The sequence below is a fragment of the Phocoena sinus genome, chromosome 19 (genome assembly GCF_008692025.1).
Source record: "Phocoena sinus isolate mPhoSin1 chromosome 19, mPhoSin1.pri, whole genome shotgun sequence".
NCBI classification, from domain to species: domain Eukaryota; kingdom Metazoa; phylum Chordata; class Mammalia; order Artiodactyla; family Phocoenidae; genus Phocoena; species Phocoena sinus.
Genome location: NC_045781.1, coordinates 31,716,933 through 31,960,172, shown reverse-complemented (window position 1 = coordinate 31,960,172; position 243,240 = coordinate 31,716,933). Strand labels below are relative to the sequence as shown.

The window sequence follows — 243,240 nt, the reverse complement described above, 5'->3', positions numbered from 1 at the left end:
CTTCCTGGAAGCAGCCATTCTATTATCAGTTTCTTGTTTATTGTTTCAGAGATATTTTTAAGCTTGCACAAGGAAATATGTAAATTCATTCTTGTTTCCTTCCTTTTTTTCCCCCCACAAATGGTAACATACTAGAGCTGCTGTTATTTTTCACTTGATTTATGTTGGAGATTATTTCCTATCAGAACATAAAGGGTGCGCTTATTTTTTCAGGACTGCAATCTAGTCCATTGTATGCATGTACCATAACATTTAACCACTGTCCCATCGATGGCCATTTGCATTGTTTCCAATCTTATGCTGTTAAAAATAATGCTGTAATTAAAAAATATTGTACAGACAGAATTTCACTGGTAAACACCTTTTAAATAAGAGAAGTATGGAGGTTTGGGCTAATTTTTTTCTTTACCGTCCCCATTCCTCATTTTCATATTTCTACTATATGTTCTATGACCCAAGCATAGAGAATGCTTCCGTCTTTAGCAAGTAGTTCAGATATATCAATAAAGTAAACTTATTGCCCTTTAGTAGATGGCAAAATATTTCAAAGACACCTTCACTGTGAACAGGAAGGAATAATAAGGAATCTTATTAAGGAATCTTTTTATGTAAGGAATAAATAAGGAATCTTTTTTATGTAAATGTCCTTAATAAGGAATCTTTTTTATGTAAATGTACTTATTCTTTTAGATATCAACCCTTGAATGTATACTGCTTATTATATAAAGTGAGAGATTCTTGAGGTTCCTAAGAATTGTCCTAGAAAGAAAATTGATTTTGAAATGAGCTTAGCAGTGTCTTAATTTCACTGAGAAATCTCATAAAACTTGACACTTTCACGAACTTTGGACATTAGATGAATTGAATTTGAGGCTGACATTATTCTCCAAATGGAATGGGACTGGTTGATCGCCAAGGTATGGGTGGTACAGGTCAGGAATATTATCATTCTGCAGTTGAAACAGGACTTTTATTTATGTGTGCTGTATCTCTACTAATTTAAAATGTCTCAACATTTCCTGCATTTTGGTAGAAAGTGAACAGCAAGTTATTTTTTTAACTATATAAATATTTTAAATAAAATTAAAACCAAGAAGCTGTTTACAATTTCATTATCCAAATGTATTCAGCGATCTGGAATATTTTCATCCGTTTTCTTAGTAAACATGAATACCGTGTTTGTACTCTGGTTTTCATCCTATTATAATGCATTTTAATTAAAAGTATTTAGACAAATGTTCCTGGCTAGTGGATTAATTTCAGGAACTGACCAAGTATGACAGACACTTTTGTGAGAAAAATTAAGTTTATTTTCTGGCTCAGCCTCCCTGACTGATCTCCTGTTGACATGCTGGGGCAATAATCCATCCTGCATTTCTGTTGCCGGAGTGATAGCCCTTATCACACCATCCCTAGGAGTCTAAGTCCCTCAAAAACAGCCCTTTTATGTCTGTTCTTACCAAGCCCACAGCTTACAGTTTCCTCAATCGCATTAGACTTGTCCTAATGCCGCCAGTTCAGAGTGCTGACATACACGAACTCTGGGTTCAGACTGCCTAGCTTCCAATCCCAGCTTGACCATGTACCACGGATAACCATGACCTCTCTGAGCCTCAGTGACCTCATGGAGATAATACGTTGCACCGTACAGGGCCACTGAGATGATCAGATAATAGACTGGCACGGCCAACTCTGAACGGGCACGAGAAATAAAGCCAATGTGCCATCCCACTTAGTCTACCTGGGATAGAGTAGAAGCCCCCTCAGAACTCTGTCTTCTCTGAATTCTGCCTCTGCCTGGGGTTATACACAAAGATGGGGTGTGATCACCTCTTTCGCTGCTCTTTAACTAATAGTTTGTATAAAAGCCTGGACATATGTGAATTATAACAGTATAAATCACTACTTTCCCCACCATTCATGAATGTCTTTAATCCAATTTCATACAAAAACAGACCCTGAAACACCCACCCAAGGCTGACTCTCCTGAAATGGTCACTCCATTCTGAGCCAGGCCTAGGGCCTTCATGGGTGTGTGACCCGTGCAGTCACACATGGCCCCATGCTAGTCACCATCTTTATTTATTTATTTATTTTAAAATAAATTTATTTGTTTATTTTTATTGATTTATTTTTGGCTGCGTTGGGTCTTCACTGCTGCGCACGGGCTTTCTCTAGTTGTGGCGAGGGGGGGCTACTCTTTGTTGCAGTGCGCGGGCTTCTCGTTGCGGTGGCTTCTCTCGTTGTGGAACACAGGCTCTAGGCACCCGGGCTTCAGTAGTTGTGGCACGTGGGTTCAGTAGTTGTGGCTCACGGGCTCTAGAGCACAGGCTCGGTAGTTGTGGCACACGGGCTTAGTTGCTCCGCGGCATGTAGGATCTTCCTGGACCAGGGCTTGAATCCATGTCCCCTGCATTGGCAGGCAGACTCTCAACCACTGTGCCACTAGGGAAGTCCCACCATCTTTAAATTCGTAATAATTTGTGAACAGGGGTCTCACATTTTTACTGGCACTGGGCCCCACAAATTATGTAGCCTGTCATGCTATCTGAAAAGGTCAATGGGAGAGGGAGCTGTGTCTCTTTTACACTCAGCTTCCAACTCCCTTCTTCCAGCCCCAGGATTCGGCTTCCTTTCAGAAGATTACCTTTCAATCATATATTGTGACTCAAACACGATGACCCAAGCTAGGCCCATTGATTCTTTCCTGGGAATCTGAATCTTGAGAGCTATTGCCCCATCCTTCTTGCTAGAACAACCCTGATTTAGTTCTGGGCAGCAACATGCCCAGCCCCAGGGGATGAAGCCCTGCTGTAAACCAATCACTGCTCTTCCCATCCCTTATGCCAGAGACTCTCCCAGCCTTCCTTGCCGCTAGGGGTAGCCATTTGACCCAGTCCCAAACAATGAGTATAAAGGGAAGGATGATAGGTGGCTCCTTAATAAAGAAAGGAACCCCACCCCCAACTCCATCCTTTGGTCCCTCTTTCTTCCTTGCAATACTGGTGGGGAGAATCTATTGTATTTGGAGATGGAACAGACCTCTTGTGGCTGAAGAGTCCAAGAATCAGAAGAATCAGAGATGCAAACTGTGATGTGCTGGTGTTGCCAAATCAACCCCCAAATCAGTTATCTCCAGAATTCTTGTTACTTGACATAATGACATACTTTTGTTATTTAAGTCCTGATCTCCGTTACCTGCAGCTGAAAGCATCCTGATAGAAGAGCAATGGAATGGAGGGGGAAAGAGAGAAAACACGGTCAGATGCCTCACAACTTCCGCACACTGACCACACCCATCATTCCTTCCTGTTGCTCAGATTCTTTCTTTCCCCCCAGTTTAATTCAGAAATAATTGACAACATGACTGTGTAAGTTTAAGGTGTACAGCCTGATGGTTTGATTTACATATATTGTAAATATATATGTAAATATGTAAAATTTGTATGTAAAATATATATGTAAATATATTACATATATTGCACAGTAGGTTCAGCTAACATCCGTCTTCTCATATAGATACAATAAAAAAAGAAGAAAGGAAAAAAATGTTTTTCTTGAGATGAAAACTCTTAGGATTTACTGTCTTAACAACTTGCCTATGTATCATACAGCACTGTTAGTCACAGTCATCACGTTGTATATTACGTCCCTAGTACTTATTTATTTTATAACTAGAAGTTTGTACTTCTTTGACCACCTACCTCCAATGCCCCCTCCACCCCTGTTCACACTGCCCCCCACCCCCACGCCACCCAGACCCAACCCACCCCGGAAACTACAAGTCTGACCTCTTTTTCAAAAATGTTTGTTTGCTTGTTTGTTTTTTAAGATTTCACATGCGAGATCTTACAGTATTTGTCTTTGTCTGACTTATTTCACTTAGCATAATGCCTTCAGGGGTCATCCATGTTGTCGCAGAGTGGTAGGATTTCCTCGTTTTTTTGTTTTTTTTAATGGCCGAATAATGTTCCATATTATTATATGGAATATATATATATCTCACAAGTTTTTATTCATTCATTCGTCGATGGATTCTTAAGTTGTTCAGATTCAGGGCATTCCTATCCTCCCTGTCTGGTCTTCAGCTTTTCCCAAATGACAGGAGCTACCTTGTGTATTTTGAGTTAATTCACCTTTGGCTTCAGTCAGAGTTGGTTCCATCACTCACAATGTAAGAAACCTCACCAGCTGCCGACAAAAGTACTTCTGGGAGTTTCCCGGTTATTTAAAATTCAAGACCTAGCCACTCATTCTGGGTGTGATTTTTTGGTCTAGTGCAGACAGTTGTGGTTTCTAAATTCAAACATCAGGAAGAGACCCTTGGAGAAGGGAATAGAGGAGATAGAGAGCTGCTGTAAACAAGATCGAGTTCAAATACTTCTCTGTGGATGGGAAACTGACTGGGAGAGAGTGATTTATCCCGCAAGAAGAACTTGTCAGGCCACTCAAGATGACTGCTCTCTTTTAAATATTTATTTATTTATTTCTGGCTGCGTTGAGACTTTGTTGCTGCATACAGCCTCTCTCTAGTTGCGGCTACTCTTCGTTGTGGTGTGCGGGCTTCTCATTGCGGTGGCTGCTGTTGTTGCAGAGCACAGGCTCTAGGGCACACGGGCTTCAGTAGTTGTGGCACGCAGGCTCAGTAGTTGTGGCTCGCGGGCTCTAGAGCGCAGGCTCAGTAGTTGTGGCACACGGGCCTAGTTGCTCCGCGGCATGTGGGATCATCCCTGATCAGGGCTCGAACCCGTGTCCCCTGCATTGACAGGCGGATTCTTAACCACTGCGCTACCAGGGAAGCCCCGCTCTCTTGCTCTCTGTACATCCCCTGACCGACCAGTGCCTGTCACCTACACCCCACTCACAGGACTGACCTTCCTGCCTACTTGCCCCAGGCCCCAGCCAATGATTGTTCTTATCAAAGGGGCCATGAGGGGCGTGCCCCCTCTGCTGGTTTCTCTGGTAACTAATGAGCCCACCTGACATCAATTCCCCTATAAAAGGTAGTCTCGCCTCCCCAGCTCCTCCGGGAGGGAAGATGGCCACCATGTCCTGCCCTTCGGCTGCACACAGTGGGATGTTGCTCCAGGACCTTGCTTCAGACACGTAAGCTCTCCCATCCATTAAACTATTGATGTCTCTGTTGCTGACTCTGGGCCTTTTCTTTGGTTTTGAAGCTGGGCAAGCATAGGCCTGTGGGGTGCAGCCCAAAACAGAGCATCAAGGCTTATTCCCCACAGGCTTTTCCCAGCTCCCTCCCTGTCCTGAAGAAGGACACAACAGCTAAGACCCCTGGGACAGACCCCTCCTCATTAATGATCCTTTAAGCTGATCTGCCTCTCATTGTTTTCTTTTACAATGAAGCGTTAAGAACTCAGGTGAGTTCTTGTCTACCATTCTGGTGGTCTTGTCTACCATGCTGCTGTGCACAGATCAGGAGGGGAATTATTTTTATTTTTTACTTTTTTGCGGTACTCGGGCCTCTCTCACTGTTGTGCCCTCTGCCGTTGCGGAGCACAGGCTCCGGACGCGCAGGCTCAGCGGCCATGGCTCACGGGCCCAGCCGCTCCGCGGCATGTGGGATCCTCCCGGACCGGGGCATGAACCCGCGTCCGCTGCATGGGTAGGCAGACTCTCAACCGCTGCGCCACCAGGGAAGCCCGGAATTATTTTTTTTGAAATTTTATTTGTTTATGTTTTGGCTGTGCAGCTTGTGGGACCTTAGTTCCCCGATGAGGAATTGAACCCATGCCCTCGGCAGTGAAAGCGCAGAGTCCTAACCATTGGACCACCAGGGAATTTCTAGGAGGGGAATTATTATAACCAAATTAGAGATGAGGAAATCCAAACCTTAGGCCAGGGATTTACCCTTAGGGAATCAGCACCTTGGCACAGACAGAAAGAGCTAAGAGAAAGGACCTCTGAAGCCACCATCCAGCCTCTGCCACAGACCTGCAGTGTGACCTCTGCAGGGTAACTTTCGTTCATTCAGAAAACATTTTAAAAAGTTCTATGTGCCAAGCTCTGTTCTAGTCACTTTCCAGGCCTCAGGAGTTCCATCTCTAAGCTGGAAGAATAAAACAATCCTCCCAGGGTTGTAAGAAGAGTCAATGGATGCTTAATAAGCTTATTGTGACCCTATTATCTTAGTCTGCTAGGACTGCCATAACAAAATACCACCATCTGGTGGCTGAAACAGCAGAAACTTATTTTCTCACAGTTCTGGAGTTTGAAGGTCCAAAATCAAGGTTTGGTTTCTGGCGAGGGCTGTCTTCCTGGCTTGCAGAAGGCTGCCTTCTCACTACGTCCTCACAAGGCCTTTCTTCCATGTATGTGGAGAGAGAGCACATTCTCTGGTGTCTCTTCTTACACGATCACTAATCCTATTGGATCATGGCCCCACCCTCATGACCTCATTTAACCTTAATTATTTCCTTAGAGAAATTCATCTCCCGATACAACCACTCTGGAGGTTGGGGCTTCAACCTATGAATTTGGCGGGGTGGGGTGGGGCGTGGGTAGGGGGAGGAATACATTCAGTCCATAACATATAAATTACAGATGTCAACATTTCCTAGATTCAGTACCTGAGCACAAGCTCCTCTACAATTCCTTCAGAAAGAAGGTTTGAGTGCCCTTTTTATTTCATCCTTGCAATGGGCATGAGGTGTTGCTATTTCCAAGTGAGACAGGAGGGAAGAGGGAAAGGACACAACCTTTAAAAGAATGACATAGCCATTGAGGATACGACAAAAACTGGTTAGAGCCTACTAGGCCCAAGATGGCGGGAAGATTCAACTTCCAGTAGAATTTGAGCCTTATTATACACTCATTGTAATGCAGTAGCATATGCTAAATAACACACCCACAGGTGCCCTGACAGTTCCGAGGTTAACCAGAAAAGGCCAAAAAGTGGGCAGTGGCCCGCTTCCTGGAAATCCCACCGTTTCTCCAAAATAGTTGGATAATCCTCCCACTTGTTAGCCTATGAAATTACCCAGCCCATAAAAACTAACCATCCCATATTTCGGGACTGCTCTCACCTTTTGAGAGGGACCATGTTCTGTCTCCCAGGGCCTCTCGCCTTCTGAGATGGCCCACACTCTGTCTATGGAGTGTGTATCTCCCTAAATAAACCTGCTTTCCCACTTAGTACTCAGGGTAGAGCCCCCCTTGCCTGCTCACTTGTATCCCTCACAAGTGTCCTATGTTAATAAAACTGCATCTTGCCTATCCCTTTGCCAAATGCCTTCTGCGCTGAGACATAAAGAATCTGAACTTCAGTAAGTCCTGACATGAGGTGAGTGATTTTAATTAAAAGACAATGGGGTCAAGTCCCAAGCTGAGGTGTGCGGTTTCACAAGGGGTCACAAATTACAGCGCCAGATCAAGCAAATAAAAATTCAAGGTGTCTGGGAATTCCCTGGTGGCCCAGTGGTTAGGACTCACTGCCATGGCCTGGGTTCAATCCCTGGTTGGGGAGCTAAGATCCTGCAAGCTGAAGGGCCCAGCCAAAAACAACAACAACAAAAAAAACAAAACAGGGTGTCCAGTCACATCTTAATTTCAGATAAATAATGAGTAGAGGAGGTTTTTGTTTTGTTTTGTTTTTTTAGCGTTAAGTATGGGCCATGCAATATTTGGGATATACTTAAGCTAGAAAGTTATTTATCCAAAGTTCATATTTAACTGTGTCCTGAATTTTATCTGGGGACTCCCGTTGGCAGCGACCTACACCTCCTGCATTGTAAACAAGAGCCATGCCCTCCACTGCTGGCTGACCTTGGCCCTCAGGCATCTGGCACCTCCCAGCTTGCAAAGGCGCAGGCCTCGGCTTTTGTTTGGATGTCCCGCTCCCTCCCTTTTCCAGAGCAGGTAGAGGAGGAGGGAAAGGACCTGTCCCAGTTGGGTAACCATTTGTCAGTGCTTGCTTGGTTTTTAATGTTGATCGTTATTAATTTTCTTCGGAATGCAGACATGAGGTGTTCTGGTTCAGAGCCAGATTTCTTGTCAATTGCTTTAACTTAAATAATAAGTGCATCGCCTTCACTTACACCAGGCCTCACCTCTGGCCAGGAATCAGTTGTCCTATGCAAGTAGCTGGACACTCCACAGGTGAGGCACAAGGAAAAATAATGTTTCCTTAAAAAAAAGGAAGGAGGTTACTATCCCCCTCCCTTTCTGAAACTCTCCTTGGAAAATTTAAATGGGCTTGAAACCTAACTCCAACCCTTTGGTATGTAAATAGTCTTTCCAGGAGCTAGACAGCCATCAGTGTCTCTGCTTTTACTGTCTAGGACAATCTCCAAGTTCTGGAACTTCTCTTTTGAAGTAAATACCTGGGGAGATGACCCTGGAGTCTTCTGGCACCTTGGGGCTTAACCTAGGGACCTGGGCCCAGCTGGAGCCCTTTGGCCTCTCCCTGAGATAAGAGGAACTTTATCATCCTTTCAGAGGTGAGCAATTAACTTGACAAATGACTACAGATCTAATTATCATGGTATGTGAAGAGTCTCCGGAGGCCAGGGCTTTTTCCCTGAGAAATTCAGGGAAGTTTTATTTCCCCATAGTCTCTATAAAAACATGCATACAGACTGCGGGTGGTCAACCCCCCCTTTCACATTTCCAGATTTCTGAAACCCAAAGTGTTCTGCTCCTTAAAGAAAGGGAAAAAAGAACTTGAAATATTCCCAGACAGGTCCAAATGAATAATTCAGATAATACTGAAAACTTCCATGTTTAAAACATTTTAAAGTCAGATTGACCTGAATTCCATGGAGGATACTATATTGGATGACTTTGGGCAAATTTGTAATTAATAGCACCCACCAGGAAAGAAAGCCACCAGGAAGAAGTAAGAGCCACAAAAGTTTGTACCAAAAAATAATACTTTGCATTCTATCAGAATCTAAATTTACTTCAAAGGATAGACCTGAGGATGTAGGTAGATCCTTTTAAAATTACTCCTTTGGATCACTACATGATGTCTATGGAAAAGAAATTTTTGAAGACTAAAAAAGGAGATTAGAAACTTCGTATGATTCAGATTTGAATTATCCATTGCAATCTGAGATAATTCTTCCAGATATGAGTAATACCCCTGAAAACAATAAACTGAAAGAAGAATAACGCTGTTGAATCAGCATCTCCCAGACTTGTTTAGAAGGAAATCAGTGGGCACCCACCCATGTTTAATAGCGGAACCCTAACGATATCTGCATGAGATTGCTAGCATGAAAGAATAGTTCCCTTAATTTGTCAGCCAATGATATGATGTTGAATGACACAACTAACAAACAGCCCTCAAGCTATGTGTGCTTGGGGATTTGGAGCTGTTCAGCAACTCCTTGTTGATGTTTGCAGGATATCTAAGAGAAGAGGCGATTACTCTTTTAGAAAAAAATATAACAAAATAAGGAACTGGTCAGCTATAGAAAATTTATGTGTTTCTTTAATGTTCTGTTTCATCGCAAACTTTCGTTTCGGCTGAAAGCTTGCTTAATTCTCTTTTAATCCTATGTATTAGTAAGCTGCATATTTGCGGGATCTTCAGTGAGCTTTCTTGTATTCAGTTGAGTGTTTTATTACTCATACTTAGCACAGAACTGCTGATCTCAGTGCCATTAGAATGCTAGTGCCCCATGCGTTGTCATTGGTTCTTTTTTTAACTTATTTATTTATTTATGGCTGCGTTGGGTCTTCGTGGCTGTGCGCGGGCTTTCTCTAGTTGCAGCGAGCGGGGGCTACTCTTCCTTGCGTTGCGCGGGCTTCTCACTGCGGTGGCTTCTCTTGCTGCGGAGCACGGGCTCTAGACGCGCGGCTTCAGTAGTTGTGGCGCACGGGCTTAGTTGCTCCGCAGCATTAAGGATCTTCCCAGACCAGGGCTCGAACCCATGTCCCCTGCATTGACAGGCAGATTCTTAACCACTGTGCCGCCAGGGAAGTCCCTGTCATTGGTTCTTTATTGGGTGTTTGATCTTTAGCCTTGATGTTGCTTAGATTTGGTATTTGTGTGACTTGGATGTCCCTGCTTCATCTTAGCCTTCTCATCCTCATGTGCTAGCCCTGGAATGCCACCCTCTGCTTCCTTTCCACTGGATGCTGTGTGCAGCCATCTGGGCTCTAGGTTTACATCCCCTTTCTTCTTATTTTATAACCTTTTAGACTTTTATGGCTATGGAAATGATGTATGCATGGACCCATACTCCAGTCCTTGTTTCCTTTGAGGTCTGCATTTTATATGTATCCCCTGCAGGCATTGAAAGAAGAGTTTTTTGCTTTCCTTCTTTTCTTTGAGCCCCAGCATGGCATTTGGTACTTTCCTTTATTCACATTGTGGAATACATTTTTTGAGGTAGTCCAGTGGTTTACAATTTTGGGACAACTTGTCTTCATAATTCCCTTGATATGTTTCTACCCCCCAAATTAGGTAATTTTTCAAGAATATCGTCTATCTAGAAGCTTGGAGTAGCCCATAATTCTGCTCATTTGTAATCTGAGAGTTCTGATTCTATGCCTTTGACTTACTAAAGCCAAATATTTTTATTTAAGGACTTATTTTTTTTCCCCTCTCAAGCAATTCTATTCTTGCAAGCCTTTATCTCCAGAAGGAATCCAGCAAAAAAAAATGAATGTTGTTTGTATTGATCTATACATTGATTTAAATGGCTAGGTAGCAGTTCAGCTGATAGTAGTGGAAAAACAGAAAGGGGGAAAAAAAACCTCCATTATATGAAGGGCTTAATTTGAACAAAAGAAATTATTTCGATTGAATTAAGTAATTCAATTATCTACTTGAATGTAACTTGCCTTATTATTAAAAACAAAACCCAAATGAAATACTAGGTACATCTGGTATATGCACAAAGCTTGGAAACGAGAAGTGCTCGGGCAACCAGGATAAGAAGTGACATTTTTCAGCTGAGCCTTTGTTGTCGGAGATCAGCTCATGGAGTCGACATGTCCATTAATCAAAGGACACTTACATGCAGCAAGCTGAAAAGACAGGCTTGAATTACTGAGTCTTCATTACAGGGAAAATAACTCTTATAAAATCCTCTAAGCAGAGCACCCTTATCAACAAAGAAGAGGTAATGACTGTGACATCTATGGATATACAATTTCCAAATGAAATTTCAGGATAAAAAAATGGGGGGTGGAGAATAAGAAATATTTACATTTCAATGGGTGCCAGTTCAGAAGGTAATTGTTCACAATAACCTAATATATTTTAAATCACCATGAAATTAATCGCAGGTGCTTTCCTTGTTTGGCTTTGACACTTTGCACTGGGCAAATGGGCCTTCTCAACGGTTTTGGTTACATATTTAAGCATTATTAGAATTTAAATATTCTGTTTATGGCAAGTTTGTTTTTCAGCTCTGTATGTTTGAAACTCTCTGAATTTGTCAGATAAAATTGAGCTGATCCAAAGAAAACATATCATCCTTTATGTAACTGTCAGGCATAAACGAGGTACATCTGGTAAGCTTACAGGTTAAGGCGTGCATTTAATGGCAGGTAAAATATAGAAATCAGGCAAAGACCTGTCTCATAAGTCCATCATCCATAACTCGCTACATTCTTTTATGTTGTTAATGCCCTTCCTTCAAAGCTGTCTCCCAGACCTACCCACTGGATTCTGATTCCAGTCATAAAGAGACTGACTGGTTTTCCTTCTGTAGCTTCTGCCTTTTAACACTTCTAGATTATGAATTTCCCAAGAAAGCAGTAATCTGCAGGTGATGTGTACTGGCAGTTCCAGTTTCCCTTCTGTCTCTATGGGCACATACATTCTTGTCATTACGAGTGGCCTTATTTACAAAATAGGGTCACCGCAGTGCAATGGTCCAGTTTCGATGTCGTACCATATGCATTTGCATTTCTGGGGTCATGCAGTAATAATTTCTTCCCGTGTAATGTATTCATCAATAGTTAGCAAGATTCTATCAGACCTCAATGAGGTAGGATGAATAAGAACAGGTTTATAAAGTAATGTGCTCTGCAGATATAGGTTATTATTATTTGCAAGTATAATTACGCACTACAATAGGATCTCCCATCTCTAAAGAGATGGTTTAAGTGTAGGACTGATTTCTCTCCTCCCCATTCAAGGGCCCTTATATACTTGTGTCTATAAAATACCTACCCTTTAAAATGTTCTTAAGTGTCTATAAAATACCTATCCTTTGAAATGTTTGCTTTGCCCAGAGAGTTGTTTCAGTGTCATTCTCCTCAGTGTATGTTCAATTTTTTAAAAATGTTTTATGTGTTTGTTCAGCTGGTTGGTTGACTCTTGTTTTTGGCAACTAGAAATTAATTTAGAAATCAAATATCAGGTTAATAAAGTTTTTAGGTCAGTACGTTTTAATGGAACTTACACATGAGCGTTATTTAGACACTGGAGTTTTGCTATGGTTTTGCTGCTTCTCTCAGAATTGTCCCTAATATTTTCTACAATGTTAACTGGCAATATCTGGATTTTTAACGTTTCTTGTCACACTCCAATGAAGGTAAAAACAGAAATTTGAAAAAATGTGTACATTTTAAATCAAATACTTAGTGTGGTTTTACCGAGCTATTAGAGTTCTACGCCATAGGTGCTTCAAAAGTACCTTTCCTCCCAAGGTAAGGATTTAATTAGGATAACAAGCAGCAAATTGATAAAAGAACAGGAGGACTCAGGAATTGTTTTGTTGTCGTCTTCATGTTTCAGACCTCCTAACTGGCTGCTTCGTATGTGTTCCGAGGTTAGTTATTCCATCACCAGGTGAAAGGATTTAAAGTCACTGAAGTTAGGCCTCCTGATTTAACTTCACATTTGGCCTCATTTCTTGCTGCCTCATGAAATAACTACGCTTGAGGTTTCCTTCTCCCATCTATCCTCTACCCCTCCGCCTTTCTCCTCGCTGCTGCTGTACCTGTGTAGCACTAGATGGTGCTAAGACCATCTGGTTGGTTATAGCTGCCAGAGACTCAGGAAAGTAGTTACTGGAGGAGTCAAGAGGGCTGAACCTGAGAACAGGAAGATCCCTTCAAAGGTAATCTGGGCAGCACTTCCGTTTTACAAACGAGGAAACTGAAACTCTGAAAATAAGCAATCTGTCAGAGTCCCCTAGATTTTTCTTCTTCTTCTCCTCCCCCTTCCCCCCTCCTCCTGTTTGTTAATAGCTCCCACTGTAACCTCATCACCTGAGAAGGAGCCCAGGAAGGAATAAAGCTCAGAGATTGAGCCGGCCAGATTTGCTGTGCACAAAGAGCATTCTGACAGCTGCAAGGCGTCATTTACCAGGTACCATTCATTCACTCATTCGTTCATCCAAGAAACAGCTGTCGAATGCTTACTTTTTGCTTTGCACAGTGCCAGGCGCTGGCAATAATTAAAAACGAACAAATCAGATAAGGATCCTGGGATAAGGATCCTGGGAACTCACGTTCTCTTAGGGAATATAGAAGTGAAGGGAAAAAAATCACACCTTAAATCAAAGATGCTTTCATAGAAGTGATGATAGTACAGTCTGGTCACTTAGAGGAATCTGCAACCAGCTGCGTGAGGAATTTAAAGGGAAGATTTCAGTGAGGGAACGTTAGAGGCTGAAGGACACATAGGGTCATGGAGGCTGAGAAATGGAAGGAAGGGCCTCGCAGGCAGAGAAGAGCAAGAGAGAAGGAGGAGAGGCTGCTGGAGAGCAGCTGCTGTGGCCGATGCCCAGAGGGCACAGGGCAAAGGGACAGCTGGCAATCCTGGAAGGAGGGGACCGGCCTCCGAAGGCCTCGCCTGAGGTGTTACACACTTTATCTGGTGGGACGGCCCAGGAAAGAGTAGAGCTCAGAGAATGTCCATGCTCAGAGAATGGTATGGACAGATTTGCTTTCCAGAAAGAGCACCCTGGCAGCTGCATGGAAGCCCAGAGGCAAGGAAGCCTCAGAGGTGGAGGCGGTGTCACAGAGCAGCGCGAGGTCGGGGTGGCAGTAGGGCTGGCCGGGGAAGGTGTTGTGTGAGGGAGATTTCAGGAGTGGAAGCGACCGTCTTCTCTTTGAAAACCAGTGATTGGGCCTGTAATCCATATCCTTAGAGGGTTGTTACAATTCTGGTGCTTGAATTACTTATAAAGCATTGAAGAAATTATTTTAATTAAATGCATATATTACTTGGATAACATTTTGGAAATTATTTTAAAAATGCAATTCAGTGGCATTCCAAGTTGAAGTACAGAAAATCCTCCTGTAGAGCAACCCTCCCACCCGACTTAAAAGGATTATGAATACACGGCCCATTGTCCTCCCTCAGCACCGACTGATTAGAATTAGGAAGAAATAGACCTCTCCTTGCCACCATCTCCATCCTCCTCCCCTCCTGGATCATGCCACTGATGCTTTCCTTTTATTTGTCCAAATTCTGTTTCCACCAGAGCACTTTTCTTCGGGCTGCCACCATTGATGATGGCTGGGGGCATCGTCTTTCTCTCCTGACCCATCGTTACTAAGACCAGCCCGAAGTGGCCTGCTTGCTGGGGAGCTGTGCCTTTCTTTGTAGGTGGAATGGCAGAGTTTGGGGGGCTGCTCTGGGTTGGCCCTGAGCTGTCACTTTTCCCTGGAGGGCCTTTTTAAGAATTTCCAAGTCCAGAGCCATCCTCTTTTCCTCTTGTCCTACTCAAGCAGTAATAATTTTATTATTACTATTAAGGTCTCTTGGCATCCAAAATTAAAAGTCCTGTGGACTGAATCCTATTTCAAACATGCCTGGGAGCGCTGTGAGTAGAGAGAGGTACAGCAATGTCCTGGGTAGAATGAGGATCCTTTCAAAGTTTGAAGCATATGATAATTTCTTTGTTTTGTCTACATAGGTTTCCAAGTCTGGGGTTTTCTTTAAGAGGTAATGAAAGCTCCCATTTATTGAGGGCTTACCACGTGTCAGGTATGTTCTTATTTTGTCTCTAACGTTCCGGGATCCTCCCCTGCCAAGAAATGTCTGCTTGGCTCTCCTCTTTGGCCACACGCTGCGCCCCCAGGCCTCACTCTGTGCCAGCACGTGATGGGGCTCCGTGCAGGTCTAAAGAGTGTTGACTCTCCGCATTACAAATGAGGAAGCTGCAACTCGGGTTATGGGCTCCGCTTCATTATTCACGTATACATTGAACAAGTACTTAGTTTAGACAGAGCAGTTAAGGGAGGCTTCTCTGAGAAGGTGACGCCTGAGCTCAAGGGTGGGAAGGAGCCGTCATATAAGGAACGGAAGAGTTCTCAGGCCTGGGCTGCTGTGAGGAAGCCCACTCTGCCGGGATTTGTACCCAGAAGCTCATCCTCACTTTTTGATTGTCTAAACACATTAGTGACCGGTCTTCCTACTCCCTGAGCTCGAAAATATCTTACCTGTAGGAGAGGGTTTGTTTGATCACATGGCACCCTCTGCCCTCCTGCCCCTCCACACTGCCGTGAACATTGTCATGTGTGTCCGCTGAGAAGTGCCAGCTGCTTGGACCACAGTTCTTGCCACCTGCAACGTGATGTTCCACGGCTTCGGTGGAATGTAGAAATCTTTTCACCATATGGACTTTTTCTTATTTTTATATATTTATTTATTAGTTTGGCTGCATCGGGTCTTAATTGTGGCACATGGGATCTTTGTTGCGGCATGCGGGATCTTTTGTTTTGGCATGTGCTCTTTATTGCGGTGTGCGGGCTTCTCTAGTTGTGGCGCACAGGCTCCAGAATGCGTGGGCTCAGTAGTTGCGGCACCGGGCTTAGTTGCCCTGCAGCATGTGGGATCTTAGTTCCCCGACCAGGGATCGAACATGCGTCCCCTGCATTGGAAGGTGGATTCTTAATCACTGGACCACCTGGGAAGTCCCCACCATGTGGTTTTCTTTACTCTGCCCCAGTTGAGCTCATTGGAGCTCACAGAACAACTATTGATCCTACTATGAATGTGCTTTGCCTTAAACCTCTTGAAGTAAAATGTGAATGAGTAGGACTGCTGGTTAAGCATGGAGGCTGGAGCATGTGCATTTATTTTCACTCTGTCCTGAACCCAAATGAAATGACTATAAAGGATTTGAAAAGTAAAAACACATAAGGATGAAGATAATAGAAGAGGAAACCACAGCAGACAAAAGATGTCAAGGAATCTGGACTTGGAAACACCTGGCACAGAGGGGTGGGTTGTTGAGGCACTGAACCCAAAACAGGGATCAAGTGAGACTCTGACTCGGAACAGTGAGGCATTTGGCCTTGCTTCCTCTCTTAGGTCTCAGAATATCAGTAGCCAGGATTATTACCCAACCTAGGCCAGAGACAGGACTATTCACTTCCGGGAAAGTTGACCAGCTCAAGAGAAAAGCCCTAATGGAACTGACAATGGAGGCCCTCCAGTGAAAGGTCCCGATCCCCACTCCATCCCCCTGCAGGAAGTCCTCCAGTCACAAGCTCTTCCCATACAGCAATTTCCAATTGACTTTGTTGTGCTCCATCCTGAAATATAAACAGAAAGTCAAGAATACTTAACAGGAAGTCTGTATCTGAAACACAGATACCGCAATAAAACAAACAGGAGAAAAGAGAGAAAAAACAGACAATCCAGGCAGCAGAAAAGAGAGAGAGAAAAAAAACCACCCTATAATTAATAGTCCCGGAGTGATGAGATGCAAATACAGTCTTGAAATGTTCTTTTAAAACTGAATATTCAAAAAACAACCTCTGGGGAATTAAAAATATAACGTGAGGGGGAAATCAGTAGGTGGGTTGGAAGATAAACTTGAGGACATTTCTCATGAGCTAGAACAAAAAGAGAGAGATGAAACATAGAAAAGAAAGGTAGAATCAAATCAGAAATTAAAAAAAAAACAGACCCAAAGGAATTTTAGAGAGAACTAAGAAAAATGGAGGGGAGGAAAGTAGCAAATAACACAGGAAGTTTCCCACAACTGAAGCATGTGAATTTCTCCAATGAAAGTACCCTGCTGAGTGTCTAACACAGTGGATGACATTCTTTAAGGAATCATATATCTTAGGTTTGTCCAGGTATTTTCACAGTGTGCTTGTTACTCAGAGATTACCACTACTAAGTGGCAGAGGAAAAGTATTTTCTTCAAAAATTTCATTACAAACAAGAGTGAACCACTGGAAATCCTTTGAGTCTTAGCATCGTGCTGTGAAGAACATTAAACACTCATCCTAAGCGCCTCTACTCAACATCTGTTCTAGAAGCAGTAGGTTTATGTCTTTCATTCCTAGAAAACAGGGCGATAACTCTGTAGTTTAATAGACTGTACTGACTTTCAGATTCTTCAGAAAGTTCCACTGGGCACCCACCGAGTGCTTGACTAAGTGCTTTAAGATAATTCCACCGGGAACGACAAAATGAGTGCCTTCACGGATACACACACACAGCAGTTGATCTCAATTGACCTGGTGTGTGTAACTTCTATTGTCATTATCTACAAGGTAATTCATCTCAATTAAACTGGTCTGTAGGGAATAAATTGATGTGTGAAAACTGGGTTTCATTGCTGTGCTTGTTTACAACTTACCCTTTCTTCTGAGATCACCAGTTACCAGAATCTGCTATGGTTAAGTGTCTTCAATTGGTTAATTGGTTTTTGCTTCCAACAGTGCGGCCCAATTTCTGACTAATGGCGCTCCAGGTATAAACCTCTAAAGCTTCTTGCTAACCTCTCGGCTAATCCCTCGTACCATCTGATCACTCAGCACTATTGCTGACTGCTTATTAAAAAGCCCTTAAAAAGTGGGTTACTTGTCATGACATCTAAAGAGAATATTGTTAGGATTCTAGGGTTAATGTTTCACTGAGGGGAGAAAAAGTTGAAATTAAATCATAGTAGAAATGTTCTTGCAAAACTTAATTTTATGTGATTATTTTCCGCGTTGAAAACAAAAGTTTAAGGTCACTGCCTCAATTCTTGAGATTTTTTTTTTCTTCTAGCAGAAATACCTTGAAAAGTATATAAACCTCTGCAGTTTTTCTTTAAGGCCGGCTAAAGTTATCACAAGCAGAAAGTCCTAAGTTGTGGTAAATGTTTCTGTTAAACACACGCTGTGGTCATTCCTTGGGCTTCTGTTTAGAGACGCGTTAGTGGTAAGTACACAGGACTGAACATGAGATTCATGAGGCATCTTAACGCTGGTCCTGAATTTCAGCTCTCTGTGTGGTCCTCCTTCTGTAGTTAAATCACTCCTGTTCACTTCCATCTTCATGCTAAAGAAAACAATGACTAAATAACAATCATTCCAGGACACTTCTTACTTCCCAAGGGCATCATAATAACAAATGAACACCCATGTGGATAAAATGAGCATATGGCTTTAGTGGATGTCTCAAAACGCATAGCAATTTCAGGGCATTCGATATAAAACAATGGATTGATAATAAAACTTTGGCTTCTGATTTATTTTATAATTAACAACAAAGATGCCCTAATAATAATTTTTCAGAGTATTTAAAAATTGTTTAGCAAAGGACTCTTCTAGCATCAGGACTTAACCGAAAAGTATTTACTCTTGAACAATAAGATGACGAAAAAGAAGTCTTAATCTTCTCTTATTCACCCATACCATCTGCAAATCCCCTTACAGGACTCACCTCCCCTGGTTATAATAGAAAATTGGGCAGCCCTGTGTGTGTTTGACGTGCACGGACTCCATTTGCAAACACAAAGGAAAACAAACTCCTTTTTATTGGTCATTTCTTGGTTTTGCTCATAAAACAGTTACCCTGGGTCATAGTCGAGCTCACAAAATTTATATAAGTAGAAGGCTTACTCAAAACCCAGTACCTGAGTGTTTTTTGGGGGAAGGAAATTGGACCTGCCGGCATGGAACACACGTGGACCGGTCGTGCAGCTTTGAACCAGCCATGGAAGTGACATTTCTAATCCGCTTTTCTTGTTAACACCCAGATGGAGAGGGAGAGAGAGGAGGGAGGACAGGCTGTGACCAGATTCATTAAAGAGTCAGGGCCAGGATAGACCGAATTTGCACTTGTGTGGGGTGAACAGTGCCATCCTGTCTAGGCCTGGTGGCGAGGTGTCCCAGCCGAACTTGGCACTCCAGCATTTGCAGAGAGGCTGCTTATCTTAGCATCAGTTTGCTTTTTTCAGCAGTAGATATTTCTATTTAGAAAGCTGAATGCCTGGAAGAGCCCACCACCAGATTGGAGGCAGCTGGGAGGCCACAGGTAGGGAAAGAGGCATCCTCCAGCTCTGTCTGCTTCTCTCTGCCTGATTTCAGGGTCACAGTGCTCTCAGGGTAGCTGAGGACCCGGGATGGGGGGGGTCCCCCACTGCCCAGCTGCACCCGGGGACAGGGGTGGAGGTCTCCTTCCACCCAGCCACCAGACCTTAGGGGTCAAGGTCCTCCCCTCTGTTTGGGTGGGAGTGAGCATAGGTTTATGAGTGGCTACGGGGGGCGCCTGCGTGGTCTCTCCAGCCCCTCCCCGATTCCCTCTTCCCATCTCATCTCCCTGAGGGGCAGGAAAGTCCAAAACATCTCTTCTCCTCTCTTTCTCATCTTTGTTTAGCAGAAATTCTGTGTTTTGCAGGGCCTCGCCTTCATTTCACAAATATTTACTGAACCCTTTCTATGAGCCAGGCTCGGTCCAGCTGCCTGAGATATACTAGGAAACAAAATAGAGAAAAAGGTCTTCATCTGTGGTAGGACTTACTCTGTCTCACAGAGGAAAGCAGATAATGAACACCAGGCACAACAAATAAGTGCATTATTTAGCAGGTCAGGGGTGTTAAGTGCTACGACGGAAGAAAAGAAAAACCAGAGCAGGTAAGGGACGGCAGGAGAGCTCGGGGGTGGAGGTGGAAGGTGAGGGTTGAGTTTTTATCTTCAATAAGGTCAGGGTAAGCCTCTTTAAGGCAAAGACATCTGAGCATGTGTGAAGGCGGGGAGGGAGGAAGCCAGGTGGATTATTTCCATGTGGAAAGAGTATCAGGCAGAGGGAACAACTCGTGCAAAGGCCCTGAGTGTGCCTGACTTATTTCAGGGGCAGATTGGAGGACTGGGGAACAGTGAGGGCTTGGAGCAGAGAGGTCTCAAGCGTCCCTGGAAGAGCTGGCTTTTCCTTGGAGGGATATGGCAGCCACCAAAGGCTCTGAGCAGGAGGTAACATGATTCAGCTTTAATTTTCACAGGGTCAATAGGTCTGGTGTTGAGTTGAGGAGTGACAATAGTGGGTTAAGGGCTGGAGGTGGGAGACCTATTGCAGGAGCCCAGACAGAGATGGTGGGCGCAGTAGAGGTGGGGAGAAGTGGTCAGATTCTGGATGACATTTGAAGGAGGAACTGCCAGGAGTTGTAACTGAGAGGCTGTGGGGTGTGAAAGAAAGTAAGAGTCTAAGACACCTGCAGTTTCCACTTGAGTCTCGGGAAAGATGCGGTTGTTATTAGTTGGGATGGGAAGGCTGGGGAATGAAGAAGGATTTCAGCGGGATGAAAATTAAGGTTCAATTTTGGACATCTTGAGTTCCCACTTGAATGTTGAGAGCCTAATTTACTTTATTTTGCCCTCCTGCTCTAGAATTCTAATTCTTTTCAAGACGGAATGGACCAAAGAGGAGACACGTTGGGTAGAAAACTCAACAGGTGATATTTTAAAAACCCTGCTTGCGACCTGGGACATCCCCCTGGAAGCTGAAGATCCTGTCCTCAAAGGCTTTTAATTACTGGACTAAAGACTGAATGCCCACCTTGTCCCACACCGATGCCACTGCTGGTCCCCCTAGGAACTGGTGAACCAAGCAGAAAATTCCAGGATATAGGCTACTGCATTCTCCAGTTTGGAAGATTCTGCTCCCACAGCCTGACAGGGTGAGCTGGGCCGGGGCCGTCATGTTCGTGGTTCTGGCCCTGGTGAGGCTGAGCTCCAATATCTGGGCCCTGCAGAGGGGACAGTGGGAGAGAGACCGCAGCACAGGCCAGAAGGAGGCCCCTGGCTGTCATGGCTGGCACTGGCCTGGCCCCTGCACCTCTGACGGAGCTGTTCTTGCCAAACTCCTAGCGTCCTCCCCAGAAGGCATCCTGGTCTCTGCGGTAATGGACCATGGCTTACAGGTAAGGAGCTGAGGGACCAGACCTTGCCCAGGGGCTCCTATTGCTTTTATTTTTAAAAATATTTATGTATTTATTTGGTTGGTTGTGCTGGGTCTTTAGTTGTGGCAGGTGGGCTCCTTAGTTGTGGCATGCACGTGGGATCTAGTTCCCTGACCAGGGATTAAACCCAGACCCCCTGCATTGGGAGCATGGAGTCTTAACCATTGCACCACCAGGGAAGTCCCTCATATTGCTTTTAGATAAAGGAAAGAAACTCCTCCAGGATGGAATATATGGATTTTTTTCTTCAAGTCCTGCAAACATGTCTGAAGGTGGCCAGATTTAGGTATTTCTAGTATCTTCTATGCTCTCAAAAGTTCTGCCAACAGACCAGATCTAACCCAGAGAGTACTAGGTTTTTCCTGTCTGAGTTCAGTAGCCCAGCTCCATCACTTCCTGGCTGTGGGACCTTGAGCAAGTCACTTAAGTGCTCTGGGCCTCAGTTTCCTCTTTTGTAAAGTGGGGTAATAATACATAGTAACAAGGTAATGCATGCAAAGGGCGTTGCCCAGGGCCTCGTGGACAGTAAGCGCTGTGATGGGTAATATTCACGTTTTGACCATACTATAATTGGATTCCTTTCACGTAGTTCAGAATTAGCTGAAAATCCTTTTATAACATCTCAATTTGCCTGTGAGATAATCAGTCTTTGAAATTCTCACGGTTCCTTGCACACAGTAGGTGCTCCATGATATTTATTTAGAGGAATTTGAGTACCACTGTGTGGCCTGGTTTTAGGATGCTGGTTCTGCCCATACGGGCTGAGTGACCTTGGACAAGTCACAGAACGTCCCCTAAACCTTAGTTTTTGGACTTATTAAGGTGGGAATAATGGGCTCTCTCTCGCTGGGTTGTCATGAGGATAAAACATGATAGTAAAGGTGAAGGAATTCAAAAACTGCTCAAGTTTTTAGGATTGTTGAACAGTTTTATTGAATTATGAAATGGAATTGTTGAATTATTGTTGCATTGTTTTATTGTTTATTGCTGTTGTTGTTCTCATTGTTGATGAAATGGTGGAGCCTGAGATGAGGGTCGATTGGTTTGGGGTGATTCTCAATTTGCTGCCCTGGATCGCTTTAATTATTTACAAGCTCGTTAACTAGCCTGATTTGACTGATTGATGTCTTCACTCGATAAATATGTATTGAATGTTTTTTTTGTACCAGAGCCTGTTCCAGGCCGTGAACAGGCCGATGTGATTCTCTAACTTGGAGCTGGCATTCCTGGTAGGGGAGGCAAACAGGAAACAAGATGATTTCGGATGGTGATATGAACCACGATGAGAATAAAACACAGAAAGAAGGCAGGTGATGGGAGGCTGGGGGGTAGTCAGGGAAGGCCTCTTTGAGGAAGTGACATCCTTAAGACCTGAGGATGGACAGATGCCAGCCTTGAGAGAAGGAGAAAGGGGAATGGGGTGTGTGTGGAGGTCTGCATGGGGTGTTCCAGACAGGGGAACACCCAGAGCAAAGACCCTGAAATGGGAAAGCACCTGGATGGCATGGTGACAGACCCGAGAGAGGTGGTGGCTGAAGAACAGAGGACGAAGTGCATTAAGAGGCCAGCGGGACACGTCCTATAGGACCCCATGGGTGACAGTAAGGGACTGGGGTTTTCGTGGAATAGGGAGCCCCTTGGAGGGTTGTAACTCTTCCCCCACGTATTGTACGGATCACTCTCCCATCTCCTTCCGGTCTCATATGCCCCTTTCAGCGAGGCTGCCCCTGACCACCCTACCTAAAATTGCAACCCCCTGTTTAAAGAGCCGTAGTAAATTCACCCACTCACCACACTCCATGTCCTCCCTCCCTGTGTCATTTTTCTCCACAGCTCTTCTTATCCTCTAACACACTCCACATTTCCCTCTTTAATTTTGTCGGTTGTCCTCTTTCTGATAAGAATGCAATGTCTAGCAAGGTCTAGAAAGTGGTAGAACAGTGCTGGCCCAGAGTAAGCGTGCAGATATTTGTTGAATGCAAGACTGAATGAAGTGACATGTTGTAGTTTCTGCTTTTACAAGTCCCTCTGGCTGCCTCGTGGAGGGGGGACAGGGGGGACACGGGGAGCCTGGTGAGGTCGCTTCCTCAGCCCCCCAGGACGAGGGTGTGGGAGGTGGTGTGACACCGTCTTGCATGTAGGGCCCGCTGGGCTTGCGTGAGGGTTTGAAAAATGAAAGGACTCGCTTTAGGATTTTGACTTGAGCAACTGTGGCCGTTTACTGAAACGGGTGGAGGAAAGCAGGGAGTAGGGAGGGGACAACTTAGAATAATCAACTTGAAAAGTCTGTTAGACAACGCAGTGGCATTGTCAATGGCAAAAAGATGGTGATGAAAAAGAAAGTGCTGAAAATAGCGGAGAAACTGTCAAATTGACAAATATGTGTTGCTCAAGTATTTTGGAATTTTAGATCCAGAAAAAAAAAAATCCCAAACCTACAGCTGAGTAAGTTTGGGTAAATAAACCTGACGCTTTGATTACATTCAAGTGTAAAGCATCAAATAATAATATTAGCCAAACATGCCTATATTTTTAAGTCACAGGAAGCGCTTTAAAATAAATTTCAATGGAATTTAAAATAAAATGAAGGGAATGACTGTGGGGGAGGTCTCCAATTTATAGCAATTTTTTTTTTTTAGCCTTTCAGTTACAAAGACAATTAAAAATAATCTTTAATATTTTGGAAAAAAAAAAATATTTTGGGGAGCAATACCACCCAGAATAAGGGTTACTTTCCAGAATGCTCTTCTCAGGTTTTAGGAAGAGACCAGTGGTTTGTCCTCTGCCTGGGACCCTTCAGGACTCCCCCATATTTCCCAGGGCCCATTTCAGCCGAGTCAGCATTCCACCTAGAGTTTCATGCATCTCATGCAGTGGTGCCTTTCTGTTGTTTGCTTTTCACACATAGAGATGCACGTCTGTGCTAACTATAAGATGCAGAAATAGTTCAGGAAGCAAAGATGACAATGCAAAACCTGGGAAGAAATGGATTAAGCAAAGCTATGCTGTAGTCCGACCTTGATGGGCTTCTTGAAAGCATTTAGTTCTTGGAAAACGGAAGCTACAGAACCATAGCAATTTCAGCCCGTTCTTTCCTCACGGGGAAATCATAAAAGCAACATTTTCCACCTAAAGATTTTCCTGCCCCCACGAAAATGACGTGCTGACAGCTCATATTTTCCCATGCGGAGCTGTGCTTTCTGAACACTGTCTTGTCTACGGATGGTTGGTAACAAATATGCATGTAGCCTCGCCTTTGAGAGAAATTGCTGCAGACAAGCTCGGGCAGGGCTGTAACCAGGTGGCCACGTCGGGAACTCAGGGTGTGTTTAGTATTCCGCTTGCGTCGAGGCTTCGAGGACCCAGCCAAGGCTGCCTCTAGGATTGCTGTGCAGCTTGCAAGGTACATGAATTTTGAATCTTGAGGCTGCTTGGAGGAGGTTTGTAGCTAAAACATGAGCTGTTCTTACAGGTGAATCCGAGCTTAATTCCGTCCTCTGAGCGTGGGGATGCTGCCTTCCCCTACCCCCCACTTCTCTGTTCTTTGTTCTCTGAAGGCGGATTTGCCTGCAGTGCATGGTTTGGTGCAGAAAACTACCACTCTCTCAGAAGAAAAAAGATGAGCCTGCTCTGTGGATGGGTTTAAACTGTGCTATTGCTGCCTCCTCACCTCATTTTCTTCCCCAGCCCCCCGCTACTTGACCCTGGTTCAGCAAGCCAGCGTGGACCTGGGTCTGAGCCGGGCTCTGCCATGGCCACTCTGCATGACCCTTAGCCTGGGCCTCATTGTCTCATCCATGCAGTGACGAAGTACAGGAATATCATCACCTCCACCTCTGTCACACAATAATGATGCTATGTGTGGCACGGATGCTCAGAGACACAGGGTCCTCTGTGCACTGACTAAGACCCCAATTCCAAGGGCCTTACCTGGAGGCAGTACCACTCCCCAGTTGCGGGCTCACAGTGGCAAATGGGCGCACCTCATCCTCACACATCCCCGAGGATACGTATCTGCCCACACCTGCCCAGAACAAATGCTGGGAAAATGAAAATGTCAATTAAACGGTTGCTATGGCAACCCGATCTCATGTTGGCTGCTACATTTGCAGTGTTGTGATTATTTTTCTCCCATTGGGTTGATTGATTTCCTCAGTTGTTGCCTCCTTCCCCATCTCTGTCACCCTTTCAACACACACAGTCACACACTCACAAGTACTCAACACACTGTACACACTGGTTTGTAACAGAGCAGATGATGCCCCTTTAAAGGGCTGAGATGAAAGCCAGGAAAATGATTTTGGAGGAAGCGGGCACGTTTTTGCGTTCTTTTCGTGACTTTTCGGGGTAGTGCAACGAGATAGACTTTTCGGCCTGACACCCGAAAGACTCTACTATGAAAATTCCCTTTTTGACCTCGCACGAGTTCTTCAACTTCTTGAGCGGGTGGTGTAGCTTTTTCTCAAGAGAACGTAATGCTCTTAGCCCTACAGGGGGAGGGGAGGGAAGTCTAATAAAGATTGACAAGAAAATGCCTGCAACCTTTTCGCTCCCCTGAGGAGTGACCCACACGCTGGTCGTGGCTCGGTTTCACTCTGGAGTCCACTTTGGCCTGGGTGAGGAGCAAGGGCCTGGAGACAGGTGCCTGGGTTGGAATCGAGTTTTATTAGCTACGAAACTCTGAGTTAGTCTCTTAATCCCTCTGTTAGTCTACGAAACGGGGCTGACAAGAGGAGTGCTACCTCATCGGGCTGTTATGATAATTAACTGAAATGCCATAGAAATCGTTGGCATGGAGTAAGGACCCCATACATGATCTCTCTTATTCTATTCATGATGGTCATTTCCGGAAATCCACAAAGGAAAAGTGTACCATCCAATTGTCATCACTGGACGATATGTGCTTTAACTTTCCATTTGTGTGTCTTTGCTGCTTTTTGGAATTCATGGCAGCTTCTTCGTTCAGAGCTGGTTGGGGTGGCATAGACAAGCATTCATTTTTTTCTCCCTGTTGATAAATGAGTTGATTTGATCTAGTAATTTTTAAATTTTGTTTTTAAAAGAAAGCGTTTTTTTCTTTTTCCTGTTGCCGAAACTTTCTGATGATGAAGTCCCCTATCACCGACTCAAATATCTCAAGTGCTGAAGTGCCTTGCAGGGAAGAGGCAGCATTTCTCCCATGACGTGTGCCTAGCAAAAAAGAGGGAATGAATGACTCTTCCTTTGGTCTTACTCATAGGGAGGAGGGACCCGGCAGGGATCCAGTCTTGGCAAAGAGGAAAGCCAAAGAAGGAAGCTTTTTTGTTGCTTTTTTTATCCTCCTGAACTTCACTATCAGAGGCAGGTATCTCCCGCCTTTTCCTAGATCTATTTCCTTGGGGAAGAGGCTGCAGGGAGGGGAGGTCCGAGCATCCCTAATTGCTGCCTCTGCAGAGCAGGGGGCAGTAGAGACACCAAAAGGTAACTAACCCCTATTCTAGATGCCATCTGCAGGTGTTTTTATTTTACAGAAATTTCAGAATTTGAACCCCAAAAATAAAGCTTCAAGGTGAATATTTTACTGAATATTGAATGAACTATATAATGTGTATAACCTTGGCAGTATATTTTTTTAATGTTTAAAAAATGTAAGGGAGCACAGTTTGCTCAGGGGCAACCTGGTGTTTCCTAGGCCTCGAATAGTTGAAATGAGGAGAGCTCCACTAAGAAACAGCAGTAAGATTACTTTAGCAGATGGTAACCTTTAGCAATTTTTTATCAAACAATTTATTTAATCATGTGTGCCTAAACCACCATACGTGTATTACTTTAAAAGTAAAATGGTAAATGCTCTCCTAAATATTGAATATTATTAAACTAAGTATATGCAGTGGGTATGACACCGCTTTAAAACTTGCCAGTGATACACTCCAGTTCTGTCCCCAAGCTCCCTTGGGGAGCAGAAGGGTGGCCTTAAGTTCCCTTTCAATAATTTTGGGGCCTCCCCTCCTCCCAGGTATCATCAGAGAGGGGAATTCACCCAGAGGTGGGGGCAGGGGCTCTGCTGGTTGATGTCCTGGTCTCTGATGCTGACACCATGGGTGTCCCGGCCTTTGGGTCCTCTTGTGGGGTGGCGGGTCCCTGCGGGCTGCTTCCAGGTGGAGCGTGCTTGGGACAAGGAGCTCAGGACGTGGCTGGAAGCTCCTCCTTGAGGTTGGCCCTGCCTGTCTGCCTCAGTGGGTGCACAGCCCTGCTCCCCAGCACCAGACTTGTCCCCATTGGTGAGAATGGCCTCGGGTGCTTGGACCTGCATCCCCAGAGTGCTATGGCTAAGCTGTCTATGTTCAAGAGTTAGGGGAGGGGGTCCTGGTGGAGTTGATGGGGAGGCTGACGACCCCCAAGCTTCACTATTCCTGCTACCACATCTCACACAAGATGGGAAGAGGGAGTTGCTGTCCCCTCCCTGCTCTTGGGTCCCTGGGTTGATATTTTTATGAAAGAAAAGAAGAGCCACTCCAAGATGATTCTGCAAAAATCCCTCTTTTTTTTTTTTTTTTTTTTAAATAAATTTATTTATTTATTTTTGGCTGCATTGGGTCTTGCTGCGCGCGGGCTTTCTCTAGTTGTGGTGCGCGGGCTTCTCATCACGGTGGCTTCTCTTATTGCAGGGCTCTAGGCACGCGGGCTTCAGTAGTTGTGGCTCACGGGCTCAGTTGCTCCGTGGCATGTGGGATCTTCCCGGACCAGGGCTCGAACCCGCGTCCCCTGCGTTGGCAGGCGGACTCTCAACCACTGCGCCACCAGGGAAGCCTCTAAGCTGCATTTTAACAACGTCTCAGGTGACTCATGTGCGTGATGCTGCTTGAGAAGCGCAACTCTGGGGGAGGGGCTGGTGGTGCTGTCATCAGAGGAGGCTGCCTCCTGCCAAGGGCTTTTGGAACACCTTGAGAAACTCATGTTGTATTAGCAGGGTTCAGCCTCCCTGCCGTGCACAGCTGTGGTTCTAACTACTGCACTGAACTTTGGTGTGAGACGTGCTCACTTGATAGGCAGCAGCGCTGCTCACCTGGAGGGAGCCCTGGGTCTGCTCATTACTCACGCCAATGGTCTAATTTCATGGTTTCTGCCTGCGGTTTTGTAATCCTGGACTTGCCAGGCTCAAGTGTGGTGAAAGTCACCAGGGCTGATGAATTTCTGACTCTGCTGATGGCTTCATCGGAAGTGACATTCCCCTTTCATTGGTAAGGTTCCGTCTAAACTGTCCCCTCAAAGACCTGGAGGAAAAAGAGGCTGACCTCACGGTGTGGCCTAGGTTACGGTGGTTTTAGTTACTCAAGACCCTAGGGATGTTGGGATCAATATTTTTTTTTCTTTCCCAAACAAATGAATATTCTGGCTTTTACTAGTTGCAGTGCTTTTCTATACAGAAAGTATTTTATTTCCACCAATTCTCACTACAACCCTATTGGGGTGTGTGTATGGAGGAAGGGGAGTTGTTATTATTCCCCTTTCCAGAAGGGAAAACAGAGTCAGAGGAGTAAAGTAACTTTCTCAAGGTCACACAGCAAACTAAACGACAGAGTGGGGACCCAAACCCAGGTATGTGTGACTCTCTGTCCACCTGGGCTATACCAGGTCTTTCAAACACAGTCCAGGCTATCTATCTGTTGCTTTCTTCAGGTGAGGAAGAAAAGCTGGAATGTTTTTCCGGATGATCTATGTCATTCTTCTGCTTCTCCCAGGCAGGCACCTCCAGGGGCTCACGTTCTCCCCATGAATGACTCGGCCCCTGAAACGTGGCTGCTCTGTTCCGATAGCTTCTAGGAGGCCAAGAATTAAGCTTGGGCGGCCTGCCCACCAGGGATAGTGGCGAGTAGGGTGAGTGTCCGTGGCTGAGTGGCTGTCCTGGCTGTGGCCTTCTCAGGGACCGGTGCACACTGCAGCTCCCAGGATGGCCCTGGATGCTATTCCTTTTTTTTTTTTTTTTTGGCTGTGCTGCTCAGCCTGCAGGATCTTAGTTCCCCAACCAGGGACTGAACCCAGGGCCCGACAGCAAAAGTGCCGAGTGCTAACCACTGAACTGCCAGGGAATTCCTGAGCGCTGTTCCTTTGACACCAGGGGAGAGGCTGGACGGTTCTTTGGTAGCTCTGGCTTTAAGAGGGGATGGATCTAGGTTCAAGGTTCAGCACGATAACTTTCACAAGCCCTAGGCACTTTTGCCTTTGTGGACCCCTTTCTCTTTTTGTTTAAAAAGAAAAATCTAAAAATATATTTACCACGATGTTGGCGTAAAGGTAAATATTTTGTTATATGTTAAACCATCTTCTTCATCCTGAATGTTTATTTTTTTCCGTCTGCTTTTAAGTGAAATTATAATATTTTCATGGGCCCCTAAAAGTACTGTAGGTCTTGGGCACCGTGTCTCCTGTACCTACTGGATACGTTGGCCTTGTTGCTTTACTGGGTTTGTGGTGAACTTGAGCTAGTTGTTTGACTTTCCTGAGCCTTGGTTTGCTCATCTGTAAGATGGGTGTAGTGACAGCGTCTGCTTTGATCCATAGCAAGCGGCTTGCGTAAAAGTAGCCCCAGCCCCTGGCACCTAGTTAGTGCTCAATCAGGTGCTGCTGTCCCTGCCCTCTGCTGGGGGCGGGGGTGATGGGCTTGCTGTCAAGGCGGGCTGAGTAGCTTCCCCGGGGGTGGGCTGCTCCTCAGGCACATAAGGTCGGTATCGGTGAGGGTTTCTGCCTTCAGCCCTGCTTCCCACTCCTGCATCACAAAGCATCACGGCCAGAAGGGTCGGCAGAGCCTGCCCTCTGCCCTGGCCCGTGGAGAGACTGGATCTGTCAGGGCAGAGCTGGGACGAGAAACCCAGGCTGGGACCCCAGCCCAGAGCCATTAAGTCCTCACCCTAGGCTGTCTCTTCAGGGAGACAGTTACACGCAGATCTTGGCAAAGACGCGGACGAGACTTTACTGCAAACGTAGCTCCCGCCGTCCATGCTGCAAAGGCTTTCCCCCTCCTTGCTCTGTTTCCTCAAGGCCACGTCCCCACGTGGACTGCACCGTGCAGTGCCCAGCGAGGGCCTGGCCTTTGACCGCCAGCCTGGGGCTGAATCCCAGCTCTGCCACCGAGCTGCTGGGCAGGTTGACTTCAGGTCGGCTTCCTTACCTGCGAAAGGGACATAAACACACTTCTTACCTCACGGGGCACTTGCAAAGGTGGCACGATGACACAGGTAAAGCAGTGACAGCACACCCGGGGCTCCATCCTGAGCAGGAGAAGGGCGTGGAACTGCTCTCTCCTCCCTTCTCCTTCAGAAAGCTGCTCAGGGGAAAGCGCCCGGGGCCCCCGGGCAGAGCTGCCTGAGCTACAAATCCAAGAGGGATAACCCTAGAATTCACATCAGGGGGCTGTTGGAGGGATAAAAGTGAACACACCTGGAAATGCATATGTTGCTACTTGGTATGCAGTGAGTCCTCAGTAGACGTTAGGTAACTTTTTCTCAGTGCCTAAGCCACGGATGGCAAAATGGCTTTAGCCTTCAGGACAGAACCTTCTAGAACTTACATGGGCTTCTGGAAATGGGAGTTCTCAGTTCCTTCCTCTCTAAACTGCCCACTGGAAGGTTTGTAGCTCAGGGAGCACAGGGGAGTTCCTGACCATCCATGGCCTCCTGGCTGTTGATGAGTTCTCCTCGGGCTTGTACCGGGAGGCTGTCATCCTGAAAATCCGCGGGACGGGTTGTAGGGGCAGCGTGAGGCTCTGCAGCGAGTTTGAGCTCCAGGAACTTTGAAGGAAAGAGGGAAGGACGGGAGGGATAACAGGTGTTGAATGCCTCCTCTGAGCCAGGCACCGGCCAGGCGGCTCTTGGGCTCTGCTCTGGATTTGTGGAAACGGCCTTGTGTGAAGCTCTGTCAGGGGAGTGGCCTGGGACACAGTCAGCCAGGGCCCTTGGCTGTCTGGCTTCAGCTCTTGCCATGTCCTCACTGTGGGCAGTGCCCTCGGCCTTAGAGCCAGCTGGACACCAGCGCATGGCCACGGCCCAAGGGAACCTCCTGCCTCCCGAGGGCCCAAGCTCAGACCCTGAGCCCGTTGACCCCAGACTCTGACCAGCCACAAGCTGCTCCCAGCTCTGTTTCCTTTTAGCTTTTCTCTAGTGGATTCCCTTTAGTCCGATGTGAATCCTCACTGAGAGGTGATGGAGTTTGTGCTCTTTGGACGGTGCTTTCCTGGAGAGACGGTTGTTAACCCAAGTCCTCATTGGCTGCCGGCATAAAATATTAATACCTAACTGAGCGTGTGAGCTCTGGAGCCTTCCAGGCGCGGGGTCTGGTTTCACAACCCGAGGCGAGAAGGCAGCTGCAGGAAGGGTCCAGGGCCCCCGCGGCTGCTGGGAGGAGCAGCCCCGGCCCAGCACGCCCATCCCACAGCCACGTTCTGGGGAGCAGAGATCAAGAAACATGACAAGCGCAAGAGGTATGTACCCTGCTGGACAAAGCATGATAAGGAATCTGACTTCTGGAATTTGAACTGAACTCTGCTTGCTGTTTCTGTGGCTGTCAGTGGAACAAACTGGTTGCTTCCTATATCATGACCGAATCTATACACATACACAGAAGCGATGGTCGGATGCAATTTTCTTACACGTGTTCTTTCCCCCTATACGGTGACTTAATGTGGCATCTGAGAGCCTCCCTCCAGAAATCGAATGCAAAATCATTGCAAAGGTTTTTTTCTGGAGAGAGGATTTTTAATTTGTCATTAGATTCTCAAAGGAGTCGGTGGTCCCTACCCCAAAATTAAAAATGATAATGCTAGCCATTCCACTTTTAGAAATATCTATGACTACTTGTAAGTGACAGCAAAGATCCAGGGATAAGAAAGTTTCTGGAAGCACTGTTTGTGGTTGCAAAAGACTAGAAATAACTCGATCGTTCGTCAGCAGAGACTGGTTAAATCGTTTGGGTGTGTTCACCCTTTATGCAACGGTAAGGGGCAAGTCTCCGTATGAGCTGGAAGGCTCTCCAGGAGGGTGAAGTAGGAAAAGCAAAGTGCCGAACAGTATGTGTGCTGTGCTGACATTTGCAGGGGAACCGGCATTTCTTAGCGTGAGCTTGTATGTGGGGACTATCTCTTGGAAGGATCCACCAGCCACTGATCACAATGACCATCTCAGAGGAAGTGAATTTGGGGATAGAGGTCAGACGTGAAAGGGAAACTTTCACTAGAGTTCATACTGTTTGAAATTGTCTGGTGCAAAAACAGTCCAACAAGAGGACAACCCCCCAGGGTCGTTCAACATGCCTACTTGATTTTCTAAAGAACCTGAGCAGGGAGGCATGTGAATGGAGGAACGGATGCTGAACAAGGGGCTAATTTGGGTGGGCAGCAGCTGTTCTTCTAAATTAAGAAGGGGGCCGAGGTCAAAGGCTGACTCACAGCTGGCCCCGCAGTGGCCGGGGGAGTTCAGTGGACGGGTGCCCTCCTTGCAGGGCACCCGTTTGACAGCCTGCCGCCCGCAAGCTGGTATCCTCGTTGTAATCGTGGTATCTAGGGCTTTCATGGATGGAGCTCAAAGCATGTGTGCAAACCCCACCTCAGAGCCTTTGAGGCTAAAGGTGAACTTCTGATCTGAGTCCCTGTTATGGGTTGGAGCAGGATAGGAACTGATGAACCCTCTCTGGTCCGGTTGCTGTGGCTGCGGCTGGAGCTGAAGCAGCAGAGAGTCACCTGACTCCCCTTCCTGCCTCTGCCCAGAGCTGCAGCCTGAGGTAGAGCATCCTCTCACAGGGGCTGGTCACCCTCTTCCAGGAAGTCCTTCTGGCTTAAGGCCCAGCAGCCCCAGGTAGCCCCTACCTCCTTTACTCTGACCCTGATTTACTCTCCCTGCCTCTGCCTCCTCCAGAACAGCCATCCTCACTCACTGTACATGGTAGGCATTTGATATCTATGAATGAATGAATAAATGAATGGGCCTTGGGGGCCTACTTTTGCTTGTCACCCTGACAGATCACCCTTAAGCTCTTACCAGCCTCTCCCTCATCTCATATGCCAGCTGGTTGGCCATGAGTTCTGTCTGCACTGCTCTTGAGAAAACTACCTCCTTTCCATGCATTTCTGCCCTTGTTTGCAGTCAGGCTGGCCCCTTGGGGCTCATACACTTCTCTCTTCTCCCAGGATTTCCCCAGCAGCTTCCACTCAGGCCTTGATCTTGGGCTGCTCTTCTCATCCCATCACAACTGTCAGCTCTGTATATTCCTGGGTCTTTCTTTGGGTGATCCGTCTATGATTCCACATTTCTAGAGAATTTATTCATTTACTCATTCCACAAATATCCACTGGGCATCTACTATGGCTAAGGCACTGTGCTAGGTACTGGGACCAGCAGGGAACAAGATAAAGTCCTTGGCTTCATGGCAGAAAGACGATTAAGGGGCAAACAATAAACAAACAGCGACGGCAAGATGCAATACGTGCTAAGAAGGAAAGAAAACAAGGGGATTGCATAGAGAATAACTGGGGATTACTGACTCTGGACTGGTGGCCAGGGGAAGCCACTCTGAGGAGGGGACAGCGGAGCTGAGAGTCTAAGGACGAGGAGGCAGCATGCACAGAGTTCAGGGAACAGCATTCTTTTTATTTTTAATTAATTTATATTTTTATACAGCAGGTTCTTCTTAGTCATCCATTTTATACACATCAGTGTACACGTGTCAGTCCCAATCTCCCAATTCATCACATACCACCCCCACCCCCGGCGCTTTCCCCCCTTGGTGTCCATACGTTTGTTCTCTACAGCTGTGTCTCAATTTCTGCCCTGCAAACCGGTTCATCTGTACCATTTTTCTAGAGGAGAACAGCATTCTAAGCAGAGAGAACAGTAAGTGCAAAGACCCCGTGGCATGTTTAGGGAACAAGAAGGAAGCCTTTGTGGCTGGAGCAGAACTGAGCTGAGGGAGGTCATCAGGCCAGCACTGCAGGGCCTTGTCGGCCACAGTAAGGAGTCTGGATTCTGTTGTAAGCTTCACGGGAAGCCACTGGTGCTTTTAGAGTCAGAAGGTGACGTGGTCTCCTTTTCATGTTAAACCTCTCTGGCTCTTGCAAGTGGGGCAGAGGGAGGTCCTCCAGGGTCCTGCCTGTGCCCATTAGCATCCCTCCCTTACCCTGCTTGGCTCCAGAACACACTGACTCACTGATCCTGGGCCTCAGGCCTGGCCTCCCTCTCTCAAATCCCTTCCAGCCCCACTCTGTCCCTTGCAAGCTCTAAGGTGCTTCCATCACAGTGGCCACTCGCAGGCTCCAGGCCTCCCTGGATGTCCCTCCTGCAGAGACCAAGACTGGGGCTCTGGACTCAAGCAGATCTGGGACCAAGTCCTGGTGTGGCCACTCACCAGCAGAGTGTGGCCTTCCTCTGAGCCTCAGTCTCCTCCTCTGGAAAAGCGGGGCTACCAGTAGCACCGACTTCATCGATACCTGTGTGGATTAATGGAAAAAGCTGGATGGTGCCTGGAGCCATGACTGGCGTCTGGCTAATGAGGCTGTATCTGTGTCTCACCCCTTAGCCGGGAGCAACGGGATGAGGGATGAATGGTGCCTATCTCATCTCTTGCCACAGCCCAGGCCCTGAGGCTGAGATGTGAGCTGTGAGGGCCTCACGGATTCTTGACCTGCTTTTTCTCTGCTATGTAACCACTCAAACAGCTGGCCTTGCTGCTGGCAGAGAATAGCTCTGGACAAGGGGCTGAAACCTGAGGAGGTGAATTTAAACCGCAGATTTACAATACCTTTTATGAGCTTGGCAGGTGTAGCTGAAGTGGGTGTTATCAGTAAACACAGCGCAGCCATTGATCACGCTGGGGAAGTAGGCTCCACTGACTCCACAAAGCCCTGGAATGTTCCCGTTAGGCCCCCATTTGGAGCCTACATCGTGGAGAGTGCTGGACCCATGTTTGAAAGACTGCCACTCTTTAGCTGTGTGACCTTGGTCAGGTTTGTTAATGGAGTCTCTGTTTCCTTTGTAAACTGCAAACCAGACCCCTTGAGGTTGTGGTGGCAAGATGTGACAATGGCCAGGAGAAGCTTCGTGAACATTGAACCACTGGGCCCTGTGAGGAGGCGGTAATGAAGATGATGCTTGGGACAATATAGTGTGGGTTCTAGAATCAGACAGACAGGGTTCTGGTCCTGGCTGTGTGACTTCAGGCAAGTTGCTTAACCTCTCTGAACCTCAGTTTTGTTATCTGTAAGATGGAGATAAGAGCGGCACCAGGGTTGTTGGGAGGATTACTTGTGATACAGTAGGTTGCATAGTGTCTCCTACAGACTCGTGTCTATTTGGGACCTGTGAACGTGACCTTGCTTGGAAATAGGGTCTTTGCAGAGGCAATCGAGTTAAGATGAGGTCATACTAGATTAGAGTGGGCCCTAATCCCATACAACTCTTGTCCTTATAAGAAGAAGAAAATTTGAACAGACACACAGAGAGGAGAACACGATGTGGAGACGGAGACAAAGATTGGAATGATCCATCTACAAGCCAAGGAACACCAAGGATTGTCAGCAACCACCAAAAGCTGGAAGAGGCAAAGGATTCTTCCCTAGAGCCTTCAGAGGGAATGTGGCTCTGCGGCCACCTTGAATTCTGACCTTTAGCTTCCAGAACTGGGAGAGGATAAACTTCTTTTGTTTTTTTTTTTTTTTTTTTTTTTTTTTTTTTGCGGTACGCGGGCCTCTCACCGCTGTGGCCTCTCCCGCTGCGGAGCACAGGCTCCGGACGCGCAGGCCCAGCAGCCATGGCTCACGGGCCCAGCCGCTCCGCGGCATGTGGGATCCTCCCGGACCGGGGCACGAACCCGTGTCCCCTACATCGGCAGGCGGACCCTCAACCACTGCGCCACCAGGGAAGCCCACTTCTTTTGTTTAAACCTTCCAGTTTGTGGTAATTTATTATTAGCAGCCACAGGAAACTAATACACGTGAAGATCCAGAAAAAGTGTCCAGTGTGGTCCTTGGCATGTAGTAAGTGCTGTAGAAAGATTAGACATTATTATTAGTGTTATCATGCCTATAATTATCTTTCTTTTTTTTTTTTGGCTGCGCTGGGTCTTCGTTGCTGTCCGCAGGCTTTCTCTAGTTGTGGCGAGCCTGCTGTTCGTTGCAGTGCGCAGGCTTCTCATTGTGGTGGCTTCTCTTGTTGCACAGCATGGGCTCTAGGGCTTCAGTAGTTGCGGCACGCGGGCTCTAGGGCTTCAGCAGTGGTGGCGCGCGAGCTTAGTTGCTCCGTGGCACGTGGAATCTTCCCAGACCAGGAATCGAACCCGTGTCCCCTGCACTGACAGGCGGATTCTTAACCACTGTGCCACCAGGGAAGTCCCTATAATTATCTTTATTAATGGTTTAAAGTAGGTTGTCATGGCTACAGACTTGGTTGTGGGAAAGCCCTGCAGTCTTCCCACCTTCGACCTTGCTGGGGGTGAGGTCAGGTGGCCGGCCTCCTGGGAGTCGCCTGGTGTGGTGACAGCCCAGGCCTGGTTTCTGGAGCCTGCCTTAGCAGATGCCTCAGCAACCTGTCTGGCAACAACATTCCTCTGACCCTCGGGCAGCCGGCTGTCACTCCACAGCTCATTGTGGTTTTGTCACTTGTAGACGAGGAACTCACTTTGGCAGTTCTGAGCCCAGAGTTTCCCCTGTGTCAGTCAGATCCCTCGCCTTCTGCCCGGCTTCTGTTCAGCCACTGGAGACGGGTCTTCTGAGGCCCTTCCTCAGCAGGAAGGCAGGGACACACAGGCCCCTGGGGCCCTTCAGACTCTCGAGGACAGATCTGACTTCATTTCCCACCCTCCTCGGGGGCCTGTCACAACTTCTGGGTCTGGGGCAAGCAGCGTCGATGTCGGGGTTTCAGGTCTGTGGGTAGTGGAGACAAGTAGCCTCAGAATACCTGGTCTGGCACTTCCCTTGACTGACCACTTGATCTTTTAGGGCCTCGGTTTTCTCACCTATAGATGGGGACGTTTTGAGGATTTGAGGAGTGATCAGAAGTGGAGGTGCCCTCCCTCAAACGTGCCCCCATGAATGACTGAGTAGCAGGTCGAACGCTGGGGGGGTTGACCACATCCTTTCCTGTTTATGTCCACTAATTCACATCAGGACCGAGGAGGCCGTGAGGGGAAAAGGGACTAACCCAGCTGAAGCTCAAGGCTGTGAAAGCTTGTCTGCTGGGCAGGGGCAGCCCAGCTTAGTCCATTGTATGAATGGATGCTGGGTCCTCTGGGGCAGATCTCACCACAGGGCACAGACTTAATCCAGGCACCAAGCACTGCATATGTGCCCAGGTCAGGCGGAGTCAAGGAAAGGAATCTGGGGTCTTGGAGGTATTGGTGGTATGTCAGGGCACCGTGATGCCATGAACCCAGACAACTTTGCCATGGGACAAGCGTGGCTGGGCATAATTGGGACAGTAGATATTTCTCCCCTTCTCCCCATGCCCTGAATGGACTTTTTCTCAGGTGTGTGCCCCTCACTTTCACTGTCAGAGCCTATGTTACCAACATCACATGCAGCACATTTTTAGGGCATCCCCCAGCCTCCCTGGTGATGGGGGCTCAGGTATCTGCATTGGTCTTGGAGGGAATCCTGGTCAGACAGTCAGGCCAGATGCTGATGTGGTCCCAGATCAGCTGGTGGGAGTGATGGGCAAAGAACCTTGCAAGCAGCCCCTGGGGCTTCCAGGAAAAATTTGGTGCAAGGGTTCCTAGAAAACACTGGGGCAGTGGAGCTTGGAGCATGGAGACACAGGGCACTCTGCACCTTTGGCCTTGAGCCGGCAGAGCCAACCCTGAAGCTATTCCAGTTACAAATATGCACAATTCTGCCACCAGCCAGACACCCAGGACCTCCAGAGCCTCAGTCACCATTTACCCAGGAGGCCTGTTCGCTGTGGGGCTCTGAGCATTGCAGGTCTGGTTTGGGCAGAGTCTGTTTCTGTGGGTAAAGATAGGACTGATGGAAGAAGCAAAAGCAGGCCAACCCAGGTCCCCGGCCTCAACTGTCTGCCAGCATCGGGCTCCAGAGATGGTATCATCCCAGCCAGGACAAGGCTAGGCCTGAACATTCTGGAGCATCTGTATGGCCATGTTTCTGGAACTCTTTTCCTATCTAAGTCCCCTTCTATTTTTATCCACACTTGACTTAAACAAACAGGATTTGAGTATCTGCTGCATGCTAGGCTTTGTGGCAGAAGAAAGAATAGCAATCATGATAACGGCAGTAATTCTAACAGTAATCTCTATCTGTAACAAAGGATAATAATAATACCCACCTCCTAAGGTGCTATAAGGATTGAATGAGATCTTGCATATAAAGTACTTAGCACAGGGCTTCCCTGGTGGCGCAGTGGTTGAGAGTCTGCCTGCTGATGCAGAGGACACGGGTTCGTGCCCCGGTCCGGGAAGATCCCACATGTCGCAGAGTGGCTGGGCCAGTGAGCCATGGCTGTTGAGCCTGCGCGTCCGGAGCCTGTGCTCCGCAATGGGAGAGACCACAACGGTGAGAGGCCCGCGCCCGCGTACTACAAAAAAAAAAAAAAAAAAAGTACTTAGCACATAGTGCCTGGCACATAGTAAGTGCACAGTAAATATTACCCAGAATAATAATAACTATTATAATTAGGGCAGACATTTATGAGGATACAGAGGCTCAGAGAGGTTGAGTACCTAAACCAAGGTCACACAGCACGGGGGCCTGAATCAGGGAGCTCCAGGGTAATGGAGGAGACTGATAAGTCCCCTACAAGCTCCAATCGAGTGTACTAAGGGAAGAGCAGATGGTCCTGGGGGCACAAGGAAGGTCCCATGGAGGAGATGATATTTCTACTGGGCCTCACTAGGTGAATGGGCTGTCATCATGGAGGTAACAGCATGTGCAAGGGCAGGGAAGCACGGACACATGGTAAACTCAGGGAACAGAAGGAGGGTGCCTTGGGTGGAGCAGTGGGAGAGAGGGCTGGGCAGGTCAGCTGCAGGCAGATGGCAAAGAGACTTGAATGCATGCTGAGGATTGACACGGGGTGACAAGGACCCCACTGGCTGTACCCTGGAGAGGCTGTATGGTACAGTGGTTCAAGACCTGGCCTCTGGAGCCAGCCTGCCTGGGGTCACATCCACAGAGCGGGACCAAGAGCAGCATGTGTACCCCAGGGCTGGGGGAATAAGGCGGGAACCCTCGGCCTCGGGATATATCCCCTCAGCCTCTACCAGCTTGGCTGCCAGGTACGTGGGTTTGACCCCAGGGCTAGGACTCGCAGAGGCAGCCTCCAAGATGTAATTTCCTTCGTTCCCTTATGGCTGGGACATCCACTGCCATTTGCCCAAAGGTGGGCCTAAGGGGTTGTGCCTGCGTGGACGGGGGAGGTTCGTCTGGGAGGAGGTGCTTCCTGGGTTGTCTGCCTTTGGAGATTTAGACAGGGAAGCCTCTAAGACCCTCTGGGAGTCTCCTGTTTCAGCAATAAGTTGCCCTAACAGCAGAAGTGGAATGAACTCTTCACTCTTAATGGCCAATTCTGCTCTCATTTTGGGTCCCCTGTGCACCAGGTTCGGGGTCAAGTCTGTGTTGACGTTGCCTCTGGGATGGCTGCATCTGCCTGCAACTACATTGGTGCCAGGCAGAATACAACTGTACCAGTTTGAGGGGCCCCCAGGAGCCGCAGGTGCTTCCTACGCACACTTTCTGGGGTGCCACAATGTTTTCAGGGCACCGACAGAGGCCCTCGCCAGCCCAGGCTCTCTGTTTCCAGGGCTTCCTTGATGGAGCCACGCCTTGCCCTGACCCTCAGGGTCTCCTCCTTGACAGGAGCCCTCCTTTGGCCTCCATCCATCTTCTTGCCATCCTCCGCCGATCCCCCAACCCTCCAGGCCCACACCTGCTCTTTGATTCTTGACTCCTTCCGCCTCCGAGGAGGTCAGAGGCTCCCATTACTTCTGGTTGGAATCTGGAGCCGTCAACCTGCCACTTAGGTGTCTTCATACATACCTTTCGGAGGCGCGGGGTACTTGGAGGAGGGGTGACTGGGGAGGCGCTGGGTGTGAGGGCCCACTCCCAGGTGGCAAATCTCAAAGGCAGCTCTGGCCCAACCTCCGTACAGTCTCCCTCCCTCCTTCCTCCGCCCCTTCCCACCTTCTTTTCTGCCCTCCCTCCCTCCCTCCCTCCCTTCCTTCCTTCTTCTCTTAAACAGCTTTACTGAAATGTAATTAACAAACCATACAATTCACTCACTTAAAGTGTACAATTCAATGGTTTTTAGTATAGTTGCAGAATTGTGCAACCATCCCCATAATCGAATTTGAGAAATTTCATCACCCCCCAAAAGAAATCCCATTAGCAGTCACTCCCCATTTTCCCCACCTCCCAGCCCCTGGCAGCCACTCATCTCCTTTCTTCTGCTGACATTCATTTGTGAAGCAACTGTAAACAGGGAGGCCAGAGCCCCAGGTTCGCAGCTGGAATTACCCCTTCCTCCGGCCAGGACCTCAGGGAGCAGAACCTCAGAATCACAGTCATCCCTTCCAACTTGCCCACTCCCTCCCTCATGGCTTTAGTACTGGAAAGTCAACCAGACCATCCTCCTCATTTACCCAGGGAGGGACGTGAGACCCAGAGAGGGGAAGAAATCTGGTCACGCAGTGGTTGGGAACACAGCTCCTGGCCTGGAGTCCCCACCTTTCCCAGCACTCCAAGCTGCCTTCCCCTGGCTGCCCCCTACTCATTCCTGGGCCTAGCCACTCTTAGAACATAGTACCCCAGTTTTTCCATCTGTAAAATAGGAATTATAATACCCACCGCACATACTGTTGTGAGGATTAAATGAAATCCACAGCAATCCTATACGTAGAGTTTAGCCCAGTCCCTCAGCAGAAGCGAGCTAAATCGAATTAAATTCTCACCCTGGCGTTCCAGGCCCTGCACATCCTGGTTGTTTGGGATGGGTGGCAGTCCTCCCCTTCCCCTGTGAAGATGACGATGTATGCCACTGAAACTACCAAGGTCCTAGTCACTTCTTCCCTGTCACCTGGAAGCTGGTGATGTCATCAGGGCGGGCAGAAGGTTGAGACTCGTGGTGATGACTAACAACCCAGAACTGTGGAAGTCTGGTTAATCGGCAGTGTCAAAACTTCCCATGGCTGTTTGCAAACAAGGGCCACCCCCAGAGGCTGGGCAAGAGGCCGCGGGGCTGCCCCAGAACCTGGGTGAGATGTGCTGGCAGTGCCAGGAGGCTGGCAGGGTGGTCAGGGGCCGTGGCTGCAGTTCTTGGGAAAACACGGCTGCCCTCACCTGGCTGCTGCCTCTGTGCGCCCCACTCCTGCCCCCCAGGAATGGAAAGCTGATAGCAGATGCCAGCATCTCTTGAGGGATTTTCTTTGTAGAAATGGTTGATTGACTTCTTGCCAGAAGCCTGAATGCAGTTGCAGGCTGGTGTCGGAGCAGGGATAACCTTAGTAATGCTGGTGGCCTCCTGAGCAGAATCTTCCAGGGTTGTGGGATGTTCCAGAACCCACCTGGGAAAGTGTCTGGGGGTGCGAAGGGCAGGCAGGGAGGGGGTGCGCTGACTCAGTGCTCTCGGCCTGGCCCAGCCCAGCAGACAGAAACCCAGCAAAGGAATCAGGCACTTCCCTCCCTGACAGCCATCACTCAGACTTTTTATATGGCTCATGCCTCACAAGGGAACCAGCCTGGGCGAGAATTCCAGATCCGAGAGAAAAACTGTAAATTAGTACGAAAAGTAGTTCTCGTCCAAAATGCCGCCAGTGACAGTGTAAAGTGTAAATTTGGTACAGCCCTTCTGATGGCAATCTGGCAACATGTTTAGAAAGTGTTAAAAAAAAAAATGCGCAGACTATTCAGATTTTTATGCAATTAACAACCCCACTCTCCCCCCCCATCTCCTACCCTCTCCCCAGGGAATGAACAGGCTGCATGTGGGGAGATGTTGCAGCAATGCTATTTATAAATGTGAAAAAATGGGAGCTCCTCACATGTCTGATTCCGTGGAACGGCCAGTTCAGTCGGGGCAGAGCTGTTCGGAGGAATATCACGCAGCCATTTAAAATGTTTATTCTTTTCCGTCATTTTTACGGAGCGCTGGCTGTGCCCCACACAATGTGACCCCAAGGTCGGACGGGACCTGGGCCTCATCCTCAGTCTGGAACCTGTAGTTCAGAAAAGAGCAGGCCCCAGTAGGAAAAAGTAACTTGGAAAATGCTTGGCCTGTGATTTAAAGTGAGAAAAAGGCAGAGTAGAAAATTGTATCCATGGTCTGTCTTCCACTATAACCGCAGCTGGTGCGCCAGGCTCTGGGTATCACATGTTTGCTCTTATTTACTTCTCAAGACAGCCCAGTGAGTCAGGCACTATTGCTACCCCCGTTGTCACAGGAGGAAACTGAGGCATGGAGGAAGTGTCAGAGCCAAGGTTCAAACCCACGATCATCTGACCCCAAACCCACTTTTAACCACTGCTCTATACAGTCTCCCCTTAATACAGAAATAATGTCTGTTCAAAGTCAAGTACCAGGAAGAACATCTGAGCCAATGAGGATAAGTTAAGGGTGGTGGGATTTGGCGGAGAGGGGGGTGCTTTTTCCTCTCTTGATTTCTCCTACCCTTGTGCAGGGAAAATAAAAATTAAAGTTAAAAAAACCCTCAGCTACCTAGAATTTGCAGCAGGGGGGAAAAAAGAATGGGGAAGTTGGAAAAAAAGTGGAAATGATGTTAATAATGCATGTCTTGGCTTAGAACAAGGAGAGAGAATGATTTAGAAGCAAGAAGAGAAGCCAGGGAGGGAGCTTTGGGAGAGGGAGCCCAGGCTTCTGGACGATCCCAGGGAAGGGCTGACTCAGAGGGAGGGCAGTGGCGTCACGGCTCATCTCTCATAGCCATCCTTCTTAAATCTTTTTATTACCTGATGCTTAATTACATATCTCTCGATGTTTGCATTCCTCTCATTGTTTAGACGATGGGAAATGATAACGGAAACAAATCCCCGTTTGCTTTCAACCCTGGAATGCTGCGGGCAGGGTCTCTCTGCCAAGTTCGTCATCAAGAGGTTTCAGGTGCCCCTCACCTAAGAGCCGGGAATTGCTGCTGAAGTCCAATCTCCCTGCCAAATGCAGAGAGGCAGTCACTGTCTAGAGATTTTAGAGCAAGGTGGTTTTATTGAGGCGGGGGGTTGCCTCGTTTTGGAAATGGGAGAACTGTTTCCCCAATTAATACAGCTTTTAGAAGGAAGGCACCCTTGGACAGGGAGGGCACAGAAGGAGCAGGAAATGGAGAAGGGAGAGAAAGGTACCACTTGTTCAAATAGCTATTGGGTACGGAGTGCCCGTAGGAGCTGAGTCTGTAGCAGAGGAGAGAGACAGGATTAACAGTGCCAAGACCCAACCCCTTCACGTCCACTGAGGAGCGTGGCTTCCTCAGAGCTGGCAGGTGTGAGCCAAGGGCCAGCCCCCCGATATGCTCAGAGGTTGAGGGCCCGTGTCCTGCTGCTGGTGAGGAGTATGAGGCATGCTTGCAGGGCTGGGTGCAGAGCCCCGCCCGTCCCTCCGGGAGCTTCCCAGCTCTCTCTGTGCTGTCCATGACGGGGCTGGTTTCAGGGCTACCGGAAAATGTGGCTTCAAAACAGTGGCTAATTGAGTCAGGATTACTCACTATGTGACTCAGCTCCAGGAGGTATTCTCTGACTTCCAGAAGCTGCACCCAGGATTGTGCACAGATACCCTATTCACAGCTGCAGGGTGCTCCTTACTGACCACATTGAAATAATTCCTTAAGGATCCTTTCACTTACTTGCTTTTGATAGGACTTATCGTTAACTTACATGGGAAGAAAGTCTGTTTGGACATGCTTAATGCAACCTGTTCTCTCCCTCTAAATTCTAAGTGATCTGGTTATTTATTCAGAGAAAACTGATGTGATGCCAGGCACCTAGTGCCTGTAGGAGCTGAATCTGTAGCAGAGGCTTTACCTGTGATCAAGCCAGGAAAGGACCCTGCCCTCAAGGAGACGGACGATGTTGTAGACAGGAGAGGCCTTTACAATCCAGTGTGGGAGGTTCTGCAGTGGGGTGAGAGGTCAGGGGACTGTGGTGTCTGGGAGGGTCAAGGAAGGTGACCTGTAAGCTTGAAGGACTCGAAGGACAGCAGGAGCCGGCCAGGTGAAGGTGGGTAGAGGCAGGTGGGAGTGGGGTGAGGAGAGAGGCCTTCTGGGCAGGGAGAATAGCATTGCAAAGGCCTGGAGGTGATCGAATCTCAAGTCATTTAAACTGGAAAATCATGTAAATCTTAGGTGTGCTTTACTCCTCGGGGGTGCTACGAGAATCAGATTAAACACAATCTGGCTTGTTATTGCCCCCTCCTTGCTGCCCTCTGTGCAGAAGAACCCTCAGGCCTTTGGCTACCTCTCAGATGGATGCCTGAGAGTTAAGGGGTTTCAAGCCCTTTGAACAACAATGGTGTTGCCCCTCACGCCCCACCTCGAGGGATGAGGGAGATGTGCATATGGGTCTGCAGTGTTCTGGCTACTGCATTCTTATGGCCCTCCCACAGGAGGGACCCTTATTGTGGGACCCTTACGCCTCTGCCAGGAGGTAGGCAGGAGGTCAAGGTCAAGGCCAAAGGCTGAGTCCACTCTTGAACTCAAGAGTCCTCACTCATGAGTTCAGGACCTCCGTGTTGCGGTGGCTGAGTTTCTGGCAAATCCTTCACTTTCCATACGGCCAGGGAGAATTGGCAGCCTCCGTAACAAACCATCAGTGAAGTTTCTGGGACAGAAATGACCTTGGAGTCATTGGTATGTAGTTCCTGACATTGCGCAATCTTAAATTCCAACAATCAAGAAGCAAATCGGTTTTGCATTTCAAGGCAGCGTTTTGCTGGAATTCGGAAAATGCTTCCTCACAGGTCTCAATTTTCTTTTTCCTTCACTGGTGCTTTGAACTTTAAAAACAAAATTTATTTATTTAATTTGTTTATTTTTGGCTGCATCGGGTCTTCGTTGCTAAGCGCAGGCTTTCTCTAGTTGTGGTGAGCGGGGGCTACTCTTCATTGCGGTGCACAGGCTTCTCACTGTGGTGGCTTCTCTTGTTGCAGAGCAAGGGCTCTAGGCGCGCCGGTTTTAGTAGTTGTAGCACGCAGGCTCAGTAGTTGCGCACGGGCTTAGTTGCTCTGCGGCATGTGGGATCTTCCTGAACCAGGGATTGAACCCGTGTCCCCTGCATTGGGGGGTGTATTCTTAACCACTGCGCCACCAGGGAAGTCCCAAGGTGCTTTGAACTTAAACTCCGGCACCTATATACATATAGTAGTGCTATATGTTTGTGTATATGTATATATACACACACACCTGTTGGGTTCATATCTCAGCGCTACCACACACTGAGTTTGTGAATGAACTTCAGGAGGCTCGGTTTTCCCTCCTGAAAATGAAGGATATGACGATACCCACCTCACAGGGTGTTCGGGGTTACATGAGATCTTGTTTTTAAAGAGCTCAGTGCAGTGCCTGGCACAGTGATAGCTGTGGATAAATGGTCACTATTATGTGCATAGAGGAAAAAAAACTGTACTAAAATGTTGGCAGCATTTATCTCTAGTGGGTGGGATTATGGTTACAATGAACATCTATTACTTTGGTAATCAGAGAAAAAGAACAATAAATGTTATTATTAATTTAAAAATCTGGCTTTGGCTTTGTTGGAAGGAACCTGCAGTTAATGTCAACGAACAGACCACAACTAAGACATGGCCTCCGGTTCTATATCAGGACTTTAAAGACAGACACCCCTACCCCACTGCCCTCCTCAATCAAGTGCTAGGTCTGTAACAAAGGGAGATACTTGGTCAGAAATCTAGAGAAAATTTGCCCTCATCCAACCTTGCGGTCCCCCTGACCAGTGCTGTCTGGAGGGCAGGCAGGGGGATTCAGAGAAGGTACCTCTCAAATTATGGCCTGCTCTCCCATTGGGAGGATTATCTGGGGTTCTTAGCTAGAAATCTCTCTCTCCAGGGAACCATTCCAGAAGCGTGACAGGCATCCTCTATTGGGCCTGCACTGGGACGTCTCAGTGAGAAAATAAAACACACACGAACCCACTTGCAGTAGGGGGATTGTGAGTGTCCTGGTCTGGTGTCCAGAGCAATCTGAGGCCCAGAACCTTGGCTCTGTCTCTGGTTGAGATTCTTGACGGCCAGCCCAGCGCCTGCTCAGCAGCAAGAGACAGAACCACCTGGAGCCGCACGCCCCCCTCCAGTCCCCTCCTCACTCCTCCCAGGCCATCGGGCCATCGTCCCCTGTTAAACAGGAAGAGGCAGAGCGCCCCCCTCCCGGGATTGTCTGCGGGACCGTCAGCCTGCACTGGGCTGGCTTCTGAGTTTCTTTTCTCTCTCCTCCTTCCACACCCTGGAGGGGGAATACTGCTGCTGACACTGGAGTGAAATGCCGCCTCTGTTTGGGAGACAAAGAACAGAGTGGCTCCTCCGGGTCAGCTGGTTCTCCTTGGCCGGCCCGCTGCCTGGCCTCCCCAGACTTCTTCTGGGGCATCCTATGAGGAGGGCCATCTGCGGCTACACCAGGAGCTTCTGCCTGCTCAGGAGCGGCTGCATTCTGAACGTGTTTTCACTGGAATGCAAAGGAATATTTTACCTTAAAAAATCCCAAACAGCTTCCCTGCTCTGCGAGACGTTTATCTATTGAGGGGGTACGAGAGGGGAATAAGGTGGCTGAGGAGCAGGGGGCAGCAGGTGGTGTCCTGGCTGGGCAGGGAACCTGGCCTGTGTATTCCTAATAGAGCTAGTGAGAAATGTGTGTGAAAACCCGTGTGCTAATGTGTGGCGGTGCATGCCTGTGTGCACTAACTAGAGCGTGTGTGGAAGCGTGTACTGGGGTTTTAAAGCATGTACAGGCTGTAGTGTGACAAAGAGTCAGAGAGCGTGTGAGAACGTGTGTGAGCGTGTGCAAGTGGATTGTGTATTCAGGCGTATGTGCATTTGTGGGAAAGCACGGGGTTAAGTCTGAGCACCGTACAGGAATGTGAGTGCACGTGGAAAGTGCGCGAGAATGTGCAAGTGTGCACACGTACTAGCTAGATTGTGTAAGTGTGTGTAGTGTGCACGCTGAAGGTCAAGAAGACGCGTACCAGAGGCTGTCAGAGTGTGCGAAGGGTAGCCAGGGAGCACTTGTAAGTATGCCTGTGAGTAGTAACTACTGTGTGCGAAAGTTTTGTAGTACTAGGCTTTGAGGGGGTGAGAACGAAAGTGTAAGTTTAAGTGCAAAAGTGCGGGGATGTGTGTGAGAACTGTGAATGTGTTCATGTGGACTCACTAGAGCATGTGTGCAAACATACGTGAGAGCCACGTATACCGTGGATGTATATGAGCACGTAGAAGGTTCGTGGGCGCCAGGGGTGAGAGCGCACGTGTGCACGGGCGTCTGTGGGGCGTGGGGACACTCAACGGGAAGGTCTGAGCAGAGTGGGCGGCCCCACGTGCGAGTGTGAGTTTGCGCGTGTGCGCGCGCGCCACCACCCCCCACCTGGGTCTGAGCCGGTTGCCATGGGAACGCGCCGCGGCCCGGAGTTAATCATTTCCTGTGGAAAGTGTGCGGGAGGGGCCAGAGAGGGGCGGGAGCGGGGCGGGCCGAGGAGGCGGCGGCGGCGGCGGCGGCGGCGGCGGCGGCGGCGTGGAGCTGCCTCCCGCTGGAGGGCCGGGCCGAGCCCCGGGCGCTGCGGCGACGCAGGGATCCTGCCTCCACCAGGCCGGTGAGTCCGGGGCTCGGGCGGGCTGAGGACGGGCTGGGCGCTCGGGTTCCGCCCGGCCTTTCGTTCGGGGTGCCGCGTCCTGGATCCCCCTGCGCGGCCCCGTTGGGGGGGCGCAGGGAGAGCCGGGCCCCGGAGACCCGGCCCTGCGCTATCCCGCCCCCCACCCCCCTGCGCCGTCCAGTCTGAGCCGAGCAGGGCATGGGGGCGGCATGTCCCCTGGAATCCAAGCAGCCTCGGGACCTCCTTTCCGATTTCAATGGCCCGGGAGAACCGGACACTGCCGGGGAACCGCGTGCCCGTCAGCGCCGCCCCCTCCCCTGGCAGAGGTCCCTGCATCCGCAGGGCTCCCCTGAAAGCTGCAGTTTCGGGCCCTGCCACCCCGTAGGTCCCCTGGGCAGTTCACTTTCCCCTTCGTAGGGCCGGGATGGGGTGGGCCAGCCCCAGGTTAGGAAGGAGGGCCTGGGCCGGTGCCGTCCTGGGCAGTGGGCGAAATTGAGCCTTTGACAGCGGTAGCCTGGGGCGGTTGGCGGAGGGGGGGGCCGGGGGCGGCCGGGGGTGCTGGGAGCGGGCCCAGCAGGAAGGGCGAGCCAGAAGCCACCTCCTTCAACCCCCTGTTGTGAGTTAGAGCAGAACTCTGGCGCAGTGAAGGGCCTGGTCCTGGCAGATTTTAAAGAGGAAGCTGCATATAAATTGGTACCATTTGCACCTCCGACACCCCAACACCCCCAATACACACATCTGTCTCAAGGTTTGGGGTCGTGGCCACCCCTGGCCTTTCATCTTCTCTGGCTTTCTGTCTGCCTGAGGCTGAGTGAGCACGGTACGCTGGCCCAGGCTGTTCCCCATGCCCTTGATAGAAGTAACCCTCTCCTTGGCCAGAGAGTCATTTGCAAGGAATGCAGTCTCAGAATGGGGCCCTGTATTTGCAGTGACTGGATTTTAGGGACACAGGGTCATGAGTTCTGCTGTCCTTATGGACACCAGGGAGCAGAGATTTTGAAATCTGGGTTGACCTGCAAAACCCAGGACGTGTGACTGTGCGGAGGGGAGGTCTAGCCCCTGTTCAACCTCCTTGACATTCCGCCCGCTCTCCCAGGGAGACCAAGCCTCCTGGGCAGCAGTCTCTGGGCAGTTGTCAAATGTGTCCCCCAGTCATTGCAATATCCCTGGTCTGAGGCAAGGGGGCTGTAGCTCTACCACCCTGGCCTAAACCCAGAGAGGCAGGTGCTGGCTCTCCTGCAGCCAGCCCTCTGCATCCACCCACCACTGGATAGAGGTCACTGAAAAAATAAAATTTGGGTATTCTTTGTATATGCCAGTATTGTTCTGAACATTGTATATATGTATTGTCTAAACTTTACACCAACCCTATAAGGTGGAGTTCTCCCCATTTCACAGATGGAGATACTGAGGCACAGAGACAAAGTAATTCTCCCAGGGTCACCCATCTAGTAAGTGGCACAGCCGGGTTCTGAAGCAGCTTTCGGTCATAACCACTCTACTTGTATGCCCCCATCACCTCGCCCCATGACCTAGGTTTTTGAGTCTCCAGCCTTGGGCTGTTTGAAAGTCCTTGATACTTTTGACCTTCACACCCCTCAGGCTGCTAAATTCAGCTGCTTTTTCCTTTTCAGGATCTTGCACACACCCTTCCTCTTTCTTCCTGATATCTTCCTGACTGCCTCCCAGCTTCCCTTCCTGAAACCAACGAAATATTGTCTCCTTCTGTCCCTGACCCCCTCAGACTTAGCTGATGCCCTTTAAAAGTCTTCTCCCTCAACTGTGACATCGACCTTCAGTGTCCTCCGCCATCTCACCTTCCCAGCGGCTTGGCATGCAGGTGGAGCCTGTCTCACTCCCTCCTCATCCCTTGGGCAGCTGAGCCTCCGGGTTGCTTGTGCGCCCAGCTCCGTGCCAAGCAGCCTGGAGAAGGGGACATCTGGTTCCTCCTGGTTCCTTCCATTCCACACTGCTCCATCTCCCATTTCCTCAGCAGAGCTGCCCACATATTGGATTGGCCTCCAACCCGCCCTTTGGCCGGCAGTCCTGCCCCCTCCCAGGGAGACTGCACCCAGGAGCCTCCTTCCTCCTCCAAGTTGTCTCTAAGGAAGGCAGCGACCATGATGCCCTAGTCAAGAGCCTGGCATTCTTCCAGGGCTCAGCCCGGCGAACGTCGGTCACCAGATGTTCAGGCCACCCATGCTTGCACTCTTCTCTTGCCTCTCGATGCTTCAGTCATTCCTGTCCCTGTGTCGACCCAGCATGTGCAAATCTCTCCTATGCTAAATACCACATCCTCTCCTTCCCATCCTAGCCAGCTTCTCCAAAGTGAAGGAAATGGCAGCTTCTTCTAGCCCCCATCCCCCTTGGGCCTTCCCACATCTGCCCTCTGCCCTGCTCCACTGACCTTTCTTCCAGTTTGACCTCTCCGTGGCATGGTTCCCTGGGAACTGATCATCCTCTCCTTCCCACTTACTCTCCGGTCACCTCTGAGGACTCTGCACCTGCCTGGTGCTCCTGCCACCTCTGACCTTCCTTCTCCAGCTTTTCTTCCCACTGGGAGTGAGCTCCATCCTTCTTGGTTGCCTCTCATCTTGCACCACCTTTGGTGATTGCATTCTCACCTGTGCCACAGTGACCCCCATCAGCCTCCCGGTTCTGTGTCTCCATCTCCAGCCCTGCTCTCTTCCAAGCTTAAGTTGGAGCTTTTGTGTGCATTCATTTCCGGGCCTTCACCCAAAAGCCATCACCAGGTGTTTGGTGTGGATGTAGCTTCGCTCTAGGCTGGGTGCTGTGGGACCCACCCTGGGAAGCCATAGATGGTCACTGTTCAAACAGATATCTTTACTGCCTGGTAGAGAGTGGTCAGTGCAGTGAGGGTTAGGGAAAGTGGCCTACAGCCCAGGTGGTGCCATTAGAAAGTCCTTGGGTGCCTCCAACTCCATTTTAAAACCAAAAGCAAACTCCACATTGCCCCTCTGAGCTGACTTGGCTTCTTCTGTAAATGGCATTACTTGTTGTCTGAGTCTGGGACCACAGCTTCGTGTCACCTTAAATGCCCTCAGAGCTGCTTTGCACACAATAGGTACTCACTAAAGACTTGTGCAGTAAAAGAAGTCTGTTCTGTTCCTTTGCTCTGTTCATAAGGGCCCCGTGGGGCTTTCTACCCAGACCAGTGTTCCCCATACCCACCCCCATTCTCCATACCACCTGGTGCCTCCCTGCATCCTGTTTTGATTGTGGAGGTTTGTTGAAGTGTTTACCTCCCTCCTGACAGGGAGCTTTGAGGCCATGTCTCTCCTGATCAAAGAGGACCCCTGGCAGGTACCTGGCACACAGCAGGTACTGGGTAAATAATTATTAAGTGAGGAATGAATGAATCTTTGTATTTCAAATCCTAGCTCGGTGTCTGCCAGTTGTAGGTACAGTGTGAAGGCTAGTTGAATACAAGAATGAGCTGATTTTCAGAGAATTTGCTATATGTAAGCCTGATGTCACAGCCACAGTCAGGGCCCCTTCTGAATAGATTCATGGAGACGCTGTTGACTGGGGCTGTGACCTGTCTTTATGCTGCCAGGCTCCGAGTGGAGGGGCTGAGGTGCGGGGTCTCCACATTGCGCTGCAGAAACACCTGATGGGCTCCCTGCCCACTTCTGAGCCTCCCTTCTCCTTAACTAGTACCCTGAAATGGTGATAGGCTCTGTTTCAGCCCGTGAGCCCAGGGGCTCCTTGGGGGACATTCGAGTTGGGGCTCTGGTTTACAGGTGACCCAGTTCAGCGGACCCTTCCAGATGGTGGGCTCCCATCAGCTTGGGATGGGGGCGGAGGGTTCCGGCTAGCGGGCTTCAATCTCGCTTTCTTGCTCTCTCCGCAGGCTGCCCGACGCCCGGAGGAGGCCGCTGAGCCCCGCCGGGCCATGGTCCCGTCTCGCAGGACGTGGAACCTGGGAGCCACGCCCTCGCTGCGCGGCCTGTGGCGAGTGGGCCGGGCCGGGGAGCCCGAGCCAGGGATGGCTCGCCCCGCCCCAGCCAGCCCGGCCGCCCGCCCTTTCCCACACACCGGCCCGGGGAGGTTGAGAACTGGTGAGTCCGCATTTTTAAAATGCCTCTTTATTTCCTTTCCTTCCTCCAGATACCAGCGATGAGATCGGGGTTTCTGGCAAGTTCCTAGGCTCAGTCAGAGCTGTCAGGTAATTACAGGGTATCGGCAGCCCGCGAACCGGGCGTGGAGTCAGGGCGTCAATTTCGCTGGGCGCTCCTGCCCCGCGCCTGTCTGTAAAGAGACGCCGGGGACGCCGAGTTAAACGTTAACGCAGTCTGTAGCGCAGGGGGAGAACGCCGCGGATAGCCACGCGCTCCCTGGCCCGGCCAGGTGGCTGTGGCTCTGCGATCCGCCTGTCCTTGGCGGCGGAGCGCTCGTGGTCTCGCTCCGGTTTCTGCCCGCGGCCGGTAAACAAGGTAGGTGAACTGCTGCCCGGTGCCCTGCGCGGATCTGACACTTGATTCCGCCAGGGCTCGCCCGCGGATGGCGAGGAGTGGACGGAGGCTGCTCCGGAGCGTGGCCTGGCAGGGAGTGGGTGCCATGCGCTCCTTTTAGGTGCCATCCAAGGTGGCCCCGACAGCAGGTGGGCAGTGAGGGAGTCCCCGAGTCTGGGCCCCCGCTGTGCCCCTGGGGGAGCTGTCAACAGCAGCTCTCCTTTCTGGGTCATGTCCCCTGGTGCCTCCAGCGTCAAGAAGTGGGCAGCTCCTCTGATTCCCGGTGGGAGCTAGATCGTCAGGACCGGGGAGCTGCCCCATGACTATCTGCCAGCCTTGGCTTGGGTAGGTTGTCCTGTAAATGTGGGGACGGGGGCATCTTCAGAAAGATGCCTTCAGGGGTTTGCTGTCTGACTGCCCCTGACCTATGGGGAGAGGGCTGTAGATTGCCAGCCTGTCTGAGCTGGCAGAGTCCCTCCAGGACATCGGGTCCAAGCCCCCCTCTATGTACAGAAGGGAAAACTGAGGCCCAGAGAGGGCACATAGCAAACTCCAGTTCCCTCTCTCTCATCACACTTGTGCCATAGGTGGCAGCCAGAGTGCTGCCCTCTGAAGTCTCTCTGCAGGGGACAGTGAGGCTGGGGGTGACCCTGGAGGCTGCTGGGGAAAGCTTGGGCTTTTGGATCAGGTAGCCCCAGTTGTCTGGAAGGGGCTGAAGATGGTCTCTACCCAACAAGGTTGTCCAAAGGATTAAAGATGAATGAACAGTATTGCTTTTCTGGTTAAAATAAAAAAAAAGAAAGGAAGGAAGCAAGAATTGAAAAAAAACAAAAACATGTTCTCTTGGAAAACTAAAAAACAGAACAAAAACACAGAAAAGTATAAGAAGGAAAATAAGAATCACCTATAAGCCCGTCACTAAACATTTTATATAGTTCCTTCTAGTCTTATGTGTGTGTGTATTGGTCTCTTAAATTAGTATTATGAGGATTATATGACCATACAGACTTTTATCTACTTTTAAAATTTAAGACAAAGGTCCAGTGAAATCGTGTGTGTGAAATGCTAAGCGTGGTGCCTGCCACTGGGTAGAGCCTCAGCCAGTGTGGATGTCCCTGGGCCTCTCTACCCCCACCCGCCTCTTATTGCTGCCTTGAGAAGGGTAGGCAAGCAGAGGGTGGGGTAGCACATGGGACTGGAATACTGGCTCTGTGTGACCCTGGGCACATTATTAACCCTTCTGGGTCTCCAGTTCCTACCTCTCAGCGTTGTTGTGAGGAGCTGATGGCCTGCATTGCTGGCTACCTTCTGTGTGAGCACTTTACATGTGTCGCCCCGTTTAATCCTCATCACAGGACTGAGCTTGGTTCCTTATGCCCATTGTGTTGAGAAGGAAACTGAGGATCAAGAAGGGCAATAAGGCCTGGAAAGCACTTGGCCCAGTGCTGGCATTCAGGATGAGATTGCCCCCCAGGGTGGGAGCTCTGCGGCTTGCCCTGTGAGGCGAATCCCCTCTCCCGCCCCGTCTGGTCCCACAGGCTCTGGAGGTGGGTCAAGGGAGGGGTGAATGGGGTGTCGCTGCTGCAGCCCTCTCCCCGCACCCAGTGAGGGAGGCGGTGTGTCAGAGGCTCGAGAGGATGTGCCTTAACTGGTCCTGAGTGTGTTTTTGGAGGCTGCAGGGACCACACCACCCAGCGTGGGGATGGTCTTTATGAAGGCAGGGGAGAAATTGCCACCTAGAGGCAGCCTCGGTAATGAGGCCGCGGCCCCAGGGTGCACCTCCTGTGAAGATTAGCGCAGCCAGGGTGGCATCAGCTTCCTTCTGCTCCTGTCTGTAGAGGGTGTTCGTGGGCAGGTGCCAGCCCTAACGCCACCGTGGAGGGAGGGGAGCCCGCCGCCTCCCGCGGGGTCTTGGGCGACTTCCTGCAGAGGATCCCAGGGCGGCTTGTGGTTAGGAAGGAGCGCAGCCCCCGCCGAGTGCCAGGCCTTCCCTCTGTGTAGGGCAGGCGTGTGAGGGCGTGTGAGTCCCTCCTGGCAGCACCTGGGCTGCCTGGAGTGTGTGAAAGGGGAGCTCAGCCGCGGCCCTAGCCAGTGGTCCCCGGCCAGCAGTCTCCAGCCAGCGTCAAGCATCTCACCTGTCTCCTCTGTCCTGGGACAGGGCGTGGAAGAGACAGCCCGGCTGGCGGCGACGAGGACTCCAGCACCCGAAGTGCAGCTCGCCCGGCCCTGGCTCAGTGCCGAGCCCTCAGCGTGGACTGGGCGAGCCCCGGGAGCCCTCACAGGCTCTACCTGACCCTGCAGGTGAGCCCTGGGGCGGTCAGAAATGCCAGGGCTTGAGCTGGGCCAATGTGCCGTGGCCCTCTGAGCTCCAGCAGCTTCCTTCTCCAGGGAGGGAAGCAGGGAGGGAGAGCTGGGGGCCTGCCTTCTGCCTCTTGCCAAGCTCCTCATGGCACATCCACCCTGAGCCTGCCTGAATGGGGTAACGTGCTTATTAGGTTAGCTTGGGGGAGATCTCACAGGAGATGACAGCAGCTTCTCAGCCACGCCCTGGCTGAAGTGTTAAAGTGGGAACTGTGGGGCCTTCAGTGAGGAGCTATTGGGAAGATGGGCAGGTTTTTAGGGGAGCTGTTTATTCCCACTGGGGCATATGAGTCCATGGGGCAATACTTATTTACATTTCCTCGTTTAAAGTGAGAACCTAAAGCTAGACAGAGGACTTTGCCAAAACTTGGGTTCTTTTCTCTTGCAGTTATCACTGCAAGTCAGTTATCATGTGACTTTCAAAAGACAAACTTTACGTATATATGTGTAGTATTTGGTTGTAGAATTAATACATCATGATAGCAATAATAATAGCTGCTCCTCATCGAACACTGACTTTGTACCAGGCTTTGTGGCATGTATTGTATGTCTCACATCAGTCCAAGACACGGTTACTGTTTTATGTGAGTTTTATGGATGAAGTAAGGGAGGCTCAGAGAGGTCAAGTAACTTGCTAGTGGTCACACAGCAAGTTGGGATCTGAACATGATGAGCTTTATAACACATGGTGTAAAGAATTCACACGTGGCAGGAATATAATATCTAGAAATTGAATGTCTCCTGTCATCCTGTATCTTTGAGAAATCCACTATTAAGAGTTTGGTGTTTATTTATCTTTCCTGTACAACCACTTCATTGGATTTACACAATTTTTATTCTTTATTTTTACCTTCTGTTCTGTGACTAGCTCTTTCCCTCAACAGTAAGTCTTGGTTATTTCTTCATGCCTGTCAGTATATAGAGAACTACCTCGTTCTTTTAAACTGCTGCATGATATTCTACTTCAGGGTTTATCTAACTGATCCTCTGTATTGTTTCTGTTTGCAAAGAGATCCTTAAACAAATACCTATGCATTCGTGCAGCTATAGCTTGAGCAATTTCAGGATAGCACAGGCTCTGTAATTTTTAAATGGATGCATTTGTTAACAGATATTTATGAAGTGCCTACTCTGTGTTAGGTGCCAGCACACAGCAAAGAAGAGAAATAGACCCAGCAGTCTAGCAGAGAGGCCAGGAGTAATCAAATGATCACAAATGTATGCGCAAACATTGACATAGTGGCCGAGGATGAAGGACCAGAGCTATCTGGGGATGTTGCCAAGGCCCCTCCCCGTAAGAAAGATTGTGCATGAGGGGGCCACCTTGAAGGGACACATGCAGATGGAGGGCAGGAGGGGCTGTGGGAAATACGTGCCCTTTGTGTTTGTCCTCCGTCGTGTGGCCCCAAGCCGGGTCTGAACGTGGACCCCTTGTTTGTCGCTTCAGGGACAATCTTGGGCTTCTGGGTTTTTGTCAGCCCTTCTTATGTGGTTCATCTGAAAATGTAACCGAATGGTCCTTCTTTTATCTATAAGGTCTGCGAGAAAAGCATGTTTCGGGGACAGTTAAAGAAACTGTTCTTATGTTAAAGAAACCATTTTTTATGACTTGAGCCATTGGTAATTAAATCGGGAGGTGGTCAGAAACCAGCAGCCTTGAGTTGGGCGGAGGCTCTGTTCCTGGATTTTGATTATGGGGTGTTGGGTTGTGGTTGCCGCTGAGTCCTGGGGTCAGCAGGTCTGCTGAGGATCTAAGAAGCTCCCACCAGCAACCAGTTTCCACAGCTGTGTCCTGGGCCGTTGAAGCTTCATTCTGTTTATAGGGGCTTCAAGGTGGGTGGCGGATGTGGGGCCCAAGTAGGGACCCAGACAGAGTGAGGGGACCCAGTGGGTCCCCTGCCAGCTTCTCAAGCAGTTACAACCTGAGTCGCTCCCTTCGGAGGCTGCAGAAATTCCCAACCCCCTGGGAGCCTGCCTGCCCATCCTGTGGCTTGGCCAACAGGCCAGAAATAGTGTAACCTTTGCTCTGGGCGGCAAATGGAAACTTCCAGCTGCCCCCGTTGCCGCCACCAGTGACAAGGCTGCTCGTGCTGGTGTGGCAGTTGGTCACAGGGTGGGGACAAAATTAAGTCGCGGGAATTTGCCTAAATACGAGAGACTGCTCACCACCCTCCCTTCTCAAGCAGAAAGTAGAGTTGCTGTTTTAAGAATGAGGAAATGAAACTCCAGGGAAGGTAAGTAACTTGCCCACAGTCACACCGCTCACCTGAGCCAGGCTCCACACCCAGGCCTTTCCGACCCCAGGCTCTGAACATTTTTTAAACGTAGCGTTTGTCTTTTTGTTTTGAATAAGGTGGGCACAAAGACACGCACAAAAGTGTCTGTAATCTGCCTTGCCAGATAACTTCTGTTACCAGAGATAACAAAGCAGTACACCATAGATGCTTACAAGGTTAAAAATGCAAATGCCAAAAAGATTCAAAATGAAATGTAAAGGCTTTCCTTTCTTCCCACTCGCTCTCGGTGAAGTTTGTTTTGATTTCCCCCAAAGTTTAAATGCTGCATATTTCTCCTCTTAGCCCCTGCACCATCATCCGACCTCTCAGAGGAAACCAGTGTATGTTTCCCCAGATTTTTTTTTTTGGAGGCCTCTTTTATTTCCATTATCCTTAAATGGAATCGCACTTTACGTGTGGTTCTGCTGCTTGCCTTGGACGTCTTTCTGTGTGAGTCGCAGGTGGTTTTCTCTGCGTGAAAGACTCTTTCTGCCTCTCCCCTCCGTCTCCCCACCAGTTCACTGGTCTGTTCTACCTCAGCCTTCTTTGCCTTGGTTCCTCCTTGACCTAGAGACAGGGTCCTGCGGTCCCGGATAGCCATGTTGGGGGGTGGGCCACGGCCTTTCCCTGCTCATATGGACCCGGGTGCCCCCTCCTAGGCAGTCCCAGGCTGGTGCCGTTTGAAGGTGAGGGCAGCTGACATCATGGTGGGGGGCGGCAGGCATTGCCCTGAGACTGCCGTGTGCCTGGTGGGGCTGGACAAGCCTGTGAACGTTGGGGCAGTGCACCTGCAGCGATCAGACCACTGCAGTGGTGACTCGGGGCTCACAGGTCAGCTGCGTGAGCTTCACCTGAGGGCTTCTAAGTGCCCAGGAAACTTGTTTGCTGGTACAGAGGGCTGGCTGCTGATGGGGGCCAGGAGAACGCACTGCCCCCCTCTTGCTGTGAGATCTGGGCATGTTTTCTTCCAGACTCCGGGCCTCGTTGTCTCCACCCACAGCGTGAGGGATGGGCTGGCCGGGTCTGGTGGCGCACCGTCCTCAGGCTCGAGGGGGGTCCCCTCCCCGCCACAGTCCCCCTCCCCCTTCACGTGAGGACTCTGGTTGTGTCTTGGCAGCAGGCCCTGCGGGACAAGGGGTGCGAGAGCAAGAGTCAGGGGGCGAAAGAAGAGAAACTCCAGAAGAGGCAGGCGCCGGCCCCCAGGCGGGGCCGGGAGGCCCAAGAAGCTGGTGGCACCATGAATGTAGAGAAAACAGGTAAAGGAAGTCTGCCCGCTGACCTGGCACAGCCCAGGCTAAAGCCGGTGTCGGAGGGGAGGCTCTTGTCCCAGACACCGTCCTCCTCCCCTGGAGGTGGCCCCCTGGACGTGGAACTCAGAGACTGCAGGCTGCCCATCCCCACTCCAGGGACACCCTCCTCCCAGGGCCGCTGCCGCGCCACCGGTGATAAGCAGCTTTGGCCGGCATGGGCTGGGGTTGAATTTCCCCGCTTTTTGTCTTTTCCCCAGCGCCTGTCAAAAGCAGGGTGAAGGTGGCAGCCTCAAAGACGCCACCTCCTGCAGAGAGAGGCCTGACCCCCTCCTTTTGTCTCCGTGGGTCCATCAGGGACCCAGAAGCCCTAGGACACGGCTTCGCTCTGCTGCGTCGAGGCTGGGAGAGAGGAGCTGGTGGCTCCACTCTTCTCCGGCAAGGCTGACAGGCTCTGGAAGAGCAAGAACCCAGAGCCCAGCAGTTACTGGGAAAGTGCATCCTCAGGGAGCCTGAGGGGAAGGCCAAGAGCGAGGGGGAAAGGAGCTGGCCTTTCTCAAGGAGCCTGAGGGGAAGGCCAAGAGCGAGGGGGGAAAGGAGCTGGCCTTTCTCTCGTTTGCCTCCTCCTGTCAGAGCTTGATTTGTTGTCTGAACTGGCGAGGTGGAAGGAACCACTCCCTTTTTGAGGTTGATCCAGAGTCGCCTTCACCCGTGGGCCCGGCACTGATTCGGGGGCCGGTGTCGGGGTCTGGCCGGGGTGTGGAAGGGGGAGCATCGTCCAGCCAATCCGGAGGACTGACTCTTGTCAGTGGGTCCGGGGATGGGACCCCCGAGCCTGAGTGTCCTTGAGGGGCCGTGTCCAGGCAGGGTCTCTGAGAAAAAAACTGTCTTCTGAAAACTTGGACTGACAGCTGACCTACTATGAGGGTGCAAAGGTCCGTCAGTCCCCGCCCTTAAGTGCTCCTTTGATCTCACCTCTTCCTCCGCTGCTGTTGTCCCTTAGCTTCCTCTAGGTCTTTTCTTGCCCAGCAAGTGCTCTCCGGGCCCCTCTTGGCTCCCTTGACACACGGGCACTGTGCCCAGGTCAAGGTGAACTCCCCTGGCTGTGGGCTCTGAGGGTGAGATGAGCAGTGTCCCGGGCAAGAAGGGCCATTCCGTGTCCTGCTGGGTGACACTCACTCACACCTGCGCATCCCTCGCGGGATCCAGGCTCTTGCCCAAGGTTGCCTCCGGATAAGGACCATTGTCCCCATTTTACAAAGGAAGCCCCTGAGGGGCCCTCCCATACTTGTCTGAAGTGGCAGAACCAGCTCTTGGACCTGGAGTCGAGAGCATTTCCTGCCACACCACGGCAGTCTGCAGAGGGCAGAGGGCTGTGCTGGTCACATGCTGCCCATGGCAGCCCCGTGTGCAGGCCTGGAAGCATCCGTCTGAGCTCGCTCTCTCTAGAACAGGGAGCAGAAGCTTGGCCAACTGTGTGTGACATGCATGCTGTGTCACATGCAGGCCACACGGCCAGGGCTCCTAGCCAGCCAGTGATGGCCCCTGTTCCAGCTTTCCAGAGGGCCTTGAGTCGGAGCTGTCCCTCGGGGTTGGGAGGAAGCGAAAAGGCAGTGTGTGTGTGCGTGGCCTGCTCCCTTTAGAGTGAGAGCGGCTTCTCACTGTCTACCTCTCCTGGGCCCAGTGCTGAGATGTCCTGCCCAGCCTGGAATCGGCTCCATCTGCGCTTCCCGCTCCAGCCCAGTCCCAAAGCCAGGCTGCTGCTTCGGCTTCTGTGCTGTCTCAGTGAGCAGCACACTCGCCACCTCCCTGTGGGTTGAAGCTGGGATGTGTGACTTCAGGTGCAGGTGGCTTTGTTTCCAGAGTCTGGGATCCCCCCGCCACCGAGTCCTGCCCACACAGTGTGGCGGAGCCCAGACACCCTGGTGCTCTGAGGTAGGGTGGAGGCTCGTGGCCAGCAGATGCCACTCTTCATGCTTCACTCTTGGACACTTGGCCCTGCCTCTCAGGCTTTGGCCAGGACCCAGATTGGGCTGCCTGAAGATCCCTGCCCTTCCAGCCTCTCCTCTGCCCCACTGCCCCACCTCCTTGCCAGTTCCCCACCTGCAGAGACTGTGGCCATTCTTGGGGCCATCAAAGCAAGCTGTGACAAGCATGCCAGGCCCCATTAGCAGGTCACAGGCCTTGATTGTGTGTCTCTGTCCTTCTATCTGTCTGTCTGTGTCTCTTCTGCTCTTGGTGACAGGACGGTGGAAGGCTGAGGCGCCACCCACCCCTGTGTTTATCCCTTCCTCGTGCCTGTGAGGTCCCTGTGCTCAATCCCGCAGGGGTCCACCTGGGAGCGTGCCTGGCTGTGTTCCTGCCCACGTGCTGTGTCTGTCCCCGTGTCCTGGTCTGTCTGTCCCTTGCACACGCACACCTCCACTTGCTCGCTCTCTGTGTGCGGGCAACCACTCCCTGTGGAAGGCAGGGGGCAGGCTGGGGAGCCCCCGCCTCTCTTCTGTACTCTGGAGAGGGTTTGGGGTTTAAAGAAATCATGTTCCACCAAGAATAGTGTTTTCTGGGGAGAGAACAGCTGTTGCTAGAGCTGTCTTTCTCAGCTGCAAGTCCATGCAGGCTGGCCATGGAGAGGGTATTGCGCGTCAGACCTAGAACACAGGCTTTGGGGGAATAATCGGTGGAAGCTGCTTTCCTAAGTCCTGGTCTAGGCAGTTCCACCCCCCAGAAGCTGCCTGCTGAAGTGGCTTCCTCCGAGGCAGGCCCCGGAGGCCCCCGGCTAACCTATGCTGCTGCTGCCCCCAGCCCTTGCCCGGCTCCCTCGTCCCCTCTGCTTGCATCCCCTCCCCTGCCATGACGGGCCCCCTCTCCTCGGCCAGGCTGGGGCCTCTGCTGCCCGGCTGATCGGCGGCTACTTTGCTCATAGGTGGGCGGCTCTTTGGCAGCGGGAGGTGCTCGAGCCTGTCGGGGCTGCCAGGTGCAGCCCCCGTGGTACATAGGATGGTGGAGGCCATGTCCCAGCTGCAGGAGGAGAAAGCCCAGCTACAGGAGGAGCTGGTGGCCCTACGGGAGAGGCTGGCTGTCTGCGACAGTGATCAGCAAGCCACATCCACCCAGCTGCAGAATCAGGTACCTGGGGAGGATGGGACGGGCTGAGGCCGCTGCCCACTGTGGAGCAGGTCGGAGGACATCGCCCAGGGCACCCGGAACCCACCAGACCACCAGCATGATGGACAGTTGGGGTCTCCGCTCCTGGCTTGGGTGTGCACAAGAGGGCGAGGTGGCGAGAATCAGAGGCCTGGGCCTCCCGTGCTGGCCATTCATGCGCCCCATTCCTCATGGTTAGCAGGGGCCAGGACCTACCTCTCCAGAAGTGACAGGCAGCGTGTGTAGGCATGAGTGGATCAGGAAAGCGCAGGGATGTTCCCGTCCCGAGGCCAGTGCTGAGTCCACTCCATCTTGCAAGGTGCCCTGGCTTGGGCAGCCCAGGTGGACCAAACTCATTGCAGAGGTCACCCCACGGAAAACTGGCAGGAAATGAGAGGCTGGCATGTGTGCAAGTGAGAGAAGGGAGCTCTCAAATCTCTGGAAGCCCTAGAAAGTGAAGGTTCTAGGGCTCCTCCTTTGTTAGCTAGCCAGGAGGACGCTGAGGACGCCACAGTCCCTGTGGGCTGACCCCTAGCCCTCCTCCGTATGCCTGGCTAATTCACCCTCCTTCTCATCACCACCTAGGCCCCAAGACCCCTTTCCTGGGGCTCAGCTCCCCACTCTTAATTGTCCGTGTCTGTCTCTCGTGCCTGTGTCTGACCCTCCCCACTTCCCCAAGGTCCCCAGCCCTGTCTCCAAACCATCCCCATGTTGGAGCCCATGCCTGAGCTCCTGGGCCTGAGCTCTCTCTGGAAAGCCCTGCCTTCGGTTGGGTCAGCTTCTTTCTCTGTTATTTCCCAGCATGTGGACCTTCTACTCGGGGGAACATCACTGAATACCGTGCCTTGTTCTCAGTTCCAGGGGCAGCAGGTTATTTTCATGCACTTTTAAAATGCAGCATTTTTCCAGCTTACAAGTGTGTCCTCAAGAACTCTGTCCTGACCACCTGTCCTTGGCTGAGTTGGGTGGGCCTCCTTGGGGTATCCCTAGTGCCCCGTGCCTCCCGCTTGTACAGTGACCCCATTGTTTGCTGCCTCTGGGCCTGTCTGCCCCACTAATGGGAGCTCCTCGTGGCAGGTGTGACACACCAGCTTTGTATCACTGTTGCCTCCTGCGGTGCCCGCCTGTGTTTCTGCCTCAGATGTCTGCTGGGCGCCTGGTATGTATGGGCACCCAGCTGAGCAGTGGGGATGCCCAGGTGGACAGGCGCACCCTGGCCTGCGGAGGCCGTGGTCTAGGGGAGGACAGATGTTTGTTACATGCACTTATGAAAGTTGGAAGAGTAACAAGGGCTCTGCAGGTGGGTACACACACAGGGAATGAGGGTTTCTACCACGTGCCTTTGTCGGGGACATCAGGAACTGTAGGGGAGGTCGGGGGCAGCCTCCCTGAGAAAGCGGGTCTGGAGCTGAGGTCTGGCACAGAGCAGAGGAAGTGCATTCATTCTGAGCTGAGGGAACAGTCAGTGCAAAGGGACCGAGGCAGGGGGAGCAGAATGAATATCAGGGTGAACCAAGGCTTGTGTAGCTGGAACGTGGCATGAGGTGCTGCCCCACGGGACTGTGGGGCTGGTCTAGGGCCCTCCCTGCAGGACGCATGTCTGACCTGTGGCAAGAGCTCTTCCTTCCCTTGGTTTAGTTTGTCCGGGCACTTCACCTTTGAAACAAGTTTTGTTTTTTTAAAGAACCTGATTGAGATATAATTCACATACCATAAAACTCACCCCTTTAAAGTGTACAGTTTACGGTCTTAAGTACATTGGTGATGCAGCCATCACCACTATCTAATTTTAGAACCTTTTTATCACCCTACAAAGACCTATTGTCACTCCCCATGTGCCCCTCCCCCCCAACCCTTGGCAACCACTGCTCTGCCTTTTTCTTTGTTCGTTCGTATGGATTTACCTTTTCTGAATGTTGCATATAAATTAAATAACAATATATGGTCTTTTGCGACTTTAAACCAATTTTTAAGAAACATTTTTTCCTTTAATGAGCAAAATTGACTTAGTTTTTAGAGGGGAAGTTGCGGGTCAAGCATCTTAGCCTTTTTGGTGTCCTTGAGTGCCAGCTCTCCAGATATGCCTGACCCCTCCCCTCCCCCCAACCTCCATGCCTCTGGATGATTTGGAGAATTCAGAATGGTTCCTGGTCTTTGCTCATATTTTTTTCCTGAATTTTCTGACTGCCAGTTCTTTTCTGAAAAATATCTCAGGAGATGGACCTGAAGCTCCAGGTCTCTGAGCCACTCTTTGGAGAGTCTGACTCCGTAGAGCTGTGGCCAACCACTTGGTCCTAGAGCTGGGTTCAAATCCTGACTTTGGCACTACTCATTAGCTGTGTGACCTTGGGCTAGTTAATTACTGCTCTGCACCTCAGTTTCCTCATCTGTAAAATGGACATAATAACAGTACCTGGTGAGATGACCCAGTATTATTGGTGTCGCCACTGCCACCACTGCCAATCATTGTTACAGGAATGGTGTTGGATTTGGAATCACGTGAGTAGGGTTCTAGTCCTGGCTGTGCAGCTGTAGCAAGTCACTTCCTCTCTGAGCCTACATTTACCAGTCTCGACACTGGGTCAAATAGATGTTGCTTCGTGGTTATTGGGCAGCTCAATTATGGGACTGGACAGGAAAATGGATGGTAAACTGTAAAGTGCTGTGCCTTGTGAGGTGTCACTTCTGTGTGCTCTGGTCTCCTGTCAGCCTCACTGTGGTTTGGCACAGATTGACCTTTCTGGTCTTCTATACGTTGCTCTGCAGGAGTTCCAATTCTAGGGTCACCACTTAGTGGTCAGGTGACCTTGAACAAGTTGCCTAACCATGACTTAATCTCCTGGAACCTCAGTTTTTCTTCCTGTAAAATGGCGATAATAATAGTATGTACCTAACAGGATTGGGGGGTTCAAAGTCATGATCTTATGAAGCCCCCCTGCCCCACTGGCAAACCTGACTCAGCAACTGGGGCTGCCATTGTCCCTGTTGGAACCCGGACTTGTGAGGGCTTCAGGAGTCTTTTTCAGGCCTCCCCTTGGATGTGTCAGATGGAGATGTTTATATTTTCTGGGAGCTCACTGTGTGCCTTGTGGGGAGCACTAGGGTCAAAGGTCCTCAGTCCTGGGGCACCCAGCAGCCCCAGGCCACGTGCTGGTGGCCTTGAGCTCCCCTGTCCTCTGTGGATGTCCCTGGAGCAGTGGCCTTCATGCTTCCAAGGCTCCTACCATCGTTTTACACACACCCAGATTGCACCCCTCCTCTTATTGCCCCCACACCTCAAGATAGAACCTTACATTGTGAGCAGAAACCACAGGCTGGAAGACTAGATCTAGCGCTCAAATGTGCCTTGTTTGTTTGACCTGCTTTTTTCTTTTTTTTTTTAACCTCTTTAAAAATCGTGGTAGAATGCACATAACATAAAATTTACCATCTTAAACATTTTTAAGTGTATAGTTCAGGGTATTAAATGTATCACATTATTGTACAACCATCACCACCATCCATCTCCAGAACTCTTTTCATCCTGCAAAACTGAAACTCTGTCCCCATTGAACAGTAACTCTTCATCACCCCAGCTGCTAGCAACCACCATTCTGCTGTCTCTATGAATTTAGCTATTCTAGGTATTACACATAAGTGGAATCACAGGATTTGTCTTTCTGTGTCTGGCTTATTTCACTTAGCATAATGCTCTCCAAGTTCATTCATGTTGTTGCAAATGGCAGGAATTCCTTTTTTAAGGCAGACTAACATTCCATTGTATGGCTAGACCACATTTAGCTTATCCATTCGTCCGTAAAGGGACACTTGGGTTGCTCCCACATTTTAGCTGTTATGAATAATACTGCTATGAACATGGGTGTGCAGATATCTCTTTGAGACCCTGCTTTCAATAACTTTGGGTATATGCCCAGAAGTGGAATTCCTGGATCATATGGAAGTTCTATTTAAAATTTTTTGAAGAATCTACCACATTGTTTTCTACACTGGGTGCACCATTTTATATTCTCACCAGTAGGGCACAAAGGTTCCAGTTTCTCCATATCCTTACCAATACTTGTTATTTTCTGAGTTGCCTTTTTTTTTTTTTTTTAAATAATAGCCATCCTAATGGGTATGGAGTGGTATCTCATTATGGCTTTGATTAGCATTTCCCTAATGATCGGTGATATTGCACATCTTTTCACGTGCTAATTGGCTGTGTGTATATAATCTTCGGAGAAACGTCTGTTCAAGTCCTTTGCCCATTTTGAATTGGGTTCTTATGTTGTTGTTGAGTTGTAGGAGTTCTTCATATATTCTGAATATTAGCCCCTTATCAGATATGTGATTTACAGATAGTTTCTCCCACTCTGTGGGTTGCCTTTACACTCCGTTGACAGTCTTTTGATGCACAAAAATTTTTTTGATGAAGTCCAGCTTACCTATTTTTTCTTTCATTGCCTGTACTTTTGACATCAAGAAATCATTGCCAAATCTAATGTCATGATGCTTTTCCCTTGTGTTTTCTTCTAAGAGGTTTATAGTTTTAGCTTATATGTTTCAGTCTTTGATGCATTTTGATCCATTCTTTTGCATGTGGATATCCAATTTTCCCAGCACCATTTGTTGAAAAGACTGTCCTTTCCTCATTGAAAATCTTGGCACCGTTGTCAAAAATCAGTTGACCATATACATGAGGGTTTATAACTGGGCTCTCTCTCCTATTCCATTGGTCCATATGTCTGTCTTTATGCCAGTACCACACTGTTTTGATTACTGTAGCTTTGTAGTAAGTTTTGATATCAGGAAGTGCGAGTCCTACAACTTTGTTCTTCTTTTTCAAGATTGTTTTGGCTATTTGGCTTTTGAGATTTCATATGAATTTTAGGATGGATGCTAATATTTCTGCAAAAAATGGCATTGGGATTTAGATAGAGATTGGATTGCATCTGTAGATTGCTTTGGGCAGTATTGACATCTTAACAATACTGTTTCCAGACTATGAATGCAGGCTGTGTTTCCATTTACTGGTATCATCTTTAATTTCTTACAGCAACATTTTGTAATTTTCAGTGTACAAGTCTTTTGTCTCCTTGGTTAAGTTTATTCCTACATGTTTTATTCTTTCTGATGCTATTTTAAGCGGAATTACTGTCTTAATTTCCTTTTCGGACTGTTCAGCGTTAGTGCATAGAAACGCAACTGATTTTTATGTGTTATATCCTGCAACTTTGCTGAATTTATTAGTTCCAACTCTCCTGATTGTATGATCAAATTAGTTGCCACCATTTAAATCTTAGTTAAGTTCATATAAAAATCTCAACTTCCTTTTTTTTGTCATAAAATACTGGAAATTGTGGCACCTCTGGACTGACATTCCCACACGGCATGCACTGCCTGGAGCCCATTAGCAGCTCCTGCCTTTGGCAGAAGTGAGTATCCTTCAACACACCCCAGCCTCCACCACCTCTGCTCCCCCGTGCCCTGCCTGACCGCTCTCTCACAGACCCTGCTTCTCCTGGCCCCTCATGCATTCAGCACTCTTTCTACATGTGTTTACTGAGCGCCTACTATATGCTAGGTACCGTTCTAGGCACTGGGGGTACAACACTGAGACAACAAATATCCCTGTCTTCGCGGACTTTCATTCTAGTAATAGACTTATTACGTGCTGGGCCCTGTCCTCAGCACTTTATATATGTTACTCATGTAATCTCACTTAATCCTCCAGACCTCCTCAGTGAGGTAGGCTCATTCTACTGCTAAGGAAATGGAGAGGCACGGTGGAGTTGAGACATGTCCAACGTTGTCTGGCAAGGTAGGGTGATGTCTGTATTAGAAACCCGAGCAGTCTGGCCTGAGAGTCCATGTTCCCAAAGCCCCTTGGTGGCAGAAGGACTCAAATGTGAAAACTCGGCAGTGGAGGCAGGGTGGGATGGATGTAGCCAGCCGGGCCTGGTCAGTGGTCATGTACATAGGTAACCAGGAGTCAGGTCTCCCGGGAGGGGGAGTGTGTTGGGGACAGGATGGGGTGCTTCCCGGGGCTGCCCCTCAGGCCTCTGGGCTGCGTTTCCTTGGGGCCGTCTGGATCCCAGGCCCTCTCATCTTCCCAGCTCAGCAATGCCTTGGTCTTGCCACTGGGAGAGCCCTCCGTTCCTCAGAAGACAGCCGATGATGGGGGGCCAGGCTTGGTGGGAGGCTGGGGGCTAGTCAGCAGGTTGTCTGTGTCGAGAGGAGCAGACAGCTGGGGAAACACAGCCTGGCACAGGGCAGCCGCACCCTCCGCTGAGCCCGCTTCTGCTGGGAGATGGAACTATGGGTTTGCGTCGGTCAGCAGACAGGCACCAGCTCCCTCTCCCTCAAGGCCCCCCTGCACCAGGCTTGTGGCTCAGTTTCTCAGCATGACTAGGAGCCTGAGCCCAGGGAGGGCTGTGGCACAAACCCAGCCTGGTCCCTTCTCAGCCCTGGGGCTGACCTTGTGCTGTCCGGGGGGCCACCACAGCAGCCGGTCAGGAGCCTGCCTGCCCCTCTGGCCTGGCTCTTTGCACTCAGGAGTGAGTGCGCTGCCCCCTCGCCGTCACTTCCGTGCTCACTGAGTGTCTCCGGGTGTGCTGGGCACCTCCCGAAGAGCTGATGGAGGAGGTCCCCCCCCCACCCCCCGCCGACCCCTTGCGTACTGATGCAGGCACCGTCGCTGACTCAGAGCTGTACTGGGTGGGTGAAGGGCGTGCCTGCAGGGGCCCCCTCTGCAGAAGGCCCCGCTCTCTGGTCAGGTTCACCCTCAGCTCCCCGTCTCTGCTCCGAGCCCTCCTCCCGTACTTGGTTTTGTCTCCGTCTCCTGTGCTCACTGTTTTCCCTGACCCTGAGAGACTCGCCTGTTCTCCCTCCCAGGCTGGGAGAAGTCTGCTGTCTTCCCTGCAGGCCCTCCCGAAGCTGACCCGCCGGGGGTGGAGGGCAAGGGTCCCGCTCCTGGGCAGCACGCCTCCTTAGTTCTCAGCCCCCAGTGGAGCCGGCGGGGCGCAGGCACCGCGCACCACGGGGTGGTTTGTGCCTGACGGGACACCCTGTGGTGTCAGTGGGCCGTGCTCCTCCACTGCCCGAGACTAGCCAGGATATGACGAGTGCCTGACATTTCAGACAAAAGGGGTCTTTTACAGCCTTTTCCTCATCCCTCCACCCCGCCCCCAGCCTGCCTCGTGGGGCCGCCGCCTCCTTCTGGGGCGCCCCTCAGAGATTCCAGACAGAGGCCAGGAGCGCCCAGCGTTCCGACTGTGATGTAAGGAGAGAACAGGAACTGGGCTGCAGGCAGGTGTCAGGCAGGCATCCTGACTCCCAGGGAAACACTGGGAAACCCCACTTTCACTGCATCGGGTCTGAGCGCCAGCGGCGTTGGGGACAAGCAAGGTCCGAGCCCACCCAGCCTGGTGCCAAGGAAGCAGCCTGCCTGGGGCACCAGCTCCGTGCAAAGTGGATCTCCTGGGGTGATTTCTGAGGGAGGGGAGGCAGGAGGGGGACCCCAACCTTTCAAAAGGAGGTAGACTCCACCTATTTCAGGGTGGGGGGAGTGCAAGAGGAATATATATTCTTTGAGACTTAAAACTTACTGCAAATTGAAAAGAATTTGTCAAACATCATTCCGTAGTCCAGAGCCCTCTATTTTTTGTGTTGCATAGGCGATTTTGATTTTGGATTTTTCTTTGACTTACTATGTTGAGGAGCTTTTCCCCACATCATTTAAAACTCCTGATAAACACGAGGGTAACGACTACACAGTAGTGTATGAGTACAGATACTGCAGTCCACCCAACCATTCCCCTAATGCTGGGCATTGAGGTTATTCCCAATTTCATGACTAAGGAATGAAAGGCTGCCTTATTCAAACTGTCCCTCACTCCCCTCCAGGGCGAAGGAACTGAGGCTCCGTGTACCAGGCTTTTAGCAGAAGGGGGTATTGGAGCGGGCAGAGAAATGGCACGGGCTTTGCTGCCTGGCCTGGTCCATGCCCAGCACATTGCTAGGAAGGAATGTGCTGATGGAGCAGGTGACAGAGGTGACCTTCTCGGGTGCAGCCCTTAAGTCACCTGCTTGTCCACCGGGAGGCCTTGGGCAGCCAGGTTGTGTCTCCCAACCCCTCTCTGGGTCTTGTGTTCTTGGAATCTGCCTCCCCAGCTACGAGTGAGCAGCGCCGGTGTCACAGGCCTTCTCCTTGGAGGTGGGGTCGCGCCCATGGCCCTCCCCCAACTTGCTCAGAAAAGCAGAGGCTGACTTGTGGTCCAGCCGCCTTCTCCAGCGCCAGGAGGCGGGTGGCTCTGAGCTTGTGCTGCACACAGACTGTTGATGACACCTCAGCCATGTGTAGTGGGGAGATTTTACACACACACACCCAAAATCCCAATGTCTGGCCTCTCTTGAAAGGTCAGAAGTTTGATGACCCTGGGCCTGTGTGTCCCCCCCCCCCCCCCCCCAGTTGCAGTCCTCTGTCTCCTTCAGGTGGATCTTGGGCATCTAGTCCTGCACTGCCCCTCACCTGCCTTACTTGGCTGGTGGCCCCTGTAGGCGGTGGGCTTTGTCTCCTTATGTTTAGTAACAAGAGCCCAAAGCTTGTGCAAACCACACCTCCTTATCCCCCAGAGAGGGAGTCCGACTCTCACCGTACCTTTTCCAAGGTTCCGTGCGATCAACCCAGAGTGTTCTGCAAGAAAAAGCTCAGACAGGCTCTGATGAACACTGGTGCCAAAGTCTTTGTCTGCATTTTGGGTTATTTCCCGGGGGGAGAGTTTCCTGGAGGTGGGCTGATGTGGAACCAGGGTCTAGGCCTGCGGGGAGGGCAGGCAGCCATCCCGGGGTCCTGCTCTTTCTCGGGGCTGGTTTCCCCTCCCTGGGCTCTGGTTGAACCAGGTCACCCTTGCCTCCTGATGGGGTGCACACCCCTTCTCTTTCTAACAGCCTCCACTGGCCATAGCTCTCCTGCAAGGCAGACTGGCAGCTGGGGTGGAGGCAGGTCCCAGATGTGCCCTGGTCACTGGCAGGCCCATCTCCACAGACAGACTCACCAGGAACCACTCAAAGTAGAAAATTCTAGGGGCTGGTCAAGGACCGATGCAGGTTTTGTAGTGCCTGGAGTTTATACACTTTGGAGGCCCTTTAAAGAATAAAGAATGTTAAATGACAAATACAGAAATAGGTTCAGGCCTGGGTCAGGGCCTGTGCAAAGGCAGGCATCCTGAGAGTCAGCCTCCTGAGTCCCCCGGCGAGCTGTCCCTGGCGTGGGCCCAGGCTGGCACAGGGGTCACCTTGGCTGCACTCGCTCCCCGGACTCTCCTGTAAGCCCAGACTGGCTGGTCCTGTGACGGGAGAGGGTGCTGAGAGCTGTCAGGACCAGGCCAGGTGCTTTGCACCTAGAGTCCCAGGGGTGGCCTGATGCTTGAACACAGGGAGGACTGGGGCTCTGGGTTTGGGCGAGAGGCCTGGGTGTGGGCTGGAGGAGAGAATCCAGGCTCAGCGTGCCCCGGCTTTGTGCTGGCAGGTGGAACACCTGAAGCAGAAGCTCATAAGCCAGGCCCAGGAAGTGAGCCGCCTTCGATCGGAGCTGGTGAGCCTGACCACGCCATCCTAACGGCGCGGGGCTGGTGGGGGGTGATGCTCCCCATGTACTTATCACCACTCACTGTGCCCACGAGGTGGTGTGACCCGTAACAGGAGGGAGGTTAATTCTTATTTGCTGATGTAAAGTAGGAGTGTGAACTCTGTGTATAAATATGACTTTCCTTGTAACTTTCACACTCAGGAAAGTGGAATGAAAGGGGTGGGGTGCAGCCGGGAGCAGTTCCTGTCTCACCACCCTCCTGCATCTCTTCCTCTCCTCTGCCTTTGTCTTTACCGTCTCTGGAGCCCCTCCTCTCTTCTCTCCATCCATCACTGGCCTTTCTTTCTCTTTTCTCCTTCTCTCTGTCTCCCCACCTCTCCCCTCTCCCCTGCCCCTGCAGTGTCTCTGCCTCCCCGCTCCGTCCTTCCCCCTGATCTGCCCTCACCACGTGCGCCCCCAACCCCCGGCTCTGGCTCTCTGCAGGGAGGCACCGACTTGGAGAAGCACCGGGACCTGCTGATAGTGGAGAATGAGCGACTGAGGCAGGAGATGCGGCGCTGCGAGGCCGAGCTGCAGGATATGCGGGCCAAGCCTGCGGTGCCCTGCACAGGCTGCGAGCACAGCCAGGTGGGCCCAGGGCCAGGGCGGTCCCGGGGCGCTCGATTCCCAGCGGTCACCCCACTTCCTCATGCTGAATCCTGCCCACTGGTCTCACACCTGTCCCGGCCCCCGCGGCCGTCTGTCTGCAGGAGAGCGCCCAGCTCCGCGACAAGCTGTCCCGGCTACAGCTGGAGGTGGCGGAGAACAAAGGCTTGCTGTCAGAGCTGAACCTGGAGGTGCAGCAGAAGACCGACCGGCTGGCCGAGGTGGAGCTGCGGCTCAAGGACTGCCTGGCCGAGAAGGCGCAGGAGGAGGAGCGGCTCAGCCGGCGCCTGCGTGACAGCCACGAGACCATCGCCAGCCTGCGGGCCCAGTCACCGCCCGTCAAGGTGAGCCTGGGGCCAGGTGGCCGCACCGCGCACCTGGGCCACGCCTCAACTCTGGTCCCTGGAGCCCGGGATGGGCTGGACGTAGGAGGGGCTTGTCTTGGTGAATAAGTAGGTGCGGGGGGGTTGAAGGAATCCTTCCAGATCTGCTGTCACCTGGCCCCTTCCCCTTCTTGCTGTCCAGGACCGGGCCACGTAGGCATCCAGCAACTGATGCTTGAGGTGCCCGCTGTGTGCCGGGCATGGACATGATGCATCGCTAGATTCTGCCCTCGTCTTTGCCCTTCTTGTCTGTTCTGGGCCCAGTCGTGGGCCACAGCCGGGCTCCTAGTGGGCTCATTAAGATGAGAAGATTCCAGGAGGCCCTTGCAGCTTTCTGGAAAGCCCAGACCTCGGGGCTCCTCTAGTTTATTCTGCAGGCCGTTGGTGACATGTTCCTGAGGGGCCCCCCAGGGTCCCAGGGTAAGGTCAAGGCACCTACGCACCTCCATGCACCCACCCCTCCCTCCCCTCACAGTATGTCATGAAGACGGTGGAGGTGGAGTCGTCCAAGACCAAGCAGGCCCTCAGTGAGTCCCAGGCCCGGAACCAGCACCTGCAGGAGCAGGTGGCCATGCAGAGGCAGGTGCTGAAGGAGATGGAGCAGCAGCTGCAGAGCTCGCATCAGCTGACCGCACAGCTCCGGGCGCAGGTGCGCACGCCTATTGGGGCAGCATGTGCACGCCGGGCCCCAACGCCGGAGACCGGCCTTCGGCACAGTACAGCGGCTGAGCACTTGGGGTTCGACAGACCTGGGTTTCAGCCCCTCCTCTCCCCACTGGCCGTGTGACCAAGGGCAGGTTTCTGTTTCCTCATCTGTAAAATGATCTGATCACAGAACGCACCTCCCAGTGGGGCTTGACCTATTCACAAGATTCGCTCAGGGCCCGGCACACAGGCTCTTGGAAGGGTGCTCTAGTCGGTATCATAACAAATGCTTTCCCCTGCTCTCCTGGGACCTGTGGCTTGTGACCTGTGTTATGTGCCGGGACCCAGGTTGGTGCTGGGCTGATGCCGGGAAGTAGCTGCACGGAGCTCCCAGCCCTTTCAGGGAGAGAGACGGCCACCCTACCCCACCTGTGTGTGTGTGTTCACGTGTGCAAGGTGTGAGGGGTGGGCTTCTTTCTCTGCATGGCGCACGGCACTAAGCTTCTGGCCCTGGCTGCAGATCACCATGTACGAGTCGGAGCTGGAGCGGGCACACGGGCAGATGCTGGAGGAGATGCAGTCCCTGGAGGAGGACAAGAACCGGGCCATCGAGGAGGCCTTTGCCAGAGCCCAGGTGGAGATGAAGGCTGTGCACGAGAACCTGGCAGGTGAGCCGTGCAGCTGGGCTCTAGCCTGCCCCACGCCACAGCCCTTCACCCCGTCTGCCTCTCACCCCTTGTGTCTCCATAGGTGTCCGGACCAACCTGCTGACGCTGCAGCCAGCACTTCGGACCCTGACCAACGACTACAATGGGCTCAAGCGTCAGGTGCGCGGCTTCCCGCTGCTGCTGCAGGAGGCCCTCAAGAGTGTCAAGGCCGAGGTGAGTGCAGGCCATGGCGGGGCGGGGCTGGGAGAGGCCTTGGAGCCCCTGGGCAGATGCAGCAGCCACCCAGCGCGCCCTTCCCAAACTCAAAGCCCCCAGATGGCAGCTCCTGTCCCACACACGCACTGCTGTCCCCAGACCATTTGAAAAACAGTCTGGTCAAGAGCAGGTATTTGGGTGTAAACCAAACATGTCACATACATCTTTATATCTCATATGTGCTATGCATATCTTTATATCTCAAACATGCTACACGTATCCTTAGATCTGTTAGGTTTAATTTAATTTTTTAAGCTGTACTTGTGCAGTATGAGAATAGCCAATGTCTCTTAAGTGCCTCCTACGTGCTGAGCCTTTTATAGCCGTCAGCTCCTTGAATCTGTATGACAGCTCTGCAGGGTAGAGAGACATGTATTTTGGGAATGAAAAATAGTTCTCCTTTAAAAAATTATGTCAATAATACATGGACACATTGAAAGTACCCACCTCCCAGAAGGGCATTCAGATGAAAAGGAAAGGCTTCTCTCTGCCACCCAGCCTGCTCCCCAAAGGAGGCCTGTCTCCCAGCATTTCCCCCCAAAGGGTGTTCTGAGCATGCTGAAAACTGTTGTCCATATACGTACGTGGGCACGCATTTCCCTTTCACCCAATAAAGGGGAGCAGGTGTATGTGTGGCTTGCATTTTGTTTCTTTTCCTTATGAAATGTAACTTGGAGATCTTTACCTACCAGCTCCTACAAGTCCACGAGTTAGATGTTGTTATCCCCATTTTACAGATGAGAAGATTGAGGCTTGAATGCATTGAGCCAGTTGCTTCTGGTCCCCCAGGTCCTCAGGGTAGAGCTGGGATTTGGGTCCAGCTGAATCGTGTAGTTAAGTGCTGGTGCTGTGGAGTGATTGCTGAGTCCCGGCTCTTTACTCATCTGCAGGGCAACCTTGAGATTGGCTTAGCCTCTCTAGGGCTCAGTTTCTTCCTCTGTAAAATGGGCCTGTTCGCAGTACCTACCCAGAGGGGTTATTGGGAAGATGTGACGTGTGACAGCCCATGTCAGGTACTTAGTCCAGGGCAGGAGGCAGTGAGCAGACTCTTGGGGGGGTGGGGGAGAGGGCAAGCAGCCGGGCAAGCAAGGCGGGTGGAGCTGGGCCCCTGATGGTGCTGCGCACCCCCCACTAGATCGGCCAGGCCATCGACGAGGTCAACAGCAACAACCAGGAGCTGCTGCGCAAGTACCGCCGGGAGCTGCAGCTGCGCAAGAAGTGCCACAATGAGCTCGTGCGGCTGAAAGGTGACCGCTGGGCGGGCTGGGGGGTGCCTAGCGGAGGGAGCCCTGACCTGCCTCGGAAGTGAGCCTGTCCTTCCCCGTGGCCCCCAGCACCACTCCCTGGAGCTGTGCCCTGTCATCCAGGAGCTATTGGAATTCCCTCTTTGTAGATAAGGAAACCGAGGCACAGAGACGTCACAGGGAATTTGCTCAAAACTGCATGGCTAGTGAATGGTCCACCTTGGATCTGTTCAACTCTGAAACCTTTGCCCAATGCCTACGGCAGGCTACCAGGTGGCGGAGGGGTAGGCTATTGAAGCATCGGGTGGTGGGTGGCTAGAATGCCACTTATTCTGATCTAGGGCCTGGTCAAGCTCGAGACACCACCCATTCACGGCACAAAGGTCTAGGGAGCACCTGCTCTGTGCCAAGTGCCGTTCCAGACTATGAGGATGTGGCTTTGGGCGCCACAGAACCTGTCCCTGCCTCCATGGTGGTTACTTCAGCAGGGGGCGGGCAGACAGTGACCATTAATCACTCAGAAAACCCCATCACTACCCCTTTACCCAGGCTGGGGAGGGGCTCTGAGAGCCCCTGGGCATCTGACAGTTGAGGGTGTCGAGGGGGCTTCCCGTAGGAGATAAAACCAGGGCTGAGACCTGGATGATGAGGTGGAGTGGACAGGTGAAGGGAAGGTGGGGCCGTGCTAGATGTGATGGGGAGTTTTCTCTTCATTCCAGGAACTCTGGGATCCCACCCAAAGGCTTGAAGCAAGGGGGTGGCATGATCAGATCTGTGCGTCAGACACCCCTGGGGCTGCCCTGTTGCCTGTGCCCATCTCCTGCCTGGTCCTTTCTGCCCATCTGATTCCCAAGCCCTGTCCTGGCATTCACTGTGCCCTTCTAGAGTGATAGAATAAGCCCCTTGGCTTGCTGGGATCCAAGCCCCTCATTGTGTACGTGAGGAAACTGAAGTCCAGGTGTATAAAGAGTTGTCCATTTTGGTATCCCACCCAAACTGGGTGCAGTGTCTGAGCCCCACCACTGCCCTTTCCTCCATGTCCCCAGGGTGAGGCTCCTACTGTCAACTGGTTTGCTCAGCAAGAAAATGTATTGATACGTTAATTCATACTATAGCGTGAGTGACTGATCAAATCTTTGTGGGCCACCTTGCCCTTGGGGGCCTTACTTAGAAGGCAGGGGGCTCTTGAGCCACTAGCCTGCTCCAGATGCCAACGGACACCAGTGTGGAGGCAGTCTGGTCCTGACCTGGTCTGTACCCTTCTCTCTTCTGCCACCCAATCCAGGGAACATCCGGGTGATCGCCCGTGTCCGGCCAGTCACCAAAGAGGATGGGGAAGGACCTGAGGCGACCAATGCTGTGACCTTTGATCCCGACGACGACTCCATCATTCACTTGCTGCACAAAGGAAAGCCCGTCTCCTTTGAGCTGGACAAAGTCTTCTCCCCGAAAGCCTCACAGCAGGACGTGAGTGTGGCCCTTCGGGGAGAGGGACAGAGAACAGTGGAGGGAGGGGGAGACAGACTCACCTCACCTGTAGAGGGAGAGATGTTGGGAGCTGGACAAAAATAAGTATAAGGGAGGGCAGACAGGGTGGAGAAGCCCAGTGCCCCACGGTCCCTCTCTTTTCACCTCTGCAGGAGAGAAGAGGGTGGGAAGGTAAACTGGGAGCTTCGGAAGCCTCTGCTAAGAAGGGCAGATCCATACATAGCCTAGGGCACCCACGTGGCCCCACCCATCCTCACAGCCACACCCACTCTCAGGCTCATCTCACCCATGTGACCCCTCCTACCCTCACAGCCACACCCACTCACATGGCCTCTCCCACTCACATGGTTCCTCTCCCATACTCAGCCACATGCACTCTCACAGCCCCTCCCAGTCATGTGGCTCCGCCCATCCACAGGACCCTGGCTTGCATGGAGGCAGGCCCCTCCAGCCAGGAGCACCTCCTCTATCAGTCCCATGGGTCTTCCTAGGGACTCCCATGCTGCCGCCCAGGCCTCAGGGAGGAGCCCTCAGCCTGTGCAAGCCACGTGTTCTCAGCATCCACTCTTCCCTCTTCTCTGCCAGGGCCAACCTGGGAGGCCTGTTTTGCCTGTGCCCTCCGGTCCCCATGCTGGGCTTTATCTTTGCCCCCGTCCTTTGTTGCTGGCTGGCTGGCAGGCAGGCAGGCCAGCCGGCCCGTGGAGGTGCCAGGCACATGCTTTCTCGGCCTTCGTTTGCTGACCCGCCTTGAGAGGGGGATAAGCTGGGGGAGGGCTCCTGAGTTCCTGGGCTGGGCGGCGCCTTCCTCAGGTGCTGGTGGGCAGTAACTACTGCCCTGACTTCCCTTCAGTCTTTCGGCAATGAGGTTGCCCACTAACGCCTAGTGTAAGTGACTTATTAGTCACAGATTCCTCCACAGTGAGCTGGTTGCCCACGATAACAGGTGCCGTATTAGGGGAGGGGAGCAGTCAGGGGGAGGTGGCTGGTGGGGGCCCCTGGACGCAGCAGCCTTGGCAGCCCTTCACCTTCCATCCCACGTCCCCTCTGCAGGTGTTCCAGGAGGTGCAGGCCCTGATCACCTCCTGCATCGACGGCTTCAACGTCTGCATCTTCGCCTATGGCCAGACGGGTGCTGGCAAGACATACACGATGGAGGTGGGTGCCTGCTGGATGGGGCAGGGATCCAGAGTGAAGACCAACCCCTTGCTGCCATTGATGGGGGCTCCCCTCATTGGTCTTGAGGTTCTGCGTGGGGTGTGTTTTGCCTCACTTGGTCTTCATAACCACCTTGGAGCAGAGCCCATAGTTACCCATGTTAGCCCCGAGGCACCAGGCCTGCGGAGGGGGCGCCTTGCCCAAGCACACCTGCATGGTCCCGGTAGGTATGGGGGAGGGGAGGGTGTGCTGACAACAACCTCTGGCCTCAGACGGGTCTCGGCCTGGGCCCAGAGTCCAGGGAAGATTGCTGTGACGTCTCTCAGGATTGGCTTTCATTTCACCCACACACATTTATTGGGCTCCTGTTGTAGGGCTGCCATGCTGGGCCCTGGGAATGCCAGGATGAATGAGGGGGGTATCTTGGCCCTCAAGGAGATACCTGGGCAGTGGGAGAGACTGGCCAGACTTCTTGTGGGGCGCCTAGTTTTTTTTTTTTTTTTTTTTTTTTTTGTGTTACGCGGGCCTCTCACTGTCGCAGCCTCTCCCGTTGTGGAGCACAGGCTCCGGACGCGGCTCATGGGCCCAGCCACTCCGCGGCATGTGGGATCTTCCCGGACCGGGGCATGAACCCGTGTCCCCTGCATCGGCAGGCGGACTCTCAACCACTGCGCCACCAGGGAAGCCCCTAGCTCTTTTTTTAATATTTATTTATTTATTTGGTCCTGTCAGGTCTTAGCTGCAGCAGGTGGGCTCCTTAGTCGTGGCACGTGTGCTCCTTAGTTGCGGCTCGCCAGCTCCTTAATTGTGGCGTGTGAAAAAGTTGTGATGTGCGTGTGTGATCTATTTCCCTGACCAGGGATCGAACCCGGGCCCCCTGCACTGGGAGCGTGGAGTCTTAGCCACTGCGCCACCAGGGAAGTCCTGGGTGCCCAGCTCTTAGCTGCAGCTCCCAGGGCCTCATCTCCCTGCATGTGCCATGCCCCCCTCTATGGGATGTGGCTGGGAGTGGGGGGGTTGAGAGGAGGAAGAAACTTGACTGTAGATAAGAATGGAGCCATTTCCCTGGCTCTTAAGGGGGGTATTGTGGGATTCTCCAGGTAGGGGAGGGGGGCTGGTCTCCTGTTGTCCCAACAATGGGCGCGAGAGGGCCCTGCTGGCCCAGGCTGTTAGGCACCTTTGGGCAGGCTGTCGTGGTGGTCCTTTCTCCCCCAATCTGGACCTTCTTTTCCCTCGGTTCTGGGATTGGCAAGACTGGTTAGTAGGGGGCAGGCCAAGCGAGACGGGGAGGTGAGGGGCAAGGGGTGTGTGCGGCACCTTCTAGGCTCCCAGCTCTGTCTCGGGTGCTTAGAGTTGACCACCAGGGGCCTCCATCCTCCAACACATCCCTGCTGAGCCCCACTGTGCATCAGGCACCGTGCCTGGGGCACAGCCGTGGCCAGGGTGCCTGACCCCACGGAGCCAGCCCACCAGTGGGGAGACAGCAGTGCACACGGCAAATCAGGATGTGTCCTGTCAGGTGCTAGGGAGAAAACTTCGGCCAGGTATGAGGAACCAACAGTGAGGGAGGGATCGGGCATTTGGAGGGAGAGGAAGCCTCCCTGAGGAGGTGACTTTGGTGCAGACACCTAAGCCAGTCACGGAGAGGAGAACGGGGAAGAGCACTCCGGGCAGAGGGAACAGCAGGGCTGGGACCACGAGTCTGGAGCGTGCTGGGGAGGATACTGAGGCCCGGCAAGGAGGCCCCGGTGGCAGAAGTGAAGTGAGGGTGGGAGGTGCCATGATAAGGGAGGCCCAGGTGAGGACTCCAGATTTCTTTCTAGAAAGGCCAGCCAGCCCATCCGGCCCCAGTTCTCTTGCCAGCTCTGCCTGTGCCTCCCCTGCATCACCCACAGAGCCTGGCTCATGGCCTACCTGACAATGAGCCCCTCATTGTCATACATTCATACGTGTCATACAATCATACATTCCCGGTGCCCCCTCCCAGGTGGCCCACCACGGCCAGGTATCCATCAGCAGCCCCTGTGTGCAGGCCCAATCCTGGCAGGGTGGGGCCGTTTTAAAGGTGGGGAAACTGAGGCCCAAGGAGGTGAAGTTGCTTGTAGCTGGTGGAGGGCGTTTTTGGGGGCAGACCGGCATGCAGGTGGGGAGCTTCAGTCAGGGAGGCTGGCCCGTGAGGGGTAGCCAGAGCAGGTGGGGACCACAGATACCATGTGAGCATCTGCACGGGCCAGCCCACGTGGTGGGGGGAGGCCTGGCTCACCGGGGCCTTGATTTTGCCTGCAGGGGACCCTCGAGAACCCAGGCATCAACCAGCGGGCCCTGCAGCTGCTCTTCTCCGAGGTGCAGGAGAAGGCGTCTGACTGGGAGTACACCATCACCGTCAGCGCAGCCGAGATCTACAACGAGGTCCTCAGGTGAGGAGCCCTCAGGCGGAAGGCCCTCGAGTGGGAGCCCCTCAGGTGGGAGCTGAATGTATGTCCTGACTCAGCCCAGGGGATTCTCTGGTCCCAGGCCCCTCTCCCACGCTAGCAGGCAGGAGGAGGAGGGCTGTCTGAGCCCACCTGGGATACCCAGACAAAGGCACTCCTTTTCCCCTTGAAGTGTCCTCACCCTACCTGCAGGCTGCACCAGGTGGTGAAGAGTGAGAGTGGGGTCTTGGGAGGACCTGCCCACAGGGGCTCAGTGCATTGTGGCGGCAGGAGTAGCAGCACCCCAGGACTTTGGGGGAACATTCCATCTCTGCCCTTCAGCAGACTGAGCGCAGAGCCCCATGGTCCAGGAAGGCTTCCAGAAGTGTGATGGCTGGGGGAACGTTCCAGGCTAGGGGTGGGTGCAGTGCAAGCAGAGGGCAGACTGCGAGGAGAGAGTGACTGTCCTTCCTGCTCTCAGGGACCTGCTGGGGCAGGAGCCCCAGGAGAAACTGGAGATCCGCCTGTGTCCTGATGGCAGCGGGCAGCTGTACGTGCCAGGGCTGACGGAGTTCCAGGTGCAGAGCGTGGAGGACATCAACAAGGTGTGGGGCTGTGGGGGCCGGGGGTGGGGAAAGGCTGGGGAGACCCTGCGCACAGCAGAGCTGCCCCGGAGGACAGAATGGGGGTCGGATGCAGGTTCTGCCAGGTCCCCAGGCCTCTCTGAGCCTGTTTCCTCCCCTGGATGAGGCAAAGGGTGCCGCCCCCTCACAGGGGTACTCGAGGACGGTTGATCCTGAAGACCCCACTCCAAACCCTGTGCCTCACTCTGCCCTCCCCGGGCCCCAGGTGTTCGAGTTCGGCCACACCAACCGCACCACGGAGTTCACCAACCTGAACGAGCACAGCTCGCGCTCGCATGCCCTGCTCATTGTGACGGTACACGGCGTGGACGGCAGCACCGGTCTCCGCACCACGGGTGAGTGAGGGCCCCAGCCACCTGGCCTGAGCCACCCCTGTCCCCCCTGCCCCTGGCCTTTCCTGGGGCAGCCTTGACCTGCCCAGCACCCTCCCCGCAGGGAAGCTGAACCTGGTGGACTTGGCTGGCTCAGAGCGCGTGGGCAAGTCGGGGGCTGAGGGCAGCCGCCTGCGGGAGGCACAGCACATCAACAAGTCACTGTCGGCCCTGGGGGACGTCATTGCTGCCCTACGTTCCCGCCAGGGCCACGTGCCCTTCCGCAACTCCAAGCTCACCTACCTGCTGCAGGACTCGCTCAGCGGGGACAGCAAGACCCTCATGGTGGTGCAGGTGAGGGCCCCAGGCGGGTCGGGTGGCGTGACCATTAGCGTGTAGGGGCTTAACTAGCTCCAAGAACAGGGACCCCCCCCACCTTCCCCTGCGGCCCAGGTACCCTCCCAGGCTGTGCAGGGAAGAGCCTCCTGTCATCAGCGGCTCCGAAGTCAGTGACACGTGGCTCCCATCCCCCGCAGCCTCCCCACAGACCTGGCCACGTGCACCGTGTGCCTGGCAAGTTCCTCCGTTTCTGCCACCTTGGTTGCCCTCCTGCTCCCCTCCCTCTCAGTCTTGTCTAGAGAGCCTTCTAGAGTCCCCTGGTTGTGGGCTCCCTTTGGTGCTCCTTCCAGTTCTGCGAGGGCAGCCGGCCAGCTGGGTGGGGAGTGAGCTCTCGTGTCCCCTAGGTGTCCCCCGTGGAGAAGAACACCAGTGAGACGCTCTATTCCCTCAAGTTTGCTGAGAGGGTGCGCTCCGTGGAGCTAGGCCCCGGGTCCCGCAGGGCAGAGCTCGTGTCCTGGTCCAGCCAGGAGCATCTAGAGGTACGGGGACCACCACAGGCCTGCCTCAGGCCAGTACTGGGTCATAGACGTCCCGGTCAGGAGCAGGAGGGAGGGTTTGGAGGGGAGGACAGTGTGGAATGGTGGAGGAGGGGAAGATACCAGAGGGGGTGGAGCCAGAACTTGAACCCAAACCCAGTAGCCTCTCTAGTCCAGGTGTTCTTTCTCGGCCTCAGAGGTACCTGTGGGGGTCATCAGCTGGTCGGAGGTGGGGCGGGGGCGGGTGCAGGCTGGCACACAGGCGCTCAGTAGTAACTAGTTCACTTCTTTACGTATGCTGTCTCACACCCTCACCCCCCATGGTTATTGTACCATCATCATGTCCGTCTTGCAGATGAGGAAACGGTTTCAGGTGGCTGGGGAGGGGAAACGTGTGGGGTAGGGGCAGACCCAGGGCAGCAGGCCCCGCCCACCTGCCCTTCTCTGCCCACAGTGGGAGCCAGCTTGCCAGACGCCACAGCCCTCAGCACGAGCCCACTCGGCCCCTGGCTCTGGGACCACTAGCCGCCCAGGGTCCATCAGGAGGAAGCTGCAGCCCTCGGGTGAGTCTTCAGGGAGTGGGCCAGGCTGCCCTTATCTGAATGGGCTTTTTCTTTTCTTTCCTTTTTTTTTTAAGTTTATAAAACTTCTCCAGAACCTGTTTCACAACCTTCCCTGGCCCTGGGAAGTAGCCAGGGCACATAGTGCTGGGTCCAGCCCTCCGGGCTCCCAGCAGGGCTGCTGACACGAGGCCCAGGACACAATCCTCTGATCCTGAGGCTGGGCTGGTTGGGCTCACGCACGATACACCGTCCAAGGCAGGCCTTGGCTCCCGGAGGGTAGAAAGGACAAGGCTCACCTGTCCCAGATGAGGAGTGAGCCAGGCCCCAGGACTAGAATACGGGGCTCCAGCCTCCAGCTTGGCCCACTCACAGAAGGGCCTGGTGAGTGTTTGAGTCTAAAGGGAGAGGGGGGGCAGCAGGGTCCCGGGGGGTTCTGGCCCAAGGCGGGCCCACTGGTGAGATACCTGTTGCTTTGATTTCAGCCTGACGGCTGGGGCTGCAAAGTCTCCAGGTGAGTGTCGGGCCCGCAGCCCAGGGCTGCCCGCCCAGCCGCCTGGCCGCCTCGGGTTGCAGGGCTGTGCCGGGAAGCTGGCTGCTCAGGGCGGGGTCTGGGGTCCGCTGCCTGCTGCCTGTGTGCTTCTGCAGCTCCCTCCTGCTCTGGGACAGAGGCTGACAATCCTGGTGCTGACAAACCCTCCCCCTCCTGCAGGGAAGTCGAGGCCGTTGCCTGTGTGATGGACATGCCCAGTCTGCCGGACGAGGGACCGAGTCCTGACGCCTGCCTGGCCTGTTCCTGCTGCAGCGCCTGGAGCCCACGAGGCAGAGGCCAGAGTGGAGGCTCCTCGTTCGCCCGTCTCCCCTCAGAGATAAGAAACACGCTCAGAAGGAAATGGTGTCTCGGCTGTGGCTCTGGGCGCAGGTGGCATGGGCTGGCCCAGCCCTCCCCAGCCTGCAGGGCCCCTCCCTAGTGGGTGGGCTGAGGAGCCCCCAGAAGGCACAGGAACAGTGGGAACTGGGCGGTTGGTGGGCAGCCCTGCCCCACTCTTCCCTGGCTCCCAGGGAGGAGAGTGTCTCACTGGGCGTGTATATAGTGTTCCTAGGTGTACACAGGAGCACGGCCCTTGCCGCCGCAGGCCGGGCTGTATTTATGGCCGGCAGGAGGCCAGTGGGTGGGGATCTTGCTGCTCCCCCTCATGTGCCTGGCACCAGGCTATCGCCTTGCCCACTGGCCTCTTGACATTTTCCTCCCTCTGAAATCCTATTTAAGAACTTTTGGAAGCTTAGCCATTTTTACTTATTAAAATAACCTTTTTACACAAGCATTGTCTGGAAGAGTTGGTCTCGTGAACCCCTGGCCAGGTCGCAGGGGCGAGCAGGGCACTGGCACGTGCCATTGGCTCCCCACTGCTGGTTGGTCACCAAGTCAGGATCATGTTTTTCTGAACATTCCTGACTAGGAGGGGCCACCTTCCCCCACCCTTATCATGACTGTGACCCATCCAACAGTGCTGTCACCTCCATCTTATAGATGGGAAACTCAGGTTCTCCAAAGGCTTGCCAAAAACCCAGCCGGAGTGGGCCCCACTCCACCGCCTGCCCTGGCCTTGCCCCCTTAAGTGAACTGGCCACAGGTAAGTGCTGCACCCCTCCTCCCTCTGCCGACAGCACCCCACCCACCAGGGCAGCGCCACCCCCCGCTGCTCCCCACCACGGGGGGTTGTGGTGGCCTGCACCCCGTCCCAACCTTGGGAAAACATGGGCAGGGCTCAGTGAGGCCCTCCCACCAAACTGGGGTGGAACCTGCCTCAGGAGCGTAAGGGACGACCACTGGGTCAGGGGAGCGGTTCTGGCCAGCCAGCACTGGGGGCTCCTGCAGGGAGTGAAAGCTGTTTGGAGGGTGGGGCAGCTGCCCTTCCGGTCCTATCCCTGGAGGCCTCCTGGAGGGATGGGGAAGGGTGGTGGGCCCTGGGTCAGCCGAGTGGTGGCCATGCCTGCAAGGCTGGGGTCCTGGCCCCCTGCAGTGTACACCTGCTGGCCCTGGAGGCATCCACGGGACAGTGGGAGTGTGGCTGAGACAGAGGGGATGAGCTGATAAGCCCACTCCTCACCTGTTTCTCCTAGCCGTGAAAGGGGGAGTTGCTGGGTCCCTCTTCTCCCCAGAACAAGTCTGAACTTACCCCTTCCCGCCGGCCCATCGCTCTGCTGCCCCCTGCTGGCCACGCTGCCTGGTGCACCGCCTCTGGGTCTTGGAGGAGTGGTCTCATCTCTGAAGAGCCAGGCAGGCAATATGGGGCCCAGGAGAGCCTTGTGGCCAGAGGCTGCACCTCCCAGCAAGGAAAGCAGGGAATAGTTACAAATTTAATAAAATTCATTTTATAAATTACAGCAGCAGCCCCAGGGCTCGGTTCGCTGCCCCAGGAAGCAGGAGTCGGACAAAGCTGGGCAGCTGTTGCTGGAGAGAAGTTGTCAGAGTTTAGGGCTGCGGAGGTGGCCAATGGGCCAGCGCCACCGCCTCTAGGATGACCGCAGGGCAGCAGTGGGGGCCGGGGCAGAGGCTCATGGGCCGGTGGGCGCACAGGGAACAGGAGTTGGGGGCCGAGGCCAGGCCTGAGGGTGCCACCACCCTCTGGGCTCCTCAGTCCAAACTGGCCATGAGCAGGTGCAGCTCGCGGAAGGCACTGCCGTGGCGGCCGCTCAAGCCCGACTTGCTCTTGACGAGGCCACTGATGCTCCTGAGCTGCTTGTAGCAGACCCGGCACTTGTGCAGCCTGCGGGCAGAGGGGCCACGCTTAAGGTGGCTGGCCGGCACGGTCACCGTTAACCCCACCCGATCCCGGAGCCTTTCCTGTACGAATTGCTCCAGCCCTCCTCCTGGAGGAAGGCTGAGGCCCAGAGTGCAGGCACCACTGAGGCTGGGCCAGGGCAGAGCCAGGCCATGGGGAAACCAAGGCTCTGGCAACCCTACCCCGTGCCCTGAGCCACCGTCTCAGGCACAATGACCTCTATAAGCTGTTTCAGCAGGGCCACCAACAAGCAGGCTGGGCCCCCAGGCCTGTGCTCTCGCTTGACGTGGCACCCCTGCCACACACGCCGCTGGCTCCTCACCTCTCCTCCCGGCTGATGTCCACACCCACGGTGGGCGGGGCCGCCAGCATGTCTGTGATCAGGGGCAGAAACCGCTGCAGGATCAGCTTCAGAGAGGTGCAGCCCGTCTGGACATAGCTTCAGAGGCAGGGGGACAGATGGAGCCACAAATAGAGAGCAAGGTACACAGAGACAAAGGGGGCAGAAACAGGATCAGAGAGGCAGCATGGGCTCGTTTTCACTCTTTCCTCTCAAATTTGGAGGGCCCAGCAATGCTGCACGGCCACCGGCCCTGGGGGTCTTTCCCATGGTCTCTCCCTGCTGGGAGGCAGGTGTGGCTTCCCCACCCGTACCTCTCATACTTGCTCTGCAGAAGCTTCTCAATCTGTGGCAGGACGGTGGTGCATAGGTCCAGCTTCCACAGGGAGCTGGGGAGAGGGCCAGGGATGCGTGCCCTCAGTGCCCGGCCCTGCCCACTTCCCCCACCCACCACCCCCACCCCCGCCACTTACGCTTTCTGGTTGACAAGGTTAAGGAGGTCCACGACCACAGACAGGTCATTGATGGCCACGGCCGAGTCCACCGACGTCTGTGCAAACAGAGCACCCGTCAGAGGGGACCGGGGACTGAGTGGCCCTGCCTGGGTGTGGCGTGATGATGGGATTTACTGCGGGCTGTTCATAAGACTGCTCGGCGTGGTGACAGGGGCCGCCTAGCTCCCCCTGTGCCCCTCGGGCGGCCCTCTTCTCAACCCCAAACCCGGGCAGAGGTGGCACTTGCCTTGATGTCACCCGTGGTCCACACGGCCCGCACGGTGTCCAGGTTCTTGTGGCGGCTGGTGAGCACGACACACATGGTGTCGTGGCCTTTGCGGATCTGTGACATGGCATCCTCGTCGACCAGCTCCGCCTGCTGGGGGATCTTCACGGCCTGCATGGGACAGGTGCCCTGATGCTGGCAGCCAAGTTCTGCCCTCACCCCACGGGCCTCCACCCGCCCTCGGCCTGGGCCCCCCACTCACAGGCAGGAAGTCAGAGGCCTTCAGTCCGATGGGCTCGTTCCGGGTGGCAGGGATGATGGCAGACTCAGCCTTGGGTGCAGGGGTGGAAGTGACGACTGGGGGCCGGGACAGGACCTCGAGCTGGAGGGGTCTGGGGCTCAGCAGGTGGCCAGCCCAAGGCCTCTTCTCCCTCCCTCCCTCTCAGCACCCCCTCCCCGGCAAGGGCCGCCACAGCGCCGATTCAGGACTCCGGCCTCTCTCTGATCCCCACACCCTGCCCGCTCCACCTGGACATACTTTTGGCACCGGGAACTGCACGTCCATGGCTGGGCTGGGCTTTGCTGCCTCCTTGGCTGTGGCCATGTCTGGAGGCGGAAGAAAAAGATCAGTGGGTCAGGTCAGGCCAGGAGAAGGGACGGGCGGGCAGAAGGCAGGGCTTGGGCTGGGGCTGTGGGTGGCACCTCTAACGGGAGGTCTGGGGGCCGGAGATGGGCCTGTCCCCTCCCTTACCACCCACTCAGCCACAGGGCTGGTAGAAAGCAGGTGCCAAGCAGTATGTGCGGACAGGACCCAGGGAGCTCCAGGGAGTGGCGCTCCTGTCGCCTCACTAGGAAAGGAGTGTTTTTGGGAGGGGGGCGGTGAGTGGATAGTGGATGGGGAGTGGGAGCGCGGGAGAGAGAGAGGCCCTTCAGGAACCCAGCCCGAGGGGCACGAGAAGATGGCCCCTAGAGGAGAAAGCAGGGGAGGGAGGGATGGGCTGGAGGATGAGGGTGCCCCGCCCTGCCACCTTCTCCAATCGTAAGTGAGCAGATCAGGTTTTCTCCCTTCTTAAACCCTCCAGCAGCAAAACCCCAAGCCCCCAACCCAGGGCCTGCAGGGCCTGGCCTCCTGCTCCCGGACCCCAAGCCCCCGCTGTCCTCTCGGCGCTCTCCCACCTGAGGCTCTTCCCTCCTTGTCTCCTCACCTGGCCCCCAGGCCTGCCTGATGTGCCGCCTCCTCAGAGCCTCACGGCCCCCCATCTACACGGGCCCCGGAGCCTCTCACCACTCCCGGCTCCTTCCTACCCTGTGGCTGCCTACCGTTCGCCATCCTCACTGGGTGTGGGCTCCTGACGGGGGCACCTGCCTGCCTTTTCACGCTCAATCACCAGGGCCTGGCACACAGCAGGTGCTTTGGGGCGAGTGGAGGGAAAAGATCCAGTGGGAGAGAGGCTGGAAACTGTGCTGTGGAAGGGGAGGACTAGGGAGCTGGGGACCCTGGGAGGCCAGGCTCTGCCCCCCGACTCACCATCCTCCGGGGGTGCTGGGAAGGGCTCGCTTCTTCGGGGTGGCGTCCGACCTGCGGAGGTAGAGGGGGTTGGGGACTCATGTGGGTCAGCCCAGGACTGCTGTCTGAGCCCTCAGGGCCCGGCCAGCTGGGGACCCTGGGCCCGTCAGGATGCGGCAGATGCAAGGTGGTTCCCAGGCGCGCGCACAGCTGCAGACTGACCCGTTCCCGGGCCCTGAACCCTCAGGCTTGCCCCTTCCTGGCCCCTTGCCCCACTGGGCCTTCCTTTGCTTGGGGCAGGCCGAGCACTGAGCGGCTGCTGGGCCTCTGCTGGGGCCTAGAGGACCTGGGAACAGAGCCCGGGCCCAGACATGGGTTAGGAATTAAGCTAAGGGAGTGCAGCAACATGGACGCCATCCCCAGAAAGGACCATCTGCCTCCCTTTCACAGAGGGGAACACTGGGGCTCGGAGGGGAGGGCCCAGGCCTCACTGATGCTGTTCTTGGGCTGGAAGATCTCGTTGTAGTCCTCGGCGTTCTGGATCTCCGCCCGAGACTCCCGCTCATCCCGGTCATCCTCGCTGCTGGGGCTGCGGCGCTCGCTCTCTGAGTTCTGCTTCACCCTGGGGAGCAGGCCAGGCAGAAAGGAGGCGGGGGCCCCAGTGAGGCAGGGGCTGCGGGCCCGCCTCCTGCACCCCCCAGCGCCCTCCGGGGCCCCGAGCACCCCACCTCTGAGGCTCACTGCCGGTGGCGCTGGGCCGCTCATAGATGCGCCGAAGCGGGGCGCTGGGGTTTGGCGGCTGCTGTGCCGGGGGCTGGCTGTCCTGCATGGGGTCCGGGGCTACCGTGCCCGTCCTGGTGACCCGCGTCAGGTCCACCACGTAAGAGGAGACGCTGCTCTGGGAGAAGGCCACGCCTATCTGCGGGAAGCGGCAGAGCTGGGGCGGGACCCTTCGCGGTGGTGCTGGGGGACGGGGGACGGGGTGGGGGGTGGGCAGGACCCCCCGGGGCTGGGTGGGAGTCGGGGGCCTGAGGGGGAGGCAGGCGAGCGGCCCAGCGGAAGGGTGCACGGTGGGCGGTGGCTCTCTCACCAGCTGGTCATTGCAGATGGCCAGGTCGGCCACCTTGCCCCAGTTGACGAGGACCACGTCAAAGCAGCGCTCGGGCTCCCAGCCGTAGACGCGCAGTGAGTCCTGGCAGCCACTATACAGGCAGCAGCCATCGGGGTTGAAGAGGACGCTCCTGGGCCAGGCGAGAGTGGGCCGTGGGTCAGGAGACACCGGAGAGGCTGCGGGGAGCCCAGGACGGGAGGGAGCGGAAGCGGAGATGGGAAAGGTCCACCTGCAGCCACACCCCACTGCCCGGGAGGAGGGCCCTGGCCCACTGCCCAGCCGCCCACCTACCTGACAGGCCCTGGCTCCCCTTCGATACAGCTCACCACCTGGAATTTCTCCAGATCCCAGAAACGGATGGTCCTGCAAAGGAAGCCAGGCTGTGCTGGGAAGCCAGTGCCACGTGTTGGCCTCCACACAGGCCAGTGGCCGGGGGAGCCCACTTCTCTCCAGACACCTGCCACCCCAGGTCACGGCCATTCAGAGCAATGCCTGGGGCCATAGGCTGGCCCTGCACAGGCAACGAGAGGGGACTCGGCCCCTGGGAGGTGAATATGGGCCTTGGATCCAGACACGCAATCAAGTCCCAGGACACTGGGGCCGGATCCAGACATATACCATGAAGTCCCAGGACACTGGGGCCAGAGTTGGGAGAGAGATGTGACCCGGGGCCCATCCCAGCTTGGCTGACAGTTAATTCAGCCTACCTGAGATCATATGACACCCTGGGACACAAAACCAGACTGGGGACAGACATATGCCAGAGAACAGGGACGTGAGGGACAGCAGTCACGGGTGATGAGCCCTGCTCCTCCTCACCTGTCAGAGCTGCCAGAAGCCAGGAGGTACTCGTTGGGGTGAAACTCCACCACGTTGACAGGCCCCGTGTGGCCGGGGAACTCGGCCATCATCTTGCCAGCAGTCAGATCCCAGAGCTGGGGCCAGGGTGGAGGTCAGGGCCAGCCCAGCCCTCAGCTGCCCGCTCGCCCTCCAATCCAGCCTGAGCTCTTTATCCACGAACCACCTCCCACTCTGGACAGGCTCGGGATGTGCGAGCCTGATCAGGAGGGAGGTGAGGACCCAACCTGAGTGTGATCAGCAGACCCCAGTCCCCAGCCCTGGGCCCGGATCAGGCCGGGAGCTACCTTCACCGTGTGGTCATCTGCAGCCGATGCCAGCCACTTCCCGTCGGGGCTGAACCGGAGACACCGCACGGCCTGGCTGTGCCCCTGAGGGGAGGACAGAGCGTGAGCACCCGAGGGGCCTGGGCCCAGCGGACTTCTCTCCCCACCACCCACTCCTCCCTGCCCTCCATAAGCAGTGCTTCCTGGGAGCAGGCAAGGAGGGGACTGACAGCCACATGTGGGAGATGTCACAGAGGGACACTTCTCCACATGCGGTCACGGACCCCCAGTCCTGCAGGACGCTCCAGGAAATAACACTGTGTGGTCTGATAGTTTGGGAAGCAATGTGTCTTGTGTCTCTTTTTGGAGAGTTAAATGCCTCCTCTTAATGTCAAAGGGTCTAGAAACCCCCCAAAACAATTATTAAACCCAGTCCTTCCAAACTCATATGAACAGGAAACCCCTTCACTTAATGACTCCTGTTAGCGGCCTGCAAACCGTGGAGCACAGTTTGGTAAACACAGCTCTGTGGGGGAGTCACGGAAAGCCGGGGGGTCCAGGTGGACCACCCACCGCACTCCTGCTCTGCTCCAGATGCATGTTTCTCATCTGGACTCTAGCTTCTCACATTCTCACCCAGGTTGGACAACAGTCTCCTCCAGCCCCTGCCAGGGTCTGGGCACCACCCCATGCTCCGCGCCTGCAAGGTGCTTGTGGAATGACGGACAGAGGGTGCCTTGCTTACCCTGTATCGGAACACACAGCCCTTCCTCCTGATGTCCCAGAGCTGTGAGGAGAGGAGCAGAGGGGGGCAGGGTCAGGACAGGTCACAACCAAGGTGGGCTGGGCTGGGGAGGCCTAGCCAAGCTAAGTCCTGGAGCCTGGGTCGGAGGGCAACATGTGGCCATGAGCAGAGAGGGGCTCTGGGCACCTCCAGGTCACTACACCTCCAAGTGACAGGGGTCTGGAAACCGCTCACTAAAGCTGGGCATCCCGAGCAGAAATGTCTGGCAAACGCTTCCACGTCGCTGCCCTGGGAGGGCATGGATGCTGCCACACAGGGGGAAGATGTCCCCCGAAGAGCCGAAGCCCACCCCCCGACCCCAGACGGGACACACTGTCCCAGTCCCGCTGCTTGGCCCAGTGGGACAGCCAGGGTGCAGAGTGGTGGCTCACCTTGATGTTCGTGTCCTGGGAGCCCGAGGCCACAAACTCGCCATACGGGTGGAAATCCAGGCTGCAGATGTTGGCTTTGTGTCCCATAAGTGTGCGAAGGACTAACAAGGAAGAGAGCAGAGACAGTGGCGTGAGAGGCAAACAGGATGGCTGGTGGAGCGAGGGCTGTTGTGTTCATTTGTGTGTGTGCTTTCATACTGACTGCACAGAAAAACACAACAGTATCACACACTTTCAAAACAAGGAGAAAAATCAACCAGAGTCCTACCACCCTAACAACTAACTTTCCTATTTTCCTCTCAAGAGATGCCAGCCATTTCTGCCATTACCCGAGCCCTCAGAAAACTCCCTGCAAGCTCCCCGCAGCTTGCACCTCTGGGCTTGTCCCAGCATGCTCTCATGAGAGTGAAGCCCCAGAGTCAGCAGAGCCAGGTAACTACTGTACTTGGCTCAGGCCCTGTGGATGTGGACGTGGAGCTTATGGTCTGCCAGGCATCCCACCACACCCGAGACAGTGCAAGGAGAGAGACGCAGGAGAGGTCCAAGCTGGAGGAGAAGCTGCTAGGTTGAAAAGAGAAATCCAGTGGGGCTTTTTGGAGGCGGTGGTCGTTGAACAGGATGTTAGTGGGTGGCAGATGAGGGAGGCTGCAGGCAAACCTTGCGTTTCTGTCTCAGCGTGTTCTCCGGTACCACTCAAGTTTGCCTCTTCTCTCTGGAGTCATGTGTCTTGCTTTTTATAAGATTTATAATTCCGCTGTTTGAATGAAACCGTCCACCCCAGGAGTGCTGGTGCCAAGGGGTGTGGCAGTCCAGCCATCCTCAGGTTTGCGCCAAGGTGAAACAGGCTGGCTTGTGAGGCGGTGAGCTGTCTGTTGGAGGAGGTGTTCAAGCAGACCCCAGATGTAATGCTTTAAGGACAAGACGCAACCGCACCAAAACCTAAGCAGCTGCCCTCCTCACTCTCTGTGGTTGTCTCGGGGGCTCAGCATTGCCTGGCTGGCCAAGGGGACTTCGGGCACATGCTGCCCAGTCCAGGCCCTGGAGGGAGGAGACTCGTCTGGCTCCTGCCCCAGTCCACACCACCCCCGCCAGCCCACCTGCTTTGCATCCCACAAGCCAGGCTTCCAAAATCCTGGCCCGCCCTGAGAGGATGTGGCAGGCTCACATTCATGAAGCATGCCTTCCTGTGGGATCCTGAGCTGAGCCACCCTCGCCCTCTGGCCGCTCTGTGGAAAGCAGGCAGGAACACATTCTTCCGGCGTGATTTCTGCCCTTGGTCTTCTGTCCCAGGAGGGCTCTCGGTAGGCCTCCTGAGGCCAGACTTGGTCGCAGGATCCAGGAGCTGCAGAGTGGAGGGGTCTCCGGGGTCTGTCTGCCCCACATGGGAATCTCTAAACCCTTCCAGCCGAGTAGCTGAACCCTCCAGTGATGGGCAACTGATGTGACAGTAAGGCAGCCCTTTAAGAACCACTTCCTGCATGTGGGGTGCCAGTTTGCCTCTGTATCATTTCCATTCACACTGTGGTGGGTTGGGGGTGGAGGTGGGCCTGAGGTCTTAGCTCTTCCTGCCGAGGATGCTACGGGCAAGTTTCTCTTCCATCGCTGAACCCCCCGCAAATGGCAGGGCGGACAACACTGGGATGGGAGTCTTGACACCAGGATTTGAGTCCCAGATTCCGCCACCCCCAGCCACAGAGTCTTTATCAAGTTCAGGGCCCTCCCTGAGCCTCAGTTTGTCCATCTGTCGTATAAGGAGACAGTGCCAACCTGGCTTTGCATCAGAACCACCTAGAAGCTTAAGAAAGCCAGAGTCTGGGCCCATCCCACTACTGAGTCAGGCTCTCCGGGAGTGGGGTCTGGGCTGTGTAACAAGCTCCTTGTAGAGCAGCCAGCTCTGGGAGTCCAGGGCTCAGGAATTCCAGAGGTCTTCAGTTTCCATTCTTTGCCCACCTCAAGAAATTCCTCACATTCCCTTATGCATGAAAGTCATGGCTGAGAAATCACGGCCCTTGGCTTCTCTTTTTCCCCTTGCTCCTCAGTGAATGGTGAATGGCTGGTGCCCTGCACTGGGATCTGGGTCCAGGCAGAGGCTTCCGAGGAAACGAACCGCCTTCTGCCCGAGCCTTTCTGCTTTCTCAGCTGGAGCCCAGCCAGCCCAGACTTGCTCCTCCCTGGCCCCTTGTCCAGCGATGCCCCCGCACTGTGGGTCCTGTGTGTGGCCAGGCAGTGGGACCGCATGCTGAGATGTGAAGCATGCAGCCCCTCTTCATTATCTAAGAGGGCCTGGGGCTCTGTCTTCTTCTGCTGCTTTTTAAAAAATAAATAAATAAATAAATTTATTTAACCATGTGCTGAGATGCTAAGCACTCAGCCCCTGTTTATTATCTAAGAGGGCCTGGGGCTCTGTCTGTTTATTTATTTATGGCTGCATCGGGTCTTGGTCAACGCACGCAGGCTCTCTAGCTGTGGCACGTGGGCTCCAGAGTGCGCGGGCTCAGAAGTTGCGGCACGCAGGCTTAGTTGCCCCACAGCATGTGGGATCTTAGTTACCCGACCGACCAGAGATTGATCCCGTGTCCCCTGCACTGGAAGGCGGATTCTTAACCACCGGACCACCACGGAAGTCCCGGGGTTCTGTCTTTCTTAAACAGCCCGTCACTGGGTGGGCAAGCACCACCCAAGAGGCTCGGGTTGAGGTCATTTCTTGAGGATCACCTATACAAGAGCAGAATGAACCCAGCCACCAGGAATGCATGGCCAATGGCCGCCCTCCTGCAGCAGAGGTAGAGCAAGCACCAGAGTAGAGGCCTGGAATGACCTTCAAGTCTCAGCCAGGCAAGGGGGGCATCTCTTCTGGAAGAGGCAGACTCGGCAAAATCCATGTCACCTTTTCCTCTCCTGTCCTTCAGGTAGGGGATGGCCTCCCGCCTGGCCTGCTGGAAGGTCCAGACTAGAGGCTGGCAAAAAGCAGGGAGCAAACAGGTTTTACTTGGACCTCTGAGTGTCAGCCTGCAGAGTGTTCTGAAAAATATGGTGTTTTTAAAAAATTAATTAATTAATTTATTTTTGGCTGCATTGGGTCTTCACTGCTGCATGCGGGCTTTCTCTAGTTGTGGCGAGCGGGGGCTGCTCTGTTGCGGTGCATGGGCTTCTCCTTGCAGTGGCTTCTCTTGTTGTGTAGCACGGGCTCTAGTGCACGGGCTTCAGTAGTTGTGGCGCACGGGCTTCAGTAGTTGTGGCACACGGGTTCAGTAGTTGTGGCACATGGGTTCAGTAGTTGTGGCTCGCAGGCTCTAGAGCGCAGGCTCAGTAGTTGTGGCGCACTGGCTTAGTTGCTCTGCGGTATGTGGGATCTTCCCAGACCAGGGCTCGAACTTGTGTCCCCTGCACTGGCAGGCGGATTCTTAACCACTGTGCCACCAGGGAAGCCCTTGAAAAATATGTTGAATTAGCTGTCAACCTTCAGAAATGGGCGGATTCCACATAAATGTCCAGATTCCCAGCTTCACTTGAAAAATCTGTACAGCTGGCAACATTGTGCCCAGACTGCTGTGTAGCAACAGCCAGCAAGGCTGAGAGGCAGCCCCCCTTCCAGGGAAGGCAGGACTCCCCACTTGGCCCAGAACTGAGGGCATGAGTTTATAGACCAAAAGATCCCAGTGAGGATCCAGCATAGGGATGAAGATAGGCCCACCAAGGCCTGTTCTGTGAAACCCGAGGACACTGGGACGAAGATCCTACAAACCTGTAAAGAGAGAGAGGCAGAAGGAGGAAAGAAGCAGGTCCCATGAGAGGGATCTGGGATGAGACGGCACTGACCTCCCCACAGCAACCCTGGAACCTAAAAGGCAACGGAGCTGCACCTTCACAATTCGGAGGGAAAAGTATTCCCAACCTAGAATTCTATACTCCAACTCTTAGAAATAAAAGGGGGGTGGTTTTAGAATAAAGTAATTTTCAGGGACTTCCCTGGTGGCTCAGTGGTTAAGAATTCATCTGCCAATGCAGGGGACATGGGTTCGAGCCCTGGTCCAGGAAGATCCCACATGCCACGGAGCAACTAAGCCCGTGCGTCACAACTACTAAGCCTGCGCTCTAGAGCCCGTGAGCCACAACTACTGAGCCCACATGCCACAACTCTGAAGCCCACGCACTACAGCCACTGAAGTCCACGTGCCTAGAGCCTGTGTTCTGCAACAAGAGAAGCCACCGCAAGGAGAAGCCTGCGCACCGCAACGAAGAGTAGCCCTCGCTCGCCGCAACTAGAGAAAGCCCACACACAGCAAGGAAGATCCAACGCAGCCAAAAATAAAATAAATAAATTTATAAAAAAGAAAAGAATAAAGTCATTTTCAGCCTCTAAAACTGTGCTTGCAGTGTACCCTTTCACAGTAAGCTATGAAAGAATGTGCCACACCTAAAAGAGTGGGGGAACCAAGAAAAGTGACAACATGGGATCCGGTGTGGCAGAGCTGGAGAGAGTTCCCCGGGGAGGAGACAAGGGCCCCAGGATGGCAGCTGGGCTGCAGGCCTGGGAGCTCCCAGGCCACTAGGACCTGGGGACAGAGGCTCTGGGAAGAGATACCTCAATGATGGGATGGGTTTGGGGGTAAACTCAAGGAGGAGGCTTACTCTTCTGGCAGATAAGTTGGGGCTGGATTAGTAACAAAGACACAGAAAACATGCAGATGAAAAAAAGATAGAACAACTATTAATTCCCGGGAAACAAAATTATCAAAAGAAAAGAAATACAAGCAGCTCTGAATAATATCTATAGGTCCTGATAATATAAACACTGAGTATTTAAAAGGTGATTCAGGAGGATGCGGGGGAAATGTTGTGAGTGACAGAGCTGGGGTAGCACTGAGAGCTCAATCCTCCTTTTCTGTAGGAGGATGGCACAGCTAACGTATGAAGTGTTTTTAAAAAGAAAAGAAACTGCAGTATATCCACATTGCTTGGAAAAGCGGAGGCGATTAGCGCTCACCAGGTGCAAGGACAGAAGGCTGAGGCCCCTGGAGTGAGGCAAGGCTTCCTCTTTCCATTGTGACCATTTGTGAACTACCAGCATTTGCCTTTTTAGACTATGCATAACTTCTATAAAGATGAAAACTAAATTAAAACAAACAAAGCACAAGGAAACAGAAAGTCTGGCCGCCCAGGCCCCATTCCTGCAGGCAACAGTTAGCTGGAGCTGAGTGGGGACCCCCGGGAGCGGGGCACACACCCCAGTTCTCCGCACACAGCCCCTTCACTCATTTACGAGTCCTGCGCGGTCCCTGGTGGCACTTGATGTCATTCCAGGTTCTGAATCCACAGACACCCACCCACCCATGCACACATTTGTCCGTCATTCAGACATTTACAGAACGCCCCCTCAGTGGCAGCACTCAGACAGCAATGCACGTCACTGCTGCCAGGTCAACAGGGGTGGGGAGTCGCCACACTGTCTGGTCAGTGCCCCCAGGAGAAAAGCACCAAACCTAGTCAGGACAGGCTTCCTGGAGGAAGCGGCTGGACAGCAAAGCTGAGGACAAGCACGACTGCAGGTGTGTGTGTGGGGAAGGCAAGTGCGGACACCTACTTTTGGCAGCTTCCAGGTCCCAGACGCGGATGGAGCCTGACTGGGAACCGGCCACAATGAGCTCCTCAGGGGTGTTGAGACGTACGCTCTCCACTGGGGACGTGTGACCCGTCAGGCTCTGTGAAGAGAGGTGGCAGCTTCAGCACTCTGCGTGAACAGACCCCCCGCTATGGCCCTAAAATCTGGATCCCTGGGAGGCATGTCAAGCAGGGATGCTGTGCTAGACCGAGCCACCCCCAGGCCTCTCGGCTCCCGGGCCTAAAAGTGGGCCAGACCCCAGTCATGCTCCACCAATCACCCCTGTGCTCCTGACATGAACATCACCTGCAGAAGTGGCCCTGGGCCCCTTGGAGGGGGTCAGCTGACCTTTTAGTCCGAAGTCCAAAGCGTCGCCCACCTGGGCGGTGCTCCCATCTCCACTCTCTGCCCGGCCCAGCCCTCAGGAGGGGAAACCACGGCAGAACTGAGGCCTGGCTTGTCAGCGGCACACACCTCGCCCCTCTGGAATGCGCGGATCCCCAGGGGCGGCCCCCTCTGGAGGACCCAACCATGTTCTCAGGCAGGGGCTCTGGAACCCAGGGGACCTGGGAGTGACTCTGCTGGGAGACACAGAGGATCCGCCCAATTCAGACCAGGCCAGAGCTGGGCAGGGCTGAGTCCAGGGATGGGGGTGGGAGGTGCTGGCACTTCCAGCTTTCTGGAGAGGAGGCTGGAATCTGAAATCCGTGGTGTCTGTCGCTCCCCGTACAGCACTGGCCACCGATGCCATCAGCATTTGCTAAGACCGTGTTCCCATGGGAACTGGGGACAGTAGGGGTAAACTGCTCCTCAGCAGAACGACCCAAAAGCCAGACAGTTACAAGCAGCTTGCCCGACTCCTCAGTATCACCAGCAGAAGTATAAACGGGTAGAAACTACATGGAGGGTGATTAGGCAAAAATCTATCCACATTTAGAGATGCACATTCCCTACACACCAGCCACTCCACCTTGGGGCTTACCCCACACACACGCAACACACGTGAAACAACACAGACCCAAGGTCATTCTTTGCCGTGAATCTGACAAGAGACTGGAAACAATATATATGCCCACCACAGGAAACTGGTTAGATAAGCTGTGGCCACCCATGCAATGGAATAGCATTCAGCCACAAGGATGAACGAGGCACCCTCTGAATATGAGAAAGACTAATCTCCATGACGCTCTTAGGTGAGAAAAGGTGGAGGACAGTATATGTCGTTCGATAGCATTTGTGCAAACTAAGAAGGGGAAGGGGACCAGGCATACACATTTGCTTGCAAATGTATAAAACAATCCTGGAAGGACACAGAGGCATCGGGAGCCATGGTTGTCTCCAGGGAGGGATGTGTGAGTCAGGGAGCTATACAAGTTCACTCACAGTCAAAAACACAGAAATGCAAAGACTGCCTGCAGAGGTGGTAGCGTGTGTATACACCTGAGGTGAGAAAGAACCTGGTGAGTCTGAGGCACTGAGAGGCCTGCTCTGTGGCGGGTGAGGGGATGAGGCCTGCTGAGGGCCTGCGAGCAGCACCTGGTGTAAGCGGCTTAGTCTAGAGGCCAGACCCCACGCTGTCCACTGCGCTGTTCTGAGGGCGACAGCATGGAGGTCACTTCATGTCCATTTTTTGTCAGCCTCTGTTGATTCTTTTTCAATTGGTGTATGTTACTTTGGCATTTCAGAGAGGGGAAACACATTTGAACCCCCAAAGCAAAGTGAAGCAAAACACTTTTAGTTCTGTCCTTAACCTTGGCCATGGTTCGGGTCAGATCTCAGCTGTCCGCTGGACCTCACAAGAACACTGAGCTGATTAAGTTTCTACTAATAAATATCACCTCCCAGGATTTCCCTGGTGGTGCAGTGGATAAGACTCTGCACTCCCGCACTCCCAGTGCAGGGGGCCGGGGTTTGATCCCTGGTCGGGGAACTAGATCCCACATGCATGCCACAACTAAGGAGCCCGCGTGCCACCACTAAGGAGCTGCAATTAAGGAGCCCGCGTGCCGCAACGAAGGAACCGGTGAGTCGCAACTACGAAGCCCGACTGCTGCAGCTAAGACCCCATGCAACCAAATAAGTAAATAAATAAATATCACCTCCCTCCGCTTTTTATCTTTATCTTTACTTGGCCAAGAGTCAAAAGACTGATAATGCCCTGTGCTGCAAGGTTGTGGCGGGAGAGGGCGGGCTTCTGTGCTGCTGGTGAGAATGTAAATTGATTTCCAGAGGGCAGTTTGGCAATATGTTTTGAAAGCTTTTTAAAACATGCCACACCCACAGATTCAATGCGAAGGTCGCAGATCTGCTCAAAGATTTAGGGACAGGAGGATGTTCCCCACTGCGGCTGAGCAGAGCCAAAAAACCGGCAATGACTTCCACGCTGGGAACCAGGTGTGGCCAAGCTCATCCCTACGATGAAATACTGCAAAGCTTTTAGAAATCACATCGTAAAAGGATGTTTGTTGACACAGGAAAATGCTGACGATGTTGTTATTTTTAAAGAAAAAAAAAAAACAGGCTACAGAAGAGTAAGATAGTGTTCTGGAAACATACTGTTATACGTTTCCGTGTGTGTACACATAGGCGTGTTTGCATGTGTGCATGTGTACATACAGGCACAAGTCTGCGCACACATGCATGCGTACCTAGAAGGGCACAGACCAAAATACCAAGTGTAATGGTCTTTAGATAATCAAACTATATGTGATTCATTTTTGTTATTTTTTCCCCTCCTTTACACTTTCCTGTATTGGAAAACAGTTTTTGGCGTTGAATATAGCTGTGTACAGGGAGAGAGTGCCACTGAAATGGAGCAGGACCCTATGGGGCCTTCCTAGGACAGACACACCTCCCCACATGTCCTCTACCTGCCTTCTGTCTGTAGAGAAACTTCTGTCAAAGAATAAATTTAATCAGAGAAGTGAGGGAAATGCAGAAGCAGCAAGGAAAGCAGTCAAACAAGACCAAATAATAATAGCTTAGTCGTTACACAAAGTCAAGGACCTTTAGTTCCTCTTCAAGGGCTATGGATAATAATCTGAACCATATCTGAACCATACTGAAACTCCCACCAGGTGAAGAAGTTGACTACATGACGACCAGACTATAGCCATGACATAAGCTGCTTCCACGAACTGGCCTCAAAGAAATGGGAACAAACAGGCCCCGGTACTAAAGATGCTGCTGATCAGACCACTGCATGACCAATTTCAAGATGACTGTCAGAGCTGGCTGTGCTGCTCTGCAATGGCACCCTCCCAGCACCTATATACCCCTGAAACTCTCCTTTAGAAGTTCTTGCCCTCCGATCAACGGGGGGGAGTTGGCCATTAGATACATGTCTGCCTTCCCCCCAGTTGCCGGCCCCCTGAATAAAGCAACCTTACCTTTCAACCAACACTTGCCTCTCGAGTATTGGCTTCCAAGCTGCGAGCAGCCAGACCTAAGTTTGGTAACACTGTCAAAGAACCAGTCCTCTAATCAGCTCCAACCAGGGGCGCTCAGATCCTTTTTGTGGAATGAGGTGGGGAATGAATCAAAACAGCCGCACGTGTAACTGACAGGCAAGCGGATAGGCCAGTGGGCAGGGGAGGCTCAAATTCGGGTCTGTGGGATTATTTTAGCCTTCTCACGCAGGCTCCCCAGGGTTCTGTCCCATGGCCAGGTGACCATCCACTCACCCCCATTCCTGAGGACGGGTCACTGTCCCAGCCATCAGGGTTGTCCTGGGCCTTCCTGAGCAGACAGCTGGGGAAGGCACTGATGTGCTGGGTTCCTGCAAAGCTGCCCGCTCCAAGCCCCCAACCCTGGCCTGCCCACCCACCTCTCCGCAGCCCCACCTGCCGGCCGAGCCTCACCATGATGCAGTTGGGCTTGTTGATGGACCACAGGTTGACGCGGCAGTCATCCCCGCCTGTGGCCAGCAGCCGGCCTGAGGCTTTGCCCAGCACCAGCGAGGACACGTTGCTGGCATGGGCCACGATCTCCTCTATACAGGAAAGAGCAGAGGGACGAGGCAGTCAGGGGCCTGACAGTCCACAGGGAGGAGGGCTAGGCCTTGCTCTGCTCGGCTACCAGCCCTGGCACCCGAAGCCCAGCAGGAGGGCTCTGCCCCCTGTGGCTCCCCTTTGGTGCCCAGACACCCCCATGAGCCGTGGGACGAGGCAGAGTTTGGGCCTGAGACAGAAATGACTATTTCTCAACTTCAGTCATTTCCAGCCTTCCCTTAGGCCTCATGATTTTTTTCCTGTTTCTGTATAGCCACAGGTACTGTTATTGACTTACTATGCTCAATTTTTAAAACTGACTTGCTATTTTTATTTAGCTGTGTCGTTTAAGTAATAATATGCATGAAATTTTAAGCTTGATATGTTCATTCTATCTTTTCTATGACACAAAAATGAAAACAATTATTAAAATAAAAAATATTGACCCATGTAACTACCTAAGCGTCTCAGCCGCCGCCTGGTGTTCCTGCTTTGGGGAACACACTTTCAGAACTGTGCAGGTCAACCACAGACGAGCTGACCCCAGGTGAGCTCAGCTAGGGCTTCAGTCCGCAGCTTCAGAATCATGGACTGGGTTCTGGTCTGAGCTCTGCTATTGCAAGCTGTGTGGCCTTAGACAAGTTGCTCACCCTCTCTGAGTGCTGGGTTCCTCGTTGGGTAAATGGGGATAATAACAGTGCTTGGCTCACTGGGCTACTGAGGGTTCAGTGAGGACATGCCTGTGGGCTGCTGCGAGGGGCTGAGTGCTTGCGGCTGCTTGGCAGGCCAAGGACCAGACGCCATGGAGAGCGGGCACTGGGGCCCAGGAGGGTGGGTTGGGTGAGGAGGGAGGAGGACGCAGCCGACTGAGGGGTCTAGGTATGAGGGCCAACCGGACAGAGCGGGAGGCAAGGTCACTGTGGGCGGCCACGAGGGCCCCTGGCTTGGACTGGGGGGGGCAGCAGACATATGTCTCAGAGGACATTGCCAGGGCCTCCAGGGAACAAAACGTGGGCAAGGAACCAAGAGGCAGCCCAGGCCGCCGAGCCAGGGCCTGAGTAGCTCCTCCTGAGAACACAGAGGGAAGAAACAGGTCTCCTCACACAGACGAGGGAAAACCCCAACGTGCTGATGCCCTGAGGCAGCTGCAAGACCGGCGTGGGTGACTCTGAGGGAGAGGCCAGTGCGGCTGCCCTGCAGAGGCCCCTCCTGGGCACCTGGCTCTGGCCTCCACCCTGCCTGGGGGTCTCTGTGGTGCCTGCTTCAGATGGCAGGAAGGTTGGGAAGCCGGGCCCAGGAGGGATGCTTGCCAGGTGGCGTGGCTCACAGGGGCTGTCAGAGCTGCCCAGGGCACCAGGCTCCAGGCTCGACCTCACAGACAACACCCCACCTCAAGGCCCGGCTAGGCCAGCCCCAGCAGGGCGAGAGCTCCCAGCAGGCCCAAACCTGAGCCAGGGCCTTGGGGACCCCACCACTGGATTCGAGGAAGCTGGGCCTCTCTCTGGTCCGCACCTCAGCCAAGGAGCCTTCTGTCCTCTGGACACTGTAGGGACAGATGCCTGGATGCTCTGGGGCTCTGGTCACAGACACTTATATGTTCAAGAGCTTCTGTTGGGCCAAACTGACAGCCCAACCCAGCTAGAGGGCAAACCACCTTCCCCCTGAGCACTTTGATCCCCAGCCTGGGGTCCTCTCCCCTTCCCTGAAGACACTCCCCACATGCGCTGCCCTGTGTGTGTGACCCACCTAGAGGCCTGACTGCCCACCCCGGCTCTCACCCTTCCCAGGCAAAGTCCTGGCTGGCCCCCACTGCACTGGGCCTCCTGGGCACACTGCCACCCATCTCTGCACCTCAGGACTACTGCCCCCAGAGACAGCCATTAATGCATGATATAAATGTTTCCTGGGTACCTGCTCTAGGCCGGGTGCTAAGAGACAGTGGGTAGGGACAGTGATAAGGTTCTTGTCTTCACACTCCAGCCTGATCAGATGGTGTCTGAAACAGGGCATCCAGCCTGAAGAACCACAGACTTTAGGGTGAGAGGAATTTCAAGGTTGGCCCTTCTAGAAGGGCTCAGACCACTCCCCTGCAAGCAGCCTGAGCAGGGGGCTGATTGGAGCCCCTGGAGGGACCGGGAGGTGGGGTGGGGAAAGGGGGGCACACCTCAGGCACCAGGCATAGGCCTCGGCATAGGGCACTGGCCCAAGAGCTCCCACTCTGGCCTGAAGGACAGCATCCAGCAATGGTCCAGGCCTGGGTACTGAATTTAAATGTACAAACAAATAAAAACAAACAAAAATCCTCACAGCAGGCCAGGTTGATGGCTGCTGCTCTACCCTGTGGCACAGGCCCATGCTAGTTTCCCAAGCTCAGGTGGCACAACCTGGACCCCACATCCCAGCCAGAGCTGGGGGAACACTGCATTCTGGCCAGAGGCACTGAGCACCTGCACCCCAAACAGAAGACGCAAAGAACTAGGTTTCAACGACCTCATGCTGGCCAAGCACGTTCTGATCCTCCCCAGACTCTAGAGCCACAAGGAGCCAGAGGTCATTTGGGCTTGGGCTCTCAAACAGTTTATACCCATGGAAACTGCTGTGCACATGAAATTGTCAGCAGATGCCCAACATGCCTGATCACATCACCTCCCACTTGAATGCTTTAGGGCTCAGCCTTGCCCTTCAGATAAAGCCAAAACCTCAGAAGGGCTGGGGTCCTGTAGACACATGTCCTCACCAGCCTATGTGACACCACATTCTCCCCACTGCTGTGCTGCAGCCCATGGCCTCTTCTGAGGCCTTCCAATGCACCAAGCTTCCTGCCTCAGGGCCTTTGCACATGCTGTTTAGGCAGCCTACAGCACTCCCCTACCCCCACCCCTCATCACCTAGTTAACGGATTCAAAGCACAACTGTTAACTGTTCAAGCTTGGAATTAGGTTCCAAGGAGAGATGGGTCAGTGTGATTATCTGATTCCTGCCTGTTGCTCTCCCCAGGCTCTGAGCCCCACTGCATAGGGACCTTGTCTGTTCTGTCCCCCACTGTCTCCCCAGTGCCTGGTTCTTTCCTGGTTTCTCAGGAAAAACAGCTGTTGAAGGTATACATTCATAACTCCAATAAATACAAAGCCACTCTGTCCAAAGTATACCCTCCTTGGGAGCCCATAACAGGATTCTCCCAGAACCCTAGGGCTGAGGAACAATTTGAAAATGGCCCAAACCTCTCATTTACAAATGAGGACGCTGAGGCCCAGCAAAGAGTCTTGCCCAGATTCTCACAGTTAAAAAATTGAAGGAACCTTGCCCCAGCTTCTGAAAACAGCCCAGGGACAGCTCATAGCAGAGGGTGACCAGTTTGGACACACCAGATCTATGCCAACCAGTTATTACAGGCGGGGTACAGCCCACAGAAGCACCAACGTGTAGAGCAACAGGTCTCAGAATATGATCTGGAGAACACTGGGATCCTCACGATCCTTCTGGGGGTCCGAGAGAACAAAACTACTTTTATCATAATACTAAGATGGAATTTGACTTTTATACTCTCATTTGCTCACAAGAATATGGTGGAGTTTTCCAGGAGATATATGACATGTGAGGACATCATCACTAACGGCATGTTTCTGCGTTCTTGTGTTTTAAAATGTCTCAGTATTAATTTCTAACATGGTAAATATTGATAGATATGACTCCCATAAACAAAAACTCTTTGGGGTCCTCAATAATTTTTAAGAGTATAAAGGTGTCCTAAGACCGAAGAGTAGAGCTGTCAGTATAGAGTAACGGTGGGGTTGGGTGGTGCCCGGGCTCAGGTACATTCCAGAGGCTATCAGCATCCCTCTGCCTATCCTCTCACCCCAGCCCCCAGCCCAAGATGCCCTCATTTGACGGGGGAGCTTGACTTGTGAGATGTCTGAAAACACCACGAACATCTTTCAGGATTTCTTGCCCCATCCCACCTGCCACCCTAACTGGAAATCCTGCTAACTGCTTCATTATGTTCATTTTCTCACTTGAATCTCACAGCGACTCTAGAATGGAGGCGTGATTATCTCCTTGCACAGACAGGAAACTAAGCCTCAGACAGGTTAAGTCACCCGGCCAACGTCACCCAGCTACAAAACGCCAAAGGCATGATTTGCATCTTGGTCTACTTTACTCCAAAGCATGGAGTCTCTCCCTGTGCCTAGAACTGGAGACACAGTTGGGGGTTCAGGCCACCCAGCAACAAACAGCTATCAGGGTAAATGGGGTGAGAAAGAAAATCACTCACGTAACTTCCAGGCCGTCTTGGTGACCACAGGGGTGGCCATCCTTCAGCTGGCTGGCACCTGAAGTTCCACCCACAGTAGACAGTGCTTTCCTTGTGGGGTGGGGGTGGATCCCCCCCCCCAGATCCGCCAATCAAGTTGGCAGGGAGTTTCCACACATCCAGGCAGAGGGACTGCTTCGTCTCCCAGCCCCGGACCACCTCGTGGTTTTAAATCATCCACAGCAGCAGCCTGTGCGTGACTGTTGGGATCCTGGGTCATGGAACGTCAGGCTTGAGCCATCTCAGCTCAACACTGGGCGGGAACACAAACAGAGGTGATGGCTTGTTAGCAATCACTCAGGGGGAGCTCAGGGGGTCCCTGGGTTTGCAGACCTGCAGATGCAGCCCCCTGGATGACCAAGGCCACTTGATAAAGACAAACACCCACCAAAGCCACCAGAGCCAAGAGATGCGCTGCAAACTGGGTTTGAGAATCTGGAGAGGGGGTACCTCAGGCAGGGTGACTTGGAATACGGGGAAAAAGAAGGTCCTCCCAGAGGCCAGGATGATGGGAGGAGGCTCTGTTCCAGGAAGCTGGCTGCCTGAAATGCAGCAGCTGCGGTGGGGCGGGGAAGACCACATGTCTGCAGTTCAGATAGATTGCTGGGAGTCACTGTTTGTCTGACGTATGGGAAGGGGGTGGAGTCAGAGGCTAAGTTTAGGGGCCCATCAGAGGCACCCTAGAGATAGTCATTGAAGTCTTCTCTGGGGAGAGCCTCAAAGAGGGCCCTGGGGGTCCAGTTCGTATCAAGGGAACTACACCGGGTCCCTGCAATTCCCAAGGACAGTGCTGGGAACTAGGCCTCCAGTCTGGTCGTGAGTCGGTTTGACTCTTCAACTCTAAAAGGCGACCTCATGGAGCCTCCTATCCCCTTCCTCCAAGCCTCTCTCCCACGAACCCTATCCTCGCCCTCCCCTTTCTCCTGGGTTCCCCAGTTCTGACTCTCTAGTCCTCCATTCACTCCTCCTCCCTGCCGCCTGTGTCCCCCCATGCGTGCACATCCTGTCTCCTGGGCTCCCTAACTTGGCCCCTGCCTCGCCAGACCCTCTTGTCTCCCCCTTTCCTCTGCGCTAACAGTATCCCCATTCATTCACTCTCTTGCTTCTTGTGTCCCTATTCATCACCCCTCCTCCTGCTAGACCCCCGGCTCTGCTTCCGGCCTCCCTGGTTTTTCCCCTCCGGCCTCCGCGCCGGTCCCACCCCTCCCGAAGCTGGGGCTGGTCTCTCGGCCTCGCCTAATCCTCCCACTCCTCTCAGCTTACGGGGCACAGGCTCCAGCCTCCCTCCGCCCAGAGCCCTCTCCGCCGCAGCCTGTCCCGGTCCCGACTGGCTCAGCCCAGCCCCGGGCTCATCCTCCCCTCGCTTCCTTGCCCCCTCGGCGCCGCGTCCACTCCACCTGCAGCTGCGGCTCTGGAGGCCGAGGCTCCGCTCCAGGCGCGACCCCCACTTGCCTCCATCCCCTGGCCTGATTGGCCGCTGCTTGACAACCGACCCTCACAACAAAACCTCCGGCTCAGAGCCTCGCCTTCCTCACCTCTCACACCAATCAGCCTCCGCGAGCGCCCCAACCCCCTCCGGGCTTGACCAATAGAAGCAGGCGCTTCTGCCGCTTTTCCTTAGTGCCCGCCCCCTTTTCCTGAATTGGACTAATCACGAGGAAGGAGTGTTCAAGCACCGCCCCTCGGCCTCTAATGAACCAATGCGAGCTGCCGTGTCCTTGATCCCGCCTCCGCCTCAAGATTTCCCTGCCCTCCCCTTTCCATCTCTTCCGCGAACCTAGTTTGCATTTTCAAAATTTAAGACGCCCTCCAAGGGCTGCTGCGCCAATCCCTTTAGCAACCGTCCCAGGTGGACCAATCAGCGTCCGCATTATTGGAAAACCAATTCCAGGATAGCCAATGGGAACGGGACTTCGGGAGCAGCGTGACGCCTCGGACCTTCCATCTTGGATTGGAGCGAAGCGGGGACGAGGCCTTAGTCAGCACTTTGCGGTAATTCCTATTTCTTACCTTTGCTCGTGGGCGGCGTTTCCGTGCTCTGAAGACTTTGACGCCCCTCCCTGGCTCGGACGCCGGCTTGAATCCCCCACAGGAGGCATAGAGGGAAACGGAGTCTGATTCCGGGTCCGAGTCAGTCGTGGAGCCCTGGAGGGAAGCCCCTATGGCCTCGGCCTCAATGAATGGATGAGTCGGCTGAATCCTTAGGCGGACCACCAACCTGGAACCCGAGAAAGGCCGACTTCGTTTGGGACTCGTGGGTGGAGTGGGCTGAGGGAAGTGTCGTGACCCGCCGTGAATTGGGGCCGCTACCCACGGAAGTCAGAGGAACAGAGGCAGGGGTCACAAAAATGTCTTGGGAGGGAGCCACTGGAACCATGTTTAGAGGGATATCATGCCCATGAGGTCAGAGCTGGGGTTAAGACTTAGACAGACACATACTCTGAACAAGGTGTATTTTCAGAGCTTCCAGTTTCTTGTCTGCAAAATGAGCGTCATCGCATACCCCCCCACCCCACCCCCCACCACCACCACGGCTAGGGTGGCCCAGCTCACAGAGTGGGAATGGCAAGCCCAAGGTGTGTGCCCCAGAACTTGGGGTCTTGACGCTAGACTTCAAGGGACTGGATCCCAGTGCCTCTTCTTATCAGCCACTAATTAGCCATCTGTGAAATGGGGATGGCATTGCTGTATTAAATAAGCCTTGTAAAGGTGGTCCCAGGCCATAGATAAAGAAGGGAAGGAGAAAAAGGCTGGTGCTGGGGCCTGTGAACCATGAGGTACAAATGGCAAATTACAAGTGTTTATTTACAGGAAAATCAGGAGAAGCAGGAACAGATGGCTGCAGGGAGGTGGTGCAGCAGCGAGGCCAGGCACCCAAGTGGATGGTCATTAGCTGGGCATAGGGAGCACGTGGGCCAGGCTTTGGGGGAGGTTTCTTTCTCTGGCAGCTTCACTGAGGCCTCAGGAGGGGCAAAGGACCACAGGTGTGGGGACTGAGAAGCATCAAACAAAGACTTTCAGTAACTCCACCAGGCGTGGGTCCTTGTAGAGCTTTTCCTCCAGAGCCAGGTACTTCAGTGGGGCCAGCTCCTTGTGTCTGAAATCAGGGGAGGAATGAGAGGTGGTAAAGGCTTACAAAGCTAGTGCTCAAGGCTCCTAGTGGGTCCTCTCAGCTCCTCCGTCTCCTCACCGATTGAGCCGCTGCTCCATGACGCGGATGCGGAACATGGCCTGAGAGCAGTAACTCAGGTACAAGTCTTCATCCTCGGGCGTCAGGGTCACCTGGTTCTCCTGATACCACTGCTGCTGCTTTTGCAGCTCCTGGGTCTCCTGTGGGCACAGGGAAGAGAGAGCAGGAGGGCTGATGACGACTGACTCTTAGCCAGGCTGCAGGCTGAAATCCCTACAAGGGTTGGACCCGCTACCCCTACTGACAGGAGCCAGAGAAGCACAGGCCTGGAGCCACTGGAGTCTTGTTTAGAGGGATATCATGTCCACGAGGTTAGAGCGGGGGTCAAGACTGAAAGTCATGTGACTCTGGTCAAGGTACATTTTCAGAGCTTCCAATTTGTTGTCTGCAAAACCCACCCCCCCACCACAGAGCTCTTTGTGAAGCTTAAGAGAATGCGTGGGAACTGTATGGTGTGTACCTGACCAACAGAAATGGGTCAAGGACTAGGAGCTGTTATAAGGCTCCATCCATCCACCCACCGCTCCCTCCCTCCCTCCCTCCCTCCATCCATCCACCCTTCCACCCAATGAACAAGTGTGAGGAAGGGCAACTCGGTCATTTGGACACCCCAAGCACTGACATCCTTCCCCTGCCCCGATTAGTCCCTCACAAGTCTGAGATGGTGAGCAAACAGCCCTGGGCCCGTTTTCTGGTTGAGGACGCTGAGATCCCCTCCCCTGCCAGGGCCCTGGCAGCACCTTTTCAAACCGGGCCTGGATGAGGTTGGCCTTGTCGATGAGCCGCTGCTTGAAGTCACTGAGGCACTCATCTTTGAGGCGCATGGCCTGCCAGCGCGTCAGCTTCTCTCCCGGTGGGAGCTGTGCCAGAAACGGGGCCAGGTAGTCCAGCTGGGCCTCCGCCTGCCACAGGTGCTCCTCGTGCATCATGCGCTCCTGTGGAGAGGGGGCCGGGGGGGGGGGGCTCCTCTTCATCAACATGTGACCGCACAAAACCAGGCCTCAAACCCAGAAGTGCTTGAGGCCTCCGAGGGGCCTGTGCTGTCTCTTGTAGCCGCGATTATTGGTAACAGCCAACTCTCATGTCTTAACGTGAATTCACGTGTCTCTACTTGAGCCCCAGAACACCCAACACTCAGCAGATGCTGAGTAAGTGGTAATAAAGAGTGCTTGTTAATGATGTTAAATCAAAAACTGCTGGTGAGTCCCTTGTTCTCTTCCACCCTGGGGCCTTATCTATGTCCTGTGTTGGCAGCCAGGGGCCAGTGAAGTTGGAGATGTGGGGGCCGATGCCCAGCCCTGGGAGTCTGAGAACCAGACATCTGATGCCCTGTCCTGTCTCGCCAACCTCAACCAATTGGTTAGTGAAGGGGATTTAGAAGCTGGCCTCGAAAACCAAGCTGGGTCTCGCAACCTGAGGCGGTAACGTGAACGGCCTATGCGCAGGGGTCGGATAACTCAGGCCTGAGGCCAGAGTCAGCTGTGAGAGCTACTGGGCCAGGTCGCAACCTCCAGGGGAGCCCCAGGTGGAGGTGGGCACACAAATTTCATTCTTTCCTCGTGCAGTAGAGGTCTTGGCTTGGCCACAGCCCCTGGAAGTGGGGGAGACTTGGCTTGCATCCTGAGTGCTCTTTGGGGTGACGCATGGAAATGGTCAGCTCAGCAGCAAGGACGACCACCACGGTGTCGATAACTTCATCCCCTATAAAGGGCTCTCCGAAAGAATCCCTGATCATTCTCAGCACCCTGGAGGCCAGGGAGTGTGGCTGGGGGAGGGGTCAGGGAAAGCCAGAGCCTGGGCCAGGGAGCAAGGCTCACCATGGCCTCCCGATACTCCTTGCTCTTCTCGTTGCGCTTGGTGTCGTAGATGGAGATGGTCAGCGCGTGCGCCGCCTCCTCTTCCTCTCGAAGCTTCAGGATCTCCAGCACCTGAATTGGGAAGTGGGGGCGGACGTGGTGAAGACACACCCCCACCCCTGCTACCTCCCATCTGCCCACTCTCCCTTGGGACCCGACCTCAAGCTCTGACTCCCAAGCCTGATGCCTGGCCAACTTCTCCTCGTTCTTCAGCTTCATCATGGCCTCGTACTGGTAGAGAAGCTTCTTGGTGTGCTCCATGGGCTCCACCTGGAACCACCACCACAGTGACACGGAGAAGCAGCAATGGCTGGGGTTGTAGGCAGATTCTGGAGCCAGACCTCCTGGGTTCAAATCTTCCCCTGCCATTTTTCTAGCTGTGCAACCTCAAGGAAGTTGCTTAACCTCTCTGGGCCTGTTGCTTTCTTTTCTTTTCTTTTTTTGTGCCGTGGCATGAGGGATCTTAGTTCCCCGACCAGGGATCGAATCTGTACCCCCAGCAGTGGAAGCGCAGCATCCTAACCACTGGGACTGCCAGGGAATTGCCCTCCCTGGGCCTGTTTCTTCATCTATAAAAACACAGCTAATAATAAAAGAGGGACCGGAGACTCAGAGGGGCTAAGGAATGTGCCAGGAGAGTGAGAATCTGAACCAGGAAAACCAGCCCTGTGGAGGTGGTGAGATCTACTCCAGCCTTGGTCCCAGGATCTGCTCTCGCCCAGGACTGCGGGGGCAGGGACAATGAGTAGTGGAGGCCAGCTGGGTTGTCTTTCTTGGTGGAAAAGAGGAAGATTTTCAGAGGCGCTCAAAGAGAAGTATCCCACGTGGGAGCTCTTGATGTTCCCAAGGGGCAGAGATGAATTTCCAGGCTGGGAACCAGGACTTTCTATCCCAGTTCTCCCAAGTTGCTGGGACAGGACAGAAGGCCCCAGGGCTCTCTCCTCACCCCACCCCCACCTGCCCCTGCCCACCACGGCCCCCAGGCGCACCTCAAAGCTGAGACACATGTCAGGCGTCATGATGATCTTGTTGCCCTTGCTGTCCCCCTCCGTGCGCCACAGGAACTCACGCTTGGAGGCCGTGAGGTGGTCCTCGCGGCAGTGGTAGCGCAGCTGGATGCGCTCATCCAGGATCAGAAACACGCGCTCTGCCACGTCTTCATCCGCAGGCTTCGCAGGGTTGCGGAAGAATCGCTCTGTGATTTTCTGGCAGGCCAGAACATGCATAGGATGGGAGGTGGGAAGGGATTTCTGTGCCTGCCTGACCCGACGACAGGAACAAAGGACACTCAGGGATGCTGGGGTCTGGGGTCATTTGGGGGGGTCATGTGGACAGCCCCTCCCAGCTAAACAATGGCTCTCAAGGCCCCAGGGGTTCTCGGTGTCTGGCCACTCCAGCCCTGGATGGTGCTGGATTTCTTCTCTAGCTCCCTCCACAAGATGGGGAGCTCACCACCTTTCCAGGCAGCCTGCTCTATAGCTAGACATCCCTTTCTGCTAGAAAGAGCTTCTTTGCTATTCAGACGTTAAACATAGGTTGCAAATAATTTGTAATATGGAGAAAAAAATCTCACATTTTAATGTTAAGAGGGTGATACAGGAATTCTACCTACACACACACACACACAAATCTTAAGTTAAAAAAGATTCTCAAAACCAAACCTATTAATATGTGGTAATATCTGAGTTGGCATTCTGAGTTATTTTTACTTGTTACATTTTTACATGTTTTCTAAATGTTTAGTCACGAGTGTGGTTTTTTTTTTTTTGCGGTACGCGGGCCTCTCACTGCCACGGCCTCTCCCGTTGCGGAGCACAGGCTCCGGACGCACAGGCTCAGCGGCCATGGCTCACGGGCCCAGCCGCTCCGCGGCATGTGGGATCCTCCCAGACCGGGGCTCGAACCCGTGTCCCCTGCATTGGCAGGCGGACCCTCAACCACTGCGCCACCAGGGAAGCCCACGCGTGTGCATTTTTTTATAACAGTAAGGAAATAATACCTCCCTGGCCTAGCGGCCGAGGGCACCGTCTGGCATCAGTCAGACCTGAGACTGTGTGTTTGGTAAAACTGGAAAGGTCGCTCAGTAAAGAAGTTTCCCCGGAGGGAGTCAGGGCTGTTCCCCTCCAGGGGTAATCTTGGCCCACCAGAGGGAGTGGGCACCCTGTCCCCAGTCCCAGCGAGTGCTCACCACCACGGGCCGGGGGTTTGACTCTGCACTGTTCAGAGCCAACTTCTTGGTCCGGGGCCCGAAATTGACATGGCGGTAGGAGAGGAGGTCGGGCCGCCCTTGGTAGTACTCTGTCATTGTCCTGGGCGTCTCCTCCCGTTTGATCAGGCCGTCCACGCGGACCTTTTCATAAAACTCCATGACGCGGTCCATCTCGGGTTGCATGGACGTGTATGAGTGCGCTGCCGGGGGAGGGGCCGCAGAGAGGGCTGGCTGAGCACCAGGAGCTCTGGCCCCTGGCTTGATAACCCAGCCCCTGGCCCCAGGGAGAAGCGTTAGTACGTAACCAGTGTCCCAGCGCTGGGTATTCAGGCTGCTTCCAACTTTTTTGCTATGATCAACACCATGATGAACATCTGCAGTTTGCATTTTTTGTCCTTGCCTGCTCTTTGCTGAGTAGTAGAACTGCTGGTCAAAAAGCCTACATATTTTAAAGCTATTATTGATTGTTTTGCCCAACTGCTCTCCAGAAAAGTTGCGCCAGTTTGCTGTCATACCAGCAGTGACAGGGATTCACTTGCTCACACCTGGTAGGACCATTTTTTTTCATCTTTGCCAACATAAGCGTTGTAAGATGGTCCCTTATTGATTTAGTTTCTTTCTTTCTTTTTTTTAAATTTCAACCACCAAGCAAGGACGGTCATGATTTTAGATGTATATTGACCCTATGTTTTTCTTTTGTGAATTCTTGGATCAGGTTGTTAATTCCCAAGACGTGTTCTTCCCTCCCTTCCCAGCCTCCCGGGCTCGTGGCCGTGTCTGCACCTCCATACTTCTGCCCTCTGCATCAGTCTTGGGGGACACTTGTTGGTTTTCTTGCTCAGCATCCTAACCCCTATAAATGTGGCCCCCACTGGGTGCCCGATCCCAGCCACAGCATAGGCTGCGGCCCTGCTTTGCCTTTCCTGGAAGAAACCTGTCAACGTTTCCTCGGATTTTCTGTGTTTCCCCTTACCTCCCACGTGTCTGCTTTGCCTAGGGAGGAAGAGACCCTTTCTGTTGCTTGCCGCCCACGAACCCTGTCAATACGTGGATACTGGTTCCTCCCACTACATGCCAGCTGCATGGAGGCTGCTCTAAGGAGCACGTGAGGCCAACCTGGGCACATAGCTGGCCTAGCAGTGGGGTCTACGCACCACGCAGAGCCTGGGGGTGGCCCGGCTTGAAGTAGTCGATGTTCAGGCCCGTGACCTTGTTTATGTGCTTCAGCTCCAGCATATCCTCCCGGTTCTGGAACCACTCCTTTATCTCCAAAATCTTGGTACCTGTAGGCCCCAATGCGTGCTTGAAGCAGCCAGGCCAGCTCCCTCAGCCTCCATCCCACCGCTCCCAGCACACGGAGGCCAGCAGGGCCCACACTCACACCAAGAGAGGGGCAGTGACATGACCGAGGTCATGTGACATGTTGGGGGACCCAGCTCTCCTGCTCCCCGCAGCCAGGGCTGCCCCCTTACACTCCAAGTCCTCGTAGGTGGTAAGGCGGCACACGAGGCCGTTGTTGTTGAGGTACGGGGCCCACTTCTCCAGCCTTGCCCTCTTGTACTGTATCACCTTCTTCCCGTTTGGGCAGCGGGTCTCGAACGCTGCAGACACAGAGTGGGCTGGGGTCCTTCCTCCCCAGATTGGGGGAAGGGAGGGCCAGCTCCCCCAGCCCCCCAGCCACTCGTCAGCCTCTGTGCACTGTGCTGTCTGCAAGGCTCCTCCAGCCCTCAAACCTGCTCCATGGAGGCACAGGAAGAGTCACCAGGGGTGGCTCCTGCCCTGGAGGAGATCTCAGCTTGAGCCTGACCACACCACACTCTCACTGCCAGGCCTTGGCTGGAAACACCATCCCCTCCTGCCCTTACTGGGCTGACTTCTTCTGATCCCTTAAAACTTAGTTCCCATGACCTCTCCTCCCAGAAGCCCTTTCTGCCCCCCACCCTAGCCTCCAACCCCCTGGGTTCCCAGGACACCCTCTTTAGCCCTTCCTACCCTGTTGGGATGGCCTGGGCCCTCCCCATGGGTCTAGGCACTCCCCCACGGGAACCTCAGCAGCCAGCAGAGGCTGGCATGGGGCACAAGCGTGCCTGTCCCCCTGCTTTCCCTGCCTGCCCCTTTTTGGTCCTGAGACCCCCTGTGCCCTCTGGGTACTGTGCACAGTCTCCTCCTGGCAGAGTGGGGTGAGGGATGGGAACAGCTGTGTCCTGGTCCTCGGTCCTCCATCACCGGCCACACTCCATCATCCTGGCTGGGTTAACTGAGCCCTGTCCTGTATGCCACACTGGGGTCAGGCCCCAGGCTGCAGAGCTGAGTGCGTATGTTGAGAGGGAAGAAATGAAGAGGTTGCAGCAGAAAGCAGGCCATGGGGGCGGAAATGAGGGACCAAGGCAGCCTCTGCTGGTATCCCCCTGTCTAGTTGTTGCCACAGACATCCCCAGAAGCCCAGAAACAGTGAAAGTGCAATACCTTCTGGGGAGATCTCAATCTGCTCCACCCACGAGCACGGCATGTCGAAGCTCTTATCCTCATCCTCCTTGCCCTGTTGGGAGAAGTGGGGGTGGGGTGGTGGTTCTGATCAGGGCTGGGCCGTGGACCCGGAGTTACGGTCAGAGCCTCTGCCTCATCCCCCAGGGCCAAGCTGGGGTGGCTCGTCAGCTCCCCCAGGGGAGCCCAGAGGTCTCGAGCAGTTCTGACCTGGCTTGACCCAAGACAGGGGGGAGAGAGGAGGAGTCAGCTCCTCCCTGTACCCACCTGGTGCCCAGCAAGGACAGCAACACCCTGCCCTGCATGCCCCACCTTCCCTCTGTCAACAGAGGCACGAGGAAAGCCACAGGCCCTTCATTAAAACTGAGGCTCAGGCTTCCCTGGTGGCGCAGTGGTTGAGAGTCTGCCTGCCAGTGCAGGGGACACGGGTTCGAGCCCTGGTCTGGGAGGATCACACATGCCGCAGAGCAACTAGGCCAGTGAGCCACAACTACTGAGCCTGCGTGTCTGGAGCCTGTGCTCCGCAACAAGAGAGGCCGCGATAGTGAGAGGCCCGCGCACCACGATGAAGAGTGGCCCCCACTTGCCGCAACTAGAGAAAGCCCTCGTACAGAAATGAAGACCCAACACAGCCATAAATAAATAAATCAAATTAAAAAAACAAACAAACAAACTGAGACTCAAAGCAGTTAAGGGACTTGCCCAGGACCCCTAAGCCTCAGTTTTCTAACTGTAAACTGAACCCTTTGGGAGGATTGACTGATAAAGGTACATAAGGGTTTGGGACACTGCCTGGCTGCCCTTATTATTTTTTTTCTTTTTGAGCCTAGTTTCCCCATCTGGCAAATAAGGCCTGGTCTAGACAAATGGTCCTCAGGTTAGGTAACCACAGAAACTTGGATGAGATTTTCTCAATTTAGAACTTTTCTCCCCACCAAATTGCTCAGACCTCTGATGCCTGCTCAGCTGATCTGTTCACATTTTGAGGTCAGCAGGGGGCGCCAGTGCCCCAGGATTTACTGCACAGGGGAGGAGGCTCTCTGGTCTCCGGACATGAGGACGCTGGCAACACTCAACACCATGTGCAGGTGGGTCTACACAGCTATGCCAAGCACATCACACCAGTGGTCTCACTTTGTCCTCAAGCAGTCCCAGGAGGTAGAACAGAACCACCTTTAAGAACCCAGACTTGGGAGCCAGACTGTCAAATCCCAGGTTCAAATCCCAGTTCTGTCACTTACTGCCTGTGTAACTTTGGGTACGTTACTTCACCCCTCTGTGTGTAAGTCTTCCTATCAGTAAAATGGGGCATGATAATACTAGTACCCACCTCGCCGGGTAGTTGTGAAGACTTAGACAAGTTAATTTAAGTTAAGCACCTACTGGCACTGAGAAAGGGGCATATGCGTGTTACCTATGGGCTGAATTGTGTACCCTCAAAATTCACATGTCCTAACACCCAGCACCCCAGAATGTGACTATATTTGGAGATAGGATCTTTTTTTTCTATTTTTTTTTAATAAACATTTGTTTTTGGCAGCATTGCTGCGTGCGGGCTGTTGCGGCAAGCAGGGGCTACTCTTCGCTGTGGTGCACAGGCTTCTCATTGCAGTGGCCTCTCTTGTTGTGGAGCACAGGCTCTAGGTGCGCGGGCTTCAGCAGTTGTGGCACACGGGCTTAGTTGCTCTGTGGCATGTGGGATCTTCCCGGACCAGGTCTCAAACCTGTGTCCCCTGCATCTCCAGGAAGTCCCTGGAGATAGGATCTTTAAAGAGGTAATTAAGTTAAACTAAGGTCATTAGGTTGGGCCCTAATCCAATACGACTGGTGTCCTTATAAGAAGAGGAGATTAAAACACAGACACGCACAGAGGGAAGAGGCTGAGGACACAGGGAGAAGGCACCATCTACAAGCCAAGGAGAAACCAACTCTGCCAACACCCTGACTTCCAGTCTCCAGGGCTGTGAGAAAATAAATTCCTATTGCTTAAGCCACCCAGTCTGTGGTACTTTGTTTTGGCAATTCTAGCAAATGAATACGTCACTTACTACTACCATGAATGTAACCAACCCACTCCCCCATTTCACATGCAGACGCTGAAACTGAAGCTTCCAACATTTAGGAAGTTTGCCCAAGATGTCAGAGCCAATAGTGAAGGCCTCCGGACTCCTGACTTCCACGCACAGGGCCTCATGCAGACCTGCCTGACGGCCCCTGACTAGGAGATCAGAGATGACAAGGCCAATGACCTTCAGAAGGGCTGACTGGATGGACAAGAAAGGCCTGGAAGTGTGTGTGGAGGATCATGGTGACCACGCAGGAAAGGCCTGGATGTGAGGAATGGCTGGCCCTGGGGCTCCCCTGGCTTGTGGAGAGGGTCTTATCGCCCTCCTCCAAGGGGCATGTTCGCTAGGCGCAGGGCAACCCCTGAATGCAAGTCCCAGCCCTCCCCTGCACCACTGGGGGGTCCTGCGCAGGTCACTGGACCTGTCTGGGCCTCAGTCTGCCCATCTGTAAAACGAGGGCATGGCCCAGGCCCTTCTGCTTTGAGGAATCTATAATTGGTCTATGTGGACTGCCCCCCACGCCATACCCATACACGTGGCGGGGACATGTGTCAGGCTGGCCCGAAGCAAGACAGGTTGTCAAGTCCCCTCCACTCCCCGGCCTCCACCCCTCAGAGGCTCACCAGATTTTCCGCATCATCGTCATCGTTCGTCCCGTCGTCCTCCTCCTCAGTCAGGGACAGGAGAGGCTTGTCGGTCTCCAAGAGCAGGTACTCCCACCTCACAGGGTCTCCCAGGTCAAAGACCAGGTCCTGGTGGAGGAAGGGATCGCTGAGAGCCCTCCACAGTTGCCATGCCCCCTCCTGCTCCATGGGGGGCAGGGAACAGCCATGCCCAGGGGGAGAAGGCACCAGGCTGGGTCTCAGGGGGGTAGAATGTGGCTCCAGGCCGCCTCTGAGCGTCCACACCTGCCCTTCTCATCCCCACAGGGAGACCGAGGCCCCAGGGGGGCTGAGACTCCCTTCCTGTGTTGGTCTCTGTGAGAGACTTGGAAACTCTCTGGCCTGGGATGGCCTGGATGTGGAGGTCAGTCTACATTGTCGGGGGAGAGCGGCACCCGGGCAGTGTTTAGAGCAAACGCAAGCCAGAGAGATTGTACAGGCAGGGAAATGGCAGGTTCATCGTTCTCACCCCGTGCCAGCAGGAAGGGAACTAGACATGCACACAGAAGAGGGAAGTGCGAATTTCTCTTCCCTGGTGTGGGTCCTTCACCTATTTTCAGTCCAGCCCACCTGAGCCTGGGCTCACCTGCCGAATAACTCCCAGCAGGTGGGGAGCACCATATCCCCGTCTACCTCCCCGGGGTGGTGTGCCCCCGCTCCCAACTCCAAGATGGAAGCTGCCCACAATGGTTTCAAGATGAAGCTCCCCCGACGCCAGTCCTAATGCTATAGTCCTCACTGTCCTGAGTCCTGGAGGGCTCTGCTGGGAGGTGGGAGGGGTACACGATGGGGGAGGGTAGTGAGGGAAAGAACTGCTTGTAGATTTAACAGCCAATAGTCCAGGCTTCGTGGAGAGGAATCAAATTACACAGACATTTGAATTTCTTAAAATCATGTCCTCTGTTCTGTCACTTTTTTTTTTTGGCTGCACCGTGGGGCTTGTGGGATCTTAGTTCCCCAACCAGGGATTGAACCCGGGCCCTCAGTAATGAAAGCTCGGAGTCCCAACCACTGGACAGCCAGGGAATTCCCCATTCTGTCACTTTTGTAAGTAGTAAGCGGTAGTTAGATGTTTTGCTGCTTTATCTTAAAGTTCTATCTCTATAGGAAAAGCATAAACGAAGGGACAACTACGACATCCCAGTCTCTGCATGGTGCCTCACTCCAAGGCCATTTCAGGGTTCTTTGAAGGGGACTTCCCTGGTGGTCCAGTGATTAAGACTCTGCGCTTCCAATGACGGGGGTGCAGTTTCAATCCGTGGTCAGGGAACTAAGATCCCACATGCCACGTGGCGTGGCCAAAAAATAGGAAGAAAAAAAATCAAGGTTCTTTGAAGGAACAAAGCAACCGCTCCTGTGCTCATGGGGCAGTAAAAGTGACAGCCAGTGTCACGGTCTCTTTCTTCGTGCCCTCACTTGGTGATGCAGTACTGCCCCTCTGGCCTCACTTTCCCACCAGGCCACCCTTCCATCTTCATCTCATAACTTCTATTATCCCTGATATAAATTCCCTCCACCTGGCACTGGTACAGGGTGTGCTGGGGGGAGGCTGAAGGAACTTCCACCCAGAAGAGGGCCAAAGGAGGACTGCAGCGGCCTGCGAAGGGCTGTTATCCCTCAGAGGGCTCTGACCACTGTGGTGGCTATGAGCTTGGACTCTGGGGGAGGTGGTCTGGGCTCTGCCCCATCTGTGTTGAGGAAGACGTTCTTTCTCTAAAATGACAGTAACGCTAGCTAACCTTTACTGAACAGCATGGGATTATTCTAAGCACCTACCGAATGTTATTTTCCACAACCCTGTGAGGTCATTGAGGACCGAGCCACCCTGGACTCAGGGGCTCAGGGAGGCTGGGGGCTGGCTGTGTCTCCTTTGCTGAAGGCAGGTGCATCTGAACGTGTATCAAATCTGCCCGCCTCCCACACGGGGGCGACAGCAGTCCCTTGGAGATGTTCACTTCGGTATAGGTGGCGAGGGGCCCAGGACCTACCTTTGGGAAACTGGCCTGGTTGTAAATGGAGGACCTTGGAAATAACAAAAGAGCACAGGACTTGGTGCCTGGAACCTGTCTCTCTTTTTATTTGCATACAGCTCAATGAATTTCCATAAATTGGGTGCACCCAGGTTCCCTGCCCCCGGATCAAGAAACAGAACATTGTCCGGACCCCAGAAAGTCCCCTGGTATCCAGTTACAACCTCCCTCCAACTGTGTGCACGTATTTTCAACTTCTCTAAATGGCACTGAGTTTTTTATACATATGTATGTATGGAAATTCATTGAGCTGGACGTGTAGGATGAGTGCACTTTCCTGCATGTGTATTGCACTTCAATACAACATTTAAAAAAAATCAGATGAACTAACAATCCACATTTTATAAGAATATACAAACCAAAAGAGCGACAATAATCATACTGAAACGATTATGTATGGGCAAAGGAGTGGGCCCTGGGCACTCAGCTACAGGGAAAGTCCAAAGCCCTCTTGGCCTGGTGGCCAGATCTCCCCACAGGTCACACCTGCCTTCACCCCACTGTGCCAGCCATACCCGCCCAGGCCCCGCCCAGCACCTTGCAGCAGTTCCAACAGTCCTGCATGTTGACCCAGTAGTTCTTGTGGTTCCAGAGGCTCTCTATTCCCAGGAAGTGGTCGTCTTGGGTGCTGTAGCTGCGTGCAGTGAACGGGTCAATGAAAAAGCTCTCGGGCACCTCGCGTTTCCCCGACAACACCAGGACCCAGGAGTGTACCCGCAGGCCATGCAGGGGGTCGGTCTTTGCACTCTCCTGCTCCTGCATGGAAAAGGTGGGTGACCATGAGCCAGATGGATGGGAAGGGGGCCATCAGGGGCCCAAACATCTCCCTGGGGCTGGGGAACTGGCGAGAGAACTGAATGCTGATCCACACCGCACTGTTGGCTGGCTTTGTGGCCTTAGGGACATCACCCCACCTCTGAACCCATCTTCTTATCAATAAAATGGGAGGATCTGACTCGACCTGTGGTTTACAAACTTGACCTTTTAGAGCTCTAGGGTATCTGGGATTTACTGTCTTTCCATGTTGTGATTCTGGGTGAGATTTCATCCAAAGAAAGATAGAGGGACACCATGTGGCTTCATTGTCTGCATCCCTCTGGGCAAAGGGTCACTGTGCCATGTTCATTATTGCATCCCCAGGGCCCGGACCAGAGTAGACCCTCAATAAATACTATATGGAAGGAAAGGAAAGAAGGGAGGGAGGAAAAATAGGTGAGAGGGATGATGAGAGTGTGGGTGGATAGAAGGAGAGATTGGAGGATGGATGGATGGAAGGAAGGATGGGAGAATGGACGTAGAGTGTATGTAGGTAAATCTTCAGTGAGAGTCTGAACAAGGACACCAGAACTGCACAGCATAAAATGAGTTGCTTCAGGTGGCAGAGCTGTCTGATGTTAGAACTCTGTCACCAGAAGCTGGCTGACTACACTGGGGATTCCCACAAGGCCGGGCAGAGATGGGGGGTGGTGGAAGGTTGGAGGAGGGGATTTGGACCTGGGGGCCCATAAACACTCCCTTCGTGATCCGTGTCTGTTTCCCCATTCCCAGCAACTCTCCCTCTGGAGCTGAGTTCAAGGGTTGAGGGCTGAGGATGGCGGACCCACCGCGAGGCGCTCCCCCTGCTTCAGCCGCTTCTCCTCCTCGGCCTTGACTCCCTCCTGCCTTTTAATCTCCTGCTCCCGCTCAAACCTGCTTGTCAGGTCCCTGGGCGGTTTGACGGCGTACTTCTTAGGTGGTGCCTTTTCCTCCTCCTTGACCACCTGTCACCCAACAAGAGAAAAAGGGTCAGCAGCCCTCAGTGGCCCGCCTGCACAGCTGCTCCCGGAGCCTGCTGGCTTTCTGACCCTGAACGTAGAAAGAGCCTCAGCTCCAGACCTGTGACCATGGGCCAGTCCTCCCACTTCCCTACCCACAGGCTCTTCTGTAAAAGTCACTGAGAATAATGAGAACATTTTCCCCAGGGTTATTCTGACAAGTAAAGACAGGAAAATGTCCGTCTGAGCTGCCCATCCGGGCAGGAGCTCAGGAAATGCGATTTCCCCTCTTCATTCCCCACGGCCTAGACTAGCTACAATCTGGATCTGATCTAGAAAGTGGGGCAAATTGCCTGGAGTCAGATTTTCCAGATTTTGTCACTGCAGGATTTCATATGTTGACTTGAAGTGAGAGTTTACTGGGCTAGGAAAGAGAACAAAGCCTTCGTGCGTGTGCGTTTGTGGGTGTGTGTGTGTGTTTTTGTATTTGTATACGAGCGCGCACACGTATACAAATGTGTGCTAGGTGGCAAGAAAAATGTCCAGGAAAGGACACCACAGAGGCTGCATAAGGGGGCCTACTATGAGGAAGAAATAGTGAATCTCCGTGGTTTAGAGTCAGACAGACTGGGCCTTAGCTCCCAGGTCCCCATTTACCAGCTATGTGACTTTGGTCACAAAAATTGTTTCATCTCGACACACTCATATGTAAAAGAGAAGTGATAACTCCTACCACGCAGCACTATTGAGAGGAGCAACCAAGTCAATGGACATGTGAGTTGTTTATAGACTGGAACGCTCTCAGCATCCATTAGCTATTGATATCATTTTCATAATTAAAATTTGGGCTAAGAGGCCCGTATGTGAGTTCTCAGGCCTTTGGAGCCAAAAGCAGTGAAGGAGCTTTTTTGTTCCATATTTCCTGGGGAGGTGGCCCTGAGAGAGCAGGCAGGGTTCTCACCTGGTACCTCCCCCTCCTTCTCCACCAGACTGCAGCCCCGGGGGCCCCAGGTGCTCACACAGGTAGAACACAGGTGCGTGTGCATCATGCCGGATGCCCCAGGCCCCTGGATCCTCTGCCCTGAGCTGCAGACACCCACTGGGTCTTGACCCTGACCACAGAGTCCTGGAATCAATCCAGCTCATGAAAAGCATTTCCTGCCAGTAGTATGGCTATTTTCCAAATGCAAAGAGATGCTTTTATGATTCCCACAGTTAAATTCACTTAAGAGTGTTGTGTTCACAGCAGCCTCGGGTCATTATGGTGCTCTCAGTCAACGGATATAAAAACACAACCACCAGCTGCTGGAGGGCTGGTGAATTTTGTACTGTTAAGAGGTCCTTTTTACCTGGGAGGGGGAAATAAAAAGAAGTAAACGTCTGTCTGTTTGTCTGCATTTTCCTTATATGAAAATGGCTGGATGGATTTTTATCAAATGCATAGGATAAATTTGGAAGAATTTGGCTTAAGGTATCAGCGATACGGCAATCACAAATGCGGGGAACACAGTAGCCGAAACTGAGTTACAACAAGGGGAGAGGAGCAGCCAGTATGGAGAAATGGGCTGTGTGCATTAAGATGCCAAAGATGGAGAAACCATCAGTGGTTTGAAATATGAACTCCTGAAGCGCTGCCTGGTGATGGGGCCGGGGCAGGGGCGGAAGCGGCAGGGACAGGTGGCTTTAAGGGTGGCGTGTCTTGCGTGATGCTGAGGGCAGCATAAGCCCAGCCGCACCTCCTTGGGCTTCATGGTGAGTGGGCACACCTCCCGAGTCAGGTCCATGTGGCACAGGTCCTGCGAGCCATAGCCGTAGACGCAGTAGGCATCGTAGCCGGCGCCGAGGAGCATGGAGCAGAGCAGCGTGCTGAAGTCAAAGCAGTTGCCCTCCTGGTACTTGAGCACCATGGTCGAGGAGTACAGGTAGGAGGGCTGGGCACAGCGAGCTGGTCAGCATAGCTACCCGGTTGCCCCCACCCGCCCTCCCTGCTAAGCAAGGGCTGGGCGCTGGGGCCAGGGGGCCGACTGGGCCCCAGCAGGGCTCCTCCCCTTTGTCGGGTTAGGGAGCCTGCTAAGAATGGGGTGAAAACCACAGATGCCGTGTCCATAAAGTGCAATCCAGGTTTACCTAGAATTGCAAGGGGCCATGGACTTCCTGATGTGAAAGACCGTCTGGGATGTAGAAGCTTCTGGTCTGTTGCTCTCTGATTGGTCATTTTATGGTTTTATTCCAGAGTTACCCTCACCTTTTACCTCCATCCTTCTCTTCTCTCTGTTTCTCAGTTCTCCACTGTGTACGCATCCTCATCTCCCTCCCTCCATTCTTAATGAGATTGAGCTGGTCAGAAGCCCAGAGATGTGACCTTGGACCATGGGCAGCAGGCCCTCCCCTCTCTCTCCTTCCCCACCTCCCGAAGTCCTGAAAGGAAGACTCTGAAGGCAGAAAGAGGCAAAGCAGCCCAAGAGGTGGGAGCCCGGGGACCAGGCTGGCTGTGTGACCTCAGGCAAGCGGCTGTCTCTGCCCAGACAGACTCATGGGCTGTGTCCTGAGGCTGGCCAAGCCTCCTTCTCCCGACCCGCCTGGCTTCCCATCTCAGGCCTCATGGCAGCCCCAGGTGGTGCTTACCGGCTTGAGGGGGTCGGGCAAGGGCACCGCGGACAGGAAGTCTGAGACAAACTGGGCGCAGGTGTCCCAGTTGTAGAGCTCAGGGTAGGGCATCAGTGTGGGCCGGATGGTCGTGCTCACGAACTTCTGCAAAGGGAGAGACCACAGGTCCTGGGGGGAGCGCTCCACCCGGGAGGAGACCACGGTGCTCCCAGGAGGCTGGGGACCTCAGGGTGGGGAGGCGGCAGCTCTCTGGCCTCAGGCTCCTCCTCGGTGCCTTGGGAGTTGGAGGAAGGGATCCCTCAAGGCCCTTCTCCCCAGATCTAGAATAACCCCGTGCTGTCCGGGGTGAAGTGATGTGATCACCACCGCCCCACTCGGTGCCGCCAGACCTGCACCACCTCTCCGATCCCCCAACAGCCCTGTGAGGCAGGTCCCGCTGACAGATGAGGAAGCCGAGGCTCTGCGAGGTGAGCTGACTTGCTCAGGTTCACAGTCAGTAGCAGAGCTGGGTCTGTCTTGACCACCCTGGGGCTGGGGGCCAGGCCTCTGGGGTCTCCCTGTGAATTTGAGGAAGGCCCCACCTAAGGGGCAGCCCCGGTGCAGACCCCACTGACGGCAGCAGGGCAGATGCAGGCCTGGGGTTACCAGATCCAGAGAAGAGGGGACTAGGGATCTGGACGGGAATGGCTGAGTTTCAAATGCTGGTAGCTAATACCAGGGTGAAAAATCACCAGGTGGGCCAGATAAAACAGCCTGTGAGTTCCTGTCAGCCTATGGGCTGCTGCTTTGCAACTCTTGGATTCATCCCCTGCCATGCCATCTACAGGTGGGGAAACTGAGGCCCAGAGAGACTCGGGGATGTGCCCTGGGTCACAGGGCGGGAAGGAAGGAGGCCAGTGCTTGGGTCCTGGCCCATTTTGTCTTATTTCTCAGCTTTTCCCTGCATAGGGCTGGCCTCGGGGGCCGGAGACCGCACTGCATGTCTGGCTGCCCCTTAGGCGGGGTGTGCAGGCTCCAAGCCACCACAGGCCCCCAGGGGTGACTCACAGCGGGCCTGCTGGGGCCTGTGGACATTTGAGTTTATATGCTGCCACTGAAATATAAGCTTTGACCCACGAGAGGTCTGTGCCTGGCCCACCTCCCTCCACCCTCTGCTCTCCAGCCCCTGGCCCTGCCCAGTCTTACAGGCACGTTGCACTCGTTCACTGGGTACAAGAAGAGGGGCACGCGGTCCGGGCACAAGTGGCTGTACTGGCGGGAGAAGTTGTCTGCCACCTGCAGCAGGTGTTCCTCCTTGGGCGTGTTGCTTTGGTAGGAAAGGGGCAGCTTGGAGGTGTCAATAGCATCCTTGGTAAAAGTCCTGTGTCCGTAAGAGGGGTGGCATCAGTGTGTGTGAGGCTGGGCCTGGCACACAGGGAGCCCTCCATCCACCTTAGCTGCCTTTGCTCTGTCCCGTCCTCATTAAATCCTCACCACTACCTAGGAGGGAAGTAGCATTCTTATCAGCTGCCCTTTTAAACAGATGAGGGAAATGAGGCACAGAGAGTTTGAGTGACTTGCCCAGGATCACACAGCTAGGGAGGGGCAGAGTGGGGACTTGGACCAGGCAGCCTGAAAGTACAGCCCTCACTCCTAACCACCTCCTTCTATGTCCTGGTCCTGCCTCCCAGCCCAGGTACCACCATTCTGCCCGGCTCTCCTGCTGCCTGGCCCTGGTCTGACTTTCACTGGGGCTGCTGGGCCAAAGCCCCCACCTTCCCCACCCCGGGCACTCACGAGGACTTCTCCGGGATGGAGACCTCAATCTCCGACAGCTTCCTCTCCAGGTCTCTGAGCATCTCCTGCGTCCTGGTAGTGTCCTCCTTCCGCACCTCCATCGGCCTCATCATTTTCTCGGCCCTCTCGGCCCTCTCGGCCCTCTCGGCCCGCTCGGCCTCCTCTTCCTCCTCCACTTTCTCCTTCAGGACCTCCATCTGCTGTGTCTCCGACTGTCTAGAGATAAGGTCTCTGTAGGAGGAATAAATGCACTCTGAGTGGCCGACTTCAGACCAGGAAGGAGCCACCAACATCACCTGTGTCCCTGGGCGGAGGTTTTAGGTGGTTTAGATCACGAAGGGAGGAGGCGAGTCCCTCCTAAACTTCCTTTCCATCAAGGAGAAAGTCTCCACGTGGTGCTAGCACACCTGTAACACATTTCTGACATTTGCAAATTGCCCTTTAAATCCGACAACGCAGGTCACAGACTGAGAGCTATTGTCAGCGCAGGAGCAGGTAGCTCAGACTTACCAACCTTGCTTTGTTTTCTGTATATTTATTCTGCCAGTGACCTTCTCTTTCTGGCAGGTGATGTTAATGCTGTATGGATAACTGTAGTATTATGAAGTTTCCTATTAAATATATTTATGAAGTCCAGTAAGTTTAAATTTAAAGAAAATTATTCATAATAGTAAGAAAGAGAAAAAAAAAAGAGGTAACATCACCAAACTTGGAACACAGAGAGGGCAAAAATGGGGCTGCCATTAAGGCACCTGGACAAGGGGCAGGTGGGAGTGACACAGCCTCACTCTCCTGGCCAAGCTCTGTGTCAGCTCTCAGGGTGGGGGACCTTTATGTGGCGGGACACACTGAAATACCATATGTGCTTGTGTGCCCTAGGGAAGCCCTTTTCAGAGCCCAGCCTCACTATGGTGGACCAAAGATCCAGTCCCCTTGTAATTTCCGAAGTGATAAGAACACCAGACTCGTCTTTTTTCCTATTGCGGCAACTCTGGGTGAGCCCCTGGATGGCTCCTGGATGGGGATATGTCACCAGAAAGACCAAGCCGTGATTAGAAGCTTGGAATTTTCAGCCCCTCCCCCATCCTTCAGAGAGGAGAGAAGAGTGGAAATGGAATAAATAATTGACCAAGCCTACATGAGGAAGCCTCCATAGAATCCCAATAGTAGGGGGTTCAGAGAGTTTCCAGGTTGGGAAGGTGACGTCCTGGGAGGATGACACATCCCAACTCCACAGGGACAGAAGCTCCCACTCTCAGGACCTTCCCAGACCTCTCCCTGCGTATCACTTCACCTACCTGTCCATTTGTATCCTCTACCATGTCCTTTAATAAACTGGTAAATGTAATTGCTTCCCTGAGTTCTGTGTGCCTCTCTAGCAAACTAACAGAACCCAAGGAGGGAGTCATGGGAACCCCCAAATGGTAGCCAAGCCAGACAGAAGTTGTGGGTAACCTGGGGACCGACTACTTGCCATTGGCATCTGAAGTGGGGGTGGGAAGAGGCTTGTGGGACTAAGCCCTTAACCTGGGGGATCTGACGCTATCTCCAAGTAGGTAGTATCAGAATTGAGCTCAGTTGTAGGACACCCAGCTAATGTCATGGGGAATTGCTTGGTGGGGGAAAAACCTACACATTTGGTGACCAGAAGTGTCAAAAGTGAAGGGTTCTGTGTGAGTGGTAAAGGAGAAACACAGAAGGTGGGAGACTGAACTGAGTTTTTCCATTACAGACCCTATGAGGCAGATATAATTATAATACCCACTTTGCAGAGGAGAAAATCGAGGCCTAGAGAGGTTAAGTGCTCTGCCTAAGGTCACAGAGCAAGTAGCAGACCTGGGGTTTGAACCTGTATATTTCTGGCTCTGAAACCCATGCACTTAAGGGCCTAAAGAGATGGGAAAGTTTAGAAGGGATGGTTTGTTGGAGGCAGGGTGAGTAAGGAAAGACACAGAAGCGGAGAAGGCCAAGGTGTCAGTGTGCAGAGGGGGACAGCCACTAAGATGGGCCCTGAGCCCAAGGTCACAGAACACCGTCATCAGAGGTGGAGCTGGGCCAGAAACTGCAATATTTATTCCTTAAACCAGGCTGCCTCACCAGCTACAGTGTAGTTTGGGGAAGGCAGTCCTGCTTTACAGTTTCCCCAACTCTGCCCAGAGGTTTTCCCCATCCACAAGCCCTTCCCTGGATCCTCCTCCCCAGCCGGAACCTCCTCCCCCACCCCCCACCCCCGCCGCCCACATGCTGAACTCTGCCCAGAGGCTCTCCCCACCTGCAAGCCCTTCCCTGGATCCCCTCCCCAGCCAGAACCTCCTCCTCCTCCCCGCCCCTCCCCCCACGCACGCTGAAAACTTCCCCAGAAAGTTTGCGGCTGAAAGCCTCCCAGATAGAAGAAGCCCCCTTACCACCCGCACCCACGCCCTCCCCCTGCCAGGCTGCCAGGCAGGGTCCAGCCACCCCAGACCCCTGCTCCCATCTCACCCCTCTGAGGACAGCCTGTACAATCTGTTAGCTCGTCTCCGTGGTAACATCTTTCAAGGCTGACGGCCGGTCCTGGGAGAGGAGGCTTCTGGGAAATGTAGTCTTTTGACACTACTCAGGTCTGGGTCCAGAAGACCCACTGTGACATGTCCCTCAGCCAGTGGTGGGCTGGAGCCAGCTTGTGCCAGCTTGCAAGAGCTGATTTTTTAAACTTCAGGAATGTTTGTGAGCCCATTGACAAACACAGGCGTTATTAAAATTTAAATTATAAAAACGTATAAGTAAATAGATTATATTAAAAACAAAGGTAATAAATACTCAAAACTCATCCTTCTTAATTATTTTACTGCATTTCATTATTATCTGAGCTCTTGAGGTCATTTATGCCTATTGCATCTTTACAACGAAAATATTATGTGTGAGCTACTCCGAATCTTTTTCCTTCAGCGATGTCATATTGATAGCTTAAAATTGGCCATGAGATTATTTACACCACAGAAATTGGCAAATGCTACAGACTAGGGCTTTTTCTCTCGTCAGGTAGTTGTTAAACATTTACCAGGACACCACGGCTTCTGCTCCATGCATGGTCAATGTGGCCTTCTTCAAAACATATGGAAACCAGTGTGGGTCCTGGCATGGCTGCCTGTCATAGTGGACAGTGCCAGGCTCCCTGAGTCTTGGTTCTAGTCCAGGCTGGACTGCTGGTTTAGTATATAACTCATGGGACAGAGAAAACTTATCCATTAGGTTAGTGGCCCATGAAAATGCTTAATTTTAATTTATTTTAAATTCCAAAGAAAAAATGAATAGACTGATAATATATAATTATGAATCCACCCAGGATTATAATTGTCTTTGTACCAATGCAGTCACAAAATATAATTTTTTCTGTTCTGTTTTTAAAGGAAAGGGCCCACAAAACTTGTAATGCTGCCTTGTAGTGGGCAGCGGGGTCCAGAGAAATACTGCGGATGTCCTGACAAGGTTATATAGTTGCTGTTATTGATGGAAATGTAGGAATCACCTCATTCTCAATAATAAAGAATAATTTTTTCTTCTGGTTGGAACATTACGTAGTCATGAAAAATAAAGTGTGAAGGATAAATTAGACCAAGGGAAATCCCCAGAGAAGGCATGTGGACATCAGTCCTGGATTTCACCCTGGGATTACCTCTGTGGGGAATTCACCTGGGATGAGGCCAGGAAGGGAGGAGGAAAAGGCAAATGTGATATGTTAGGCTGGTGGAATGGAGCATAGGCCTCATTGCCCCTTTTTTCCCATGCAACACCTAATTTCCTTTGTAAAGTGATTTATTCCCCTTTACCCACTCCCATTCCCTGCCCACATAGACATCATTCTGATGCGCTCCCCCCCCACCCAATGAGCATTCTTTGGCATACTCCTGGTGTTTTTAATTTGTGTTAATGATATTGTATTAATATCTCTATTTCTTACATTTTCACTAAGAACTGTGTGTTTAAGATCCACCCCAGTTGCTGTGTGTCCATGGACACACAATAATTACCTCTCTACTCTCCCAGCAGTAGACACCCTGCTTTGCCATCAACTTCCATTATCCACAGGTAATGCAACACATGTCATCGGTGGAGTCCTTTCTAGACCAGTAAATGTTTCTCTGGGGTAAATAACCAGGAGCGGGATGGTTGGCTCAGCAGCGGCACCTCACTTTTCTCCAGGCAGCGAAACCTACATGCTCCCCACCTCCCACAATGCACGGGGGAGCCTGGTACCCTTGACCCCACCAGCAGCTGATATTCTCTCCCTTCCTGATGTTTGCCAGTTTCATAGAGGTACAATGAGATCTCACTGTAATTTAACATGCCTCTCTCTGATTACTAATGATTTTAAATGTGTCTTCATGTGCTAATGTGTTAGTTTTAGGCGTTTCCTCCTCTGAAATTGTCTTTTAAAGCCTCAGACCATTTTTCTTTATTGGGGAAGTATCTTGTTTGGATTGCAGGACTTCCAGATGTTAATCCCTGGTTTCAGATGCTGCAAATACCTCCCCCCATTCTGTCACATGTCTTCTAACATCTCCCATGGTGACCTTCATTAAACAGAAAACCTTAATTTTGATGTAATTAAATTTATCAGGTTTTGGTTTAGATATTTTGTGCTTATGAATTTTTGTTTGAGAAATCCTTCCTTGCACTTAAGTCACAAAAATATTTTCCTATGTTAACTTTATAATTTTGCCATCCCATTTAGACCTTTACTCTGCCTGGAGCCCATCTCTGTATGAGGGGTTAAGTCAGGATTTTGTTTTATTTTTCCCCATACAACGAGCTAATTTTCCAATACCACCATCAGACCATTCGTCCCTTCTTTGTGATGTCACTCTTGTCGTGTATTAAATCCCCCAGGTGCATACGAGTCTGCCACTGAGCCCTCTGTTCTGTTCCACTGGTCTTCATGCCTATCCCTGCACAGACTCCATGGTGAATTTATCACCATGGCCTTGTAAAATCTTTATATCTGCAGGTCAGTTCTTCTATGTCCTCTTTCATTAAGGATGACTCAGCTATTTGAGGACTATATGCCTTAACATAAATTTTAGAATAAGTTTTAGAAAGTCTAAAAATATCATTTAGAATGTTTACTGGAATCACATTGTATTCATAGATCAAATTGTGAAGAACTCTTATCTTTTGATATTGTTACCTCTCTGAAAGCACAGAGCAAATAGGTCTTCTTATTTCCTGTCTATTTGTTAGATTGTAATGGAAAAAATACTAGGAATGAAGAAATTGAGGCAGAACAGAGAGAACCAGGCAGGGAACCACGGTGAGGGGACACTCTTCCTGCAGCACACAGATGACCACTGCAACCCAGAGCCTGATTAAAGTTTCAGCCAAGGCCAAGCTCTGGCTTAGTCACATTCACGCTGGGCCAGGTGGGCAGCCGTCTTAGCCAGTATCTCATTTAATCATCAGCCCTGTCGGGCAGCTACTGCCATCCCTGCTTTACAGATTCAGTAAGTGGGGAATTGGTCCAAGGCAAAGAATCTGGACCAGGCAGGCTGACCTCAGAGTCCATGCTCGTAACCACGGTGCTATCCACCTCCCAGGCTGCTCTTGTGATGCTTCAGTGGCAGGGGAACCCTGTCTATCCACGCTGGACCTTGGGATGTATTTTTTCCACAGCCCTCCCTGGCCTGAGCACGCGCTCCACTTGGCACTTGGAGCCACTTTTGCAGTGACTTCAGGCAATGAGGGACCCCAGCCCCTCTGCCCCTGCCTGGCCCTGGGGTGGAGAGCCAGACAGAGAAAAGGACATCCGTACTATTAGCTACGCTCCCCGTCTGCCCTCCGCATCTGCACCTGGAAACGCAGCCCATCCGGCACTTGTTGTTCTGTTGGTCGCACATCCCACTGAGTACGTCTTAATGAGAAAGCAAGGAAGAAGAAAGAAAAAGCCACCACCCAGGATTTCCCTTGAGACTCAGGGGTCAGGAATGAGGTGATAATTCTTAAACCCATGGAGACCTCAGTTCTACTGTTGGCCCAGCTTGCAGGGTGGTCTTGGGTGGGTCCCTGGGCCTCTCTCGGCCTCCATTTCATCCTCCCCACCCAGGGCTGGTCCACTTGGCAGAGCTGTACAAGGAATATGGAAAGGAGCTTTAAACTTCACACCCTCCCAGTTTACAAACAGGTTGCAGAAGCTCACAATCTGCTTTACACCCGGGTTTTCTTTAAGCCAAGGGGGGTTCTCAGGGAGCAAACTAACTCCTGCTTAGTGCTGGGCACTTTACTTTTGTCACCTCACTTAATGCTCTCAGGACAAGGCAAGGACTCAATGAGCCCCATCTTACATAGGGTGAAACTGAGGTTCAGAGAGGTGCGGTGACAGGCCCAGGGTCACACAGGCCCTAAGCAGCAGAGCTAGGATTTGAACCCAGGCCTGTCAGACACTGGATCAGTGTTCTTTCTGAGGACAGGTTAGTAACCCTGAGACTTTGGGGTAAGGTTGCTGAGACCTTCAGTGTGAGAAACGGCTGTTTGTGAAGATAAGCCCGAAACCCACCAAGTCTGCCCACAAAAACTGATAATGTGGCTCAACTGTCGCAATGTCCACACTCTAAGATTTCCCTTCCGGGAACACAGTGACTTGCGTAAACCAAGGGTCCCGGGCCTCCTTTCTTTCATCTGTTTGCTGGGTGGGAGGAGGGAGAAGGGGAATCCAATCCAGGGCATCTGGGGGGAAGAGGCAGGCTTCTCACCTATAGAAGGTGCTTGACCGTCTGCAAAGCACACTGGGAAGGGTGGGGTTTGGGGAGGGAGGTGAGCTGTCCCAGTAGTAAGTTAGGGCTGAAGTGCGCAGTGGCTGTAAGGGGACGGGGACGGATACCAGTGCCCTGCCCTCCTGGTTGGGCCAGGCCAGGGGGCCAGTGTGTCTCTGCATCTGTCCGTCTCTCTCCTTTTGTTTTCCTTCTTTGTGGCAGTTCATCTGTTAATTCTTTCTCTCTCTCTCTCTCTCTCCATCTCTCTATCTCTGTATCCCTACTTCTGTCTCTACTGTCTCTGCCTCTTTTTTGCTTCCTACTGAGGAAACCAGTGGTTTCGAAACCAAGCCCAGCCACTGGAAGTGACAAACCCAGCTGGGTCTGGCCTGAGGCACTCCCCTGGCTCAGGGCCCTGTCAGGCTGGTGCCAAACTCACACCTCCATCGAGGGCCAACTAATATTTATTCAGGGCCTGCCAAGCGTGCCAGGCTCGGGCTGGGCTGAACCGGTGAGCGAGCAAAGCTGTCAAAGTGCCCGCCTGCTCTATAGGAGCTCAGACTTCAGAAGAAATGCCCACCCTCTCTCTGCTCAGCCCACACCCCCTGCCCCCGGCCCTGGCTCCTCAGGCCTCAGATGTGCAGCGCCCCGCCCCACCCTCCCGTCCCCTCCCGTCCCCTCGACCCGAGACAGGGGCAGGCCAGAGTGGGGAACGGGGGCTTGCTTGAGGTATCCCACCTACTGAGTAAGTGGAATTCTTTGATATTCGGTGTCCCCAACACTTGGAGGGCTGGCAGCCCCCTGAATGGTAGGGGGGGTCTTCCGTGAGGATGGGCCCTGGTGAGTGGCTGAGACCAGGGGCAGCCTGGGTGCGAGGACCAAACCCCACTCCCCCCTACCCGGCAACAAACCCCCAGTCCACAACCGCCCCAGTGCCTGAGGGGATGGTGGCCCTGAGGGCCCCCCAGGTGCCCAGCCAGAGGGTAGAGTTGTGGGAGGGCGGTGACAAGGGGAAGTAAGGGAGGGGAGCGGCTGGGGGCTCCTTCAAGAGGCCAACGACAGACTTCCTTATTTGGGCTCAGGCCCTTCCTGAGACCAGAAGCCCGCTTTGCTCTGAAGGCAGGGGGTGGGCGTGCCGGCAGGGTCTTAGGATTACAGGGACTTGAGACTCCTGCCATCCTGGATCTGTGAACTTTCAGACCCATAGGTGTATCTGGGTAAGACCTTTGAGGCCACATGGTCCAACCTGGTTCCCATCCCCTTGCTCCCCAGTCCCATTGTACAGAGAAGGGCGCTGAGGCCCAGAAGGAAGCAGGGAGTACCTCTTCCCTCCCACCAAGGTCACACAGCAAATCAGAGCTGAGTCCAGAGTGCAGGCCAGCCCCGGCCTGGCCACACGGCAGCCCGCTATTCATGAGACACGGTGAGGACCTGGTCAGCCCGGGCAGTGCCGGAAGACGAGGTCACGGTGCTCCGGCTTGGGAAGTAGAGAACAACAAACCAGCAGAAGATGAAGACACCTGTCAGGGAGGAGAGGGCCTCAGTGAGCCTGGGGTGGGGCCTGGGCTGGTGGCCACTCAGAGGAGAAATCACTCCACTATAAAAGTTCAAGAATGTATAGAAAAATCAGACAAAAAGTGAAACCTACTCCTGAAAAAGAACCAAATAGATAACTTGAGAATGAAAACCAGAGTCCTCGAAATAAAATCTATACACACAGCTATCTCATAAAAGACCAAAATGAAGGAATTTTCAGACATGCAAGACAACTATCACTGCCCCTCTTATAGAGGATTATTACAGGATGTGCTTCAGCAAGAAGAAAAGGGAAGAGGTGAGGTATGAAAATTGTAGTAAGTACAGAAATTGAGAGAAAAGTAAAAATCTTTGTGTTTCTTTAAAAGAAATGTAGAACTAAAGCCCTACACAACAATAAAAAAATATTGAGAAGAGTTCAAGGGCAGTTAAAGTGGGCTGAGGGCTCTGTTTGGGAAGAAGAGAGAAATACTGAGTTACACTCAGTTGAAATAACTCAGTGTGGTGAAGTGTCCAGACTTAACTATGATGGGTAACCTCAGAAAGAATGACATAATCCACAGTTTCAAGGTGCATCCCTCTCCAAGCCGTAACCCCTGGGAATTTTCAGAGGTGGACTCATCATTCTTCATCTGGGGACAGTCTCCGGTGGCCTAATAATAACGACTTCTGCTGTTGTTAACATAGTTCCCACATACTGAAGGCCTCCTGTATTACACACAGACATTACCTCAGTTATTCATCATGAAATCTGGTGAGAAAAGTACTGGAATTATCCCAGCTGTACAGGTGACTGGATCAGAGGAGCTGAGTGACTTGCTGGGGTGGTGAGTGGAGGTGGGATTTGAACCCCGGTCTGCTTGTCCCCAAGTGCTGCCAACCATGGTGCCATGTAGTCTTGTGAGGCACTGGGAGCCAGCCCTGTTCTTGTGGGCTTGCACCTGCTGGATCTAGGACCCCTCGGTTCCTAGTAACTCCTTGTCATTCCTCTCTTAGCTGTTTCCCTCACAGTCAGGCTGTGATGCTTCTTTAAGTTGCGTGTATGAAACAGGGGTATGAGGAACAAAAAGGACAGGTGCGGGCAGGGAAACCGTGTCCCACATGCACCCTGGGCGCCAGCCCCTTTGCTGGGTATCAGAGAAAGAACCCCGCGGGAGCAGGGAGCAGACGTAGCAAGCATTTCCTCCACTAACCATTTGCTTCCTGCCTTCACAGTCCCTTAGAGATTCTGTTCGTGTCACATTGCCTTCACATCACATGATCCCGCCCTCCTGGTCACAGATGATTGGACCAGACATGGACACCTGACCCAAGATGGCCCAGTCAGATCCTTGACTCTCCTAAGAACATGGAAGAGACTGAAGCAGACCATGGTCACTAGACTTGGAAGGTCACATAGGGATGAGGGGGCCATATTGGGCAGCCAGTTGGGGGCCATGGGTAGGAATGGGCCAGTGGAGAGAAGAACGAAGACGCTTCCACAGAGAGAAGGTAAGAGACTACGTGTGACTCCAGAGAAAAGGATGGGGAAAGCATCTGCTTTGGTTTTGGTGGCTTTTCCTGACCCTGCTACCAGCTCCCATGAGGTCAGCCAGCCTTCCTGCCCTGGGGTCCTTGGGAGAGCCTTGGATATTTAAAATCAGTACCCTTGATTTGAGCGAGCCTGAGTAGGATCCTGTTTCTTGCCATCTACCCCCTCCCCCCAAAGCCCCCCAACACCCCCTGGTGCAGGCGAGGCAGCTCGTCACCTCCCTGGCCCAGGAGCCTCACCTTGCAGAGACGTGAACAGTGCAAAGACGTAGGTGGTGGACAGGCCTAGGGGTGTGAGGATGGCCAGCCCCCAGGTCACGCCCACCAGGCTTGAGAGGCCCAGCAGGGTGAGGACCCCCTTCCAGTGCTGCCGCTTCTCCTTGCCCGCTGTGGCACTCGACAGAGTGAAGATCTTCAAGGCCACCAGGCCCAGGACCACGGCGCTGAAGAGGAAGGTGATGAGGAAATAGCCGTGGACAGTGACGTAGAGCGCAGAGATGGCAGTTTTCTCACAGAACCAGCACCTGGAGGAGGCGGATGGCCGTTAGGACCAGAGGAAGTCTCCTGAGAGCAAGCCCTGGGCTGTCTCCCTGCCAGATCTTCTCTGACCAAAAAGATGCCTTCTCCCATCTCCACCCATCCATTCCCCACTCTCCCGGGGGAGGGGCTGTCTTTTTAGACCAGTGAGTGTAAAAGGCCAGTTCTGTCCCAAAGACATGTTTCGTTCACCCCACATTATGTTGTAAGAAAAAAAAATTGAATTAATGACCACGTTTTAAAAGTGAAATGTTTGGCATAAACATCCAATTTTTTTTTTTTTTTTTTTTTTTTGGCCACGCCACACAGCGTGTGGGATCTTAATTCCCTGAACAGGGATTGAACCCAGGCCCTGGCAGTGAAAGCGCCAAGTCCTAACCACTGGACCGCCAGGGAATTCCTGAAACATCCAGATTTCTGCTTCTCTTATAAAACCATACAGCTGGCAGCTCTGTGGATGCCCTCCGGAGGGACAGTAGTCAGCTGTCCATTAGACTGGCACGTGATTGCCAGTCTGTCGCTGTGCCCACCCAGGCCGCTGCATGTACTTATGTCCCCTGCCTGGCCCCTGGGGCCCTGCATTTGAGGCCCTGGGGACAGGACCAAGGCCCCACCAGCTCTTCTTAGCACAGAACCATGGGCCTCAGGCAGGTACCCTGGGAGAGGCTCAGCTCAGCTCCCCTGTTCCCTGCACTGCAGGAGTGAAAGCCCAAAAGAGCATGTGGATCAGTCCCCCATTGTACAGATGAGGAGACCGAGGCTCTGGAAGTGGACAGGCTTGCCCAAGGTCACACAGCTACTCAGAGACAGAGTCTGGATGGAATCAGGGCTGCTGCAAATATTGGGCAGGTTGTGCCCTGCACAAGGGCACCTGGCTGGGGGGCAGGTGGGGGCTGAGATCCAACTCACCCTCCACTCACCAGGCTGAGCACCTGGCATGGCAGGTCAGAGGGATGGGGGGGGTACCTTTTAAAATTTGCCCAAAGGTGCTATATAGGCTGTGGTGACCCGGGCTAGAGCAAGGCATCCTGCCTCCTGGTCCAGTTCTCTCTCCTTCTCACCCCCTCTCATTGTACTGCCTCTCTCTGGGCCTCAGTTTACCCCTGCAGGCCGTGCGCTAGCTGGATCTGAGGATCCTTTGCTTTGACTTACTCGTCTCTCTTCCCAGGATTCCCTCGTCTCCCCACCTCCACCTCCTTCTGGCCCCCAGGACCCTGAGGCCACCGCAGCTTCCACAGCCAGCACTCACAGCTCCAGCGTGGCGGTGTTCTTCTCGTCACGGATGGCGTAGGGGCCATAGCTGTTGGCGCTCCCAGCGCCGATGACTATTAGGGCAGGCAGGCCTGGGGGCAAGGGGAGGAGGAGGTATGGCATTGCTGGGGCTCCCTTGGCACGTCCTCCTCCAAATCCCCCTCCAGCTGTCCATCCCTCGAGCTCTGAGCCAATCAGAGAGGGAGCTGCCCCTCCCTTGCCCCAGGCTGGTCCCCTTGCTGCCTCTTCCAGAGTCAGCCGTCCCCTCTGCCTGGCCAAGCAGCACCTACCCCAGCCCACGAGGCTCAGCTTCAGAAAGTAGTGCCCGAAGTAGGTGTTAAAGACCTTGATGACGAGCAGGTAGAGGTGGAAGGCTTCCAGGCTCATCCAGGTGAAGGCACAGAGCAGGAAGTAGTGGAAGACGGCCCCCCGGGCCCAGCAGGCAGCATCGGACCCCTTCAGGCCGTGCCCCACATTGATGAAGAAGGCCAGATTCAGGAGAAATAAGCTGACGCTCAAGGCCACGTGGATCTTGGGGACGTCTTCGGAGTTCAACCTCTGCTGGGAAAACCTGGGGCGAGAAGGGCCAGTGAGAGGCTGCAAGGGGGCACCCGGGCCTCTCCGTCTGATCACCTCTGTTCCACCCCTGCCAGCAACCAGCGTGTGAGAACACTCCAGTTCAAGTCCACGAGCCCTCTCACGACCCGTAGGGCCCTGTGGATTCTGGATCCTGGTGGCTTCATCCCTTGACTCCACGCTTGAGCCAAACTACCTAATTGGCAATTCCCTAAATGCATTCTGCTTCTCTACGCCTCCCGGACTTGCCCACACTCTTCCCTCTGCTCTCAATGCCGTTCCCTGCTTCACCTTCAAAATCCCCCTTGGGTGTTTCTTTCTGGGAAGGCTGTCTCTGAACGTCACTTATCCCAGGCTTATTTGGAAGTTTCCCAGGAGTGAGCGCAGCGTAACTCTCCACCCACCCCTTATTTCCGTCTCTCCCCAGGCTTTGACCTGGGGCCTAACACAATAAGCAGGAGGAAGCCCTGCATTGGTTGAGTGAGTGGGCAGATAGGTCATGGATGTATGAAGCCTAGAACTTAGTAGGGAGGGTGAGGCTCAGAGAGGAACAGGGACTCAGAGTCACAGCACAGGGCAGGGCCTCCAGACTCCCAGTCCAGGGCTTCTTCCCAGGGCTCACTTTCCCCTCTGTGGAGTTCCCACTGCGAATTCCTAGCAAATCAGCTCCCAAAGGACTCTCACTGGAGGGGTGGGAGCTCAGGGCTGCCTGGAGTGGGCGTGAGGGATAATGTCCACCTCACCTGAGATGCCAGGCCCCACCCCTGGGAGAGGTTGACGGCTCCTCCTGGTGCTCCAAGCCCGTCTCACAGGGTCCAGCAGTGCAGCCAGCTGGCAAGTCATGCTCAGCTTGTATTAGGCCAGGGCTTGGGGGATGGGGGCAGGGGTGGCACCATTTACACTCACAGTTCCGTCTGAGATGGAGTGGGTGGGGCTGGTGGGGGCCTCAGTCCAGGGCCAAGCAGTGCCAGCATGTGCAGGAAGGCAGTGGAAGGGCCCCGGACCGGGAGTCAGGAGACCAAGGGCTGCTCCAGGCCCGTCGTGGGTCGGGAGGCCAGCCGTGGGGCTGCTCCCACAGGTTCCTTGAGGCTGGCAGTTCCTGTGGCTCCCTCCGCCATGGCCGGGGCCTGGGCACAGGCTGCAGTAGCCTCTGATGTTTCTGCTCCTCCTTCTTCCAGAAACAGCCCCAGGTTTCCCTTGGGAGCACTCTTCCCCACTCTCAGCCATGCACTCTCAAACCCAAGAGCAGGCACTAGGGTGGCCTGACCAATCAGTGTAATTCATCCTTTCACCACAGTGGCGTGTTCAGTCATGGGCACATGGTCTAAGTTAGACCAGTATAACTCAAGTCTGGTATACATGAGATAAAACTGCATAGACATATACACAGACACACACACACACAGGACAAGCACAGGGTCAGCTTCCTTGGCGTATGACCTCTGCAGGCCCCTGCACTCAGAAGGGCCCTATGCTCGTTTTCATGCTCTGCTGTCACCATCTTGCAATTCTTAATAATTTTTGAGCAAGGGGCTACATATTTTCATTTTGGACTGGGCCCTACAAATGATGTGGCCAGTCCTGTGCGCGTGTGTGAACATGCGCACACACACACAATTGAGTGCACGTGGAAAATGGTGAAAACTGAATGAGCTCTGTAGTCTTGTTAGCAGTGCGGTACCAATGTCAATCTCCTGGTTTTATATTGTACTACAGTTATAGAAAATGTCATCACTGAGGAAAGCTGGATGAAGGAACCATGGGACTCTAGGTACTATTTTTGCAAGCTCCTGTTAGCCTGTAATTATTTCAAAATAAAAAATTTTAAATTTATTTATTTATGTATTTCTATTTTTGGCTGCATTGGGTCTTTGTTGCCGCGCATGGGCTTTTCTCTAGTCGCAGCGAGCAGGGGCTACTCTTCGTTGTGGTGTGCAGGCTTCTCTTGTTACGGAGCATGGGCTCTAGGTGCGTGGGCTTCAGTAGTTATGGCATGAGGGCTCAGAAGTTGTGGCTCTTGGGCTCTAGAGTGCAGGCTCAGTAGTTGTGGCGCACGGGCTTAGTTGCTCCGCGGCAGGTGGGATCCTCCCGGACCAGGGCTCGAACCCGTGTCCCCTGCATTGGCAGGCGGATTCCTAACCACTGTGCCATCAGAGAAGTCCAAGAAAGTTTTTTTAGAAACTTCAATTCTGGGCCTTAGTTTAGAATATTAGCTGTCCAGGCAGCTCAGAAACTATGATGCAAGCCTGGGGCTCCCCAAGGCCCCTGAGTATGGAGAAGTTGCCTGACATGACTGACAAAGGAGAAAGCAAAGTTTTGAGAATCAGAGGGACACCAAGTCCTGGGGACATCTTTTGAGCCCCTGGATCCAACATCACCTGAAGTGAGCTCACCTTGGGCTTTTCAGTTCTGTGAACCACACATTACCTATTATGTTTAAGCCAATCTGAGTTGAGCTTCTGCCACTTGTAACTGAAATAGCCAGACACATGTCAACCTCCAATCCCATTTTATAGGTGAGGAAACGGAGGTTTGGAGAAAATACCAGCATAGTGCTGCACGACTAACACTACCCTGCTGGTTTCTACCCTGCCCTGGTGCCGCCCTTGAGGGCAGGAGGGAGATGTGGGGTGGGGATGGGGTGACCCACCTCAGGAAAGCATAGAGGACAACGGTGAAGGCCAGGAAGATCATGGAGGTTCCACAGCCAGCCTGGGAAATGCGTGTGAGGGCCTTTACGGTGACTTGGTCCAAGATCGGCCTCTGTGGATGATCCCCGCAAATAGGAATCCTATCAGTTGGAGACCAGGCCAGGCAGCGTCCTCCCTGGGCCGGGAGCCTTGGCACTTCCAGAATTGCTAGGATGGCGGGGGGCGGGGTGGCACGACATTACCAGCAGCAAGGCGAAGAAGGTCAGGTGGTCACAGCGGCAGATGGTCCCATTGACTCCGACGTCTGTGGAGCAGCCCCTGGAAGCCCAGTCTCCTGACGACCCTGGGGAGGAGAGGGAGCCTAGGGGAGGGGCCGGGAATATAGGGAAGCAGAGGGGAGGGGAAGGCAGGGAAAGGGAAGAGAGGGGTCCAGAGAGGAAAGAAAGAGGGGAGGGGCCCTGCGGTTGGAGTCCTGTCCCCTAAGGAGCCCTTACCCTCCGCCCATCTTACCCAGGGAAGATCCTCCAGGCCCTACCTTTAGTCACGTCCCAGAATACACAGCTGAGGGTCACGTTCTGAAACCAGAGATTGGGAGTCAGGGGCGAGGCAGGGGAAGTTGGGAGAGGGGAGAGGAGGGTAGGACGGGGAGGGGGAGAAGACAGTGTGCTCTGGGTCTCAGCACAGGCACGCATTAGGTAGAAGCAAGTCTCAGCCTGTGGTCACACAGGAACGCGAAGCGTTTGATGTATCCTGGGTCAGCATGTCGGGGGTGTGAAGAGGCGTGGGGCTGTGGCTGGCAGGGGCGCATGTCTGCAGGCACATGCCTTTAGGGGAGCGTGTGTGTGGGCAGCCGTGCGCGTGCACGTGTGTTTGCCAGGTCCCCTGGGCATCTCTATGAGCACAGGAGCGGAGGGTGTCTGGGAGGCATGTGGAGACATGCGTGCACAGGGTGGGCATGTGTCCCTGGGCACAATTGTGTGTCTGGATTTGAATCCAGACCTATGTAAACCCAGGTGGATGTGGGAGCGTGGGGTGTGCAGAGTCCGTGTGTGTCTGCCCCTATGCCCAGGGGTGCCCACCCGCATGTCTGCCCCTCAGGAGCTGCCAGGCCAGGGTGGGGGACTCACAGGAGGCTGGTGCTGGTGGGAGAAGGTGATCTCCAAAGGCTCAGCCAGGCCGGTGACATTTATATGACCCAAACTCAAGCCTACCACGTGATTGTTCAACACGCTGCTGTCATCCTCTAGGCTGAGCCGGGGGCCCTGTGGAGGGACATGGGTGAGGCCAGGCTGCACAAGGGGCTGCCCCAGCCCAGCCCTTCTCAGGGCTCCTGGGAGCCGCTAGGGCTTGTGGCCCTTGCCTGGAGGGCAAAGTCTGGGGCCGGGGGAACAGGGGGCAGGGAGTCATGGGCGACCTTCTTCCTGCTGCTCTCTGTAGTCTGCTCCAGCTGGGCCAGGGCGGGCCCTACCCTCCGGGCCAAACGGCTGCAAAGCCGTGTACCTGATGGCTCTCCATTGCTGGTCTCCAGGCCTCCTCCGCCCTCTTAACTGGAGTGCAGGGTTAGAAGGAAGATCAGCCGGGAAATGGAGGGCAGTGGTGCCTACAGGTGGGGAGCACCTGCCCACACCAGCACTCAGGGATACACATGTCCCCATGGGAGTGGAGACACACCTCTGGGGACATACCTGGTACAAATTTGCAAGGGCCTGGGTACACCTGCTCATGTGAACATGGTCACACCAGCACACATGATTACGTGCGCACCAGGAATAAGGAAGGAGATACATGTTTGTGCATGCACGAGGCCACACAGGGGTCATGAACACACTTGGGATACACACACAGGAGTCCAAGGGCACAGGTGTGGGCAGTCCAAACAGCGGAGTGTGAATAACTGGCGTGAGCCCGCGGTCCACAGACCCTAGAGACAGGGGTCTGGGATGGCCTCGGCTGCTTTAGGCACACTCCAGAGGTTCCTCACCTCCTCCATCCCCATCGGGTCCCTCAGCAAAGACTCCAGAGAGGGCAAGCATGTCCTGCTTAACCAAGCATGGAACCTCAGCCACCCTGAGCCTCTCCTCACCTTGAAGACATTCCCCGAACCAACATTCAGGATGGTTATGGCCAACCGAACCATTGGCCTGCTGCCCTGCAAGGATCCAAAAAGGCTCCTGGGCAGCCGGACTCTGTCAGGGTGCCGGTGCTCGTCCTCTGTCACCTGCTTCGGAACCTGCAACCACAGACCCAGCCGCTCTGTCTTTCCCTGAGGAGCCCAGCCCCTAACACAGGTCCTGCCCACCCCTCCCCGACATGGAAGGAAAAACAGGCATGCTGGGTGGTGGGGCAGCACTGAGGACCGAGGACAGCTCTGAGAGGCAGGACACCTGGGGGCACAGTCCAAGCCCTGCTCTGTCCAGGCTGTGAGCTCCTGGCCAAATCACAGCCTTGTGGAGCCTCGGTTTTCCCAATATGGAGAATGGAGCCAGTAAGATGCCCACGTGGCCACCCATCAGGTTGAAAGTGGGCTGTGAAGGGGCGACACCTGGACAGGTCAGTTTGCAAGTGTGAGAGAGGGTCAGTTGTGGTGCTTTTGGCCAGGGTCCTGACCCCCGTTGTGCTGGCATACGGCTATGGTGACAGTGTCTATTTTCCAACTCAGGGATAAATGGAAAGTGTAAGGCCATCAGGAAGGGAGACAGCAAGGGCCGAGAGGGAGGACACAAGAATTCACACTGAATGTGATACCCACCCCCACCCAACAACAACACATTTTGTAAAAGCTAAGAATGGTCAAAATATTAAAATAAATTTTACTGATAGTTGCCAAGAGTGTTTTGTTCGTTCTCTGACCTCATTGCTCCCCCTGGGACTGCAGCCTGGCCCCACCTGGTCCTGCCTCAAAAGCATCCCATGGGCATTGGGACAGGGGGCGCTAAGTGTTGTAGCCGAGAGACTCAACTTTCTGCTTCCCAATCCAGAACCTTGTCAAAAGGACATGTGGTTGATTTCACAGGCCGGTGCCTACCCCACGCAGAGGGCTCAGCTGCTGGGGTGACGTGATAAAGGGTTGAGAAAGGCCCCGTCCATCTTCTATCTCCCCTTCTCCAGGCAGACCTAAAATCCCTCCACGATAGACCACTTCCCTGCTGCCCAAACTTCCACCCTCAGCTTTATGCCTTAAGGGAGGCTGTGCCCTCGCCGCACCAAGCATTCCCTGTGAGTTATCTCATTTGCTCCCTCTGACAACCTTGAAAGTGGGCAATACCATCTCCATTTTACAGATGGGGAAACCGAGGCTCAGAAAAGTTAGGTAATTTGCCCAATATCACAATAGCTGGTAAGGGGCGGAAATGGGATTTGAATCCAGACCTATGTAAACCCAGAATCTGCCCGTTAACCCTTTGCAGCACCTCTACAAGTGCCTTTACCTGGTTTCTAATGTGTCCCCTGGTGGAAGAGTTCAAGGGAACCTCAGACTTTGGAACAGCCTTCGAGCTCATTTTACAGATGAGGACTCAGGGGCCCAGAGAGGGGAGGGGGTTTCCTGGAGGACACCTAATCAGGTGGTGGGAAGTCCAGGGCTAGAATCCTGACTCTCGATTCGGTGATCTTCTGAAGGTCTCACCCTGGGTAATATATTACCAGGATCCACTCAACCGATTAACTCACCAGCACCCATCAGCCAGGTGGCAGAGAACTACTAAATGGGACATGGGAAGGATAACTGTTGATGGGCACCAAGCACAGACCATGACTCTCTCAGAAAAATATGCCTGAGGAAAGTAGGACCAGGACCAGCCAGTGCGGATGGGGGGAAGCCTTCACCTGAGAGGGGGTCAGAGAGAAGTGCAGGTCTTCTGAGATGTTGGTGTTGATGTTCTTGACAAGAGCCTTCAAAAAACTCATATTCACTGTCTCTGTCAGACTCTTCTCCACCAGATGGATCTCATAGTTCAGCCAGTATCTACAAGGGAAGATAGGGTCTTGCAGGCTGAGTTACCCACTCACCTGGTCCACTCACCTGGATGACAGGAGGAGAGATACCATGCGCAGCAATCATCAGGCTCCTGGTGTAGGAGAGGTGACCCAGAATATCAAAGGGAAGACCCTGGGATGCTGCAGGAGGAGAGGGGTGGCACGGGAGTGATTCATGCTGGTTCTGAGGGATTCCGGAGCCAGTGGCCCCTCTGAGTATTTTACGTATTTCTCTTTTTTGTAACAAAATACATTACAAGGTAAAGTCTGTCATTTTAATCATTTTAAAGTGTACAATTCAGTGGCATTAAATACATTCACAATGTGTGAAACCATCTTTGCTATCTAGTTCCAGAACACGTCCATCACCTCAAAAGGAAACCCTGAACCTATTAAGCAGTTACTCTTCCCCCAGCCTCTGGCAACCACTAATCTATGAATTTGCCTATTCATAGATTTATGAAATTCCATTTCATATAAATGGAATTATATGATATCTGGTCTTTTGTGTCTGGCTTCTTTCACTTAGCATGTTTTCAAGGTTTATCTACGTTGTAGCATGTATACATATTTCATTCCTTTCTATGGATGAATAAAATTCCTTTGTATGCATATACCGTATTTTGTCTATACATTTATCCATTGATGGGCATTTGGATTGTTTCCACTTTTTGGTTATTGTGAATAGAGCTGCTTGTATTCTCGTAAAAGCTTTTGTTAGAAGACTTGTTTTTAATTCTTTTGGGTGGATACCTAGGAGTAGAATTGCTGTGTTAATTCTGTGTTTAACTTCTTGAGGAAGTGTTAAACTGTTTTCCATAGCAGCTGCACCATTTCATATTCCCACCACCAATGTATGAGGGCTTCAGTTTCTCCAGATTCTTGCCAACACTTGATGTTTTTCACTTTGTTTTGTTTCATTTGCAATTATAGCCAACCTAGTGGGTGTGAAGTGGTATCTCACTGCAGTTTTAATTTGCACTTGTCTAGTGACTAATGATGTTAAGCACCTTTTCATGTGCTTATTGGTCTCTGTAAATCTTCTTTAGAGAAATTCTTCTGAGTATTCCAAACTGTGGGATGATCACTGTGTGGTGTGAGGGCTAACTCACATTTATTGAGTGCTAGATGAATACTGGGAATTCAGCCGTTGAAGACTTAGCTGTATGGGAACTGATTTTGGGAACTGAGCTGGTCTTGGAAACACATAATTTACACATAAAATAAACACAAATTTAATTGCCATTTGTTTTACCGCAGCGCCCTTGCCATGGGCTAGAAAGTTAGGGTGAGCAAAGTCCCCCCTCCCATCCACGTCCCTATCCTGGCGCTCTCCGTGGTGCTGAAACTTCTCTTTGGCCAGAGTCCCTTTTCCCAAGCCTGGGGTCCTAAGACTTGCTGCCCACCTTTTAAAAGCAGTTTTAAACAGGTGAAGGCTGAGGTAGCAATGGTATAGAAGGGGAGCAAGAGCAGATAGAACCAGATCGAGGCTATTGGAAAGGAGTAGCTATAGAGGGCTTACCAGGGAGGCAAAAGGGAGGCTTTTATTTTGACATCATTTTTTCTTTTTTATAAATTTATTTATTTATTTTTGGCTGTGTTGGGTCATTGTTTCTGTGCGAGGGCTTTCTCTAGTTGCGGCGAGCGAGGGCCACTCTTCATTGCGGTGCACGGGCCTCTCACTATTGCGGCCTCTCTTGTTGCGGGGCACAGGCTCCAGACGCGCAGGCTCAGTAGTTGGGGCTCACGGGCCCAGTTGCTCTGCGGCATGTGGGATCTTCCCAGACCAGGGCTCGAACCCGTGTCCCCTGCATTGGCAGGCGGACTCTCAGCCACTGCACCACCAGGGAAGCCCCTTGACATCATTTTTTTGAACACAGTTACCAAGGAATAAAACTCCAAGGAAACCACAGGAAAAAAATATTGTAAAATATAAAGAGTAAACCATGCAAATATGTGAAAATGAGATTGAATGGTTCAGGCAATTAGAACATTCATCCAGAAACAGTGGGTTGAGATTGTCCAAATCCATTGATTGAGCTACACCAACTGATACTAGTTTTTTATTTATCTTTTAAAAATCTAAATGAAGAAGTATTGTGATTTTTGTTGTTACCAAATAAAATAGAGAACTGTATTTCACAATACATATAGTTCACCTCATGCACTTAAAAAATTCCTTGGCCTTACAAAACAGCCCATGAATTTATCTTCTTGGGGGAAGATTTCCTGATCTGGTTCTCAGAGCACTTAAAAAAATTGTTTTAGTTGTGAAAAGTAACATACATTCAAAAAGTTTAAACCATGGATGTACAGTTGCATTTTTTTTTTTTTTTTTTTTTTTTTGCTGTACGCGGGCCTCTCACTGTTGTGGCCTCTCCCATTGCGAAGCACAGGCTCCGGACGCGCAGGCTCAGCGGCCATGGTTCATGGGCCCAGCCGCTCCGCGGCATGTGGGATCTTCGCGGACTGGGGCACGAACTCGTGTCCCCTGCATCGGCAGGCAGAATCTCAACCACCGTGCCACCAGGGAAGCCCCTACAATTGCATTTTTAATTATAAAGTTGACACCAATTTAAGGATCATCTTCTTTGTCTGATACTGATTTAGCTATTCAGATATCTTTTGGTTCATGTTTGCATGATACATTTTTTCACTGTAAGTGGTGTGAGGTTCAACAACTTGTCTTTTACCTTGGAGGGCATATATTGATATTCTCTAGTCCTCTGAATGTCCAGGAGATCCACTGAGGTGATGGGACCCTGAATTCTTGTGAAGTTTGTCTCTTACCCTCTAGTTCACACATGTCTTCCTAAGGCACCTTCACAACTTGCCACTTTCTGCTCATCAGATCTAATCAGCATAATGTTGTCAATACAGGGGACTCTGTAGAATGTCAAGATAAATGAGTTCTCTGTGAACTATCTTATGACAGCAATGAGACGTGACGTAACCCCGAGGGAACACTGTGGCTCTATACTCTTGGCTCTGCCAAGTAAAAGCAAACTACTTCTGGCAGTTCTTGAAAAATGGTATGGAGAAAAAAACATTAGCCACGTTATAGCTGTATACCAATTGTGAGGGGCTGTGTTGATTTCTTTGTGTAAACATACTCATCTGGGACAGTAGCTGCAATTAGACTCACCACCTGATTAAGTTAATGACAGTCCATAGTCATTCTCCAAGATCCACCTGACTTCTGGTGAGTTAAATGGAATTAATAGGTATCACTATCACTCCTGCTTCGTTAAAGCCTTTCATGGCAGCATTAATCTCTGCATTTCCCCCCAGCAACGTCGTTTGTTTCTGGTTTACTATCTCAATGGGAAGAAGACATTCCAGGAACTTGTATTTGGCTGTTCAATGAAATGCCCTCCCAAATGCAATTCAATGAACAAAGCATAGTCTTTTTAATAAATAGTGGCGAAACCACTAGATATCCAAATGCAAAATGAGAGTAATAATATAAAGTTAGACATTTACCTCACACTGTGCACAGAAAATGAACTCCAAATGCAAAATGAACCTAATTATAAGAGCTAAAACCATACACATAGAGAAGGAAACTTAGAGGAAAACTTTTGTAACCGTGGGCTAGATGATGAACATTTCTTTGACATGTTTTAAATTTAAGTTGGATTTTATCAAAATTAAATGCTTTTGATCTTCAAAAGACATTATTAGGAAAATGAAAAGACAAAACATGTACTGGGAGAAAATACATATTTGCAAATCATACGTCTGATAAAGGACTTGTATCCAGATTACATACAGAATTCTTAAAGCTCAATAATAAGAAGACAACCCAATTTTTAAAAAGAGGGGAAGAGGGGCTTCCCTGATGGCACAGTGGTTGAGAGTCCGCCTGCCGATGCAGGGGACACAGGTTCGTGCCCTGGTCCGGGAAGACCCCATACGCCACGGAGCGGCTGGGCCTGTGAGCCATGGCCGCTGATCCTGCATGTCCAGAGCCTGTGCTCCGCAACGGGAGAGGCCACAACAGTGAGAGGCCTGCATACTGCAAAAAAAAAAAAAAAAAAGCCCTGCTGTCACAATATGAATGAACCTCAAAAACATGCTAAGTGACGAAGGCCAGATGCAAAAGACAACACGTTGTATGGTTTCCTTATATAAAATGCCCAGACAGAGTCAGTGGTTGACTGTGGCTGGGTCTGGATTGCAAACAGGCACAACAGCGCTTTGTCAAGTATAAACAGGGCATTTGGTGGTCTTGGTGGTGGTGTTGGGGTGGTGCAGAGGGTGAAGAAATAAACCTGGGCACTCGAAGGGTCTCAAATGTACAGCTGATTTCTCCTCCAGACATTTTTCAGAATTGTGAGACTCTATAGTCTGAGAGGCACTAGCTAAGCCGAAAATTCTGAAAAGTAAGAGTTTTCCACAGTATTTTACTTTCTTTTAGTGGATCATAGAGACAAACGTGAAAGATAAAGCAATAAATCTTTGAAAAGAAAACATCGAAGAGTATCTTCATGATCCTGGGGATGCAAACATCTCCTAAATAAGACCCCAAAGCATTAACTATAAAGTAAAAATCTGGTATATCACACTACATTAAAATTAAGAATGTCTGTCTGTAGTCAAAAGACAATGCTAAGAGAATGAAGAGGCAATCCACAATGAAGGAGAACATATTCATGTGTATCTATTTGCAAAGACATGTAACCAGAATATATAAATAACCCCTAAAGATCACTCAGAAAAATTCAAACAACCCCATAAAAGAAGCCAAAGACTTAAACGGCCATTTCACAAAGAGGATATCAGAATGTCTAATAAATATATGAAAGATTAAGTTAAACTTAATCAGGCAAATATAATTAAAATCACCATATGATACAGTACAAACTTGCCAGAATGGCTAAAATGAAAAAGCAGACAATACCAAGTGTTGACAAGGATGTGAAGCAACTAGAACTATCATACACTGATTGTGGGAGTGAAATTTGGTTCAAGAACTTTGGAAAACTGTTAGGCAGTTTCTATTAAAGCTAATCACATGCCTGCCCTATGACCCACCAATTTCACTCCTAGGAATATACCTTACAGAAATACATACATTCACCAAAATACACGAACAAAAATATTTACAGCAACACTCTTTGTATAAGCCAGAAACTGGAGACCACCCAAATGTTACTATCCATCAATATAGTAGAATGGATAAATGAGGTATGTGATATATCTATAGCTATCTATATCCATCCATATCTGTCTATCTATCTAAAGAAATATACCAAAATGAAAATAATGATTATCTCTGGATAGTAAGAAGGGGAATTTTCCACTTTCCTTCTTATAGCTACTTTCTAAATATTTTATGAAGAATAAAATTACTGGACTTCCCTGGTGGCACAGTGGTTAAGAAGCTGCTTGCCAATGCAGGAGACACGGGTTGGAGCCCTGGTCTGGGAAGATCCCACATGCTGTGGAGCAGCTAAGCCCATGCACCACAACTACTGAGCCTGCGCTCTAGAGCCTGAGAGCCACAACTACTGAGCCCTCGTGCCACAATTACTGAGCCCTCGTGCCACAACTACTGAAGCCCACACACCTAGAGCCTGTGCTCCACAACAAGAGAAGCCACTGCAATGAGAAGCCCGCACACCACAACGAAGAGTAGTCCTCGCTCACTGCAACTAGAGAAAGCCCACAAGCAGCAACAAAGACCCAATGCAGCCAAAAATAAATAAATAAAATAATTTTATTAAAAAAATAAATAAAATTACTTTTATAATCAGAAAGAGTCATTAAAATAAAGAACACTCAAATTTATTGAGTTCCTATTATTTGCTAATAACTTTTCCATGCATAATCTCCTTTAATCTCAACAACCACCCCAGGAGGAAGGTATAGGAGAGAGATCAAGAATAAAGGCTTTGTGGGCTTCCCTGGTGGCGCAGTGGTTGAGCGTCTGCCTGCCGATGCAGGGGACATGGGTTCGTGCCCTGGTCCGGGAAGATCCCACATGCCGCGGAGCGGCTGGGCCCGTGAGCCATGGCCGCTGAGCCTGCGCATCCGGAGCCTGTGCTCCGCAACAGGAGAGACCACAACAGTGAGAGGCCCGCGTACCGCAAAAAAAAAAAAAAAAAAAAAAAAGTACTAAAAAAAAAGAATAAAGGCTTTGCAACAGTAATGAAATGACAATGCTGGTAAGATAATGATAACAGCTAACGTGTCTGAATTATGTATTTAATCTTTGCAGTAATTCTACAAGTCAGGTGTTATTTCAGCCCCATTTTACAGATGAGGAAACTGAAAGTTAACCTGTCCAAAGTCCAATTCCACTTTTGAGCACTGCCAGTCTGACCCTAGTCTGTATTACTGTACACCTCCCCTACTGACCTCCAGACCTAGGTTCATGTTTGATTTTGCTACCTACCTGTTGTGTAACGTGGGCAAGTTATTTAACCTATGGGAGCCTTAGTTTTCTTATCTGAAAAAAGGGTTGATAACAGGACCTACCTCACAGGGTTGTAAAGGTAAAGGAGATAACTTGGTAAAGTGATAGAGTTGGGAACCAAGTCCACATCTTCTGATGTCAGAGCTCCTACTTTCCCCAAAGGTGTTTAGGCCCTCCATAAGGCAGCACAAAGAGGAGCCTCCTGAACAGCTGCTTGGAGATCCGAAGCTCCCGAAGCAGCTGCAGGTACTCATGGGTGCCTTTTCAGGCCACTGAAGTGATGGCACTCAATCAGATTGTTGTGCTAACACCAAGTCTGAGAACATAAACTTTTCACTCATTTTCTCCAACAAATATATACTGAGTGCATACAAGCCTGTCCTGAGTATCCCAGAAGAGGATGGGTAACTCTGATTGGAAGGGAGAGGAGGGGTGAAAGGCAAAGATCTTTTGAAGGTGACTCTTGGAGATGCTGTATTCCAAACCCCCTCCTCTCCCTTAATCCAGTATCTCTTGGTCTCTTGGTCTTATCGGTCTCTTGATCGCACTGATTCTACATCATTCGATGTCTCTGACCCATCCCTCCTATCCAGGTACACAGTGCCAATTGGTGGTGGTGCTGGTGGTTGTTCAGCCCTCACTCTTACCCAGACCACCACAGTTGCATCCTACCTGCTCACGTCTCTTGTCACATCACCACCCTCATATACTTCCCTGAAGCCTGAGCCATCTTTCTAAAAATGCAAAGTTGACTATGCTCTTCCTGTATTTAAAATATATCATTGCCCTGCCCCCTCCCGCAGTGGTATAGTTTACACAACCCTTCACACTTTGGTCCCTGCTTAGATTTCCTGTCCAACCCCCCCACCCAACCTCCCCATTGTTGCCTCCATCCCCAGCACTTTACTCTTTCACAGTTCAAAGCACTGTAGTTCTCCCTGTATCCCCTAACACTGCTTGAGTCCAATGGGAAATCTCCTATGCAACCTTCAAAACCCGTTCATGGGTGGCCTCATCTGTGAAGCCTTAGCAGATTTCCCTCCTTTGAGCTAACCTGGTGCCTTGTCTACCCTCTGTATGATCACACTCTAGAATCACCATCATTTGGGGCCATGTCTCTCCCTCCACAACTCCCAATGACAGGGACAGGGGCTAATTTCACCTCTGCATCCCCTAGATCATAGGGTCTTGGTGGTCAGGGGGAATGTGGGTGTCAAACAAGGTGGAAGGGTGAGATGAGAGCAGCATTTTCTGGGTCCAAAAGGGCTGATAGCTCCATCCCTTCTTAACAGCCTCCCTACTCCACCCCTGCCAGAGCCCCCAGATTCCTTCTCCATCTCAGAGGGGCCTTTACCTCTGCAAGTTTCCCAGATTGCAGGATTCATTCCCTGACTGTGCACATGCTGAGAAGCACTTAGCAGTGTCCTCAAGGCTGAAGTCGTCAAATCGGTTTGCATTGATGAGTCCTTTGCAGGGTTGTCTTGACTCCTCATGCATGGTTGCGGAATTCTTCTGATCTAAGAGAGGGATGCAAAGTGTGAATGGGCTGCATGGGGAGGCAGCGGGTAGGGGAGCTCAGGCTCCAGAGTCTGGTGGTGTGGACTACAACCCCAGCTCCATCCATCTACGCTAACTGTGTGAACCTGAGCTGGACTCATACCCATCTCATTCTTTATATACTTGCATACTATTTCAGTATACGGGTGTTGTTATGCTTTTTCAATTGGCCCCGTGTTGGTGAACACTTAGGGTGTTTTTGTTTTGTTTCGTTTACTATTTTGAATAACGCTACTTACATCTTTGTCAGCTTATGTTAAGAATTCATAGAAAACATTCCTATCCTTGGAATTTCTGTATCAAAATGTATGAACTGGGCTTCCCTGGTGGCGCAGTGGTTGAGAGTCCGCCTGCCGATGCGGGGGACACGGGTTCGTGCCCCGGTCCAGGAAGATCCCACATGCCGTGGAACGGCTGGGCCCGTGAGCCACGGCCGCTGAGCCCGCGCGTCTGGAGCCTGTGCTCCGCAACGGGAGAGGCCACAACAGTGAGAGGCCCGCGTACCGCAAAAAAAAAAAAGTATGAAATTCTAAAAATTGCTAAATATTATCGAATTTCCTTCTTAAAAAGGCTCCACCTATTTACACTCGCACCAAAAGTGGGCAAGAGTGACTATTTACCCACATGTTCACAGTCCTAGACTTTACCAAACTTTCAAATCTTTGCCAGTTTGAGGGGTAAAATTGAATTTCATTTTAATTTAAGAAGGAGTTTGAGCATCTATTTGTATGTCTTTTTCCATGAACTGCTTTAGTGTACCCTTTATGGGGGCAGTGGGGCTGGGTCTTGACAATCTGCACCTTTACGTTTCTGACTGGCCCACCAGGAACTGCGGGTGAAATGGGCAGGGAGACATTTACTTTTCATTTTTTCACACCCTTCTCCAGCGTTTGATTTTTTTAAAAAAATTATGCACAATATTACTTTCACGTTAAATGAAACTAGTTAAATTTTAAGACAAAAATAAAATACATGGTAAAGATAATGGCAGACCAAAGTTAGGGTAAACGTAGGTAAAAAAATAACATTTTCAAGTGGATCTTATAATTAGCCCTATATGTGACAATGTTTTAAGTAGCTTGTAAAGGGACTTCAGTTTTCTGTTAGACTGTAAAGATATTCATAACATGTTGTTTAATGGGAAAAATCACATGATGGATGAGCATGTGTATAATAACATCCATGTTTGCTTTTTAAACAAAGGAGGAAGACAGAAAGAAGAGGGAAGGAAGGAGAAAGAGAAAAAGAGAAAAAGAGGGAAGAAGAGCAGAGAGGGGGAGGAAACTGTCAGCTCCAGGGAAGGCACCATCCTCTTTGTAATCCCAGCCCTCTGTATGCCTGAGGGTCACACATGGGTGCTGGGTGCAGGGGGCAACTCGGTGGGTGTTAACAGAGCCTCCCTCCTGGCCTGCCATGAAATTTCACAAGGGCCGTTGGGCTTGTGAAGCTCTTGGCAAGTACCTGGTGCAGAGAAGATTATGAAACTTGGTTTTTGCAATTATTTTTGGAAGACGTTAGAAGAAGCATTTAGCCAAGACAGGGAGAGCCTGAACCAGGCCTGTGTGCAAGAGGCCCTCCAGACCCACCCTACTCTTCTCCATCCCGCTCTGCCCCAGAGGTTGGCCTCCAAGGACCACCTCAATCTGGGTTCATATGGGGGGGGGGTGAGGAGGTCAGAGGTCAGGGCAGTACTCGCCCCTCCCTAAGGCTCCCCACCAGTGGCCTTCTTCCCTCTGCCAACAGCCACAGCTTCTTGTCCCTTGTGCCAGCCCTGACATGTCCTTGGTAAAGTATCCCTTTATTAAAGAGTGTGTCTGCTTCCCTCTGGGCCCCCACCATGCCCTGGACTCTTTTGAAGCATCCCATCACTCTGCTAGACTGTGAGTCCCTTGAGGGCAGGGACCACATGGTATATAAGCACAGGGCCTGACACTGAGTAGAGGGCTCCACCAGCGCTTCTGGAATGAATGAATGAAAGAGAAAATGAACACATGGCAACTGCCCCAAAATGTCCACAAAAGAAGGAGCCTCAGGCTTCCCTAGTGGCGCAGTGGTTGAGAATCCGCCTGCCGATGCAGGGGACACGGGTTCGAGCCCTGGCCTGGGAAGATCCCACGTGCCGCAGAGCAGCTAAGCCCGTGCACCACAACTACTGAGCCTGTGCTCTAGAGCCTGCGAGCCACAACTACTGAGCCCACGTGCCACAATTACTGAAACCTGCGCACCTAGAGCCGGTGCTCCGCAACGAGAAGTCATTGCAAAGAAGAGCAGCCCGCTCACCACAACTAAAGAAAAGCCCACGCTCAGCAACAAAGACCCAATGCAGCCAAAAATTAATTAATTAAAAAAAAAAAAAAAAGAGCCTTCCCTCTAGACGTAAACCTCTCAGGGCTCCTCACACTGTTTAAACAGCTGAACCAGAGCACCCATCACCATAGGGTAAACTCCATCACTCGGGGGAGCCTTCAAGGCCTGACCAGAAAATTACAACTTTCGTGAGGGGCCCAGGGTCCTTATGAGATCGAGGAAGAGCCACTAGTGGTTATGAAGTTAATTAATCCATCAGGTGTTGCCGCCATCCCGCTGGTACGGCCCGGCCATTTTTCACACTTTTTGGAGCCACAGACTAAACTTTGCTTTTCCCTGAATCTCCCAACATTTGAAGAGACAAGGGTTTTTTTTTTTTTTTTTTTTGCGGTACACGGGCCTCTCACGGCTGCGGCCTGTCCCGTTGCGGAGCACAGGCTCCAGACGCGCAGGCTCAGCGGCCATGGCTCACGGGCCCAGCCGCTACACAGCATGTGGGATCTTCCCGGACCGGGGCACGAACCCGTGTTCCCTGCATCGGCAGGTGGACTCTCAACCACTGCGCCACCAGGGAAGCCCGAGACAAGGGTTTTTTTTAAGCCCCAAAAAGAGGTCGGTCCGTACGCGCAAAGCCGTGTGACCGCATGCTGGACACACACAGGGGTGGGGGACAGGCACGCAGGCCATTCACTGAACCAAGAGCGAAACAGCAGGAGCAGGCAAGGCTCGGAGATGGGTGCACAGGGAGGGCGCAGCTTCCTCTGCGCGAGGGCATCCCTGCAGATGGCACAGAGCGCCAGGGAGAGCTGGCCAGGTGGGCCAGGGGTGGGGCCGGCTTTCTTGGGAGCGGAAGAGGCAAGGGCCAGGCCTGGCGCCCTCGAGCTGCCTCTGGAGAACCACCGCCTGGCTGTGGGCAAGGCTGAGAGCGAAGTGTCAGGGAGGGCCTTGTTCTCGGCTTGGATGACTGAGGACCAGGGGACCGCTGAGGAGACAAGGAGGGGAGCCGGCGTGACGGGGAAGGGGGGTGGGCAGGGTGCGGGGAGGGCCGTGCAGGCCCGGCCTGGCCTCAGCCTCGAGGGTCCCAGCCGCCTCCCCCTGGAGCTCAGAGGCCAGCTGAAGAATTTGTCCTGGGCCCACCCGTGTCCCAGAGCCAGGCCTGTCGGGGAGCCGCAGCCTGAGGGACGAAGTGTGGGCGCACCCCCGATGCTCTCCCATCTCCAGGGCGCTGTGGGGAAGCAAAGGGGACCTGAGACCAGTGCTGACCAAAGTTTATCGGGAGAGCAGGACTGACCCCGACGACAGAGGAGGTGCTGCGGCCGTCACCTGGGCTCCTCGGAGGACCTGCTCCAGACACGCCCTCCCTGTCCCCGACCCTGGGTCTCCCAGGCTTGGCCGGAGGGCGTAAGGGGCTGGCTGCTCACCTGAGGCCAGGTGCAGGAGGAGCAGGACTCCCAGGGCCCCGCGGGTCACCATCCCTGGCCAGCCTGGTCCACGCCGGCCGGAACCCCGCAGCTGCACGTCCCGCAACTCCCAGGCTCTGCCGAGCCGGCCCCACCCCGCGCCGTGGCCGCAGCGTTGCCGCTTCCTGTGGCCCCGCCCACGCCCTTCCTGCTCCATGGCACCATCGGTTGGGTTGTGAAAGGTGAGGGTGTGCAACCGGGCAGTGTTCCTAGTCTCACCCCGCCCCATGACCACCTGCAGAGTGGGCCCGACTCGGCAGGAGCTGCTGAACCCACCCAGGGATGCTGCTCCCAAGGCCTCGTCGGGATGGGTGCTGCGGGGCTGGGGTTCAGCGGCCACAGAGGCCTCTGCACCCAAGCAGGCCCCTGGGGAGTGACGGCGAGCCCAGGCTTTGGAGTCAGGAATCCTTACCTCAGATCCTCCTTTCACAAGCTGGGGGCCTCTCTGAGCCTCAGTTTCCTCCTCTGTAAAGCGCATATAGCAGTGCGGCTGCCCCCCAGGGCTGTGTTGGGGTTTGAGGAGACCGGTGGGCGCAGGGCCTGGCTATAGGGATGCGGATGAAGATGTGGAGTGTTTGCACTCCCTCATTCATGCCTGTGATTTGAACAAGACCAGGCTCAAGCCCACGCCTGCTGGGGTCCTGGAAGGAGAGGAGGAGTCTGGCCTGGAGGCCCTGCCCCCCCACCCAGCAGACTGAATAACAGGAGGGGCAGGATGGCTGGGGACAGGAGCGTGGGCCCTGGGGGTTGGCCGGGCCTGGGCTGACATCTGTCCTGGCCACTTCCTGGCGGCCCGTTTGCGTGAGCCGACCTCTGCTAAGGAGCCAGGTTTCTCAGGAGGCATGGGGAGAACTCCTGAGCTGATGCCCGTGGAATTGCGCAGTCAGTGAGCGTGGCCATTGTTATCACTATCGTGATTATCAGTACTGTGAAATTTGCATCACCATCACCAGCGGGTCACGGGTGGCCCAGACGGGAAGTGGGGCAGCAAACACATATGGGGTGCAGTATGTAGGCAGGGGAAGGGCTGACCAGCGAGGCCCCCACTGTGGTGGCCCCAAGGAAGCCATGTGGATGAGGTCAGGGCCCTTGGCCGGCTACCTCGAGATCAGAAGGTGAAGGGCGCTCCGCCGAGGAAGTACATCATCACCGGCATCCGCTCTCAGGGCCACACCGTCAGAGCTGGCCCTGCTCCACCCTGGGGTCTAATGGGGACCCGCCCAGCCCTGACTGGCCTCTATTTCCCCTTCCTCCCACACAGTGTCCGGACAGGACTCAGTTTCCTGCTAGGCCCTCTGGGCCTGGGGAGGGTCAGGGCCACTCATGGGGCCTGGGCAGCAGGTGGGAATCTGACATGGGCCCCAGGCACTTCCTCTGCAGGGAAGGCTGGGAGGGTGAATGCCCCTCCTCCCACCCAGCCGCATGTCCCGGCAAGGGGAGAGGGTGGATGGCTTTGTGAACTGTGACCTGCTAGGCCCATCACTGGAGACCCACCCGGCCCCTGGGCCCTCCAGAGGGGCTCATGGATGCCCGTTTGTAATGAAGAGGCTGGAGACCTGCAGACCAGGACCCAGATCGTGTGCAGCACACCTGGGAAGACAGAACCGGGGACTTGGCAAAATGATAAGGGAGGGTCCAGCAGAGCCAGAGGGAGGGTCACCTCTCCTGGGCCCCACGGGGGCTGGGGATTGGCCTGGGGCCACTTGGAGCCCTGGGACCGCTAAATTCCAGGGGAAACCTTCCCCTTCTGCCACCTCCCACCCCCAGCTTGTCCATACGGCTCCAGGTGGGCACCTGTCTCCAGGTGCGAGGCCTCTAGTACTCTGGCCAGGCCTGGCCAGCACTCACACCCTGGCCACTCCAATCCATTTCCCACTCCAAAGGGGAAACAAACCTGGCTACGTCCTGGTGGGAAGAGTGGTCCTATTGTCCAAAGTCCCACAGCCCAGAGAAGCACATGATAAGAACCATCGGTGTCAAGGAGCAGCACGGAGCTGTCAGGTGGCCCGTGCAGGGCGGGTCACGGGAGGATGGGACCCGACCCAGCACCCCAGCCCCACTACCTGAGCTGCCCTCCGAAACAGAAAGTAGGTGTCAAGAGAGCTCTTTGAAGTGGGAGAATTTGAGGGGAGTCCCACCTACCCAGGGGAGGGGGCTGGGTCCCTTCCTTCCCTGAGGATGGGGTAGGTATCCCCTCAGGTCTAGCCAAGTGATGGGGGTCTGAGAGACCTGAGAGAGGTCTCTGAGAGCGGAGCTGGCTCTGATCCCACCCAGCTGCTCAACCGGGACACTGTGGGGAAGGTTTGTCCTCAGGGGTTAGGGCACAAGAGAAGCCCACCACCTGGAGAAGGTGGAGGCAGAGGCCGATGGAAGCAGCAGGAGGAGGGGTTGGAAGAGAGGCAGGGGGTTCCCATGTGCCAAGGTCCCTGCAGGTCCCCAAAGATCCCACATTCACGCTCATCACACCACTGCCAGCCCACTCCTAGCCACCAAGGCACTTCACACCCCTCCCGTCCAACTCCAGAGAGTTGCCTCTTTCCCCAGCCTGCGCTCCCCCCAGAGCAGCCAGGAGAGGAGGGAGGAGACTGCAGGGGCGGAAGGCTCAGGTGTGGGCCTGGGCTGGACCTGTGCTGGACCTTTAGACCTGGACACTGAGAGCCGTGATCGAACAAGACTGCTCCCATAACTGAAGGGGGACAGAAACTTATTTGACCTGCCTCACCTGTGTCACAGGATGGAGAGGAGAAATTTGCCGGGACAAGTTTGTAAGGCAGCGATGGAAGAAAAGTCCAGTCGTTTCATTCTTGCAGCCCGTCCACTTCACACCGGGCAATAAACTGGTTACACAGGTCCCGCGACCAGCCAAGGGCTGAATTCAGCCCTCAGACGTGATTTCTTTGACCAGAGAACATTTTGGATTAGTCAAGTTTTTTTAAACCAGGGGATTTTACACCAGCACGATCTGGATTTCTTATTTGTCATAAAAGGCAGGCAGTCTGGCTACGCGGGCCTTCAACCCTCCGAGGTGGCGACTGGCTGCAGCGGAGCAGCAGCTGCATCCTCTGTGTGGGGCTCGTAACCTTCAGTTCACCACAGACCACGCGCAGCTCCCCCAGCACTGACACCCAGTTGCCATTCCTCCCCCCACCTTTGCCCTGACAACGTTTCCAGCAGATGTCTTTCACACATGGCCCTCTTCTCTTGTTCATGTTTCCTGATTGGCCCCCAGGTGTTTTTTATCATTGATTCTTAAGAGAAGCACAGGAAAAAGCTCAGAAGGAAATTCTTGCTGCGGTTGGTTAGGCGATAACAGCTGATTTTTATTTTTTCTATGTACTCTTCTACAGCTTCCAAATTCTCTACGATCTTTTTAATATGAAAAGACAAATGAACTGGTAATTACAAAGAAAATCCTCCCCATCTTTAAGGCTGAGAGCCAGATCAAATGCTGCCTCCTACAGGAAGCCTTCCTGGAGTCCCAGCCAGGAATGAGGGCTCCCCCAACTCTGTGCCTGTACCTCTAAGAGTTCTTGTCTCATGCATGCCTCCCACATTAGACTGAGAGCTCGCAGGGGAAGCGACCAGGTCTGGCCACCTGTGTCCAACAGAATTAACCGTGATGGGCTGCGAGGTGTGCTCAAGATCATCGGCAGGGGTTCTACAGAGCATGTCAGGCTCTACAAGCAACACCAGGGGAGGCGCGTCTCAGTCTTTGGAATGCTGGGGTGGAAACAAATTTGGACTGCTACATTCCACAGTTCTTGCCACAAGAGGGCTTCGGGAGAGGCTGCGGGCCCCTGTGAGGTGTCGGCTTGGCAGTGGTGAGCTAGGGTGATGCAGCTGTGGAGACGCCCAGATGGGAAGATGGGCCTAGCCCAGCCCAGAACGTTTATACTAAGTCAAGTCAGGGGCAGGCAAATGCCCATGCAGTAGATAAAGGTTTACAGTAGGCACCAGGTAGCTCTTGGGAACCACTACCCAAAATCCAGCATTGGAATTGGGGACTCCGGGCTGTGAGTGGAGGGCTAAGGAGGTCCAAGGAGAGGGAGGACCAGGAAGGGGAGAGGGAGGGCTGGGGAGGCTGACAAAGGGTGATGGCCCTGGGCTCAGAGGGCTAGCATAACGACAGCCCGGCTCCCTCCCTGGGCTGTCATTATGCTCCAGGGAGGGAATGCTCCTCCTCCAGGGGTCTGGCTCAAAGCTCTGCCCCAACTCGTTTCCCCTGCGGGCCATCCTTAGATTAAAATGACAGGGGCTACAAAGTGCCCTCATGGTGATCACCAGAGACAGAACAGCTATGGCACATTCCTGTCCTGGGCTGGGGCACAGGGCCAAGGATGCCACCAGCCTCCAAGGTCCAAGTCCTGCAGATTCCAGCCATGAGGGCCAGTCCAGTGGTGGTGCATTAAGACCAGCCTTGAGCCCCCTGAGCTGGACCCAAGAGGCAAGTAGCCCCCCGGCCAATTCAGAAGGCCCAGCTTGGGAGTCTGGCTGCCATGGCAACAGCCCCATCCTTCGGAGGTCCTTGGGCCTTCTCAAGTCTCCGGCTGGCTTGGCCTGGCTGCAGGGGCTGCAAGCAGCAGTGAAGAGAGACCGCAACTCTGCTTCCTCACATCGGCGGGGGGCTGGCGGCCTAGATGCGGCTGGACGAGGTGCTGCCCGAGCTGATAGGGAGCCTGGTACTGTCCGAGCTGCTCTTCAGAGGGGAGGGCCCACCCCGGGCCTGCAGGCGCATGGACCAGTACCAGAGGAAGATGAGGAAGCCTGTGGGGGGCACAGGGCTCAGAGGCTGGGGGCAGCCCCAGCCCAACCCCGCTCCCTTCCTTTGACCCAGATCTGCCCCTGCCCTCCTCCCTACACAGGTTCCCCACACCGATGCGATCCCAGGAGCACCTACTATGCGCCAGGCACTGGGCAATGCCCTGTACATCATCTCACTTTATTCTCTCCAGGTTCCTTGAGATCAGACCTCATCATTACTATTCTGTTTTACAAATGAGGAGACAGAGGCCCATGAAGATAAGGGGCTTGGCTGAGCCAGGAGTCAAGCAGCAGTGGTCAGCCTCCAGAGCCCACCTGCTTAGGTACCATGTGATATGCTCCTCCCCAAATCATAATACTGTGATTTATTAATAGCTCAGTAAATGTGTGAATTTATGGGCATCATTTATAATCCCTACAGAGTCCCCTTCACTTCACAGATGAGAAAACAAAGACTCACCTCCCTCACACACCACTCCCATTGCATGGGGGACCCCATGCAATGGGGAGGACTTAGGCAGGAAAACAGGGAAGGCAAGGGCTCCTCCCTACCCAGCATGGCCAAAAACAAAGGTAGGTGTGTGTGTATATGTGTGTGTGTGTATGTGTGAGATGTTGGGGGGCGGGGGTAGAGGGGTGCAGGTAGAGCAGGAAGGGACCCTGATGGCATCAAGCCAGGCCCTCATGATCCAGCCCCTCTGCTCCCCTCCCCTCCCCCCCCCACTACTCCTTAGCCGTGCACCTCACTATTCTTCCAACACAACCTAGTTCTAGCCTCAAGACCTTTGCTCATGCTTCTCCCTCTGCCTGGAGCACTCCACCCCTAGACCAGGTCTCCTCAGCCTGTAACGTGCGCTGCATCCCCTGGGCGTCTGTTACAAGGAGGATTCTGACTCGGCAGGTCTGGGGTGGGCCAGAGTCTGTGTTTGTAACAAGCTCCTAACAATGCTGATGCTGCTGGTCTGAGAAACACACTTGGAGTAACGGGCCCTTGATCTCTCCATGGCTGGATCCTTCTGCTGTCTTCAAATGTCTCCTATACAGAGAGGCTTCCCTCCCCCAAGTGCCCCCACCCAAGCTCAGACTGTCCATCACATTGCCCACTATTACTTCCCTCCTCTCCTAGATGCCCTTTGATGTCTGTGACCTTGCTTGTCACACCTGGCCTTCCCAGTAGAGATGAGCTCTGTGGAAGCAAAAGGCCCTTGCCCGACCAGTTCACAACTACAGCACTAGGGCTTAACACAGGGCCTGTGCACTATAAGTACTCAACAAAGACTTGTCAACTATGGCCTGGATGCCCCCATTTTACGAATGGGAAGGCTGAGGTCCAAAGAAGGCCCTTCAGGTCATCTGGGTCATCCCTTCCCTGGTCTGTTCTCTATGTATGGGCACCCTGCCTGGGCCAGGGGGTGGGCTTTTCCCCATGCCTACCTTGGAAGGAGGTGATGATGCTGAAAAAGTAGAGGACCACAAGCTGGAAGGTGCCAGAAGCAAAGGAGAAGAAGACCAAGGCCCAGGGCAGGCCGAGGACCAGACTGAGACCCAGCAGGGTCAGCACGTGGGGCCACTTCTGGGCGTGTGGGCGCAGCCTCACAATCTGTACCACCATCGTGCCCAGCATGGCCACGTTGAACAGAAACACCAGGCTGAAGAGGCCCAGGTTGGTGACGTGGCTGACCAAGGAGTCCCGGATCCAGCACCTATGGGCAAGGGCACGAAGGCTCATTGCAAGGCCGGGCTGGCACGGTGCTTCCTGGGCCCTGGGCAAGCACCACAGTGAGCCCGAGTACAGGGCAGCTGCTTTAAACACCACTGACTCAAGGGCCAAAAAGCCACTCTCCTTTCAATTCTCCTTTATTCCTTCTCTGTAGTCAAGAGAAAGACTTAATTTGGTCCTAAAACGTTTTTAACACTTCTAACACTTGCTAGTCTCCCTTTTCAAAAAAAGCCAGACTTTAGGCTCACTGCTTTCATCAAGAATTTAGTACCAGGGTTTCCTTGTTCCGGTGTTTGCTTTCATGACTACTCACTGTTTATGACAAGTAATGCTTATTTCCCATTTATAGTTGATGTAATTTTTTAAAAAATACATTTAACAAGCCAGATGATTTAAAGAAAAAAATTAAACAAATAATAATACAGATGGCACAAAGTGAGGCAAAATCAACTGAAATTTTCCAAACATTGAAGGAATGGAAAGGGTTCCTTCCTAGCCTAGGGCTCAGGAGCCCTGGATTCTAGTCTGGTTCAGGGGGACACACAGGCCAGGCCACCACCAGCCTGGGTGAATTAGGTGAGTGGAGGAGGACTGGATTTCAGCCCCACTCGTCCCGCAGCTGGGTGCCTTGGAGCAGCGTGGTGTGGATTCCTGCCTTCTCTGGGCCTTGGCCTTTCCATTTTTCCATGGGAAGAAGACAGAAGGGTGCAGCAAAGGAACATGCTGGAGGCTCAGCTGCTCCAACTCATACTCCCACTCGCAAGTGGGGAAACTGAGGCCCAGAGAGGGGCTAGGACCTGTGTAAGGTCATCTGGCAAGTGACTGGCAGATCCAGGCCCGTTCTCACCCTCCCTGAGAAAAGGGTCACCCCAATACCCGCAGCAGCTTGGCACCCAGGAGTCTCCTGGTCAGCGTGACCTGGGCCCAGGCTACTCTCTGACCTCTGCACCATGAGGCCCACCTTCCTGCCCCCACTGCACAAGCCACTCACATGGAAGGGTAGATGACACTCTCTGGGGTCCTGTGCACAGCTAGGATGATGGGGCCGTAGTTGTTCACATCCACCAGTGCCACCAACGTCACCAGGAAGATGGGAAAGCCTGCAGGCAACAAAGCATGGAGCTCCATCTCCCACCCTCTGAGGCCTGCCCTCCCCTTCCCTCTGGTGAGACCCCCTCTCAGACCTGTGGTCCCAGAGTTCACCCAGCCCCATCTGGGGCAGGTCCCCCAAGCTCGGACCCACCTTTCTCCTTTCCAGTTCTGGTTTCTCATAAAGGGAGCCCATCTCCCCTGCCCTTACCCCTGCACCCTCAGCATCCTGGGGCCCCCTAGGGGAAAGGGCCTGCAGTTCCCTGCTGAGGGGCTGGCTGTCACAAGGAGAGACTGGAGGAGCAGACAGGACATTGGCGGGGTGGAGGACAGTTCAACAGGGGACATCTAGAGTTATACCCCGAGGGGATGTCAGCCCTGGGCCTCGACCTTGTCCATGAGGCAGAGACTGAGAGCTCCCTGGAAGGGTTGCCCACCACCAAACACCTGGTTTTTGACGAAGAACCAACTCTGAAGGAATTTCATGTAAATCAATGAAGTGAATCAAGAAAGGGCTGAATGAGAAACACGGGAGGAGCAGCAAGTTGGGGTCGGGGACATGTGGAGGTTGGTGGGCCTGTGCAATGTTCAAGGACTTGCGGTGTGTGCCCCTGGGCCTCCAGGTCTGACAAAAGAGAGGTCTGGGCCACAGGTGAACTGGGTTGCTGTTGGCCAAGAACAAATACCAGAGCCACGGGGAACCTGTTACCTGAGGTTCATGGGGATCCACAGGCAGGGCCACCATGAGCCTGGGTGAATCAGGTGAGGACTGAATTACGGCCCCACTCATCCACAACTGGGTGCCTTTGAGCAGTGCACAACCTGCACATCCACACACGGTGGCTCCGTCTGCAAAGCCCACTTGTAAAAGAGTGACTGATGTAGAGAATATGTAAGCGTTTCTCGGAGACAGGGCTCATCACCTCATCTTCCTAAAGAGGACCTTGACCTAGCCAAGGTAAACAACCCCTGAGGATGGGTGAGTGAAGGAAGCAGTGAGGGAATGGTCAGAGGGGTAGGTGGAGAAGTGGAACCAAGTGCCCATGTTTTGCCAGAAACCAAGAGGAAAAGGCAGGTCTGGGGGGCCCACCAACCCCCTGGACCAACTCACCCCAGCCCACGATGCCCAGCTTGAGCAGGTAGCCTGGCACATAGGTGCCCGAAGACCTCGACCACGAGTCGGTAGAGGTTGTAGCCCTCGAGGCCCATCCAGGAGAGGCAGGCGAGCAGGGAGAAGTGCAGAAAGATGGCGCTGGCGCGGCAGGCAGCCTCGGAGCCTGCCAGGGCCACCGGCTCGCTGAGCAGGAAGCTCACATCCAGCAGGAAGACGGCCAGCAGCAGGTTCATGTGCACCTTGACGGTGTAATCCCTAGACTTCCTCCTGCACAGGGGAGGGTGGAGGTAGGGCAGGCAGGGTCACTCTGGTGGCCAGCGTGGGAAGGCAGGGAGGTGGGAGGTGGGAGGTGGGAGGTGGGAGGTGGGAGGTGGGAGGTGGGAGGTGGGAGGTGGGAGGTGGGAGGTGGGAGGTGGGAGGTGGGAGGTATGCCCGCCCACCCCTCCTCCTCCAGGCAGCCTTCCCAGGCTACGCGTGCGCGCGCGCGCACACACACACACACACACACACACACACACACACACACACACAACACACACACACACGGCTCCCGTGGCTACAGCTAGGCTCTGTCCCCGTGCACCCTTCCATGTGTCCAACACCCACAGGCTCAGGCACCGTGTGTGCATCTAACGGCAGATTTAACCAAGACACAGCGAGGAAGACAAATCAGCCACTACAATCAACCAGATGCTCCCAAAGTCAGAAGGGACCGACCTGGATTTTTTGCTGTTTTGGAGAATCCATGCCACCATGTTCTGCGCCTGCCTGTCTGTCTGCACTACTCTGCATCTGTGAGCACCACGCTGTTGGCCTGTGTCCTTGAGGTTGCAAGTCTGTGTGTGCACGTCCTGCTCCCATCCCAAGATGCAGTGTGGCGCAGGGCACTGTCAGCCTTCCTGTCCCCAGCCTTCCTGTCCGCCTGGCACCATCCACTGCCTGCTCCAGAGAGTGCAGGAGAACACCTACCATCCTGGATCCCCCTGCCCACCCTACCCCTAACTTGGGGCACCACCTTAGGCTGGCCCCATCCCCTTCCCCCTCAGTGTACTCATCTGTGAAGTGGGAGGACGGCCCCCCTCGCAGGGTTGGCGTGAGGGTTACACTGATACAAAGCATCCGGCACAGATAAGGTGCTCAGTCCCTAAGGGTTCCTGTCCCTTTGTCCTGGGGCACTTTTGTGATCAATGGGCAGGTGCTGGGAGGGGCTTGTGCCCTCACCCCCAGCTCTCCACTCAGCCTGTCAGCCGTCCCTCCTCATCGCCTGCTCCAGCCCCACCACGTGTGCAGCTGTGGCCACGCCTTCACACGGCTCTACCCTCCCCGGTCCCCGCAAGGACAGTAGCACACTCCAAAAGTCTTCATTCTACAGCAGAACTAAGGATGTCTCCCTTCCACCCAGACGGGTCCAGGGCCCAACTACAGGTGGACCTCGGTTTAGGCCGAGCCCAGCACTGCCAATCCAGACCCCACACACAGCCGGTCTGAGGGTGGGTGGTGGCGTTCTTCACTCCACCGAAGGCGGCCCCTTCTCTCAGCAGGCACCCCAACGACTGGGGTGACACACGCCTCCATGGAGCCAGGGGATCTGGCCTCAAAACAGACACTAGGGAACAGGGGCTGGAGGCTCCACCTGTCCACAGCGGCCACTGCCAGGCAGCTCCGCTAACCCGGGCCTTGTGGGCCTGGAGCCAGCCTGCTTGGGTTCAAGCCTGCTTCTACCACTTCCCCGCTGTGTGACCTCAGTCAAGTCACTTACTCTCTCTGAGCACTCTTCCATAGGGCCCTTGCGAGGATGAACCAAGTTCACGCGTGTGAAGCACTTAGAACAGTGTGTGGCACGTGGGCCGCTTGATGTAAGTGTCCACCATTATCATTACCATCACCGTCATATTATCGTGTGTCCCCAGCGGTAGCACATCTGGTTATTCAAAGACAGGAATCTAGATTCTTATGTCAACTCTCCCAATTTTAAATGTTGGCAGTTAATGTAAACCGGAAATGCTATGTTACCCAAACACCACAGATCTGAGCAGGAAATGCCACCCCTGGGGGTCAGCTGGCTGCACCTCCCAGGGCTTCCACAACTATACACACGTTTCGGGGTCAGGCCAATCTCCAGGGTGGGTCTCCCTCAACGTGGGGTCCCAGCCCGGGGGCCTGGAATGGAGGTTCTCCCTGCCCCCTTCCCTCTTGCTCCCAGGTCCTACCTAGAGCAGAGGTAGGCAGCGATGGTGAGGATGCAGGCCACGGCGGAGATGACACAGCCCACATAGGAGAGGAGGGTCAGGTAGTGCTTGTGTATGGCGTCCACTTCCACAGAGGTAACCTGGGTCCACGAGGCAGGTCAGGGCTGGCCTCAGTGCCCCCAACTCAACACTGAGGGTTTGCCCAGATGGCGGTCTAACCCGTGGTCCCTGGACGGCCACACCTGCCCCCCAAGCTGAGCTGAGTGTGCTCCCATGAGTGCATTTTTCACCCCATTCTCAAATGGAGATCCCTGTCCCACCAAGGTCAAGAGCCCTCCGCCAGAGAATCCCTTTTCTGTCCTGGCACTAATTATTTTTCTGTAGCATTCAAAACAGAAATAAGTTTCCTGTGAGGCAGTGAGCTCGCCATGCCCAGAGAGAGCTGGAAGACCACTCCGGTCCCTCAGGTGCTAGGGTCCTGAGATTTGGGGAGAATGAGCCTCGTACACAAAGATTCTGAGATCTCGGGGGCACTGAAGTCCATCACAAGGGCCTCAGCATCCCCTTGAGGGCTCTTTAGAAACATACTCCTGGCCCCACCCCAGCCCTGTGGAATCAGAATCCTCGATTAGGACCAGGAACCTGCATTTTTATCAGGCACCAAATTTTGGGAATAAAGAACGAGGGCTTTAGAGACCAGCTCTTTTACTTACTACTAGCTGTGTGAACTTGAGTAAATTGCCTAACCTCTCTGAGCCTCAGTTTCCTTATCTATAAAATGGGACAACAACAGGAGTCACCTCGGGGCTTGTTGTGAGGAATGGATGACATATATGCGAGAAGTGGCGGCCACACAGCAAGAACCCGGCCTGTGTATGGGAGCAGGGAAGGAGGGGGCCACGCACCATCAGCACTGCAAAGTAGGTCAGGTGGTTGCAGAGGCAGGACGTCTGCGTCTCTCTCCTGATGGTCTCACAGCCCACATTGCTCCAGCTCCCTGGGCTGCTCACTGAGGAGGGGCCAGCATGGGGCTCTGAGATCAAGCCCAGCACCCCAGCACCCCACTATACCCCACAAATGCACGACTGCATCACTCTTCTGAGCCTTTGCTCCCCTCAGCAGATCCCTAGCCTGACATCACTCCCTCTTCAAAGCCCACCTTCCTCCAGGAAGTCCCCCTTGATTAACTCCATCTCCCTCACTTTCCAGGACCCCCTGGTACCTGCCTCCAGGTACCTGCCCAGCTCAGAGGCCCCTCCACACTCACATGTCAGGTCTTCAACCCAGAATACACACTGTAGAGTCACATTCTTCTGTAGGGACAAGAAAGAAGGGGAGTGGGTCTCACGACAGTCTACTCCTTTCCAGCCAGGCTGAGGGAGTCAGTGCCAGGGCCCCACCCCTTTTGTACCTGACTGGCCGATGTCCTCAGCCAGTCAGTCATTTTGTTAAAGACAAGTGATTCAGAAGAGAGGGGGACAGGAGGACACGGACAACGGGGACCCCGTGTCCTTGGTTGCTCTGCTCACACTCACCGGCTGTGGCTGGTGCTGGAAGGTGAGCACCATGGGCTCCGAGAGGTTGGCTACTTTGGTATTCTGCACGACGATACCCAAGACCTTCTCCCCCAAGACCTGGCTGGAATTCTTGTCCTAGGTATATGGGGTGGGGGAAGAAGGTAGGGAGGGGGCTCAGGACTGAGAAGAAAAGCTCAGAAGTTCCCCAGACCTTGTAGACTGCTGTCTCTGCCCAGCACATTGCTCCCAGATTTTGAGTCTCCCTCTGGAAAAAAAATTCTTGCAAGGGTAGTCATTTACACCATAGTGAGAATAACACTCTCCCAGGTCTAAATCTCCCAGAGAGATCTGCACGTTGCTATCCGATTTCTGACTTTACAAGGACTCTTGGAGGAAGGGGCTGGGCTCCATGCCTACCCTTCCACCTCTCCGTCAGACAGAAGCTGCTTTCCCCCCAGGGGAGGGCCCGAGGACGACAGCACCATACCTGGAACAGGGCTTGGCTGCTGAAGTCTACCAGGAGGAGTCTCTTCTCAGCCTCCTGGCCTCTGGCCCTTGGTCTTCTGGAAGAGCTCACGGGGCAGCCAGCACCGAGTACTCCAGGATCTCACTCTGCTCCCTCTGCAGACCAGAGTCCCACTGGGGCTCAGCCAGAGGTGGACCTCCAGATCCCCCCCATATCCCCCCCAGCACATGCCTTCCTGGACGCCTGCCATCTCTAGGCCCCACCTCCTTCAGGAAGCCAGGCCTGACTCACAACAGCCCTTCTCACCCCTCCTTTCCCTGGCACCAGCGCTGGCTGGGGTGCCTTGGTGTTAGAGCCCAGGGCCCCAGGGGCAAATGGGCCTGGGAGAATCACATGGTATTCTGGTGTCTGGGCTTCAGACACTGACCCTGCCTATGGCTCCCTGGGTGCTGGGGGATAAGGAAGGCAGGGTGTGTAGCCCTCTGCCCCCAACTAGGCCACCAAGGGCAGGCTCACAAGAGGGCTGTAGGCACAGGCATTTTGGTGTGGTTGTCTGTCCAAAGGATGTGCCACAGGAGCCCCCTGTGCAGGGTCCAGGTCCCTCCCACCTCTGTCCCCACCACTGTATCAGGAAGGGTCCTCAGTTCCACCGGGTAGCCACTGACTGAGGTAGTCTTTGGGCCTGAGGCCTTCCTCATCAGCACACATCTGGCTCCCGGAGGCCAGGGGAGGGGAGTGCTCACGGCCTCCACATCTGCTTCCTGCCCTGGCCACTATCCTGACCCTGACCTCCCGCTGGGAGTGGATGTGCAGGTCCTGGAGGCTGGCTGTGGGCTGGAGCTTCCACACCGTGGCGTTTGACCAGATCTTCCTCAAAGGACACCGTGTCCCCTGTGAAGCTCACAGAGGTCAGCTTCGACTCCAGGCTCTGCAGCTGCCTGGCAGTGGGGAGAGAGGGTGGGTGACTGCTGGGTGTGAGGGGCGGATCCAGGCAGGGGCAAGTAGGCAGGGAGACAGAGGGAGAGGAGAGATTCAGGCAGATACACAGGAAAGAATATGGGGCAGACAGAATGACCTGCGGGGGTGGCAGGGAGTTAGCCAGAGCGTCAGAGCAAACAGGAAAGGAGGGGGGTGGGGACCTATCCTCGGACTCGGCCACCAGGTTGTGGGCCCAGTTCTGCCTGGACCGACCCACAACGTGCAACAGAGCAGCCCTACCCATCTCTGGGCCTCAGTCTGCTGAGCTGTAAAATGGGTCAATCCTTTTCACTTTATTGGTGGAGAGGAGGGCTTGGGTGTGGCTGACCTGGGCTGGTGGGTGTGACATTTGTTTTTAATGACTCAGGCAGGGGAGGGGCTTGGCCTCCAGGGCTGTATCTCAATTCCTCCCGGAGAAGATGGAAAGATGAGAACATTCCAGCCCCAGGGGAGGTTTCCATATAGCTGCCTGCTCCAGGTCCCTGCCCTGCCCTGCCCTACCCGGGTCTGGGGGATGCCTCCTCCTTCCCCCTCACACACGGGGACCCACACTTACTGGTCCGTGGGGGTGAACGGGGGTCTCCTTGAGCTCTTCCGGGGATGCTTCAGAAACTGGCTGAGCCGCTGGAGGTCCCTTTTCAGCTCACATGTGTCCACCGAGGCGCTGTGGGAGGTCTTCAGGGGAGGAGCTGGGGGAGAAGGATGGACAGACCCACCAAAGGCTGTTGAATGAGGTGCCCGGCCACACTCATTACACTCTCAGTTAATCCTCCTGTGATTCTGAAAGCTTCTATCCCCATTTTATGGAGCAGGAAACTGAGGCTCCAAGAGGTGCAGTGGACTCCCCCAAGTCACTCAGAGCTGCAGCCAGCCAGACGGGGCTCTGTCCTGTGCAGCCCCCAGCAACTCCAGCCCCAGCAGGGTGGGCTGGGACACACCTACCCAAGCATGCTTCTGACTACACACAGGGAGCTGGGAGGGCCAGTTCCCCAGGGCCAGCCAGGCCCCCTTCAGGAGGAGCTGGGGGGTGGGGGGCTTGTGTGGTGGCTCCAGGCCCTCCACCCGGGTACCGTGCACCCAAGGGCTGCAGACTCAGGCACCTCCAAGGCTCAGACGGGACTCAGATGAGGTAGGCAGATGGGAGGAAGGACATGTGGGGAGGGGGCATGCCCTATGCCAGCAAGGAAGGCAGGCTCTGTGCTCCCATCTGAATTTACAAGGCAGAAAGCCTGATTTTTAGATCATTTGAAAACCCTGGCTCATGTTTACTAAAAACTCTCTACAGACCAAATAAGGGCAGGCCAGATCTGCTCTTCAGGAAGTCAATTTGCAGCTACACCTGACCTTTGCCCTAAACCCTCCCCAGGCTGGGGCAGAATCCCAGCCTGGGGGCAGGGAGCCCCATCTACCGCCCTGGCCCCTGTCTGCTGCCCTGGGCAGCACCTGGGCCCACTGCTGCCACCCCCCAGCATTTCCAAGGGCCCAGAGCTGCTAACATATTCAACGCCCTTTGCCCCACCCCCACCCCCCCGGCAGCCCCGCCCCAAACTGGAGCTGCCTGAAAGGCCCCAGAATCAGGGAAATCCTAGACCCTGAGTAGAGCCTCCACCTCCTTTGGGCCACCCCCTCCTCCCTGCCCCCACTCAGCACTGAATAGAAGGCAAGCGGCCACACACACACCTGTCACGCCCCAGCCAGACACACAGTCTGCACACCTCAGTGTCAGCCTCCAGCCTCGCTGCGTCCTGACCTCTGACCTCTTGCTCTCCCCCGCACCCCTGCCTCCATCCCCTCATGCCAGTCAGCTGGCTGGGTTCAGATCCTGGCTCCCTCACTCACTAGCTGTGCAACTTTGTGCCTCAGTTTCTCCTCCGAGAAATGGGGGTAAACAACCCAGGTGATGCTGATGACGCGGAACTTTCCCTCCGCCTCCTGACCTCCAGTCCCGTCTCTCCATTCTCTCTGCTCCCATCCTGTTCACTCCTCGTCCTTTACCTGGCCTTCCCCGCAGCCGCTGGATGGCACTTCGCCCCTCCGCCCTCACCCCTAACTTCCCACAAACCTCCCCAAAGCACACCTTGGAGCACACTCTTCCACTCCTCGGACAACTTGCCTGGCTCCCCACTGCCTGCGGACAGAGCCCCTGCTCCGTGACCTGACATTCGGCCCCGTCTGCTTTAACCCCGCCGCGCGTTTTGCCTTCCCCGCCTCCAGGCCTTCGGCCAAGCTGTTCCTTCTGCCTGGAAGTCGCCTTACTGTGGAAGGAGAAGATGAAGCCGGCTGCACTGGGCAGACTGGTGTTCTGGGGGTTCCACCAGGAGCTGACAGAGGTGGCGAACAGTGGGGCCCCCTCGGCCAGGTTCTCCTGCTGCCGGAAGCACAGGAGGTCAGAGGCTTGGTTACTCAGCACGAAGTCGCTCTTGCCGTAGCGAAGATGCAATTTCCCAGCATGGCGGTTCCAGTAGAGGCAGAAGTGGTAGAGGCCCCTGGGATGAGGGAATGACCTAGGAGCCAGATGGGCTCCAGGGAAGGGCGCATGGACTGTGAGGGCCTCCTCAGTGTTCTTGATGGAGATGTGCAGCTCAGATGTCCGCTTATAATGGAGGCTGCTGTTCTGCGTCTGGTTCCGCTGGCCACAGAAGCGGAAGTCTTCCCGGGGGCCCCTGCCACGGGCACCTGAGGAAGCAGAGACTGCAGATGGGACTCTGGGCCCGGGGGCAGCCTCCAGGCCCAGAAAACAGGAGCCCAGTGCCTAGGACCCACACACATTCCAAGGACCTATACCTCAAAGGGTCTCCAAAAATGTGAGTCTACCCTATTCAAAGATTATTGGCTTCAAAATATGAAAAGAACAAACTCAAAATCAATAATAATTTCAAAGACAAAATAATATTTTAAATAGCAATAAAACATTTAATGAGGCCATGCCTGCCACAGACAGTTGTGCAGGCTGTGCACTGCACAAGTATGCACTGGCTGCAGAGGTGAGTAGGGCCAAAACCCAGTCCACGTTCCTTTCTCCAAGGTACCATCATCCACTTGCTAAGCTGTGTCCTCAGGCCTTTGCCTGCCCAAAGGGGTTAGTGGATGTGCTGGCAGCTGACCTAGACATCCTTAACATAAGGATGGCATTTTAACGTTAAGTCTTAGGGTACCTCCAGGAAAGCCTACCTGGAACCAGGAGCAGACCCAGCAGGAACAGCACTGTCTGCAGCAGCACTTGGGCAGCCATCTTCCCCCCCAAAGTCACCCTGAGAAGTCACCGCCTGAAAGAGGACAGGAGTGTTGGCTTGAGGGCCTGACCCACAGGGTGGCTGTGCCAGCCCTGAAGAGGGAGAAGCCAGGGTAGCGTGGATGTGGGATATGAGGTGGGGAGGCAAGTGTGGAAATAGTCCGTGGACCTCCCCAGAGCTGCCAGGAGCTGAGCATCAAGAGGCAGTGGCTAAAAGAAGACACACAAATGGCCAACAGGCACATGAAAAGATGCTCCACAGCGCTAATTATTAGAGAAATGCAGATCAAAACTACAGTGAGGTATCAACACACAGGTAGAATGGCCATCATTCAAAAGTCTACAAATCACAAATGCTGGAGAGGGTGTGGAGAAGAGGGAACCCTCCTACACTGTGGGTGGGAATGTAAATTGGTGCAGCCACTATGGAGAACAGTATGGAGGTTCCTCAGAAAACTAAAACTAGAGTTGCCATATGATCCAGCAACCCCACTCCTGGGCATATACCCAGACAAAACTATAATTCAAAAAGATGCATGCACCCCTATGTTCATAGCACCACTATTCACAACAGCCAAGATGTGAAAACAACCTACACGTCCATCGACAGAAGAACGGATAAAGAAGATGTGGTACATATATACAACGGAATACTACTCAGCCATAAAAAAATGAAATAATGCCATTTGCAGCAACACAGATGGACCTAGAAATTATCATGCTAAGTGAAGTAAGTCAGACAGAGAAAGACAAATACCATATGCTACCACTTATATGTAAAATCTAAAATATGACACAAATGAACATATCTATGAAGCAGAAACAGACACACACACATAGAGAACAGACTTGTGGTTGCCAAGGGAGGGGTGGGGGGGGGTGGGGAAGGGATAGATTGTGAGTTTGGGATTAGTACATATAAACTATTACATATAGGATGGATAAACAACAAGATCCTACTTTATAGCACAGGGAACTATATTCAGTAACCTGTGATAAACCATAATGGAAAAGAACATGAAGAAGAATATATATGTATAACTGAGTCACTTTGCTGTACAGCAGAAATCAATACATTGCAAATCAACTGTTCGTCAATAAAATAAAATTAAAATACAAAAATTAAAAAAAATTAAAAAGAGGCAGTGGCTGAGTTCAAGTCCCAGCTCCACCTCTTGCTCGCTGCATGACCCTGTCAAAGGGTCATGGAAAACAGGACGAATAATAGTACCTCCCTCCAGATCCAGCAGTGATGGGGTAATCAGGCTAGAAGTGGTGGGGGGAGAGGTTCCCCAGCACCAGCAGGAACCACCCCAACCACGCTGCCCCCTCCAGGCCTGAAGACACAGGAAAAAGGGAGCTTGCAGGGCTCTCCTCCTGGAACCTCACCATCATCATCCCTAAGACTCAGCTCAGAGGTCACCTCCTTCAGGAAGCCTTCCTCAACTCCCTCGACAGTCAGTCCTGGTCTCCTTTGGCTCTCTATGTCTGTGTGTCTGTTTCTGTTTCACAGGGTCCCATTAGCCAACTCTGGGAGGTGCAGGATGGTACATCCCTCCTCCTGGTGCTAGCCAGGGAGCTGCTGATCCATCTCTGTGCACAGGGCCTAGTGTGCACGGAGGTCGCTGGGCAGGTGGACAGTGAGACAAATGGAGTGAAGGATCAGTGCAGCCACAGCGCCCTCTACAGCCAGGGGATAGAGGAGACAGGCACTTCCTGTTATGGCCACCAGGGGGAGCCAGTTCCCAGAGCAGCTGGAAAGGCAGGGGGACGTCCCAGTCTGGCCCGGAGACATAGTGTGGCCCAAGTCGGGGGAGATCCAGTTCCCCTCAGCCCCATCCTCTTGTAGAATGCCCCCACCCCCAGCCTCTATTAGCTGAGTACCTACTACCTGCCAGCCTGTGCTGACCCACACCCCTCACCTCTATACCTGTATTAATCTTCATTCCAACCCTGTGAAGTCAGCCCTACCATTGGCCCATTTCACAGACAGGGAACCTGAGATCCAAGGAATTAAATGACTTGCCCAAGATTGTTCCAGACACCAAGGGCTTTCCCTGCCTGGTCAGGACTGTAGTGCCTGGCAGGGAACCTGCGTGCCTGGTACTTATAGAGAGATGCTGGGTGGCTTGGCCCTCCCCACTGCCAGCTGGCCTTATGACTGAGCTGGGTGCTGGCAGTCACGAACAGCCATCCTCATCCTGTGAGGCACTACATATGGCTGTGGTGACAGATGCCACAGCCAGACAAAAGGAAGCCTGGCAACCATGGGGCATGAGAGGAGTTTGACTTTGGGAGGAAACCAAGGAGGGCTTCCAGGAAGAAGTGGCTTTTGGATGGAATATTTAAGGGCAGCATTAAACGGAGGGGTGGTCCATGCAGGAGTTCACTGTCTCCTTCCTGGGCTGGGCCTTCCTTGAGCAAAGCTGGCCCCCTCAAGCTAGAGCCCGTCTCCAGTGTCCCACCATGTGTAATGGAACCCCAATTTCTAGGGCCTGGTCAGTCTAATCATTGGTCAGTTGGCTTCATCATCCTACCCTGGTGACATCACAAGACCCCTGAGAGGAAGGATGTGAAAGTGTTTGGGGGAATGGCCGCTGTTTCCTACATTGTGATATTTAAGGTTTCACTCTGCGTCCTCTCTGAGCATTTTGGCTCCTTTTGGGTTTTTTTTTTTTGGTTTTTGGTGTTTTTGTTTTTAGGGAGAAGGAAGGATTTATTACTTGCTGCAAGTAAGGAGAACACTGGGGATCTTTCCAAAGCAGTGTCTCCCATTTTGGCTCCTTTTGAAACTGCCACTCCAGACCAGTGAAAGGAAATCCAGCATCCAGGGACAGAAACATGTCTCTCCTGGACCCTTTCTCTTTCCTTCTTTTTTCTGCCGGTTGCTGTCGCTGTCTACATCTGATCCCCAATCCAAATGACACCTCCTCCAGGAAGCCCCCCCCGACCCCTGCTTTGACCCCTGCTTTATATTTCTGAACTCAGAGCTCACAATCACTTTGCAAATTTGGTCCCAATTTTCCATCTATGGCATTTGGATTCAAGGCCCAGAGAGGGCCAGTGATTTCCTGACATCATACAGAAAACAAGGATGGAGCTGGCCAGAATCCATGTATCTCTCCGGCCCACTGACCTTCAAAGTGAGCTACCACTATCGGTATACAGGGCCCAGGACAGGGCAGAATCATCTGCTTTCATCAATCCTCCTGGATTGATTCCTTTGAGAGCAAAAAGGTGGAAACAGAGAGTGAGCTCCCCATCACTGGAGGGATACAAGTGCGGCTACACCACTGTGAACTACCATGATTCCAACAGACAGGGATCAATGGCATGACCTGACATTCCTGGCTCATCCCCACTCTACCTTGGCGACTTGAATAGCCACTCCAAGGTGAACAACTCTAGTCCTATGGACATTCTTGGGATTTGAGGGGAGGGACTGCCTGGCTTCCTTTAACCCACCCTTAGGAGACTCTGGAGGCAGACCCTCTGGGTTCAAATCCCAGTCCCCCTACTCAATAGCTGTGTATCCTTGGGCTAGTTACTCACCCTCTCTGGGCCTCACTCTCATCACCTGTAGATAGGAATAAAAACTGAGACTACTGCAAGGGTCGTTGTGAGAATTAAATGAATTGATACCTGTAGAGGACTTAGAGCAGGGCCATGCACACGGCAGGCACCATAGGTGTCAGCTAGATATCTCTGTATCCTTCCTGACCAGCTCATGCGTGCCCCTCAATCAACCCCTGGGCCTGTCACAGGTTCCTACTCCTACACCTTCCCTCCCACCCTCCATGTAATCCCCTCGGGGCCCCCACAGCCAGCTCAACTTCCAAAGCACCTTGATGGGAAATTCTTAGAGCATGAATTTCCTTTCCGGGAAGACTGAAACCCCACCCAGAAAACTTCCCTCCTCACAGCCTGGAACTGAGCCTGTCCCCAGAAGCCTCTAAAGGACAGGAGAGCTGAACTGGGGCACCATCTACGTTATCATGAAATCCTCAGAGCCACCCTGTAAGGCTGGTCCTACTGTTTTGCCATTTTACAGATCAGGAAACTGAGACTAGGGAAGGGCCATCTGTTCCGAGATCTCCACCAGTGCAGCCAAGACACAGACCTCAGCCTCACCCTAGAGAACTCCTTGCAGCGCTGGCACTGTCAGTTTCTAGAGATGCATGCCCCCCTGGCTTTGGGAGACCCCCAAAGAAAAGGAGAGAAAAATGGTGGGGCCGGGGTCAGCCAAGACCACAGGCAGTGCAGACAACTCCAGCCTGGGAGAGAGGATTTGGGGGGCCGAGCCCCCTAGGGATGCCCCCATCCCCCAGCTCCCCTTCTGGAGCAGCTGCCCTTGACCTCAGGCCTTCCGTAAACACAGAGAACAAAACAGTCTGGCCCAGCTTGACACAATGGGGGCCACCATCACAGAGTCCCCAAGGATCCAGGCAGAGCGGAGGGGACCAGGGCTCCTTTAAGCCAAGACTCCCCGGCTGCCCATCCCCAGGGCTGGCTGGGCCCGGGAGGAAGGGCCCCGGGCTGCGGCTGCGCAGGCCCAGCCCTGCCCATCCTCGTGGTGGGGGAGAGGGAAACGGGCAGGGGACCCGTGGCTCACTTTCTCCCGCCGGGGCCTGAGTCACTTCCTCTGCCATCCACGTAGAGCCACGAGTCACCGCTGGCCCAGTCCAGGCTCCTGGAAAACCCATTTCCTCGGAGGATGGAGGTGGAAGTTGAGTGGACAGGACCTGGGCAGCTCTGCGGTTAACCCTTCCTGGGAAGGCACCTCCCCAGGAAGATGACCTGGATCTGGGCCCCCGTACCTTTCCTTCTCCTGCCCATAACATACACTGTGGACCACAAACTTATGCACCCCCCGGCCAACCTGTCTCTTTGTCTGGAATGCCTTTCCTAACTCCATGACCCAACTCATCTTTTGAAACTCAGTGAAGACACACCCTCCCCATGAAGCTTTGCCTAAGTGCCCATCTGCCATCAGAACTAACTTCTGTGTTCTTGGAGGGGCTCAGGGAAAGGGGCCAACCATGACCTACACTCAACCCTATGTGCCCCCCTTTGCCATGAGGAGCTAATATCAGAGGTACCCAAACCCACCCACGGGTCAGAACCACCCGAGGAAGTTCACTAAAATGCAGATTCACAGGCCCCTGCACCCGGAGGAGCAGATGCTACAGGTCTGGGGTGGGGCTCGGGAGTCTGGCTTTAACAGGTGTCCTGTTGATTGACACTCCGCGGGCTTAGAGCCACCGGCTTACAAGGCTGGGATAACACCAGTAGTCCTGTTTAACAGAGGCAGAGGCAGGTAGGGCCCAGCCCCAAATCACTCAGATGGTAAAAGATTGGCCCTGGACGGGGTCCGGGGCAGCTTGCTTCCCCGCAGTACCTCTTCTCAACCTCACTGGTGGTGAGGATGAATCCCTGGCTGGTTCACCCAGCATTTAGCAGGGTGCCAGGAACCTGGAAGGAGCCTCCCAAAGCACAGCTGGGCGCAGGAGGGCATGGGTGGGGGAAGGAGCCCCTGCCTGAGTGGATCTTCAGGTGTGAGCCTGGTCTTGCCCTCCTCGGGGGAGGCGGGGGAAGGGACAGTACAGAGAGGACCCAGCTCAGCTGTCCAGCTCCAGCCCCCATCCTCAACTGCTCTCCAGTGGGGGGAGGGGAAGAGGGGGTAAAACGGAGCTGCCAGCTATGCCCCTCCCCTGAGCCGTGGGCAAAGGGCCTTAGGAAAGAAGGATTTGGCCAAGAGAGGGGTTGGCGAGCGTGAAGTCCTTGAGGGTAGAAGCACACACATGAGTGTGGATGTAGGTGTGCATGCACGTGTGCATGTGTGCACCACACGTGTGCGAGAGTGAGGAGGAACATTAGAAGAGAGCGGAGGCTCTACCGCAGGTGTTTCCTCCACAGGAGTGGTGTCGGGGGTGGAGAGGACCCTCCACCAACCGTTTCCAAACTCTTTTGTAAATGTCAATCTAACTTAGAAACACCACGTACCCAACAAACAAATGAGGTGCCCCCATCAGACCCGGTGGGACCCCGGACCACGCCTCACTCCCAGCCCGGCCACCAGCCTCTCAGCAGTGCCCGTGGCTCCTGGCAGCACAGCTGGCACACATGGAGCCCATCTCTCCTCCCTCTCGTCCTGCTCTGCAAGCCGGGTGACTGAGGCCCCAGCTAGGTGACCACACAGAACTCCCCACAGGAAGGGTTTCTGGCCTGGCTGGGGAAAACAGAGTGACCTCAGGTTTCAGGAATTTTTCTACAATAAAAGAGAATAAAAATTAAGCTAGCTGCCTGCCCGCAGGGGCTGGCGGATGCCAAGGCCTGGCCTGCTCACTGCCCGGATGGGTCCCACATTCTCGTGCACCAGACCCACTGGAGGGCTGCCCCGCCCGCGCAGGGCCCACCACCCCACACCTTCTGGTCCAGCCAAGTCCCTGGGCCATGGCTCCCTCTGCGTGCCCAGACGGGCCCTGGACTTGCGGGGAGACCGGGGAAGGGGAGGAACGGGGCACCTGCCCAGGTGAAAGGACGCTGGGTTCTCCTGGAAAGCCAGCTATCCAGAGCCACCCACCTGGTGGCCTGCTTTATCTGGAACTGGAGTGTTTGCTTACAAGGCCTCAGAGAGGCCAACCGACAGTCACCAGAGATGAGCCTGGGCTTGAGTGTTCCCACCTCCAAAGCTCTGCACACACCAGTCCTCCTCCCTGGGATGCCAGCCTTGTGACACGTCTGTGAAGGTCCCCACACCCTGGGCCTCAGGCCTCCACATCCTCACCCGACTGCCCCCCACACTCCAGCCACACAGTGCCTGGCAGAACAGCAGATGGCGAGTGGGAATAAACAGAGGTCTGTCTGGCACAGTGAAAAGGGCCCTGGAGTCCAAGAAGAGTGAGGGGGATGACAGTTCCCGTTCAGCAAGCGCTCACTTTGCGCCCGGCACCGTGCAAAGCACTTTTCCCAAATGATCGTTCAATCCTCACCTTACCTCTGTGAAACAAATGCTATTATTGCCCCCACGTTAAAGACAAGGAAACGAAAGTCCAAAGAGGCTAACTGATATCCAAGATCACAGAGCAAGTAGCCAAGCCAGGATTCAAACTCCAGTCTACCAGATCTCAAAGCCCGTGCTTTTAGCCACTGTGGTCTCCAGAGTCCCTTCCTTCCCTTCTCTGGGGCTATCTCCCTGATTTTACCAAGAGGTAACTTTGCTAAGCACTTCCTAAGAAGCTCTAGTTCCCAAGTTAGAGAAATACTGCAGGCACTACTTGGTCTTGTGAATTAACACATCAAAGGTTCTGATAAGTCCTGCAGAAAGAAAATCTACAGAGCTTGGTCAGGCTTAGTTTCCCAGCCCAATGTGGTGGTGCATCCTCTTCTGCAGGACACCTGTTACCAACATGAAAAAAAGAGCTCTCAGAAATCTTGACACCACATAGAAAAGAAGCCTGTCAACATCCACCCCCCAGCCTCCAGCCCCCTCCCCTCCCCTCCCCTCCCCTCCCCTCCGAGCTGTTCCAGAGGCCATTAACTAGCAGGAGACAGGCTGCAGGAGCCATTTAGGCTGTGATGTGCCCGAGGGCAACTCATCACCATCTTTGACACTTCCAGGTGAGAGGTCCTGGGGGAGCCTGGGTTATATTCGGCCCCATCCCACCTCCCTTTGGCCGGCAGCACCAGCTCTTGGGGAAAGGGGCACCACCATCCCTGTTTCCAGATTGGCTATTCCATTAAAGCCAGCCACAGTCACCTCAAGCAGCTGAGACACTTAGAATGTTGGGACTGAAAGGGAGGGAGGGAGGGAGAGAGAGAAAAAGAAAGAGAGAAAGAGGTGATGAGAATGCAAGAGCTTCTAGGAGCTGAGAATCAAAGCCTTTCAGAATCTGAGTGTGGATGGAAAAAACCTAGAACCTCAGGGAGGAGGAGGGATTAGGAAGGGTCCCAGGTCTGGCCCAGTCTGGAGTGGGGCTCAGGCAGCAGGACTTCTCACGAGCTGTCCCGGGACAGTGGCGCCGGCCCTGCCCAGCTCCACGCCCCTGGGGCAGCCTGCAGCCCACAGCCAAGTCTCCCCACAGCCCTCCCCAAGAGGAGCAGCTGAGGCTGGACCCCAGGACCCTCACCAGTCAGCACCTGCTCAAGGAATGCAGACTCCCAGAGCAGGGGGAGCATAGGGTCCAGGACCAGCTAACTGGCCCTGAGAACTTTGGAGCAGCCTGTCCCCTCCCTGGGCCTCAGCTTCTTCCTCCTTCGAGGAGGTGACTATGATCCCTGTCCCCTGTCTGTCTTCTCCATAGCCCAGGGTCTCAGGATGCTTCCAGGGAAGGGCAGGGCTTACCTCCCAGCTGCCAGCAAAGGGAAAAGAAGATGCTGGCCATCTCCTCTCCTGGCCAGCCTGTCTTCCCTCTCAAACCACAGACGGACCTCAGCTGTATGGCTGCAGTTCCCCTTCAGCATCTATATTCCCGAACTGCCCAAGGCCAGGCTTACAAGGTCAGCCCAGTCACCTCCCTGCTCATTTTGAGGGGGGCTGCAGTTCGACTCCCCCGGGCCTGGCAGAATGCCCGCCTTTGGAGCACAGGACCCTCAGCGTTCTCAAGGTCAGCAGCCAGCGCTCCCTTTTTTATCTTCTCTTCTGGGTCCCAGATCCCTGGCTGAGGGGTGGACAGGACACACAGCCAGGCGTCCTCCCCCATGAGTGCAGTGGGCCTGGGCGAGGCTGAGGTTCCAGCTCCCTCCGGGAAAGGTCGGCAGAGGCACAGACCAGGATCCCATCCCAGCTCTCTGAGCACACATGGCTGCCTCACCGGGTCCTCCACTGCTGTTTGCACATGCCCACAGACAGGGCACTCACCACCTCCAGCCACAAAGCTAACATTTTTTTTTCTTTTTTTAATTAATTTTTATTGGAGTATAATATAAAATTTGTTAGGGATGTCTAACAGAAAAAGTGGAAATATAGTGTTTTATATTGCCCTCTAACAGAATTACCAAATGTCGCAGACCCAAGATGCCATCACTAATAGATCTTGGTCACAAAGCTAGCATTAATGAAGCTCTCTGAAAATGTAAGACTTGATTCTAAGCTCTCTACACAAGCGAACACATTTAATCCTCCCCCAAATCTTATGAGACAAGTACCATTATGCCCATTTAACAAATAAGGCCCTAGAAGATCAAGTTACCTGCCGGAGATCACACAGCTCGTGGTGCAGCCTCAGAGCCTGACTCCAGAACCCATGCTCTTGATTTTGCAGCATTTCCCCTTGACATTAACTGACTGTTAGAAAGGGCTTCTCTTTAAAATTCGTAGTAAAAGATGCTTCCAAAAATGTGTTTCCTCGAGATTAGATGAACACTTTCCTCTGAGGACCCTGGACCTGGAGCTCTGTCAGGACCCTATCCCAGCCCCACTCCTACACTCTCAGCCATCTGCAGGCCCTGGACCTCCCCTTCCAGCATCCTCAGAGGCTTGTCTTTGACGATGGGGGTACAGCCCGGAAACGGAATTTTAGCTGGAGTGTGGCAGAGGGAAGGGGTGTGGGGTGTGAGGCCCTTACCTCCAACCACTTCCTGGTGGTTATGATCTGCTGTCTGCTTCACTGACCAGGTCCCCTCAGAGTAGCATCTCTGACTCTCCCAGGGTCCCTAGTGTCACCCCAGCCCCAACCCCACCTTACCCATCTGCTAAGTTCTCAGTGTTGGGAAGAAGGGAGAGGGGGAAGGGGGATGGAGGGGAAATGGAGGGGAGAGGAGGAGGGAGAAGATGATGATACAGTGGAAGAGAGATGGAGGGGGAGGGGGGTGAACAAGGGAAAGGGGAGAGAGGATAAGAAGTGGGGATTTGGTGAGGAGAGGGGAGCAGGAGCACGAATGAGAGCAATGGCGCGGGAGGAGGGGAAGAATCATACCTGGATTCCTCCTTCGTGTCATCAAGTGGATTATAAATACATAAAGAGCGTGAATGAGTGGGCCAAGGGCTCGCCTTGTTTGCAGGATGCAGCCTGCTGGTGATGGGTCAGTTTCTCCCCACTTCAAGAGGCCAGAGGGGCACTTTGAAGCTGAGCCTCCCCAGCCTCGGTCCCCGCCCCCCTCACCGGAGCCTCAAACAAAGCAGGCAGCCTGGGAAGACGGGCTGCAAGTCCCAGCCGCCAACCCGGGAAAAGGGGCGCAGGTGACAGCAGCCCCTGGCAACCGTTGCCCTGGCAACCGTTGGCAGCTGCAGGGACTACGTCACTGCCCAGCTCCAACCCAGCACAGCGCAGGCCCTGACTTGTCCTGTGCCCAAGTCCCCTTACTTGGATGCTGGCCAGGTAGGGAGCTGGCAGGAAGAAGGGCAGAGTTTAGGACACCAGATTATGGGGTACGTTGGGGGACACCTGCCTATGTTTGTCAATATTGACTTAAAAACCAAATCTTTTTAGAACACTGGTGGGGGCTACCCCTGTGATGAAAAATGCCTACTATCAGCTACATTTGCCCCTGAAGGCTGCCAGCTTGTGGCCTTGGCCTTGACCCACACTAGACACCCGTCTAATCTCCACCACTGGCTGCCATGAGCACAGAATGTGCACAATACTTCCCTGGAAGCATCTTAGGGGAGTACCTCCTCCAGGAAGCCTTCCCAGATTGCCACAATCCACCAGGAATCTTCTTTCTGAGTTAGCCCTGGGGCTGGGGGTTCCCCCTGGCTTTCCTCCAGAGTTCCCTGGGGGCCAAGAGTGGGTCCTTTCTGTACCCCAGAGTGAGTACCAGTCTGGGGAGGGAGGAGAACAGAGGCAAAGCTTCTGAAACCCTGCCTATGTGCCAGGCACTACACTGAGCATTCTGGAGATCCATTCCTACCACCCTGCGAGGTTAGCCCTGTTGAACCCATCTTACAGATGCGGAGAGAGAGGCTCAGGAACATGATGTGACTTGCTCAAGACCACCCAGCTGGTAAGAGCGGTGTATGGAATTCAACCCATGATCTCCTCTGAGACACAAAGACATCAAGACCCAGTATCCATCTGATGCTTGACTAATCCCACCCCCCATTTAGTGCACATCCAAACTTTATTTGATCACCTCCAGTGACAGAGAGCTCACCTGATCTGAAGAGGACACATCCCTTTGATCTCTAAAAAGTCTTTCATAGCCACTGAGTCAAAGGGAAAAGGACATCAAAGCCATGGGGTGGCCCCATGAGAACCCAGGGCCCAGAAGAGAACCAGGGCCGTCGGGCGCCCCCACTGAGGCCTTCAGCTCCAGACCAGCAGCAGATCAGGAGGTAGAGTGGGGCTGCTCAGGGGCCCAGGGTCTTCAGAGCACTTCCCCAGAAAAAGCAGGAATCCCCTTGGCAATCATACTCCAAGGGGCTCTGGGATGCTTTCTGGCCGAGGCCATGGGAAAAGCAGCAGGGGCTGGGGTCCTTGGGATGGTGTGCCCGTGCACCAACATCACCTCCTCCCCCACCGATGGACCAGAGCCAGGAGGCGGCTATTGTCTCGTTGCCGGCCCAGAGCTGTGTCCTATTCAGGCACTATTTTTGGCCCCCAGAGGAAGAGGAAAAGAAAGCAAAGAAAGGAGTTCCTGTTCTCAGTGGAACCTTTGCCTGGAAAGGATTGCAGGGCCTGCTGGGCCAGAGAAGGCAATCACTGTTGGATCAAAAGATCCTACACTTAAAAGGAGCTGGCAGGGGGCTGTGGTTCAGTGAAGCCAGAGGGAGGGCACAGATAGGGCACCCCTGGCCTTGTACACACACTTGGCGCTCACTAACTGCAGTGACACGCAGAGAAACAGAGGCACAGGATCCCCGGTTCCACCCATAGTCACTAAGCACTTGTAATGACAATAATTTTTAAAACCTACAATAACGCAGGGCTGCCCAGAACCAAGTCTCTGCCAGAGAGATTGACTATCCTCATCTAACACCCACAACGCTCCTGACCAGCGTGGAGGTTGGGGACAAAATGATAAGCCTCATAAATCAGATAACTGACGCTCACGGAGCAGCACGACTGCCAAAAAAACAAGCTAGCGACCCCCCTCCACTCCCTCCACCTTACGCCACCCTACGTCTTCCTTGCTTTCACCAACTCCAGCACACGAGCCTTCTTTCTATTCTCAGACACACCTCAGGGCCTTTGCACATGCTTTCCCTTCAACATAGAACATTCTTTCGGGGTTCTTTCCCTGATTGGTTCCTTCTCGGGTCTTAATTCAAATGTCCCCTCTCCTAAGCTTTCCATGTCAACCCAACCAAAATTATCCTCCCCGTTCATCACTCTCTTCCATGTCACCGTATCTTATAAACTTTATAGCACTTCACACTGTCTGAAATGACCCTACAATGTGCTTCTTATCCATTTCTCCATGTTTGCTCTGTCTCATCCATCTTGCTCATCACTCATATCTCCAGTACCTAGTACCACAGTGCCTGGTCCACGGTAGATGCTCAATGACAGCTAGTTAATAAATGAATGAGTGAATGAGACAGAGCTGGGACTCTGACTAGGCCAGGCCGGCTCCAAGCCCCTTCCCAATCGGAGCCAGTTCCTGATGCTCAGGGCAGGGAGATTCCAGCACTGAGCTGTCCCCACTCCCCAGCCTCTGATGGGATTAGGGGCATAGACACCTTTGCCAGGTGCTTGGCCAGAGAGGAGCTCCCAAGACTGTGCACAGCCTAAGAGCCAGGACAGGACCCGAAACTTCACGTCCAATACAGAGCCACCTGGTAAAGGCTCTTAAGAAGTCCTGCAGTGCAGAAGCCTGGGCGCACAAGGCTTTCCTAAACCAATGGGACCACAGACATACTTTTGCAGGTGCTGGATTATTTGAGGTCTGAGATCCCATCTGAATCTGTGATCAAAATTTGAGTTTTCTCTCTACATGAAGGCAAAGTGACCACCACCACGCCCCTCAACCACCTGCCCCTGGGGCCCAGGGCTAGAGGAGGCATAGGCATGGGATTTCCTGATGAAGGTGGGTCACATTCCCACTGCTGCGAATGCCAAAGCTTCTGTCTGGACTCCCCGTGGGCTCCCTAAGGTGGAGCAAGGAGGGGAAATGGCACGTGCCTGTGGCCAGGGAGGATCCTGGGGTCTAGGCACCTGGGGGCAGGTGTATCCCAAGAACCAGCCTGCAGAGATTCATGAGGGAGCTGGGGCCGTGACGGGAACCACACGGGAGCACGAACCACACGATGTGCACCTGGCCTCCTGCAATGCACACAGCCACTCTGAGAGCGGTGGGCATTATTAAGCCCATTTTACAACTGGGAAAACTGAGGCTCAGAGAGAAGCCACTCTCCCAGCTGGCTTCTCCCGGGTGGGGTCACACAGCTGATAAAACTGGACCCACATCCAGCTCTGTGTACTCCTTTGCCTATGCTGCCCCCATTGTCTCGCATGGCACCCCATCTGCAGGACATGGAGAGGAGGTGACAACCTCTCTAGGGATATGGCACGAGGCCCAAGAGGATGTGCCATGGGTCCAAGGCATCGCAGCCCAGGAGCCAGACCCTCATCCCTAGGCTCATGGGGTCTGCAAGCATCCCCAACCTACCTGGACAACAGTTACTACAGCTCCCAACTCTGGTTCCCCAAACCCAGGTTGGGGGAGCAGAGGCCAGACTCCTGGGTGTGCTGACACCCGGTGCAGGGTTTCCTTGAGGAGACACTGGCTGTCCTTTCCAGTACAAATGGAGATGTGTGCTGCACCAGGGCCCGGCCCAGGTATTGGGACCTGCACATTCTTGGCTGCCAGCCAAGGAGACGGAGAATAGACTCTGCCCATCTGGTCTGGGGTGTGTGCATAGCCCCGTGAGAGTGCACCAGGTATGGTCATGGACAAAGGATAAGTACAGCTTTGAGGAAATCGCACAAGGATTCCTTCCGGCTCTGCCCACTGCCCACAGCTCTCACCAGGCAATGCCACATGCAGGTGTGTGGGAGAGGCAAGTGCCACAACGAGGTCAGGCACGCATCTACCAGGAGCAGGCCTATTGGATGAGGGAGAGCGAGGGGCAGCATCGGCTCCCTGATAATTTGGGAGGTGAGCATCCCCCTTCCCAACTCCTCCATCACACCCTCCTGCCTCACGCCTTCTGCTCTAACCACCGGCCTTTCAGGGCACTGGAGCGGGACTGGCTCCTGGACAGAGAGGCCCCCACCCCCAGGCCATCTTCCTCTAATGCAGAGGCCTGTTCCCTGGTGCCTGGAAGCCCTGCCAGCTCCTCCAGGGCTCAGCTTTTATCTCGGCCTGCCTGGAACGGCCAAGTGCACCACAAACCGCCTGAGCCTGAGCCGGCGCCAGCCCAACTCCCACCACCCTGGCCTCCCCACCAAAGCACAAGTCAGGCTGCAGGTGGGGGTGGGCAGAGTCCTGCTGATGCCCAGGTGGCTCCAGCTCCCTTAGGGCGGGGAGGCAGGAAGAAGTGCCCCCAAGTTATTACACGTTATCTCTGGGCCTCAGTGCACCCATTTGCCCAAGGGGGAGATCATAATAGTAAAGGCTAACATATGGGCCATGTGCTGTTGTAAACACTTTACTGCATTAACACCTTGATGCTCAAAACAGCCCCCTGAAGTAGACACTATGTTATCCACTTTTTCCAGATGAGGAAAATGAGGCAGACGCCCAAGTTCACACAACCCGAGAGGAACAAAATTCTCCCCAGATAAGCAGCCTTGCTATCTCTGTGGGTCCTGTCGCCCCAGAAAAGCATGGGCTTAGGAGCGGCAGAGATGGGGTTCAAGACAAGGGCACATGTCCGCGGGCCCCCAGCACAGACTCTGGCCTGGCTGAGGAGCCCCCTCCCCACTGAGGGGGGCAGGAGAGCACAGTGAAGAGAGCCCAGACTCTGGAGATAAGAGGTCACTTCTGGGTAAGCCTCCTGTGCCTCAGTGTCCTCATCTCTAAAATGGGCACATCAGGAGCTTGTGCCTGGCAGGAATAAATGTGTGTGCAGGGGCTTCCCGGGCGGTCCAGTGGTTACAACTCCGTGCTTCCAATGCAGGGGGCCTGGGTTCGATACCTGGTCAGGGAACCAAGGTCCCACAGGTCACATGGCATGGCCAAAAAACAAAACAAAACAAAACAAAAAAACAAAAACATGTGTGCAAAGTGCTGAGCCCAGGGTCCGGCAGAGTCCGAGGGCAGGGAGGGTCCAGGACTGTTCTAGCCCAGCCAAGCCACCAGGGAACCAGGGAGAGCTGCGGGCTTGAGGGGCCTGCAGGGGGTGTCTCAACCCACTGGTGCCAGTGCAGGCACCAGGCAGGGATCAGAAAATGTATGTTCCAAGCTCTCCCCTTCAGCAGCCCTGTCCTGACCTCCAAATCTGCAGGGTTCCCCATGGGTCTCAAGGAACTCCTGATGGGACGTGAGGACCAGACTGGTGGAGGGCAAGCCTGGGAGGCTGGGGCCAAGCCAGGACCCCACCCCACCCCGTTTGAGAGGTCCCTCTGTGCCAGCCCCGCCCTGCCCCCACTTGCCATCTGCCTGGTCCCCGGGGTCCTGGTCCCCCCAGCTGCTGCGTTTGCTCATGTGATGCCCCATCTGCTATGAGTCAGAAGGAAGATCCACAGGGCCACCCCGGGTCGGGTTGGGGTGCTGAGACTGCTCTGGTTCTGGGTGGGCTGGCAGCACTGAGATTTGGGCTGTGTTGCCACCTTTCCCCCACCACTCTCACCAGCCCTGCCCCTGACTCTTCACTGCATCCCTGAAAGGGGCGCCGTTCCCACCACCCATCACCCACACGCAGCTCTTGCGGAGGATGAAGTGACTTGGGGCCCGGCTCAGCGAGAGCACCGTCCGTGTGGCCCCCTTCATGGCTGTCCCTGCCCTGCCCCTCCCAAATCTGTCATGCCGGGCCCCGCTGGGAAGGCCACCCTGACTACACACAGACCCGGCCACAGCCCCGCCGCCTCCTTTACCTGCCCTTCTCCTGGGCTGGGCGACCACCGCCCCTCTCTATCCCCACAGCCATGAAGCTGCCCTCCAAGTAGAAGCCTCGGGCCTGGGGCAACCAGGTCAGCCCTGCATCACAACCCTGCCCTCCTTACCCAGCTGGGGTGGCACCCTGGGCACCCAGACCCCACCTGGCACCCACCTGGCCTGGCTGCAGTACCACCCAAGTCTTCCCGCCATCCCGCCCCGACAGCAGATCGGGACCTGCCAGCCTGGCACTCCAGGTCCCCAAAATGACGCATGCCAGGTCTCCAGTGCCATCGCCTGCCCCACTCCCCACAGTTCTCATCATTCCCAAACCTTTTCCCATGCAGCTTCCTCTGCCAGGAATGCCGCCCCCCTCTTCCCTCCAACCCCCATACGTGTACATCAAACCCTCCTCCCCCTCCCCACCAGCACCCAAGGCCAGACTCTGTGCCCTCTGCAGAGCCTCCGGGTCCTCCCAGGTCTGGAGGTTCTCTCCTCCTCCACCAGCAAGCTTATCTCACTCGCCAGCCTCAGATCCTGCCTTGTTTGTTTGCGTCCCTGGCAAGATGAGGGTGTCCCAGCCAGGCTGACCAGGTCCTGCCCAGTGGCCCAGGGCACCAAAGCCAGCACAACAGTGCAGCCTGCCTAGCACAGCCTCCACCTCCCACACCACACTTGGAGAGGCGTCCTTCACGACCCTGACATTCTCGGAGCCAAGACCGGGACCACAGCAGGCAGGGCAGCTATTAACCCACCCCACATGCCCACTTAGCAGCTGGGCAAACTGAGGCCCAGAGACAGAGGCAAGGCAAGGCGGCCACGGTGATGCTGTGACCAAGGTGGGGCTGCATCTCAGGTCCCTAGAGTCCCTGAAGTAAAGGGACTCAGATCTGGTGGCAAGATCTAGTCCTGCCCTGGATATTGGCAGGGAAGACCTCACGGGACCCCTGGCCTGGGCTCTGGGGAACCAACTTAGCTGGTGGCTCTCACTGACCCGAGACGCTTCTCCCCGCTTCTCCCCACTCAGCCTCCAATCGAGAGGAATCAACCCTCTGCCCTCAGGGTATCTGCAGCAAGGGGGCAGGGACTTGGCTCTGGACCACCCACACCTCATTTGTCTCATTCGCTGCTGTGTCCCCCTCCCTAGAACAGTACCAGGCACACAGTAGGTGCTCAATAATTGTTTATATGAATAACTTCTGGGACTTCCCTGGTAGCACAGTGGTTAAGAACCCGCCTGCCAATGCAGGGGACATGGGTTCAATCCCTGGTCTGGGAAGATCCCACATGCCGTGGAGCAACTAAGCCTGCGAGCCACAACTACTGAGCCCACGTGCCACAACTACTGAAGCCCGCGCACCTAGAGCCTGTGCTCCGCAACAAGAGAAGCCACCGCCACGAGAAGCCCGCGCACCGCAACGAAGAGTAGCTCCCGCTCGCCGCAACTACAGAAAGCCCGCGCACAGCAACGAAGACCCAACGCAGCCGAAAATAAATAAATAAAATAAATTTATTTAAAAAAAAACAAAACTTCTTTGGCCCTCTAGAGCCACAAAGGCTATTCCTCCCCACCCCACCTAGCCCAGGCCAGAGCTGCTCCAGGCAGGATGGGAGTGGGGCAGGTGAGAGGGTCCTGCCTTAACTCACGCCGCACCCCCCAACTGCCTCAGTAGAATGAACACCAGCCCCTTCCCATGGGGCCATGGGAGACCCCAACGCGTTACCACAGGAAGGAGGCTGGCTGGGGAGGCGGGGAGGAGAGGAACCAGCAGTTCCCAGGTGGGGAAACCCTATCAGCACCGGGCAGACGGGGGCCTGGGGTCTGGCGGTTGGCAAGCAGGGAGCGCTCCAGCCCTCAGCAGCTGCTTCCCCATCTACTGCTGCTGGTTTCCTGGACGTTCTCTCTCATCCCAGGTGCCCCATGTTCAGACCCCACTGCCAGGACCATCTCCTCCTAAAGGCGGCCCAGGCCATGAAGAGCCAGACTGCCCCTGTTTCACTGGGGGGCCCCAGATGCAGCATCTGGGCAGCTGAGGCAAGGCTGCCCTCACGTGCCCATGCTCAGCCCCCGGCAGCATCCTTTCCTCCCCGAGGCGGGAGGCTGGCTCTCCATCCCCAGACTTGTTCTGTGACCTTAGGTAAGCCCCCTGTCCTCTCACAAGCTTGGTTCTCCCGTCTGTACAGTGGGGGCAGGAGAGCACAGTATCTCACCACCCACAGAGCAGACCCAGCTTGCAGCGCCCAGGGACTCTATCACTTTGAGCCTCAGTTTCCCCAGCTAACAAATGGCTAGTGGCTCTGAGAGGTTCCATCCTCTCAGGCCCGTCCCCTTCCCAGGCGTCTCCCCGTCCATCCACCCCCAACTCTAGAGACCCCGCACAGCACTGCTCTCGTGGGCTAGCTCCCACCCAGATACCAAGACTTCGGCGCCCCGGTCCACTGCCACCCCACCCTCTGCGGCACACACTCCCACCCCTCCTCCCTCCTGCCGTCATGCCCTTGATCGGGTACCTGGGTAGAAGGTCCTGCGCGGGCCGGGCAGCTGAACCGCCTTTCAAGATCCCCCTCCAAGGCTTAACCTGCCAGCTGTGGTCCCGTTTCTGAGAGAGCTGGTGAGTGTAGAGGCTCCCAGCCCCTCTCCTGAGGCAGGGCAAGGCAGGCAGCCAGTGTGGAGCCCGGAGACACGCCGGCTTGTGTTTTTGGGTCGGGGGACACCCCCCTCCTGCCCCAGCTGGGCTCCTCCCTCCTCCCAGCTCTGCTGGGGATGACGGGACCATACGTGAGTCACAGATTTCTCAGAGGGAGGCTGGGAGGGGGCAGGGCTGAGAGAGCCGAGGCGGGGACACTGGGGGATGCCCATGACTCAGCTCTGGGCAAGGGGGCACTTCAGGCTCACCCGCCCCCGATCTAGGCAGACAGGTGCCAGGCTTCATGGACGGATGCTAGTCGGAGATAAGTCTTCCTCCTCGCCCTCCATCTGTTACTTCCCCAGGGCTGTTCTCCACAGAGTTCCCGCCGAGAGGCCAGGGTTGCTATGACAACAGGCCACCCCGATGCTGCCCCCCCCACCCCAACCCCGCACCCAGGCCTGGCAACAACGGCCCTGAAAGAAAGCCCAGCCTCCTCGGCAGCAGGCAGGAGCCGGCGCTACCAGCAGGGCGGAAGGCACGCTGGGGAAGCGGGGTGTCAAGCAGCCTGGCATGCAGCCAGCCAGGCCACACACAACTGGCCACCTGACCTCGACTCCTCCCTGAGCCTCCGTTAGTCCCCCTGGCAAGGGGAGCCACCTCAGCGCTCCCCCAAGCACTCACAGTTTCAACATTCCAAGACTCAAGATCTGGATTCTGAGACCCCAGGGGCTTCTGGAAATGGCCACCCAGTCCATCTGCTGGGCCAAAGGGGAAACTGAGGCCCAGGTGAGGAACCATTCCTGGTGGTTCCAAAAGCTCAAAGAGAGAAATCTGGAAATGGGCCGACGCCCCCATTCCCCTTCTGGTCACTGGCCTCTGTCAGCATTTCCCTCCCACTGCTAAGGTTCATGGCCACCCTGGGAGTCAGGAAGCTTCAGATGGCCCAGGGCACCCCCCACCCCTCCACGGAGCGGGGATCCCCGTCTTCCCTCATCGCTCCAACGTGAACAGATGATTCCCAAGTCACAGGTGCTGGAAGGATTTCACAACCTAACGAGGACAAGCGATGACAGCAACAATAACAAGAGTAATAATCGTAATGATTACATTCACTGACCATTTACTACATTCCAGACCCTTCCCTGGCGCTGTCGCCACGGTGCCACAGGAAAACGTGTTGCTCAGACCAGCGCCTGACACTTGATGAGCCCTCAGTCAATATTCATGGTGAATGTGGTGATGCAGAAGAGATATGAAGCCCAGAGAAGGGAGTTAACTCGCCCAAGATGACACAGCTGGGAAGTGGCAGAGATGGGGTGGGAGCCCAGGTGGTCCAGCTCCACAGCCCGCTGTCCTAAGCACTCATGAATTTAGCCTCCCCAGGGGGACCACGAAACAAGGGAGCAGAAAAAGGATGGGGTGCAAAGGATCCGGGAAAGGATGGGGATTCCCTTACATGCATGTCTTTGGGCAAGTCACCACCCCTAAGGTTCAGTTTCCCCAAGGTCTGTCCTTCAGGGCTGGGCCGGCTGTTCACTGGGGCAGCCTCAGCTGTTCCCCGGGGTCCAGGCCAGCCAGACAGCAGTCACCCACCCATTCACACACACACACACATGCCACAGAGGGTGCTGGCCTGCAGGGCACAGATGGAGGGTCAGTGGCGCCACTTTGCGGTTGGCATGGGCTTGCTGAGCTGGATGTCCAAGCAAGGGATGGAGAAGCCTGGAGCCAGCTGCCACTCTGGCCACCCTGGCCACCCAGGAAAGGCCTGTGCGGTGGGCCGGCCGGGGCAGGAGTTGCTTGTCAAGCTCTGCCTGCCCTCTCACCATCAGGCTGCTCAGAGACCTGCTGTGTGCTGGGCACTGTGCTAGGCTCCAGGGGGTGGAGACAACGCTGGTTCACATGGTGGTGACACCAGACAGTCAGTTATCAGCACCGTAGAGCCCCAGAGGGCTCTGAGAGTCAGAGGAGAGAAACCAAATAAGTTATTATTAATTACAACACTAACTCTTATTAGCCTCGATACGTCTATGGGACTGATAACAGGGGCTGTGTCCATAGGGTTCACTGTGTAAGACCTCTGCTCTCTGTGGATCCTTCTCACTGTATCCTCCCAACCCTGTAGGCTGGTCCCACTGGTATGTCAGAGACACAGCTGGTCTGTGGCTGGACCTCCAGACCTGTGGGCTCTAACCAAGCACCTACCAGGTGCCAGGCCCCTGCCAGGTTCATCACATTCGTCATCTCTGCCTCTCAAGACAGCTGCTATCCTGCTCCACAGAAGAGGAAGGAGGCACAGAGAGGGCGAGGACCTTGCCCTCACCTTTCAGGGTCAGAGCCAGGGTTTGAACCAGGCTCATCGGCCCTTGAGCCCCAGGTGGGTCTTGAAGAAGCGGTTTCAGTGAACAGAGACCAGCAGGAAGGGCATTCTGCGTAGAGGGAACGGCATCAACAGAAGGGGAGAGGTGGGACATGGGAGACATCCTTGGAAGGAAGCAGGATCTAATTAGGGGGCTAAGGGCAGATGGCAGATTCTGAAAGCATGGAGTTTGCCTTTGATGGTATTTCGTCAAAGAATGGTCCACAGACCTACGGCATGACCAGAGAAGTTGTTAGAAATCCAGCATCTCAGGTGTGTCCCAGACCTGGTGAATCAGAATATGTATCTGAACAAGATCCCAGGTGGTTCCAGCATTTGTTTTTTGTTTTTTGCCACATCGCGTGGCATGTGGGATCTTAGTTCCCCAACCAGGGACTGAACCAGTGTCCCCTGCAGTGGAAGCATGGACCACTGGACTGCCAGGGAAGTCCCCCAGCATTTGTTAAAGCAGGAGAAACTTTGGTCTACTCTAGGGGCTGTACCAGCAATGATAGGATGGGATGTGGAGGGGAGGCCAGGGCCCAGCGGGGGCACTGGAGAAGACGGAGGTGGGTGGGAGGCTAGGGGGGAGACTTTGGTCCAAGAAACCAGAAGCAGGGCTAGGACCTCTTCTCACATGTGAGAGGGGACAAGATGTCAGAAACTGCCCTCAAGTATGTGGGGGGATGGGACGGGGTACAGATCTGGAAGACAGGCACAGTGGAATGGGGGTACCCTTGCAACATATTGGGGAACCCTCCAAAAGGCAACTGGAAACACATCGCTAGGACTCAAGGGTGAAGGGCTGGGGTCCCCCAAGCCCAGGGAAGGTCCTAGACATTACTGGCTGGTGACGGTGACCAGAGATGGGGTGGAGAGTGCAGAAAGTTGCAGAAAGGTCTTCATTTGAAGGGATGGAGGAGAGTGGGTAATGCTACCACCTGGAGGTTGGTTCAGACTCTGGGCTCAGGCCAACGGGCTTCTGCTCCTGGCTCTGCCAGCCGGGGTGACTCAGGCAGCATCTCTCTAGCCATCCGCTGTCTCACTGTCAAGTGGGGATAATAACAGCACCACCAATAGTAAAAATGAGGCCACATACGTAAAGCTCATGGCCTAGCCCTGGCACAAATGCGTGCTCTGATGTATTGTGAGGGCTTTGCTGTTCAGAGCAGCCTGAGAAGGAGACAGAGAGGGGGCTGCCAGGGAGGTGGGAGGGCGTGTGTTCCCCAGGACAGAAGGGAGGATGGGACATCCGTGGTGGCCACTGTGACAGAGGCTTGGGCAAGTGGGAGGACACAGCAGGGCTTCTTCCTGGAGGCCTCACCCTTTTCCATCTCTAACTCTCCAGCCTGGGCAGCCTTGCAACCAGTGAACAGCTGTGCCCACCTGCAGGAAGAGTCACGGGCAACCACTGCCTGTGTGTAGGTGGGTTTTCATTGGACGAGAGCTGTTCGAGTTCAGGCTTCTCCCTTGCAAGCTGAGTGGCCTTGTAAATCACTGAGCACCACGCCTGGCACACAGTAGGTGCTCAACAAATGTTGGCCAATGTCATGATTACCATCAAGTCAACACAAATGTCAAGGGCCCAGCACTCCGCCACTGACAAAGCCCTTTCTTGGCCAGTGTCTCCTCTACAAACTGTGATGACTGATCCCACTTAACAGAGATGGAAACCGAGGCACAGAGAGAGAACTTTCCCAAAGCCTCACAGCACATCAGCAGCAGAGCCAGGATTCGAACCCTTGTCTTGTGACCCAGACTACGTGCTTTGTGGCCAATGCTCCCAGCCACCTCCCAGTACATTCCCGTGGGAAAGCCTCCTGGCCGCAGGCGTGGGGGCAGCCGCAGTCCCATGATAACACCATCACAGCCGTCCCAGGGCCCGGGGGATGGCAATGCCCATGTGACTCAGCTGCCCTCACAAAGGGAACTGTGTGCCCAGTGCCTCAGGCCTGCCGCCCTTACCCACCACCCATCCCCCAGCTGCAGAAGGAGCGGGGAGCCTGACATATCCAAGACGCAGGGAGAATTAGAGGCACCGTCAGCCAACAGGACAAGTCTAATGGAGATTCAAGCCCAGGCTTGGGGTGCAGGAGGCTGGTGCCAGCCCCAGTGATGGAATGAAGGGCCAGGCAAGCAGAAGGGCAGAGATGGCCCAGGTCCAAGCCGGTTTTCTGAGGCCTTATTTGGAGCTCCAAGGACAGACTCAACCCCATTGGCTCTCTCGGGGGTGGAGTCCAGGCAGGTAAACCCACGTTTACCTGCATCAGGTTTCAGAAGTACTGGGGCTTGTGGTCTGGGCTCCTGTCCCCAGCACTGACCTCTCTCCACCCCTTCCCCCTGAAGGCTTCAGACTCAGAGCCCATGCACCACTGTTGAGCTCTTACTGTGTACAACGCAAGTGACTTGCATTATCTCCCATGATCCTGCCCAGGAAGCCTTGCCTCTTTTGCTGAAGGAAGAGACAGGCTCAGAGAGGGAGGGCGCCCAGCCCAAGGTCACACAGGATCTGACTTCAAGGCTTCCTTCCTCCCCCAATACCCTCTTCCTGGTTCCAGTGACCACATGCCTACAAGAAGTGTCCTTGGACCTGCCCCAGACAGGCAGGCAGACATCCCCCAAACCCCACGGTCACCCTGTTCCTGCCCAGGAACATTATTCAGGGCCTTAGACAAAGTTCAGGTTGGCTGGGTCTCCAAGGGCCACCCCTGCTGACCTTTCCGGGAGGCGGGCATGGCTGGGTGCCCAGCTACCCAAGATAGAAGATAGGGTGGCCGCCTGCTCTTCCTAGGTATGACGGAATGTCTGACCTCAGCCCAGTCCCTCAAGTACACTTGGCAGGAAGGTTGAATCCAGCCAGAACAGGCCACACTCCTGCCTCCCAGCCTTCAGAAGCCCCTGATCCCAGGGCAAGGGAAGGCCCACCAACGACAGGCCACAAGCCCTCTCCACAACCCCACTCCCATGCCACTGGCCTGGACCACCCTTACTGCAGGAAGCAGGCACAGAGCCAGGTACCCAGAGGCCTGGGGTCCTCAGGTGAGACCCCAACCATCTGTAAACATAGGGTGCCCCTTTGCAGCTCAGGGGACTGGAGCCCATGGGCTGGGTGGTGCTTCACCACTGAGTCACTGGAGCTAAAAGTGCAGCCCTTCCTTGGGGTGTGACATCTGGGAGAACCACTCTTCCCAAAGGGGACCCCTGGGGCTCTGCTCAGAGGCAGGTTTGCCTGGGGGAGACCCAGTGACTGGGTTTGGGAGGCTCCAAACTGCCCCTCATCACCCCACCCCCCCAGATTCCTCCCAGCATTGCCCCCAAAGTCCTCCAAACAGCACTGCATGGGACGTGGCATCAAACTGTCCAGATCTGAGCTTCTGAGCCTCAGTGTCCAAGGGTGTAAAATGGGGCCGCGCGGGCTTGTCTGCAGCCAGGGCCTCCGGGTAGTAACAGGTACTGTCATTATCCCAGGCTCTCTTTTCAATGCAGATGCCCCCCCTGGGAGGAGCAGAGGAGGCTTCTAACTCCTCCATAGGAGCCTCCCTTCCTGAACATGAGGGCCCAGACAGGCCATCCCAGCTGCCGCCGACGTCTCCGTGGTTGTGCCCCTTCTGTCAGTGCCCCCCACCCCAGCCCTGGCCCTTGAGGTTTGGGTGGCAGCTGCACAGACGCCCAAGACATGGGCCAGGTGGCTCTGGTCAGGGGTGAGGCACCGCCACGCCCATGCCAACGGAGGCAAATGAGGCCCAGAGTGGTTGAGCGACTACCCACCAGGTGGCACAGCACTGGGCAAAGATGGCAGGTCTTGTTTTGTCTTGGGGTGACAATGTGCCATCTCGCTTGAATGTCACAGGCTTCCCAGGGCCCAGGCTCTCGACTCTGACGTCCCCATGTGTCCCACTAACACTCCCGCCCCCCACTACCCACACACACATTCACTGGCGCCCGGCGCGGGAGACACACCTGGGAATCATAAAGAGGGCGCCTCAGTGTGCTCACCTGGCAACCGGGGCGGCCATCACTTCTCTTTTGGTGAAATAAAGAGTCGTGTGTACTTTGTGGAAAGGCCAGCCTCGCCCCCAGAGACACCCCCAGCGCCTCTCAGAAGCACTGCTTCCCGCCTGTGCGTCTGGCCCGGCAGCCAGGGAGCGCCCCCGGGGTCTCCCCATAGGTGCTGGGGCGCAGATGGCTTAGGAGGCGTAATGGGGCAAGGATGACAGACACTCATTAGCAGCGGAGGCCTAAGCAAAAGAGGGAACGCGGGGGGGCCCATTTTGCTACCGCAATGCCCCAGGGAGCCAAGTGGGTAGGGGCAGAGCTGGCCGGGCGCCAGCCCTCCGCCCCCACCCGCCCTAGCCACCCATCTCTGTCTGGCTGCCGAGCGGAGCCAGGAGCCTGGGTGTGTGGGGGCGGAGGTGGGGCTGGAAGGCTGCCGCTCCCGTCTTTGTTTTCAGACCTCTGCTCCCGCCACCTCGGTCCAGGTAGATAAGGAACCAGCCCAGAGACCGCAGGCCTGGCTGAAGTTCCCACAGCGGGCACCGGCAGGGCCGGCCCTTTTCTCAGGACGGCTGCCCTCACCCTGGTGTGTGCTGGGCCGCCACCTAGGAGTCGCCTGACGGAGGCCTGGCCCGGGTCAGCAAGCGGCCATTTGGGGAACCGCTTGCCTTTCGCCTCCGGCCTCTGGCAGCCACGGCCGGGAGGGCCGCGCTGCGGGCTGGGGGAGCCGCGGAGAGGCGGAGGGACCCCGTGCTGGCCAGAGGGGCAGGTACAGCCCCAGGCCTGGGCCCTGTTCCCTTTCACCTGGGGAGGCCGCCCTCCTGCTCCTTGTCAAAAGCCAAACGACCTGCGCCACCAGCTCCCAAACCCGTTTTCCGTGGGACCCCTGGTGGAAACAGGCTCTGGGCGCCGGGGGCACGCCTCCCGCCTCCCCGTCCAAGCACCCAGGTCTGCAGCCTCCCCTCAGCCCCCTCCCTTCGGCAGTCTCCTCATCCGAGCACAGGGAGCACAGCTCACACCCTGCGCCCTTCCCTGTGCCAACATAAGCACCACGTGAGCATGGCCGGCCCACACTCGGAGCGCCAAGGGGTGACCCCGCGACAGCCTGGGCCTCCACGTCAGCGCAGAAGCCTGAGGCCTTGCCGAACGTCACACATGCCTTCAGGCGTGGACCGAGACGGGGGGTCGGCCAAGGTCGAGTGCGCCAGGCTGGGAGCCACACTCCCCCATCCTCTTCCTCCCTGGCCCGAACAGCAGCTTCTTACCTTCGGGTCTGGGCAGGCCCCGGCCGGACTCTGCCTGCGCCGCCTGTCCCGCTTCCACCTCCTCCCAGGGTTCACAGGCACCCGACCTGAGCTCGTCCGGGCCCGGCGGCCCCAGGTGTGGCTCCGCCTGCCCGTGTTGCCCGATTTCCGGTGGCCTCACAGCTCCCGCCTCCCTCTCTCATTCCTGCGTTTCCCTGCAGGAGCGGAGCTGGCTCCTTGGGTGCTGCATGCCCCAAACCCTCACCTCAGCCCTTAATGGGCTTTCAGCACCCCTACCCACGGACCCCTGGGCTGCTGGCCCAGCGTGGCCCCCGAAAGGGCTCTGAGTGCCCCCCTCCCCAGGGCTGGTGGGCGTGGCTGCCCCACCGCCATATGCAATCACCAACTCTGCGAGCTTCCACCTGCCTCCTCCGTGCTCAGGCCCCACCTGAAGCCTGGCCCCAGACTCACCTGCCTGCAAGATAAACAAGCCAGCAACCAGCATCTACTTAGAGGCAGGAGGCGAGGGTGGAGTGCGGGGGTGTGATGGGGACCGGGGGGCACGGTCCCTGCTGTCGGAATGTTGAGCTGACACAGACGAAGTGAGGGGGCAAGAATGGAAGCTTCTTCCTTGGCAGGGATTGGGGGCAGCTGCTCCAGGTATCCCGGGGTGCAGAGGGGGTGGTCCAGGGAGGCTCTGCTTCACGCACGACGTCCCCACGGAGCCTCTGAGTACACCCTTCCCAGCCTCCTCCTGGACCACTCGCCCCCCCAGCCCTGCCTGCCCAGCCCCTGCATCACCCTTGAGGCCTCACCCAAGACCAGTAGTTCTCCTGGGGAGCTTTTCAAAGTTCTCACTCCAGGTACCCATTCCCCTAGGTGGCTCTGATTCCCACCCCCACCACCAGTACCCATAGTATTAAGAGCTGAGCCACCCGTTCTTCCAAGAAACCATCCAGGCAGTTGTTGATTCATTTGGCAAAGCCTGTACCAGGAGCCGCTGTGGGCCGGCCCCAGGCTAGGCACTGAGGTACAAAATTGCAACCTTGAGAGCCTTCCCTCGCCTCCCCTGCCAACACACACCGTGTCTCCCACAGTCCCCTGGGTTCCCCCTCACCTGGGGCCCATCCCCTAGTGTGAGAGTCATTTCTTTCCTAGCCTGTGTGCCCTGCCAGATCATCAAAGCCACGCCCCAGCCCAGGGCCTGGTGTGGAGAAATTCTGGGTGACTGGTGGGTGAAGGAGAAAACGTGGGGAGAAGGAATGGATGATGGACGGACAGCAGGCTGGACAGGTGGATAGATTCAGCCATGCATTTAGAGAGTGCCTATTGAGGGCCTACTGTGTACCAGGCACTGTTCTAGGCACTGGGGACACAGCAGCAAACAAAACACAAAAATCTCTGCCCTCTTAGAGCTGCAGGAGACAGATAATAAATTAAATAAGGAAATAAATATGAAATATATCCAGTGGTAAGAACTATGGAGCAAAACAAAGCAAGGGAGGCAGAGAGAAGGATGGAGGAGAGAGGGTTGGTTTAGATTTTCTTGGAGAAGGTGACACTTGACACAGACTGGATGTGACAAGGGAGGTAGACTTTGCGATGTCTGGAGGGAGAGCGTTCCAGGTAGCAGGAACAGCACGTGCAAAGGCCCTGTGGTAGGTGGCTGCTTGGTGTGTTTAAGGAAAAAAGAGGATCCGGGCATGGCTGAATGAAGGGGTCGAGGTAAAGAGGAGCCCAGGGAGTTGAAGGAAGGATGGATGTACAGATGGACAGATGGGAACAAGGGTGGTGGATCTGGATCTGATGAAGTGTGGTAGAGCTCCAGCCCCCTGAGGGAGGGTTTGCCTCTTGGCCACAGCTCAGACTCATTCCTGGAGGCTAGCCCAGATCCCACTGCGGTTCCTTGTCCCCAGATCACCTCCCCAGTTCACCTGGGGAAATTTCCAACTGCCGATACGGCCTCTGCTCTGCCCATGGGCATGGGTGCCTGCTCCGCTCAGCAGGAGGCCGTGCCCCTACCCCCATGGCTGAGCACAGATGCGGGCACCAGGAGAGTAGTGGGGTGTCAGAGAGAAACAGGCCTTTAGGAAGAGGGCCAGACCCCTGAAACCCTGGAGTTTCCCCAGTGTCCTGAGAGCTGTGCCCATGGCCCCAGAGATGACACCCACCCCAGTAAGGACACCAAGGGAGTCCCACTGACTTCCTGTATACCCACTGGTGACTCCCCCACTCCTGACACCCACACTCCTTCCCCCCACCCTATGCCACTCTGCCCCCAGGGCCCTGGCTAGTTATGTAATCACCAGGCTCTGTCAGGTGAGCAGGAGGGGTTGGGGCTGCAGCCCTGGGCTGGGCCCTCATTCGCTGGGTGCACTTGGGGAGGTTGCTTAACCTCTGTGCCTTAGGTCATCTATGAAATGAAAACACATGCCTTCGCCCTTCTTGTCTTCCAGAGGCCAAGGGAGGAAAAGGGATAGATGGGTCAGGAAAGTGCCCTGGGAAAGACACCTGTCAGAGCAGGTGTCTGAGGAGCATTTGTGGGGCTGGGGGCTTGGTCTCTAGGAGCCCCCATCCAGGACCTGTGGATTATCCCATCAACTCCTCGCTACACCCTATGAGGCAGGAGCCACTTTTTAATGTGAGTTTTACAGATAAAGGCGGGGTTGGGGTGGGGGGAGTGTTAAGTAACACATCTGAGGTCATAGCCAGGCAGTCTGATCCAGGACTGGGGCCCTTTATCTGACCCTGGGTGAGCCCAGCCTCCCTCTGCTCCCCCCACCCCCACTCAGAGGGGAGCCTCAGGACATGCAGACCCTTTCCTTTAAGGGGGAAGTGTGGAGGGGTGTGAAGGGCCCCAGCTGTGACCTCCCATGCTCTAGCAGGACCTCAGGCTCGGTCTCCAAGCTCCCTCTGAGAGCTAGTGCTGCCCACAACGGAGAGAGTGAGCTCCCCGTCCCCAGGGGAAACCAAGGAGGTGCTCAGCTGGAGTGTTGCAGAGAAGACACCTGCCACAACTGTGAGGAGGACTCAGTGGTCTCTAAAATCATTTTCTAATCACAGGTTAATTCATGTGGGCCATTTTTTACTAATTCATGTATTCATTCACTAAATTGATATTTGCAGAATAACTACTGGGTGCCAGGACCTTCTTCACATTTTTAAAAACAAACTGCCGGGCTTCCCTGATGGCGCAGTGGTTGAGAGTCCACCTGCTGATGCAGGGGACACGGGTTCGTGCCCCGGTCTAGAAGGATCCCACATGCCACCGAGCGGCTGGGCCCGTGAGCCATGGCCGCTGAGCCTGCGCGTCCGGAGCCTGTGCTCCGCAACGGGAGAGGCCACAACAGGGAGAGGCCCGCGTACCGCAAACAAACAAACAAACAAACAAACAAAAACAAACTGCCAACAGGGCAGGCAGCAGCGCTGTGATTGGGCTTCGGGCTCTAGAGCAGACTGCCTGGGTGAGGCATCCCAGTTCCACTTGCCTCCCTCAGCCTTGGTTTGCTTATCTGCAAAATGGGGGTGATAGCAGTATCAATCCATGAGGATTAAATGAGAAAATGCTGAGTGCTTCCAACAGTGGCTGGGACATGGTAAGGGCTAAGTTTGCCATATCCAAATGCAGAGGGGAATTGAAGTTACTGACCTTATAAAGCCCCTTCTGGTCTTCACTGTGGCCTCTGTATTGAACGGAGTTGGCCTCTTCCTCCTTTTTGGCCACATCTGGAAGAAGGTGACCTCCCCGGCCAGATGTGGGTGTACAAGCCCACAGCCCTCACTGTGCTAGGATGGGCAGAGAGATAGCCAAGGGCATTACCTTGCTTCCCGTGAGGAGTTCATTCTCCACCATCTGCATCCTTGGTCACACACCTTCCAGGTTCTGTCTGTACCTGCTCATCCGTCTGCACACAGTCTGAGGATCAGGAGACCTGCTTCCAGTCCTGGGTCTGCCACTCGCTGGCTCTGTGGCGCTGAACAGGTCAGGGCCCTTCTCTGAGCCTCAGTGTTCCCGTCTGTGTCATGGGAACAATAAGTGGACCCATGATGCAGTGTTTTCAAATGACTCACGTGAGGAGACTTGGGGCAGGGAACCACTTTGCCAACCAAAAGACTCATTTCACCAGCAACTCTGACAAGTGTCTGTCCCCATTTTACAGATGAGACCAAGGGCAGAGAGAAAAATTTGCTCATAGCCCACGTGTTTCTGTGGCATCAGGCCACATCTTTGGCATTCCATGACCCTGCAGAAGCTGTCCTTGTGTAGTCTCAGGGGTCCTCTCTGGGTTGACCCTGTGTCAAGGTGACTGAGTTCTAGGGCAACTGAGTCACCTTTCCCTGGGGTCCGGCCACATCTCCTCGGAGTCAGCACTCCCTGTGTAGCAACCAAACACAGGAAATGGGTACAAACCCGACGTCAAGACTGCAGGGGCAGGAGCTGTGGGCCTAGAACAGCTCATGCCGGGCCTGTGTCTGGGAGAAGCTTGGAGGGCATCTCATCACAGCTCCAGCGCGGCCCTGACCTGCCCATGGGTCTCTTATAGGAATCGGGTGTCCCTCGTCTCTCCTGATCTCCCACCCCATCTCTGCCCAGACAAATCCCACCCACCCTCCCCTATAACCCAGTTCAAATGCCCCCTCTTCCAAGAAACCCTCTTGGAGTTATCCCATCCTTCCCTACGGGAAGTCAGCCTCTGAACCTCTGTTGGGAAGGGGGACGTTTTACCTCTGCTCCTCTTGAGTTCTTGTGGCTGGACTGATCATAAAATTGACACAAGACATTAATAGGAGAAACAGAAACAAAATTTAATTTGTGTGCAGGGAGATCTCAGAAGTGGGACCCAAGGGACCTCCCTGGCGGACCAGAGATTAAGACTCCATGCTTCCACTGCAGGGGGCGTGGGTTTGATCCCTGGTCGGGATACTAAGATCCCGCATGCCACACGGCATGGCCAAAAAAAAAATAAAAATGGGACCCAAGAAATGGCCAAAGCTGGCAGCCTTTATACTTTTTAGACAGAGAAGCAATAAATTTGTGAGGAATTGACAGGATGAAGAAACTTAGGTTTGGGCACTTAATTCGTGAAGAATCTAAACAGAGTTTGGGCTTGGGGCAGTAAATCAGTAAAGAAGTAACAAGGTTTGTTTGTGCAGGCTTCTTGGCCCCAAATTCTCCCTCTCTGGCGATAAGGCTGTCCTTACTCCTCCAGATGCAGGAAGGGCACTTTTCACATGAGAGAATTGTTTCCTGCTTTTCAGGGGAACAGAGGAGAGTCAGAGCTTCCTTCTTGCATCGGCTGCTTCTCAAGCAACTTCAATTCAAAATAATCAATGTGCCATTGTGACGTATTGGGGGCAGCCTTCCCTGAGCCCCAACATCTCAAAAGTCCTGCAGCACTTTATCTACAAGAATACTACCATCCAACTCTCCTGAGCACCCCCGTGCCAGGCCCCTTCCTTAAACTCTGCATGGACTGATTCATTTCATCCCCATAACGATCCTACGGAGGGGTGCTATTATTACAGACGAGGAGGCTGAGGCCCAAAGAGATTTAGTGACCTACCCCAGAACACATCGCCAGTAAGTGCCGAGCCAGCATTTGAACCCATATCTGTGTTGGACCATGATTTGTCTCTTTCAGGCAGCTTCTCAGTAAATGTATATTTCATTCATTCATTCAACAAACATTTTCCAAGTGCCCACTAAGTGCCAGGCCTCACCCTGGGCTCTGTGGACATGAGACAGACACCACCCCTGCCCTCATGGAGTTTATAGCATGATGGGGTAAGGAATTTTTAAAAAATCAATGCTGTAATTAATGAATCAAGTAATTCAAGAAGTATGAAGAAAAATAATTACATAAAATGTAAGGGCAATGAAGAAAGCAAACCAAAAAACGTAGGGGCAGAGATGCATGCAACAGGGAACCTGCTTTAGCCAGGTAATCAGGGAAGGCTTCTTGGAGAAGGTGACATTTGTTACAAAGTCCTGATGGATGAGGAAGAGCCAGCCTTGGAAAGAGTGGGTCTGGGGCACAGTGTACCAGGCAGAAGGAATAGCATGTACAAAGGCTCAGAGTGGGAAATGAGCTCAGAGCGTTGGGGAAACAGGCAGCTGGTAAGCGTGGCTGGAGCACTGGGGCAAGAGAGATGAGGCCAAAGAGGAGGGCTGTGAAGACAGGGCGGGAGGTGCAATCTTGATCCCAGAGCAGTAGGAAGTCGTGGGTGGACTTAAGCAGGGGGTGAGGGAATCGACTTACATTTCAAGGAGAGTAGCTGTAGGATTAGGCTCTGCCCTGCCCAGGTCAAGGCTATTGGTCAAGGCTGGGTCAAGGGTCCTAACAGAGGTAAGCCGGCACCAAGCAGGAACCCTGCAGAAGTCCCCCAGGGCAGAAAGTGGGGCAGCCTCCCAACCCATCCAGGAGGAAGACACTGACTCTGGTCCACCCACAGTAGCTGGTTCCCACAGAGCTGGAAGGCAGGCATCTGTCCATCCATCAGCAGTCTGTCTGTCCATTTACCCATCAGCCCTCTGCAGCCTTGGGTCCAGAGCTGGCCTCCTCTGCCCCTCACCAATAGCGAGCCCCGTGACCCCTGCAGTGGGAGCGTGGAAGTCCATAACTGATATTTTCATTTACATCTCAACATTTAAGACAAAACTGAAATGACAAAGACATGTTGGAACTTCCCTTGTTCATCAACGACATGAGCGATTTTTTGCTGGATACGATAATAGTCCTCGAATCCTGGAATTCTTGCTGACTCATAAAAGCTTCTGAATACACTGCTGAATGGGATAACAGTTTTCTGTTGTTTCGTGCTCTTCACGAGATAACAACCACAGCTGTGACACACTGGGTTGAATGTGCCTTACTAACATTTTGCCCACTTCCTTGAGTCTCTCTAGACAATCAACAAAATGATGTATCAAGGCCTGATTTGCAGCCTCTGCAGATTTCCGTGGTAGAAATACTCCCACCGTGGCCAGTTTCAAGATGCAAGCATTGAACGTGGAACCGGAGAAAAGATGTGCTGTGGCTCACTGTTCTATAGCATTTCTACTGTACCAGTGTGATGGATGTCAAAAACCACAAGAACGTAGATTGCTCACTTGCTGAGGCTGCCACGACTGAGTACCCCAGACTGAGCAGCTTAAACAACAGAAATGTATTGTCTCAGAGTTCTGGAAGCTGCAAGTCCAAGATCAAGGTGTCGACAGGGCTGGCTCCTTCTGATGGCTGTGAGAAGGGATCTGTTCTATGCCTTTCTCCTAGCTTCCAGTGGTTTACTGTCTATCTTTGGTGTTCCTTGGTTTGTGGAAGCATCACCCTGACCTCTGCCTTTATATGACATTCTCCCTGTGTGTGTCTGTGTCCAAACGTCTCCCTTTTATAAGAACACCAGTCATATTGGATTAGGGCCCACCCTAATGACCTCATATTAACTTGTTTCCCTCTGTAAAGACCCCCATCTCCAAATAAGATCACATTTTCAAGTACTGAAGGTTAGGATCCCAACCTATGAATTGGGGGAAGGACACAATTCCACAAACCCATAACCATAGATAATGGCAAAATGTGGCAAAATAATTAGAAAGTAGTATATTTTGAATATTTACTACTATTTTGATTATAATTTTAAGTTTACACAATTTAATCCTTAACAACGGCTGTGTTTCACAACCAATAACCAGCTCTTGTGAGCCAGTACGAATAGGCTCCAATACACCAGTGACCCTCACCTCCCTTCAGCCCTGTCCCAAGTCCCCAGCCGACCTCCCTGCAGGCTCAGATGAGGGACAGGTCAGGAAAGCTGGGTTTAAGTCCTGAACATATCCTCTGAGGAACCCTGAGAGCCTGGTCTCTTCTTACCAGGAAGGGGTCCTGAGGGAAGGGTGCTCCAGTGACAAGCTGTGGTCTCAGGGCCGCCCAACACAACCACCCAAGAGCTGGAAACAGTCCAAGGGCCCAGCACCGGGAAATGGCTCCGAAAGCACAGCCCAGCTCTGCCCCTCCTAGGGCGACCAACGATCTCTATTTGCCCCGGCCTGTCCCTGCTTTAGCACTGAACGTTCTGGGCCCCAGGAAATGCCTCAGTCCCTGACAAACCAGGCATTTGGCCATCCCCACCTCATGGTCATATGGTCAGGGCCAAAAAAAAAAAAAGCTTATAAATACTAAATTCAGTGAAAATAAGCAGAAAACAAAGGTGGCATCTCTACGCATCCCAAGGACCTGAGGCAGGGCTGGTACCCAGGGGCTAGTCAGAAATACTCTGAAGAGCCAGTGGTATCAAATTTGTGTCTCTGGGTCCAGCTTCCAGATAGCAGAGATGTGGGGAAAGGAGAGGCAACCCTGAGGGGTGGGTAAGCCCAGGACGCTGGAGCCAGTTCAATCCCAGCTCTACCACACACTTGCTGTGTGACCTCGAGAAGGTAACCTAACAGCCTTGTGCCTCAGTGTCTCCATCTATAAACTGTTCCTACCACCTTGGTTTGTGCAGCTTCAGTGAGAGCAACCACAGATAGCACGGCACCCAGCATGCAGCAAGCACTTAGGCAGCGCTATCAGAAAGCAAAGCCAGTTGGAAGGATTGTGGGTACTTTTTTCCATTTTAGAATTATTTCCATTATGGCTGTTCTAAGGTTGTTTGCGCAATGCAATCAAAACAAAACGAAAACCATAGGTATCTATGTACATAGACGTATACGAATAGAGCCTGAAACCAAATGTTACACTGTGGAGGGGTGTGTGATGGGGGCTGCTCCCAGGATGCTGTGGCTGGCCCCAAAACGTGCCATTCCTGGAGGCATATCTTTAGAACAGCTGATAGGAGATGCAGCTGGTTGCCTCTCTGAGGTTATGCTAACCCGTGTCAGAACTAAAATCCTCAGCAAGCTGAGGAAATAGGAGGAGGTGAGCACGCAAAGCTCCTGTATCAGAGAGAGTGTCTGTTGTTTCTGGGGAAGCCCAGCACAGGCACGACCCAGGCCCACCTGCACAGCTGACACAGGTTCCGTTCCCCTCAACACTGACGGCGCCTTGCAGTGAGAGGCCTCAGCAACTTAGGGCTGCCGTGGCCCTGGAGGAGGGAAAGTCGGCCCCTGTACATGGAGGGGGCAGCCATGCCCTCGTTTCTGAGCTCCTGTCCTAACATTAGATTTGCCTTGTGCAGGGTGGGGCGGGGGGAGGGGTGCCTCACTGCCAGCAGCCAATGACCCTGCACCTGCTCGAATCTGCCTCGGACTCTATGAGGCAGGCTCTGTTGTGATCTCATCTCAAAGTCAAAACAAAATGAAAAGCACAAGCCTCGGAGAAGAGCACAACGTTAACTTGCCCTGGAAAGTAGCAGAGCCGACATTTGAACCCAGGCCCAACAGGCTCCAGTGCCCACTGGCTTAACCACTGACCCATCCGCTCCCCCGGGCACGTGGACATCTGCCTGAACCTCAGGTGACCAGCATGGCAGAAGACACGCTGAAGCTGAGTTTGCAGGCTGGAGCTGGGGTCCCGACTCTGTCCAGGCTCACTGCGTGACTTTGGTCAAGTCCCTTCCTTTCTCTGTGCCTCAGCTTCATTGTCTGCGGAAGCTGATGGCTGTACCAGAGCAGGAGCTACAAACTGCAGTGCCCACCAGGTCCAGGCAGGCCAAGCTAGTGAGGGCAAGAGGGAGGTGGGAGTACGTGGGTGCCAAGAGGGAGTGGGGGAGCCCGGGGTGATCTGGAGACTACGGGCCAACCTGGGGACGACTGCCCAGCTCCAGCCAAATGTCACTTGAGGGGGTTTGGGCCCAGTGTGGCCTGATCCTTCAGTCTTTGGAGAGAAACCGGAAGCTGATTTTTATATTTGAATCTAAATTGTTAAAAGCTGAGAATGAGTTCAAATGGATTTCAAGCCTTTGAGAGTCAAAGCCTACATAGGGCCAGACACCGCCCATGGGCCTCTCACTGACAACCTCCAGACCCCATGTAGGAGCCTTTGGGTGTTCCCCAATATCCATATGCCCCTTTAGTGGAATAGAACCTCATATTTTTAACTGGGCTCATAGCTCCCCAGAATAAAGACATCATTTCCTGGTTTCCCTGGCAGTTAAATGTGGCCACATGACCAAGTGCCCCCATCGGCCCGACAGGGAGATCACAAAGGCTAACATTGATATGGGCCACGTGCTGTTGTCCACACTTTACTGCATTAACTCCTTCATGTTCACAGCAGCCCCACAGTAGATACTATTTTATCCACTTTTTCCAGATGAGGAAACTGAAGCACAGACACCCAAGTTCACAAAACCAGAAAGAAACAAAGCCAGGATTCTCCTCAGACAAGCAGCTTTGCTATCTCAGTGGGTCCTTTCACCCCAGAAGACAGGTTTGGGCTTGGCAGCAGCAGGGATGGGGTTCAAGACAAGAGCACATGTCCTTGGGCCCCCAGCACAGAGTTTGGCCTGGCTGGGGAGGCCCCTCGCCAATGACAGGGGCAGGAGAGTACAGGGGACAAGAGCCCAGACTCTGGAGCCCCCAAGAAAAGAGATCACTCCTGGGTAAGCCTCCTGTGCCTCAGTGTCCTCATCTCTAAAATGGGTACATCAGGAGCTCGTGCCTGGCAGGAATAAAGGTGCGTGCAAAGCACTGAGCCCAGGGTCCAGCAGAGTCCGAGGGCAGGGAGGGTCCAGGACTGTTCTAGCCCAGCCGAGCCACCAGGGAACCAGGGAGAGCTGGGGGCCTGAGGGGCCTGCAGGGGGTGTCTCAACCCACTGGTGTCAGCGCAGGCACCAGGCAGGGATCAGAAAATGTATGTTCCAAGCTCTCCCCTTCAGCAGCCCTGTCCTGACCCCCAAATCTGCAGGGTTCCCCATGGGTCTCAAGGAACTCCTGATGGGACGTGAGGGCCAGACTGGTGGAGGGCAAGCCTGGGAGGCTGGGGCCCAGCCAGGACCCCACCCCACCCCGTTTGAGAGGTCCCTCTGTGCCAGCCCTGCCCTGCCCCCACTTGCCATCTGTCCTGGTTCTCCCAGCTGCTGGGTTTGCTCACGTGATGCCCCATCTGCTGTGAGTCAGAGGAGGGGTTCACTGGGACGCCTGGAGGATGGGATTAGGGGTGCTGAGTGCTGCAGTTCAGGAGGAGGAGGAGGCTCTGGGATTTGGGTCTGTGGGGCCACATTTCTCCTATTCCCCTACCTGCACCCCCAACACCCCCACTGCCCCCTCCATGCCCTGCCTCAGAGCCCTGCCATGGAGAGAAGCCCATCTGCATCCCTGAAAGGGGCGCCGTTCCCACCACCTGCACGCAGCTCTTGCAGAGGATGAAGTGACTTGGGGCCCGGCTCAGCTAGAGCACCGTCCGTGTGGCCCCCTTCATGGCTGTCCCTGCCCTCCGTCTCCCATCTTTGTCATTGCCAGGCCCCGCTGGGAAGACCACGCCCACTACACACAGACCCGGCCACAGACCCGGCCCCTCTGCCCCAGCCCTGCATTTCCTTATTGGAAATATAGCTAAATTCAACCTGCTTCTCTCCAGGCTGAAGAGGAGGCCTTCAAGACTGGACTCCTATGTCCTCAACCCACAGTAGCTGTGTGACCTCTGGCGAATCACTGCCCTCTCTGGGCTCTTCTCCATCTAGACCCAAGGCCTCCTGCCATAGTTTCTGAGTTAATTGGTTTTGGATGATGCCCAGCTTTGGTCATTTTTTTCAAGCCTCTCCTACCAGGTGACTTCAGTGTTAGGGAAGAGGAAGAGTTGTGTTTTCTTCCGGAGGGTCTTGGGTATCAGGCTCCCATTTCTCCACCAGCCTCAGTCACTGGCTCAGCCTTTCCCCTGGAGGTATAGGGTACCTGGGGGCAAATGATCCAGAAGGCAGAGGCCCAGAGAGTCAACGTCTGTGCCCGTCAGCGGTGGAAAATGAAACCTTTGCTGGCCAGACACCCAGAGGCTGCACCTGCTGTTTCACAAACATGCCTCCGAGCAGCAGGAGGCCTGAGGTCAGCCCCCGGCGGGCATGCAGCCAGGGCCGCCAAGCCCCAGCCATGCTGAGCCTCTGCCAGAGTGAGAGGCCAGGAATGTACCACAGTCACCCATGGGGTGGGCCACAGGATGTCACAGAAACAGCCCAGCGCTGGAGACATGCAGACCAGGCTCCTGTCCCCCCTCCATCACTGACTCACAGTGACCTTGGGCAAGTCCCTTTCGACTTTGAGCCTCAGTGGGCCTAGTCTTAGCAACAATACAGTAAATAAAGTGCCCAGCCCAGGGTCCAGCCTAGAGTTAGAGCAGCAAACTGCACCACAACAGGAAGAGGAAAAGTAAAAAAAAAAAAAGATAAGTTGAATTTTCTCTTTTTCAGTGCTTGCCGAAGTCCATAAATTATGCCCAAGGTTAATAAATCAAGAAATACAGTATAAGCATGTTATTTATTGCCCTGGAGGTAACCACCACAGAAATTAAAGTAAGTGGTAGACTCTGAGGCGGGGGTTTGCAGGAAACTGGGCCTTTTGATAAGTCCTATTTACCAGTTCGTGTTTTTAAATATCTATCTCTTTTTTTTTTTTTTTTTTTTGCGGTACGCAGGCCTCTCACTGTTGTGACCTCTCCCGTTGCGGGGCACAGGCTCCGGATGCACAGGCTCAGCGGCCATGGCTCACGGGCCCAGCCGCTCCACGGCATGTGGGATCTTCCCGGACCAGGGCACGAACCCGTGTCCCCTGCATCGGCAGGCGGACTCTCAACCACTGCGCCACCAGGGAAGCCCAAATATCTATCTCTTAAAAGTATTTATTAAAAAGTGACTCAGCCCTTGCAGTGTTGTTTTGGGAGGTCACCACTCTTTTTTTTTTTTTGGCTGCGTTGGGTCTTCGTTGCTATGCGCCAGGGGCTACTCTTCGTTGCGGTGCGCGGGCTTATTGCGGTGGCTTCTCTTGTTGCAGAGCATGGGCTGTAGGAGCGCAGACTTCAGTAGTTGTGGCACGTGGGCTCAGTAGTTGTGGCTCGTGGGCTCTAGAGCACGGGCTCAGTAGTTTTGGCACACGCGTTTAGTTGCTCCGCGGCGTGTGGGATCTTTCTGGGCCAGGGCTCGAACCCCTCTCCCCTGCACTGGCAGGTGGATTCTTAACCACTGTGCCACCAGGGAAGCCCCGGGAGGTCACCACTCTTAACAGAAGTATTTGGGGCCTACAACGCCAAAATAAGTCAAAATAAGCCTTATTTTGACTCCACTCAAGTTGTGGAGTCAGGCTGCTAGGGTTCAAATCCCTGCTCTGCAACTGACAAGCTGTGCCACCTTGGGCAAGTTATTAAACCACTCTGTGCCTCAGTTTCCTCATCTACTGAATAGGAATAATAATAATTCCAGGCTGCTAGCATATATAATTGTGAGACATTATCATTATATATTTATAACTCGTATAAGCAATTGTTTTACAAAAATAGGGTTATTATGCTATACATAGTGTTTTATAACTTGCTTTCTTTTCTCTTGCTAAGATATAATGGATATCATTCCAGGCCAGTACATAGAGTTCTAGTTCATTCTTTCTAATTGACGCAAGAATTCCATTGCACACAATGTAAAATTTATTTTTCCATATAACCCCCTACTGAAGGAAACTTAGGCAGTTTCCAATTTTTAGTATAATATGCTTCACAGCAATGAATATATATTTTGGGCACACGTGGGGCTATTTCTGAAGAATAGGTTCCTACGAGGGGAATTGCTGGGTCAGAGTTTGTGCAGTTAAAACTTTTATAGATACTGCTAAATTGCCCTCCCTAAAAGTAGTACCAGGTTAGATTCCCACCAATACTGTGTGAAAATGCCCATTTTCCCATACTCATACCACTGTTTTTTATGCCAATCCGGAGAGGGCTGATGCCATTATTTTAATGTGCCTATCCATAATTGTGAAGGAGTCTGAACATCTTTTCATAACTCTACTTCCCATTTTTATTTCTCCTTGTGTGAAACAACTGTATCTATCCTTTACCCATTTTTAATTGGGCTTTTTGTCACTGATTTATTTTCTTACGGATCTATAGGACCTCTTTTCATATTAAAAATCTTAATTCTTTAATACGCATGAGGCAATATTTTCCAGTAGTCTACTGTATGCTTTTTTAGCTAAATTCTCTTTGGTCATAGAAAGTTTTACATTATTATATAGTCAAACATAATGTTCCTTTATGAATTTTGGCCCTCATGTCTTAGCTTTTACTGGTTGGACCTTATTAAAAATATTTTTCTATATTTTACTTTAATATTTTTATAGTTTTTGTATAACATTTAATCCATCCGGAATGTTTACATGTGTGTATAACGTGTGAGGTAAGGATCTAATTTTATTTCCTTCTAAATGGAGAGCCAGTTGTCTCAACATTTACTGATTGATCCATCCTCTCCCGGCTGACTTGCGATGTCCCTTTGCCAAATGTAACTCTCTGACATTTTAAGCACCCTTGTTGTGACCGGCACGTGGCAGAACTCTGTAACTGCTGACTTTGGGAGCAAATGAAATGACAGCTCAATGAGACCAGCATACACCATCATGCAGCAAAGCACGAATCTCAGAGTTTGAAACTGGCAGTGAATATGAAGTGGCTCCCAGTATAAATGAATATCTGTGGCTTTGGTTTTTGTTTTCAAATTGGTTTTATCTCCCCGCAATAAAATTTCCACATTTTAAGCGTACAAATCAATGACTTAACAAATGCGCACGCTTGTGTAGCAAACACCCCAATCAAGATATAGAGCATTTTCATCTTTCGAGAAACTTCCTTTGTGCCCTGTGGAGTCAACCTCCCCTCCACTCCCACCCCAGGCAACCATGATACTAAACTGTGCGCGTGTAGTACACTGATAACATTTTCAGAGAAATAAGTAAACCGGCTGCAGCGTGAACCTGTGGGCTGAGGAGGAAGGCCAACTTCCCCTCCAGGAAAGGACTACTCTCTCGAGGCTGACAAACACCTCCTTGGACCTGTTTGATTAAGAAGGGGGTGTAGGAGGGTAACCCAGGCTAGGTATCCCCAACTCAGGCAGCAAGTTTGTTTTCACAGTTTTTTCGAAGTCTAGAAATCAAGTCTGCCAAATATTTACTTAATATTTTCTTTTAGATCTATGGATCTTTTAAAATTTAATTCAAAATGATTGCTTTTAAAAGAAAACACAATATCCTGTGTTAGATGACCAGGGTCGCATGCCACAGTTAATGAAAAGCTACTCATTAGACTAAAGTTAAAAATTAATTGCCCTGTGCCCTCTAAACTCCCATTCATATTGCCTCTTATGGAAAAAGCCACAGACACAGAAGAGGTAAGTGAGTTGCAGAGGAAGAATCCAGAACTTGAGGATGGAGGCGGGTGGCTTGAGGGGCAAGAGAGTGGCTGGAGGGGACAAGCCAGCCTCAGTGTGTCTCAGGACCTAAGGGCTTCCTTTTGCACTAAAGCAGTGGAATTGCTTTAGGAACAGAACTCGGTCCACATCCCCCGTCCCTGCAAGCCTGTGACAATTTCTTAGCTCACAGGTGCTGAGACCTTCCATCCATAAAAGGAAACATGTATTTGAGGGGTCAAAGAGAAAATACCTTTGGAGTCAGAGAGACTGGGATCTATTTGTAGTTAGTTATGTGTCCTTGGGGAAGAGAATAACCTTTCTGAGCTTCAATTTCCCCACCTGTAAAATGGCCATAATAGTAGTACCTCACTGGAAGGACTGAATCTGCAGGGGTTTGCAAAGCACACCACTGGGCAGAGCTGGCTCTCTGTAAATGAGAAGCAGTTGTTTTATTTCCCCTAGGATCTTGGAGGATGCAAACCACCGATATCATCAGCCGTTGCCTGAGTGATGAAGCGGTTAATGAAATCAGTCCCTCCTGAAAGAAGCGGCTCTGGCAGTCCCCAGTTTTGTTAATGAATTGCTCATTAAAGTTCTACCTGTTCTGGGCTTCCCTGGTGGCGCAGTGGTTAAGAATCCGCCTGCCAATACAGTGAACACCAGTTCGAGCCCTGGTCCGGGAAGATCCCACATGCCGCGGAGCAACTAAGCCTGTGTGCCACAACTACTGAGCCTGCGCTCTAGAGCCCGCGAGCCGCAACTAGTGAAGCCTGCGCACCTGGAGCCCGTGCTCCGCAATGACGTGTAGCCCCGGCTCGCAGCAACCAGAGAAAGCCTGCACACAGCAATGAAGACCCAGCACAGCCAAAAATAAATAAATAAATTTATTTTCTTAAAAAAGTTCTTCTTGCTTTGCTGATGGGCACAATTAACCGCCTGCAGGTTGGTGGCCCTAACTAAATGACAACTAATTTGGGGGTTGGCCTGGAGGCAGGGTATGGGTGTGTGGGAGCCCTGGTCAAGGAGTGGGGCTGCGACACCTGCTCTGGAACCACCACAGCCAAGGCCTCTTCCGAGGTCTGGCTCCCTCTGGGCATGGAGGTCTGGGGCCGGGGCCTGGGAGCTGCCTCTAGCCCCTGAGGCCTGGCAGGAGGGGGCCTTGGTGAGTGGGAATTCCTTTTTGCACTGACAGCTGTGTCAGGCCCTGGGTGACAGTGTCAGGTAGTCCTCCCGGCCCTGCCATGTCGGTTCTGCTGCTCTCCCCACGCACAGGTGAGGGGCCCTGCGGCTCAGAGAGGTCAGACGATAGGTGGTCAGGGCAGTAGTGCCCCTGCTCAGGCTCAGTGCTGCCTTTCCCCTGTGCTGGGGCAGGTGGAGACCCTAGTGTCCACACTAGGAGGGACAGTCACACCTTTGCCTGATGCGCAGGTCATGGGGGGCCCTTGAGACTTATCTACACTGTCTCTGGTCCCATTTCATTGACAGGGGACTGAGGCCCAGAGTGGGCGGTGACTGGCTTGAAACATACAGTCAGAAGCCAGAGCCTAGGTGTCCTGCCTCAGCTCAGGGAAGAGAAGTCTGAGTAGGGCTCAGCGCGCCTGCCTGGGGCCCCCCAGCCAGAGGGCTGCTGCGAATTCTCACCCCTCGCTGTTATCCACCCCTCCCCCTGTGAGAAGCCACTTACCCAAGACTGTGGCTGGGTTACACCTTCCTAAGCGCTGCTACTGGTGGCAGAGGCAGCTGGTTTGAGGCTGCGAGTTATCAAGCTTCTGGGTTCCCGGCAGGCAGCTTCAACTCATCATCCAGCGCACACCCTCCCAGCTCTTTTGGGTCCTCGAGTCACCTTGGCAACTGCAACCCCCAAATCTCCCAGTACAAACCTTGGAGCTTGGTCCGAACACCCTCACCAATGGGGAAACCAAGGCACAGAGAGGGAACAGACCAGGCCACAATCACACAGTGGTGGCAGAGCTGGGGCTAGAACCCTGGAGCGCCCCTTTGCAGATTAGGGAGCCGGTGGCCTTCTGGGCGGCTTTGGTGGAGTCCATGCCCTCTCTGGGTCTCAGTTTCTCATATCTAAAATGAAGGGTTTCATGATATTAAAAGAGTAAATGCAATAGAAATATTCTCTTTGTTATTTCAGTTGACCTAGAGAGGTATGTGAGAAACTTTTTATCATCCCATTTAAAAAAAGATTTTATAGTGCCTATTATGTTGCAGGCACTCTCTCAAGGGCATGACAGTTATTAACTAGTTTATTCTCCTATCAATGCTATAAGCTAGTTACTATTATGACTGTCCCATATTGCAGATCTGTCAACTCAGGCTGGGAGAGGTCAGGTGTAGCTTCCTGGGGTTGCATAACTCGTATGTGAGGAAGCTGGGATTTCTGCCTAGTCATTGCTGCAGTCAGCCCACAGCACTGTGCCCATTTTACCAGCCATCCACGGAGGAGGAGGCAAGAGGTCCTTACAGCAGCAGTCTGGGGACAGGTGGACACAGGTGAGGTCACTGGGAGATGTGCTACGAGCTGGGGAGTCGGGCTCCACTTTCCTGCCTCCCCAAGGAAGGGAAGGCATCTGATCTTTCCTTGAGTTCTGCCGGTCATATCTAACTTCTGCTCACACCATCTCAGAGGACACAGCATCCTGGCAATGGTACACCAAAGTGGTGACAAGTTGTAGGCTGGATATATGTAGAGACTGGCATTATAAAGAGAAGACTTCCTGGTGGCACAGTGGTTAAGAATCTGCCTGCCAGTGCATGGGACATGGGTTTGAGCCCTGGTCTGGGAAGATCCCACAGGCCATGGAGCAACAAAGCCCGTGCCCCACAACTACTGAGCCTGTGCTCTAGAGCCCATGAGCCACAACTTCTGAGCCCGTGCGCCACAAATACTGAGCCCACGTGCTGCGACTACTGAAGCCCGCGCACTCCAGGGCCTGCATGCTTCAACTACTGAAGCCCACGCACCTAGAGCCATGCTCTGCAAAAACAGAAGTCCCCTCAATGAGAAGCCCACACACCACAACAAAGAGTATCCTCCACTCGCCACAACTAGAGAAAGCCTGCGTGCAGCAATGAAGACCCAATGCAGCCAAAAATTTTTTTAAAAAAATTTTTTTTAAATAAAGAGAAGACTTTCCTTTATGCAAATGTCCCCTCAGACCCTCAGACCCAGTGCATCTAAAACTGATATTAAGATTTTTGTTTTCAGTGATGGCAGATTTCCTTTACCCTCTGAACATGGTTTAAAATGCTGAGTAAAATATTTTTTTAAATTGCAGAGCTAAAAAGATCATGGGGAAGCAGCAGGCTAAAACTGAGGAGAAAATATAACCTCAGAGAGGTAAGCAAAGTAACAGAACCACCAAAGCCACTTCCGTATGAAGGGTATTGACAGATGCTACCCACTTGGGCTTACATGTGGGGGCTTTCAGGGTAAGCAGGACAGAAGTCAAGGCCAAAGGCCAGTCAAGGGAGGTGAGTCTTAAAGCAGACCCTTCCCATGTAGGTTGGGAACCCCTCCTCGGGAAAAGGGTAAACCAGAACTAAATCATGCCCCTCCCATTGGCCCCAGAAAGCAATTTGGAATTGAGAAGAGCAGAAGCAAAGGGGCAGGGGAAGAAGCCCATTCTGAGAACTATAGCCATAGACTGACATGCACGCACCTTGCCACTCCAGGTACAATAGCTAGGGGCAGACAGGGAACCTCAAGCTGTGAACTTGGTCGGAAATTTTTCCACCTTAAGTGTCCCAACTGCCTATCAGAAACAAATAAAAGAAGGGGGAGGGGATTGGGGGAGGGATGGAGTGGGAGGTTGGGGTTAGCAGATGTAAGCTATTATACATAGAATGGATAAACAACAAGGTCCTACTGTAGAGTACAGAGAACTATATTCAATATCCTATGATAAACCATAATGGAAAAGAATTAAAAAAAAAAGAAGGTATACATATGTATAACTGAATCACTTTGCTATACAGCAGAAATTAACTCAACATTGTAAATCAACTATACTTCAATTTAAAAACTTTTATTAATATAAAAAAAAGAAACAGATTGCAGTGTTGAGTGTAGCACTCGTGCACATGGCCTGCCGAGCTGAGGTGTTGGGCACAGCCGTTTCACACCAGGAACTCTGGTCAAGCACAAAGGGAAAGAAAAAAGTACTTTATGTACATTCTGTCAATGAATCCTCTCAACATCTCTGCAAGAACCAAGATGGTGGAGTTGAAGGACGTGCTCTCACTCCCTCTTGTGCGAACACCAGAATCACAACTAGCTGCTGGACAATCATTGACAGGAAGACACTGGAACTCACCAAAAGAGATACCCCACATCCAAAGACAAAGGAGAAGCCACAATGAGACGGGAGGAGGGGCGCAATCACAGTAAAATCAAATCCCATAACTGCTGGATGGGTGACTCACAGACCAGAGAACACTTATACCACAGAAGTCCACCCACTAGAGTGAAGGTTCTGAGCCCCACGTCAGGCTTGCGAACCTGGGGTGTCCAGCAACGGGAGGAGGAATTCCTAGAGAATCAGACTTTGAAGGCTAGCGGGATTTGATTGCAGGAATTGGACAGGACTTGGGGAAACAGAGGCTCCACTCTTGGAGGGCACACACAAAGTAGTGTGTGCATCGGGACCCAGGGGAAGGAACAGTGAACCCAGGGGAGAATGAACCAGACCTACCTGCTAGTGTTGGAGGGTCTCCTGCAGAGGCGGGGGATGGCTGTGGCTCACCACGGGGACAAGAACACTGGCAGCAGAAGTTCTGGGAAGTACTCCTTGGCGTGAGCCCTCCCAGAGTCTGTCATTAGCCCCACCAAAGAGCCCAGGTAGGCTCCAGTGTTGGGTTGCCTCAGGCCAAACAACCAACAGGGAGGGAACCCAGCCCCACCCATCAACAGTCAAGCGGATTAAAGTTTTACTGAGCTCTGCCCACCAGAGCAACAGTCCGCTCTACCCACCACCAGTGCCCCCCATCAGGAAGCTTGCACAAGCCTCTCAGATAGCCTCATCCACCAGAGGGCAGACAGTAGAAACAAGAAGAACTACAATCCTGCAGCGTGTGGAACAAAAACCACATTCACAAAAAGATAGACAAGATGAAAAGGCAGAGGGCTATGTACCAGATGAAGGAAAAAGATAAAACTCCAGAAAAACAACTAAATGAAGTGGAGATAAGCAATCTTCCAGAAAAAGAATTCAGAATAATGATAGTGAAGATGATCCAGGACCTCGGAAAAAGAATGGAGGCAAAGATCAAGAAGATGCAAGAAATGTTTAACAAACACCTAGAAGAATTAAAGAACAAACAAACAGAGATGAACAATACAATAACTGAAATGAAAACCACACTAGAAGGAATCAATAACATAATAACTGAGGCAGAAGAACGGATAAGTGACCTGGAAGACAGAATGGTGGAACTCACTGCTGCAGAACAGAATAAAGAAAAAAGAATGAAAAGAAATGAAGACAGTCTAAGAGACCTCTGGGACAACATTAAACACAACAACATTGACATTATAAGGGTCCCAGAAGGAGAAAAGAGAAAGAAAGGGCCCAAGAAAATATTTGAAGAGATTATAGTTGAAAACTTCCCTAACATGGAAAAGGAAATAGCCACCCAAGTCCAGGAAGCACAGAGAGTGCCATACAGAATAAACCCAAGGAGAAACACGCTGAGACACATAGTGATCAAATTGGCAAAAATTAAAGACAAAGGAAAATTATTGAAAGCAGCAAGGGAAAAATGACAAATAACATACAAGGGAACTCCCATAAGGTTAACAGCTGATTTCTCAGAAGAAACTCTACAAGCCAGAAGGGAGTGGCATGATAAAGTGATGAAAGGGAAGAACATACAACCAAGATTACTCTACCCAGCAAGGATCTCATTCAGATTCGATGGAGAAATCAAAAGCTTTACAGACGAGAAAAAGCTAAGAGAATTCAGCACCACCAAACCAGCTCTATAACAAATGCTAAAGGAACTTCTGTAAGTGGGAAACACAAAAGAAGAAAAGGACCTACAAAAACAAACCCAAGGGCTTCCCTGGTGGTGCAGTGGTTGAGAGTCCGCCTGCCGATGCAGGGGACACGGGTTCGTGCCCTGGTCCGGGAAGATCCCACATGCCGCAGAGCGGCTGGGCCCATGAGCTATGGCCGCTGAGCCTGCGCATCCAGAGCCTGTGCTCTGCAACGGGAGAGGCCACAACAGTGAGAGGCCTACGAACCGCAAAAAAAAAAAAAAAAACCCAAAACAATTAAGAAAATGGTCATAGGAACATACATATTGATAATTACCTTAAATATGAATGGATTAAATGCTCCAACCAAAAGACACAGGCTTGCTGAATGGATACAGAAACAAAACCCATATATATGCTGTCTACAAGAAACCCACTTCAGACCTAGGGACACATACAGACTGAAAGTGAGGGGATGGAAAAAGATACTCCATGCAAATGGAAATCAAAAGAAAGTTGGAGTATCAAAACTCATATCAGATAAAATAGACTTTAAAATAAAGAATGTTACAAGAGACAAGGAAGGACACTACATAATGATCAAGGGATCAGTCCAAGAAGAAGATATAACAATTATAAATATATATGCACCCAACATAGGAGAACCTCAATACATAAGGCAACTGCTAACAGCTATGAAAGAGGAAATTGACAGTAACAGTGGGGGACTTTAACACCTCACTTACACCAATGGACAGATCACCCAAAATGAAAATAAACAAGGAAACAGAAGCTTTAAATGACACAATAGACCAGATAGATTTAATTGATATTTATAGGACATCCCATCCAAAAACAGCAGATTACACTTTCTTCTCAAGTGCACACAGAACATTCTCCAGGATAGATCACACCTTGGGTCACAGATCAAGCCTCAGTAAATTTAAGAAAATTGAAATCATATCAATCATCTTTTCTGACCACAACGCTATGAGATTAGAAATCAATTACAGGGAAAAAAACGTAAAAAACACAAACACATGGAGGCTAAACAATACATTACTAAATAACCAAGAGATCACTGAAGAAATCAGAGAGGAAATAAAAAAATACATAGAGAAAAATGACAATGAAAACACGACGATCCAAAACCTATGGGATGCAGCAAAAGCAGTTCTAAGAGGGAAGTTTATAGCTATACAAGCCTACCTCAAGGAAAATGAAAACTCTCAAATAAACAACCTAACCTTACACTTAAAGGAACTAGAGAAAGAAGAACTAACAAAACCCAAAGCTAGCAGAAGGAAAGAAATCATAAATATCAGAGCAGAAATAAATGAAATAGAAACAAAGAAAACAATAGCAAAGATCAATAAAACTAAAAGCTGGTTCTTTGAGAAGATAAACAAAATTGATAAACCATTAGCCAAACTCATCAAGAAAAAGAGGGAGAGGACTCAAATCAATAAAATTAGAAATGAAAAAGGAGCAGTTACAACAGACACCACAGAAATACAAAGCATCCTAAGAGACTACTACAAGCAACTCTATGCCAATACAATGGACAACCTGGAAGAAAAGGACAAATTCTTAGAAAGGTATAAGCTTCCAAGACTGAACCAGAAAGAAATAGAAAATATGAACAGACCAAACACAAGCACTGAACTTGAAACTGTGATTAAAAATCTTCCAACAAACAAAAGTCCAGGACCAGATAGCTTCACAGGTGAATTCTATCAAACATTTAGAGAAGAGCTAACACCCATCCTTCTCAAACTCTTCCAAAAAATTCAGAGGAAGGAACACTCCCAAACTCATCTATGAGGCCAACATCACCCTGATACCAAAAGCAGACAAAGATACGACAAAAAAAGAAAATTACAGACCAATATCACTGATGAATATAGATGCAAAAATCCTCAACAAAATACTAGCAAACAGAATCCAACAACACATTAAAAGGATCATACACCATGCTCAAGTAGGATTTATCCCAGGGATGCAAGGTTTCTTCAATATACGCAAATCAATCTATGTGATACACCATATTAACAAATTGAAGAATAAAAAACATATGATCACCTCAATAGATGCAGAAAAAGCTTTTGACAAAACTCAACACTGATTTATGATAAAAACTCTCCAGAAAGTGAGCATAGAGGGAACCTACATCAACATAATAAAGGCCATATATGACAAACCCACAGCAAACATCCTTCTCTCAGTGGTGAAAAACTGAAAGCATTTCCTCTAAGATCAGGAACAAGACAAGGATGTCCACTCTCACCACTATTATTCAACATAGTTTTGGAAGTCCTAGCCACGGCAATCAGAGAAGAAAAAGAAATAAAAGGAATACAAATTGGAAAACAAGAAGTAAAACTGTCACTGTTTGCAGATGACATGATACTATACATAGAGAATCCTAAAGATGCCACCAGAAAACTACTAGAGCTAATCAACGAATTTGGTAAAGTTGCAGGATACAAAATTAATGCACAGAAATCTCTTGCATTCCTATACACTAATGATGAAATATCTGAAAGAGAAATTAAGGAAACACTCCCATTTACCATTGCAACAAAAGGAATAAAATACCTAGGAATAAACCTACCTAGGGAGACAAAAGACCTGTATGCAGAAAACTATAAGACACTGATGAAAGAAATTAAAGATGATACCAACAGATGGAGAGATATACCATGTTCTTGGATTGGAAGAATCAATATTGTGAAAATGACTATACTACCCAAAGCAATCTACAGATTCAATGCAATCCCTATCAAATTACCACTGGCATTTTTTTACAGAACTAGAACGAAATATCTTAAAATTTGTATGGAGACACAAAAGACCCCGAATAGCCAAAGCAGTCTCAAGGGAAAAAAAACGGAGCTGGAGGAATGAGACTCCCTGACTTCAGACTATACTACAAAGCTACAGTAATCAAGACAATATGGTACTGGCACAAAAACAGAAACATAGATCAATGCAACAAGATACAAAGCCCAGAGATAAACCCACACACCTATGGTCAACTAATCTATGACAAAGGAGGCAAGTATATACAATGGAGAAAAGACAGTCTCTTCAATAAGTGGTGCTGGGAAAACTGGACAGCTACATGTAAAAGAATGAAATTAGGACACTCCCTAACACCATACACAAAAATAAACTCAAAATGGATTCAAGACCTAAATGTAAGACCAGACACTATAAAACTCTTAGAGGAAAACATAGGAAGAAAACTCTTTGACATAAATCACAGCAAGATCTTTTTTATCCACCTCCTAGAGTAATGGAAATAAAAACAAAAATAAACAAATGGGACCTAATGAAACTTCAAACCTTTTGCACAGCAAAGGAAACCATAAACAAGACGAAAAGACAACCCTCAGAATGGGAGAAAATATTTGCAAACGAATCAATGGACAAAGGATTAATCTCTAATATATATAAACAGCTCAATATTAAAGAAACAAGCAACCCAATCCAAAAATGGGCAGAAGACCTAAATAGACATTTCTCCAAAGAAGACATACAGATGGCCAAGAAACACATGAAAAGCTGCTCAACATCATTAATTATTAGAGACGTGCAAATCAAAACTACAATGAGGTATCACCTCACACCGGTTAGAATGGGCATCATCAGAAAATCTACAAACAACAAATACTGGAGAGGGTGTGGAGAAAAGGGAACCCTCTTGCACTGTTGGTGGGAATGTAAATTGATACAGCCACTATGGAGGACAGTGTGGAGGTTCCTTAAAAGACTAAAAATAGAATTACCATATGATCCAGCAATCTCATTACTGGGCATATACCCAGAGAAAACCATAATTCAAAAAGACACATGCACCCCAATGTTCACTGCAGCACTATTTACAATAGCCAGGTCATGGAAGCAACCTAAATGCCCATCGACAGGCGAATGGATAAAGAATTTGTGGTACACATATACAATGGAATATTACTCAGCCATAAAAAGGAACGAATTTGAGTCATTTGTTGAGACGTGGATGGATCTAGAGACTGTCATACAGAGTGAAGTAAGTCAGAAAGAGAAAAACAGATATCGTATATTACTGCATATATGTGGAACCTAGAAAAGTGGTACAGATGAACCGGTTTGCAGGGCAGAGGTTGAGACACAGGTGTAGAGAACAAACGTATGGACACCAAGGGGGGAAAGCCGTGGCGGGGTGGAGATGGTGGTGTGCTGAATTGGGCAATTGGGATTGACATGTATACACTGATGTGTATAAAATGGATGACTAATAATAACCTGCTGTATAAAATAATAAATAAAATAAAAATTTTAAATTAAAAAAAATAAGTAACGTGCTCATAGAAATGTAAAAAGCCTCAAAATGACAGTGAAGAGAATCACTTATAATTATGTCCTTCTGGGCAAACAATGATGTAGTGAATGTTCTTCTAATGATTTTTTTCTGTGCATCTATAGATATAAAATATGTATTTTACAAAAAAAAACCAAAACAAAAAAAACAAATACAAGGCTGGAGGGGACCACATTCATTCCTTGGGGGAAGCCCCACAAATAATTTTTCAAAGCCAATGGCCATAACCAGGTGAAAGATGACAAAGTACATAAAGACAAGAGAGAATGTAAGTCAAAACCAGTAGAAGTAGATCCACGGTTACTGCAGATTTTGTAATGATCAGATAAAGAGGATAAAATAACTATCCTTACTATATTCTATAAAAAATGAACGGGGCTTCCCTGGTGGCGCAGTGGTTGAGGTACGCCTGCTGATGCAGGGGACACGGGTTCGTGCCCCGGTCTGGGAAGATCCCACATGCCGCGGAGCAGCTGGGCCCGTGAGCCATGGACGCTGAGCCTGCGTGTCTGGAGCCTGTGCTCTGCAACGGGAGAGGCCACAACAGTGACAGGCCCGCGTACCGCAAAAAAAAAAGAAAAAAAAAAGAACAACCTGAAGATATCTTCAGGGAACAGTAAACTATGGAAAGTGACACCTCATGTTTTTTAAAGAACAAAAGGAAACTTTTAGAAACTCGAAGATAGATCAGAAGAAATTATCTAGAATGTATTCCATAAAGACAAGAAGATGGAGAATACTGATAAGAAGATAGGAAACATGGAGGATATAGTGAGAGAAAAATCTAACACATATTTAATCAGAATCCCAAGGAAAGAGGAAGAAATATTTAGAGGTAGTGGCTGAGTATTTTCCAGAATTGATGCAAGATACAAGTGGCCCATCCACAGATACAAGTGGCCCAGAAAATCTCAAACAGAACAAATACAAAGAAATTGATATTTAACAGAAATAGAAAAACAATGAGAAAATATCAAAACCAGCCAGAGAGAAAAGACCATTTACTTTCAAAGGAATGGCAATTAGACTTACAAATCATTCTCAACAGCAATGACAGAAATCATAGAAAAGTAGTATGAAATCCTCAATGTGATGAAGCAAAATAACTGCCAACCTAGAATCTATACTCAGCTAAAATATCTTTTAAGAATGAAGGCAAAATAAAGACATTTTCTTTCAAACAAAAACTGAGAGAGTTCATCATCAGCAAAACCTCACTAAAGAAAATTTTAAAACATGTACTTGAAGCTGAAGGAAAATTATCTAGATGGAGGGTTGAGGATACAAAAAAGAATAGGGACTAGAGAAAGTGGTAAAAAAAAATATGGACAAATGTATAAAATAATGACTGTATAGAACAGTAATCATAAAGTCTAGTGGAATTTAAAATAGAATGAAAATATCAGACAATCTAACATAAATTGGGAGTGGGAAGTAAATAGAATCAAAATATTCTAATATCAATGTGGTATTCAGGGGAAGGGCAAAGGTTTGATAAATTTTAGGCTTTAACAAATTAAGTGTGCATGTTACAATTTCTAGGGTAAACACTAAAACAAGGGTCAGGACACTGGCCCATGGGTCAGAACCAGCTTGCAACCTGTTTTTGTATGGCCTGCAAACTAAGAATGGTTTCTACATATGAAAAGGGTTATAATAATCCAAACAAAGAAGAATGTGTGACAGACTGTCTGTGGCAGGCAAAGCCTAAAATATTTACCATCTGGCTTTTTATAGAAAAACATTGCCAGCTCCTGCACCAAAGGAATAGAAACAGAGTATATCATTTCAAACTTATTAAGGAAGTAAATGATATGAGTTAAATGATAAAACATACACAGACAACTCTTTAAAGGCCAGAAAGAAAAGAAAAAAATAGGATGAATAAGATAAGTAGCACAAAATAAGATGGTAGATTTAATTCCAAATATTTACAGTAGGTGTACCTTACATTTACATTTACCTGTACATATACATTAATTATAAATGCTCCAGTTAAAAAGCAAAATTTTCAGACTGGATGGGGGGAAATTAATTTTGTTTAAGAATGAACAGGGACTTCCCTGGAGGTCCAGTGGTTAAGACTTCTCCTTCCTGTGCAGGGGGTGTGGGTTCAATCCCTGGTTGGGGAGCTAAGATCCCACATGCCTTGTGGCCAAAAACCCAAAACACTAATAAAAGAAAAAAAGAAGCAACATTGTAACAAATTCAGTAAAGACTTTAAAAATGGTCCACATCAAAAAAATCTTAAAAAAAAAAAAAGACTCTGCACTCCCAATGCAGGGGGCCTGGGTTCCATCCCTGGTCAGGGAACTAGATCCCACATGCTGCAACTAAAGACCCCGCATGCCACAGCTAAAGATTCCACATGCTGCAATGACAATCCCATATGCAGCAACTAAGACCCGGCACAGCCAAATAAATAAATAAATAAATAAATAAATATTTTTAAAAAATAAAATAAAAAATGAACAAACACCTCTAAAACATAAGACTAGAGAAAAGTTTAAGGTAATAAAATAAAAATACTAGTCTTAAAAAAATTGTTATAAGTATATTCATAAAAAGACGAAGTAGGGGTTCCCTGGTGGCACAGTGGTTATGAATCCACCTACTAATGCAGGGGATATGGGTTCATAGCCCTGGTCCAGGAAAATCCCACATGCCGTGAAGCAACAAAGCCCATGCACCACAACTACCGAGCCTGTGCTCTAGAGCCCACGCGCCACAACAACTGAAGCCCACACCTAGAGCCCATGCTCCTCAACAAGAGAAGCCACTGCAATGAGAAGCCCGCACACCGCAATGAAGAGTAGCCCTGGTTTGTCACAACTAGAGAAAGCCCACACGGAGCAATGAAGACCCAATGCAGCCAAAAATTAATTAATTAATTTTAAGAAAAAAGACAAAGTAGACGTTAAGGCAAAATGCATTACTAGAGGGAAAGAGAATAATAAAACTTAATTTCACTAGGAGGACGTAACAATATTAAATTTCTACGTACCTAACAACATAAGCTCAAAATATATACAGCAAAACTTGATAGAACTACATAGAAAAATAGACAAATCAACAGCCATAATAAATTTTCAGACAACTTTTTCAATTTGATAGGGAAGGGAGATGAAGATTTGATGAACTCAGTTAACAAATTAGACTTGAACATACATAGAACACTGCACACAACAAATGTAAAAAACCCATTTCAAGCCCATCCAGAACATTTATAAATATAGCTCATATTCTGGGCCATAAAGCAAATCTCAATAAATGTCAAGGGATTTAAGTCATTCAGGTAATGTTTCTCTGACCACAATGTAATTAAGCTTGAAATCAATATAAAAGGAAATCCCCACATATTCAGAAAATTTAAAGACACACTTTTTATAACAAAGAAGGAACCACAATTAAAAACTTAAATTATTTCTAAAACTGAACAGTAATGAAAATATATATTCAAAATCGTAGGAAATTTTTCTAAAGTAATACTTATAAGGAAATATATAGCATATACTAGAAATGAATAAAGGCTTAAAATTAGTTAGGTAAGCATCTACCTCAAGGAGTTAGAAGAAGAGTAGTAAATTAAAAGTATATAGCAGAAAAATAATAAAGATAAAAGCACAAGTTAATAAAGTAGTAAGCAAACTTACAATTAAGAAAATCAACAAAAATGAAAATTGTCTATGTGAAATACTAACAAAATTGACCAACCTCTGGCAAACTATGAAGGTAAAAGAAAAAGGCACAAATAATCTATGTCAGGTTGGAAAAGAGAAACATTATGTTATAACAGTAATCATATAAAACAGAATATTGCGAACAATTTTATGCCAATAAATCTAAAAATTAATATAATTCAATATTATAAAATTCCTAGAAAAACATTGCTTACTTAAGCTGCAGTAAGCATTCTAAATGGAAATAAAAATCCTGAACAGGGGCTTCCCTGGTGGCGCAGTGGTTGAGAGTCCGCCTGCCGATGTAGGGAACACAGGTTCGTGCCCCCGTCCGGGAAGATCCCACATGCCACGAAGCGGCGGGGCCTGTGAGCCATGGCCTCTGGGCCTGCGTGTCCGCAGCCTGTGCTCCACAACGGGAGAGGCCACAACAGTGAGAGGCCCCTGTACCGCAAAAAAAAAAAAAAAAAAAAAAAAAAAAAAAAAAATCCTGAACAGTCCTGTACACTAAGTAACTTCTACCTGTAGTCAAAAATCTTCCCACAATGAAAACCCATCACCAGAGAGCGTCACTGGAAAATACTACAGAAAATTCTGGAAAGAAATAATAATTCTAAATTGGCCCAAACTCTTAATGAAGACTCAAACTCATTTTATGAGGCTAGCATAATCTTGACATCAAAACCCAACAAGGCATATGAGAAAGAAAAATTACAGGTTACTCTCTCTCAAGAACACAGAGGCAAAAATTCTAAACAAGATATTACAAACTATACCCAGAAACATATAAAAGGATAATGCTATGATCAACTTAGTTTTAATCAATGCAATGTAGATTTAACGTTAGAAGAAAAATTAATGTAGTTCAAACATTAATAGATCAAAGGTGAAAATTCTAATGATCATTGTATGCAAAAGAGATGTTTGACAAAATTCAATATCCATTCATGGTTTAAAAAAGAAAAAAAACCTTAGTAAACTAGAAATATAAGGAACTTCCTAAATCTGATAAAGGGTATACACTTTTTTAAAAAACCCTACAGCAAATATTATACTTTAAGGTGAAACTGTCAAAAACTTTCCCTTTGAAATTGGTAGCAAGATAAGAAAGCCTGCTGTTACTATACCAGTTCTGTATTGTTCTGTAAGACCTAGCCTATGCAGTAAGAAAAGGAAGAGAAATAAAACAGACAAGGATTGGATAGAAAAAAACAAACTTCATTATTCATAGATGCTATAATGAGTACATTTTTAAAAATTGACAAACTATTAGAATTAATAAGAGAGTTTAGCAAGGTTGCCAGATACAAAAAATCAATGTTAAGACATCATTACGGGGAATTCCCTGGCGGTCCAGTGGTTAGGACTCTCTGCTTTCACTGCCAAAGGCACGGGTTCAATCCCTAGTCGGGGACCTAAGATCCAGTAAGCCGCAGGGTGCAGCCAGAAAACAAAAAAAAAAAACAAACAAAAAGCTAGAAAAAAAACCTCTGCCTTAAAAAACCAAAAATAACCCCACATCACTATGCAATACTATATAGTAACCACTATTAGAAAATAAACTTTTTAAAAGGTCACTGTAACAGGCTCTATTCACTATATGATGGCCCCAAATGACCCCAGCTTCCTGGTAGTCACGCCTTTATGTAATCCCCTCCCCTTGTGTGGGCCGCACTTAATAACTTACTTCTAATGACTAGAATATGGGGCTTCCCTGGTGGCGCAGTGGATAAGAATCCGCCTGCCAATGCAGGAGACACAGGTTTGAGCCCTGATCCTGGAAGATCCCACATGCTGCGGAACAACTAAGCCCGTGTGCCACAACTACTGAGCCTGCGCTCTAGGGCCCACGAGCCACAACTACTGAAGCCCGTGTGCCTAGAGCCCGTGCTCCACAACAAGAGAAGCCACCGCAATGAGAAGCCTGCACGCTACAACGAAGAGTAGCCCGTGCTCGTCACAACCAGAGAAAAGCCCACGTGCAGCAATGAAGACCCAAAAGCAGCCAAAAATAAAAAATAAATAAAAATAAAATTAAAAAAAGAATAGAATATGGCAGAAATCATGAGATGTCACTTCTGATGTTAGGTTATTAAAAGACTGTGGCTTACATTCTTGGGGTGTTCTCTCTCTCTCTTTCTCAAATCACTTCTTCCCAGGAAAGCCAGTTGCCATGACATGAGGCAGACCTACAAATCAAGCTGAGGTAGGAGATAGATAAGCCCCAGGCTGAGCAGCTGCAGCTGGTCTCCTGCTGACTCTTTGAGATGGGATACCAGTAGGAGTATTGGGCCCTGATTGGGTGCATTCTTGTGGATTTCCCTGCCCAACACATGCACAGAGAAGACCCTCAGTCTACGGGAAGGACAAAAGGAGAGAGGATACGCCAGCTGGAATCCATCTTGGCTGAGAGATTCACACCCACACCAGGACCAAATATGGAGATGACTGGCCAGGAAAAAAAAAAAAAAGGAAAACTGCCCCTATATAAGCAATCTAAGCTGGGTGAAACTCAATCTGACTCACCTGTGGGCTCTTCTACACATATTTTGTTTTTTCCACAAGTACTTTGCTTCTTCCACACGTACTTTGCTTCTAATAAATGCTTTTATCTTTTTAACAGCCTTGGTCTCTTTGCTGAATTCTTTCTTCAAAGAAGACAACAACCGAGGTCCTTCTTCCAGCTTCTCACTGTGGGAATCAAAGCCTTCAGATAAAGCCACAGCCCTGGCCATCAGCTTGACTGCAGCCTCATAAAAGACCTTAAGCCAGAGCCACCAGCTAGGTTCCTACTCACAAAAACTGGAGATAATAAATGTTTGGGGTTTTGATGCTGAGTTTGGGGATAATTTGTTACATGTCAATAAATAACTAATATAACCACCATCTACAACACTTCAAAACATATCAAGTGCCTAGAAGTAAATCTAACCAGAAATGTACAAAATTCGGATAAAATTCTAAAACTTAATTGGGACATCAGAAATAAACTGACACACTCACCAATGGTCCCACACATACGTGGCTGCCTGATTTACAACAGAGGTGGCATTTCTGAGAATTGAGGAGAGACTTGACTTTTAATTAATGGTGCTCGGATGGTTGGGTATCCATGTGGGGAAAAAAAAAAAATTCAATCCTACTACATACCAGTCACGAAAACCAATTGCAGGTAAATTAAAGACCTAATGGTGAAAAGCTACAAAACTTCTGAGCAATGATACAGAAATATGTCTTCCTGACTTTGAATAAGGGAAGAATTTCTTAGACACAAAAGCACCAGCCATCAGGTAAATGTTTAATCAACTAGAACATATTAAACTGAAGAATTTCTATTCATCAAAAGACTACAGGAGAGGGAATTCCATGGCAGTCCAGTGGCTAGGACTCCATGCTCTCACTACCAAGGGCCCTGGTTTGATCCCTGGTCAGGGAAATAAGATCGCACAAGCCATGTGGTGAGGCCAAAAATTTTTTTACTTAAAAAAAAAAGGACTACAGGGGGAAAAAGTGAATAGAAAAATCACAGAGAGGGAAAATATAATTGCAATAGTGTAACAGACAAGGGAGTCGTATCCAGAATATGTAAATATCCCCCAGAAATCAATAAGAACAAGAGGAGAAGGGAGCCTGAGACAAGGGCTTGAGCGTCTAGAAGATGATGCCCGAGGGAGGAGTGAGGGGTGGGGAGAGTGAGACAGGGCAGGCAGACATCCAAATACAAGGGCATTATCAAGGTCACTGCTGTAGGCAGTGGGACCTCCAGGACCTCTGAGGAGCTCCAGAGCTGTCTCCATGAAGGTCAGGAGGTGGGGAGCCCATTCATCAGCTATCACACCCCCATTCCAGTCTTTTCCACAGTGTTGGAGAAGACCCTGGGTAGAATGTGGAAAGACTGGCTCTCTGGTGGGAGGTTTGTACCCCGCACGGCAGCCGAAATCGGAGTGACGCTGGCACCAGAGGCATACGCTGCAAACAACCCTATGGAAAATAGACAAAAGATTTAATTAGACACTTTAAAAGGGGGGAGGGTCCAACCAGCCAATAAATATATGAAGAGATGCTCTAGTTCATTAAATTGCCTTGGAAGTGCAGCTTACAGTAACGACAAGATACCATTACACACCCAGCAGATTGCCAAAAAATAGCAATGCCTTGTGCAGCACCAGAGAGCCATGGGACACTCATCCAAGCAGAGTGGGACTGTAAATTTGTTCACCCACTTCAGAAAACTGGCATCTTCTAGTAAAGTTGAAGATACATATGACCTGTAGCTCAGAAATCCCATTCCCAGGTACACAGCTTGGAGAAACACGTGTATAAATGTGCACCTCTACGTACATATGAGAACGTTCATTGGAGCATTGGTTACGATAGCCCTAACCTGCAAACATCCCAGACGTCCATCCACAGGAGAATGGGTTCATAGCTTGTAGTGTGGTCACGTACTGGAATGGCATACAGCAATGAGCTTGAATAAACTGTATCTACACACAAAGACACAGATGAATCCTACCCACTTAATGGTAAGTTGAAGGAACATGGGTTTTTTTTACATAAACTTCTAAAACAGGGAAAACCAAAATTATGTTATTCAGAGATGCAGATATAGGGGGTAAAACTATCAGAACAAGTGAGGAAGCGATGCCTGTAAATGTCAGGATGTTTCCGTGCTCCGTGCAGGAAGGTGTGGGATGGAGAAAAGAGGCTGGAGGTTTCAGGGGCTGGGGGTTACATGGGGATTTGCTTTATAATTTTTGTTAAATTGTGTATAGGTGCTGTGTATTCTCTATAGTTCACATTTTATTAATGTTTAACAGTAAAGGATTACATCAGTAAAACGGAGACACACACACATACCACCTGTTCTCCCTTCGTGGGTTCCCCACCCCAGTTACAGACAGACCACCCACCACCCAGGACCCCAGGTATCAGCCTTGATGACTCCACCCACCACCTGGTGGCCAGCCAAGCAATTCCATCCTGTGGGTCCCCCCTGCCAACGCCCCACAGAGCCTCGACCCCCCTCCCTCCATTCCTGCTGTCAGCACAACCGTGGGAGGGGTGACCCACCAGTGTCTCACGTCCACCCGGGAACAACCAGAGTTGGCTACTCCTCCCTGGACATTTTTCCAACCTGTTTCCACTCACTGCCAGAGTGACTCTTTGGAAACACCACCTGCATGGGGAACTCACCTGGTCAAAGACCTTCAATATCTCCCCACTGCCCAAGCTCCAAGATGGGGCCCCTTCTTATCCCTCTGGTTTCTCTCTTGTCCCTCCCACTGCCACCCTGCCCACCAAGACCATGTGTCTGCACTCTCTCTTCCTTTTATCACCCTCAACTTCCCCCTCCCACTCGCCTTCCCCTGTCCCACTCTACTCAACATGGAGGTCTCAGTTAGAAGTCCCCTCTCATAAGAAACCTTCCTGCCAGGCTGGGTTACACCGCTCATGCTGCCCTAACAGCTCGCCTAAGGAAGCAGCCAAGCCCACAGGCTCCAGGATCTAGGGTCTGGGTCTGTTTGTTTTCCTGCGGCATGGGTCCCTGTGGTGAAGGACTGAAGCCAGGACCTGCCTGCCTGAGACCAGAGGCTCCTGTTTCTGCAGAGGAAGGTCTGGGGTGCCTCTGACAGGCAGCTTCTCAGCAAAGCATCCCCTGGGCCAGGAAGCCTGGGGAGGGGCCGGGAGCCAGCCGACGAAGAGACCCCATGGGCTCCAATACGAGTACATCAGCAGTCACTACGATGGGCTAAAGCTGAACCAGAGGCCCTTCACCCATTTGCCTTCCAGGAGCAACATAAGCCTCTCAGATTTTTGTTTAACTCAAAGACTTCCACAATGTCGATCCCCATGCAGAGGATGGGAGAGCCTTGGAGTCTAATGTGCTATAAAAATTAATAATGAAATGTGACATTTTTGCACCCCCAATTTTGTCCACACACATCATCTTATGTTATCATTGCCTGGTACATCCCTGGTCCCACCAGATGGTGAGCCTGGAGGAGATGGGGGAGAGGGGTGGTGGGAGCAGCAAATGGGCCTCCTCCCTTCATGGGGAACCTCAGGCTGAACAAGCCTGGCTCCACATGGGGTCTTTGTGCATGTGGGATAGACAGAGGGTAGATGGACAGATGTTGGATGTTGGATGGATGGATGGATGACTGGATAAAAGGACAGATGAATGGATAATAGAGGAATAATGAATGGATGGACAGACAGAAGGATGAATGGATGAAACAGATGAGTGGATGAACAGAGATAAATGGATGGGTAGATAAAAGACCAGCAGACATTCCCACAGAGGGATGGAAAAACTTACCAGTTTTCTTGTTTAACAGAGGTGGGAAAGCCAAGTCAGGGCCTCAGATGCACTCTTGCTGGAAATGCCCCACCTTGCAGTTGGCAGGAATGTGGGAGTCCTCGCTGCCCTCTGCAGGTTGCCCATGGGCTCTGGGACCAGGGAAGAAGGCAGAAGTGGCCAACCGTGACCCCTGGTGGTCACCATAGGAATGACAACCCCAGCACCTGACTTGCGGCCCTGGCGGTGCCCAGCCAGCTGAGGAGCCCACCTTCACCCTGACCCCAGCTGCTGACCTTCTGGTCCTTAGGCTGAGGCTCCCATGTAAATGTTCTTAGGCACAGCTCACATCACCAATGGTGTGAGAGGCGCTGGACCCGGTGTTCACACTCTGAAGGGCCTACTCCTGACCAAGTCCTGTTAGAAATCACCTAGAGAGAGCTGCTGAGGACATCCGTGAACAGGTGACTAATAACAGCCCACATTTAAGCACTGCTCATCATGCTGGGCAGTGGGCCAGGCCACTCACACCTTTCTCTCCCTGATCCCTCACAGCAGCCCTGGAAATAGCAACTAGGACGGCCCCCATTTTATAGGTGAGAAAACTAAGTCTCAAAGAGGCCTCAAGAGGATTGCCAAGGTCTGAGGTGAGTGAGTGGCAGAGCCAGGATTCGAACCCAGACTGTCTCTGATTCCCTCCCATACTGGCTCCCTGCCTCCCTGCCAAACCCTGCTAGGACAATAATCATGGCTGACTTCCTGAGCATCCCAGGTGGGTCCCCAAGGGTACACACACACACACACACAGAGCCCCTACTCCTGGCTGGGTCCCCAAGGGCACACAGACACACACACACACACACACACACACACACACACACACAGCCCCTGCCACTAGAGGACTCATCATCCAGTGGGGTTGTTCCCATCCCTCCACTGTTCTGATAAGGAAGCAGAGGCTGATTTGAATCCCACCTCCGGCACCGAGTAGCTGTGTGACCTTGGGCAAGTCACTTAACCTTTCTGTGCTTCAGTTGACTCATGGGTGTAACAAGCATGATAATAATCAAACTTACCTCACAGAGTTGTTGTGAAAATTAAGTGAGCTAATATATGTAGGGAGCATTGGGTACATAGTAAGGGTTCCCTCTTACCATTATTAGGGAGAAAATGGGGCTCAGAGAAGGAAAAGCCTGAAAACTCACAGGTGTAGCAATTCCACACTTACTTTCGTTGTTTTTCAACAACAGGATGGAGACGAGGCCAGGCAGCAAGATGGGGAAGGTGGCAGTGGCCGTGGGCGCTGTGGCGATGCTGGTAGCGGAGCCTGGGGAGGACGCCTTTCCGAAGCTTTTCCACTTCTGCCGGCAGAGCCGCCCCAGCACCGCAGACCTGGGAGGGGTCACTGACTTCTTGGTGGCCCAAGCAGCCCAAGGCATGGGGCCTGGTGCCCCCAGGGTAGTCAAATCTCAGCTAAATGTGTCCCCAGCCAGTGACCACGATGCATACAGAGCAGGACTTCAGCTGGCCAGCAAGTGGCGAGCTACGGACTGCAAACCTATCCCGGATTTATTTTTATCCCAAACCCTTCCTCCCAGGTCACCAGCGGCATTAGGTGAAGCAGTGCCTTAAGTCATATTCCCGGAAACCCAATGTATGTAACCTGGACACACATGTGACTAAGAAGAGACCCAAGATTTGTGGGAACAGAGCAAAGAGCTTCTAAGGTATAAAGAAGTGAATAAATGGAGACCCTGAAGTTTATTAGAGAAACTGCACTGGGTGACCCTAGGCTACCATTGTAACTGGGACAATAAGAAATACTCTGCAGATCACTACACACCTTCCCCTGCTGACCTGACTTTCCTCTCAGAGTAAGTGGACACCGCCTGTGGATTTCAGGGTTTCCGAGCTGAAGCTGGTATCCTGAATTACTACCGATTAGACTCCACGCTGGGAATCTATGTAGATAAATCTGAACTAGAGCACTCCAAACCCCTGCCGTCCTTCAGCTTTGGACAGTCTGCCATCTTTCCCCTGGGTGGCCTCAAAAGAGATGAAGCCCCCATCCCAATGTTTATGCACAGCGGTGACATCATGGTAATGTCAGGTCTCAGCCGCCTGTTGAACCATGCAGTCCCGAGGGTCCTTCCCAGTCCAGAAGGGGAGAGCCTGCCTTGCTGCCTAGAGACACCTCTCCCAGCTGACCTCCCCAGAGACTCAGTGGTGGAGCCCTGTTCTGTGGAGGACTGGCAGGTGTGTGCCAGCTACTTGAAAGCTGATCGTGCTGACATGACTGTCGGACAGGTGCTGGCCATAGGTCAAGACTGCCCTTTGGAACCCATGGAGGAGAATAAAAGAGACGCCCCCACAGAACTTTCCTGTCATCTGGATGATGAGAATAGCCAAGAAAAACGAGCTAGGTTAAACCCTGACTGCTGAGACTTCAGAGAGCCCATTCTTTGACTCGGGCAGGTCTCACAGTAAATGACCATGCTGTTTTGTATTGCCATAGACTTTAGCACCGAGACAAGCCAAAAACAGACCAGGAAAAATTCATCATGGATCACACTGCTGCCTCGCAACGCGCCCTGGAGAGAAAACTGATCAACCACTTTGTTCAGAGAAGTGTTTGACATGGTCCAGTCCTGGTTAGGTTTGGGCACCAACATATGTGAGAAGTCCAAGGAGGTATGAGCTCCCACCGCAGCCTTCTCAGCCTCGCCATTACCTGTGAGAGACGTAGAAGTGAGTTCCCATGTCTACGGAGTCTTCCTTTTTTATTTTTTTTTTTGGCTGCACTGCACAACTTGTGGGATCTTATTTCCCCTACCAGGGATCGAACCAGGGCCTTTGGCAGTGAGAGCTTGGGGTACTAACCACTGGACCGCCAGGGAATTCCCTCCACATCTATGGAGTCTTTAAATACCTCAGGGGACTTCCCTGGCGGTTCAGTGCTTAGGACTCCATGCTTGCACTGCAGGGGGCACCGGTTCAGTCCCTGGTCGGGGAACTAAGATCCTGCAAGCCACGCGGCACAGCCAAAAATAAAATACATACCTGAGGTTTTACTGATGGGAAACATAATACCCCTCCCACCACCCCATCTAGTGATTTGTGGTAAAATTGTGGGTCCATGAACCAACCATTAGTCTTGTCTTCTTAATTCTTCCAAGCAACATCAAATTCTTTGATCTTCTCTGGCCTTCACAGAAGAATCTTTTTTTTTTTTAAATAAATTTATTTATTTATTTATTTTTGGCTGTGTTGGGTCTTCATTTCTGTGCGAGGGCTTTCTCTAGTTGTGGCAAGCGGGGGCCAGTCTTCATCGCGGTGCGCGGGCCTCTGACTGTCGCGGCCTCTCTTGTTGAGGAGCACAGGCTCCAGACGCGCAGGCTCAGTAGTTGTGGCTCACGGGTTTAGTTGCTCCGCGGCATGTGGGATCTTCCCAGACCAGGGCTCGAACCCATGTCCCCAGCATTAGCAGGCAGATTCTCAACCACTGCGCCACCAGGGAAGCCCCCACAGAAGAATCTTATACACATTAAGACAATGGAACTGGAAATCACATCCCCTGGAGTACGAAGTAATCACAGTTCTCTCTCTCTTGCCTAAAAGGTAAATATATATAAACTCAAGGAAAGGGGAACAGTAGTTACTCCAGATGTCTTTTTGGTCTGTAAACTCTTCCAGTTGGCTTTTAAATGCAATTTTAATTGTTGGACTAAAAATGTCCCATGGGTATTCTGTAACTGTTTAATGCACAAGTAAACTTAATTTCAAATTAAAAAAAAAAGTTGGAATCACATCACTCTTCTCAGAAACCAGCTCCCCTTTGCCTTCCAATAAAATCCAAATTCTGGAGCCTCCACTACCGTTCCCCCTCCTCCCCTCTCCCTCCCCAGAGGTGTCTTGAACTTTATGGCTGTCACTCACTCACTCTGTCTGTAGAGCTTAGTAGAGTATACATGCTTAGATATCATTTGCTTGTGCTGGGTTTAAAACTAAGGAGTATCAAACCATGTATAGTCTCTGGGATTTGAGTTTTTCAACTCAGCACCACGTGTCTTAGATTCACCACGTTGTTGCAGCATTTCTACGATTGCCAGCAGTGCTCTTATGAACACTTTCAGATGTGTACCTAGATACACCTGCAGGGCTTCCTCTCAGATAGGATCCTGGGAGTGGAATGGCTGGGACACAGGTGTGCCACTGTTATCTTTACAGAGGAATGCCAAACTGTTTTTCCACGAGGCTTGAATCACTTTACAGTCCTGACAGCAATTTTAAGAGTTCCTGCTGATCCATATCCCAGCCAACATTTAACAGTGTCAGATGTCGCACTCTTTACCAGCCAACTGGGTAAGAAATAACGTCTCATTGTGGTCTTCCTTTCCATGTCCCTGATCGCTAGTGAACTTAAGATCCCATCATGTTTTCTGGCCATTTCGTCTTTTGTGGAATGCCAGGTCATGGTTTTTGCTCATTTTTCTCTTAAGTTGTTTATCTTTTCTTACTGATCCATAGGGGATCTTGATACCAGCTCTGTGCTTACATCTTTTCCCAGATATGGCTCGTCTTTTCACTTATTTTCAGGTGTCTTTTGGGAAACAGAAATTATTTTTAATTTTTTAAAAATTTTATTGGAGTGTAGTTGATTTAAAATGTTGTGTTAGTTTCTGATGTATAGGAAAGTGAATCAGTTATACATATACATGTACCCACTATTTTTTAGATTTTTTTTCCCCATATAGGTCATTACAGAGTATTGAGAAGAGTTTGCTGTGCTGTACAGTCGGTCCTTAGTAGTTACCTATTTTATATATAGTAGTGTGTGTATGTCAATCCCAATCTCCCAATTTATCCCTCCCCCCCTTTCCCCCTCGGTAACCATATGTTTGTTTTCTACATCTGTGGCTCTATCTCAAAAAGAAATTATCTTTAATGTGGTCAGTTGCATCTTTTCATCATGGTTAACACCTTTTTGGTGTTTTCTTTAAGAGTTGTTTCCCCACCCTGAAGTCAGAAAGATATTAACCTATATTTTCTTCAAGCAGTATTAAAGTTGTGCTTGTGACATGTAAGTCCTTAATCCCTCTAGAGCTGATTCTTTCTTTTTTTTTCTTTTTTGGCTGCCCCACGTGGCATACGGGATCTTAGCTCCCCGACCAGGAATCAAACCTGCGCCCCCTGCGGTGGAAGCACGGAGTCTTAACCGCTGCACCGCCAGGGAAGTCCCTAGAGCTGATTCTTGAGTACACTGTAAGGCAGAGATTCAAGTGGACTTTTTCCCCACATATATAACCAATTTTACTTGCTCTACTAAATCACATGGTCCCTCCCGCTCTGGTCTGCCAGCTTCCACTGTCATAAATCAGAGTCCCACACATGCCTCCTCTGTTTCCAGGCTCTCTTTTCCATTCCTTTGGTCAATTTGTTTATCCCAGTGATAAATTTTCAAATATGTGGGGATATTTTAAATTATATTTTTGTTATTACTAACTCCACTGCACTGAGGTCAAAGAATGTGCTCTAATAGCAATTCTTTGAAACTTTTTTGGAGGTTGCTTTCTAATCTAGTATACTATCAAGTTCTGAAAATAGTCCATAAGTGCTTAAGGAGAATCTGATCGTGGGAGACAAAATTCAATTAATGTCCATTATATCAAGTCTGTTGCTTATGTTGTTCAAATCTTCCATATCTTGGCTAATTTGTTCAGCTTTGCCATCAATAATTAAGAGAAGCGTTTGAAATAGCCCATGCTGCTGGTGGATTTGTCTCCCTAGTCTACCAATTTTTAAAAGATTTGTCGAAGTAAATTTGCAGATGATAATTCAATTTTGAAATGATACAGACATTCATAAGAGAGAGAAATAACTATTGTCATGGGGGAAGGGAAAAGGCTATGGAGGCGAGAGAAGGCCCCATCCTAGATTTTACAGGTCAGGGGCAGCTTCCTGGTCCAGACACAGGGAGATCAGGAGAGGCTACAAAGCTGAGATCATAAGGGTGTGTTGCCATCTTTCTGCAAATGAAAGACCTGAGGGACAGTGCTCCAGGCAGCTTGTGCCAAGGCCTGGAGGTGAGAAAGGACCTGTTCAGGGAACTTGAAGTATTAATAGTTCAGGGTGGCAGAAGCAAGGAGGATGAGGAAGGAATGGTGGGAGACGGGTGGGAGAAGTGAGCACAGGTCAGACCCCCAGGGTCTTCGAGCTCCAGAGGGGAATTTGACTACAAGGAGGGTTTCAGCAGAGAGGGACATGGTCAGGTTACAGGACGAAAAAATTCCCTCTGGCTTCTGAGTCAAGCTCAGACTGGGAGTGGGGAGGCAGGGAGGCCCGTGAAGAGGCTCTGTGGCGGATGGAGGCTGGTCTGCACCATGGTTGATGGGAGGGGCACCACAAGGCAGAGCCCTTTAGCATCCTGGCGGCAACCTTGGCTGGCAATGGGAGCCCTGGAGGAGGAGCCTCGAGTTGAGTGCAGGGCTCATTCAGTGGGCAGAGGGGTCCCCAGTCAGCACAGGGCGGATCGATTTGAAGGGTAAAGAGTGGACACCTCGGACTCCAGAGCCAATGCTCCTTTCTAAGAGTGTTGCCAGACTTAGCAAAAGAAATAAAGAAAAGAAAAAAATAAATAGATGGAGATCTACAGGATAAAATTTGAATTTCAGATAAACAGTGAACATTTTTTTGTATCTGTCCCTCAAATTGGGCATCCTGTATTTTATCGGGCAACCCTCATTCAACCCTCCTCCCCCCATACACACATTGTCTTTCTGAAAAAAAAAAACAGCAGCAAAGCAACATAGAAACTGCTAGTCTGTGGCCTTTCTGGCTTCGACTTGTCATCCTTCACCCCGGGCCTCCTCGGAGACTCTGGCCCTGAGCAGTGAGCCCTAGGGGCCTCCAGGTCCATCTTCCCACTAAGTCTGGAAGCCCCTGACAGATGGGCCCGGTGCCCAGTCTGGGCAAGGCCAGGACCCCACTGGGAGTGAGGGGAGGGCACCGAGGCCTATCAACGGCTCCCTCAGCCCTGCCCCCAACCCGGTTAGGGCGTTTCCGGGAAGTGGTCCCTGCCCAGCGCCTGAACCCCCAACCAGGCTCAGGGCCACAGAGCTGGGGCCGTTTCCTAGAATTACCAGAAACATTCTGTGTCACTGTGGCCACATCCTCCCTTGGGCAGCCCTGGGCTTGGTAGGATCTAAAAGGCCAGGTCTGGGCTGGGATGGGTCCTAGGCAAGGCCCTGCTTCAGTGGGCTGTGGACCGCTCCCCGGAGCTGCCTAAGAGAGAGGCCGGACGTGCCCATGATCCTTGGCACCCGCATTGGGACGGGGGCCCACCCCAAGGCCTGGGCAGCCTAGTACAGGCTAGGGCTGGCCAAACTAGGGGAGCTCGAATGGGGGCTCACATCTGAGAGAGGCGGGGGACACTCTGCTGGAGTAGGAGTGGGAGAGAGACCTCCTCTGTGGGAAAACTGGAGAGATTTCATGGGAGGCATGATAACTGAGCCCCTGAGAATTTAGATAGATCAGAGGATTTGGGAATCGAGGGGTAGGGGGACAGGTGGCAATGGCCTGGAGCCTGTACCGTGTGAGAAATGTCCCTAAAATAACAAAAGGCCAGCAAGGCTGGACCAAAGGCAGCTCTGGGGAAAGGGGGAGAAGAGGTAGCGCAGCCGAAGGACAGCGGGATATGCTGAGCGAGGAGCTGGGCCTGTGAGGCCGAGCAGACCTGGATCTTAGAGGGTCGGCCTCTGAGACTCAGTTGACCCTGTAATAATAATAAGAAAATACGAATGAAAACAATAACCCTTTACTGAGCACTTACCCTCTGCTATGCCTCTTTATATGGGTTATTTTATTTACCCTTCAAAATAGGTACTACTATTGCCCATTTTACAGATGGGAAAACTCAGGCACAGAGAGGTGGAGTCGCTTGTCCACAGTCACACAGCTGACAAGTGACAGAGCAGGCACTTGAGTCCAGGCAGTATGCGGAGCCTGCGCCACTCACCAATTAGTGAAGGGCTATTCATAGCAAGAAATGAACAGAGGGCAGAGGATCCCCCTGGGAGAAAAGGGATCCGGCTCCAACTCCCTCCCAGTGACGTTCAAAGTCATTGCAATCTATCTGATGGCCTGGAGCGGGGCCCTGAGAGCCTATCCCAGCCCAGCGCTCTAGTGCCACGTATGCCCAGAGCATGAGACCCCAAGAGCCAGAGCGGGTGGCTGCGTTGGGAAAGAGAAATGGCTGTGTAGGCAGTGCTAGCATTCCTCCTGCTGGTCGCCCAGCAGGTGC

The 243,240-nt window shown here is 52.3% G+C and overlaps 5 protein-coding genes and 1 pseudogene across 17 annotated transcripts; 2 read left to right on the top strand and 4 right to left on the bottom strand.

Annotated features, from left to right (window-relative positions):
* The first annotated feature begins 21,057 nt into the window (after positions 1–21,057).
* KIFC3 (kinesin family member C3) lies at positions 21,058–83,572 on the top strand. 5 transcript variants are annotated; one of them, XM_032612324.1, is made up of 22 exons: positions 21,058–21,074; positions 51,770–51,977; positions 54,529–54,671; positions 58,128–58,263; positions 61,178–61,380; positions 70,907–70,972; positions 71,450–71,593; positions 71,716–71,955; positions 72,470–72,643; positions 73,160–73,307; positions 73,390–73,520; positions 74,698–74,809; positions 76,092–76,273; positions 77,345–77,449; positions 79,736–79,866; positions 80,342–80,465; positions 80,710–80,839; positions 80,940–81,169; positions 81,559–81,693; positions 82,145–82,253; positions 82,736–82,764; positions 82,963–83,572. In XM_032612324.1, the coding sequence occupies exons 2-21, from the start codon at positions 51,812–51,814 to the stop codon at positions 82,738–82,740; spliced, it is 2,814 nt and encodes a 937-aa protein (XP_032468215.1). In that variant the 5' UTR covers positions 21,058–21,074; positions 51,770–51,811; the 3' UTR covers positions 82,741–82,764; positions 82,963–83,572. The 5 variants fall into 5 exon arrangements, with proteins under 5 accessions (XP_032468215.1, XP_032468213.1, XP_032468217.1 ...); XM_032612322.1 differs by having other exon boundaries at positions 58,125–58,263; XM_032612325.1 differs by lacking the exon at positions 21,058–21,074 and adding an exon at positions 47,778–47,895 and having other exon boundaries at positions 58,125–58,263.
* A 1,026-nt stretch (positions 83,573–84,598) lies between these two features.
* On the bottom strand, positions 84,599–106,448 carry KATNB1 (katanin regulatory subunit B1). 5 transcript variants are annotated; one of them, XM_032612328.1, is made up of 20 exons: positions 106,315–106,448; positions 104,879–105,170; positions 100,477–100,607; positions 96,599–96,716; positions 91,015–91,115; positions 90,584–90,625; positions 89,860–89,943; positions 89,534–89,649; positions 89,006–89,077; positions 88,694–88,844; positions 88,332–88,522; positions 88,095–88,225; positions 87,625–87,675; positions 86,635–86,702; positions 86,359–86,478; positions 86,118–86,267; positions 85,850–85,926; positions 85,691–85,765; positions 85,359–85,475; positions 84,599–85,021 (listed from the first exon to the last, which is right to left on the bottom strand). In XM_032612328.1, exons 2-20 carry the CDS (start codon positions 104,916–104,918, stop codon positions 84,889–84,891), a joined length of 1,968 nt encoding a protein of 655 aa, XP_032468219.1. In that variant the 5' UTR covers positions 104,919–105,170; positions 106,315–106,448; the 3' UTR covers positions 84,599–84,888. The 5 variants fall into 5 exon arrangements, with proteins under 5 accessions (XP_032468219.1, XP_032468222.1, XP_032468221.1 ...); XM_032612331.1 differs by lacking the exon at positions 106,315–106,448 and adding an exon at positions 106,181–106,309; XM_032612330.1 differs by lacking the exon at positions 106,315–106,448 and adding an exon at positions 105,306–105,586.
* A 1,247-nt stretch (positions 106,449–107,695) lies between these two features.
* On the bottom strand, positions 107,696–125,774 carry DRC7 (dynein regulatory complex subunit 7). Of its 2 annotated transcripts, XM_032611986.1 has the most exons (17): positions 125,552–125,774; positions 124,961–125,135; positions 123,794–123,919; positions 122,905–123,099; positions 121,019–121,174; positions 119,952–120,170; positions 117,346–117,474; positions 114,639–114,711; positions 113,645–113,773; positions 113,327–113,455; positions 112,152–112,372; positions 110,953–111,168; positions 110,123–110,233; positions 109,925–110,035; positions 108,848–109,042; positions 108,108–108,247; positions 107,706–108,014 (listed from the first exon to the last, which is right to left on the bottom strand). In XM_032611986.1, the coding sequence occupies exons 1-17, from the start codon at positions 125,746–125,748 to the stop codon at positions 107,921–107,923; spliced, it is 2,616 nt and encodes an 871-aa protein (XP_032467877.1). In that variant the 5' UTR covers positions 125,749–125,774; the 3' UTR covers positions 107,706–107,920. The 2 variants fall into 2 exon arrangements, with proteins under 2 accessions (XP_032467878.1, XP_032467877.1); XM_032611987.1 differs by lacking the exon at positions 122,905–123,099 and having other exon boundaries at positions 107,696–108,014; positions 125,552–125,748.
* On the bottom strand, positions 125,662–156,647 carry ADGRG3 (adhesion G protein-coupled receptor G3). 4 transcript variants are annotated; one of them, XM_032611991.1, is made up of 12 exons: positions 156,039–156,174; positions 152,108–152,270; positions 144,183–144,321; positions 142,441–142,587; positions 141,485–141,619; positions 140,893–140,932; positions 140,600–140,718; positions 140,357–140,469; positions 137,421–137,701; positions 137,129–137,222; positions 135,583–135,866; positions 125,662–125,782 (listed from the first exon to the last, which is right to left on the bottom strand). In XM_032611991.1, exons 1-12 carry the CDS (start codon positions 156,088–156,090, stop codon positions 125,736–125,738), a joined length of 1,614 nt encoding a protein of 537 aa, XP_032467882.1. In that variant the 5' UTR covers positions 156,091–156,174; the 3' UTR covers positions 125,662–125,735. The 4 variants fall into 4 exon arrangements, with proteins under 4 accessions (XP_032467882.1, XP_032467884.1, XP_032467880.1 ...); XM_032611993.1 differs by lacking the exons at positions 125,662–125,782; positions 156,039–156,174 and adding exons at positions 132,948–133,796; positions 156,490–156,647; XM_032611989.1 differs by lacking the exon at positions 125,662–125,782 and adding an exon at positions 132,948–133,796.
* A 2,723-nt stretch (positions 156,648–159,370) lies between these two features.
* Positions 159,371–191,818, bottom strand: ADGRG1 (adhesion G protein-coupled receptor G1). Its single transcript, XM_032611988.1, is given in 18 exon segments — positions 159,371–160,841; positions 162,273–162,541; positions 163,550–163,658; positions 164,759–164,807; positions 164,809–165,028; positions 166,972–167,090; positions 167,856–167,959; positions 168,218–168,263; positions 168,486–168,602; positions 168,955–169,017; positions 169,019–169,051; positions 169,053–169,088; positions 169,723–169,791; positions 169,793–169,871; positions 170,468–170,600; positions 172,168–172,587; positions 173,083–173,177; positions 191,576–191,818. Coding segments are annotated over 17 exon segments (2,058 nt in total). The 5' UTR covers positions 173,144–173,177; positions 191,576–191,818; the 3' UTR covers positions 159,371–160,710.
* A 43,942-nt stretch (positions 191,819–235,760) lies between these two features.
* Positions 235,761–237,949, top strand: LOC116744252 (annotated as a pseudogene).
* The last annotated feature ends 5,291 nt before the right edge of the window (positions 237,950–243,240 follow it).

Excerpts from the sequence above, each read along its gene's own strand:
- KIFC3 (XM_032612322.1), top strand. The coding sequence starts at position 51,812 with ATGGTCCCGTCTCGCAGGACGTGGAACCTGGGAGCCACGCCCTCGCTG. Across the intron at positions 73,521-74,697 it reads TCAAGAGTGTCAAGGCCGAG|ATCGGCCAGGCCATCGACGA; the intron begins GTGAGTGCAGGC and ends ACCCCCCACTAG. Across the intron at positions 77,450-79,735 it reads GCAAGACATACACGATGGAG|GGGACCCTCGAGAACCCAGG; the intron begins GTGGGTGCCTGC and ends TTTTGCCTGCAG.
- KATNB1 (XM_032612328.1), bottom strand. The coding sequence starts at position 104,918 with ATGGCCACCCCTGTGGTCACCAAGACGGCCTGGAAGTTAC. Across the intron at positions 85,927-86,117 it reads GGACCACGGGTGACATCAAG|ACGTCGGTGGACTCGGCCGT; the intron begins GCAAGTGCCACC and ends CTGTTTGCACAG. Across the intron at positions 85,022-85,358 it reads GACATCAGCCGGGAGGAGAG|GCTGCACAAGTGCCGGGTCT; the intron begins GTGAGGAGCCAG and ends CTCTGCCCGCAG.
- DRC7 (XM_032611986.1), bottom strand. The coding sequence starts at position 125,748 with ATGGAGGTCCTGAAGGAGAAAGTGGAGGAGGAAGAGGAGGCCGAGCGG. Across the intron at positions 121,175-122,904 it reads TCACCATGAAGCCCAAGGAG|GTGGTCAAGGAGGAGGAAAA; the intron begins GTGCGGCTGGGC and ends GTTGGGTGACAG. Across the intron at positions 110,036-110,122 it reads CTTGGGAGTCAGAGCTTGAG|GTGCTGGAGATCCTGAAGCT; the intron begins GTCGGGTCCCAA and ends TTCCCAATTCAG.
- ADGRG3 (XM_032611989.1), bottom strand. The coding sequence starts at position 156,090 with ATGGTGACCCGCGGGGCCCTGGGAGTCCTGCTCCTCCTGCACCTGGCC. Across the intron at positions 135,867-137,128 it reads AACACCGCCACGCTGGAGCT|GTGCTGGTTCTGTGAGAAAA; the intron begins GTGAGTGCTGGC and ends CGCCTCCTCCAG. Across the intron at positions 133,797-135,582 it reads ACTGTTCACGTCTCTGCAAG|GTGTCTTCATCTTCTGCTGG; the intron begins GTGAGGCTCCTG and ends CCTCCCTGACAG.